General features: G+C 54.8%; 11 protein-coding genes and 1 non-coding gene across 36 annotated transcripts; 7 read left to right on the forward strand and 5 right to left on the reverse strand.

The window, feature by feature from the left end:
- The first annotated feature begins 14,525 nt into the window (after positions 1 to 14,525).
- NPM2 (nucleophosmin/nucleoplasmin 2) lies at positions 14,526 to 27,402 on the forward strand. 5 transcript variants are annotated; one of them, XM_019032473.4, is made up of 9 exons: positions 14,542 to 15,058; positions 15,651 to 15,741; positions 15,871 to 15,956; positions 16,082 to 16,207; positions 23,657 to 23,750; positions 24,619 to 24,785; positions 25,020 to 25,054; positions 26,998 to 27,031; positions 27,143 to 27,402. In XM_019032473.4, the coding sequence occupies exons 1-9, from the start codon at positions 14,858 to 14,860 to the stop codon at positions 27,185 to 27,187; spliced, it is 879 nt and encodes a 292-aa protein (XP_018888018.1). In that variant the 5' UTR covers positions 14,542 to 14,857; the 3' UTR covers positions 27,188 to 27,402. The 5 variants fall into 5 exon arrangements, with proteins under 5 accessions (XP_055205532.1, XP_055205531.1, XP_055205533.1 ...); XM_055349556.2 differs by lacking the exons at positions 26,998 to 27,031; positions 27,143 to 27,402 and adding an exon at positions 26,863 to 26,989 and having other exon boundaries at positions 14,535 to 15,058; XM_055349558.2 differs by lacking the exon at positions 16,082 to 16,207 and having other exon boundaries at positions 14,536 to 15,058.
- On the forward strand, positions 22,877 to 22,979 carry LOC115935722 (small nucleolar RNA U13). The gene has a single exon (XR_004071339.1). It is a non-coding gene; the product is annotated as a small nucleolar RNA U13 (small nucleolar RNA).
- Positions 27,403 to 27,504: 102 nt separating the features above from the next.
- Positions 27,505 to 39,339, forward strand: FGF17 (fibroblast growth factor 17). 2 transcript variants are annotated; one of them, XM_004046739.4, is made up of 5 exons: positions 27,505 to 33,503; positions 33,685 to 33,721; positions 36,655 to 36,832; positions 37,068 to 37,174; positions 38,497 to 39,339. In XM_004046739.4, the coding sequence occupies exons 1-5, from the start codon at positions 33,469 to 33,471 to the stop codon at positions 38,788 to 38,790; spliced, it is 651 nt and encodes a 216-aa protein (XP_004046787.1). In that variant the 5' UTR covers positions 27,505 to 33,468; the 3' UTR covers positions 38,791 to 39,339. The 2 variants fall into 2 exon arrangements, with proteins under 2 accessions (XP_004046787.1, XP_004046788.1); XM_004046740.4 differs by having other exon boundaries at positions 36,688 to 36,832.
- Positions 39,340 to 39,635: 296 nt separating this feature from the next.
- On the forward strand, positions 39,636 to 72,567 carry DMTN (dematin actin binding protein). Of its 8 annotated transcripts, none has more exons than XR_010134933.1 (15): positions 39,636 to 39,747; positions 57,313 to 57,501; positions 57,693 to 57,767; positions 58,135 to 58,290; positions 59,629 to 59,673; positions 60,032 to 60,131; positions 60,494 to 60,550; positions 60,795 to 60,947; positions 62,912 to 63,036; positions 64,309 to 64,414; positions 70,821 to 70,885; positions 71,053 to 71,101; positions 71,259 to 71,511; positions 71,754 to 71,834; positions 71,990 to 72,567. XR_010134933.1 is itself a non-coding variant. In XM_063709123.1 (15 exons), exons 2-15 carry the CDS (start codon positions 57,484 to 57,486, stop codon positions 72,101 to 72,103), a joined length of 1,143 nt encoding a protein of 380 aa, XP_063565193.1. In that variant the 5' UTR covers positions 45,477 to 45,596; positions 57,313 to 57,483; the 3' UTR covers positions 72,104 to 72,567. The 8 variants fall into 8 exon arrangements, 1 of the variants encoding a protein (XP_063565193.1); XR_010134937.1 differs by having other exon boundaries at positions 39,657 to 39,747; positions 57,446 to 57,501; XR_010134931.1 differs by lacking the exon at positions 39,636 to 39,747 and adding an exon at positions 45,472 to 45,596 and having other exon boundaries at positions 57,446 to 57,501.
- Positions 72,568 to 79,821: 7,254 nt separating this feature from the next.
- Positions 79,822 to 95,079, forward strand: FHIP2B (FHF complex subunit HOOK interacting protein 2B). 5 transcript variants are annotated; one of them, XR_004071194.3, is made up of 18 exons: positions 79,822 to 79,991; positions 85,145 to 85,223; positions 87,041 to 87,213; positions 88,213 to 88,317; positions 88,414 to 88,536; positions 88,765 to 89,007; positions 89,120 to 89,316; positions 89,645 to 89,753; positions 89,981 to 90,057; positions 90,399 to 90,588; positions 91,286 to 91,431; positions 91,536 to 91,664; positions 92,138 to 92,228; positions 92,406 to 92,549; positions 92,873 to 93,013; positions 93,226 to 93,326; positions 93,491 to 93,883; positions 94,642 to 95,079. XR_004071194.3 is itself a non-coding variant. In XM_031013809.3 (17 exons), the coding sequence occupies exons 1-17, from the start codon at positions 79,947 to 79,949 to the stop codon at positions 93,627 to 93,629; spliced, it is 2,232 nt and encodes a 743-aa protein (XP_030869669.2). In that variant the 5' UTR covers positions 79,822 to 79,946; the 3' UTR covers positions 93,630 to 95,079. The 5 variants fall into 5 exon arrangements, 3 of the variants coding, with proteins under 3 accessions (XP_030869669.2, XP_063565194.1, XP_030869670.2); XR_004071195.3 differs by having other exon boundaries at positions 94,767 to 95,079; XM_031013809.3 differs by having other exon boundaries at positions 93,491 to 95,079.
- A 1,370-nt stretch (positions 95,080 to 96,449) lies between these two features.
- NUDT18 (nudix hydrolase 18) lies at positions 96,450 to 100,813 on the reverse strand. The gene is given in 6 exon segments (XM_063708888.1): positions 96,450 to 98,591; positions 98,829 to 99,042; positions 99,831 to 100,237; positions 100,240 to 100,441; positions 100,443 to 100,655; positions 100,793 to 100,813. Coding segments are annotated over 6 exon segments (1,656 nt in total). The 3' UTR covers positions 96,450 to 97,992.
- Positions 100,814 to 105,091: 4,278 nt separating this feature from the next.
- On the reverse strand, positions 105,092 to 121,249 carry HR (HR lysine demethylase and nuclear receptor corepressor). 5 transcript variants are annotated; one of them, XM_004046743.5, is made up of 19 exons: positions 121,124 to 121,249; positions 119,255 to 119,906; positions 117,733 to 118,525; positions 116,277 to 116,427; positions 116,006 to 116,199; positions 114,337 to 114,501; positions 113,479 to 113,568; positions 113,182 to 113,297; positions 112,296 to 112,377; positions 111,745 to 111,908; positions 111,396 to 111,638; positions 111,022 to 111,187; positions 110,784 to 110,853; positions 110,440 to 110,570; positions 109,836 to 109,955; positions 109,622 to 109,737; positions 107,546 to 107,710; positions 106,971 to 107,099; positions 105,092 to 106,434 (listed from the first exon to the last, which is right to left on the reverse strand). In XM_004046743.5, the coding sequence occupies exons 2-19, from the start codon at positions 119,864 to 119,866 to the stop codon at positions 106,372 to 106,374; spliced, it is 3,570 nt and encodes a 1,189-aa protein (XP_004046791.4). In that variant the 5' UTR covers positions 119,867 to 119,906; positions 121,124 to 121,249; the 3' UTR covers positions 105,092 to 106,371. The 5 variants fall into 5 exon arrangements, with proteins under 5 accessions (XP_004046791.4, XP_018888451.4, XP_018888454.4 ...); XM_019032906.4 differs by having other exon boundaries at positions 114,337 to 114,504; XM_019032909.4 differs by lacking the exon at positions 107,546 to 107,710.
- Positions 121,250 to 121,299: 50 nt separating this feature from the next.
- HRURF (HR upstream open reading frame) lies at positions 121,300 to 121,404 on the reverse strand. Its single transcript, XM_055348898.1, has one exon. It carries the CDS (start codon positions 121,402 to 121,404, stop codon positions 121,300 to 121,302), a length of 105 nt encoding a protein of 34 aa, XP_055204873.1.
- A 7,322-nt stretch (positions 121,405 to 128,726) lies between these two features.
- On the reverse strand, positions 128,727 to 133,115 carry REEP4 (receptor accessory protein 4). 3 transcript variants are annotated; one of them, XM_004046744.5, is made up of 8 exons: positions 132,138 to 133,115; positions 131,312 to 131,384; positions 130,859 to 130,935; positions 130,650 to 130,770; positions 130,103 to 130,216; positions 129,613 to 129,748; positions 129,326 to 129,480; positions 128,727 to 129,239 (listed from the first exon to the last, which is right to left on the reverse strand). In XM_004046744.5, exons 1-8 carry the CDS (start codon positions 132,167 to 132,169, stop codon positions 129,174 to 129,176), a joined length of 774 nt encoding a protein of 257 aa, XP_004046792.1. In that variant the 5' UTR covers positions 132,170 to 133,115; the 3' UTR covers positions 128,727 to 129,173. The 3 variants fall into 3 exon arrangements, with proteins under 3 accessions (XP_004046792.1, XP_018888372.3, XP_018888373.4); XM_019032827.4 differs by lacking the exon at positions 129,326 to 129,480 and having other exon boundaries at positions 132,138 to 132,631; XM_019032828.4 differs by lacking the exons at positions 128,727 to 129,239; positions 129,613 to 129,748 and having other exon boundaries at positions 129,376 to 129,480; positions 132,138 to 132,624.
- A 4,426-nt stretch (positions 133,116 to 137,541) lies between these two features.
- LGI3 (leucine rich repeat LGI family member 3) lies at positions 137,542 to 147,667 on the reverse strand. Its single transcript, XM_004046745.5, has 8 exons — positions 147,057 to 147,667; positions 146,113 to 146,184; positions 145,283 to 145,354; positions 144,865 to 144,936; positions 144,691 to 144,762; positions 142,557 to 142,726; positions 142,215 to 142,379; positions 137,542 to 139,714 (listed from the first exon to the last, which is right to left on the reverse strand). The coding sequence occupies exons 1-8, from the start codon at positions 147,665 to 147,667 to the stop codon at positions 138,897 to 138,899; spliced, it is 2,052 nt and encodes a 683-aa protein (XP_004046793.3). The 3' UTR covers positions 137,542 to 138,896.
- Positions 147,668 to 147,769: 102 nt separating this feature from the next.
- Positions 147,770 to 155,231, forward strand: SFTPC (surfactant protein C). Of its 2 annotated transcripts, XM_031013780.3 has the most exons (8): positions 147,770 to 148,414; positions 150,214 to 150,592; positions 152,517 to 152,622; positions 153,326 to 153,484; positions 153,832 to 153,954; positions 154,188 to 154,298; positions 154,653 to 154,811; positions 155,018 to 155,231. In XM_031013780.3, exons 3-7 carry the CDS (start codon positions 152,581 to 152,583, stop codon positions 154,791 to 154,793), a joined length of 576 nt encoding a protein of 191 aa, XP_030869640.1. In that variant the 5' UTR covers positions 147,770 to 148,414; positions 150,214 to 150,592; positions 152,517 to 152,580; the 3' UTR covers positions 154,794 to 154,811; positions 155,018 to 155,231. The 2 variants fall into 2 exon arrangements, with proteins under 2 accessions (XP_030869640.1, XP_063565195.1); XM_063709125.1 differs by having other exon boundaries at positions 154,653 to 155,231.
- A 486-nt stretch (positions 155,232 to 155,717) lies between these two features.
- BMP1 (bone morphogenetic protein 1) lies at positions 155,718 to 203,127 on the forward strand. Of its 2 annotated transcripts, XM_031013848.3 has the most exons (20): positions 155,718 to 156,309; positions 164,357 to 164,470; positions 166,898 to 167,068; positions 167,288 to 167,405; positions 167,715 to 167,893; positions 168,606 to 168,711; positions 170,454 to 170,578; positions 171,117 to 171,232; positions 182,862 to 182,964; positions 184,871 to 184,987; positions 185,257 to 185,402; positions 185,536 to 185,731; positions 186,274 to 186,399; positions 187,478 to 187,638; positions 188,038 to 188,218; positions 192,599 to 192,724; positions 197,646 to 197,773; positions 198,095 to 198,308; positions 200,237 to 200,487; positions 202,394 to 203,127. In XM_031013848.3, the coding sequence occupies exons 1-20, from the start codon at positions 156,162 to 156,164 to the stop codon at positions 202,526 to 202,528; spliced, it is 2,961 nt and encodes a 986-aa protein (XP_030869708.1). In that variant the 5' UTR covers positions 155,718 to 156,161; the 3' UTR covers positions 202,529 to 203,127. The 2 variants fall into 2 exon arrangements, with proteins under 2 accessions (XP_030869708.1, XP_030869709.1); XM_031013849.3 differs by lacking the exons at positions 192,599 to 192,724; positions 197,646 to 197,773; positions 198,095 to 198,308; positions 200,237 to 200,487; positions 202,394 to 203,127 and adding an exon at positions 191,914 to 192,278 and having other exon boundaries at positions 155,794 to 156,309.
- The last annotated feature ends 2,839 nt before the right edge of the window (positions 203,128 to 205,966 follow it).

The raw sequence follows: 205,966 nt of genomic DNA on the forward strand, positions 1-205,966 counted from the left end.
ATTAATTCAACTGGAAAATGGTTGAGAGTGCCAGTTTAAGATGATGGAAACAAAACGACTTTTAAGTTTAGAAGAATGCAAGCCATTATTTCATTAGGAAACTAGGTATCTACCCTTTAACACTTTGCAGTCCAGGGCATGTGTCACAAGTTAAAAACTATCAGCCAAGCTACGAATGCTGCACCAGAATTCATACATTCAACTATGTGGATGCAACTGCCATCTCTGCCTCCACATCCTACCCCCGGCCTTTGCTGGTCTGCAGAACCCTCTCTTCTCAGTCTAAATTTACATGCCCTTTGCTCGCCTACGCTTTTCTAGACCCCAAATCGGACCTAATCCTTCTCAAGTCTCCCCTTACTGTGCCCGTTCCTAAGAGCCTTAGGGCCCACCTACTCTTCTGTTTGGAGTGTTCCTAACCCCAACCCCTGCCTGTCCCAGTAGCCAAAGTGTGCTTCTTACGAGCTGGGCCCAGACCATGGTGTCATGACCAGCGACAAGGATGTGCACTTTCTGGGGAGTGTACAGTAAGGGGAGCGGTGGAATTAATTTGGGTGAAGCCCCTGCAGAGAGACGCCAGACTGGTTTATGCGGGTTAACCCTCACATCGCTGCCATAGCTCGCTACGACAATGAAAAGAGCAAAAGCTATTGACACCATCCCGCCTGCACCCTGCGAAAGAAAGGGAGAGTTCGCACCCCACCCGGCCTGACCTCCCCGACCAGCGCTGCAGCCCCGGAAGTAATTTCGCGAGTTTCTTCCGCCGGGAGGTGGCGCCTGCGCACTCAGGTGTCCACGGCCTCTGTTCCGGCTCTCCTCCAGCTTTCGCCGCCGCGCGCAGGCGCAGTCCAGACTCGGTCCTGGCCGGGGATTCTAGTGTTGCCGCTGGAAGAGCGAGGTCTTAATAGCTTTGCGGGAGCGTTCCTGGGGAAGTCCAGAGCTGGGTTCCTGCGGCCCCTGGGCCCCCACGGCGCCGTGTGCCTGGCAGAGGTTCGAGTTCACACGCACCGTGGCTTGCAGCAGGCAGCTGCAGTGCTAATCAGCGGCGCTGTTCCCGGGCTGGGTGCAGCTGCTAAGGACAAGGCCCCTGCTCCGAAGAACGCGGTGGCTCGGGGATACCCTGAAAGGGACGGCCATGGCGCACACGGGATGCCCTAGGGTTCGTGGGAGGGCATGCAGGCGAAGCCCCCGCAGGGGCTGGCCCGCCAGAGAAGGCAGGGGAGAGCACTCGGGGCTGCACAAATGGTGTGGCCGGAGGGAAGGTGCAGCCTTGTGTGTGTCTGGATGAGGGCTGGGCATAGGAGCTTGGTATTTGATCCTGAAAGCTCTGCGTTTCCAAAGGCCACTTGGCAAAGCAGCCTGGTGACCAGTCTTTGTTTAGCCCACCAGCTAGTGGAGAATACGGACTTGGACCAAGACAAAGACTGCGGGGATAGTTGGGCGATGTTAGGAGAGGAGGGCTTTGTGATCAGTTGCATTTGGAGTGAAGAGGATTCTGGTATGATTCCCACGTTCCAGGATAGAGCGCCAACTGAGTCAGGAAGAGGGAGTGTGGAGCACTTTGGGGATGAGGGTGCAGGAGAGAAGGCGCCGTGCTGGGTGAGCCTAATTGGGACTCCCATCCAAAGAGAATTCCCTGCTCTTGCAGGCAGAGCGCTGGGTAGATTGCTACAGAAGAAAATGCCAGTCCCACAAAAGTTCGGAAAATAGTAGAAAGGGGGCCACGAATGGTGGCTCATGCCTGTAATCCCAGCACTTTGGGAGGCCGAGGCAGGAGGATCTCTGGAGCCCAGGAGTTCAAGACCAGACTGGGCAACGTGGGGAGACCCCGTCTCGATTTTTCAAAAATAAAAATAGTGGTAGAGGGAACACTTCCCAGCTCACTTTGAAATAAGCTGTTTCCAAACACCAAAACCACAGACATTAAAGAGAAAAACAAAACCTTTTTAGACCACTAACCTTCATGAACATAGATGCAAAACTCCTTAACAAAATAGAAACAAGTCAAATCCAACAGTACATAAAAAAAGTGACTGGGTACAGTGGCTCACACCTGTAACCCCAGCACTTTGGGAGACTTAGGTGGAAGGATGACTTGAGTTCAGGAGATGGAGACCAGCCTAGACAACATAGTAAGACCCCATCCCTACAAAAAATGAACAAGACTCGAGCATGTTGGCACTTGCCTGTGGTCCAGCTACTCGAGGCTGAGGTGGGAGGGTCACTTAAGCCCAGGAGGCCAAGGCTACAATGAGCTATGATCCCAACACTGCACTCCAGCCTGGGTGGCAGAGCAACACCCTATCTCAAAACCAAAAAACATTGGTGGGGAAGCGGAAGGCATATAAAATGACCAGTGGGATTGATCCTAGGAATGCAAGGTTGGTTTGACTTTTTTTTAATAAATGTAATTAACCACATAAAGTACAAGTAATGGATCATCTCAATAGATAAAGATGTGACAAAACTTAATATCCATCCATGATTAGAAAAGAAAAACTCAGCAAACTAGGAATAGAAAGAAAACAATCCAGTAAAAGACATCTATGAAAAACCAACCATTAACAACATACTTAAAGGTGAAAGACTGATTCCCCTAAGATCATGAATAAGGCAAGGGTGCCTATTCTCACCACTTCTATTCAGCATTGTGCCAGAGGTTCTAACCAGAGCAAAAAGGCACAAAAAAGAAACGAAAGGCACACAGATGAGAAAGGAAAAAGTAAAACTGTCTTTATTCACAGGTGTCATGATTTGAGGTGTAAAAAAGCTACTGTAACAAGGGAATTTAGCAAAATCACAGAAGGTCAACATACAAACCATTTTATTTCTTTATACCAATGATAAACAATTACAAGATGAAATTTTAAAATATGTACCTGAATCTTAGAATATTTTTTTTAAAAAATTAATTAGCAAAATATATACCATTTGCTGTGGCATCCAAAAACATGAAATACATAAGAGTAAATTTAACAAGATATGTGCCATATCTGTACACTAAAACCTATAAACCATTGCTGAGGAAAATTAAAGATTTTAATTGGTGTAACATGTTTGTGGATTGGATGAATACAGTTTGTGATGTCAAGTCCCAATAAAAATCCCAAGAGGTTTTTTTGTAGCAACAAGTTGAATCTTACATTTATATGAAAATGCAAAGAATCTGGAATAACCAAAACAGATTTGAAGTAGAAGAAGAATCCTAACTCATGCTACCTAATTTCAAGGTTTACTATAAAGATATAGTAATGAAGACAGTGTGGCACTGACACTAGGATAGGATAGACATACAGATCAGTGAAGCAGAATAACATATAAGCTTGATTTTCAACAAAGATCCCAAAGTAATTCAGTAGGAAAAGATTATCTCTTCCAAAAATAGTACTGGAGGAAGTGGATATGCAGTTGAGGGGAAAAATAAACTCTGATCCTTATCTAACACCACACACAAAAGTTAACTTAAAATGTATGATAGATGTAAAAGGTAAAATATTTCTAGAAGAGAACTTAAAACAAAAACAAACAACTTTCATTACTTTGAGTTAAGCCAAGATGTCTTAAGACACCAAAAGCATGAGCCATAAAAGAAAAAAAAGAACTTCAAAGTTCAAATTTTCTGCACTTCAAAACACACTGTTTTTAAAATGAAACAGCAAGCCACAGATCGGAGTGAAAAAAATATTCGAACATATATATTTGACACAAAACAGGTATCTAGTAAATATAAAAAAAAAGAAGGGCCAGGTGCAGTGGCTCACACCTGTAATCCTAGCACTCTGGGAGGCCAGGATAGGAGGATCCCTTGAGCTCAGGAGCTCAAGATCAGCCTGAGCAATATAGTGAGACCTCATTTCCACAACAACAACAAAAAAGTTAATTAGCCAAGCATGGTGGTGCATTCCTGTAATTCCAGCTTCTTGGGAGGCTGAAGTGGGAGGATCACTTGAGCCAGGGAGGCAGAGCCTGCAGTGAGTCATGATGATACCACAGCACTGCAGCCTGGGCAACAGAGCAAGGCCTTGTCCAAAAAAGAAAAAAGAAACACATACACACAAAAAAAACTCACTAAGAATAACCCAGCTTTAAAATGGACAAAATAGTTGAACGTGCATTTTGTAAAATAAGATTTACAAATGACCAGTAATCACATTGAAAAGAAACTCAAAATCACTTGTCATCAAGAAAATGCAAATAAAAACTACAATGAAATGCCGCTATACATCCACTAGAATGGCTAGAATTAAGAACACTGAATGCCAAGTGCAGGCAAAGATGTAGAATAATTAGAATTCTTATACATTGGCTGGGTGCGGTGGCTCACTCCTGTAATCCCAGCACTTTGGGAAGCTGAGGCGGGTGGATCACAAGGTCAAGAGATCGAGACCATCCTGGCCAACATGGTGAAACCCTGTCTCTACTAAAAATACAAAAATTAGGTCGGGCACAGTGGCTCACACCTGTAATCCCGGCACTTTGGGAGGCTGAGGCGGGTGCATCACAAGGTCAGGAGTTCAAGACCAGCCTGGACAAGATGGTGAAACCCGGTCTGTACTAAAAATGCAAAAATTAGCTGGGCATAGTGGTGGGTGCCTGTAATCCCAGCTACTCAGGAGGCTGAGGCAGAGAATTGCTTGAACCCGGGAGGCGGAAGTTGCAGTGAGGTGAGATTGCGCCACTGCATTCCAGCCTGGGCGACAGAGTGAGACTCCGTCTTGGAAAAAAAAAAAAAAAAAAAAGTACAAAAATTAGCTGCACGTGGTGGCACACGCCTGTAGTCCCAGCTACTCGGGAGGTTGAGGCAGGAGAATCACAAGAATTCTTATACATTATATGTAGAAATGTGAAATGGTACAGCATAGCCAAACATGGTGGCACATGCCTGTAGTTGCAGCTACACGGGAGGCTGAGGTGAGAGGATCACCTGAGCCCAGGGAGGTCAAGGCTACAGTGAACCATGATCATGCCACTGCACTCCAGCCTGGACAACAGAGTGAGAACCTGTCTCAAATATAAAAATAAATAAAAGGGTAAAGCATGTCAAAGTAGTTTTGCAGTTTCATATAAAGCTTACCATATATGCTTACCATATATCCAGCAATTCCACTCCTAGATGTTTACCCAAGAAAAGTTAAAACATATATCCAAAGGCTTGCTCTCAAATATTCATAGCCGTTTTATTCACAATTGTTTAAAACTGGAAAGTTCCCAAATGTTCACCAACAGGTCTATCTGACAGGGACTTACTGCAAGGAATTGGCTCATGTGATTATGAGCACCAACCAGGAGAGTATGAAATCTGTAGGGCAGGCCATCAGGAAGAGCAGCTTGGAAGGGGGAGAGGAGCAAGGAGCTGAAGCTGCAGTCCCCAGGCAGGACTTCAGGAAAACCTCACTTCTGTTCCTGAGGTCTTTCAACTGATTGGGTGAGGCATACTCACATCATCAAGGGTAATTCCCTTAACACAAAGTCAATGAATTGTAGATGTTAATCACATCTACAGATTACCTTGATAGCAACACATAGACTAATATTTGCTTGAATAACTGGGTCAATAGCCTAGTCATGTTGACACTTAACACTAACGGGCAGATGACTGGATAGACCAATTGTGGGATACTCCTCAACCAAAACCAGAAACAAACTGCTGATACAAGCACCAGTATAAATAAATAAATCTCAAACACATTTTGCTTAGCAAAAAAAGGCCAACAAAAAGACCCTGTAGGATTCTACTTATATGAAGTTCTAGAACAGGCAATACTAATCTGTAATGTCAGAAAGCAGATTAACATTTGCCTAATGCCAGTTAGGCATAGCAGGGGGAGGGGCAGGGGGCATTGACTGCAAAGGGAAACAAGGAAAGTAGGAAGGGACAATGGAAATTATATCTTGACTGGGGTGATGCTACATGGGTGTATACATTTGTCACAACTCATCAAACTATATAGTTAAAATGAATGCAGTTTTTTGGGTTTTTTTAGACAGAGTCTCACTCTGTCGCTGGAGTGCAGTGGTGTGACCACAGCTCACTGCAGCCTCAAACTCCCAAGCTCAAGTGCTCCTCCCACCTCAGCTCCCAAGTAGCTAGGACTACAGGAGCGTGTCATACCACCTGGCTAATCTTATTTTCCTATTTTTTTTTTTTTTTAACGGAGTCTCACTCTATCACCCAGGCTGGTCTTGACCTCCTGACCTCAAGCCATCATCCTGTCTTGGCCTCCCAAATTACTGGGAATACAGGCGTGCGCCACTGTGCCCGTTCAAGTGCAGTTTTTTGTATATAAATTATTTTTCAATAAAGTTAATTTAAAAAGAAAAAGCTAATTCCTGCACAGCAGAAGCCCAGCTCATGCCAAAGAGATGGAGCCAGTTCCTCTGGCACCATTTTAGAAAAGACCACCCAGGCCAGCGCGGTGGCCCATGCCTGCAGTCCCAGCACTTTGGAAGGCCGAGGCAGGCAGATTGCTTGAGGCCAAGAATTTCAGACCAGCCTGGCCAACATGGCTCTACTAAAAATACAAAAACTTAGCTGGGTGTGGTGGTGCATGCCTGTAATCCCAGCTACTCAGGAGACTGAGGCACGAGAATCACTTGAACCTGGAAGGCAAAAGTTGCAGTGAGCCAAGATCACACCACAGCACTCCAGCCTGGGGGACAGAGTGAGACTCCATCAAAAAAAAAAAAAAAAGGAAAGAAGGGAGGGAGGGAGGAGAAAGAAAAAGAAAGAAAGATGGAAAAGAGCTAGACATTTTTCCAAAAAGACAAACAGCCAACAGGTGTATGAGAGGATGCTTCATCATCACTAACCATCAGAGAAATGCAAATCAAATCACAGTGGATATCATCTACCACCTGTTAGGACAGCTATTATTTAAAAAAACAAAAAACAAAAAATGGGCCTGACACAGTGGCTCATGCCTGTAATCCCAGCACTTTGGGAGGCCAAGGCGGGTGGATCACGAGGTCGGCAGATCGAGACCATGCTGGCTAACATGGTGAAACCCCGTCTCTACTAAAAATACAAAAAAAAGTAGTCAGGCGTGGTGGCGGGTGCCTGTAGTCCCACCTACTTGGGAGGCTGAGGCAGGAGAATGGTGTGAACCCGGGAGGTGGAGGTTGCAGTGGGCTGAGATCACACCACTGCACTCCAGCCTGGGCAACAGTGAAAGACTCCGTCTAAAAAAAAAAAAAAAAATGGCCCACGCCTGTAATCCCAGCACGTTGAGAGGCCGAGGCAAGAGGATCACTTGAGCTCAGCAGTTCAAGAGCAACCTGGGCAACATAGTGAGACCCCAACTCTACCAAAAAAAAAAATTAAGAAATGTACTGGGCATAGTGGTGCACACCTATAGTCCCAGCTACTCAGAAAGTTGAGGCAGAAGGATCGCTTGAGCACAGGAGGTCAAGGTGGCAGTGAGTCGTGATCATGCCACCACACTCCAGCCTGGACTCCAAAGGGAGACCCTGCCTCAAAAAAACAAAACAATTGTTGAGGATGTGGAGAAACAGGAACATTTGTACATGCTTGGTGGGAATAAATGTAAAAGCTGCTAAGGAAAAGAGTATGGAGGTTCCTCAAAAAATTAAAAATAGAGGCCAGGCATAGTGGCTCATGCCTGTAATCCTGGTGCTTTGGGATGCCAAGATGGGAGGATTGCTTGAGGCTAGGAATTCAAGACCAGCTTGGACAACATAGCAAGACCCTGTCTCTCCAAAAAAAAAAATTAGCCAGACATGGTGGCGCACACCTGTAGTCCCAGCTGCGTGGGAGGCTGAGGTGGGAGGATCGCTTCAGCCTAGAAGTTCAAGGCAGCAGTGAGCCATGATCACACTGCACTCCAGCGTGAGTGACAGAGTGAAACCTGTCAGCAAGAATATTAAAAATCGAATTACCTGTGTTCCAGGAATCCCACTCCTGACTATATATCCAAAGGAAATGAAATCAGAATCTCAAAGGGATATCTGCACTTTTGTGTTCATGACAGCATTATTCACAATAGCCAAAATATGAAAACAGCTTAAACACCCACTGATGGACGCAGGATATAGAAAATAGTACATACATACAATCGTATATTATTTAGCCTTGAAAAAGAAGGCAATTCAGTCCTCTAGGACAACCTGGCTGGAACTGGAGGGCATTATGTTTAATGAAATAAACCAGACACAGAAAGACAAATGTGCATGATCTCACTCATGTGGGATCTAAAATAGTCAAAATAACGAAAGCAAGGAGTATAGGAATGGTTGCCAGGCACTGGGAGGAGAGGAAAACGGGGAGGTGATGGTCAAAGTGTACAAAGTTTCAGTTATGCAAAATAAATCTGGAGTCCAGTATGGAACACAGTGTCTAGAACTAACAATACTTAGTAACTACAGTAGAATACTTACTATCTGCTAAGAGAATAGATCTTACAGTAAGTGTTCTTAATGAAAAAACACAGGCCGGGCATGGTGGCTCACATCTGTAATCCCAGCACTTTGGGAGGCTGAGGCAGGTGGATCACCCAAGGTCAGGAGTTCAAGACCAGCCTGACCAACATGGTGAAACCTCGTCTCTACTAAAAATAAAAAAATTAGCTGGGCTTGGTGGTGGGTGCCTGTAGTCCCAGCTACTCGGGAGGCTGAGACAGGAGAATGGCTTGAACCTGGGAAGCAGAGGTTGCAGTGAGCTGAGATCACGCCACTGCACTCCAGCCTGGGCAACAAAGCGAGACTCCATCTCAAAAAAAAAAATAAATAAATAAATAAATAAATAATAATAAAGAGGGCAAGAGAAAACTTTGGGAGGTGATGGATATGTTCATGGCCATGATGGTGGTGAGGGTTTCATAGGCGTATATTTATCCCCAAACTCAACAAGATGTATACCTTAAATATGTACAGCCTTTTACACATCAATCATACCTCATTAAGATGGTTTTAAAAAAAAAAAATCAATGAACTTTATATATGGATGAGAAGTTTCCTAGGTGGAATTGTAGGGTAAGAATACCAGGAGAGACAAAAACCATATAATCATCTCAATAAATGCAGAAAAAGCATTTGATAAAAGTCTACATCCCTTCATGATAAAAACTCTCAACAAGTTATGCATACACGTAATATGCCTTAACATAATAAAGGCCATATATGACAAACCCACAGAAGGCTAACATACTGAATGGGAGAAAGCTGAAAGCCTTTCCTCTAAGAACTGGAGCAAGACAAGGATGCCCACCTCCACCAGTCGTATTCAACACAGTTCTGTAAGTACTAGCCAGAACAACCAGGTAAGAGAGAAATAAAAGGCTTCTAAACTGGAAAAGAAGGGGCCGGGTGCAATGGCTCATGCTTGTAATCCCAGCACTTTGGGATCCCAAGGTGGGCAGATCACTTGAGGTCAGGAGTTCAAGACTGGTCTGGCCAACATGGTGAAACCGCATCTCTATTAAAAATACAAATATTAGCTAGGCATGGTGGCTGGCACCTGTAATCCCAGCCATTCAGGAGGTTGAATAAGGAGATTCGCTTGAGCCCAGAAGGCAAAAGTTACAGTGAGCCAAGATCACGCCCCTGCACTCCAGCCTGGGCATCAGAGTAAGACTCTATCTCAAAACAAAATAAAACAATAGGCCGGGCACAGTGGCTCACACCTGTAATCCCAGCACTTTGGGAGGCCGAGGTGGGCAGATCACGAGGTCAGGAGATCGAGACCATCCTGGCTAACACGGTGAAACCCCGTCTCTGCTAAAAATCCAAAAAAAAAATGGCTGGGCGCCATGGCAGGCGGCTGCAGTCCCAGCTACCTGGGAGGATGAGGCAGGAGAATGGCGTGAACCCAGGAGGCGGAGCTTGCAGTGAGCAGCTGTCGCGTCACTGCACTCCAACCTGGGCAACAGAGTGACACTCCGCCTCAAAAATAAATAAATAAATAGGCCGGGTGCGGTGGCTTACGCCTGTAATCCCAGCACTCTGGGAGGCTGAGGCGGGCGGATCACCTCAGGTCAGGAGTTCAAGACCAGCCTGACCAGCATGGAGAAACCCCATCTCTACTAAAAATACAAAATTAGCCAGGTGTGGTGGCGCATGCCTGTAATCCCAGCTACTCCAGAGGCTGAGGCAGGAGAATTGCTTGAGCCCGGGAGGTGGAGATTGTGGTGAGCCGAGATCGTGCCATTGCACTCCAGCCTGGGCAACAGGAGCAAAACTCCATCTCAGAAAATAAAAAAATAAATAAACAAATAAAACAAAACAATAAAATAAAAAGAAATTGAAAAAGAAGAAGTCAAATTGTCTCTCTTTGCAGACATGATCTTATGTATAGAAAAGCCTAAACAATCCACTGAAAAAACTCCTAGAACTGATAAACAAATTCAGTGAAGTTGCAAGATACAAAAATCAACATATGAAAATCAGTAGCGTTTCTATACACCAATAATAAAATAGAAAAGAAATCAAGAAAGTGATCCCATTTACAAGAGCTACAAAAAATAAAGTCCCAAGGAATAAAAGTTAGCCAAGGAAGTGAAGGACCTCTACAACAAAAACTACAAAACACTGAAGAAGGAAATTGGAAAGGTCACAAAAAAGTGGAAAGACATCCCAGGCTCATGGATTGGAAAAATTAATATTGTTAAAATGGCCATACTACGGCTAGGCACGATGATTCGTGCCTATAATCCCAGCACTTTGGGAGGCCTAGGAGGGAGGATCACTTGAGCCTAGGAGTTCAAGACAAGCCTGAGCAACATAGCGAGACACAACAAAAAAATTTTAAAAATTAGCCAGGCATGGTGGTACACACCTTGTAGTCCCAGCTACTCAGGAGGCTGAGGCAGGAGGATTGCTTGAGCCCAGGAGTTCAAGGTTACAGTGAGTTATGATTGTGCCTCTGCACTCCAGCCTGGGCAACAGAGCAAGACCCTGCCTGAGAAATAAATAAATAAATTTTTAAAATAAGAAATAAAAATAAAATAAAATTTAAAAGGCCATACTACCCAAAGCAATCTACAGATTCAGCGCAATCCCTATCAAAATAGCAACGACACTCTTCACAGAAACAGAAAAAACAATCCTAAAATTTGTATAGAACCACAAAAGACTCCAAATAGCCAAAGCAATACTAAGCAAAAAGAATAGAGCTGGAGGCATCACCCTACCTGAGTTCAAAATATACTACAGGGTGGGCAAGCACATGCCTGTAATCCCAACACTTTTGGAGGCCAAAGTGGGTGGATCACTTGAGCAGAGGAGTTTGAGACCAGCCTGGACAACATGGAGAAACCCCATCTCTACCAAAAAAAAAAATAGTAGCCAGGCATTGTGGCACACACCTATAGTCCCAGCTACTTCAGAGGCTGAGGTGGGAGAATCACTTGAGTCCAGGAGGTGGAGGCTGCAGTGAGCTGAAATTGCTACTGTACTCCAACCTGGGACATAGAGCAAGACCCTGCCCCAAATATAAATATAAATATTATACACTACAAAGCTATAGTAACAAAACAGCATGGTATTAGTATAAAAACAGACACAGACCAATGGAAAAAAATGGAGAACCCAGAAATAAATCTATTTACTTATCACAAACTGATTTTTTGACAAAGGCACAAAGAACATACACTGGGAAAAGGACATCTTCTTTAATAAATGGTGCTGGGAAAACTGGATATTGATAAGAAGAAGAAAAGTAGACCCCATCTGTCATCACATACAAAAATCAATTCAAAATGGATTAAAGACTTAAACATAAGGCCTGAAACTATAAAACTACTAGAAGAAATCCTAGGGGAAATGCTTCAGGACATGGGTCTAGGCAAAGATTTTATGGCTAAGACTTCAAAAGCACAGGCAACAAAAACAAAAATAGACAAATAAGACTATATTAAACCAAAAACGTCTGCACTGCAAAGAAACAGTCAACAGAGTGAAGAGACAACCTGCAGAATGGGAGAAAATATTTGCAAATTATTCATCTAACAAGGGACTAATATCCAGAATATACAAGGAATACAAATGACTCAACAGCAAAAAACAAATATAATATTAAGTGGGCAAAGGACATGAATAGACATTTCTCAAAAGAAAACAAATGGCCAACAGGCATACGAAAAAATGCTCAGCTGGGCGCAGTGGCTCACACCTGTAGTCCCAACACTTTGGGAGGCTGAGGCGGGCGGATCACAAGGTCAAGAGATCGAGACCATCCTGGCCAACAGGGTGAAACCCAGTCTCTGCTAAAAATACAAAAATTAGCTGGGCATGGTGGCAAGCACCTGTAGTCACAGCTACTTGGGAGGCCGAGGCAGAATTGCTTGAACCCATGAAGCAGAGGTTGCAGTGAGTCAAGATCATACCACTGCTCTCCAGCCTGGCGACAGAGCGGGACTCCGTCTCAAAAAAAAAAAAAAATGCTCAACATCACTAATCATCAGAGAAATGCAAATCAAAACCACAATGAGATATCATCTCACCTCAGAATGGCTGTTATCAAAAAGACAAATGCTGGCGAGGATGTGCAGAAAAGGGAACTCATACACTGTTGTTGGGAATTAAGTTAATACAGCCATTATGGAAAGTAGTATGGAGATTTCTCAAAAAACCAAAAATTGAACTATCACATGATTCAAACAGTTCCACTACTGGGATAAATAACCCTAGAAATCCTGATTCCTAGGGAATCAGTACCTGATTTCCTTTCCTTTGGATAAATAATCCAGGAGTGGGATTGCTGGATCATATGGTAGTCCTATTTTTAGTTTTTTGAGAAATCTCCTTACTTCTCTCCATAATGGAAATCAGTATCCAAATGAAAGGAGGGATATCTGCACGCCCTTGTTTACTGCAGCACTATTCCAAGAGCCAAGATATGGAATCAACCTAAGTGTCCATCAACAGGTGAATGGAAAAAGAAAATGTGGTACCTATACACAATGGAATATATCCAGCCATAAAAAAATATGGAAGCCCTGTCATTTGCAGCAATATGGGTGGAACTGGAGGTCATTATGTTATGTGAAACAAGCCAGACACAAAAAGACAAATTTCACATGTTCTCACTCATGTGAGAGTTAAAAAAAAAAAAAAAAAAATGTAGAATTAATGGGAGTAGAGAGTAGAATGATGGTTACCAGAGGCTGGGAAGTGGAGGCGGGGGGAGGATAAACCGAGGTTGATTAATGGGTACAAACATACTGTTTGATGGAAATAAGATAAGTTGAAATAAGAAATAATAAGAAATAAGTTGATAGTACAGTAGGGTGACTATAGTTAACAATAATTTATTGTATATTTCAAAATAGCTAGAAGAGAAGATTTGAAATGTTTCCAACACAAAGAAATGATAAATGTTTAGCCGGGCCCAGTGGCTCACGCCTGTAATCCCAGCACTTTGGGAGGCCTAGGCAGGAGGATCACTGAGGTCAGGAGTTTGAGACCAACCTGGCCAACATGGTGAAACCCCATCTCTACTAAAAATATGAAAATTAGCTGGGCATGGTGGTAAGCACCTATAAACCCAGCTACTTGGGAGGCTGAGGCAGGAGAATCCCTTGAACATGGGAGGCAGAGGTTGTAGTGAGCTGAGATGGCACCACCGCACTCCAGCCTGGGTGATGAGAGTGAAACGCCATCTCCAAAAAAAAAAAAAAAAAAGAAAAGAAATAATGTTGAAGGTGATGGATACCCCAGTTACCCTGATTTGCTCATTACACATTGTGTGCAAGTATCGAAATATCATATGTACCCCATAAATATGTACAATTAATATGTATCAGTTTAAAAAGTTAATGACGATGGTACCAATATTATAGCCTCATTTAGCAGATGAGGAAACTGAGGCACTGAGCTATGAATTAACACACCTGAAATCACAGAGCACAGTCCAGACTTGAACCCAGACTGTTCAGTTCTAGTGTCCCAGCTCTAGGTCATGACCTCAGGGTCATCCCCCTCCCCTGCCTCCATTTAGCCTTCACTGTGACCCCCAGCTGCAGCCTGACATCAGTGTGATTATTCACGGGGTGGGTAGCCTGGGGCCACTGAAGGCCGGTTTGCTTTGAGCACTGCTCTCCAATGAGGCTGGAAGCCCTTTGAGGGGCTGTCGTATTCACCGCGGGATGCCCAGGTCCCGCCCAATTGGCGGAATCACCGTTTGTTGAGTGAATTCTTGAACGTCTGTGCATGGCATGCATGTGCCTGCCATTTGCTCATCTTTACCACACACTTGGCTGCAATGGCTGTCACCTTCAATAGGCGCCTTGCCAGGGACAGAGAGCTCAGGGACAGCCAAGGAGACTGGAACTGCTCCGCTGGGGACAGGGACCCTAGGGGGCCCTGGCAGGCCCCCAAGCCTCTCCTGGGTTGTCCTGGCCAATTCACAGGGAGGCTGACCCCAGCTTCCAGGAATAAAAGATTCTGACCTCTCCATGGCAATGAGCCCCTGTCCCAGGGGTGTGCGGGAGATCCCTGGTTATCTGAGGTGTCTCCAGGGTATATCCGCTGAAACCCCACCTCCTCTTCACTGCCCACTGAGCCTGGGACCAGCTGCTGGTCACGTGCTTGGCCCTGTAGCATCGCTAGTCGTGCTCCCCAGTGTGCTCCCCGCCCCCTGCCGCGGCGCCTCCCGGCTCACCTCCCCACCCCACCTGTCTGCTGCGGCTCTCCGCGGGAGATCTCACCGTTCTGGAGACAGGGCTCGCTCGCTCTCACTGTATGCTGGAAGAACGGGCTGTCTGGGCCTTAGGAAAGGCCCATGCTGTATAAGGCATGGGGAAAGGAAAGGAAGAAGGGCAACGAACAAGAAGGAGGGCTTCCAACTGCAGCTTCCTGCCGGCTGCAGGCCTCCCTTCCTAAGCTGAGCTGAGGCTTCCTCTCCATGGGCTGGGGAGGGGGCGCCAGGAGGCCTCGGCGGGTCCGCAATTGGCCCGGACAGCTTCTCACGAAAGGTCCTGGGCCGGCATCATCAGCCTCACCTGGGAACTGGTTAGAACTACAAATTCCCTCGGCCCCACCCAGACCGACGCCAAGGGCAGCTGTGGAGTGGGGCGCGGCAATACGCGCGTTAACAGCCCTCCAGGTGATTCTGCCGCGCAGAGGAGGAAAGAATGGGAGAAGGGAAGGGGAGAGGGAGGCGGCTTCTTTGCGGCTAATTGGACACCTGCCCTTCCCCTTCCCAGGCTTCTTAGCCCGGGCTTGGACAGCCGCCTTCCGGCCAGAGGGGATGAGGTTTCGCTGCGCTCCAGGAGCGCCGATGGCGTGACTGGCCCCGCGCGGAGCAGCGACAGTAAGGCTGTGTGGGGGGAGCTGGGACCTAAGCCGCGCGCACACCCCTTTCTCTGCGTCTGGTGGAGGTGCACAGAGGCTTTTGAGTCAGGCCCAAGCGCAGCCAGGTAACCTCCCCGCGGCCTTTCAAGCCTGAGCTCGGTGGACAGCTCCCTCTGCCGTGAGTCCCGCTGTCCTGTGCGCGCCCGGTCGAGCCCCGGGCTGCGCGCCCCGCTAGGAGGTGGGTACTCGTCCTCCAGGAGTTGCCGGTGAGCCCTTGACCGTGGCAGGTCCCCTCCAGCCGCGAGCGACCCCTCAGTACCTGCCGATGCCTGCTGGTCTCTGGCATCCTCCAGTCGAGGGTCAGGGTCAGGGAGCAAGGCCTCACGCGGGCGCCCTCCTTGCAGCTGCCCGGCCAGCCCGCTTCTCTGCCCGGAGCCATGAATCTCAGTAGCGCCAGTAGCACGGAGGAAAAGGCAGTGACGACCGTGCTCTGGGGTGAGTGGGAACTCAGGCTCCTTCCCAGAGACACGCTCCACCTCCGGTGCGCGGCAGCTTGGGGCGCAGGTGAGCCCCTCCTTTGGGAACGAATGGAGGGCCCCACTTCCCTCCCTTTCTCCTCCGCAGGCTGCGAGCTCAGTCAGGAGAGGCGGACTTGGACCTTCAGACCCCAGCTGGAGGGGAAGCAGAGCTGCAGGCTGTTGCTTCATACGGTAGGTGTTCCCAAAAGAGGGGAGGAGGATGGAGTCCGGGAACTTTCTGGTCCCAACAGAGGGCTATGGGTTTCTCCCGTCTGCCCTCAGGGTGATGAGGGGCCTCTATTTTCAACCCCGCTCAGATTTGCTTGGGGGAGAAAGCCAAAGAGGAGATGCATCGCGTGGAGATCCTGCCCCCAGCAAACCAGGAGGACAAGAAGATGCAGCCGGTCACCATTGCCTCACTCCAGGCCTCAGTCCTCCCCATGGTGCGCCTTTCCCTGCTGGCTGGAAAACTGCTGTCAGCCTCACCCTCACCCTTGGGTGGGGATGGACACACACGAGGGTGCATTCACCCTACAGAAATGAGCCATGCCAGGGAGGTAGCACAGCCCATGCAGAAAGCCGGGGTCCAGCCCAGCTCACCCCTTCCTAGAGCTGTGTGACCTTGGGCCAGTTAAGCTGTCTGCAAAAATTACACTTTAAACCGGGGATCCCCACCTGTCCGGCCAAGGACCAGAACTCGTCCTGTTAGGAACCAGGCAGCACAGCAGGAGGTGAGCAGCCAGCTAGCCAGCATTACCCCTGAGCCCTGCCTCCCGTCAGATCAGAGCGGCATTAGATTCTCAGAGGAGCGTGAACCCTATGGTAAGCTGTGCGTGCGAGGGGTCTAGGTTGCATGCTTCTTATGAGAATCAAATGCCTGATCTGAGGTGGAGCAGTTTCATCCCAAAACCAACCCCCACTCCCACCCTATCCATGCAAAAATTGTCTTCGAGGAAACCACTCCCTGGTTCCACAATGATTGGAGACTGCTGCTTTAAACCATTCACTGCTAGTGACAGGAACATGGTCGATCTACATATTGGTTGTGCATCCAGAAATTCTCTAGTTTCTAATAACTTAAGTTTCCTATGCATATGATAATTGTGAATAATGGCAGTTTTTGCCTTTTTTTTTTTTTTTTTTTTTTTGAGATGGAGTTTCACTCTGTCACCCAGGCTGGAGTGCAGTGGGGCAATCTCAGCTCAGTGCAACTTCCGCCTCCCAGGTTCAAGCAATTCTCGTGCCTCAGCCTTCAGAGTAGCTGGGATTACAGGTGTGCACCACTATGCCTGGCTAATTTTTGTATTTTTAGTAGAGACGGGGTTTCACAATGTTGCCCAGGCTAGTCTCGAACTCCTGACCTCAGGTGATCCGCCCGCCTTGGCCTCCCAAAGTGCTGGGATTACAGGCGTGAGTCACCGCGCCAGGTCTTTTTTCTTTCTTTCCTTCTTTCTTTCTTTCTTTCTTTCTTTCTTTCTTTCTTTCTTTCTTTCTTTCTTTCTTTCTTTTAATCCTACTGCACTGGCTAGGCCCTGCAGTGGAATATTGGGTGAACATGAGATCAGGTCTGACATCCTTATTTCCTTCTTGTGTTTTAAAAAAGAAGCATTTGGTAAGTACATTTTGTCAGGTTAAGGAAGTCCCCATCTAAAACCCTCTGCTTTTAAAAAATTGCTTTGCTTTGAAATCATGAAAGGGGGTTAAATTTTGCCAAATGCTTTTCTATTCATATGATTCTAGGTTCTTTAGTCCACGTGGTAAATTATATGAAGAGAATAATATCTGAGTTCCTTTGCCATCCTGGGATAAATACTACTGGTCATGTTACAAATTCTAGATTTGTTTTACTCATATATTGAGCCCTTTCTTTTACCTGTATACACGTGAGGTTGGCCTATAAATGATAGTATTTAGGTGTTCAGGACATGCTAGCCTCATGCACTGAGGGTGGAGGGTTCTCTCCTATTCCCAGGAACAGTGAATGGAAGACTAGGATCAGCTGTCCTTGGAGGTTTGGGAGACCCCTCTGTCAAACTGCCCTCAGACTTACTTTCCTGTTCTATTTACACATACTTCGCAGGCGATCTCATCCAGTCCTGTGGTTTTCAAGACCATCTAAACAAATGAAGACTCAGGAACTTATTTCTGTAAACCCAACCTCTCTTGAGCTCCAAGTCCTATATCCAGCTAAATGGCTTTGATAGATATCTAATAAATATCCCAAATTTAACATGTCTAAATCCACATATTCAATTTTTATCTCTAATCCACCCGCCTCCCCTTGAACCTGATTTTCTCTCAGAAAACAGCTGTTTTTCCAGTTAGCCAGAACAAAGCTCTTTTTTTTTTTTTTTTTTTTTTTTTCCTGAGATGGAGTTTCACTCTTATCACCCAGGCTGGAGTGCAATGGTGCGCTCTCGGCTCACTGCAACCTCCGCATCCCATGTTCAAGCAATTCTCCCATCTCAGCCTCCCAAGTAGCTGGGATTACAGGCATGTTCCACTACGCCAGGCTAATTTTTGTAATTTTAGTAGAGATGGGTTTTTGCCATGTTGGTCAAGCTGGTCTCGAACTCCTGACCTCAGGTGATATATCCGCCTTGGCCTCCCAAAGTGCTGGATTTACAGGCATGAGCCACCACATCCAGCCAAATCCTCTTTTTTCCCACGCCCATATCTGATCTACCAGCAGTCCTGTTGTCTCTGCCCCCATCTTATACCCCGATGGACCACATCTCATCATCTTCCCTGCTACCCCTGGTACAGGTGACAGTTGCCTGTGGCTCCATTTTAATTGCACGGCCTTCCACCTGGTCTACCTACCATCACATGGTCCCCTGTAGTCTATTCCAGGGTAGGCAAACTAGAGGGCTTGAATCTAGGCTGCTGCCTGGTTTTGTAAGTAGTTTTACTGGGAACACAGCCACACTCACTCGTTTGTACCCTGTCCATGGCTGCTTTTCCTCCCTAACAGCAGATTTGAGTAGTCTCCATGGAGACTATATGGTTTGCAAGCCTAAAATATTACCTTCTGGCTCTTAACAGAAAGTTTCCTGGTCTGTGCTCCACACAGTTGCCAAAAAGATCTTTTTTTTTTTTTGAGACAGAATCTTGCTTTGACACCAGGGCTGGAATGCAGTGGCTTAATCTCGGCTCACTGCAACCTCCACCTCCTTAGTAGCCGGGACAACAGGTGCTCCCCACCATGCCCAGCTGATTTTTTTTTTTTTTTTTTTTTTTGTAATTTTTAGTAGAGACGGGGTTTCACCATGTTGGCCAGGCTGGTCTTGAACTTCTGACTTCAAGTGATCCACCTGCCTTGGCCTCCCAAAGTGCTGAGATTATAGGCGTGAGCCACTATGCCCAGCCAAAAAGATCCTTTTAAACACAGGTTAGATCATGTGGCTTCTCTGCTAGAATACTTAGGTCATGGCTCTCTCTCACTTGGAATAAGAGCCGAGAGTGTATTATGGCCTGCTTCGAAGCCTTTGTGTTCTGGCCTCAGCAACCTCTCTGTTTCAGGTGTGTTTTATGTCTTATGTTCCAGGTATGTATCTTTTACACAGTATGTAGCTAGATTTTGTTCTATCTGGCCAGTATAGTCTGTATTCATTGTGATTGCTGATGTAATTGGATTTGTGGCTTGTACTTTGTACCCCTACTTTCCTTGCTTTTTTATTTTCTTCTCCTTTTCCTATATTTTATTAGATTAATTAAAGTTCCTTTTCCCCTTCTCTACTGGTTTGGAAGTTATAGAATCTCATTCAAATTTTTTACTGTTTATCTTTAATTTTTTTAACAATCATACATGACTCAAAGTTTAGAATTAATGTTTTATGTCCTCCCAGACAATCCAAGGAGCTTTTCTGATTCTCCTCTTTTTATTTTTTTATTTTCGAAATGGAGTCTCACTTTGTTGCCAAGGATAGAGTGCAGTGGTGCAATCTTGACTCACTGCAACCTCTGCTTCCCAGGTGATTCAAGTGATTCTCCTGCCTCAGCCTCCCAAGTAGCTGGGGTTACAGGTATGCACCATCATGCCCAGCTAATTTTTATATTTTTAGTAGAGACAGGGATTCACCACGTTGGCCAGGCTGGTCTTGAACTCCTGAGCTCAGGTGATCCTCCTGCCTTGGCCTCCCAAAGTGCTGGAATTATAGGTGTGAGCTACCGCACCTGGCCTGATTCTCGTCTTTTTAACTTCAATATTATTATCAAGTGTTCTAGCTCCAACTTGTCAGCCTACTCAACACTACTCATTACTAGTACTATTGTATTTTCCAGTTAATTCTTATGTAGGTTTACTTTGTTTACCAATTAGTTTGGTTACCACTGCTTCTAGCACCCACTTCTTCCTTCTTGATCTAATTTCTTATTCTTTTTAGCAACATACTTTAGTAAGCCTGAGAATAGTAAACTTATTCAGGCTTTGTCTGGAAATATCATGATTTTGCCCTCATTCCTTCATGATGGTTTGGCTGTGTATATAATTCTAGATAGAGAGTTTCCTTCAGCTTTGAAGCTGTTCTATTCTGGTTCCCAATGTTGCTGTTGAAGTCCTCAATCTGTCTGATTATTCCCTTTTTGGAGATGTCTTTCCTCTCTGGGTTATTTTAAGATAATGACTTTTGTTTTTATTTTCTATAGTTTTACCATGATGTGTTCAGGTGTAGATTTATTTTTTTTGTCTGTTCAGGACTTAGGTTTTCAGATATGAGGATCTATGTCTTTGATCAATTCTGGAAAATTATTGGTTGTTTTTCCTTTGAATATTGACTGTCTTCCAGTCTCCCTAGTCCCTTTTCCAATTAGATATATGTTGGGCCTTCTCACTCTGTCCCCAGTGTTAGCTCCCCCCATGTTTCTTTAAATCTCTCCCTCTCTGCCTTATACTGGGTAATTCCTTCACAGCATTATTGATCATACTAATTCTGCTTCTGCTGGTTTATTCTGCTTTTTAATCATTTGATCAGGTTTTCTTTTATTTTTGTTTTAAAGACAAGGTCTTGCTCTGTTGCCCAGGTTGGAGTGCAGTGGCCTGATCATGGCTCACTGCAGCCTCAAACTCCTGGGCTCAAGTGATCCTCCCACTCAGCCTCCTAAGTAGCTGGGACTACAGGCATGAGCCACCATGCCCAGCTAATGTTTATTATTGTTTTGTAGAGCTGGAGTCTCACTATGTTATCCAGGCTGGTTTCTAATTTCTGACCTCAAGCATTCCTCCCACCTCAGCCTCTCAAAGTGCTGGGATTATAGGCGTGAGCCACCATGCCCATCCTCAGCTTCGGGTTTTTTATATCTAGAAAGCTGCATTTGGTTCTTTTTCTTTTCATAATGTCTTGTTCTTATGATTATGATTCCTACTTTTATATTTACTTGATTTTAAACATATACATACATATATGTATGTACATATTTCTGTATATACATATTTCAGAGACAAGATCTTGCTCTGTCGCCCAGTCTGGAGTGCATTGTTGCAATCATAGCTCACTGCAGCCTTGAACTCCTGAGTTCAAGCGATCTTCCTGCCTCAGCCCCCCCCGAGTAGCCTGGGCTACAGGCGTGCACCACCACACCCAGCTTTATCTGATATTTTTTTAGATCGGTGTTCTAAGTTCTTGGTCGGGCTAGTCTGCAGTCACTTGATTTCTTTCTGTTGACTCTAGCTGGATTGTTTCTTGTATGTTTTGTAATTTTATACGGTGAGCTCATCTTTAGTTTATTTTGTTTTTTTTTTCCAAAAGAATTCGATGTGGCCTGAGTTTGGGGAGTGTTCCAACAGAGTGGTTTCGTGTTTGCTTCTGCCATTTACCTCAGGAATATCATAAGCTTGGGATTTTCTGTACATTTCTTGGCTTGGCAGTACTCACTGAGTAAATTCAGACCCCATAAGTGAGAGGTACAGCTATGGGGTGTGGGCTCTCACTGGAGACTTCTTTTATTTCCATTCATGCTTCGTTGTTAGCTTCCTTTCATGGTGGCTAGGGTTTTGATTTTTGTTTTTCATTTTTGAGGAGAAGAGGGCTGGTTTGGGCTTTTGAGTCTCTAATCCTCAACACTTACCTTGGGCCTCTCACTAAGGGTACAGCCCTTGAGGGTCCTACCCTCCCCATGGTGGTCTCAGCTACAACTCTCCTCCTTGCCTGAGCCCAAGGCCTTGTCTCCTGACTGTGAAGTTTTTTGTTGTTGTTCTGTTGTGGTTTTTTTTTTGTTTGTTTGTTTGTTTTTTGAGACGGAGTCTCGCTCTGTCGCCCAGGCTGGAGTGCAGTGGTGCAATCTCGGCTCACTGCAGCCTCCGCTTCCTGGGTTCAAGCAGTTCTCCTGCCTCAGCCCCTTGAGTAGCTGGGATTACAGGTGCGCACCATCACACCTGGCTAATTTTTGTATTTTTAGTAGAAACAGGGTTTCACCATGTTGCCCAGGCTGGTCTCAAACTCCTGACCTCAAGTTATCCGCCTGCCTTGGCCTCCCAAAGTGCTTGGATTACAGGCATGAGCCACCGTGCTCGGCCTGTGTGTGAGTTTTGAAGCAAAAAGTCCTGGCTGTTTTCAGGTCCATTTCCCCTCGGTTGCCGCACACCAGCTCCTGCACCTGCCTGTCTTCATTTCTTTTTTCTTTTTTTCATTCATCACTAATCAGAAGGCATCCTCTCTTCATTTTTTATGTACGAGGATTCTTCTTACTGTTCAGCCATGCAGTAGAAACACTGAATTACATCCTCTCTGGCATTTCTAAGTGTCTCTGGCTGCAGAGTTTGTTTTCACTTATTACCTCCTGTCTGAACTTAGAGTTTAGAAGCTGTAAGTTATTCACTCTAAGTCTCAGTTTCCTCCTCTGTAAAGTATCAGTACTTCCATCATGGGTTTCTTGTGAGGATTTAAATGAGATAAAGCAGATAAAACGCTTAGCAGGGTGCCTGACACATGGCAGAAGCTCAAAAAAAATAAGCTATCATTGTCATTCGAGAAAATTTGGGAAGTTTGGAAAAGCATAAATACAATAAATACCTTACTATCGACTGACAATAATGGTTAGCACTTTAATATATTTTAAACCTTTATTCTTATGTATATCCATACATTATACATAAGACAACAGTAGTACTGTAGAGGCTCTTGTCATTTATAAGTGTGATGATTGGGGTTTCACGCTCGTGTGTAACATGTGCCTCCCACATACCTGGTTACGAGTTGGCACATCACCTGTCTGACGTGAAGAAAGCAAGCAGCACTGTACATAAAATCGTGCATCTGCTTTCTCGTTTGATCAGTGTCTCGGTCTGCCCAAGTTGCTATAACAAAATACCACAGACTGGAGGGCCTTAGCAACAGACATTTTCTCACACTTCTGGAGGCTCTGAGATCTGAGATCAGGGGGCCGGCATGGTTGGGTTCTGGTAAGGGTCCTCTCCCTGAGTTGCAGATGGCAGCCTTCTTGCTATGTGTTCACGTGTGGGGCAGGAGAGTGGAGAGAAAGAGAGTGAGTTCTCTAGTGTCACTTTTTGTAAAGGTACTAGTTCTATCATGAGGGTCCCGCCCTCATGACCCCAAACCTAATGACCTCCCAAGGCCTCCGTTTCTAAACAGTATCACACTGGAGGATAGGGCTTCAACATAGGAATTTGGAGGATGGGGGGAATAGCCATAATTTAGCTCATACTAATCAGATTCCTCTATCTGCCGGCTGCCCTTCAGCTTGGAAGCCCATCTGTGAGCTTAGCAAGAATGGGATTACCAGGTTCAAATTCTTGGACAGAGCCCACCTCAGCAGGGGCTGAGTAGTGTGTAGGGTTTGGGGAGGGAAATCAACTCAGTATTTCTGCCTGAGGCCAGTCCCCGAGAGGTGCCAGGCCTAAGTGGCCCTGTCTTCTCTGCTTCCTCCCCCTGCAGGTCTCCATGGTAGGAGTGCAGCTTTCTCCCCCAGTTACTTTCCAGCTCCGGGCTGGCTCAGGACCCGTATTCCTCAGTGGCCAGGAACGTTATGGTAAGTCAGAGCCTGCGATCAGGAAGGTCCGTGAGTACCGTGCTAGGCAGGGGCTCGGGACATACTAGCTACTCAAACACTGGAGGGATTCTTGAATTTTGGAAGAAAATCCCCAAAGGCAACATGACAACCAGCAGCCTGGACTGGAAGGCAAGGGCGCTGGTCCCTGTTCTTCTTTACCTGCCATGACCTCTGTAGGCTGCAGCCCCTCACTTGTAAACTTCAAAGAGCAGTTGTGAAGAATAAATGGGATATTCAGGAAAAGCACTCAGCGTAATACCCAGCACTAGGGAACCACTGTTCAGGATGTGGCTGCTGCAGTGATGCAGACCATAGCAATGCAGACCATAGCAATGCGGCATGATGCTGACTCCTTCAAGGTCCCTTCAACTGGCCCTCTTTTCTGTATGATTATGCCTCATTCATCAGGGTACTCTCCTGCTAAAAAGCCTTGGCAGGTCCCACTTCTCTTAGGATAAGGGTTTCAATTCTTTAGCTATTTGTTTTAGATTCTTTCCCCCTCTCCTCCTCTTCCTCCCCCACTCTGCCTACCTTTAGCCTTGGCCCCAGCCCTTGCCAATATGAATCCCCCTCCTACCCAGCCAGAGCCACTTCCCCTGCCCTCTTTCTACCACCCCAGCCCTCTGCAGGGCTTTCCTAGACCCCCTAACCTACCCTGGCCTCCACTGTTGGGAGGGCCAGAAAGGGTGCCACCCTGTACAGGTGGCAGGCAGGTAACCACTGTCAACTCCAGGCTGGGATTCCTCCAGGGCAGTGCCTGGAGCAACATGGATCACAGAATGGGAGGTGGGCATTGATTCTGTAGCTCTGAAGCTGTGCCCCTGCATCCTTTCCCATGCTATTACAGAAGCATCAGACCTAACCTGGGAGGAGCAGGAGGAAGAAGAAGGGGAGGAGGAGGAAGAGGAAGAGGAAGATGATGAGGATGAGGATGCAGATGTATCTCTGGAGGAGGAAAGCCCTGTCAAACAAGTCAAAAGGCTGGTGCCCCAGAAGCAGGCGAGCGTGGCTAAGGTGGGGGAAGGAGCGTGGCTGTTTGGAAGGAAGTGGTACCCCTACAGAAGCACTTAAGAGGGGTGGGCCACCGGGAGCCTGGGCCAGCCTCCCAGAATGAGTGTACAGGATGGGCCAAGGCCACCTCAGCTAGTTCTGGCCAGGAGCTCAGCGGGGACCTTGTGGACTTCGGGAATCTGTTCTGGCTCTGGACTTTGTCCTAACTCTCATAATACACTGTTTTTTGGTTCCCAGAAAAAAAAGCTGGAAAAAGAAGAAGAGGAAATAAGGTAACTCTTTCTACCTATTAAATTAGCCAAAGTCTCCAGCTGAGATATACAGTGTTACAAAGAATACTGTGCTGTTGGGATGTACGTGTACAAATGTACACACGGTGTGTCTACCTGCACACACAGGCACACGGGTATGGAAGTGCTGAAGGGTGGCATCACCTTTCTGGAAGAGCATTACAACGTTCTTATCTTGGGACCTAATTCCACTGAAGGCAATTCCTTCCACAGAATTCCACCCAAATTTCAGGGGAAATTATCTGCACTAAGATGCTTCTCACGGCCAGGCTCGGTGGCCCACGCCTGTAATCCCAGCACTTTGGGAGGCCAAGGCAGGCAGATCACTTGAGGTCAGGAGCTCGAGACTAGCCTGGTCAACATGATGAAACCCTGTCTCTACTAAAAACACAAAAATTAACCGAGCCTGGTGGCATTCTTGTAATCCCAGCTACTCAGGAGGCTGAGGCATGAGAATTGCTTGAGCCCGGGGAAAAGTTGCAGTGAGCTGAGATCCTGCCACTGCACTCCAGCCTGGATGACAGAGCGAGACTGTCTGAAAAAACAAAATTTTAAAAAGACGCTTATGGCATTATTTGAATAGTGAAAAAGTGGAAGCATTCTAAATGTCTACCAATATAACAATTGACTAAGCTACATCCCTCTTCTCAATGGAATATTACATAATGCTTATGAAGAATATAGCAACCTGGAAAGTATGTGTATAGTTTTGGTTTGTTTGTTTAATGAGACAGGGTTTTGCTGTGCCACCCAGGCTGGAGTGTGATGGCACAATCATGGCTCACTGCAGCCTTAGCTTCCTGGGCTCAAGCGATCCTCCCACCTCAGCTTTCCAAGTAGCTAGGACTATAGGCACGTGCCACTATGCATGGCTAACTTTTAAGTTTTGTGTAGAGACAGGGTCTTTCTATGTTGCCCAGGCTGATCTCAAACTCCTGACCTCAAGCAATCCTCCTGCCTCAGCCTCCCAAAGCACTGGAATTACAAGTGTGAGCCTCTGCACCTGATAAGAATATTGATAGTTCATACAGCAGGACATAAAATCATTTTTATTTTATTTCACATATTTTTTAAAAGAGTTTGACCAGGCCAGGTACGGTGGCTCACGCCTGTAATCCCAGCACTTTGGGAAGCCAAGGTGGGAGGATCACTTGAGGTCAGGAGTTCAAGACCAGCCTTGCCAACATAGCAAAACCCTGTCTCTACTAAAATATAAAATTCAGCTGGGCGTGGTGGCATGTGCCTGTAATCCCAGCTACGCGGGAGGCTGAGGCAGGAGAATCACTTAGACCCGGAATGTGAAGGATGCAGTGAACCGAGATCACACCACTGCACTCCAGCCTTGGCAACAGAGCAAGACTCCACCTCAAAAAAAAAAAAAAGTTTGACCAAAAAAAAATAATAACCCTGAAAGAAAATACACCAAAATGTTTAGTGTGGGCAGTAAAGAAAACTATAAGTAATGTATTTTCTTGTCTATTTGCTATATTTTGTACAAAATGGTTAATATTTTATAATGAAAAAGACATTTGTGGGCCAGGTGTGGTGGTGCACACCTGCAGTCCCAGCTTCTCAGGAGGCTGAGGCAGGAGGATCACTCGAGCTCAGGAGGTCGAGGCTGCAGTGAGCTGTGACGGTGTCACTGCACTCCAGCCTGGGCAACAGAACCAGACTCCATCTCAAAAACAAAACAAAACAAAAGACATTTGTGATAACTAAATGAAGATGGAAGCCTAAGGAAAACACATATGCGTATGCATGCACACACACACACATCCCTTTGTTTAAAGAGTCCGAGTGGTCCCCAGGAGGAGCAGCCAGGCTTGCTTTCCAGGGTGGGCACTGGGAGAGCCACGCCGCTGGTCTGGAGCTGAGCTCTCTCCCTGACCCCAATCCCACTCCTGCTCCGCTCCACCCTGTTACAGAGCCAGCGTTAGAGACAAGAGCCCTGTGAAAAAGGTGAGTAGGACCAGAGGGCTGTGGCCCTTGGGACAGGCGAGTATTCTCTGGAGGGGGCTGCCTGGTATGGAGAAGGGAATGGGACCCTGGAGCCCTGCCTTCCCTCCACAGGCCAAAGCCACAGCCAGAGCCAAGAAGCCAGGATTCAAGAAATGAGGAGCCACGCCTTGGGGGGCACGATGCAAAGTGGGCCTTCCCTGGGCTGTGCTGCAGGCACAGGGTGCCCCTGTCCAGCCCCTCCATCTGTGTCTGAATGCAACAGGGGTGTTGCGGGGGCAACATGAGAGCCCCTCACCCCCAACTCTCCACTTTCAGGAGGCCCCCAGTGAAGAGCCCCACCTCGGGGTCACAATAAAGTTGCCTGGTCAGGACTTTCCTTCTCTTCTCTGGAGCCAGCCTCCTTGTCCGCTGCACCAGCCCAAGTGCCCGGCAGAGGGCAGCCTTGAACTGGCGCACCCGGGCCCTGAGATCATACCTGCCTCCCTGCACCCAGTCCCCGCGGCCTGAGCCTGCTGTGTCCCTCGTCCTCGGCACCCCCAATTCTCCCCCAGTGGCGAGGGAAGAGCCTAGAGTCTGCCTTCTGCTGAGCTGTGTGTCAGGTGGATTTCCAGCCTGCACCCTCCCTCTGGGCAGAGCTAGGTTTATAGGCACCCAAGGGCTACGGCTGCTCAAGCTACCAGAAGGGGCCTCGCCCTAGGGGGCCAGCCCCCGGTGTCTTCTCCTGACCTTATTCCTGTCAGGCAGCTACTGTGTGCAGAGCATCTATAGGGAACTCACGGACATCCGCTCCCCTGCTTGCTTCCGTTAGGGGCCAGCTCTTCTTATAGGGACCTCCCACATGTGAAGATCTGTGTCAGGCAGGAGCCAGAGGCCCGCACCCTCAAGAAAACCTGTGAGGGGGAGTAGACAGGGTGAGCTTTACAGAGGCGCCAAGCCCCACATGCTATCGAGCAGGCCTCAGTCAAGCATAGGGGCGAGGCCAAGAGAGGACTGGAAAATGGGGTGGGGGACCCCCACCCTCTCCCTGGTGTGCAGAGGGGACTCTGGAGGGCTGTTCACCTGTGGGTGACCCTGGCACGGTTCCTAGAACAGGCGGACACACAGACGGGCCCTCCACTCTGGGTTATCCATGCAGCGCCTCTGCTGGCTTCTCCCTGCCCCTCCCCAGCACCCTCTGGGGTCAGGCCCGAAGTGAACCAGTGGGGAGCTGGTCCTGCTGTCCTGCTTAGTACCCCCAGGTGTGGGGCCCAGGAGGTCGGAGCTCTTTGAACACCTGCCTAGGAAAGTCAACAACCAGGCTGGGGCCTCCTGTCCAGCTATAGCTTCTTTTGAGACCAGAGACAGAGGTAGCAGAGGGCAGGGTTGTATTCATTTTTTTTTTAATTTTTATTTTTTTTAGAGACAGGGTCTCACTCTGTCACCGAGGCTGGAGGGCAGTGGCACAGTCTTAGCTCACGGCAGCCTCGACCTCCTGGACTCAAGCAATCCTCCCACCTCAACCTCCCAAAGTGCTGGAACTACAGGCATGAGCCACCACACCAAAACAAATTTTAAAATTTTTTGTAGAGACGGGGGGTCTTGTTATGTTGCCCAGGCCGGTCTCCAACTCCTGGGCTCAAGAGATCCTCCTGCCTCAGCCTCCCAAAATGCTGGGATTACAGACGTCAGCCACTGGCATTCTCCCTGCATGTTTCCTACACCCATGAGACAGATGTGGGTGCTGTCCCGCCCTCCAACAGACAAGCCACTAACTTCAGGTCACCCAGAGTCCCACCCTCCAACAAATGGACGAGCTACTACAGGTCGCCAGAGTCCCACCCTCCAACAAGAGGACAAACCACTAACTTCAGGTCACCCAGAGAGTGACAAGGGGGACTGCTCCATGTGGGCAGCTGGTGCTTTTTGAACTTGGTTTCATCTACAGTGACCTGGGGTAACCCAATTCCTCACCTTCAAGTCACTTACAGTCTAGTGGAAACAAAACCCAACACAATTTCAGTTACTGTCTGGTGTTTTGAAGGGAGTGGAACAGATGAACTTGAGGGGCAGGGGGAAGCAGTTTGGTGAGAAGGTCTCCTGGAGGAGGCGATGGACAAGAAGGGGTTAATGGGCTTCATGAGATGCTGGCAGAGGACGTTCCTGGGAACAGGAGCAGAGCATGCAAAGGGTTCGAGGCAGAGCCCCACTTGAAGGGGGATCGGCTGCAGTGACAGCTTCTAATACCCACGACCCACTCCTTCAACCCTCATAACCGTGCCTTAAGGGGATTGTGACTGGCTCCATTTCTTCCTCTTTTTAATTTTTTTTTTAGAGACTGGGTCACACTCTGTCAGCCAGGTTGGAGTGTAGTGGCGCGATCATGGCTTACTGCAGCCTCGAACTCTGGGCTCCACCTATCCTCCTGCTTCAGCCCCCTCAAGTAGCTGGGACTACAGGCATGCACCACCATACCCAGCTCATTTTTTTTAACATTTTTGTAGAGATGGGGATCTCACTATGTGGCCCAGGCTGGTCTCGAACTCCTGACCTTACACTATCCTTCTATCGGCCTCCCAAAGTGCTGGGATTACAGGTGTGAGCCACCACACCTGGCCCAGCCCCATTTCCCAGATGATGAAAGTGTGGCACAGAGAGGTTAGACAAGTTGCCCCAAGGTGACATGGCTGGCAGAGGAGCCAGGGAGTCCCACCCCAGAGCCCTGGATTTTGACCACTCTGCTGATGGGAAGGAGGCATGAGCCAGTGCACAGTTTATGAAGTCGCGTAAACTGAGAGCAGGAGTTAGAAGTCAGTCAACCATGTAATGGGAGTCCTCAAGGGACAGCTAGGCGTTTCTACAGCCAAGCACATATTTGGCCCCAAGCACATGAAGGCACGCAACAGATAAACCAGTGATCACTTGATTTTGATTTGCAAGCAGGCAGTAGGAAATAAATTGCAAAGGTGGAGGCCGGATGCGGTGGCTCACGCCTATAATCCCAGCACTTTGGGAGGCCAAGGTGGGCAGATCACTTGAGGTCGGGAGTTTGAGACCGGCCTGACCAACATGGAGAAACCCCATCTCTACTAAAAATACAAGATTAGCCAGGTGTGGTGGCGGGCACCTATAATCCCAGCTACTTGGGAGGCTAAGGCATGAGAATCATTTGAACCCGGGAAGCGGAGGTTGCGGTGAGCTGAGATCGCGCCATTGCACTCCAGCCTGGACAACAAGAATGAAACTCCATCTCAAAAAAAAAGAGAAAAATTTGCAAAGGTGAGGGTCCATCCTCATTGCTAGGGTGCCCTTTGCCCTCTGCCCTTTGCCCTTCCCCTGCCCCAACTCTTCTGTTTTTCAGCAGGAAGAGGGTGGGCTGGGCTCAAGCAGGTGGTGGCAAGTGGCTGACCTGCAGGTGGGCTCTGTGTTTGCACCAGCTGGGCTGTTAGGAGAGGCAGGCGTGAGACGACCCCAGCTGGGGGGTGTTGAACTTGGCACTATGGGGTGAGGATTAACCACAGCAGCCCAGGCTACTTCTCAGTTCCCTTATCACCTCCTGAACCCCCCCCCTCCCCGGCAATGAATGTTAATAAACCCCACCCTTCTTCCCTCTCCCTTTCCCCCAGCTCACTCCAGTCAAGGGAGAGAGTCTGACAGTTTAGGTCAACTGAGGCTAAGCCACAAAAAGGGCCCCTGCCCCCATTCTTGTGACACTTGCTCCGTTTCTGTGAGTCCTTTATCTCAGCTGACGTGGATGGCAGTGGTTTTGACAGTATCCCTGCTGGTAGCCATTCCCTTTTTATAAACTGGGACCCTGAAACCAGAGAAGTGAAGGGACTTGCCACAGGTCACACAGCGTATAAGGACCAGGGCAAAGGGGCGGGGATAAAATCAAGGGCTCCATGCTGCCTCCCCACTTGGGGCCCACCACTGGCTTCCCCATGGGCATAAAGGAGCAAACCAAGTTAGAAGGCCAGGCCTGCAGGTACCCAACAGGAAGGGACAAGGAGCCACAGCTGTCTTGCCTGTGACACAGGCCATCCAGCCATGCCCAGAGCTAACCCCCTGGCTAAGCCCTGAGGCCCAGCTTGACTGCTGGCATCTGTTACCATGGAGACCCAGGCTGGCCTGAGGGCTGGGCCAGTGATGGCAGGCCCTGTCCCCATGGATAGAAACATGTGCTTGGGCTCAGAGGCCTTGAGTGGCTCCCACTGTCCCCATGGCCAGTAAGTCCCGACAGCATAAATTGGAATCGTTACCTACCTTTCGCCCCCCAGCTGACACCTCCACCAACCCAAGGCCTGAGCTGTCCCCTCCACGTGTCTGTGCTCTCTTTAATGCCCTGCCTGGGGGCTGGGAGCGGTGAGGATGTGGATGTCAGGTTGAAGGTTTCTCAGGGAATGAGCCAGAGCTGCCAGAAGAGGCAGAGTGTAACCCAGACTGCAGATGATGGGAAGAACGCGGAACGGAAGTGACCCGAAGGATCCGCAGGGGGAAAGCAGAGAGGTGGGCACGCGGGCACCTGGTGCCTTGTCCCAGCCATGCCACCAGCTAGCTGTGAGGCTTTGGGCGAGTCCCTTGCCCTCTCTGGCTCTCATCCAAGGAATGAGGAAGTTGGAACAAATGATGAATCCCTAAGACCCCTTCTAGCTTTGACATTCTTTGAGTTGCATTCCAAAACCCTGGACTCCCCCAGGTAAGCAAGGCCAGGGCTCGCCCCATCCTCCCCACACAAGCTCAGGCTGCACCCACTCCTGGGCTGGGTTCCCGAGGAAGAGCCTGCGGAGAGGAGACCCCGGAGCTGCCTGCACTGGTCAGTGCATGGGGGCAGGGGTGGCAGACCGCTTTGTGGATTGATGGAGCTCAGGAAGGTGAGAAGGGACCCACAGGTGAGAGTTTCGCCCCCCGGTCATCTCTTTAGGTAAATAAATCCACATCCGCCACTTCCCCTTCCCTTCCCACCCTGGGGGCGCTGAGAACTCCAGGGAGCCCAGAGCTGAGGCCTGAGCTCTGCTTGCTCACACTGGGTCTTCCCTCAGAGACCCCCAAGCCCTCCTATCTTCTGCAGTCACCGTCAGCCACTTTTCTGTAGAGAGGGAACAGCATGGAGCTCTCTGTTCACCAGTCTCCAGGACCTCGGATTCCACCTTTAATCCTGAAAACCCAGGAAGGCTTCTGTATCCCTACAATGAAGCAGGTTTGGGGATGGATCTGGAGGGTGGCAACTCAATCCATGCAGAACAGAAGAAGCATGGACTTTTCCATTCTGGCTATTCCATTCACTAGCTGGGCCATTCTGAGCAAACTACCTCCCAATGTGCCTCAGTTTCCTCATCTGCAAAATGGGCTAGTCGCTGGCATTGTACCGAGCAGTATGAGACCGGAGGTCATGGGAAGAGGCTGGTAGGCACTTCATCCCAGGCAGCTGCTCAGGACATGGGACACAGGGAGGGGACTCCGAGCTGCTCCTAGCTCAGAGAGGCTCTAGGGACAGGCACTGGAAGGAAGGGGATGCAGAATGGTGAGTGGAGCTGGGTCTCAGAACACAGACATCTTGAAGTCTGCTATGTGCTGATTTCACACTTGACCCCCCAACACCCTGAGGCATTACTGTCCTCATTTCTCAGATGGAACTACAGAGGCCCAAGGAAAAGGGGCTTAGGCCAGGACACCCAGCTCTTCTCCAAGTGTCTGTCTCAGGCCAGCTTTTGCAACTCTCCATTGGGATTCTTCCTAGACCTCCTTCTGTACCTGCCAACCCACCTCTGACCCCCAACCTGTTGCGCCCAGTATTTGCTGCCGGTCAGGACAGCCTTAACCCCTCCTTCCCGGGCAATCAGCTGCTCCAAGCCAAGCCCACCCCTGCCCCCTGGAGGGAGGCGGCTCCTTTTAAGGCTGCTTCTGGGAATTTCCACTCCAGAGCCAGAACCAGAGACCCCAGCCCCACTTGACACCTGCAGCTCACCCTTGGGGAGGTGGGGCGCCAGACCTGAGTGCAGGAGACGCAGACCTGGAGGGGCTCCCCCTCCCTGGCCTGCCACACATCGAGTTTGTCTGCGTCGAGTTTGGCCAGTCTGTGAGGGTCAGGAATAGAGCAGGAGACGGCAGGGCCACCTCCTTCAGAAGGCCCCCACCGCTCCATCCCTGCACTGGGTGGCCCAGGAGAGACTGGCAGCCCAGAGGGCACAGCGCGCACGCCCCCACCCGCATCTGCTTTGCAGCCTCACTGGCCAGGAAGGTGGACACCTCATACCTCAGTCTCCCAATTACGCCCTCCTCCTCCCCCTCCTCCTCCCTCTTTTCTCTCCTCCTCCTCCTCCCCTTTCTCTCCTCCTCGCCCCCCTGAAAACCTGTGGCTCGGAGAGACCTTGGCTTCTCTGGGACTCTACCCCTGGGGACTTCCCACATCTGCTCCTGAGCTTGGGGGCAGGGGGGCAACCGCCTGAGGAACCTCTCCAGCGATGGGAGCCGCCCGCCTGCTGCCCAACCTCACTCTGTAAGTGTGCTACCTCTCCCACTGGAGTTTCGTTGCCATTTCCAGCCTCAGGGCAGCCCTCCTCTTCCCGGGACTCCCACGCGTGCGTGCACGGGGCTGGCAGGGCGGGGGCGGGGGCCTGGGTGCACCCTAGGCTTGCGGCTGGCACCCACACCTGGGCTTACCTCCTCTCCCCACACAGGTGCTTACAGCTGCTGATTCTCTGCTGTCAAACTCAGGTAGGCGGGCATTCCCACCGGCTTTCCCCCAATTTTCCCACCCCACCTGACCAGGGCGGGTGCAGGGGACCGGCTCCTTTCAGGTGGACAGAGGCAGAGTCTGGCCTCTCCCTGGGTCCAGGAGGCACTGAGGTTTGGAGGGGAGTGAGCCTTTGACCGGGAGGGCAGGGAAGGGGGCTGACTGAGGTTTTGTCTCTGTCCTCCCTCTGAGGACCCTCCCCACTTCCCCTGGGTCTCTGCTCCTCTTCCTCCCTCTCCAACGGGTTCCCCCAGACTTGAGGGATGGAGCCTGGAGCGGTTGGAAGCAGGTGGAGGTGATGGCTCAGGTGAGGCTTGGGTTTGCCAGTACCTGAAAGGACAGGTTTTGATGCAAAACCACTTGTATGTCCTTCTCGCCACCCCACTCCCATCAATATGGATGCCTGGGGTGGGGGTCTCGTGAGCATGTCCAGAATGCCTGGCCAGGGTGAGGTGACTCCTCACCTAGAGGGCACAGAGGTCAAGCCCAAAGAGGTTTGTTTGGGACGGGATGCAGGGTTCGCTTCTCCACACTCCCCCCACCCCAAGTCGGCCCCCCACCTCCCTCCATGCACACCTCCCACCCCCAAGTCTCAGCCCCCAGTGCGAGGCTTGCTCCCTTTTTTGTGATCCTCCATAAAAGTGCGGCTATTAAAATGCACTGGTCCAGAACCGCTCTGGGGAGAGATCGCTTGGCTTTCCCAGGCCAGAGGCCCGCTTCTCTTCATATCCAGTGGGGACTTTTTTTGAAGGTAAATGCCTTTTCTCTGGGAGAGGGAAAGGGGCAGCCTTTGAAGCAGTGGGGGGGTGGGAGAGGGAGAGACAATTCCCCCCCCCTTCCTTCCCCCTTTTGCTCCAGCCCCGTTCCAGGCCTTTTGCTTCACACATCCAGGGGGAGCCAGAAGAAAGCCCCCAGCCTGGCTGGGAGGGGGCTGGGGGTGGGCCCAACCTGTTCTGGAGGGGAACTAGCACAATGGTGCGGCTGGCCGGGCGTTTATGGCCTGGCTGAGGCCCCATTCAGGACTCAGGGAAGGTGGCAAAGCGGTCCTTTCCCCCTTGAAGTGCCCCCTCACCCCCCTGGGAGGGGGGGCCAGCAGGCCGGACCACAGCCATGCTTGAGGGGCTGTCTGACAAGCAGCTGTCTGCAGTGGTGGAAGGGGAGGTCCTCCCGCAGCGGGAACATGAAAGGGACAGGCTAGGTCCCGCGGGGAGAGGGACTTGTGGGTTGTGGGCTGTGGGGGGGCGTGGGGCTGCTTTTGTGAAAAGCTTGAAGGGGGACGAGGAAAGGAGGGGGCTTCGGGGGGGCGCTTTCTGCTCCTGACCTGGAACAGACTGCCAGAGGAGGCCGTCGGCCAAGAGGGGCGGAGGGCCTGAACCTGGGCCAGGAGGCGGGGCTGGGATAGGCAGGACCCCACCCCCTGGAAGGGAGGCCAGCGTGGGGCAGGCTGGGCAGGTCCCCCACCCCAAATGCTCCAGGGTGGGGCGAGGGGCAGGTCTTGCAGAGGCTAGGCAGAGGCTGCTCTATGGGGAGCTGCAATTGGAAATGAGCAACGGTGCAGAGTAAGTGTTAACCCTGCGCAGGTTAAATGTCCAGCTCTGAGAGCTGCTCCCTCACTCCCCCTGCCTCAAAGGTGATATTTCCCACCCCCTCCCTAGGAGAGAGTAGCCCCTAACAGATGCTGATCTGGGTCTAGCTCTGTCCAGATGGCTGAGGTTGGGCCTGGGATAAAGGTAGAATTAGGGATTTGGGGCAGGGGCTGAGAAAAGCTGTCCCAGCAAAGGCAGCGGCATCCAGGTGGAGACAAAAACAGCAAAAAAGGTGCATTCTCATGCTAGAGCTGAGGCTGTTGCCAGCAGCCAGGAAACCTAGCCCGGGTCGCACCTTGCAGGATGGAGGGGAAGAAGTACTCTGAGTCTCTCCCACTCAGCCTTACAGATGGGTAACGAGAGACCTAGCTGGGAGGCGGTACTCCTCCTGGCTTTGCACAGTGCGTGGGGGGAAATGGTTCCTCTCCCCCAACCCAAAGGGGAAGCAGGTGGGCAGGCGCATCCCACCAACTGGCCAGGAGCCTCTGTTACATTGTGGCTAAGGAGCTGCCTGCCAGGGGCAGCCATTGGGCCACCGCTGATAGTGCCTGTCCTCTTGGTACTGCCTCTGCCTCCCTCCGCTAAGGAGGCACCTTGCCTGCCTGCTGTCCCATAGTGCCCAGCCCCAGCCCCAGCCCCAGCTCCAGCCCATAGAGGAGGGAGGAACATGGAAGGGCCCTGAGCACCAGGGGGTGAGGCCGGGGAGAAGATGGGTATGAGCTCAGGATTCCACAGTTAGTGCTTCGAAGAAATGCTCATGGGACCCTGCAGGAGCTTTCAGAGTCCCCCACATGCTCTCTGGTGACCCTAACTCACAGCACCATCTGCTCTGTGCCCGTGTGCTGGGCAAGGGGTCTTTCAAGGCCAGTGGGGAGGATGAAGAAGGAATCTGGTTGTCCTGGCTAATGGAGCATGTCCGTGGAGTTCTGGGGGAGATGACAGGCTCTGGTCTAAGAGGTAGGGACAGGGGTTCTGTCCCTAATGAGCTGTGTGCCCCGTGCACCTCCTTCATAGAATACGAGGATGGGATAGAACCCTGAGGGCTCCTTCCAGCTCCCAGAGTCCTGATTCCAGGGCTGTGCTCTGTCAATAAGTGTCCCCCAGCCTGGGCAGACCCCAGTCCCTTCTGTAAGGTAGACGCAAAGCAAAGAGGTTATGACCAGCTCACCCAGGGGCCTGGGAAGGTTATGGCCATATGCCCACTTCACTCTGCAGGACAAGTGGCCTGTCCCCACTATATTCACCTCCTCACCCCTCTCCCTTGGATGGACCAGTGGTGGTGTCACCCAAAGCAAATTGACACTATTTTTCCCTTGGTAACCGCAAAGGGGGAGAATCACCCGTCTCCTAATTTTAACCAGTACGTGAGGGACCAGGGCGCCATGACCGACCAGCTGAGCAGGCGGCAGATCCGCGAGTACCAACTCTACAGCAGGACCAGTGGCAAGCACGTGCAGGTCACCGGGCGTCGCATCTCCGCCACCGCCGAGGACGGCAACAAGTTTGGTGAGAGTTGGACCTCCCCCCAGGGCACCCACACCTCCACTCTGCCTCACTTCCACCCTGCCTCACCTCCTGGTCCATCCCCAGATCCTGTGTCAGGGCTGAGGGCCCCAAGGGCCTGAGCGTCCCCAACCCCTTCGCCTGAGTCTGGAGGTCAGTGTGGCTGGGTGGTCCCCTGCTGTAGCCATAGGCCGGCAGCCCCGATGGACGGAGGTCTTTCTCCCCTCCCCCACCGCAGCCAAGCTCATAGTGGAGACGGACACGTTTGGCAGCCGGGTTCGCATCAAAGGGGCTGAGAGTGAGAAGTACATCTGTATGAACAAGAGGGGCAAGCTCATCGGGAAGGTGAGGCTGGGAGACTGGGAAGTAACAGAGAATCAGCCCTACTGGGGTGGGGACATATAGGGCATCACGCTCCCCTCTCTCCTCTGAGCCACACACCCTCCTGCGTAAAGACTTCCCATCCTACTCTCAGCCCACCCACTGGGCCACTCTCTGGTTTTTATTTTAGAGTCCGGGTCTTGCTCTGCTACCTAGGCTGGAGTGCAGTGGCACAATCATAGCCCACTGCAGCTTTGAACTCCTGGGCTCAAGCAATCCTCTCGCCTCAGCCTCTGAAGTAGTAGCTGGCACTATAGGTGCATGCCACCATGCCCAGCTAATTTTTTTTTTTTTTTTTGTAGAGATAGGGCCTCACTATGTTGCCCTGGCTGGTCTCAAACTCATGGGCTGAAGCGATCCTCCCACCTCAGCCTCCCAAAGTGCTGGGATTACAGGCGTGAGCCACGGAGCCCGGCCTGGTTTCTCTATTTAAATGAGTCCCCGGGACTCTATTAGCCCTCTGAGGGGACTGGCAAGCCACTGGGATCTGTGGGGCTGATGTCAGGAGTATTTCTCCTGCAGGCATCAGTAAGAGCTTAGCATCTACCTGACACTGCAGCCTCTGGGTGGAGGACTAAGAGCTGTTGAGGGTGGAAAGTGGGGCACAGATGTAAGACAGGAACTCCCCCAAGTTCAGTGGGGCCAGTGGGCTCCAGCTAGCAAGATAGACACTAAGCAGCTGCCCCTGTGACCAAAGCACATGGTAGGCCGGGCCCTGCTGGGTGGGAGAATTCCACTTCGTTTGAAACCAGGCAATCCCAGCTTCCCATTCGGCTGTCGCTGACCAAATAACCTTTGGTTTGCTTATCTTTGTCAAGCCTCAGGCTTCTTGTCTGTAGAAATGGGCACAGACCCCTGATTGCAGACAGAGTGGGATGGGTGGCCGCACTGGCACCCTTCTTTCTTCTCATTGGAGGCTGCTGCCTCCTCTCCCATGCCCAGCAGCACCCCTCACCTAGGCTGCATGAGCATTTCAGTGCTAAGGGCCCGTGCATGCTGGGAACTGCCGCAGGTCCTTGATCTTCACCTACATCTCAGGAAGCTGAGGCCCAGCCTGGTTCAGGACCGCTAAACGACAAGCCTGCAACTCAGATCCACAAAGCGTGTTCTTGTTGGCCACTGTTGCCTGTCTAAATAGGATGCCATCTCACCAGGCAGAGTTCCCTGGGCTCATGGCCCCGTTGTTCCCGTTGTCCCTCCTCAGTCGTCCAAAATAGGCCGTAAGGTCGACACCCCAGACCAGGGTAGGTGGACAAATGCCCTTCCTGTCCTTGCTTCTCCCGCAGCCCAGCGGGAAGAGCAAAGACTGCGTGTTCACGGAGATCGTGCTGGAGAACAACTATACGGCCTTCCAGAACGCCCGGCACGAGGGCTGGTTCATGGCCTTCACGCGGCAGGGGCGGCCCCGCCAGGCTTCCCGCAGCCGCCAGAACCAGCGCGAGGCCCACTTCATCAAGCGCCTCTACCAAGGCCAGCTGCCCTTCCCCAACCACGCCGAGAAGCAGAAGCAGTTCGAGTTTGTGGGCTCCGCCCCCACCCGCCGGACCAAGCGCACACGGCGGCCCCAGCCCCTCACGTAGTCTGGGAGGCAGGGGGCAGCAGCCCCTGGGCCGCCTCCCCACCCCCTTCCCTTCTTAATCCAAGGACTGGGCTGGGGTGGCGGGAGGGGAGCCAGATCCCCGAGGGAGGACCCTGAGGGCCGCGAAGCATCCGAGCCCCCAGCTGGGAAGGGGCAGGCCGGTGCCCCAGGGGCGGCTGGCACAGTGCCCCCTTCCCGGACGGGTGGCAGGCCCTGGAGAGGAACTGAGTGTCACCCTGATCTCAGGCCGCCAGCCTCTGCCGGCCTCCCAGCCGGGCTCCTGAAGCCCGCTGAAAGGTCAGCGACTGAAGGCCTTGCAGACAACCGTCTGGAGGTGGCTGTCCTCAAAATCTGCTTCTCGGATCTCCCTCAGTCTGCCCCCAGCCCCCAAAACTCCTCCTGGCTAGACTGTAGGAAGGGACTTTTGTTTGTTTGTTTGTTTCAGGAAAAAAGAGGAAAATAGAGGGTTGTCCACTCCTCACATTCCACGACCCAGGCCTGCACCCCACCCCCAACTCCCAGCCCCGGAATAAAACCATTTTCCTGCAAATGGGTTATCTGAAGCGGGGCGGGGGATCCGACCACCGAGCACCCCTGGAAACGAGCCTGCCCGTCCCCGGCCGGGCGTGGCCCCGGCAGGTGCAGGCGCGGCCCGCAGCGCTGGGGCCCCCAGGAGGCCGCGGGCTCGGCCCCGCGGGAGGCGGGCGCGTCCAGGCCGGGCGGCCCCTCCCTGGCGCGGGCTCGGGTTTCCTGGGCTCGCGCGGCGCGGGCCGTGCTACCTGTTGGGGAAGAAAACCCGAGCCCCCGGAGGGGCCGGGGCCGGGGCCGGGACGTGCATCCAGCCGGGCCCCAGGCCCCAGGCCCGAGGCGCAGGCGAGGGCCCTGCGGAGCCCGGCGGAGCCCGGGCGGCCCGCGGACGCCAGGAGCCTCCTCGGGCAGCGAGATTGCTTTTTTTCCGGTGAGGAGGGCGGGGGCGGGAAGCGGGGTTGGGCGGCCGGAAGGGGGAGGGGGCGAGAAAGCGTCCCCTGTCCTCCCGGGTCCCCGCGGGGCCGGGGCGGGGGCCACACCTGAGGGCAAATCTCAATTAGAGGCAGCGGCCCGGCCCGGATGGCCCGGGGGGAGGGGGCGAGAGGGGCGGGGAGGAAGGGGCGGCCCTGCCCCCACCCCAGCTTCTCCGGTGGGCTTTCCCAGGGGCCTCCAGGTGTGCGTGTGGGGAGTGGAACTCGGGGGCCATAAAACCCGCCTCTTCAGTGCGCTGGCTTTTAATCTTGTCGAGGGGGAGGTCTTCCTCGCAGGGACAACCCCCCCCCCCCCCACCCTACCAGGTCAGCTCTTCAGGGGGAACACCCTCAGAGAGCGCTCTCTTCTGGGGGTGGGGCCCCAGCCTTAGTTTCCCCTACCCTCACTGAGCCCTCTCTTCTGAGGATGGCCCCCAGCCTCAGTTTCCCCTTCCCTCACTGAGTCCTCTCTTCTGAGGATGTACCCCTTCCAGCCTATTTCTCCTCCCCTCCCTCTTCTTTCTGAGACGACCTTGAGGAGGGGGATTATGGAGAGAGAAGGATGAAACACATCCCTTCTCCTCTCTGCTCCCTAGAATGGCCTAAAAATAAGGAGAGAGGAAGTGGGGAAGGGCCCTCGTCCAGTGAAAATGGGAGGTGGGTGCAGCTACAGTCTCAGTTGATGGCGAGCGCAGGCGCAGAGTCTGACACCCCCCACCACGGGGCAATTTAGAAGGTGGGGACAGCGGCAGCCAAGAGGGAGGTCCCCGGCCCTGGGACAGACATTCTCCCTACTGCTCGTCATAATTGCTTTTCACCAGGTTACTTTTTTCTCTCCCCCATCACAAAGAGCCTTAATCCCAGTGAAGACCGCGCCGTGTTGGGGGTAGTTTTCTGGGATGTGTGTCGGGAGGGTGGTCTGGAGCCACAGCTGATAACTGGCGAGTTCAATGGGACTTAACGGGGGCAACACCCAGCAATTACTTGAGGACAAAGGGTTGGGGGCCCCCCAGGTGTAGAAGACTGGACTTTGGGGGGTGGCTGGGGAGGAGGCTGGGAAGGAGGTGTGTTGGGGAGGGGGCTCTTACAATCCCTCTGATTTCCGCAGGAATTTGAGACATTCTTTAAAACTCTAGACTGCCTCCCCGCTAGCCGGGCTCTCCGGCCCACCCCTGCCCCTCCCTCGCTCGGGTTAGAGACGGCTTCAAAGGTGGACGGGGCCCTTTGTCTTGCCTCCGCTTTCTTCTCGGCCTTTCTCCGGCCCCTCCCTCCCTCTCTTTGACCTCCCCAGTACCGACAGGCCTCTGGGGGCTGGCTCCAGAAAGCCCTCACTGTTTTCTTTCTTGCTTTTTGAGGTGAGACCTGGCAGGGAGGGACAGAGAAGGGAGAGGGAGGGCCGCTCCAGAGGCCTGGGCTGTCCCAGGGAGTGCCCTCATCCCACCCCATCCCCGAGGTGTCCAGCGCCTGCTCCCGCCCTGGGTCTCTGGGTCTCTGGGTCCCTGGCTGGTCTCTGACTAAGCCTTCTCCTCACCACACCTCTTGGCGCCTCTGCCCAGTGTCCAGGCACTGCCATTCCCCAGGTGGGTCTTCAGGCTCTGGAAGTCTGTTCAGCTCATTCCCCCTGAACTGGTGGTGACTTCGAAGATGCTAAAAGGAAGAAGCCACAAGAATAGATCCCTAATGATGGCACTTCAGAGGAGATTTAACATGCACATCTAGGCGGTTGGAAGGAAGGAGACTTCCCCCAGGTCCTCAGACCACACCTGGCTTCAGCAACCCTGCTTGCCTCTGAGCGCCTGGGTCTATGCAGGTGTGAGCATGGAGTAGCCACAGGGGGCTAATTGCTAATAGCCCCTTGCTGTTGGGGAAACACGAACCCATTTAGGGGAGGATGTGACCAGGTGGAGGGAAGTGGCGGCAGCGGCCACCAGTGCCTCAAATCTCACACCAGTTTGGGATTACCAAGAACTCTCACTAAGAATGGCTCGCAAATTTACCTCCCCTTTCTCTGTCCTGTCCTCCAAACAGCCAGACAAGGCAGAGGGGAGCCAAGCAGGTCGTCAGAGGGGGACATTCACTCACTCTTTAGGCCACACAAACTGGTTCCACTTACATCATTCTATTCAATCCTGTCCCTCTGACGCTGAGACAGTGACTTTCCAGAGACCAAGCCGAAAGCCTTGCCTCAGTCCTCAGTGTCTTCAGCCCCAAGCGCTTGCTATGGCAAAGAACCGTTTCTCCTCAAGCCACACCCCACCCCCCTCAGCCTGCCCTCAGCTGTCCTGCCTGGCTTTTCTTTCCCAGCTCCTCACAGAGGACCCTCACCCAAGATTCCCTCCCGCTCTGCTCTCTGTCTGCCAGCTGCCCCTCTGAGCAACCTCAGCATCTCAGCCACCGCCTCCTTGCACGTGACTGCTCTCTGCCAAACCCTGGGGCTCTGCACTGTGGCCAGACCTCACTGGGATCTATCTAAATATCCACTCGCTCCCTACGTCATCTCTGTGCCTCCCAACACTGCCCTCCAGTCCAGTACATCCGAGTTTGCTCCACTTACCTTCCCTACCATCAACCACAGCTCTACCCACGCCACACTATCCCGGCCAAACTCCTTAGTGTCATCTTTAAGACTCCTGTCCAGCCCTGTCCAGTCTCCCTGTTCGGCCCTAGCCCCACAACTCCCCTTTAAGAATACTGGAAAACTGGAACTCTATCAAGCAAGCGCGTCCCCATTCTCATCTGAAGGGTCCCCGCCACCTGGCGTGTCCTGCTCTAGCACACACACACACACCCAGACCGCAGGCTCCTCCTCTGCTCCAAAGGCTCTTGGCACTACCCCGGGATGAGTGACTGTCTCCACTGCCACTGGTCTTGCCAGCCATTCACTTGCCCTTGCCTTGTGGTACATGTCACAGCTTGTCCAGAACTGTCATGATGTATGTGCTTGTCATGATTCCGCTAAATAGCAAGTGCCCCAGTTGTAGAAATAGTCCATCTTTTCTTCCCCGACAGTGCCCAGCACAGTATGTTGCACAGGGTAAATGTTTATTGAGGAAATAAACCACTTGAAGCCCCAGAAAGAAGTCATTGGCCCAACACCCCACCATCCCTCTAGGCAGAGGCAGGAGAGAGGGCAGAATCCCGCCTTCTCCCTCCTTCTTTAGGCAGACGTGGGTGGGGCGGGGGCTTAAGCAGTTAGTCCCAGTGTTTATTTTCCCCCCACAACATTCAAGCCCTGTGCTAATCCTTCTGTTAATAAAAAACATGGACAAGATAGAGCTCTCAAGGCACTTGAAATTTAATTGGAGGGATAAACCCATAAAAAGGCAATTATGTGTTCTTTGGTGGGACTTTTGGAAAACCCTCTCTTACACGTGACATAACAAAGCAACCTTTTTTTTTTCGTACGTCCCCAAAGAGGGAAAGGGGAGATAAGAATTATTGGCAATAAGGAAACTAATATGTACCGAGCTCAGGAGATGTGCTAGGCCACACTCAGGGCATACTTGCTTGCAATCCTTCTTTAGGGCAGTGAGATGTTCCCATGTAGCACATGTGGATGAGTTCACACTCAGAAATGCCAGGCCATTCACGGTCTCACAGCTAGTGAGCACTGCACTCTAGATTCTGCCCGGCTTCCACACTTTGCCTGCAAAGTGTGCCCAGGCATCGTGAGTTCTGGGGCAGGAGAGAGCACAGGCCAGGGTGCTTGCGGGGGCTTTGTGGAAGGCCTGGGGTTTGCATGATTTCAGATGATTTCAGTGGAGAAAATATGCACAGAGCGGAAAATGACGAGAGGAAAAACGGGCATGAGAATCAAGGCGGGAAAATGGGAGGTGTGCTCCAGGGAAGGGGAACAGTCCGTCTACTTGGCCGGAGCTGAAATTTTTGTAGCGAAGTGGCAGGAGGTGATTGGATCAAATGATGAAGAGTTTGGTCCTTACGCTGTGACAGGGAGGAGATGGTGAGGGGCTTTGCGGGGGCCAGATGCAGTGGTCTGGTTGCAGCATGCTGAAGCAGTGGAGGCTCTAGGGTCTGGGCAGCAGAGTCCAATGCCCGGAGGCAGGGGCACATGGCTCCCAATCTCTGGTGAGAATGGTGGCTTTGGGGCCCTCATCCTTCCTTTTCTTCAGGTCTCTGTCACCCTTTCCCTCCTCCCTGAGTGTCCAGGTGCCCTGGCTCCACCTCTCCAGAAGTTAATGTTTAGATAGCTCCCCCGCCCAGCAGGTTGGTGTGTAGGGTGGGGCCGGGGGGCACTGGAGTGAGACAGACCAGACGTGGACAGAGAAGCCTATCGACAGGGCCTGTGGGAGGGAGGAGGCAGCAGGGCCGGAGTCCACCCAGGACATCTGGCACCAGTGACCTTGTGGGGAAAGAAGCCAAGAACGGGGCGTCGGGGGGCCTGGGACCCCCCTGCCTGAGAGACACAGGAACCCTGGCCCCGTGTTGTGGACACAAGCGCCCATCCTCAAGGTCCTGAGAACTCCTGAACTTCCAAAGGTATGAGAGCCCTGGCAGCCGCCTCCTGCCTGCTCGGTATGGAGCAGAGCTGAGGAAGCCCACCCACCTGGGGCCTGAGCCAACAGGCACCTGTTGTTCAGTGTTGCCAGCTTTCAAGGGGGAGAACCTCCCCTCTCAGACAAGCCATGGGGGAGTTCAGTTCAGCTGGCCTTGAGGGGTCAGAGGCCTTCCCAGGGGGAGGAGGCCGGAGGCAGAGTGAGTCTTCCCATGGGACAAGGACAGTGACGAGGTAGGGGCAGAGGATGGCATGGGTGAGAAGGGTCCCCTTGCCTCCCCTCTGAACACCCACCACCAACACACACACACACACACACACACACACACACACACACACACACACACACACACACACACACACACACACACACACACACATACACACACACACACACACACACACACACACACACACACCCCCCCCCCCAGATCCCTGGCAGCAAAATGACCTTGGCAGTTACCACTCCTCAGGTCGACAGAGGGAGCCCTCACTCTGCAGTCCCCTTGGGTCCAGGCCTGGCTGGGCTGAGCACTCTTCCTGCCCAAGGTGGCCCGCCCGCCCCACCCATGGAGGGACATTCCGATAGAATGTGAGACTCAGGCGTGGTGGGGGACAGTGGGAATGGGGCCTTGAGGGATTGGAAGAGAGCTGTCCCGTGCTCTGAGTTTTCTCAGGTGGAATGAGAGAGGGTTTGGGACAAGGTGAAGGTGCTCACATAGAGACGGCAGAGGTGTGGGGCCCGCAGCCGCGTGCCCAGTGCAGCTAGCGCCCAGGGGCCTCTGCACCCTGCCGGAGCAACCCCTCTGACCCTTCAGCACAAGGACTGTCCCTGCCTTGCTGTCTGTCATTGTCCCGAGCTCCACACTGGGCTTCCTGGAATGGGGACTCTCCCCAGTGCTGCATACTCTTCAAGACTGGCCTGCTCTCCAGCCCTGAATTAGGGTTCTCCTGGGGTCACCCCTAAAGCCAAATCTAGAGCCTTATGAAAGGAAGTGGGGGGATGGGGCACTTGGTGGGGTTCGCTGGGCACCTTAGCTCCTGAAGCTGTCCCCTAACCCCCAGCCCCAGCACTGAGGACCCACCCTCAGGCCTCCTCCCTCCATCTCTGAGGAAGAGGCAGCGGGAGCCACAGCTTCCTCCTCCCCCCCTCCCTGCTGCCGAGGCTGAGCCGGGCCTGAGCTGCCGGCAGGTTGTCTTGGCAACAGGAGGTGGAGAGGAGATGCGCCGAGGGATGGAGGTGTATGTCACCGAGGAGGCTGCTGCGCTCCTGCCCCACGCCCTGGGCCCTTGAAGGTACCGAGCACCCTCCCCTCCTTCTCCCCTCCGACCTTTCCCCTTGACTCCCCCGACTCTGCCCTACATGCACTGGTTTCAATAGGAGGAGGCACCCCTCCTCCCAGGCCCAGCGATCCTACCCATTCCTCATCACCCACCTCGTTCCAGGCCCCTGGCCACAGCTGTCTTTCCTGGCATCAGCTCATTCCAACTCTACCTCTGGGGACCCTTGCACCAGAAGACAGCTCTCCTGGGGTGGGGCCTGGTGGGGGAGGGGCAATACAGGGGAGGAACTCAGGTCGGGGTGTGGCGGGGATCAGGAATTCTAAAGGGCTGAGGTGTCAAAACCCCCAGTACCTGGTCTGCTGGAGGGACCGAGAGAGATCATCTAGGGCTGGAGTGGGGCTGGGGCTTCCCCTCTGTCTCTCAGACTCTGATTAGAGGGAAGTAAGGGTGGGGTTGAAGGTACAGAAAGCCGAGAGGCTGGGCTGAGGCCCGGCTGGTTGTGGAGCGATGGCCGGGGTGGCTCCTCCTCCAAGGCTGTGCCCCTTTCTGCCACATTAAAGGTATGCCCCCTCCCACATCACTCTCCTGGCCTTTTTCTCTGCAGTTCCATGGATCTGATGCTTCATCCCCCACCCCCAGGTTTTCTCTACCTTCACAGCCACCCCCGCCCAGCTGCAGCAGCTCAGCCTGTGTTCTGTCTCCCTTCTCAGCCACCTGCCTCATTCCTTCCTCCCTTCTCTCTGGAGCCCATCCCTCAGGTTACTGTCCTCTCTGTCCCCACCAGCCAGATACTTTCTGTCCCCTCCTGGCCTCTTCCCTCAAGCCCCTCCCCCTGTGCTTCTCCATTCAGACACCCCAGAGCCCCCTCCCCAGATTCTAGATTTCCCCAACAGCTGATACCATCAGCTGACCGGCTGGGGGCAGGGTTGCCAGGGCAACGGTGAGGGCTGCCTAGGTAGGCAAGTCTGCGGTGTGGAGGTGGAGAGGACGCTGGGGCCAGGGCGAGGGTCGAGGGCAAGGCTTGTTGTCCTTCCCCATCCTGCCCAGGGGGCCCGAAAGGCCAATGACAGGCTCCTGGGGTGGTTGAGGCTTTGCTAGAGACAGGGAAGGCACGTGCCTGTAAATTCTGTGCTGGGACCCAGGGGTTACCAGGCAGGAAGCTCCTTTTTCATGAAGCCACGCTAGGGAGAAATGGGGTCCTTCTCTCTCTCTGCTGCATCCCATTGGAGTTCCCAGGGGATTCAGGTTACCGAGGGGCCAGCTCAAGTCTCAGTACTGAGGACCTGGTTGCATCCCTCCATTCTGCCCTCCCAGGAGAGAGCTCATCCTTGGGTAACCAATTCTGGCCTGTGCCTGCACCCCCACCTCAAGAGGCTGGGCCCCAGAGGCCTCAGTTGCTGCTGTCAGATGGTGGGGTGGTCATGAATAGGGTAGGAGGTGCAGGTGCCTGGAGAAAGCAGGCATTGTCCGCCTGGGTCATCAGTAGCCCCCTCCCTCGACCTACCGCCCACAGCAACTTGAACTCTGGCTGTTTAGGAGGAGGCTGAGGGGCTCTGGGTGCGTGTGGGTGTGTGTGTGTGTGTGAGTGTGAGTGCTGCAGACTGCAGTGTGGGAAAGGGAGAGGACAGTGCTGGCTGATTCTGCTTTGTCATGACGCTGGGTTAATGCTCCTCTTGTTTGAAATGGATTGAGCTGCAGCGCTGGTGGAAGAGCGCGCACATCCACACACACACCCTCGCCAGCCACACGCTATCAGCTGGAGGTGGGGAGGGCGCGGGGAGGGCGTGGGGGAGCCAGCAGCCCGCCCGCCCACCCCCAGACAAGGACTCCCCAGCACCGGAGGATCCAGGCAGCCGTGGCTTGCAGAGAAGCAGGGTGGGGGCAAGGAGGGTGGGGGCCCAGAGGGGAGATCAGACCGCTCAGCCGAGACCAGCTCCCCTCCTTCACCAGCTCCCACCCCGCCCACCCACCCTAAGCCGGCATTTTTCCTGTTATTTGTGCTCCGGGGAAGCGCCGCTGGGTTCCTGGAAGAGACACCTATTACCTAGGCTCCTGGGGGAAGTGGCAGCCCGTGGATCTGGCCTACGCCTCTTGGGCCTCTGTGGCCTCAGAGCGTCTGGGCTACACTGTCTGGGAAGAGGTAGGTGGCAGGGTCTCCGCCTCTCCTCCCCTCTGTGGGCACTCTGGGCCACAGCGCTTGCTGGCGAGCCAGGCTTTGGGTGGCAGCAGGGTATCTGGGGGGAGCCCACTGTGGGCCCTGTTCAGTGGGAGGATGGGCCGGCCCCTGGGACCAGCTGGGCCTGATCTAATGAAACCTTCTGATCTGGGGAAGAGGGCCTGGGGTGTTCTCATCCCAAGGATGAGAACTGCTCCCAGCCCAATCCCCTCTTTGCTAGCATCTCTGCCTGGCCTACCTAGCTGAGCAGGCCAGCAATGGAAGGGATGGACTGTGGGGGCACGGGGTGGGCAGGGGAGCATTCCCTCTCTGCTGAATACTGGCCCGCTGGCCTCCCCGCAACTACTCCACATGCTCTGGGGGTTGGAGCAGTACATTTAGGGGCCTGAGGCTGTTTGTTTGGAGCCTGCTTTTTAGGGGGAGTGGGAGGAGAGCCTGCCCCCAGCCAGTGGCTAGCCAGGCTGGGGTGGGGCTGAGTGAAGAGTGAGGCTGTGGCAGGGCGCAGCTGCAAGCCCAAGCCCAGTACTCCCCCTGTGCCCGCCGCTGGGGTGCTTGAAGGGGCCAGGGCTGAGCAGACCTGCAGCCCCCACAGGGTTCTGGGGCTCCCCCTCCCTAGCTCTGTCCCTCAGGGCCTAGCAGGTCCAGCCCCCTTTCTTGGGCAGACACACCCAGTGTGTCCCTTCCAGGGACCAGTTGCCTGGTTGCAAGAGTCAGGGGAGCAGGGACAGGTCCAAGACAAGGAAGGCAGTTGGGCTGTGGGAATGGGGAGCCCAGGGAAGGCCTCCAGAGCTGGGTAAGTGGAGGGCTCTGTGTATGTTGCTGTACACGTGCACTACTCTGGGATGGATGCCAGGGAGAGGACCGGTGGGTGGGTGTGAGCGGGTGTTGGCAGCACCATGTGTCACAGTGAGGGGGCCTCGATGGGAGAGTGGGGGCGTGAGCTGGCACGCAGGGCTTCGGAGTCTCCCCGCGTGCATGCGTCCTGCAACGGTTTCAGCGCGGGCGCTTCTGCCTGTGCCCACCTGTCCATCTTGTGTCCATGCTGCCGGCCTCTCTGTGGTCAGGCGTCAGACTCCTGGGTGAGGTTGTCCACCCGTGGGTGGATGTCTGCAGAATCCCTCTCCTAGAGCTCCTGGGTGTTGTGGGGACTGGAACAGGGAGGCCCCGGGATCCAGAAAGCTGAACTGAGGCTGCATCTCCCCCAGCTCTGCCAGTCCCACTTGTACAACAGGACCAGCTATAAATGGAGGGGAAGCAGTCCGCCTGAGGGGGCTGCAGGACACAGAAAGCAGAAAGCGGGGTCTCTTCAGAGGGAGGGTGGAGAGGGCACATAGAAACCAAGCCAGAGAGAGACCTAGGAGAAGATGGCTGCACAGATGCGTCTCTGGGTGGGCTAGAGAGGCAGGAGGGGCACCTGGGCCCGGTTTTGTTGTTATCAAGAGAACAAGGGAGGGCAGGCCTTGAGCAGGGGGACTCTGGGCTCCCCACCCTCCCAGGCCTCGTCTTTTATCCGAGTGTGAGAGGGTGCCCTGTAGTGCTGGGTTAGGGGAACCCTCATCCCAGCAGACACAACGGTAAAAAACACTGGAGTAGGGGAGAGGGAGAAAGTGGGAGAAGAGGAGGGAGTCCCCAGGCTCTGCCAGCCTTAGGACAGACTTGGAGTTCAGGCTTGGCCTAAGTAAGGGACACCTCTGATGAGCCACTGGCCCAGAGCAGGCCTCAGCCTCCTGGTGTCCTTTTCCAGTGGCGGGGGGGAGGGGGGTGCGGGGAGCAAGGTGCCCTACCCCACCCACATCACACGCATGCACAGCACCCATGGGAGTGCCTGGCCCCTGCCCTGCCGTGCCGCACTGCTCCACCCTCCCTGCCCCTCCCCACCCAGGATGCTGTTTTGGGAACTGGTGACCTAGCTGGATTCTGCCTTTATTTCTGGCATTGAATTGTTGCCACAGTAACTGTGGGGGTGGGGCTGGGTAGGGGAGAGGGTGAAAGGGAAAGAGGGAGGGAGGGAGAAAAGATGAAGAAAGCCAAGAAAAGGGACCAGAAGAGAAAGCAGAAAGACAGGAGGAAGAAAGGGAGAGAGGGCCAGGCAGTCGCACTGTGAACAAAACAGGAGAAGGAGAAGCGGGGCAAAGTTCCCTGCCCACCGACGCCAGCCTGCTTGGATGACTTGCCTCGTTTCATAATTCACTTACTGTCTGCACCAGCCAGCCTCCAGCCTGGCTGGACCCTGCTGCCTGTGTGGCCCGGAGCCAGAGGCCCCCACACTCCCAGCTGCTCTTCTACAGATGCCATCAACGAGCAGGACTCTGGGTGGCTCCACTGTCTAAGGTTAGCATGTGGGACCCCCAAGTCCCACATTTTGATTGAACTGGGATCTTTGGTACTCATTGAAAAGAGCACTTGGCTTTGGCCTCAGGCAGGCCGGGGTAGGGATTCTGGCTTGGCTTCTATTTGGGGGGCCTTCGGCAAGTTCACCTCTCAGCTTCATTTTTGCTCATCTCTAAATGAGGAGAATGTCGTTTTGTGTGGTTTAGAGAGGATGTATGAAAGTCCCAAGTATACAGGGGCTGGCACCAAGCAGATAGTGGTTGGCTGGAGACAGGAGCACAGCTAGACCAGGGGCCCTCCACCCCGAAGCTGCCATTCTGCCTGCGGAGGCTTCATTTCTAAAAGTCCAGGGGAGCCACAGTCTGGATCAGTTTCTGCCTGGAAGAAGAGCGCGCCAGGATGAGTGGGCACAAACTCGGAGGGCCCAGTGGGCGGGTCTTATCACCCACATCCCGGGGAGCTGTGGAGAGGAGAGGGTGGTGGGTGAGGTGGGGCTGGGCTGGTGGCTCAGATAAGGCAGGGACACACAGCTGGGGGAGGGTGGGGCTGAGATGGAGGGCCAGCGGCCGGCTGGCGTCCGACCAGGGCCAGGGGCAGCTGAGCTGTCCCTTCCGTCACCTGGACCTGCCTTCCTCTGCGGTGCTCTCTCTTCCTCCCTCCCTCCCCTCTTCCTGCTGCAGCTCGCCCTTTCTATCTCTTTGTGCACGGAGGTCGCTGGGACCTTGGGGATGCAGGCACAGACAGGCGGGGTGCATGGATGGGAGAGGGGTCTGGATGGGAGGAGGTGGAGTGAGCTGGCACTGACCTGCGAGAAATGAGCTTTGACGGAAAGGGCTACTTGTGGGTGGAGTAGGCAGGGTGTGATTTGAGAGAAGCCAAGGAAACTCTCTCTCTCTTTCTCTTTCTGTCTCTCTCTCTCTCTCTCCCCCTCACACATGCGCGTGCACACACACATATACACACGCTCTTCTCCACCCCCATTTTCCCGGCTGGCCTTCTGACAGCTTAAAATTTAACCAGTACAAACTTTATGCCTTAAGGCTAGGCCCACGTTTACATGCAAATGCCCCCCAAGGGGTAAGACCAAATTTCTGCCTCTGTGGAAATAATTTATCAACCAACATGCTCTCTAACAAATGGCAGGGGGTGGCACCAGGGTGCAGGTCCCTGGCTGACCCCAGGAAGCAGACCCAGATGCTAAAGGGCAAGACCCAGCAGTGGGGTTGTGGGCAGGAAGGGACTGGAGACAGAGCAGAGGTGAGAGGCCAGAGGCTTAGTGACTCACACCAGCTTTGCCTGGGTGGTATCCTGGTGAATGGTTTTAGAAATCAGACAGACCTGAGCTTAGATTCCACACAGTACTGTGTCCTTGACCAACTACTTAACTTGTTCAAGTCTCAACTTCTTCATGTGCAAACGAGGTACTCGCCAATCCAAGCCAACCCACAAGATTGGAATGTAAGGGTTAAATTGAAACAAAGATGGGCTGGGCAGGGGCTCACGCCTATGATCCCAACATTTTGGGAGGCAGAGGTGGGAGGATCACTTGAGCCCAGGAATTCGACACCAGGTTGGGCAACATAGGGAGACCCCATCTCTACCAAAAAAAAAAAAATTTGTTTTGAATTAGCTGGGTGTTGTGGAGTACTCCTTTAGTCCCAGCTACTCGGGAGACTGAGGCAGGAGAATCTGTTGAGCCTGGGAGGTCGAGGCTGCAGTGAGCTATGATCATGCCACTGTGCTCCAGCATTGGTAACAGAGTGAGACCCTGTCTCAAAAAAAAAAAAAAAAAGAAAGAAAGAAAAAATGTGAACTGCCCAGCACAGTGCCAGCCGTAACACAGACGTTCTATAAATGGCATCTGTTCATATGACTGTGACCATCAGGATTTTGAATCACGTTTCTGAGTGCCTGTGCCTCTGGCACGGTATTTGTGCACGTGTGAGTATGGGGATATATGACCACATACTCCTGAGACATGGCTTACCCTGGGCCACTCACCTTTCACGACTCTGAGTAGCCACCACTCTGACAGATAGCCACTGTCACACTCTGTACCCCTCCCCCTGGTGGTGTTTCAGGAAGATTCCAGGGCCTCCCCGAGGCTCCAGAACACACTGAAATTATCCAGTCTCCCTCCTGCCCCTCTCTGTGTGCAGCTGCACACGCTCCTCAGAGTGACCCCTCCAAACCTCTGACTCACCTGTAAGATCTGCAGAGAACCTTAATTCTCATTTTTTTTTTTTTTTTTTGAGACAGAATCTCACTCTGTTGCCCAGGCTGGAGTGCAGTGGTGTAATCATAGCCCACTACAGCCTCAAATCCCTGGGCTCAAGTGATCCTCCTGCCTCAGCCTCCCAAGTAGCTGGGACCACAGATGTGCACCACCATGCCCAGATAATTCTTCATTTTTTAAAAAGTAAAGACAGGGCTCACTATATTTCCCAGGCTGACCTCAAACTCCTGGCCTCAAGTGATCCTCCTGCCTTGGCCCCCGAAGTGTTGGGATTACAGGCATAAGCCTCTGTACCTGGCCACCATCTCTCACTTTCGCTGGGAAAATGGAAGGCCTGTATGGTTGTTACCCAATTTCTTTCCCTGTCCTCTCCTTTCCAGGGAGTGCAGCAGTGACATGATCATAGCTCACTGCAGCCTTGACCTCCTAGGATCAACCCATCCTCCTGCCTCAGCCTCCAAGTAGCTGGGACTATAGGCGTACTTCACGACACCCAGCTAATTAAAAAAAAAAAAATTCCTTTGTAGAGATAGGGTCTCTCTATGTTGCCCAGGCTGGTGTAGAATTCCTGGGCTCAAGTGATTCTCCCACCTCTGCGTCCCAAAGTGTTGGGGTTATAGGCATAAGCCACTGCCCAGCTCATCTTTGTTTCCGGGGAGCCTTTCTTCCCAAAGCCAGTCTTGTACTTGGCTGTGAACTTGATCCCTTCCCTCCTGCTGCCGTGTTGCTCCACCCACCTAGTGCCCACTGCCCCCTGCAGCCTCAGTCTTTCCTGTCTACCTTCCCTCTCTGCTGTCTGCAAACACATTAAAGGCCTTAGGCCAATCTTATCTCCTCCAAAACGACCCTGCCCTTCTATCACACTTCTTGGAAGGGCCACTCCCCCTGGCTGTACCACCTGGCCAGCACCCCCATCACCCCCCCCCATCCCTAACCACGAGGCCACTATGGCCCTGACATTCGAGCTGGAGGAAAAGCACTTCTCCTCACCTTCTCCACAGTGACACTTGGCTTCCATGATGTTCTACTCTCTCAGCCCCTCCCTCTATCCCTCCCTCCCTCCCATTCTTTCTCTCAATATGTTTTGCACATTTACTGTGTATCAGACCCTTTGCTGAAAACACAAAGACTCACTAGAGGCTCCCTGGCCCCTGCGAGCTGCCATCGAGTTTTCCTCTCTCTTTCTGACTGTGCCATCTCTGGCTATTTCTTTTCAGTTCCCCAGGTTCCCAGGATGCTGTTTTTGACCTTCTTTCTCCCTTGGCAATCTCATGTTTGGACTACCATCTCTAGGCAAATGACACCCACATCTCTGGTTCCAGCCTGGCCTCTTCCGTAGGTTCCTTTCCTCCTGGACGTTCCTACCTGTTCCCCTGATGCACCCACTACAACCTCCACCTGTCAAAGTGACTTCCTCCTTTCCCCTTCTCCCAGTCTCTCAGACTTGCAGCCTCCTTCATGGGCACCCCAGATCCAGTCCTGCTTTGCACATTCTGCCTCTAGGGTTTCTCCCATTTGCCCTCTCTCCTTCCTGCCCAAGTCTAGATCTTTACAGTGCCCTGCTGAACTACTGCTGCAGCTTCCAGGCTGGTCTCCCGGCGGACCTGGATCACCTCTGCCTGTCCAGTCTGGCTCTCAGGCTGCCACCAGATTCATTTTCCCAAAACACTGCTTGAATCATGTCACTTCTTTGCTTATAAAAAGTTTTTGAGCCTTCTATGACCCCAGTTGCCAACAGATTACGACCTAACCCTAGGCTGGGTTCAGGGCCTCCATGATCTGGCCTCCATGATCTGGCCTCGACCTCCTGTCCCAAATGCATCTCAACCTCATGACCTCTCCAATCCAGCCATATTTGCTGTTCCCCAGGCAGGCCCAGTGCATCCCCATGTCCCCACCTTATGCTGCTTTCTCTATCAGGAGCCCCTTTTTCCATTTTTGCATGATCTCAAACTGGGCATCTTTCAAGGCCGACCTCTGATACCTCTTCCTCCAATAAACCCTTTCCCCTCTCTTGACATCCCAGCAGGAGGAATCTCTCCTGTGACTTTTCATAGTGCTTTATACTTTCTTATATGGCACATGTAATTTTCTGCTTTGCATGGGAGTTATCTAGATGCATGCCTTATTTCTGGAGGAGCAGCTTAGCTCCTCTGACTCATCTTTCTGTTCTCCATGAGACTTACCACAGAGTCCTGCTCTGTGTTCATTGCAGAATAGGCGCTCAGAAAGTATTTGTTGAATGGATGAATAAAACAATACATGACTAAGTAGATGGATGTATGGATTCAGGGATGGATGGATGGATGGAGAGATGGATGGATGCAGGAATGCAGGGATGGATGGATGGATGCAGGGATGCAGGGACGGATGGATGGATGGAGAGATGGATGGATGGATGGATAGATGCAGGAATGGATGGATGGATAGAAGGATGGATGGATGGATGGATAGATGAATGCAGGGATGGATAGATGGATGAACAGATACATGCATGCATGGATAAGCATTTGCCCCTAGGCCTAAGCCAAGTGTATAGCTAGTTTGGTATTAGCTATAAACAAAGTAAAGATAAGAGAGGAGAGGGAGCTAACAGCTCTTCAAGTATGTACCAGAATTTATTCTTCTTTTCGCTTAATTAAAAGCATTACAAAGCAAGTACTGAGAAGGCAAGAGGAGTATAAAGTTCCATAACGGAGTCTTTCCATGGGCACCAACACCTTGTGTGACTCTGATGGCCAGAGGTTTTTTTTTTTGAGTCTGAGTCTCGCTCTGTCGCCTAGGCTGGAGTGCAGTGGGACAATCTCGGCTCACTGCATGCTACGCCTCCTGGGTTCACGCCATTCTCCTACCTCAGCCTCCTGAGTAGCTGGGACTACAGGCGCCCGCCACCACGCCTAGCTAATTTTTTGTATTTTTAGTAGAGACAGGGTTTCACTGTGTTAGCCAGGATGGTCTCAGTCTCCTGACCTTGTGATCTGCCCGCCTTGGCCTCCCAAAGTGCTGGGATTACAGGTGTGAGCCACCGCGCCCGGCCTGCCAGAGTCTTCTTTTGGAGATGCCATGGTTCTAGAATTCCAAACAGACTTGAGAATCTGGCAGGTTCTAGCTTTCCTCACTCTCACCTGATACTGAGTACTAGGTAGGCACTGTGAATCGTGCTGAAGACACAGTCATTTTCAGCTCCTCGACTCTGGACAAATTTTTAACCTCTCTGAGCCCGTTTCCTTATCTGTGAATGGGTCTACCTTATAGGGTTGTTGGGGCAATGAAACAAAATAATCCTTTTAAAGGGCTTCTCAAAGTACCTAGCACATAATGAGCATTCAAAAAATGATAGCTCTTTGCCACCCAAGCTGGAATACGGTGGTGTGATCACAGCTCACTGCAGCCTTGACATCATGGGCTCAAGTAATGCTCCCACCTCAGTCTCCAGAGTAGCTGAGATGACTACAGCTGCATATCACTACATCTGGCTAATTTTTACATTTTTGCTAGAGACGAGGTCTCCCTGTGTTGCCCGGGCTGGCCTCGAACTCCTGACCTCAAGCCATCCTCTCTCCTTGGCCTCCCACATAGCTCTTATTGTTGTTTTCACCCTCCTGCGATTAGCAGTCTGTCTAGTTAGGGAGAAAACATGTTCCCTGTAATCAAGTGCTTAGCTACATTGGTCTGTTTTTAAGTCCCACTGGAATTCAGAGAAGGGTTGATCCATGAGGACTAGACTAGTACAGGAGGCCTCCCAGAGGAGCGGCTTTGGGATGGCCCTGGAAGGCTGGAGGCACTTGAGAGGCAGAGAGGTGGACAGAGCAGTGGAAGGTGTCAAAAGCAGGAAGGTAGGGCTGGGCGCGGTGGCTCACGTCTGTAATCCCAGCACTTTGGGAGGCCGAGGCAGGCGGATCACTTGAGGTCAGGAGTTCAGGACCAGCCTGGCCGATATGGTGAAACCCCATCGCTACTGAAAATACAAAAATTAGCCAGGCGTGGTGGCACACGCCTGTAATCCCAGCTACTCGGGAGGCTGAGACAGGAGAATCGCTTGAACCTGGGAGGCGGAGGTTGCAGTGAACCGAGATGGCACCACTGCACTCCGGCCTGGGCGACAGAGCAAGACCTTTTTTTTTTTTTTTTTTTTTAACGAGGCAGGGTCTTACTCTGTCACCCAGGCTGGAGTGCAGTGGTGCGATCTCGGCTCACTGAAGCCTCGATCTCCTGGGCTCAAGTGATCCTCCCACCTCAGCCTCCCGAGTAGCTGGGACTACAGGCATCCAGCACCACGCCTGGCTAATTTTTAAAATTTTTTTTGTAAAGACAAGGTTTCGCTATGTTGTCCAGCCTTGTCTCGAACGCCTGGGTTCAAGCAGTCCTCCTGCCTCAGCCTTGCAAAGTGCTGGGATTGCTGGCGTAAGCCATTTATGCCCGACCTATGCAGTGTTTTAAAAATAATTTTTTCCATGAAACAAAGTTTGTGTGAAGTTCTGACGTGTGGAATTTCCACCTGTGCGTCATGGTAGGCACTCACAAAGTTTCGGAGTGCTGATGTCAGGTTTTGGATGAGGGATGCAGAAGCCGGGCTGCTCAGGGAACCCTCTGTGTTAACCCTTCCTGGGCGAGCGCGGGAAGGTGGCGGCGGGGACAGTACCCCGAGCGGGAGTGGGACCAGCGGCCGGGAGGGGAGGGCCTGAGCCGGGGCCGCAGGCCGGGCCGGGGCGGGGAGGGCAGGTGCGGCGGGGCCAGGCCGTGGAGGCCTCCGCCCGGGCAGCCGGCTGACCCCTGCCGTCATTTCCTTTGAAGCCAGAGAACAATGGCTCAAAAACAAGCGCAGCCCGTCCTTCGGTCGCCTCCCGTCCACGCGCGCGTTCTCCGGGGCTGAGCGGATGGGAAGCCTCAGCCGCAAGGGGCCCGGCTGCCTGGAGAGCGGCCGCCCGCGGAGGCCCCGCAGCCTAACGCCGCCCCGGCGCGGCCTCCCTCCCTTCTCCCCGCAGCCTGGAGAGTCACCGCCGAGGGATGAGGACGCGCCAGCCCGGGGGGACGCGCCAGCTGCTTTCGCGGCCCCAAGCGCGCAGCGCCCAGCAGCCGCGCCGAGCCTGACACGCTGTCCTCTCCCCTCGCGCACAGGGCTCTGCGAGTGACCCGGCGGGCGAGCTCCGTGCTGCATGGAACGGCTGCAGAAGGTGCGCGGCGCCGCCCGGGGCCGGGGACGCCGAGGGCGGGTGGGGGCCGCTTGGGAGTCCAGGGCGCCACCTGGTGGCCACCCGCCGCGCAGCGCCGCGCAGCGCCCCGGGTCCCCCAGGCCTAGGGCCGCCCCCGCCCCGCTCCCGCACACACGCACGTGCCCACCCGCCCGCCTTCTCGCTCTCCCCAGCAACCACTTACCTCCCCCGGGAGCGTGAGCCCCTCCCGAGATTCCAGTGTGCCTGGCTCTCCCTCCAGCATCGTGGTGAGTACCCCTCTCGGCCACCAGCAACCCCTGGCTGGGAGTGGGGAGGGTGGGGGACCCCTGGCTGCTAGGGGGCCTTCCCGCAGAGCCTCCCCAGTGGTGGTCCCGCCGGTGCTGGCGGGCAGAGAGAACCCAGAAACCCAGAGAAGCTCCCATATCCCCCTTCCACTGGTCTGGCCTCGTTAATCCGAAGTGCTAGGCAAAGGACTATCATGTTTTAAGGTGACTAATTTCTTAAAATAATAGAATTGTTAACGTCTGCAATGGCGGTCCGTTTTCTTGGTAATTAACGTAAGTCTAGCTAGCAGGGCCAGTGTCCTAGGCGGGGCTTTCGGCACAGCCGTTTCACGCGCACCTTTCCCTTCAGGCCAAGATGGACAATCAGGTGCTGGGCTACAAGGACCTGGCTGCCATCCCCAAGGACAAGGCCATCCTGGACATCGAGCGGCCCGACCTCATGATCTACGAGCCTCACTTCACTTATTCCCTCCTGGAACACGTGGAGCTGCCTCGCAGCCGCGAGGTGAGGGGGCTCCTCTTGGGCAGGACTCCGGGGGAGGCCTCCCCCAGCCACACTGCGTGGGGACCGATCCCTCCTGTGCTTCCTTTCCTGGAGGTCTGCCTCGGCAAAACAAGAGAGGGAACTGTGCGCAGGAACCAACCAGTCAGTCCGTCCGGTGTTCAAGAGAGCAGGCAGAACGGTCTCTGGGCTGGCATGTGGCTCAGATGTAGAGGGGTGGACACCTTTGGATGGCAGCAGCACACAAGAGGCACAAAGAGCAAGATTTGTGGAAACAGTTCAGAAGCATTGAGAGTGGGGGCTGAAAGTCTAGCGGAGGGACCCATGTGATGTTGTGGCCTCAGTTTACCCTCGTGTAAAATAGAGGTGACCTTTCTGCCCATCCACGCGCAAGGTAGTGAAGGTGCGGGAGACAGTGCAAGGCAGGTACTCATCAACTGCCTCCAAGACAGGGTAGCGTCGTGGCTGACCAGTGACAGGGGGCTAGATCATGGGGTGACTTCAGTACCTGCGTGATGAACCCCGACCTCATCCTTGGATGCTCCTTGGTCTTGTCTCTTCTATTTGTTTTGAGGCTCTGAGGACAGGACCAACTATTCCCCAACTGGTTCCCAGGCTAGGCACGGTGGCTCACACCTATAATCCCAGCACTTTTGGAGGCCAAGGTGGGAGGGTCACTTGAGGCCAGGAGTTTGAGACCAGTCCAGGCAACACAGGGAGACCCCCATCTCTACAAAAATTAGCAAGGTGTGGTGCTGTGCACCTGTAGTTTCAGCTGCTCAGGAGGCTGAGGTGGGAGGATCCCTTGAGGCTGGGAAGGGGAGGCTGCAGTGAGCTGTGATAGAGCTACTGCATTCTAGGCTGGGCAACAGAGTGAGACTACAAGAAAGAAAGATGAGAGAGGGATAGAGGAGAAAGAATAAGAGACAAGAGAGAAGAAAGTGGAGAGAGAGAGGAAGGAAAGAGGGAAGGAAGGGAGGAAGGCAGGGAAAGAAAGAAAAAGGACAAAGGAAGTAGGAAAAAATTAAAAGAAAGATGAGAGCGGGAGAGAGGAGAAAAGGGGAGGAGAGAGGAAGGAAGGAAGGAAGGAAGGAAGAAAAGAGTGCCCTCGGAGCCCCAGGCGTACTGAGCAAGGCTCGCGTGCTTCTCTGTGCCTCCTGTGGGAAGGCTGAGGACTTTGTGCAGGGAACTGTGGGAAAGATCCAAGAAAGCAGAGGTGGCCCAGAAGCTGGCCAGGAAAGTGTGCGGCTTTGGGTGGGGGATGAGGTGGCCTCTCTGGAATTCTAGGGAAGAGGCTGAATCTGCCCCTGTAGCTCTGACCAGCCCCCTCTCCATTCACAGCGCTCGCTGTCACCCAAATCCACATCCCCCCCACCATCCCCAGAGGTGAGTCTGCCCCACACCTGCAACTTGCCCTGCCCTGCCCTGAAGGGGATCCTAACTCCCTCCCCTCACACATCAGACCAAGCTCTGCAGAGCCCAGGGAGTGCCCGAATCAGCGGCCCCCTGGCTGTCACTGGCCAGCTCTGTGTCCATCATTCTCTCGGACCCAGGACTTCAACCCTTTCTCCCTGGGCCAGGCACCATCAGTAGGTCCTTGGAACTGTGCCACAACATTGCCCTGGGTTTGGAGGGATGCAGCCGGCCAGGATGGGAGGACAGAGAGGGTGGTGTGAGCTGACGGGGTGCATGTGTGGGTTGGAGGGGGTTGGGGGCCCTGGAGCCACACGCTTCTGCTCTGCAGGTGTGGGCGGACAGCCGGTCGCCTGGAATCATCTCTCAGGCCTCGGCCCCCAGGACCACTGGAACCCCCCGGACCAGCCTGCCCCATTTCCACCACCCTGGTAGGTCTTCTCGGCACAACCTCATCGTTTCCTGAGACTTTCTCCATCAGGAACCCCAATCCCCTTACGCTCAGTCCCCCACTCTCTGGGGTATATGCTCGCCTCAGAGCTAAGTAGGCCCCAGGAGGCCAGGACCCCTCCCAGAGATGGGAGACCTGTCACTTTTTATCTCTCCCCCAGCCGGGAAAGTGTAAAAAGTCCCAAACCCCTGAGGGACAGTGCCAGGAATGCCAGCCCTGTCTTGGCTCTTGACAGGGGCCAGTGAGTTCCCCACCTTGTCCCGTTCCATCATCTCCATTCTCCTGGCCCCAGCCTCCCTGCCATCAGCATGTCCTCCTCCTCATCTGTTCTTCCTCCCACAGAGACCTCCCGCCCAGATTCCAACATCTACAAGAAGCCTCCCATCTATAAGCAGAGAGGTGAGGGCGCCCCTGGCTCACCAGAGCCTGCTTCCAGCTGCATGCTGGGAGGCCGTGCCCTGGGGCTGCGGGCTGGCTGGAGGGGGTCGGGAGGATAGCATGTCACAGCAGCACGTGTGCCCCGTGCTCAGCGTGTACACTGCTTTTACCTGCAGGACCTCACAGGTGTGAGGGGGGAGGGGTGAAGGTAGCCAAGTTGGCCTCGGGCAGGGCACACATGGCTGACCCTGGCCTTTGTCTGCAGAGTCCGTGGGAGGCAGCCCTCAGACCAAGCACCTCATCGAGGATCTCATCATCGAGTCATCCAAATTTCCTGCAGCCCAGCCCCCAGACCCCAACCAGCCAGCCAAAATCGAAACCGACTACTGGCCATGCCCCCCGTCTCTGGCTGTTGTGGGTAGGAGAGATGGGGAGAGTGGAATGGGTGGTCTGGGAAACCCCTGCACTCCCTCCCCTTGGCTCTTGCTGCAGCCCGTGAACCCACTCCCACCCCTGCCCTATGGTGTCCTCGTGGGCTTTTTCCTACCTTCAGGAGCCCCCAGGCTCCTCGCTCACTCACTCTCTGTGTTCCCATAGCGCTTGGTATAAGTGGCCCTTTTATTGGTCATTCATTTGCTTTCCATTCATTTATTTCCTGACTCAACAGACATGTATCAAACTTCTGCATCCCAGGCTCTGTGAGGGGAGCACTGGGAAAGAGAAAGATAAATGATAGATGGTTTGGTCCCCAGCGAATTTTATTTTAATTTTTATTTGTATCCATTTATGGGGTACAGGTGTAATTGGTTACCTGCATAGATTGCACAGTGGTGAAGTCAGGGTTTTTATGATATTGTTATCTGAATACTGCACGTTGTATCCATTAAGCAATTTCCCGTCACCACCCCCCACACCCTTCTGAGTTGCCATGGTCCATCATCCCACTCTCTACATCCATGCGTACACACTATTAAGCTCCCACTCATGAGTGAGAACATGCAGTCTTTGTCTTTCTGTGTCTTGTTTGACTTAAGACAATGGCCTCCAGTTCCATTCATGTTGCTGCACCCAATGAATTTCAGTCATGAGTGTGTGTATGTGTGTGTTGCCTACCCAGCTTCATGGCAAGGTGAGAAAATGTTACTCTTATTTTATTGTATTTTTATTTTATTTATTTATTTGAGATGGAGTCTCACTCTGTTGCCCCAGGCTGTAGTGAAGTGGCACAATCTTGGCTCACCGCAACCGCCACATCCCGAGTTCAAGCAATTCTCCTGCCTCAGCCTCCTGAGTAGCTGGGATTACAGGCATGCACCACCACACCTGGCTAATTTTTTGTCTTTTTAGTAGATATGGGTTTTCATTATGTTGCCCAGGCTGATCTCAAACTCCTGACCTCCAGTGATCCACCCGCCTGTCTCCCAAACTGCTGGGATTACAGGCGTGAGCCACCACGCCTGACTCTCTTTTTAAATTTTGAGACAGGAAGTCTTGCTCTATTGCCCAGGCTGGAGTGCAGTGGCGAGATCTCGGCTCACTGCAACTTCTACCACCTGAGTTCAAGCGATTTTCCTGTTTCAGCCTCGCAAGTAGCTAGGATTACAGGTGCCCACCACCACACCTGGCTAATTTTTATATTTATATTTATATTTATTTATTTATTTGGAGACAGAGTCTCGCTCTGTCACCCAGGCTGGAGTGCAGAGGCCCAATCTCGGTTCACTGTAAGCTCTGCCTCCCGGGTTCACGCTATTCTCCTGCCTCAGCCTCCTGAGTAGCTGGGACTACAGGCGCCCGCCACCACGCCCAGCTAATTTTTTTGTATTTTTAATAGAGATGGGGTTTCACCATGTTCGCCAGGATTGTCTCGATCTCCTGACCTCGTGATCCGCCTGCCTTGGCCTCCCAAAGTGCTGGGATTACAGGCGTGAGTCCCCGTGCCCGGCCTATTTTTATTTTTAAATATTTATTTATTTATTAAGACAGGATCTCACTCTGTTGCCCAGGATGAAGTGCAGTGACTCCATCACAGTTCACTGTAGCCTCGAATTACTGGGCTCAAGCAATCCATCTACTTCAGTGTCCCCAGCAGCTGGGACTACAGGCATGCCCTACCACACCGGGCTAATTTTTTAAAATAATTTTCTATAGAGACTATATTATACCCCAGGCTGTTCTCAAATTCCTGGGCTCAAGCAAGCCTCCCAATATGTTGAGATTACAGGCATGAGTCACCTACCCACCCTATTTTATTTTTTAAAAAAATTTTGTAGTGGCCTTATCAAGGTCCAGCCCAGAGCAGTGCATAGAGGCTGTGCCATGTAAACACACACTGACCCCATGGTGAATGACTCCCTGCCCGCCTTTGCTTGTGTCTCCTAGAGACAGAATGGAGGAAGCGGAAGGCGTCTCGGAGGGGAGCAGAGGAAGAGGAGGAGGAGGAAGATGACGACTCTGGAGAGGAGATGAAGGCTCTCAGGGAGCGTCAGAGAGAGGAACTCAGTAAGGTAGCATCTCGCCACCCCCACCCTCCACCCCTGTGCAGGAGTCTCGCTCTGTTGCCCAGGCTGGCATGCAGTGGCATGATCTCAGATCACTGCAACCTCCGCTCCCAGGTTCAAGTGATTCTCCTGCCTCAACCTCTTGCGTAGCTGGGATTACAGGCACGCCACCACCTCGCCCAGCTAATTTTTTTTTTTTTTTGTATTTTTAGTAGAGATAAGGTTTTGCCATGTTGGCCAGGCTGGTCTCGAACTCCTGACCTCAAGTGATCCGCCCACCTCGGCCTCCCAAAGTGCTTGGATTACAGGCGTAAGCCACTATGCCCAGCCCACCCTGTGTCTTTCTGGGGACAGAAGTTCTGGCTCCGTAGCTAGTCGAAGGGGTTCCTACCTGAAAAGCATGCTTTTTGGAACATGTTGGGGAGCCTCTTCTTGCCAAGACCCCAGGATTTTGCTTTTGAAGGGACACCTGGACTTTATGCTGCTTTCTGGGGGACACTACTTGATATTAGGGTCAAAAGCATAGAAAAGGGTGGTCCCATCAGAGCTGGGAGCTAGCAGCCTGAGTGATCCATGGGAAGAGAAAAAAGGAGAGCATGGGCTACGGGCCTCCAGGGGAGGAGGGAGAACCATGGAAAGACCATTGACAGCGACATGGGCCTAGGCTGTGAGCAGGGTGACCTGGGACAAGGACAGGGAGGTCGCCGTGGTAGAGTTCTACCAAGCAGCTCTGACTTCTGGCTTTCAAGGGTGGCCAAACCCATTGTGGCCATGTGTCAGCCACGAACAAGAGGCTCTGTGAGCTCCAGGGTACGAACCAGCCACTTGGGAAATGTCCGCAGTCCTGCCTGCAGCATGGCCCAACTCTAGACCTTTTAGAGATAAGAAATGAGTATTGGCCCAGCACAGTGGCTCACAGCTGTAATACCAACACTTAGGGAGGCCGAGGCAGGAGGATCACTTGAGCCCAGGATTTTGAGACAAGTCTAGGCAACATGGTGAAACCCCATCTGTATAAAAAAAAAAAAACAATTAGCTAGCTGGGTGTGGTGGTGCATGCCTGTGGTCCCAGCTCTTCAGGAGGCTGAGGAGGTTGGATTGCTTGAGCCCAGGAGGTCAAGGTTGCAGTGAGCCATGTTTGTGCCACTGAACTCCAGCCTGGGTGACAGAGTGAGACCCTGTCTCAAAAAAAAAAAAAAGAAAGAAAGAAAGAAAAAGAAAAAAAAGAAACATTCAAGTATCTAAGTCTTGGCTCCATCTTCCTTTCTCCCTCCTCAGGTTACTTCCAACTTGGGAAAGATGATCTTGAAAGAAGAGATGGAAAAGTCATTGCCGATCCGAAGGAAAACCCGCTCTCTGCCTGACCGGACACCCTTCCATACCTGTGAGTGCTGTGGAGGGGGCTCAGAGTCACCTGGCCAGAGATGGAGGCCTGACTCTGTGCATCTGTTGACTTGTGACACATACAGGATGCAATCCCTGACCCAAAGCACGGCTGCTCTGTTGGGAGCAAGAATCCCAGTCATGGAACAATGTCAGATGATAAATGAGAGAATCGGCTAAAATAGAATTCAGCAAGTTTGGTTTAATTTAACAACCATTTATTGAGCGTTTACCATGTGCTAGGCACTGGGCATATAAGCAGGGAAAAAATCTAGTCTTGTTCTCTGGTAGCTTGCTGTTGGCGGGGAAACTGTCATGGAACATGGGGTTTCGATGCAGTGTGGCTGGTATTGTGATCAAGGTGTGCGGGGTGCTTTGGGAGCACAGCAACAGGGCCTGGGAGGCCAGACTGAGGGGTTTTGTTGTTGTTGTTTGTTGTTTGTTTGTTTTATTGAGACAGGGCCTTGCTCTGTTGCCCAGGCTGGAATACAGTGGTGCACTCTCAGCTCGCTGCAAACTCCACCTCTCAGGCTCAAGCAATCCTCCTACCTCAGCCTTCTGAGTAGCTGGGATTACAGGTGTGCGTCACCATGCCTGGCCAATTTTTAAAAGTTTCTGTAGTGACAAGGTCTCACAATGTTGCCCAGACTGGGCTCGAACTCCTGGACTCAAGCAATCATCCCGCCTTGGCCTCCCAAACTGTTGGGATTACAGGTGTGAATCACTGCGTCCAGCTTAAACTGAGACTTGAAGGCTGAGACCAAGCAAGCCAGAAAAAGTGAGGGGGAGAGCACATTGCAGACATTGGGAATGGTGTGGGAGCGAAATTGGGAACATGAAACATCTGGCTGGCTGAGCCTCCAGGAGTCTGGAATTACAGAGTACAGGGTACACTGTGGGGCAGTGGGCAGTGAGGCCAAGAGATGGGGAGTGGGGCAGGCTTTGAATGGCGTGGCCCACTATCCAGCGCGCTGCCCTGGACTTCCTCAGAGCTTGGTGGCTGGAGAGGAGAGGAAGACCTGAAAACCCAGGAATGGAAGCTGCAAAGCCTCTTAAAGCCTAAGAGGGGTCCCGGCACGGTGGCTCCCACCTGTTGTCCTAGCACTTTGGGAGGCCGAGGTGGGCGGATCACAAGGTCAGGAGTTCAAGACCAGCCTGACCAATATGGTAAAACCCCGTCTCTACTAAAAATACAAAAATTAGCCAGGCATAGTGGCGCATGTCTGTAATCCCAGCTACTCAGGAGGCTGAGGCAGGAGAATTGCTTGAACCCAGGAGGTGGAGGTTGCAGTGAGTCGAGATGGAGCCACTGCACTCCAGCCTAGGGAACAGAGCGAGACTCCGTCTCAAAAAAAAAAAAAAAAAAAAAAAAAAAGCCTAAGAGGAAACCACATAGTGTCACTTCTTCATTGTAGCTGCCAGAGCCAGTCACTGGCTGCCTAGACTCAAGGGGAGGGGAGCTAGACCCTCCCCCTCCCCCTCCCCCTTCTTCTTCTTCGTCTTTCTTCTTCTTCTGGCAGGGTCTTGCTCTGTTGCCCAGGCTGGAGTGCAGTGGCACCATTTTGGCTGACTGCAACCTCTATCTTCTGGGCTTGAATGATCCTCCTGCCTCAGCCTCCTGAGTAGCTGGGATTACAGGTGCATGCCACCATGCCCAGCTAAATTTTTTTTTTTTTTTTTTTTTTTAGACAGAGTCTCACTGTCACCCAGGCTGGAGTGCAATGGTGCGATCTTGGCTCACTGCAACCACTGCCTCCCAGGTTCAAGCAATTCTCCTGCCTCAGCCTCTCGAGTACCTGGGACTACAGGCACACACGACCATGCCCAGCTAATTTTTGTATTTTTATTAGAGATGGGGTTTCGCCATGTTGGCCAGGCTGCTCTCAAATTCCTGACCTCAGGTGATTCACCTGCCTTGGCCTCCCAAAGTGCTGGGACTACAGGCTTGAGCCACCACGTCTAGCCTAATTTTGGTATTTTTAGTAGAGATGAGTTTTCATCATGTTGCTCAGGCTGGTCTTGAACTCCTGGGCTCAAGCAATCCTCCTACCTCGGCCTTCCAAAGTGCTGGGATTGCAGGCGTGAGCCGCTGCGCCCAGCCAAGACTCCACTTCTTGATGACAGGTACCACAAGGTCTCATTGCAGAAAGCATGAAAGATGGGAGGCAACAGTGCAGGCCATCTTTGGAAATAATCGACCACACTCTCCAATAGACTGGATAAGGGCTAAAAAAAGATGTGGGTCCAGAGAAGAGGGAATGGATTTGAGAATATATAGACAATTGAATCTGCTGGATCGAATCCAGTGGCTGATTGGACGTGGGAGGTGCAAGAGAGAGAAGCTGAGGTTTTTGTCTTGGGTGCTGGGTGATGACCAACTTGGAACTGAGATAATAAGAGAGGCGGATTTTCAGGGAAAGATGAGAGACTGGTTTTGGACATGTGGGGTTTGAAGTGCCCCATGTACAGCACTGTGGGTGGAAGGTGCATCTGGCAGAGTTGGGAGCTTGAGGGTCTTCAGCTTGCTCATATGCGGCAGGAAAATGGTGAGGAGAAAGTAAGATTGTACAGAGAGAGAAGGGAAGGGTGCCTAGGGCTTCCATTAAAGGTCCAGTCGGGGCTCACGCCTGTAATCCCAGCACTTTGGAAGGCTGAGGTGAGAGGACTGCTTCAAGTCAGGAGTTCAAGATCAGTCTGGGCAACGTAGTGAGACACTGTCTCTATAAAAAATAGAAAAATTACTTGGGAGTGGTGGCATGTGCCTGTAGTCTCAGCTAGTTGGGTGGCTAAGATGGGAGCTATGATTGCGCCACTGCAGTCTAACCTGGGTGACAGAGTGGGATCCTGTCTCTAATTGTATATATATATGTATATATGTGTGTGTGTGTATATATATGTATATATGTGTGTGTGTGTATATATATATATATATAGTGACATATATATACACACTATTTTGGGTGACACCTGGGTGTCCTATTTTTTCTTTTTTGGGTGACATATATATACACACACAGACATATATACATATATGTATATTAGAGGGCTGGTTTGAGGACTGGTTGAGATCAAGCCCCAGAATGTGTGGGAGGCTGGCCTTCAAAGGCCTCCCCTGTGGGATGGGAACTTGGATCCAGGGGCAGGCCAGATGAGAAGCCGAGGTTGCCTGCTGAGCGTTAAAGGGTGAGACTTGGTGAGAATGGCGAGGGTTTGGAACTGCCGTGGAGGGGAAGAGAAACGTGCGAGGCTTGGCCTTTGTAGTGATGCTCATCTACATTGTGTGGGCTGTATGTCCACAGCTGGGGGCAGGATGGGAGCTGTTGGGTTGACCCTGGGTTAGCGTTTTTAAGGATAGGTGCTGAGGGGCCAGGCTGCACCGTGGAGGAGCTGATAAAAGTAGTTGCTGTGCCCAGCCACAGAGCCGAAACTGAGAAGGTAGTGACAGAAGGTGGGAGGTGGGGGAGGTAGGAGGGGAATGAAGAAACTGGAGTTCTCCATGAGGTTGGTGGGCTGGGTGGTGGGGATGGAGCTGAGCCAAAGCCACAAAGTGAATGGTCCAAGCTCACAGTTTCTAGGCAGCGTGGTGCAGCTGATGACAAGATCCTGGGCATGGCTCTTTGAAAGGGTTATCTCATGTGGAGCAGAGGTGAAAACCACTGGAACTGGGGAATTCAAGGTTAACATGTGGTTAGGACATCTGAGTGTTCCCCAGAGCTCTCAGGATGCTATCTCTGTGGGTGGGAAGAGCTACAGAGGTTTATTAGAGAATGTGGAATAAAGAGTTAGGGCCTAAAGAATGATGTGGAGAGAGGATGCGCGAAGGTTGGATTCAGCGTCAGTGTTCTGCCAGAATCTTCTGTTCAGCCCAGATTAGCTCTTTAACTTCCATTTTGGCCTCGTGAAGTTGAAATAGCCAGATGCCTACCTCTGGATCATCTTTGGTGTCCCTGAACTTGTGGGTGATTAATGATCACATGACTGCATAAGTTACTGTCATATTTAAACAACCTGAATTCTAGAATCATGAACAGGCATGTCATTCTGATTAAATGGTAACACTGGAATAGTCGCTCTGGAACACACGTAAGCATTTTATAATAGAAGTAATTTGGAGGGGAAAATCTTCGTGCAGGGTTTGAAAGTTGAAATTCTATCAGTTGGTTGAATAAATGTGTACTTATTATTGTAAGAGTGAAATGCTTCAATAGTGAATGGTGATTGTGAAAGCTATTTTCTAAATAAAAATAAGTGTTAGGGGTAAAAATGAGGTTTTGTTCTCAATAATCGAATGCTTCCAAGCAACGGATTTCATAAGAGTATTTTAAGAAGAGGCTGGGTGCAGTGGCTCACACCCGTAATCCCAGCACTTTGGGAGGCTGAGGCAGGTGGATCACCTGAGGTCAGGAGCTCAAGACCTGCGTGGCCAACATGGTGAAACCCTGTCTCTAACAAAAATACAAAAATTAGCTGGGCATGGTGGCGCGTGCTTGTAATCCCAGCTACTCAGGAGGCTGAGGCAGGAGAATCACCTGAGCCTGGGAGGCAGAGGTTGTGGTGAGCCAAGACTGTACCACTGCACTCCAGCCTGGGCAACAGAGTGAGACTCTGTATCAAAAAACAAAATATATATATATACACACATATACATACATATGTATATATGTGAATATATACATACATATGCATATATTAAGATAGTTCCTCATAGTTTTGAATCTATGGAGGTTAACTATTTATACAAAAATGCTTGTGGAAACAGTTGGTATAAATGCCAGCCATTTCCAGCAATTGGAGGTGAAGGCATTTTGAGATCACCTCAAGCTAAGGATCTTAGGTACAAAGTTATTTCCAGGAAAACATATTACTGGAAACAAATTTTCCTGAATTATAATCTGTAGTACTTCAAAATTTAGAGATCCTATTAAATGTGCAAGTTGAGACTGAGGTCCAGTAATGCTGATGTGAAGTTGTTGACTGCTGGTACAATCCCCAGTGACAGTGCTGAGAACATGACTCTTTCTGTAGTATAATGTCAGACTGGTTTTTTTTGTTTTTTTTTTTTTGAGATGGAGTCTCGCTCTGTCACCCAGGCTGGAGTGCAATGGCGTGATCTCCGCTCACTGCAAGGTCCGCCTCCCAGGTTCACGCCATTCTCCTGCCTCAGCCTCCCAAGTAGCTGGGACTACAGGTGCCTGCTACCACGCCCGGCTAATTTGTTTTGTATTTGTAGTCGAGACGGGGTTTCACCATGTTAGCCAGGATGGTCTTGATTTCTTGACCTCATGATCCACCCACCTTGGCCTCCCAGAATGCTGGGATTACAGGTGTGAGCCACTGTGCCCAGCCTAATGTCAGACTTTTAAAATTTGATTACTAGGCCAAGCACAGTGGCTCACACCTATAATCTCAGCACTTTGGGAAGCCAAGGTGGGAGGATTGCTTGAGCCTAGGAGTTCAAGACCAGCCTGGGTACCATAGTGAGGCCTGGTTTCTACAAAAAATAAATAAATAAATATATATATATTAGCTGGGTTTGATGGCGCATGACCCTAGTCCCAGCTACTGAGGAGGCTGAGATGGGGAGAATCACTTGAGCCTGGGAGGTTGAGGCTACAGAAAGCTATAATCACACCACTGCACTTCAGCCTGGGTGACAGACAGAGACCCTATCTCAAAAATAAATAAATAAATAAACAAACAAACAAATATGAATACTAGCTGAGCAGGTGGCCCATGCCTGTAGCTCCAGTACTTGGGAGGCAAAGGCAGGAGGATCACTTAAGTCCAGGAGTTCAGGTTCAGCCTGGGCAACATAGTGAGACCCTATCTCTATTAAAAATTTTTGGCCGGGCACGGTGTATTTTTTAATAGAGACAGGGTTTCTCCATGTTGGTTAGGCTGGTCTTGAACTCCCAACCTCAGGTGATCTGTCCACCTTGGCCTCCCAAAGTGCTGGGATTACAGGCATGAGCCACCACACCTGGCCAAAAAAAAAATTTTTCTTTTTTTAGATTTGATTACTAACATTGTTAATAAAATTATAATAATGTAATTATTGTGATTCGATTTTAGCTTTCTTTGTGTATCCCAGAGGTTCATTTTATGATGTGAGCCTTGGCTCTGGCTGACTCAATTTTCACATCAGGCATTGGGCCCAATTGTATATTTGGGCCACTTCTAGTTGGAGAGAAGAGGGATGGTGGTAGAGACAGCTGAGAACCACCAGCACTGTATTGCTTGCTGAAGGTGACCAGTAGGAGCTGGGAGCTAGCAGAAGCCCGCCAGGTTCCCCCCAGCGTGATCCCTTCCTGCCCTGCCCCAGTTGTGGAAGGCCAGTGAGGTTGCTCTCTCAGGAAGGGCTGTCAGGGCCAAAGGGACTGAACCCAGGACCTTTTGCTGTCTTCCAGCCTTGCACCAGGGAACGTCTAAATCTTCCTCTCTCCCCGCCTATGGCAGGACCACCCTGAGCCGGGTAAGGTCTCAGGACCAGAGATATAGACTACGTGGGAGGAACGTGCATGTGGGGTACTGAGGGACTGAGCCACTTGGGCACCCTCAGGGAGCGGGGAGACCCCCAAAGTGAAGGGGACCAAAGGCGAATATCCCCGACTGCCTCTGATTCCTTTGTGTCCTTTCTAGCTACAGTCCACAGAGTTCAGCCCATCAGGGAGTGAGACTGGAAGCCCAGGTGAGAAGTGGGGCCTGGTGCCGGGGTCTGGAGAAGGGGCTTACACAGGTCCCTGGGCAGCCGGGGTCTGGGCTGTGGGCAGGGGTCTGGTGAGGTCAGGCGTGTTGGCCTGCTGACCTCGGAGCTGCATCTGACCCATGCCCCTTCTCTCCCGCAGGCCTGCAGGTGAGTGCCTCCTGGAGGGGAACAGGTGGAGCAGCAGAAGCTGGGTCCTGGCACCTGAAAGTGTCAGGGGAAGGGGGGTGTGGGGCCACAGAGTTGCCTGGTGAAGAAGAAGAAGCCGGGGTAAGGCTGGGAAGGTCTCCCTGCCCCGCTCTGGCTCACTGCGGCTTTGGTCTCCCCAGAACGGAGAGGGCCAGAGGGGGAGGATGGACCGGGGGAACTCCCTGCCCTGTGTGCTGGAGCAGAAGGTGAGGGGCAGGGGACACAAGCGCCTGTAGCGGGGCGGGAGGCTGGGGAGATGCCAGGCAAGTGGAATGCGCTGCGGGGTCTTCCTGGTGTTGAAGATGGGAGGGATGTCAGGGAAGTTGGGGGAGACAGAGGGCAAGATGGCATGAACCCCAGTGGCCTCTGCAGGTTGATGTGGGAGGCCTAGGGAGTCGAAGGACAGGACATTCTGTGAGCCTAAGATTGCCCCTCCCCCCACCCCCAGATCTATCCCTATGAAATGCTAGTGGTGACCAACAAGGGGCGAACCAAGCTGCCACCGGGGGTGGATCGGATGCGGCTTGAGGTAGGCAAGGAAGATGCCCTGGATGGGTGCGGGGCTGTCCACGGGCACTCTCCTGCCTGGGGGAAGATCTGGGGCCTCTTTGAGTGAGTGTCCCCTAGGTCACTGGGCACAGCCCCCTCCCCCCCATGCTGAGCTGCCCCGATTCCCCCATGTAGAGGCATCTGTCTGCCGAGGACTTCTCAAGGGTATTTGCCATGTCCCCTGAAGAGTTTGGCAAGCTGGCTCTGTGGAAGCGGAATGAGCTCAAGAAGAAGGCCTCTCTCTTCTGATGGCCCCCACCTGCTCCGGGACGGCCCCCTTACCCCTGCTGCTTCAGGGTTTTTCCCCGGCGGGTTGGGAGGGGCAGGAGGTGGGGTGGAAATAGGGTGGGCTCCTTTCCTCAGGTAGAGTGGGGGGCCAAAACCTCTGCAGTCCCCGGCAGGGAGCTACGGACTTTCTTCCCCTCACGAGGCTGGGGGCCTCCTGCTCTCGTCCCTGGCCCTCCCTGCACAGGGCAAAGCCAGTCTGGGCTCTGGCACACAGAGTTCATGTTTGCGCCCTCTCCCTGCCCCTCACCCCAGAGGGTGAGGAGGAATGAGGGGCATTGGTGGTTAGGCCGGTTGGCTGTCTTGAACAGCTGGAGGGAAGATGCAGGGGTGGGAAGCGGCCAGGCAGAAAGAGCTCCAGGCTCTTGTGTCGCCCACCCAGCCCTCCCATACTCACTCCTGACAGCTTTCCTGCACTGCAGCCTCCTGCTCCTCTGACTCTAGTGGGAACAGGCCCCAGCTCAGCCTCCGGCAGGGAGGTCACCCCTCCACTTCAGCTTGCCCTGACCTCCGCTCGCAAACCCCGAGCTTCCAAGCCTTTTGCTCCAGCCCTGCGGCTTCCCCAGAAGCCTGGGCTTAGGGTGGAGATGCCGCCTACACACGACCCTGGCCCTCCACCTGCCTCCAGGCCACGAAATGGGAATTCCAGCACTAAGCCAGGCACCGGGCAGAAGCTGGGCCTTCCGCCTCCCTTGGATGGGGTCAAGAGGCCAGGCCTGGCACATTTTGGAGTGTCCTGGCTACCAGCTCTCACCTACACCCACGCACCCCCCTACACACTATGCTCTCTCAAGAATGTAATTTATTGGGGCCCCCCCAGCTGCTTTCCTCACCTGCCCCTGCCCTACCTTACACCCCCAGCTTGACTTATTTCCAGTCCACGTGTGTATATAATGATATCTATATTTTTGCCCAAGTCTGGGTATTGCTCCTGCCCAGACCCTGACATCCCTTTCCACTGTGTGTGTGACCATGCTGGGGGAGGGGGACTCTGCTTGGAATTAAAAGGTTGCATTGGGTCCCTACATCTGTCTTTTCCTTATGAGCCACCAGACCTGGGTGAACGAGACAAGCCATATCAGGCAGAGGGAAGCCCTGGGAGCAAGGGTTCCAATGCAGGGGCCGCCTAGGGCTGGAGGGCTGGAGACACAGCCCCGCAGTACTCTTTCCCCCAAGCCTGGGCCACAGAAGCAGGGGCTGTCTAGACAGGGGCCTGTCTGCCTCTCCTTCAGGGACTCTGTGATGGGGGCAGGAACCCTTGTGTTTGGGGCCAGAGGGAACTCACACCTCAGGGAGGAGCCTGGTAGAGAACTGGCTGGGAGGAAAGACTGCCCCAGCCCTCCACCAAATCCCAATGTGCTCGCCTTGGTAGCCAAGCTCAACATCGGACATGGTTGTCCCTCCCAAGGGGCAGGGTGCTCATGGTTCAATGGGGAGGCCAAACACAGAAAAGGTCAGCAGGATGTGAGTGTGTGGTGAGCTGATTGCCGAGAATCAGGCAGGGGAAACTAAGGAATGGAGAAATGGCAGTTGGAGGACGAGTCAAGTGGAGGCCAAGGGAGGAAGATGGGAATTTGGTCTTGGTTGACTTGGTAAGGCCTCCCAAGGGGAAAAGACAGGGAATTGCGTGTTGCAGGTGGGAGGTGGGAGAGGGGCTGCGGATCTGATGGAAAGACCAGAAGGAGGACTGCCTGCAGGTGTGGGTGCTTACGTGGAGAGGGGCCAGCCCCACCTGGCTGGAGCAGAACCATGTGTGGGCACATGAAGAGGCGTGCAGTCAGAGGGACCAGGTGAGTTGGAGGGTGCGCAACTTGTGAACCTGAGACTGGAGCTGGGGCCTAGCCTGAGTACCCTAGTTGAGTTCCTAGCCCCTGTGGCTGAAATAAGCAAAGTGGATAAGAACCCCTCAAATGTGAATGATTATTTTACATTGTAGGAGTTCTGTTGCATCCACAACATCATTTTATCCCTTCAGCAAACCTATGAGGTCAACAGAACAGATCACTGTCATCTTCTTAGCAAATGAGAAAATGGTGGGACAGAGACATTTCCTCTGAAGCCCAGAGCTACAGGAAACCAATGAGTGGAGAGTGGTGACAGGATTCAGGTTTCTAGGACTTTCCCAATAGGTACTGTTGTCTGTGAAGGAGAAGCAGAGGAGGGCAGACTAGGAGGGGCAGAAAGAAATGGGCTCTGCACACATACCCAATACAAGGCATTCGGAAACTGCTGGGGGGCTTAACCCTGCTCTGAGCATGGGGAACACAGCAGTGACCAGGTTGACGTGCCCGTTGTCCAAAAAGAGCTCCCAGGCTGTTCGGGAAAATGTCAAGGTCATTGAACCCTAAGGGGTGCTGGAGACAGGGTTTGGGAACTGTATGTAGTACGGGCAGGTTTGACCCTACGTCCTAAAGGATTTTCAATTCATGAGAATTTAGAGCATATATATGATGGGATATTACTCAGCCATAAAAAGGAATGAACTAATGGTATTCACAGCAACCTGGATGGCATTGGAGACTATTATTCTAAGTGAAGTAACTCAGGAGTGGAAAACCAAACATCATGTGTTCTCACTCATAAGTGGGAGCTAAGCTATGAGGGCGCAAAGGTATAAGAACGTCACAATGGACCAGGCGCAGTGGCTTACGCCTGTAATCCTAGCACTTTGGGAGGCCAAGGCGGGAGGATTGCCTAAGCTCAGAAGTTTGAGACCAGCCTGGGCAACATGGCAAAACCCCGTCTCTACTAAAAATACAAAAAATTAGCTGGGCATGGTGGCACACGCCTGTAATCCGAGCTACTCAGGAGGCTGAGGCATGAGAATCGCTTGAACCTGGGAGGCAGAGGTTGCAGTAGGCCGAGATCGTGCCACTGCACTCCAGCCTGGGCTACAGAGCAAGACTCTGTCACAAAAAAACAAACAAAAAACCCACGATGGACTCTGGGGACTCAGGGGGAAAGGGTGGGAAAGGGGCGAGGGATAAAAGACTACAAATTGGGTGCAGTGTATACCGCTCGGTTGATGGGTGTACCAAAATCTCACAAATCATCACTGAAGAACTTATTCATGTAACCAAACACCACCTGTTCTCCAATAACCTATGGAAAAAAAAAAAAAAAAGAAGGCTGGGCGCGGTGGCTCACGCCTGTAATCCCAGCACTCTGGGAGGCCAAGGCAGGTGGATCACCTGAGGTCAGGAGTTTGAGACCAGCCTGGCCAGCATGGTGAAAACCCATCTCTACTAAAATTAAAAAAAAAAAAAAATTAGAGCAGCTCAGACTGGAGCTCTCTGTCCCTAAAACAAAGCCTTAGGAAGAGCCTCTCAGTGCCTCCTCCCCACAACACACACATAAATAAATAAAAAATGAAAAAATAAAAGCATGAGCAAATTATTTCACATTGAGAGTCATTGACTATATGGCTTTTTTTTTTTTTTTTTTTTTTTGAGTCAGAGTTTCTCTCTTGTCACCCAGGCTGGAGTGCAATGGTGCAATCTCGACTCACTGCAACCTCCACCTCCTGAGTTCAAGCGATTCTCCTGCCTCAGCCTCCCAAATAGCTGGAACTACAGGTGCCCACCACCACGCCTGGCTAATTTTTTACATTTTTATAGAGATGGGGTTTCACCATGTTGGCCAGGCTGGTCTCAAACTCCTACCTCAGGTGATCTCTCTGCTTTGGCCTCCCAAAGTGCTGGGATTACAGGCATGAGACACCGCGCCCAGCCATATGGCCTTCTCCTTGAATCTGGCCTTCATGCCTTGCATGTTTAAAGCAGCTTACCCGTGTTACTCGGGAGGCTGAGGCAGGAAGATCACTTGAGGTCAAGAGTTTGAGACCAGCCTGGGAAACATAGCAAGACCCCATCTAAAAAAAAAAAAAAATGAATACATAGGGGCTGGGCGTGGTGGCTCACGTCTGTAATCCCAGCATTTTGGGAGGTCAAGGTGGGCAGATCACGAGGTCAGGAGATCCAGACCATCTTGGCTAACACGGTGAAACCCTGTCTCTACTAAAAATACAAAAAATTAGCTGGGCGTGGTGGCGGGCACCTGTAGTCCCAGCTATTTGGGAGGCTGAGGCAGGAGAATGGCGTGAACCCAGGAGGCAGAGCTTGCAGTGAACCAAGATTGTACCACTGCACTCCAGCCTGGGCGACAGAGCGAGACTCCTCAAAAAAAAAAAAAAAAAAGAATACATAAAACTCAGTTTACCGTGAAATCATCTTCAACTCTTCATTTAAGCTGATAGGAGAGGCTTTATTCAAAGGTCTTCCCCTAAATGGGCTAACCTGGCCTCAGAATTTAATAAAACATCATGGTCTCTGATATTTCTGGACTATAACACATGTAGTGTGTACACTGACTTTTATTAGAGTTTTTAAAATAACATGTAATAAGTCGAATAAAAGGTTATGAACTCCTGATGTACTTTCATTATCCCCTAGAGTCCTCTGAGACATGCTGAAGGGAAGCAAGCTGATTTGACCTATCCAGCCTGGGTCCTTTACCTGTGAGGAGGTGGGCCTAGAAATCTGCAGAGACTGAACTGGAACTCCCACCTGTCAGAGAACTGAGGTCCCAATCAATTCTCACTCAGCCTGGGCTTGGCTGAACCCTGGCCCTCCTGAGGGCCTGAGGCCCAGACACTGGCCACCCTGGCTCAGAGTCTGGACTGCAGGCTCCCCACCACAGCACACAGCCCACACTCTGGGCAGGTCAGCATTTCCTGTGCCTCAGCCCCACTGGGGAATGGGTCCTAAAAGGTGAGGCAGGTCCTGTGAAGCCCGAGACCCCAAAACTCTAGGTTCTGTAATTCTGACAGGGGCTATTCTTCCTTCCCGAGGGAAACTGATTCCTTTCCCTCTCGTCATATTGAGAGGTGACAGCGTGCTGGCAGTCCTCACAGCCCTCGCTCGCTCTCGGCACCTCCTCTGCCTGGGCTCCCACTTTGGCGGCACTTGAGGAGCCCTTCAGCCCACCGCTGCACTGTGAGAGCCCCTTTCTGGGCTGGCCAAGGCCGGAGCCGGCTCCCTCAGCTTGCAGGGAGGTGTGGAGGGAAAGGCACGAACGGGAACCGGGGCTGCGCGCGGCGCTTGCGGGCCAGCTGGAGTTCCGGGTGGGCTTGGGCTTGGCGGGCCCCGCACTCGGAGCAGCCGGCCGGCCCTGCCGGCCCCGGACAATGAGGGGCTTAGCACCCAGGCCAGCAGCTGCGGAGGGTGTACTGGGTCCCCCAGCAGTGCCAGCCCACCGGCGCTGCGCTCGATTTCTCACCGGGCCTTAGCTGCCTTCCCGCGGGGCAGGGCTCGGGACCTGCAGCCCGCCCATGCCTGAGCCTCCCACCGGCTCCGTGGGCTCCTGTGCGGCCGGAGCCTCCCCGACCAGCGCCGCCCCCTGCTCCAGGGCGCCCAGTCCCATCGACCACCCAAGGGCTGAGGAGTGCCGGCGCACGGCGCGGGAGCACGGCGCGGGAGCACGGCGCGGGAGCACGGCGCGGGAGCACGGCGCGGGAGCACGGCGCGGGAGCACGGCGCGGGACTGGCAGGCAGCTCCGCCTGCAGCCCCGGTGCAGGATCCACTGGGTGAAGCCAGCTGGGCTCCTGAGTCTGGTGGGGACGTGGAGAACCTTTATGTCTAGCCCAGGGATTGTAAATACACCAATGGGCACTCTGTATCTAGCTCAAGGTTTGTAAACACACCAATCAGCACCGTGTGTCTAGCTCAGGGTTTGTGAGTGCACCAATCGACACTCTGTGTCTAGCTGCTCTGGTGGGGCCTTGGAGTACCTTTGTGTCGACACTCTGTATCTAGTTAATCTGATGGGGACGTGGAGAACCTTTGTGTCTAGCTCAGGGATTGTAAACGCACCAATCAGCGCCCTGTCAAAACAGACCACTGGGCTCTACCAATCAGCAGGATGAGGGTGGGGCCAGATAAGAGAATAAAAGCAGGCTGCCCAAGCCTGCAGTGGCGACTCGTTTAAGGTCCCTTTCCGTGCTGTGGAAGTTTATTTCTTTCACTCTTTTTAATAAGTTGCTTCTGCTCGTTCTTTGGGTCCACACTGCTTTTTGGAGCTGTAACACTGACGGCAAAGGTCTGCAGCTTTACTCCTGAAGTCAGCGAGACCATGAACCCACCGGGCAGAACGGAAAGCTCCAGACGCGCCGCCTTAAGAGCTGTAACAGCCACTGCGAGGGTTTGCAGCTTCACCCCTGAGCCAGCGAGACCATCGAACCCACTAGAAGGAAGAAAGTCCGAACACATCCTAACAGCAGAAGGAGCAAACTCCAGACGTGCTACCTTAAGAGCTGTAACACTCCCTGCAAGGGTCCACAGCTTCATTCTTGAAGTCAGTGAGCCCAAGAACCCACCAATTCTGGACACAATATGATGTCAGCGATGAGCAAAGACACTGGTTTTTGTTTGTTTTTTATAGAGACACTATCTTGCTGTCACCCAGTCTGGACTGCAGGGGTACGATCATAGCTCATTGCAGCCTCGAATTCCTGGGTTCAAGTGATTCTCCTCCCACCTCAGTCTCCCGAGCAGCTTGGACTACAGGCACATACCACCGCACCTGGTTATTTTTTATTATTTTTTGTCGAGACAGGATCTTGGTATATTGCCCAGACTGGTCAACAGCCTTAGCTTCCTAAAGTGCTAGGATTTCAGGCTTGAGCCACCCCACTCAGCTGCAGACTTTTTTTTTTTTTTTTTTTGGGGAGACAGGGTCTCACTCTGTTGCCTGGGCTGGAGTGCACTGGCACGATCTTGGCTCACTGCAACCTCTGCCTCCCGGGTTCAAGTGATTCTCCCACCTTAGCCTCCACATACCACCACGCTTGGCTAATTTTTTTGTATTTTTAGTAGAGACGGGTTTTCACCATGTTGGCCAGGCTGGTCTCAAACTCCTGGCCTCAAGTGATCAAACCGCCTTGGCCTCCCAAAGTGCCGGGATTACAGGTGTGAGCCACCGCCCGCAGCCCATAAACATTTTCTGGTAGCCGTGTCAAAAAAGTAAAAAGCAACACGTGAAGTTAATGTTAACAATGTACGTTATTTAACCCAACACACCTAATAGTCATTTCAATATGTAATCAATATAAGCCATGGTTGTTGCAGTTTCACATTCTTTCCTTTCTTACTGTATCTTCCAAATCGGGGTGTGCTTGGCACGGCACATTTCAGGAGCTCATCAGCCCATGTGCCTGGGGCTGACTGAGATTTCAATTCAGGAGGAATTGTAATTCCTCTTCAAAAACACCTCCCTTAGCTCCCGCCTTAATCCCAGCTACTCAGGAGGCCCTGGCGGGAGGGTCGCTTGAGGCCAGGAGCTGGAGATCAGCCTAGGCAGCACAGTGAGACCTCCCCTCCCAGTAAAAAAAAAAAAACAAAACAATTGGGCAGGCGTGGTGGCGCGCGCCTGTGGACCCAGCTACTCTGGAGGCCGGGGTTGGAGGATCGCATGAGTCCAGGAGTTGCAGGCTGCAATGAGCAGAGATCGCGCCACTGCACTCCAGCCTGGGCGACCGAGCGAGACCCTGTCTCGAAAGAAAGGAAAGAAAAAAAAAAGCCAAAAACACCTCCCAGCCAACTCTCAGGGCCCACCGCTGGCGGTTCCCAGCCCGACGGGGCGCCCCCAGCCGGGGTTAGCCAGCGCCACGCCGCCGGGCTGGGAAGGGGCGGAGCGGCCGGGCCCCGCCTCCCTCGTCGCGCCGGGGCCGCCGTGGCCACGGGGCTCCCTCCTCCGCCTAGAGCGCTGCCGCCGCCGCTTTCGCCCGGGAGCTGGGGGCCGGGCGCCATCATGCTGAGCCGGCTCGGGGCGCTGCTGCAGGAAGCCGTGGGGGCGGTGAGGCCGGCAGGGCCGGGCCGGGCCGCCGGGAGTCGCGGGCCTAGGCCGGGCTGGGCGGGCGCGGCCGGCAGGAGGGCGGGCGGGCGCGGGCCCCTTCGGGCAGGGACCCCCGGGCCGCGGCGCCCCTTCCCCGGCCTCCCCGGCCGCGCCCCGCTTCCCCTCGCTCTTCCCAGTCCCGCTCCCAGACTCCTCCCGACCGCCCCACCTCCCCGGCCTGCTCCCGCGTCGCTTCCTGTCTGTGCGTCCTGGCCCCGGAGTCTCTCCCAATTCCCGAACTCGCCTCCGCTGGGACGCTCCCTGTCACCGCTTGGGGTGTTTCCTGCCCCCCGGGGCCCTAGGCCGCCTCCCCCCAGTCCCGGTGGGCCTGCCTCCTTCCTCCGCTCCACCCCACCGCCTCGCCTGGGCTTGAAAAAATCGCCGTCCCTTCCCCTCGGTCTGATATCCCAGACAACTCCAGGACCTTTTGGGGTGCAGGACGCCCTTCCCGTCACCCCGGGACGTGGGAAGTGCAGGCCCTGCCGGTCCAAGTCCCCACGAAGGGTAAAGACCCGGGGCAGGCTGGTGGGCCCCCAGCCAGGGAAATCGCCTTCTGTTGGGTGCAGATGTTTCCAGCGTGGCTGTGACCCCTCACGAGCCAAATTGACTTTGAGTTAGGGACAGGCCGCCCGTGGCGGGGCCTGGGTGGCCCTGTGCGGGGAGGAGAGTCCATTGATGTTTCACGTGCCGTCAGAGTTTGTGTTTTTGCCATTTTTTGTTGGGGCTGCGGGCTGGCAGGCAGCCTACTACTAGGGTTCGTTCAGCAAGATGTAGCGCTGTGTAGGAAGGGTGGGGGTATTCCCGGTAGGGTGGGGGGGTGCCCGCTGTTGAAAGTAACTCTGCCAAGAAGCTGTCTGTAAAGTCAGCAATACTTCTGCCTCCTAGTATAAATCTTCCCCCAATTGATGAGTTGAGTATCAGATTTTCTCAGGAGAGAAAGTCTTGGGTTTCACCCTCCTTCCTCCCCACCACCTCCTCCCCAACCCTCATGGGAGCTCCTGTTGAAAGAAGTTTGCCTTAGGCAAACTTGGGAAGAAAGTCAGAAACTATGACTTCCTCCACCTTCCCAGCCCTGCTGTTGACCCAGGGCCAGGGCCTTGGGGCATCCAGGTAGAGAGGGTTCCAAAATGATTTTTCCTCCCCTTCCCCCATCCCCAGTCAAAACAGCTGTGATTTTCAAAAGTGATCTGATAAACCAATTCATACCTCTGGGGAACACTCCATTTACAGGAGGTGAGACAGGCCAGACGGTTCCTCAGTCCTGAGGAGTGAATTTATTTCTTTTTCTTTTCTTTTTATTATTTATTTATTTATTTCTGAGCCCAGGCTAGACTACAGTGGTGTGATCTCCGCTCATTGCAGCCTCCACCTCCTGGGCTCAAGCAATCCTCCCACCTCAGCCTCCTGAGTAGCTGGGACTACAGGCATGCGGCACCATGCCAGGCTAATTTTTGTATTTTTTGTAGAGACAGGGTTTCATCATGTTGCCCAGGCTGGTCTTGAACTCCTGGCCTCAAGCGATCCTTAGCCTCCCAAAGTGGTGGGATTACAGGCATGAGCCACCGCACCCGGCTAGGAGTCAAATTCTAAGGCTTCCAATGACGGAAGTGCAGACATCAGTGGCAGGAGATTTGGCAGTGGAGGGACATCTTTTTAGGCAGGTGATCTTCCGGACCCTTTAGTATTGACCATATAGGCTATGTCCAGGCGGTGTGGTTGGCCCTACAGGGAGACGGGAATCCCTCTTTTGTGCTCTACCCTCAGGTCGCCAGTCTAGGTCTTTCCCAAGCCTTGGTCACCAAGTGTGATCCTAGTAAGTCAACTGATTACTCATTGAGTAGGAAGACTGCTCCTCCCCGCCCTCTTCTGATCTAACAGATTAGGAATCATTCCAGCATTTTTTTTTTTTTTTAATTTTTAAGATGGAGTCTTCCACTGTCACCCAGGCTGGAGTGCAGTGGGGCGATCTCAGCTGACTGCAACCTCCACCTCAAGTGGTTCTCCTGCCTCATCCTCCTGAGTAGCTGGGACTACAGGGCTGCGCCACCACACCCAGCTAATATTTGTAATTTTGGTAGAGATGAGGTTTTGCCATGTGGGCCAAGCTGGTCTCGAACTCCTGACCTTAAGTGATCCACCTGCCTTGGCCTCCCAAAGTGCTAGGATTACAGGTGTGAGCCACCACCATGTCTGGCCACTAATAATATCTTTAAAGAGAAATGGTTGGGTCTAGTGCCTTTGGTTTGGAGTTATCATAGCTGGTGGTGGAGTCAGGTAAAGATCACACACCTGTGTCACCAGCTCTCTAATGGCCTGTGCTGGTTAACCTGCCTCTCCCGTGTCTCCTGCCGTACTGGAGTGTTCTTTTTGGTTAAAGCCCAGCTCAAGGTTTTCAAAGACTATAAGCCAATTTTGAGGCTAAAGGAGACCCCATCACAGAAATTATGAGATAATTGTAGGGCTGGTGAAGGGCCAGAGGACTTTCTAAAACAAGGAACTTGGGAAAGAATGTCTCCAGGAGTTTCCTGAGATATCTGGTAAATATTCATGGGTATTCACTATGTGCTGAGCCCATTGAGGGCAGGCTAGCTGTAAAACACAGAACCCTGGCTCTCAGGGAGCTCATTATCTAGCAGAAGAGATGACTGCTCAGCACAGCAGGCACTGTCACATAGAATGTAGTGAGATGCGGTCACTGCACAGGGATGGAATATTTGGAATAACTGTGGGTGGTGCTACTTTTGAGAAGGGTTGCAGCCCCTACCAACTAGCTTTGAAAGAAGACAAGATGCCCTGTGGACCGAGGGGAGTTCCAGTTCTGTGAATGTCATCCCTCCCTCCCCATGTTGCAGTGGCCTTCTAAGCATATTCTTCCTGCCTTTACCTCCTCTCCCAAGGTCAACTGCCAGATGAGTCTTCCGAAAACACTGCTCAGAAGGTGCCAATGGCCGGGTGTGGTGGCTCATGCCTGTAATCCCAGCACTTTGGGAGGCCCAGGTGGGCGAACCACTTGAGGTCAGGAGTTTGAGACCAGCCTGGCCAACATGGTGAAACCCCGTCTCTACTAAAAATACAAAAATCAGCCAGGTGTGGTGGCACACGTCTGTAATCCCAGCAACTTGGGAGGCAGAAGCATCACTTGAACCCAGGAAGCGGAGGTTACAGTGAGCTGAGATGGTGCCACTGCACTCTAGCCTGGGTGACGGTGAGACTCTTTTTTTTTTCTTTTGAGACTCTGTCTCAAAAGAAAAAAAAAAAAAGTTATCATTGACCTGCTCCCTGCTGCCTGCAAAAAATGACTGAGGCTTCTTGGCTTGGCATTAGAGACTCCGAAGTCTCGCCAGCCCACCCCTTCCCCAGACACACTTTGCAGAGTTCCTTCTGCAGGGACTGTCTTCCTTCTCTTGTTGATATTGACCTGGTTCTTCAAGTTTTAGTTGAGATGTGATCTTGGTAAAGCCTTCCCTGTTCCAGCCTGTTAGAAGTTACCCCTCTTTTTCTGAGAGGTCACTACTTTCCACCTCTCCTGCGGCCTCACACTACTTCCTTGTAGCTTCGTTATTCAGTGCGGTTTTATATCGTCTTCTCCATGACACATTTCTTGAGGACGAGGTGTTAGTCATCCTTATGTTGCTTGTGGCATCTAGCATAGTGTCTTGTACATAGTGGGCACTTAGAATGAACAAATGATTTCATGAGTGGCTACTCAGCTCTGTGGTGCAGTGAAGTGTGAGGTCAGAGAGGTGTGGGCAGGCAGGGACACTGGAGAGGGCTTGGTGGAGCTGCTGGGGACTGAACTTCACTGGGGACTTTCACGATCCAGACAAGTTAGCGGGATACAGAGCACCTTGGGTAGAGGAGTGGCCCCAGCAAAGACCTAGAGGCAGAAATGCACAGCTGTGGGGAGGGATGATTAGAATTCTTTTTTTCCTGAAAACATTTACTCTGCAAGAAAAGCGAAGGAATGGTTTGTTGTTGTTGTTGTTGTTGTTGTTGTTGTTGTTGTTGTTTTGAGAAGTTTTCAGGGAAAGTGATTGTTCTCAGTGCAAGGCCAGTATCAGCCATGGTGTAGGGATGGAGAGAGCACTTATGGAAAAGGGGGAGGTTAGGGGCTTGCCCAGAGCAGAACCAGAATTTTCCAAGGCTTGATAGAAGGAGCCGGTAGAGGAGGAAACGAGAGCAGCACTGGCTAAGGAGTTGGGGTTGTGCAGGCTCAGGCTTTGGACACAAGATGAAAGCATGTAAGCATGTTATAAGGAAGGCACGTTGTTAATATCATGCTAATGTTACCTACCCATCAGGCTGAACAGAGCCTGTGGTGGTCTTGAACAGATTTTCATAGACTCTCAGATTGAGAGGAATGGGAAAGCTTTGTCTTTTTTTTTTTTTTTTTTTTTTTTTTTTTTTGAGATAGGGTCTCACCTTGTCACCTAGGCTGGAGTGCAGCGGTGCGATCACAATTCACTGAAGGCTTGACCTCCCTGGGCTCAGGTGATCCTCGCACCCCAGCCTCCCAAGTAGCTGGGACTATAGGCACACACCACCACGTCCTGCTAGTTTTTAAATTGTTTATAGAGACAGAGCTTCATCATGTTGCCGAGGCTGGTTTAAACTCCTGGACTCGAGCCGTCTGTCCACCTTTGCCTCACAAAGTGTTGGGCTTACAGGCGTGAGCCACTGCACCTGGCCTTTGCCACATTTTCGATCTGTATCATTTTGCTTTTCTTTGGGGGACTGCGCTCCCGTGTTCCTCTGTGTGCCTCTACTGTAGCGTAACCATGCTGTGTTGAAATAATCTGTGTCTGTTTCCCCCAGCAACATTCTTAGCACCTCCAGGACAGAGACAGGACAGGATTATGACATACAGCAAGAAAACAGCATTTCCAGGAGGGAGGGGTATCTAGGGAGAAGTGCCTGTCAGGAGATCCTTGGCAAGATGACAGTGTGTCCTGGAGGAAATGTGTTATTCCTCCCTTTGAAAGCCAGGGAGCAGGGTGCCTCCTCATGAGGAGGCCTAGCATGAACCTGACACTCAGAATGTCTGTTCCCATGCGGGCAGGGGCTCCCTGGGCTTTGTGGCCCCCACCGAGGTTGTATGTCTGCCCTCTCCGCAGCGCGAGCCCAGCATTGACCTGCTGCAGGCCTTCGTGGAGCACTGGAAGGGCATCACGCACTACTACATCGAGAGCACAGGTGCGGCCTGGCCCTCCCCAGCCCAGGGACCCTGGAGGGAGCGGGGAGGAAGGAGTGTGCAGAGTGTCACCATTCAGGTGTCCTGGGAAAGGTAACGTGCCCAGTCGTTCAGAATTGGAGCCGAGTTCACGGAGACAGAGAACCAGACAGACAGAAGACCCAGAGCCCTGGGCCACTCCACTCCTGATGATTTAGCTGCCGGTCCCACTCTGACCTTTTGGAAAGAGGCTGTGTGAGGAAGGAGTAGCCTGGTTGGGGGTCTCACTGGCCTGACTCTGCAAGGAAGAGGTGGCTGCACTTCCCCCAGCTTCCAGCTCCAGACCTTCAGGCCCCAGGTGCTTGTGCCTAGGGTTTAATGATCAAAAGAAAAGAGTTTAATAAATTCCCCTTTCCCCTGAGCCAGCTTAGGGGCATTGTCCTTGTAGAGATCTGGGGTAGGAGGAGAACGAAAACCAAGGTGGGTAACATGCCTGGGTCCCTCTCTCCAAGCTGACACCCCAAAGAGCCAAAGCTTTGGCACCTGGTCCCATCAGGACCGCTCACTGAGGGGATGGCATCTGAGTGGCTGCTCTGCAGTCATGAGGCTGCCATGGGTGGATACGGACTGGTTGCCAGGTAACCATATCCTGCATCCCTCACTTTTCCCTTCCTGGAGTTCAGACTGGGGCTTGATCCCAGCCCACACCTTTCCTACAGGCTTTCTTTCCAGCCCGGGCCAGCCCAGGAAATTCAGAAATCTGCGGGACCCTCTGAGGGTTCTGCTAGACCAGGTTTCTCAATCTTGGCACAGTTGGCATTGGACCTGGAGCCTTCCCTGCGCGGGGCTGTCCTGGGCGGTGTGGGATGTGCAGCAGTAATTCTGGCCTCTACCCACTAGGTGCCAGTAGCACACCCCACCCCCGAATTGGGACAACCAGGAAGGTCTCCAGACATTGCCTCATGTTCCCTGGGGGGGGAAAGCGCACCCCTGGTTCTGAACCATCTCTTCAGGTTAAAGATCTCTTGAAGGAGAGCCTCAGTCCACCAGCTGAGTAAGATCAGATCAGAACTGGCTGAAATTCACCTGGGGCTTCCCCCATCCAGCCCTTTCATTTCCAGAATGGTCCCTAGACCAGAAGGGTTGGAAGTGCGTGGGGCAGGCCGCCCTACTCAAGCTCCTGTTCCTTAAAGGAAAGCTAGGGGGTACTCCAAGTCTAGTCCTGAAGCACCAGAACTTTCTTTAAAACACACACTGAGACTCTGACTGCAAAAGCCCCCACTAAGTAGCCTCCCCGTCAGGGCGTTGGTACAGGGAGCAGGACTGGGTCAGACCTGAAGGTGGTGGCACAGATGTTTTTTTCTGCTTTGTGAAAAACAGAGGCTTGCCTTCTCTGAGTGTCAGTGGGGGAGGCCCCAGGAGGTTCTCTCTCAGGCAGCTGCTGGAATTACAGCTTCTAAGTTATGTGACAAGAGCCCTGAGCCCACAGTGTCCACTCAGGCCCAGAGCTGACAGCAGCCTTCTGTGGGCCCAGGACCATGTGTCCCTGTCTCTGTACCCATCCTAGGGTTTGAAGGAAACCGATGCTGCTGCCCCCTGATAAAGGGCTGGGCATGCATGTGTTCTCAGAGGACTGTGTCCTGAGCCTGGAAGGACTTTTGTCTTCTTAAATATTGAAGCATTCACTGTAAACTTCCATTTCCCAGTTGCCAGCAGCTCTCTTCCCCCACCTCTCCCAGACAGGACCTCCCCTTTCTGGGCTTTGGCAGGAGAGGGTGAAGTTTTCAAGCCAGGGTGCCCCTCTTTACCCTACTCACCCTTGTTTCCCAAACATCATTAGATGAAAGCACCCCCGCCAAGAAGACAGACATTCCCTGGCGGCTGAAGCAGATGCTGGATATCCTGGTGTATGAAGAGCAGCAGCAGGCGGCCGCGGGTGAGGCAGGGCCCTGCCTGGAGTACCTGCTGCAGCACAAGATCCTGGAGACTCTCTGCACACTGGGCAAGGCTGAGGTGGGAGGCCCTCTGCGCGCTGGGCCAGGCCGAGGTGGGAGGCCTCTGCGCGCTGGGCCAGGCCGAGGTGGGAGGCCTTTGTGCGCTGGGCCAGGCCGAGGTGGGAGACCCTCTGAGTGCTGGGCCAGGCTGAGGTGGGCAGTGGGCAGCCTGGGGCTCCCTGGATTCCAGGCCTTTCTGCCTATGCTCTTCCCAGTCCTGACACTGAAAGTGGCAGTTCGGGCAAGAGGAGCAAACAGGACGGGCACTGTGGCTGTCTCACTTAGAACACTCCACCATCCCAGCGCTCCTGTTCCCAGTTCACTCCACAAAGATGGGCCTGCCATGTGCCAGGCTCTGCTCTAGATGCTGGGGACACAGCAGGGATTCATACTGACAAGAGCCAGGCATGGTGATGCGCGCCTGTAGCCCCAGCTACGTGGGAGGCCGAGGTGGGTGGATTGCTTGAGCCCAGGAGATGGAGGCTGCAGTGAACTGTTATCGTGAGACTGCACTCCTGCCTAGGAGGCAGAGCAAGACACTGTCTCTTAAAAAAAGGAAAGAAAACTCGACAAGAATCCTAGTGGGAGAGGCAGGACCATCCTGTGATGGGTCAATAATGACCCAGTCATGGAGCACAGTGATGCAGGAAAAGGGGTTGTGAGTGCCAGGAAGGCCAGTTTCGAACAACGTGGCAAGGGAAGCAGGCCTGTGAGAACGGGCTCTCTGAGCCGGAACTGAGGGAGGAGTTGAGCCTGGGGCTCTCTGGGGGTGCATTGTTCCAGGTGGGGGACACAGCTCTGACAGGCGCTCTGTCCCTGGCCTCAGTACCCCCCAGGCATGCGGCAGGCAGGGGACACGGCTCTGACAGGCGCTCTGTCCCTGGCCTCAGTACCCCCCAGGCATGCGGCAGGCAGGGGACACGGCTCTGACAGGCGCTCTGTCCCTGGCCTCAGTACCCGCCAGGCATGCGGCAGGCAGGGGACACGGCTCTGACAGGCGCTCTGTCCCTGGCCTCAGTACCCCCCAGGCATGCGGCAGCAGGTGTTCCAGTTCTTCAGCAAGGTTCTGGCGCAGGTGCAGCACCCCCTGCTGCATTACCTCAGCGTCCACAGGCCTGTGCAGGTGAGGGGCCCGGAAGCCAAGGGGTGTCTGGGCGTGAGGCCCCCTCTCTCCCCTGCCACCCCTCTCCCCTCTGTTTCTGTCCTGGTGCTCTTCCAGAAACTCCTCCGACTTGGTGGGACTGCTTCCGGATCCGTTACAGAAAAGGAGGAGGTGCAGTTCACCACCGTCCTTTGCTCCAAGATCCAGCAGGACCCAGAGCTGCTCGCCTACATCCTGGAAGTGAGCACTCCGATCGGGAACAGGAGCGGGAGGGCCCGGAACCTCAGGGCAAGCCCCCTCTGCCCTCCTGAGGAGGCAGAAGCAGAGATCAGGTACCCGGGAGGCATGCAGGCAGCTTCCCCTCCAGCTCCAGGCCGACGCCCTGCTGGCAGCCCACCCTGCGGTCCCAGTGGGGGACCCTGGGAAGTGGTCCCCACCAGGCCTGGCCTCAGCTCACCCTCTTTGCAGGGTAAAAAGATTGTAGGTAGGAAGAAGGCATGCGGAGAACCCACTGCCCTGCCTAAGGACACAACCAGCCACGGGGACAAGGACTGCTCCCACGATGGTGCTCCTGCCAGGCCCCAGCTGGACGGGGAGTCCTGTGGGGCCCAGGCCTTGAACAGCCACATGCCTGCTGAGACCGAGGAGCTGGATGGTGGGACCACAGAGAGCAACCTGATTACCTCCCTGCTTGGGCTGTGCCAGAGCAAGGTGCTGGCAGCAGAGATGGAGAGGGTGGGGGTGGGGGAAGGGTGTGTCGACGGCCGGGGGGTGATTTGGGGGCTCACATGCATGTCCCTGAAGTTGTATCCTTATCCCCTAGAAAAGTCGGGTGGCCTTGAAGGCCCAGGAGAACCTGCTGCTCCTGGTGAGCATGGCCTCCCCAGCAGCTGCCACCTACCTGGTACAGAGCAGCGCCTGCTGCCCTGCCATCGTCCGGCACCTTTGCCAGCTGTACCAGTCCATGCCTGTCTTCCTGGACCCCGCAGACATTGCCGCCTTAGAGGGCATCAGCTGGAGGTGGGTGCCCAGCCCGGGAAGGCTGGCCAGCATCTTCGGTTGCTGGCAGCCCTGCCTGTCTTTGGTGGCCAGCTCCCCTGGGGTTCCACGTTGCTAGGGACCCCTGCTGGCTACCCTCTCCCCAAGGCTGCAGCTGATCCCCAGGGGCCTTCTTGCCCTCCAGGGAAGTACTGCTTTTGCTGCCTCTGTCCATAAAACCCCCAAGATAACTGATCCCCAGCCACAGAGGTTCCACAGGAGAGGGGAAGGACCCAGTTTCAGGAGACATTGAGGAAGACCTTGAAGCTCCTCCTCCACTCTCTGAGACTTCACTCCCCTCTTCCTTCAGGTTACCCAGTGCCCCGTCTGATGAGGCTTCCTTCCCTGGCAAGGAGGCCTTGGCTGCCTTCTTGGGCTGGTTTGATTACTGCGACCACCTCATCACAGAGGCACACATGGTGAGCAGGGGCGGGCGGAGGCCGGGCTCTCACGCTGTTCCCTGTACCATCTCCATCTCGAGGACCAAGTGGAGCAGGGACATGGAAACATGGGGTCCAGGAGCTAAGCGGGGCCCCAGGCGGGCCGGGACCCTCTTCTGTGGCATCAGGCGCCGCGCAAGGACACGGTTATTTCTCAGCTGGAATTGTGATGAGGGCAAAACACGTTGGCGCTCTCTGGCACCCAGGTGGTTGCGGACGCCTTGGCGAAGGCCGTGGCTGAGAACTTCTTCGTGGAGACCCTGCAGCCCCAGCTCCTGCACGTGTAAGTGTCTAGTTCCCTCAGGCATGACTGTGGTCTACAGCAAACCACCTACCCCACCCAGCCTCATCCTGTCCCTAAGGCCAGACACCTTCTTGACCAGAATCCCATTTGTGGACCCCACTGGGTGATGTTTGCCAGGCCTGCCCCATAATGTGCACGTGGCTCTGAGCTACGTGGGCTAAACGAAGGCCTCCTACCCTTCCCTGCAGGACCTCAGCAGGGATGGGCAAGTGACCACAGACATACCAGCCAAACATGCGAGGCAAGCAGGAAGGGTTCTGCCACCCGCACTCGTGCTGTCTGCACACACCGGGCCTGGCTAAGGTGCCTTCTTCCCGTAGGTCCGAGCAGAGCCTCTTGACCTCCACCGCCCTCCTCACAGCCATGCTGCGCCAGCTTCGCTCCCCTGCGCTGCTGCGGGAGGCCGTGGCTTTCCTCCTGGGCACAGACCGGCAGCCTGAAGCCCCCGGGGACAACCCCCACACCCTGTATGCTCATCTCATCGGGCATTGTGACCACCTCTCTGATGAGGTACAGTGGGGGACCTCCATCTCTGTTCCTCTCACCACCCCTGCCAGAGGGATTTCCTGAAGACTCTTCCCATTTCATTAGTGTTCCCAGCTGACTCCACCTTTGAGGCACTGAACTGCAAAACACTGCCGAGCCACTTTTATCACACACTAATTTTCTATGATCATATACTTTTTTTTTTTTTTTAAAGAGACAGGGTATTGCTCTGTCACCCAGGCCCTGGAGCGCAGAGGTGTGATCATAACTCACTGCAGTCTCCAACTCCTGGCCTCAAGCGATCCTCTCACCTCAGCCTCCTAAAGTGCTGGGACTGCAGGCATGAGCCACTGTGCCCAGCTTATTTTTTACAGTATTTTATATTTTGCACACTTGGCTCGCTGGAAGGCTAACACCTACTACTTCGTGAGGTAGGCGAGGTTGATACTCCCATTTCTCAGACATGGAAAGTAAGGCACAGGGAAGCGAATTGGCTTGCCTGAAATCGCACATCAAATTAGTCACATACCAGGGACCACCCAGACTTCTTGATTCCTAGGCCCACACCCCCCAACTACCCCCAAAACCTGCCACCTTAGCATCCAGCCAAGGGAGATGACTCTGCCTCAGAGGCCTTTTCTTATCTGGGTTAGCCACGCCAAGGCACCCCTGGGAGCTGGGTGGGGAAGGGGCTATCCTGCCGACCCCCTTCCTGCTCCAGATCAGCATCACCACACTCCGGCTGTTTGAGGAGCTGCTGCAGAAGCCCCACGAGGGGATCATCCACAGCCTGGTCCTGCGCAACCTTGAGGGCCGCCCTTACGTGGCCTGGGGCTCACCAGAGCCTGAGAGCTATGAGGACACCCTGTAAGTGAAACCGGCGCCCTTTGGACTCAGCCCAGCCCTTAGCACTCGCACGCTCACTCTGTCCATTCATTCACTGGTGCCGCGCTGCTCTGCCCTGGCCACAGAGACCTGGAGGAAGACCCCTACTTCACCGACAGCTTCCTGGATTCCGGCTTTCAACCTCGCGCAAAGCCTCGCCTAGCTCCTGCTACCAGTTACGATGGCAAAACAGCAGTGACTGAGATCGTCAACAGGTGGGGAGCAAGTTAGGCAGTCTGAACCACTTGAGTTTTATTTTATTTTATTTATTTTTTTTTGAGATAGAGTCTCGCTCCGTCACCCAGGATGGAGTGCAGTGGTACAATCTTGGCTCACTGCAACCTCCACCTCCCGGGTTCCGGATCCAAGCAATTCCTGTGCCTCAGCCTCCCGAGTACCTGGGATTACAGACATGCACCACCACACCCAGCTAATTTTTATAGTTTTAGTAGAGACTGGGTTTCCCCATGTTGGCCAGGCTGGTCTCGAACTCCTGACCTCAGGTGATCCGCCCACCTCAGCCTCCCAAAGTGCTGGGATTACAGACATGAGCCACCGTGCCTGGCCTGAGTTTTACTCTTTCTTTGGCCACAGCCCTGGGGTCCAGTCAGGGAGGGAGATGGGGTCCCACAAGCAGGGGAGAGCAGGGTGAGCCGGGAGCACCTCCACACCGGCTTCTATCTCTCAGTTTCCTGTGCCTGGTCCCCGAGGAAGCCAAGACCTCTGCCTTCCTGGAGGAGACAGGCTATGACACGTACGTCCACGATGCTTATGGCCTGGTGAGTGGCTCCTGCTACCAGCTCCCACTTCCTGTCCTTCAGAACAGCTGGGTCATAAGCTCTGGGTTCCCCCTCTCTCATCTGCCCGAGGACCCCAGCCCATCCCTCCTGCGTGGGGCCCTGTCTGCTGGTTCCCAGTCCCCAGGCCCGCTGCCTCTACTTTCCCGCCTGTCTCAGTTCCAGGAGTGCAGCTCCCGCGTCGCCTCCTGGGGCTGGCCTCTGACCCCCACACCTTTGGACCCCCATGAGCCCGAGCGACCTTTCTTCGAGGGCCACTTCCTCCGAGTGCTGTTTGACCGCATGTCCCGGATTCTGGATCAGGTAGCTAGTGGGCCTGGGCCAGGAGAACTCCAGGCTGGTGCCTCTGGGGTCCTTCAAGAGCAGAGGTTGGCCACAGGGTTGCCTCTGCTTCGGTTCTTTGGTGCCACCCCTGTCCTTTCCCCAGGTGGGAAGCCCCGTCTCACCCCTGCTCCACACGTCCTAACACGTTCTGGCCCTCAGCCCCATGGAATCCATGACACACACACATCACGTGAGCCTCCCACCCCCACACACGTTCACAGTGGCCAGGCACCTTGCTGGGGGAGTGCAAAAATGCTCACCAGCCCTGCCAGCCCTCGGCTCTGTCCACCATGTTCCTACAGCCATACAGCCTGAACCTGCAGGTGACCTCGGTCCTGTCCCGGCTTGCCCTCTTCCCCCACCCCCATATTCATGAGTACCTGCTGGATCCGTACATCAGCCTGGCCCCCGGCTGCAGGAGCCTATTCTCCGTGTTGGTGAGGGTGAGGACGCCTCAGCCCAAGGGAGTGTGCCTAGTGAGGTGGAGGGGACAGCAGGGAAAGGGAACGGGGCAGGTGGTTGGGGGCTGGAGGGGTGGGCACCCTTGCCAGTGCCAGGGAAAGCACAGTCTCCCATGCTCTGCATGGTGTGGCAGGGCCAGGGGACTCACTGGTGTTGCTGGCCCCATCTGAGTCCCCTGTGATTCCCGCTGTAGGTGATCGGGGACTTGATGCAGAGAATCCAGAGGGTACCCCAGTTCCCAGGCAAGCTGCTCCTGGTGCGCAAGCAGTTGACGGGCCAGGCTCCTGGGGAGCAGTGAGTACCAAGGGTGCCAGGTGAAGCCTTGGGGTGGGAGGGTGGAAAGCGCCTCTGGAGGAGAGGTGGCTGACCACAGGGTCAAGCCTCGTGGATGCTGGGCTGTCATGCTGGGCACAGTCCTGCCCCCACCCAGCCATGCCCCCTGTGCCATCTCCCCTCAGGCTGGACCACCAGACCCTCCTCCAGGGCGTGGTGGTGCTGGAGGAGTTCTGCAAGGAGCTGGCTGCCATTGCCTTCGTCAAGTTTCCCCCACATGATCCTCGCCAGAACGTCTCCCCAGCCCCGGAAGGGCAGGTCTGAGCCAGGACCAGGGCGGTGGGAGACTCCTGTCCACACCTCTGCCCCAGAGCTGCCTCTTGCCTGGCACTGCCGCCACACTCCCCTCCTGGGATGGGGCTTCTGCTCCCGGGCTCACTCAAGGAGACTGCGGCATGTTGACCACACCAGACTGGGTTTCAGGGAATGGGCATGCCAGGTGCCAAGGAGCCAAACAGATGGCTTTCCAGGCAGCAAGGTCCTTGGGGCCTTCTTGGAGGAGCTTGGGTGACAGCCAGGTGAGCACCCAGACCCCAGACCCTCATGTGCTGTGTGCCTGGCCCCTTCTGTACTGGCCATTTGTGGCCAGGGTCAAGCCTGTGACTCAACTCCAGGGGCAAGATGGGGAGTGAGCTGATGGCTCCGAGACTGGTCAGGAGCCCAGGCCAGTGAGATGGGGCCTGGAGCCTTGTCTGTGTCACATTAGGTACCATGGGAGCTGCTGAGACCTGACATTTTGTCCCCTGCCTACATGGCTTGGCCCATGGAGAAGGAGCAGTGAATGGGATCGTCGGGGAAGCCCCTCTTCCTGCTCTGCTCCCCTGGAAACTGTTGCAAAACTCCCAGCTGCCTCATGGCAAATGCCCAAAGCATGTTCCGCACCCAGGCGGGGGCCGCTGCTAATGAGAACCTTGGTGCAGCTGCAGCCAGGAGGGGAGCGGGCCCAGGAGCCAGGCTCAGGTCCAGCTGGTTCCTCTCTGGCGCCTTCTGAACCCGTCTCAGCAGGTCCACGGCACCTGGGCAGAGGTCAGAGACCAGGGGAGGCCGGGCCTTGCCCTCCCTTCTGCCCAGGGCCCCGTGTTCTTGATAGAAGACCCTTCTGGGGAGCCAGGGAGCTCAGGGGACAGATAAGGGCAGGACGCCCCCTGACTCCAGGCCCCTGAGCCTGGCGGGAAGTGGCTGCGGCCCAGGCAGCCAGTCCTGGTGGTGTTCTCCCTGCATGCCCTCCGTGGCTGGGCTGCCACCCCACCCGGCCCGAATCTGTCTTGACCTGCAGGAATACACGGGCGGCGCCAGGCATTACCTCACAGCGGGACTACACAGTTGCTGGCTTTGCTCCTGGGCAAGGAGGAGCAGGCCAGAGCCTCTTTTGCTTCCTTTTCTTGCCCATGCCGCTTCTAGAAGCCAGGCACAGGTTGCCAAGAGGTGACACGAAACAGGAGGAAACTCAGTGACCTCTGCCTCTCCCACATTCCTCCCCGCGGGGGAGGACCTCGCCGCTCTGAAGAGCACCGTGCACATGTGGGTGCACAAACGTGGGTGTTGGTGTGGATGGGGTGCAGATCTCCGTGGATGAACTGCGTCTGGACTCTTAAGATTCATAAAATATTCGAGGGTTTGGGAGTCACAGACCCTCCCCTCTCCTCAGTGCACTTTGGCGTTTGCACGGTGTCTTCCCCGGACAGCACAGCAATAAATGGTGTGATTGCGTGGACACCGTGGCTCTGTTCTTGGCCAAGTTTCCCCTCCTTCTGCCCAGGACTCCACTGCTAATTCGGGCCCATCTTCCTCCCCAAGGAAGACAAATTCTTTTTCTAGCACTGCAGCAGGGAGGTGGGGTGGGCGGTAAACAGACAGGCTCTGGCAGTGCAGATCTGCTGATCCTCAGCGCCTGCCAGGAGCCAGACTCTTGGCGGAGCCGTGCCACTTCTGCTGGACTGACCTGCAGCCGAGAGCCTGCCCACCCCGGAGACACCATGAGGGAATGGACCACGTGGGAGCATCTGTGTGCAAGTCTCATTTGGGTGTGTTTATGCTGCGTGTTGTATGCCTGTTTTAGTCATAAAGTAGGCCTGATATTTAAAACCTTGTCTTTAAGTTCAAGGCTGCAGTGAGCCGATTGCACCACTGCACTCCAGCCTGGGCAATAGAGTAAGACCCTGTCTAAAAAAAAAATTAAAAAAAAAATTTCACAGGTGTTCTCAGGGAAAAAGAAAAGTTAACACATAATAAATAAACCCTTTGTCCTCAGATGTGTGTGGAGGGGTGGGGGATCCTCTGAGGGGGGTCCCCAAGAGACTGCGGGAGGGCAGGCTGAGAACGTGGAGGAAAAGGAGCCAGATGTTGGCTCTCAACTCGTGTTGATCACTGGGTGGCTTTTTAAAATCCCAATGCCCAGTGCCCCATCACCAGTTAAATTGTTGCTGGGGGTGCGCCCAGAGTTAAAGCTCTCCAGGTGGTTGTGCATGGTGGCTCACGCCTATAATCCTAGTACCTTGGGAGGCTGAGGTGGGAGGATCACTTGAGGACAGAAATTCAAGACCAGCCTTGGCAACATAGCGAGAACCCCATCTCTACTAAAAGCTTAAAAATGCGCCTGTGGTTCCAGCTACTTGGGAGGCTGAGGCAGGAGAATCACTTGTCACTTGAGCCTGGGAGGTCAAGGCTGCAGTAAGCCAGGATCACACCACTCCACTCCAGCCTGGGTGACAGAGCAAGACCCTGTCTGAGGGAAAAAAAAAAAAACCCAGGTGACCCTAATGTGTGCCCAGGGTTGAAAACTACTAGGCTAAATAATGGGGGCAAATAGCCAAACGTCATTGCCCGGCCGACTGGATATGGGCCAGTGGGTCCCTTAGACACTGAGAGAAGCGAACTGAAACAAAAGGGTTTGGTTCCATCATTTGTGAGGTATTTGTCCTCAGAGGGTACAAGGATTCCTACCACCCTCCAGGGCCCAGAAAGGAGGGCAGCCAAGAGAGGCAGGGAGGGGGCTGGGAAAGGGGCCTTGGAGGTTATCTTGGCCCTTAGAAGGGGAGTCTGTGCAAGTGTTTCCTTGCTCAGAATCAGAAATCTCTACCGTAGAACACTGGATATATTTTATTTGTTCATTTCCTTTGATTTTTGCTTAAATTTCAGTAAAGTTCTTTTTTTCCTCTTTCTTTTCTTTTTTCTTTTGAGAGAGGGTCTTGCTCTCTCACCCAGACTGAAGTGCAGTGGCCTGAGCATGGCTCACTGCAGCCTCAACCTCCCGGGCTCAAGCCATCCTCCTGCCTCAGCCTCCTGAATAGCTGGGATTTACAGGTGTGCACCACCTAGCCTGGCCTTTTCTTTTTCCTGTAGACACAGGGTCTCACTATGTTGCCCAGGCTGGCTTCAAACTCTTGCCTTCAAGCGATCCTCCTGCCTCAGCCTCCGAAAGCACTGGGGTTAAAGGTGTGAGCCACTGTGCCTGGCCAAAGTTCTTTTTTTTTTTTTTTGAGACGAAGTCTATCACCCAGGCTGGAGCTCGGCTCACTGCAACCTTTGCCTCCGGGGTTCAAGCGATTCTCCTGCCTCAGCCTCCTAAGTATCTGAGATTACAGGCATCTGCCAACATGCCCGGCTAGTTTTTTGTATTTTTAGTAGAGATGGGGTTTTGCCATGTTGGCCAGGCTGGTCTCGAACTCCCTGACCTCAAGTGATCCACCTGTGTCAGCCTACCAAAGTGTTGGGATTACAGGTGTGAGCCACTGTGCCCGGCCACTTACAAAAAAAAAAAAAAAAAAAAAAAAATCCTACCATGATTCAGTGAGGCTGAGGGGAAATGAAGAAAAGGTTTGGTCTGGCGTGGGCTGAAGTTGTGAAAAGGCAGAGGCAGGAGAGCCAGGGGGAGGGGTCTGCGCCAGGGAGGCTCAAGGAGAGAGCAGAGGCAGCACCTGCAGCTCCTGTCCCACTTGAAGTTCCTCTGGGGCCGCCCACTGCCCAACCCTTGGAGGGCTCAGAGCTGTGTTTCATTAGGGATGGGTCCCCTCAGAGTCACATCCCGGGCCAGCAGGCCAGCTGGAGGGAGCCCCAGGGGCCGTGCTGGACAGCAGACTGGCCCGCACTGTCAGTGCACTGGGAAAGGCATGGGTGCCTGTGGGTAACACGAGGGGAGCAGCAGCTCCTGGACAGTAGTCCCCATCGCTTTCTCCCCACAGAGACGTGTAGGCAGGGAGGCAAGGTGAGTAACACCTCTTTACTCAGCAACGTGCTCCTCCCTCGGGGGACCTTCCCCAGTGCCCCTCCATGCTCGAAGGGCCTGGAAGGATCAGAATGCAGGCCTTTCCCAAGGACAGCACAGAACGTGATGAGGAGATGCCACTAGGGGTGCAGAAAGCTCCCCATCCCCGTGGGGAGAGGTGTCAGCGTGCTCTCAGGGTAGTCAGGTCCTGAGCTTTGGACTCCTCGCTTGGTTAAAGGCACTGTCCCTTGTGCAATCTAGAGGAATGCTCCTCAAAGCATCTCTCCTGGGGACCAGGAGAGCCGCCCCTGCTCCCAATGCAACAAGATCCCTGATCACCAGCCTCTTGCCTCCCTCAGAGGGAGACAAGTCCGCACTGGAGGGAGCACGGCTGCCTAGCTCCCTGTCACCTCCTCCACCTCTCTATCTGTTCACTGGGACAACAGAGGATCCCTGAAGCCGCTGGAGGAGCTGGCTTTGCAGGTCTTCCTCCATCACCTTCCACCAAGAGAAGTTCTCACCCCGAACTTTTGGGGGTTCATCCTGGATCCCTGGGCTCCGAAAAGCCACGGTCACCAGCACATTCAAACAGATGCCATCACTGTGATCTCGGCCCAGGTGCTGCAGTCCAAGCAACCCCTTGATCTCCACCACCAAGTGGTGCAGGGTCAGACACTCCTGCAGCAGCCGCAGGACGGCCATCTTCATGCCACCCCTCTGCTCCATAGGGTCGAGGCCACAGGCAGTGACAGGCAAGTGAGGCATCCCCACTGTGCCCACTAACACCCACACTGTCTGGGCGCTGCTGGTAAAGGTAGCCACGAGCCGCTGGCAGACCAGATCACAGGGTAGCTCTTGGGGCAGAATGAGAGGGTGCCTGGCTTGCTGGCGATACTGGGCGGCTAGTTCAACCAGGTGCAGGATGTCATGCGCTCGCAGCGGAGTGGGCAGGGAGGTCCGTGGGTACCAGGCAGCCTGCAGGGACTCCGCATCGGCCTCCTTGGAAGTCTTGAGAATTCCACCTGGGGGAGATGTGGGGGATGGGGCAGGGAGGGTCTGTGTGGAGAGAAGTGCAGGTCTGGCAGAGTCAACAGACATCCCTGACCCAGGAGAGAGGCCCCCAGCCCAAAGGCTGGAATCTGCCCATGCCAGGCTGTCCCAGCCATAACAGGACTGGCTGTAGAGGGGCTCACCTCACCGAGGAGCTGGGGGAAAGGTGTCAACTGGCCCTGTTCACACTGCCTCCAGGTGGGCCATACCTGTGGGGCGAGCGAGGAACACGAAGCGGACCCAGGAGGGGCCCCGCTCCTCCACGGACAGCAGTGTCTCGGGCTCACAGTGCAGCCCCGCCTCCTCCTTCACCTCCCGCTGCAGCGCCTCCACGATGGTCTCCCCTGGCTCCATTCTCCCCGCAGGCAGGTACCACGACCCCCGGCACTCCCTCTTGGCCTCCTGGATCAGTAGCACCTCATCCTGAGAGGAGAGAGGGTCCTCACTTCCTGCCACAGCCTTCCCTCGCCCCGGGACCAGGGGGCATCTCAAACACAGTCGCCCAAGACTCCCCTCTGGGTGGACACCCTCAACCTGGCTAGCGCTCCAGGAGACCTGCCCTCGTGTCGCTGGGGGCTGCAGCCCTCTCCTCTCTGCAATTCGTCTCTCTCTGGATTTAGGAAGACTTCCATTTCAGGAAGGGCTGAGATTCCTGGAAGCCGCTTCAGGGGCTGGAGATGAGGCCCCAGAGTGAGGGTCACCATGTGTCTGTCTTGCATTGATTTGCGTCTGTACCTGCCACTGTGTATCTCTCGCCTCCAACGGCGTGGTTTACAAACTGTGATGGGTCCTCACACTGGGGTCTGGCTTGAAACACGACCCCCACCTCCGCTCTGTACAACCCCGCCCTATGGCCCTGGCCCCGTCTAGTTGTCATTACATCGCCCACTACAGGGATCAGCACCAAAGGCCTGAAGGTAAGCCCGGATTGAGCCACTGCTATCTGAGGGGTCCTGGGCACTCCGCTAGACTCTGGGGAAGGGAAGGAATGAGGCCTAGTGGGATGAGACAAACAGGCCCCGGGCCTCAGTTTCCTCTTCTGCATATCGGGACGAACGCAGGACACAGATGCGAGCGGGAGTGGGAGTGCTTTGCAAAACTGGGAAGCGCCACGCACGCGGCAGCGCTGGCTGTGGCCGTTGGGTCTTCTGTCCCCACCTGGGCTGGCTGCGCGCTCCCGAGGCCCGGCGGGCCCGGGGGCGGCCGCTCACCTGCTCGCTGAGGAACACGGCCAGCACCACGTAGCACACGTTCTTCCGCAGCCGCACGGGCGCCGGCGGCTCCCCGGCCGGCGCCGAGTCGCAGCTGTGCACGCTGGACCCCTGGCCAGCCAGCACGGAAGCCAGCGCCCCCGCCAGGCCCTCCGAGGCCATCGGGTCCCCCGGGGGGCGGCGGGCCGGATCCTCGCAGACCGACTGAGCAGAGCCGCGGGCTAGAGTGCGCCGAGGAGCCCTCTCCCAGTCCCTGCGGCAGCGGGCCGGGAGCTCACGAGAACGCGGAAGCGCACGCGAACGCGGAAGCGCACGCGAGCTCTGGCCGCTGATAGGCTGCGCGGCGCCGCGGCCTGCCCGGATTGGTCGGCCCGCGGCAGTCACCGAGGGGGCGGGGCCGCCCGGGAACTGGGTGGGCACCGGTCCGGAGCCCAGCGGACCCCGCCCGGCTTCTGCCGCCTGTCAGTCCCGTGCGCTCGGGACGTCTCCCAGCCGCCACCCGCTCGCCAACTCCCCGAGCGCGCACTGGTCTGCAGGAGCTCCGACGGTGACGTCATCTTTCCTGCAGGGCGCGTTGCGCCGCCGGGGTACGCGACGGCGACGCGACAATCCCGGTGACGTCACGGAGGCCCGGGGCCGCCCCTTGGACCCACTGTCCCGCTGTTGCCGTAAACACACAATGGCATTGCCGGAGTTGATCATATCCCAAATACCTTTCTTCTCATTCCACCAAAGAGTTATAAATGTCACATGGCCCGTGGGGTGGGGGACATAAACCCCTGCCTTGAAGGAGATTCTGCAATAGTTGGAGAGATGGACGGAGTCCTAGATGAGGAGTCAGCTGAGGGTTCGAGGCTAAGTGCTAAATGCTTGGTTTGGGCAGGAAGAGTGACAGGCGCTGGAAGGAGGGAGGGGGCAGGGCTAGGGATGGCGGGAGGGGTCCGGGACTGAGAGAAGGCTACCGTCAGCCGGCCCACCCTCATCAGTGTCCCTCTGCCTACCGCATTTCCCACGCAGCTCAAGGCCCTCTCTGCTGCAGATGGTGCGCCCTGGGAGGGCGGGGGTGGGGCCCTGCTCCTCCATCCTTGTCGTCACCCTCCCACCCAGCGTGCAGGACCTGGCTCGTGGAGAGCAGGGTGGGGGTGGTTGTGGAGAGCGCCTGCTCCTCTCCCAGCTCGGCCTTTCCTCCTTCACCCGCCCCTCAGCACTGGAAGGCAAAGCCAGCTGGAAGGGATCTGCGAAGCAGGCCGTCTGGCTCCTCACCTGGCAGAGGCCACCCCTTTCCTCTGCCTCTGATAGTTTTGTGCGCCTCCCTGCTGGGGAGACTGTGGCTTGGTGGCGTGGACAAAGCTCAGGACCTGCAGCCAGCTGGCCAGCCACTGCTGACTGGCTTGCTCTGTGCTCCTGGGTGAGCTGTGGGCCTCAATTTTCTTATTTGTAGAGCAGGGTCATAGCAATTCTTCTTTTACAGGGGTGTTGGGAAGCCACAACAATCGGAGAGGAGCTGTGTGGATTGTCCAGCACTGGGCACCGTCGCCAGGCAGCCCACCAACCCTCAGGGGTGGTCCCTCTCCACCATAGCTCTTGCTACCACACGCAAGGCCTGTCCTCATGAAATGTGACTTTTGTTATCCCCTAGAGTCAGGGTTTCACTGTGTTGCTCAGATTGGAGGTGCAGTGGCGTGATCACAGCTCCTACTGCAGACTTGAGCTCTTGGATTCCAGTCATCCTCCTGCCTCAGACTCCTGAGTAGCTGGGACTGCAGGTGTGCACCACCACGCCTGGCTAAATTTTTAATTTTTAATTCTTTGTAGAAACAAGGGTCTTGCTGTATTGCCCAGGCTGGTCTTGAACTCCTGGCCTCAGTGATCCTCCCGCCTTGGCCTTCCAAAGTGCTGTGGTTGCAGGCGTGAGCCACCACGCCTGGCGAAATGTGCCTGTAGAGCTGCCTTAGAACTGGACTCAGGAACTTCAGCAACGCAGGATGCATCTCTTTAGGCTCCTCTCACCTGCTGATACTGACCACAGGCTCCCTGGAGGCAGGGCCCTGTGTTAGGCTGGGGGATATCACTAGAAGGCCCATGAATTTTGAGGCACTTGCTGAACGCCGCTGGGCCAGGCCCTATCCTGGACCTCTCACCTTCCAAATAACTGCAGGCACAGGACCCCAGGACTGCAGAGCAACTTGTCAACATATTTGCTCTGTGTGTGTGTGTGTGTGTGTGTGTGTGTGTGTCTTGCGGCACACACGTGTGAATCCCTCAGTTTTCCCACCTGTGAAGTGGGGGAAGTTGGACCCAGACTCCTGTCTGCCTCGCAGGGATGATTTGAGAGAGTGAGATCATGTCTAGGCAGGGATCTGGGAGCTTCAGAGGCAGCCTAAGGTAAACAACAGCAGAAGGCCTCACTGCCCAGAGAGCAAAGACCGCAGCAAACCATGGCTCCACGCCTCCCATTATCCCGGGGGGTAAAGCCCTCCCCAAAAGCCCCTTGTAAACTGTGAAGGGAGTGCTGAGACAACAAAGAGGCAGGAGTTCCCAAGGCCTTGGGAGAGAACAGCAGTGAGACAGAGGCTGGAGAGGCCCTGAGACAAGGGAGGCAGCTGAGGGAGGACGGGAGGCTAGATAGGAACCACCAGTGTCCCCAACAAGTCAACTGTATGTCCTCCAGTCACAGAGAGGGAAGAACCCTGGCCAGTGTGGTGGGCCGCACAGTATGGTGAATGGGAGTAGCTTAATGCTCCCAGCACCCATGGGAGCCAAGCCGGAGCCAGCCGTTTCAGGGCATATGTGCACATGTGCGGTGGGGGTGGGATGGCGGGAGCACAGGAGCAGGAAGGCCTGGGTAGGCGACCATGGGGATGGGGATGGGGATAGGGACAGGCAGGGCAAGGTTGTATCAGGGCATCTGTGATGCTAGAGCCATGGACAGAGCAACAAGGCCTGTGTCTTGACAAGGTAGGAAGGTGAGGAGGGCAGGAACCCAGGCTACAGCGGGAGAGGGAGGGCTGGCCACAGGCTAGCTCTCTGAGCCAGCCCTCTGAGGGACCCTGGGGACGCCACATCTACCCTCCAGGCCATCTGTCAAATGCAGGCATGGTTGGATCCTGGAACAGAAAAAGGGCATTCATGAAAAAACTGGTGAAATCCTGGTGAGGCCTGTTGCTTCATTCGTAGTGTGGTATCAATATTAATGTCGTAGTTTTGATCAAGGCACCATGGTTATGTAAGATGTTCACAATAGGGGAGGCTGGGTGAAGGATAATTGGGAACTTCCTGTGCTATCTTTGTGACTCAGCTGTAAATCTAAAATTATTTCAAAATAAAAAGCCTGAGCATGTATATTCAGGGCAACTCGAATCTATGCTCCTGGGTAAAAAGGGAAAAAAAAAAGTCTGAGAATTTTATCAGAGAAAAAGGAAAGAAGGCATTGGGTATGCAACCCTGCGCTCACTTCCAGCTTGGCTGGTTGTATGTCTGGGATTTCTGAGCGACAGAGGGGCTGCAGGCAGAGCACAGCTGGTAGACCCTGTGAGCAGCAGAGGCCCAAGGGTCTCTGAGGAACAGTGCCACCGAGTGCCCCAAGACGAGTCTCCGAGTCAGTCCCTACCTGGTCCGGCTGCATTCTCAGGAACAGTGCTGGCACAAATGAACATTGATTCACTTCTGTTTACAAAGAGACCAAATATGTCCTCAAGGGCATTGTGACCCACCTGGAAGGCCAGAGGGGGTTAAGAGGAGATAAGGTCTTGAGGGGAAGACAGAGGTTCAGTGATGCACTGTTCCCACCCCAATGGGTAAAATTCAGAGAACCATCTTCCCACAGGAAATACCCCAGATTTGGGGTTCTGAGGTGACATCAGGACATGGCTACAGAAGATGAAGTGGGGCATGGTGGATCACGCTTGTAATCCCAGAACTTTGGAAGGCCAAGGTGGGCACATTGCTTGAGCCCAGGAGTTCGAGACCAGCCTGGGCAGTGTGGCAAGACCCTGTCTCTACAAAAACTACCAAAATTAGGCATGGTGGCACGCACCTGTAGTCCCAGCTACTCAGGAGGCTGAGGTGGGAGGATGGCGTGAGTCCGGGAGGCAGATGTTGCAGAGAGCTGAGATTGCATCACTGCATTCCAGCCTGGGTGACAGAGTGAGACCCTGTCTCAAACAAAAGATGAAACGTAGGTAGGAATGGGTCATTCGGGGCCACTTGGAACATGATCAGCTATAAAGCACATACATTGGAAGAAGAAGGACAGAGAGGAGGGCAAGCCTGTCTTTAAATTCCACTAAGAGTTAAGACTATAATGTCCACAAGGTGTCTTGACTCAGAAAACTTGGTTCAAATCCCAGTTCTTCCACTAAAATTGCTATGCGACCTTGGGTAATTTACTTAATTGTAGCTTGCCTGTTTCTTCTTCTGTAAAATGGAAATAAATCCTATCTGTCTCAAAATCCTGATAACGGATTAACTGAGATCGTTTTAATGAAAGGGATTAAATGAGATAAATTATTATTATTATTATTATTATTATTATTATTATTATTTTGGAGGCAGAGTTTTGCTCTGTCTCCCAGGCTGGAGTGCAGTGGCAGGATTTCGGCTCACTGCAATCTCCACCTCCCAGGTTCAAGCGATTCTTCTGCCTCAGCCTCCCGTGTAGCTGGGATTACAGGCGCCTGCCACCATGCCCAGCTAATTTTTTTTTTTTTTTTTTTGGTATTTTAGTAGAGACAGGGTTTCACCATGTTGGCCAGGCTGGTCTTGAACTCCTGACCTCAAGTGATCCACCCGCCTCTGCCTCCCAAAGTGCTGGGATTACAGGCGTGAACCACGTCGCCTGGCCAGATGAGATAAATTAAATGAAAACAATAGCAAAGTAAACTGTAGAGTTCTCAGTTTTTTCTTTTCTTTTCTCCTCTTTATCCCATAAAAAAATGAAAATAACTGAGTTCTCCAAACAATGAAGGAAGCCCTACATTTTTTTTTTAAATAAAGCATAGTTTTGTAAATCATGGCAAAGCCACTTAATGGAATATAAGCAGTCATTTAAAATGAAGATTAGGTAGCAACACAGAAAATGATTATGATATGGTGTCAAAAGAAAGAAACCAAGGACAAAACACAGAAATCCAGCTATGTGCACAGCAAATCCTTGGGGAAAGCACTGGGAGGGAATACGCCAAAATACTCATAGTAGTTGGAGGTGTGTAATGATGGGCTAGAAGGTGACTTTCTTATTTTCTAAATGTTCTGAAAGTATATTACACTTATAATAAAAAACTTTATTTAATAAAAAAATTCCCCAAACCACAGCAGGAACAATTAGGTATGACAAGAGTGGGAGTGTTTTTCTTTGTAGGGCTGACATACACAAAGGAAGCGGGAGAGGGCGGAGCGCCACCAGGAGGCTGCGGGCGTGGAGCGGGGACAAGGAGGGGTCGGCTGTCTGAAGCAGTCAGGCTCAGTCCCAGGGTGGCTGGGCCTGGCGTCGGCCACGGCCACTGCCACCAAGGGCAGACAGGCGGGGCAAGGGCTCTTCTGGGCCATACTTCTGGATCTCCAGGTCAAGGTAGACGGGAGAGATGGGGCCGACTGGAGCTTGCTGGGTGGAGTAGGGCTCGGGAGTCTCTGCACAGGGAGGTCACCTCGTGGCTGTGCCCCAGGACTCTGCCTTGCCTGCTCTTGCACTCAGGAGCATCTTCGGGGGACAGCTCCCCACCCCACCCAAAGTCTCCTCAGTGGGAGGCAAGGCCCCAGGCCCCAGACGAAGAGCAGGCAGTGGTGTCCTGTCCCTTGGGCCCCAGCTCCGGGCTGCCCTACTCCATTTGTCTCTAAGGCAGATTTCCATGTCCCCCTCCCTCCCTGGACCATGTGGCCTGCAGGGGCAGGGCCAACCACACTGGCAGCAGTCACAAAACAACAGACTTTAATGGAAATCATGAAGGAGGGAAGCGGGCGGACCGGGAAGGGGCTGAGTGACATCGCCCATGCCGCTCCCTCCGCCAAGCCTGAGCAGCTTCTGATGCCACCCTCTCCTCACACTCCCCAGATCTTTTGGCAGGAGGGCAGAAGGTTGGAGGCCCCTTGTTCAGCATGCCTGCAGTGAGCCCAGTGAGGATGCGGTGGTAGAAACGGAGCTGGGGCAGTAGAGTGGGCTCAGCGGGAGTGAGCAGCAGGAGGAGGTGTTGTTTAAGCCAGAATGATTCCCAAGTTTCCCCAAGGAAGGGCTGTTTGTCTCCTGGGTCTCGGAGGAGTGGGGATTGGAGGAAGTCAATTGCCCCCAGTGCGGGCCTGGTACCATGAAGAGGGGCACAGGGTGGGGGAGATGCCAGCCTGAGAAGGAGAGGTGTGAGCTTGGTGGCACTGTGGTTGTTGGCTTAAGGGGGAGGGGAACAGAGTGCCCTGCTTGTGCCCAGAGTGGTGCTTGTGGGGTTGACCAGAAATCCCCAAGTCCCCTAGCGTCATCCCCTGCTAAAGTTGTGCCTGGGCTGAGCACCTGGTCTACCTGTCCCCACCCCGATCCCAGACACCTAGCATCCCTCTATTTGGCCTCCTGTAATGTCCCCACGGCCACCTTCACTGCTTGGAACACAGCCCAGTCCATCTAGGAAAAAGAGAGAGGACAAAGCATTTTCAACTACATTCCTGGGCTCACCCGCTGTCCCCCACCCTACTTAAAAGGAATATCTGGCCAGATGTGGTGGCTCACACCTATAATCCCAGCACTTTGGGAGGCCAAGGTGGGTGGATCATTTGAGGTCAGGAGTTCGAGACCAGTCTGGCCAACATGGTGAAACCCCACCTCTACTAAAAATCCCAAAAAAATTTAGCCAGGCGTGGTGGTGGGCGCCTGTAGTCCCAGCTACTTGGGAGGCTGAGGCAGGAGAATCACTTGAACCCAGGAGGCGGAGGTTGCAGGGAGCTGAGATAGTGCCACTGCACTCCAGCCTAGGCGACAGAGCAAGACTCCATCTCAAAAAACAAAATGAAACAAAATAAACAAAAGGAATACTCTGCCCCTGCACAGGGTGGCTGCCTGCTTGGCACAGGGTGGGATCTGCTATGTCCACTGCAGCTGTGGCACAGGGAGGTGGGAGGCTTGGGCAGCACACCCAGCCTGCTGGCCCACATCCCACTCACCTGGGCATAAAGCAGGTGGCAGTCAGGGGGAAGGCTGGGTCCCTGGTGGCAGAGCTGAGCAGAGAGGGCAGAGGTCTCAGGGGAGAGGAAGTGCTGAGTGACGCTGACTGTGCTCACCAGGCCCTGCACCTGTGTCGGGGGGACATGGACAGTGAGGCTTAAGATCACACATCCTCTCCCTGTCCCCCTGGTCCCTGAGGTTCGCTTCCTCTAATGACACCCACCCCCGACCCCTGGCTCTCAGAGAGCAGATTCCTGGATGCACCACTGGACACCTCAAAGCCTGTGGCCAAAACCGGGCCTCAGAACTGCTGGAGAGACCCTAAAGTCTCCCTGCGAGCCCCCTGACATCAGCATGCCCAGGAGACCAGGAGTGGACTCTGGCGCCAGTCCCAGTTGGGCTCAGTGACTTCAAGGCCTCTTGGCTCCCCCGTTTTCTCTTCCCCACAGCAGCGTGCGGCTCCCTGCCCTGCCCGGCTCTTGGGTATTGAGGGGATGTTGGATGCCTGCGGCCTTGATTGGGTCGCTTCTGCCATCCTGATCTCCCCGCAGAGCCCCTGCCCGCTGGGAAGCACCTGGTGGGGAGCCCCTGCAGGCACCAGCACGGCCTCTCCGGGGGCCTGGAGCAGGGTCCAGCAGCTCACGCCCCACTCCTCCCGCAGGCGCCGCCGCAGCCCTGCGTCCAGGTAGCAGCTGCCTGGGGCGCCAGGCTCCAGGGCGCCTGCCCCGGCCGGGCACACCTCAAAGAAGAGAAGGGGGAATGAGCGAGATGGGGAGGGAAGGGCAGGGCTGCAGGAGGATGGGGCATGGACTTTCCAGAGGCCAGGGGTGGAGAAAAGAGCCGAAGGGTCAAGTCTTGAAGGGCAGGCAGGGAGGGCATGGCTGAGTTTGTTTGGGGCTGGGGCAGCTCAGGTTGGCAGAACACACATTTGGCTAGAAGGAGCTTAGAAGGAAGGGATTCAAGGCCCTACAGCTGGGCAGACTGAATCCCTGCTTTTCTGGGGCTGGAGGCCTTTAACAGCCTCTGTGACCTCGGCCCCTCTGCTCCCTCTCTCAATGGTACCCCTTTCTGCAAATCCGAGGGAGACGTCCTGCATAATCCCAGTTCATAAACTGTCTACCAGGACTTCTTCATCTGAAGTCTTTGGAATGGCCAGAATTGTGTGCTAAGTGGTGGATGAGGAGAGAGCTGTATGTCCCTGGGGAGACAACTCAAAGTGTTCATCAGGGTCTCCCTAAGATTCTGGATGCAGAAAAGGGAAGGACCACTGCGAGGCTCTGAGTGCCAGCAGGTGAACAGGCTTTCCGGCCAGGCCGAGGCCTCTGCAGCAGCCACAGCTACGGGGACCTCACAAGCCTAACCAGAGCAGGGAGCTCTCTGGGCAGGCAGGGACTCGCGGAGGCCAGAGGTGCCCAGGGAACATGTGCAAAGGGGACGCCAGCATCGTGCTCCAACCCACCACCAGCCCAATCCACCCCCTTTGGCAAGGACCTCAGCCATTGCCCCTGGGCTTAGGGCTGCAAGATGGGGCCGTGGGGGAAGGGAAGGCTGGTGAAGCAAATTGGACCCTCGGGGAGTCCCAGCTGGGTGCCAAGATTCCTTTGCCCTTGGAGATTCAGGTCCATCCTGGAGCTGAGCAGTGTTTCCCAGGCCACCCAGGGAGACTGTGCCCCTCAGCCCTGCCCAGTGAGTCACTGGGTTGGGCCGTGGTGACTGCCCACGGCCAGCCACACCCAGCCCAGAAGAGGCCATCTGTGTGTGGAGGTGTGCTTGTCTGCTCCCCTCTGCGTGTCCCAGCGTCTGTGTGTGTATCTACATATGTGTGTGCCTGTGGGCAGGAGGGGTGCACACCATGCTGGCCTCTGCACGTCTCCGTGTGTGTGTGTGCCTTGGCGAGGGGTGACACTAGGTGGAAGTCTTTTCCCCAGGATAATGAGGGCTCAGCTGGACTTGGGAACCACGGGGCTGCCCTCGCCTTACCCCTGGACTCTCTCCTCCCCTGCGCCTCAAGCTTCTTGCCTCCAGCCCACCCCATCACCTTCCCCTTCCCTGGCTCCTCACCTGACCCATCTCTCCCTCCACTTCCCTCAGCCCCCTTCCTTGCTAGCCCCTCCGGGAGCATCTCCTCCAGGCAGTCTCCCCTAACAAGATGCAAATACCAAAAGGGGGGCAGCCAGACGGAGTCTCAGAAGGGAGAGGAGGCTGCCTGCCTCCAGGAAGAGCATAGAGTAGTGACCTGGGGCCATGACAGACAGAAGCTCAGATCCCAGCCCTGCCACTGAGCTTCAGTGGTCTCATCTGCCAATGGGAAAGGAGCAGTGCCTGCCTCATGGGGCGGGGGGCTGAGACGGGTAACAGATAATTGTGCCTAAGGCCCTAGCACCACGTCCAGCCTCGGGCAGCTGGTGCTCTCATTTCATCATCGGGTCCAGGCTCTCCTGCCGCAGCCCCTGCCCCTTCTCTGAGCCCCACGGCAGAACTCTGGGTCCCCTCTGCCTTCTCTGCACCTGTCTGTGCGAGTTGGGTCTGTGCAGCTCACCTGAGGGCGTGGGGCGGGGAGCGAGCACACGGGACCGCACACTGGGGTGGGACTGGACGAGCTTCTAGGGCTGGGCGGGGGGAAGGGGAGGGCTCCCGGCTGCCTCCTCACCATCTGGAGAAAGCGGCGGATGCGCTGGGCGTCCTGTGCCCGGAACACGTGCCACACAGTGCTGACCTGGCTGCCCGGAGACCAGAGCCCCTCCCCGTCCAGGCCTGAAAGGAAGTCTGAGGAGGAAAGAGCACTCAGGCAGGCCCAGGGCTGGTGGCGACAGACACTCACCTCTGTAGCTTGTCCCCGCTCCTGCCTCTGGCCGAGGACCTACCTTTCTGTGCCCGGTGCCAGGCAGGCAGTGGTGCGTCGGCGTGCACCAGGATGCTGACCAGGTCGGCCACCTCCACACAGAGGTTCTTGGTCCCCAGGTGTCCCCGGTGCGGGCTCACACCTGCATGGCAATAGAGAAAGAACAGTTAGAAATGGAATCAGAGAGCCAGGCGTGGTTGCTCATGCCTGTAATCCTAGCACTTTGGGAGGCCCAGGCGGGCACATCACCTGAGGTCAGGAGTTTGAGACCAGCCTCAACATGGAGAAACCCCCTCTCTACTAAAAATAGAAAAAATTAGCCGGGCGTGGTGGTGCATGCCTGTAATCCCAGCTACTCGGGAGGCTGAGGCAGGAGAATTGCTTTAACCTGGGAGGCGGAGGTTCCGTGAGCCGAGATAGTGCCATTGCACTCCAGCCTGGGCAACAATAGCGAAACTCCGTCTCAACAACAACAACAAAAAAAAAACAAAAAAGAAAGAAAGAAAGAAATGGAATCAGAGAAGCGCTTCAGGCCCCAGGGCCTTGGCACAGACGCTCGTATGCCCCGAGATGACAGGCAGACAGGCATGGGAGTAGAGACTGGGCAGGAGTGGAGGGACACTCACCATAGGCTGCCCAGAGCTGGGGCTCCAGTGGACGCAGGGCAAGTCCCGGTGGGAGGTAGGAAGCCAGGTTGAGTTTTCCATGGAGGGCGCAGTACTCCGGAAGTGGCAGACTGGCAGCTAGGTTCTCCACCCTGTCAGGGTAGGGGGTCATGCCCAGCAGGCCCAACCTGGGCACCAGAGACCCCATCAAAGCCCCCCCACCACCAGGGTAACTCCCAGAGGGCAAACATGAGAGTACCAGGGACCACGGGGTGGGGGTTGGGGGCAGAGGAGGAGGGGAGGGCTGAACCAGGCGGGGCCTGTGGTGGCGGGGAGGTAGGGCTGGCCCTTGGTGACATACACACCTGCTGGTGTCCTCATCCCCCAAAGCTCGGTGCAGCAGGAGGACAGAGCCCTCGTCTGACTTTGGGCGAACTACAGGAGGAGACAGAACGGCCATTGGCCTCCTCAGCCCTGAAGCCCCTGCCCCGGCGGCAGCAACACCTGCTTCCAGCCCCTCGGGGTCACCCTGGGACTCCTCTGCCACCCGATCCCTAGGGCTTGGGCTCCCAGCTCCCTCTCCCCTGTGTTGGGGACACTTACGCTCAGGCCAGGAGAAGCCCTCCCAGAATGTTGTGCTGCCCAGGCTGGTGGGCTGGGGAGGCCCGAGGGGGCTCAGCGCCTGCACCTGGCCTCCAAGTGCCCCAAGAGCTTCTGTCCCCCACAGGTTGCCCTGCAATGTCCTTTGGATCCCTGACACCAACACAGGCTGTGGTGGGAAAGGAAGGAGGCCATGAGGAGAATGGCCAGGGTGCCCGCCGTGGCCAGGCAAGGGCGTGTTGTAAGGGCAGTAGAACAGCTCGGGGACAGCCCTCCTGCTCCCTCTGAGCCACTGGGTCTGTCTGGGCCTAGGGACCAAGGCCCCAAGGGGCAGGTGGGGTGGCCAGGGCTGGGAGAGGAGGGGAGGGGCGCCTCACCTGGCCCTGCCTCCAGTGCTCCTGGAAGAGGTGGAAGCCACGCCGAGGCCAAGGCCGGGGCTCCTGCAGCCACAGCAAAGCCCCTGGGGGAGGCAGCCGGGGCCGCACTGGAGAGAGGGGCAGGCCCAGGCCCTTGCGCAGACCCGGGCCAGCTCGAAGCCCTGGCCCCAGGGCTTTCTCCTGGATCTTCCGTTCCACCACCTGTGCGATAATGCTGTCCAGGATGTTGGTGATGCGGTCGTCCTGCAGAGAGGGGCACAGGGGCTTAGGACCCACTGGGCCCCACAGGGAGGGCAGGCCCAGCCTCTGGTCCCCTGGCTCCTAGCCCTCCCTCCGTGCCCTCACTCACACTGGGCAGGGCCGGAGTGACGGGGGCGAAGGCCATGTGTATTCGCTCATGGCCCAAGCAGAGTTTGACCGCGGTAGAAGCCAGCAGTTCGCAGAGAGAAGGACACGGCAGGGGCCCTCGGCCAGCACGGTCCTCTGCTGGGGTCTCAGCAGAATCGGGGGTCTCTGTCAGGGAGGAAGATGGTGGGGGGCTTCGCGTTTGGTCCCTCCTCTTCCCCTCGAGGCCCTCTTGCCCATGCTGCTCTTCCCTCTCTTCCCGGCTGAGCCCACTCTCTCCCCAGCCAGCATCCCCCACCTCAGCTCTGCTCTGGGTCTCCCCGCTCTACTGCTTTTCCTGCAGGCAGCTCCAGAGCCTCTAAAAAGAGGGGTTCAGAGGGGGGTCTGGCCAAAGAAGGTGTTTGGAGGCGTGTCCTGAGGGGAGTAGTGGAGATTATTGGGGGCGGGGGGGGGGTTGCTAAAGTCCCTGGAGACTTCCGCGACTGTCCCCTCCTGCCTCAAACTCTGGCCCAGCCTCCCTCTTGCACAGGCCGAGGGGCAAGAGGAGCCGCTCACCCTCTTTGATGCTCTTGGTCCTGTGGGTGTCGCCATTGCAGGAAGGTTGTGGAGTTGGGGGCGTTGTCTGTGTCGATTCCTTCTGTTAAACCCATCCACCACCACCCCCCCCAATCCAACCAGAGATTTTAAAATGGCAGACACAATTCAACAGAACCCACAAGAATGAACAATGGACTCTTGTCAGTCCTAAAATCATGCTTATAGGAGCAAAATGCTATAGGATATAACATTAGGTGGAAAAAAGTTGCTCATGGACTTCTACCTATGATAGGGTCTATAGTCTACTAAAATTGACAAATGGCTGGAAATAAATATGTCAAAACTAATGGTAGCATTAAGGTCATCGTCATTTTCTTCCTTATACTTGTCTGTATTTTCCAAATTTTCCACAATGGGTATATAACACAGTGTCTGGCACCCAAAATGCATTCAATGAACTATTTATCTTGAATGGATGACTTTTATAATAAGAACATGGACTTCATAAAAACTTTGCAGAATGCATATTGAGCACCTGCTAGGTGTTAGGTGCTGGGATACTGAGAAGGCGGGCCAACGCTCCACCTGAAGGAACCATGGCCTGGGGACCTGGCCATACCAACAAGCACCTCTAGCACGATGTGGCAAGCGCTGAACAAGAATATGCACAGAGTAGGGCGGATATGCTCCAGGAAGGCAGGGGGTGAGGACCTCCAGGGCATGGAGGTGGGAGGGGCCAGCGCTGGAGATCATGCATGGCTCCTGATCCCCAAGGTGGGAAGTAGCCTGATCCCACAGGCTTCTCTCTCTTCATCCCCACCAAAACAAAGGGGGGACCAAACCCCTGCAAAGGTCAGCCATTTGCAGGCACGATACCCAACCAGTGACATGCCCTGGGTCTTACCTGCTGGCCTGCATCCCCGGGGGCCCACACCTGGGCATCCGCTTGGCAGGGGCAGTGCCCCCGGATATCAAACTTGACCCAGACCTGGTGCATTGCAGTGCTCAGCTCTGCCAAAGCTGGGGGTGGGGGTGGGCAGGAGAGGGAGGTTGGTGGTGAGTGTAGACCAACAGGCAGTCCCGGGCAGCTTTGCCTTGCCAAGCAGAAGGGCATGGCACTGGGGGAAGGGACAATCAGACAGGAAGCTGGTCTCCCTCAGGACCCAACCTCTGCACGCCCCACCCCTCCAAGATGGCTCACCCTGGCTGGAGACAAACTGGGTCAGTGTCAGGGAACAGGCAGCGTGCCCAGCCTCCTGCGTGCACTCCTCCGTGGACTGCTCCTGAAAGCCTGTGGGGCAGGAAGGGAAAAGCTGCAGGTCCAGAAATCAAGGTAATCACAGGTTAAGGTCAGAGAAGGTCAGGACATGATATCTAAATCAGGGGACTCAATAGTCCACAAAACTCATGCTTTCTGGGAAACCTGGGTCACATAGAGACACAGCATTCTTTGCTTGTAGAATGCACAGCCTTTAAGGTGCTGAGAGGCTTTGCAGGCCCTTAGGCTAACCATGTGGAAGACAATGTTCTAAAACGTATCTGACCCTGGAGCTCTTTTTGGTCATGCCTGCTGGAACACAGGGAAATTTCAAGCTCTCCCGTGGCCAACTTGAGCCAAGGGAAAGAAAGCTGAGAACTATGAAAAGAACAGGATGAAATCAGAAGACCTGAGTCTAAGTCCTGGCTGCAACACGTTACTAACTGTGTGACCTTGGACAAGTCACTTATCCTGTGAGTTTTTCTTATCTGGAAAACAAAAGCAGTAATACCCACTTCACAGTGTTACAGCAGGTTTTAAAAGGTGCCAGCTGAACAGAGTGGGAGACACCGAGTGGGCACACTCGCCTTTGTTTAAGGGTGGTCAAGAACGCAGGCACGGTCCTCTGATCTGCAGAGAGGGGAAGTCTGCTCTAAGGGCATTGAGCCATGGTGGCTGAGGCTGGGGCTGCGCAGTGGGTAGGGGGCTTTTTGGGGAGAGGCAGCCAACGAATGACCACAGGCTTGCAGCAGTCCCCCTGAGGGCTCCATCCTGCCCTCCCACCCCCAGCCCCTCTCCTACCTGCTTTCTCCCTGGCCCCCCCAGTGCCTGCCACATGACCACAGGCCACACACAGCCGGTGGCTGCAGCGGGGACATCGCCAGTGGGTGTTGAAGAGTCCATGGTGGCAACGGCTGCAGCAGCGTGGAATGCCTGGGCTGTCCTCTGTCACGGCTGGCCCTTGGCCTGCTGACCACGGAGAGAACAGGGTCAGAGGGTGAAGGCAACAGGCTCCAATGGAAGGCTTCACGTGGGAAGGATCCAAGGAGGGGCAGGAGAAGCAAGGAGCAGCTTCCATGGAGAGGGGCCCCCCAGGGAAGGGAGACAAGCCCCTTGACAGCTACCCCCTGCTTACTCCACAGCCCTGTCAAGAGCCTCCTTGTAGAAACTATCCTCTCCAGCAAAGCCTTCCAGGGACAGTGGAGGCCTCAGCTCCACCATTCCTGCCCCACACCCAGCTCTGCCCCCAGGGACTTCCCCACTGGCCCTGAATTACTAATCCACACCACTTCTAGCACATTCTTTCCTCCACCTCCTTCCCTCCAAGCCCTAGGTGCTACCAGAAATGGTAACCATGCTCAGGTGCCATTTCCTCCAGGAGGCTTTGTTGTCGTTGTTTTGAGATAGGGTCTCACTCTGTCGTCTAGGCTGGAGTACAGTGGTGTGATTATAGCTCACTGCAGCCTCCATCTCCTGGACTCAAGTGATCCTCCCACCTCGGCCTCCCAAAGTGCTGGGATTACAGGCATGAGCCGCCGCGCCCAGCCAGGAGTGGGGTTTTCTAAGAACCAAGTATCAGACTAAGCCATTGTTGGTAGGTGGAAAAGGTGTCGCTGAGTACAATTCAACGAACGCCTTGCCTTTGAGTGCAGGGGCCTCAGAGGTGGTTAGGAGTTGCCCTTGCCTCGCAGTGCACACATTCCAGGTAGGGAGATGGACCCATAAATACAGCGATGACTGTGGCACCACGAGGCAGGTGCTGGAGACGGAAAATGCCAGGGAAGGGTGAGGATGGGAATGCGGGAGAGCTTCCCAAGTGGGCCCCAGAGGATGAGTAAGTTTTCATTCACCAGGTAGAAAGGGAGGAGCAGGGCATTCCAGACACAGGGACAGCCAGTGCCAAGGCCCGAGGGGATGACAAGCTCCAGGGAGCCGGGAAGGGAAGGATGGGTGGCGTGTGTGCTGGGAACCCAGGCTGGGAGTGGCAGGAGCCGACAGAGAGCCTGCTGAAGATGGACCAAGGGGTCTGGCCTGTCTGGGGCAAGAGGGAGCCCCGGGGGTCTCCACCCAAAGACTGACCAGCAGCCCAGGGCTGTATGCTTATGAGGAACTCTCTCTGCTGCGGAAGGGCAACCGAAGGGAGCGCCTGCAGCCAGAGGGGACCTTAGCCCAGGTCCTGTCAGCCCTCCAGGCCCGGGAGCTTCGCCTGACCCCCAAGCTCTCAGGAGCTCCCCCACCTCCCAGTGCCTTGCAGATACTTGGCACTCATTCTTGTTTTCCCAACAAGCCCAAAAACTCCCAGAGAACTGGGCTGTACCCAGTTTGACACTTCCTGATGTCCCCACCCAGGCCAGGGGCTCTTCTGAGGTTGCCTTAGGTCTAGGAGCTGGCAGTGTGGGTGGGGTCAGGGGAGGGACACCTGGGACTCCCCACACAGAGACCCCATGCAGACCCAGGAGGTCCTATTCACCTTCTCGCTGGGCCCAAGCCAGGGCCTCCCGCTCCCTCCGCAGCAGGCGGCACAGTCGGTCCCCCAAACCACTGAGCAGGTGCTTGGCGAGGCCTGTGCTGAGCCGGCTGTCAGGGCCAGACCCTGGGCCTTCCTCAGAGCTGGAGTTGGCGGCTGTGTCTTCCTCCTGCTGCGGCTCCCCTCCCAGAGGCGATCTGGAGAGAGGGCAGGGGGAGGTGAGCAGGGAGCCCTGGCGGGGGGGCACTGGAGGTGTCCAGGGGCAATGGCTCACCTCCGCACTTGCTGAGAGTGGCAGGCGTGCCCTCCTCCCTCTCCAGCTGCCTGGGCACAACTTTGGCATTGAGCCAGTTTTGCAGGGAGAGCCAGGCATGGTATGTCCTGAAGTCCTGGGTCCTGGAGACTGGCCTGGCCATCTTGGGGTCCTGAGGGGACAATGCAGAGGTCAGGAATCTGGGTTTCCTGGGCTGCTGAGAACCCCATTCCTCACCTTAGCGCCCACCCCATCCACACTCAGAGCCAGCCCAGTTCCTCGCCCCAGGTCTCTGAAGCCTAATTCAGAACCAGCAAGAGTGGACCAGGCAGCTGGAAGGCTCGCACTCTGGGCTGAGCAGGGAGTCTGAGGATGCCGTGACATGGACCAGCAGCCGAGCGAAGAGGTTTTCTGGTGTGTTGAGCCCAAGGCTTTGGGCAGCTGGGGCGATCATCCTGACACAAGTGCAGGATCCAGCCAGTGTAGACTTTGGATAGCTCCACTGAGGGCTTAGTGATACCACTGGCTGCGTGACATGAGGAGACAATCCCAACGTGGACGGAGGGCGCCGGAAGGTGAGAAGGGCCAGAGAGTTTCGACACAGGCCACAGGTGCAGTAACCCAAGAAGGGGAAGGGGCCAACAAATTCCCAGCCAGGGCAGAGGCCTGGGCAGAGGGCACAGACAGGCCCATGCCAGGTGCAGGGGCATTTGTGCAAGGCCACAGAGAGAGCTGATCCACACCCAGCCGTCCAGGAAGCTGAAAAAACTGAAGTGATCCCAAAGAACTAAGGCTGGAGCTGGCAGTGCCAGGGTCCTCCGTGGAGGGCACAGTGTAGCAAGTGACTCCAGGGTGCGCCCAGAGCCCTAACACTGGCAGAGTCCAAACTGAGTCTCCAGCTCCACCTGGCCAAGAGAGCAGCCGTTCCTGGGGCAGGACAAGGGATCCTTCAGGACAAGCAATCCCCAAACAGGGATTTGTGGCACATGCAGTCATCACGGTGAACATTTACTGAGTGTTCACTGGGTGCCAGGAATTCTTCCAAGCCCTTGCTATGAATCATTCTAGCATTTAACTTTTGCAGCAGTCTTCCTGAGGTGGGTGCCGTCTTCTTCCCCATTTTATAGATGAAGTAACTGAGGCCCAGAGAGGCGAAGCAACTCATCCGAGGTCACACAGCTACCAATCAGCAAAGTCAGGGACGAGGCACTCTGGCTCCAGAGCCATGCTCTGAACTATGTCATTATACTGCCACCAACACACCAGGGCTTGGGAGGAGACAGAGGTAGAAGATACTTGCTGGAAGGCTCTGGCCTGGAGATGCTGAGGAACTCCCAGAGAGCCCTCGCGATCCAGGTGGGAGCCTGACCACTGGTTGTGGTCCACTCATAAAGCCTACAGACCCCGCCCCATGTGAAGCCCCAGCCCCGGCTGCCCCCTCCCACGCAGGGCCTGCAGCCCCTCCTGGCCCCCTTACCTTTCTGCTCATCATGCTGTCCCGAGTCCACCTCCTTGTTCCCTATTGATGTGTCCCGCACCTCCTGCCAACTCCCAGCCCCCTGTTCTGCAGTGCCTGGGAAAGGGTCCGGTGGCCGCTTGGGGGCTGGATTGCCCATTGCTCCCTGGACCTCGGGGCTGCCTGCCCTTTTGAGGGCCCGGAGCCGAGCAACCGGCCTCTCCTCGACCTCAGGGCAGCCGCGTGGACATTCAAACTGCTCCGAGTGCCGTGTGAGCCATGTCTTCTTCAGCTTGGTGTGGTGGCTGGGGGGGCAGGCCCTGGGGCCAGAGGCCTTGTTCACTTCCTCGCTGGGTTCACTGGGTCCACTGGCACCCCCCTCCAGGCCCTCCTGGCACTTCCCACAAGGGCCAAGACCCCCACCTTTAGTGGGTGGGTAGGATGAACAGCAGCCCCGCTGGGTGACAGGCGGCTCGGGAGAGGGGCACCTTGGTGTTGCTGGTGGCCCCAGCTGGTACCCAAGGTTCCCATAGCCTGGCCCAGCCCAGACGTTGCCAAGAGTATGAACAAGGCCTGGGGGACAAGCGGGCCAGGAGGTCCGGGGCACAGTGTCTGGCTGCCCCAGGAAGAGTGGGCAAGGATTCTGCTGCCGGCCAGCTCCCATCTCTCCATCCCTCTGGTGCAGTGAAGGGCGTTCGGCCTCCCTGGCTCTCTGCAGGTGCCCACCAGGGTTTAAGCCAAACAACCCAGGTTCCGCAGCTGCCAAGGGCTCCTTTGCCAACCTGGGAATGCTTGGATCCTTGTAGTAAAAGCCCTAAAGAGGGGAGAAAGTGTTACGTTTCAGCTGACTTGGGCTCCCCGTGCCTAAATGGATGGGCAGAACTGACAAGCAAGAAGGAAGGGGAGAATACTGAAGCCCTCACATTCTGATTAATAAACAGCACTGCCCTAGGTCTCTGGAGTGCCTCCGACACTGTCCTGGCAACCCCCACCCCCTCCCCCAGGATTTCTCAGACTTCCCCACAAGGAAGTCTAAGAACTAAAGGGTGAATGTCTGGCACAGCCAAAGGGCATCTGGGGTCTGTTTGGGCCATTTGGTGTCCTGTGCCATACTGAGTTTTAAGTGCTTTAACATCTCATCCCTGGGAGTGGGAGTCATCTATGGAGGAGGTACCCTAGACATGGGCCATGGGTTCCCCTGCACATCCCACTCTCAGATAGAGGGCCCTTGTCTGCCCACCCATCTCCTCCCAGGACAAGCCACACATTCCAAGGCCACAGTTCCCAGGACCTTATCCTAGGCAGACAATGGGTGAGTCAGTGGCTGCAATGACCTGAGGGCAGGGGAGGCCTAGAGAGATGGAGCTGCTCACGGTAGGGCTTGCTTGGGGTTGACTGTGGGGCCTGGGACAGCTCCAAGCTGATAGACCCCTCTACCTCGGTGCTGCCTTCTCTTTTCATCACAGTGGAAGGGCAGCTTGGGGACCACCGAGCTACTTTGCAAGGCCAGAGCCACAGGTACCCTCTCTGCCCCTGCACTCACCTTGCTGCCTAAGCTGAAGGCAGAGGGCACTTTGGGCTGGCCCCCGGAGTATACCCAGGGGTGCGGGGTCAGGGGCCAGTCACATGGACGCTCTGGGGGCAGGCCAGACACTAGGTAGGGTGGCAAGCAGGTGGGCACCCAGAAGGGAGCTCGCTCCAGGATCTTGGTCTCCAGAAGGAAAGGGCAGTGCCAGGGCCGGAAGGCCACAGGGTCACTCTTGAGATGGCCACCACTATGCTCAGGCATCAGGGGGCCACAGCGAGGTGGGCATGCTGGCCCGCAGAATGCCAGCGGATGGGTAAGCATGGCCTCCTTCCAGCGCAGTCCCTCTTTGCTGCCCAGCCAGTTGACCTTCCTCTCCCCATTCTGGGGGCCCTCGCCCTCCACAAGTGGGAGCATGTCCTTGGGGCCCTGGGGGAAGCCAGGGAGAAGCCAGGAGTCTGGGGTGCTCAGGACGCCCCTCCAAAAGGGAGCAGGCTCTCCCAGGCACAGAGGCCCATGGTGCAGTCCATCTCGAGGCGGGCTGCCGGGCTCCTGTCTCACGATGCCGTTCTCTGGGGCCGTCTTCTCCCAGGTTGGGGTGCCCTTCAGGAAGCTGGGCGTACTCTCCATCACTCTCCTGCCCTCATGGGGCTCTCCCAGAGGGGGGTCCCTGGAGCATAACCATCAAAGCATGAGCTTCTGGGGCACATGTCCCAAGCACCTTACAGCCTGGCACAGAGTGGGCACCGCCCTGGCAGCACTGAGGCAGCTCAAACCAGTAAGGCAAGTGCCAGCCCACAACTGGGCACCATGCTGCCTCTCCACATGCAGCCAGACGCATCTTGCTCCTCCAGTGTGGGGATGTTACCCCTTCCCCAAATTCCACCTGGGCCAGTGCCCCTCAGCAGAGGCTGCCATTGCTAGTAGGGCATGTCCTGGCCTCACCGAGCTAGGAATCTGCTCACGACCCATGAGGGAGGACAGAAAGTGGAAGGCACTGAACGAAGAAAAAGGCTGGATCCTGAGCCTGACTCTGTCCTATGCTGTATGGCCTTGGGCAAATCATGTCACTCCTCTGGGCCTCAGTGTGCCCTTGAGGCTTGGGTCGGCTCAGAGGATTCTTCCCATCCTGCAATCCGTGGTTTTGGGGGTGCTGCTAGCCCAACCCTAGCCTACAGCCCCAGCCAGGCTTGTAGCCGTGGGAAGTGCAGGCCTGGCAGGCTGGAGTCGCTGGGGAAGGCTGCCAGCCAGGGCCGCTGGCTGTGTCTCTCTCTACACCTGGGCGGCCCTGAGTCAGCCTCTTCCCAGAGCCCTGCAGTTTCTCGGCTTCTCAAGCAGAGTCCCAGGACAACTGCAGAGGGCTAGGAACCCCGCCCTGGCCCCCAGCGGGAAGAGCGCGCCGGCACAGGGGAGGGAGATTAAGAAGCCTCAGCTGGATGGGTCAAGCTGCCCTAGCCCAGCCAGCAGTGCCAGGGCAGCCGCCACCGCCGCTGGAAACTTCAGCCTGGCGGGGAGGGGAGAGGGAAGGAGGCGGGGAAAGCGGGCTGGGCCCCAGAGAGAGGCAAGGGAGGGAAAATTGAACGTGCGTGCAAGGGACCAGGATGACAGGTGGCACTAGAGCGGCAGCGCTGCCTTGGCGCGGTCCCTTCGGCCAGAGCGACGAAGCACCAGGCGGGAGGTGACGGCGCAGTGGCAGAGGGCGCCCAGGTTTTCTGGAGCCACCGCTCCGCCGTGGTCTGGCCGCGTCGGGCTTCCTAACTTTCAGGTGTCAGAATGTGTGGCCCAGCCCAGAGGGACATGGGGAACACGCTCCGTACGGGCACCGCAGGCTCGGCTCAGAAATCTCCCGCCACGAGTGTCCCCAGACGGCGCGCTCCTGGCGCTTACCTGGGCTTCACCGGCCGGTCGCGGCGCGGGCGGTGGCGGTCGTCGTGGCCGGCACCGGGCGCCTGCTCCCCATGGGCCAGCTCCGGGGCCTCCCGACCGGCGGGCGAGGACGCGTTCTCCCGCTCTGTCTGCTCAGCGCGCTCGCGCTCTCCTTCCCCCGGGGCGGCGGGGGCGCTCTAGGGCCGCAGGTTGGAGGGGTCGGACTCCGGGATCTGCAGGATGCGGCACACGGCGCGGATCGGCCGCACCAGCTTCTGGGCCGAGGCCGTAGGTTGCGCCATGGGACGCCGAGACTCCGTGCTGCGCCGCGGGGAGGGCAGGGCCGGGGCTAGGGAGCGGGTGCCCCCGGAGGGAGAGAAGGCGCCGGGCCGGGGGGAACACGCGCCCCGGGTCGGAGATGGCCGAGTTGGGGGAAAGGCCGAGGGGCCGGGGAAGGGGGTCGTGCCTGGATGGTGGGGGCCGATCCTGGGACCCAGGAGAGAGGCACCGGCGAGGGCGCAGCACCGCGCAGCGCGGCTAATGGAGGTAGAGCGCGGCGGAGAGCGCAGCAGGACCTCTGATCGCCATCGCCAGACGCGCAACTGAGAGTGGGGAAGCTGCTCCGCCGGTTTCCTCCTCCAGCACCCTGCGGGAAACAGGAGCCCGTGATTCGGCGGCCGCGCCTGGGCCTGCCCCCTCCCGGGCCCCGGGGGCTTCCGCCAACGCCCCGGCGATGCCACCGGCTGCGCACGGGGAGAATGAGCCCTTTGTTCCCCCTCCCCCCCGCGGCACCCGGGCGCCTGCCGAGAGAGGCTCCCCCGGGGCAGCGTGCCAGCTTCCCAGCCGCCCCACCCTCCCGTGGGCCCGGCCCCGGAGCCTGGCAGGCGGGCGGCACCCCCACTATAGGTGCCAAGCCCGGGAACTGGAGCAAAGGGCGGGAGGGGCCGGACCAGGCCACGGTTGGGCGGGGTGCCCCCCAGGGTGCTAGGGCGGGGCGGCTGGGAGGGGGCAGTGCCAGAGCTGGCAGGGGCAGTCGAGTTCTCACGGGTCAGTGATGGGCGCTCTGGCCCACGCCAACCGGGCTGTGCCTGCCGGGCCACTGACTCCTGGTCCTCTCTATCTGTGGCACATGGCACACCCCACTGGCCTGTGTCTGCCCTGCCTCATCCTCACCTGGCCAAGCTGCTCTTTGCCATCTTCCACCCCAAACCCTTCCCAAACCTCTTCCAGAGCCCAAGGGCACAAAGGGTTGCGGCCTAGGACCTCTGGGAGGGCCTGGGCTTGGGTCTGTCCCTGGTCTAACGGCCTTGATTTTGCCAAATGTCTGGAGAGGCCATGGGCCCAGATGAGCTCCGACACCGGCTCCAGACCCCGGGCTGTGAGGGTCTGCCCCATCCCCAGGGTTCCTGGTGCTTCCAGGCCAGGGGCTGGAGAGGCGCCCATGGGAGTGGCTCCCGGGAGAGTGCAGAGAGGAGGAGAGGAAATGGAAAAGCAGGGCACCCTCCACCCGAGGAAGCATCCCGGCTCCGCTGCGGGGGTGGTTCCAGTGCAGACACAAACAGACAGATTCAAACACACACAGACAGATTCAGACTCACACAGAAACCCACACGCCCAACGGGCGCTTCCCTTCCCCTCAGGCACCCACCTCCCACCCTCGGCTCCCCTGCCTCCCTGCGGAAGCCAACCTTGGCCTGCCTGGGACAGAAGCTGCACTCCCTCTTTCCCATCCCTTGGAAGCGATGGGTTCTGGATGCCTCTAGCTTGGTCCCAAGTCACACCACCATCCCTGCAGAGGGGAGCCCTGAATAGCCAGGAGCCTTCCTCCTAAGGGATGAGCAAGGCCTAGAGCCTTCTACCGGTTGAGAAGAGTGGGGGTCCTGGGGAGCGGGGGTCTAAAGGAGTGGGCACTGGGCCAGACTTGGGTCGTGTCGGCATCCATTCACCCTGCCCCTGGCCTGCCCCCAGAGGCCAGTTCTGTGGCAAGGCAGGCTGGTAGGGGTTGTTTACATGACTGAGTTAGTAACACTCCCTTCCTCCCCAGCTCCCCTGAGGGTGGCTGGGACCTGAGTGTGCCAGGGGAGATGCTTGTAGAGGGTCTAACATGGACTGGAGGCCCCAGGCCCTGAGGCCCGGCCTCCCACTCCCAGGCTGGCTCCAGGGGTGAAGGTAAGGGCTGGGGTGTGTCTGTGGTCCCCCATCTGTGTTCTCTGTGCTCCCTCCTCAGCAGCCGAAGCTTGTGGGAGTGCCGGGGGAGATTCCTGCGGCTTGGGGCCTGGGAGAGGCCAAGATGGGAGCCTGCGCTGTCCAGAACCCTGAGGACCTATCGCTGACATCCCCAAAGGGGATGGGGACTATCCCAGGGGAGTGGGGCAGATATCCCCCCCAACCCCAGTTGCCATGTCTGTTTGGCAGGCCACAGTCCCTGGACTAGAGTAGCAGGGCTCTTGGGGACAGGCTCCTGAAAAGCCCAGGGGCTCGTGGGGACTCGCAGGATGGGAGGAAGGACCTCTTCCCCACCCTCGCCCAGCTCCCCATCCCGCTTTGGAGCCCATGCCACAGGCCCACAGAGTCCTTGTAGCCGGCTGTTCTGTGCCTGAAGACGGAGCAGAGCTGAGGAGACACACAAAAGACACAAACACAGAAGAAAAGCCACACGGCACGTGGACACAATGCCAGACTTGTGGACAAAGGCAAGCTGACCAGCACCCCCAGCCATTCGGGGGCCAAGCCCCAGCCCCGCACCGACCCCTGGCTCACTGACACACACTCACTCGCTGACACACGCTCGTGCTGACGGGCACAGCAGCACTCACGAGCCGGCGGCCCTCATGCCATCCCCAGAGCCCCTTACCTGGGCAAGCACAGTGCCCCCCGGGCGGAGCAGCCCCCGGCCCAGGGGAGGGCAGCAGGCGGGGGCGGGGGAAGGAGCCCCGGAGAGTCAGGCCAAGCTGCCACTAATCCGGGCGGGGAGAGGGGGGGCACCCACGTCAGAGCGGGGACTGCCGGGTGGAGGGCATCTGAGGACATCCCCTCCCACACACGCGGCCGTCTGGGCACCTAGCCCTGCTTCCCCAGCCCCTCCATCCTTCAGACAGCTGAGGCTGGCCTCCCCCCACCCCACCCCCCACCCTGTGGCAACGCCTGGGGGGGGATGGGGAAGGGGGAATACCAGGCAAATTCTCCCGGGACCCGCGGGGGTGGGGGCAGGGTGTGGGGAGGAGGGGAAGGGAAGTGTGGGGATGCGTTTGGAACCCGGAGGAAGCTCCAAAGCAGATGCCGCCATCCCCTCTCGCCCACCCACCTACATCCCTAACCTAATTCCTCTTCTCAGTCTGCACCTCCCAGTGCGCTTCCTCCTTCCCCCACCTCCCCTCCCCTCCAGGTTACCCCCACAAGCTACCCACCGGGGAGAGGAAGCCAGCTCCACTCTACCCTGGGCTTGGGACCTTTGTGCCTACCCGGAAACACCAACTGTGGCCCCCAGGACTTCTCCAGCAGCAGAGAATCCTCCTCCTGCCAGGCGTCTGCCCCCTACCCAGCTCTTGAGACCTCTGGTCCCTGATGCTGGGTAGAGGACGGAGCCAGAGGCTGAGTGCCACCTCCTCAACCCCCTCAAGGTGGAGGGCAGTGCCAACCAGGATGCCCCAATCCAGCTTGGGCCAGGGCTGTGTCAGAACTAGAGGCTAATCAGTGGCAGCTAAAAATACAGCCAGTGCGTGTGGTGCACATGGAGGCTGGAGACGGGGAAGGGGACCAGGACACGGAGGGCCCCAGGCCAAGAGGGACAGTGATAGGGGCTGAAGAGTCAGGGAGGGAGAGGAGCCACCTGGAAGGGCCAAGGGATGGCTGTGGGTGGAGAGGAGAGAGAATAGAGGGGCAAGAACAAAGGGCGATCCGCACCCAGAAACCAGGGTGGATATGCAGGAACCCCTCAAAAGCAGACAAGCTGCAGGGGAGGTGAGGAGTGAGACCAGGGCACAAACTGAGTGGGGCAGGGGCCAGGACTCAGCAGAGGTGTGCAGCTCTAAGGGGACTGGCTGTGGCAGCTTTGTGTCCCCACCAGCCCTGATCCTGCTGGTGGCCCACTGTCTGGTGGCGAGAAGAGAGTTGGGGGTGCTTAGGCAGGCTGGCATGCAGCCTACTCTTCCAAGAGAGGCCAGGCCAGAGGGGGTGGAGGGTGAGACAGTAACCCCCTCCAGTGTGCAACTGGAGGCAAAGTGTGCAACTGCTGGGCAAAGGTGAGGTCTCAAGGGTTCTCAGAGAGGCAGGGCTGGCTCTCAGGGAAGCCCAGTTGACAACCAGTGCCCTGAGCCTCCGGGTCACATGTGTGCTCACCCAGAAATGCCCCAGAATTTGGACTTCTCCTGGCTCCTTCCCCTCTGTCCCCAGCATGTGGTGGAATTCATACAACTGCAGTCAGCCATTCACCAAACCCGTGTTCTAGGGGCCTTGGCATGTTCAAGGCTTGGCGGTGGGCCCCAGGCGATGCAGGGCACAAAGGCAGAAATCATGAGGCCATCCCACCCGCCCGGCCTCCCCCATCCAGAACATATGGTCACTTCGCGCATTTGCTCTTTCACCAGCAAAACTCCTCCAGGCTTCTTAGGTATTGGCCCTGTGCTGGGCGCTGGGGGTGTTGGGCTTGTTCATGAATGATTACAAGATGCTTCTAGTCCCACCCTGGGGAAGTCAGGGGAACTTCATGGAGGAGATCAGAGAATGAGATCAGGACTTCACCACCCAATCGCGAAGTTACAAAAGTATTTCACTTCGGTTAGACCATTTGTTCCAGGCTGAGCTACAACAGTGTGTAAAATACGTCTGTTCTTTATGAAGTCACAACACAGTGGGGGAGAAAAGGTCACATGCTCAAGGCAAAAACAGAAGTCTGTGCAAGAACAGAGGTGGTGTGGTCCAGACAGCAAATCACTCTGAGGTGAGGGAGTGCTTGCAGAGGGCTTCCAGTGGAGGTGATGTCTCAGTGGGGTTCAAAGGGCAAGTAGAAATGGGACAGAGTTGGATGGTGGAGGAAGAGCATGTCAGAGGCCAGCACGCATAGGGCCACAGGGAGCCATGAGACAGTCTGATGAGATGGTGAGGACAAGACATCGCGAGCTCTGCCAAGGGGCCTGGGTGGCCCTGTGGCCCCCTCCAAGCTCCCATCCTAGGAGGGACGGCAAGTGAAGCCCCCACCCCAGTGAAATCCCCCTCACCACCCCACGACTTCAGGCCTCTCCCCAACTCTTGTTTTCTTTTACTCCGTTTTGTTTTGCCATTCATCTTATGCCCTTCTGGGTTTGTTATTTTTTTTTTTTTCTGGAGACAAGAGTCTTGCTATATCACCCAGGCTAGAGTGCAGTGGTGCAATCTCGGCTCACTGCAACCTCTGCCTCCCGGGCTCAAGCGATTCTTGTGCCTCAGCCTCCCAAGTAGCTTGGATTACAGGCACGCGCCACCATGCCTGGCTAATTTTTGTTATTTTTAGTAGAGACGGGTTTTCACCATGTTGGCCAGCTGGTCTCGAACTCCTGACCTCAGGTGATACATCCGCCTCAGCCTCCCAAAGTGCTGGGATTACAAGGGTGAGCCACTGTGCCCGGCGCCCCTCTGGTTTTGTTCTCTTGGTTTGGGTACATGGATCCTGCCAGCCCGCCTCTATCAACGCAAGTCCCAGGCAGAGGTGCATCAGGAGTCAGGGTCCCCGACTCACAAGCAGCACAATGGTACACAAGTTGTTGTGGCTCTCCAAGCCTCGGTTTTTCATCTGTAAAATGGGTATAGCCCTATGGGTGCGGTGGCTCATGCCTGTAATCCCAGCACTTTCAGAGTTCAAGGCAGGTGGATCACTTGAGCCCCAGAATTCAAGAACAGCTTGGGCAACATAGTGAGACCCCGTCTTTACCAAAAAAATATGGTAATTAGCCAGGTGTGATGGAGAGTGCCCGCAGTCCAAGCTACTCAGGAGGCTGAGGTGGGAGGATCCCTTAAGTCCGGGAGTTCGAGGCTGCAGTGTACTATGATCGTTCCACTGTATTCTAGCATGGGTGATTCAGTGAGAACCTGTTTTAAAAAATGGATATAGTCCCTACTTGACAGGCTTGTTGGGAGGATTCAAGGAAATCATCTCTGTAAAATGCCCAGTACAAGGTCAGGCACACAACAAATATTCCATACATGTTAGTCTCCATGTCCTTGCCTCCCAGGCAGGAATCATCTCCTTCACTCTGGTACTGCTTAGTGATTAAGTGCACAGACTCTGGAGCCAGACTGCCTGATTCCAAGCCCTTCTGCTACGTACTAGCTATGTGACCTTGGGCGAATCACTTGCCCTCTCTGTGCCTGTTTTCCTGTTTGGAAAATGGAGACTATAAGACTAGTGTGTACCCGCCCTCCAAAGATCGTTATGAGAATTAAATTAATATATGCCAGGGGCTTAGAGCAGCGTCTGCGTGGGCAGCCACACTCTGGGCGCCAGCCGTTACTACTGCCTGCATCCCTGCAGTGTCTGGCAACATGTCTGGTACCTGCTCGAGGCTCAATAAAGATTCATTTTTGAATGAATTAATGAAGCGATAAGACAACCCCATGATGCAAAGGCAGGCCATGTTGGACACCAGTGAGCCCCTATACGTGAGAAGCTAAATCACCGCAGTAGATTAAGAGCCTCCCCCAAATAAAACCCGGATAATCCCCACACCAAGAGTTAATCCACACTCTCTGGGGCCACTCCAGGTTACCACCCCATTTCCCCTCTTCTCATCCCACACTCTCACCCACCTCTTTGCTTAATCAATCAAAAGCAGGGAGGAGGAGCAGGTGCGGCAGTGGCAGAGGGGCGCACCCCGGGCATCATGGTGAGACCAGCATTGGGGCAGGAGAGGGCAGAGCTGGGTACCCCGGTTGCCCCAGGGATCGGAGGAGTTGGAGTGGAGCCAGCCAGGCAAACAGCCTCGGTCTCAGGAGAGCAGAGGAGACTCCTTGGATGGGGCAGGCCAAGGACCAGTGACCACAAGCTGCAGGGAGGGCCATTGGAGGCCGTCTTGAGTTCCGCCAGGCCCAGCAGGGCGAGGCTCTGGCCAGTCTCCCAACCCCACCCTCCTTGACCTGGAAGCCGGGGGCAGCCCAGATCCCGGACCCTGCTGCCCTCTCGTGGCCACTCCTCAGAGGTGCAATGGTGCCCCTGCGGTTACCTGACTGTTTACAGAACTTAATGTCCCTAGAGGTGCCCCAGGGGGCTCCTTCTTCCAGGCTCCTGGAGGAGATACTCCTCCCCAGGTCTCCTCTGCCTAGCTTCGACCTCCCTATGGGACTAACGTGCTGCCCCAAGCCCCTCCGGCCTGTGCTCCCACTGGTTTCTCTATAGCTGCACCTTCCTGCCAAGGCCTAACTGAAGTTTCGGGTTCTGACCCGTCCTCTGGACTCGTCCCCACTTTCCCATCAGTGCTCTCAAAACTCCCCAAAACTCCTTCGTGAAACCATGTGCTGCATCACAACTCTCTGTCAATGGTTCTGTCTCCCCCAGAGGACTGGGCTCCTTCAGCCTTAGACCTAGGCTAGGACTGGGCTGCCCAATTTCAAGGGTGTGACGCGAGCAACGGGAATAAGAATAAGGAGAAACAGAACCCCTTTATGTATTTATTTATCAAAACATTCGCAAACCTGACCTCACTCACCAACACACACAAACACAACCAGGACACACGTGCCAGGCCTTATGAAAGGCTATCAAGTACTTTGAAGGACAGGAAGGAATGAACACACCCAGGTGGACATTTGGTTTCATTTGCAGGGGTTCAGGGAGGGCTCTTGTCCCACAACCGGGGAAGGGAGAGGGCAGAGCAAGGCAATAAATAGAACCCTGGGCCCAGCCTGCTTTGGTACATTGTGGGTGCATCCCTGCATGTGGCCTTGGCAGCATCTGCTCCCGGCCCTTAACCATCAGCAGGAGTCAGGAGGGCGGGGCCCAGGCAGCTGGTGCAGACAGGCCAGATGTGCAGCCCAAGGTCCCTCCAAATAGCCCTGGAGCCCTGCAGGGCATGAGGTAAGAAGGGGGCAGATGCAGCAGACCCTAGCTGTCCACGTCTGAGGGCACAGTCTTTTTCCTCGTCCGAACCTTCAGGGAGCGCGAGGTGCCCTGGGGAAAGGGGAGGCACAGCATGAGGGTGTGGGGAGCACCAGCCAGCAGAGCCCTCCTCCCTCCTGTCGTCCTCCCACACTGACCTCCCGCACCGGTGGCTTCCTCTTGACCACACGCAGGCTCTGGCTGCGGATTAGGGGCTTCTCTCGGGGCCGGGCTCGCGCCCGGGGGACTGCCTCAGTATCTGACCAACACTCATCCTCGGTGTCGCTGTCCTGCAGGCCCCCGGCCCGGTACCCTGTGTGGAGGAGGAGGTGAAGCTGAAAGCCTGCGACCAGGCCAGCCCTTCCTCGAGCCTTGGGGGAAGCCATGGTGTGAGTGAAGGAAGCCATCCCTCCTGGCATGGCTCTGGGCCCCTCTGCCCACTCACCAATGGGTGGCCTCCGGTGGGACACCTGGTCCTCCAGGTAGAGGGGGTCATGGTAGGCAGGGGCAGGCGCGTCAGAGATGGAGCGGAGGTCCTGCATGGAAAAGCTCCGCAGTCTGCCGGCCAGCGCCCCCTGACTCTGTGAGGGGGAAGAGGCTTCAGCGGGGAGGCTGCCCAGGGAAATTGGCCAACCAGCTAATCACCGGGGCTGAGACGCAGAAGTGAAAACTGCTCAGCAAGCTTCTGGCCCCACGCCAATGTGGCACCAACAGGAAACCAAAGTCAGAGAGCAGGAGCCGCTGCTTACGCTCAGTGCCAGAGCCAGGAAGGAAGGTCTGACTCCAGCTCCACGCTTCTGCCAATACCCCCCCATCACCTTCTCACCCCTGCTCCCCGGCTGCCATCTCTGGGCTCCCTGGCAGAGGAGCTGAATGAGCCCAAAGGGCCTTAGGGGTGGGATGGGGGCTGCTGGAGGGCTGGGGGCCCAGAGCACCTTGGTGGCAGCCTGCACAGCAGCGGAGGCGGCAATGTTGAGGCCCCGCTTCCCGAAGCTGAGCACGGTCTCGTAGCTGCGCTCCTTGGCCTGCACAATGTACGCGTCGATCTCCTGTGGACCCGATGGGGAGGAGAGCTCAGGTGGACAGCCAGAGTCCCTCTTCCTCTGCAGATTCTGAGAAGCCACTGGTTGTGGCACCACCCAGCCCAGCCCAGCCCCACCTGGTGCCCAGAGCCACAAATCTGGGCCACAAACACAGACCAAGAGCAGGGCTGCCACCCACTCACACCTCCATGAGTGGCCATGCTCCAGCTGCCGCCACCACTACCCCCAAACCAACTTCCATCCTCAAAGGTCATTCATGTGCACCCCCACCTGATTATCCCAGAAGATGAGGTAGGCTGGGCCCTGTCAAGGTCCTGCCCCTCAACAGCAGCAGGACTGGGATAGAACCCCGGTGTCCCCAGCATCCTAAATCCCAGGTCCAGGGCTCTTTCCCTCACACCCACCCCTAAGCCTCCCTTCCCGCTTCCCCCTGGGGTACCTTCTCATGGCGGGACAGGGACGGGTGGACAAACTTGCGGTAAAGCAGGCTGGCGCCCTTGGTGTAGGGTGAAAGCAGCCACAGCACGAAGGCCATCTTGATCTCATAGTAGAAAGGGAACCTGCCACAGCACAAGGGGCAGGGTGAGCCAAGGAGCAGGGCTGGGGGGGCTACCCCTGACCCATGGCTTGTGGACCCTGCGTCCATACCAGGAGATAAAAATGTCTGTAACGATCTCTGCTGCCATGAAGAGTGCAAAAACAATCCAGTACATCATCCACCGCACCTGTGGGGTGAGCGCGCAGAGGTCAGCATGGGGCCTGCAGCACCAACTCCCAACCCAGGCCAGCCCAGCCCAGAGATTCCAGGGAGCCTGTCCGGCTGCATAGCTGCTTTCCCCCACACATGGCTAGACAGGAGCTCTGAGAAACTGCTGCTCATTCCTATGCCCGCCTCCAACAAGCTTCACCCACGAGATCTTCCACAGGCACCCCGATGGCCTGCCCTCTATCTACACCCTCTTGAACAGGGCCCATTTTCTCTCCCTCCCCACTCCACTCAGGATGTGCCACACAGCCTTGCCCCTGGAGGAGGGAGAGGCCAACTGAGACCCTCCCCACCTCACCAAGTCCTATTAAACACACCCAAACCCCCACGCTCACATATTCACGAATGTTCTTGGTCTTCACAGCCTTATAGGAAGCATAAGCTGGACACAGCATCCCAAACACCAGCCTGGAAGAGCAGCCATGGGGAGTGTGAGGGGCACCATGCCCCACTCCCACCTTGCCAAGTGGCCATTTCCCCCCACTGGGGTGCAAGGTGGCAGTACCCGCCCTGTTTTTCTCGCTTGGCTTGTACAACCCGTGCCTGAGTCAGAGCCCTGGAGGCCACCTCCCCACCCTGCTGTTTACAAACATCCCAAGCCTGCCCAGGCCTGCACCGGTGGCCCATGGGTGCGTGATGGAGTGAGAGGACAGCCACTCCACGAAGTGGGTGAGAACACCAGACTGTCCCCTCCCATGGGCATGCAATCAGGCCCAGGGTCACCAGACCTGACACTGCCGGGTTGCAGATAGGGCTATGTGAGCCAGATGTTGGCATACTCAAAGGTGAGGAATAGGATGGTGAGTCATGTGACTGCTCAGATGGCAAGCAGGCACCTGGATTCTCCGCCCACAACGTGCCATATCACCTTGTGTTTGCCAAGGGGCAGCAAGGTAGGCCTGTGGCCCTCGGCTCCACGCATCTGTTTGCAGTGTGTGTGGCGTGCGGCAGGGGTCGTTCTCAGCCAACGAGGCTTGGTGGGGCGGGGAGCCTGCGGTGCCCCAGACACCGCGTGCAAGCCCACAGGTCCGTTAACCCTTGCATGGAGTGCTGGAGGGTGAAGCTCAGAAAGTTCCGCCTCCCACTAGACGTCCACAGCTTCCACCACAGGGGCGGGACGGCACCCCCGGGTAGAGGAGGTCTGAGGGCGGCCATACTCACACCACCAGGCGACAGATCATCCAGGACACCATCTTGCCGGCCTTTGGGACGTGGGGAGGACCCCAGAAAGCCGCTCAGAAGGACGTTCACTCAAGGGCTGGGACGGGGGGTGATCAGGGCAGTTGCGGGAAGCAGAGGGGCGATCCGGCTGTCCCTCGGCGGAGGCAGAGCCCGCCGCCCACGGCCTCCGACTGTGCAGTTCAGGGGACCTGGAGAATGGGGAGACCCGAGGCAAAGCGGCCCCGGCAGGGAGGAAGCCGACTTGGGAGCGGGCGCGCCCCGCGGCCGGGGCAGTTACAGCTCCCACCCGCCCTTTCTGCCGCGGAGAACCTGGCGCTCGGCCCTTGCTGCTGGTCCCGCGCTGGAGCGGGTCGCCGCGGTTCCAGCGCGCCGGGCCACCAGCACCGGCCTACAGGGCGGAGTTCGCAACTCACTTGAAAGTTGCACGGAACCGAGCTTTGCCCAACCCCAGGGCTCCGGCTCGCCACGCAGGCGCAGTGTGGCCCCGGAGGGGGCGGGGCGAGGTCAGGGAGGCGAGAGGCCGGCCCCTTAAAGGGGCGATGTGCCGCGGGACTCGCGGGTGGGGCCCACAGTGGAGTCACCTTCCCAATCGGAAAGATTAGAGTGTGGGAAACTGTAACAAAAAAGCAGGGGGAGTGCAGGGGTTGGCACACAAAGAAAATCTGGACTCCAGAGTTTTCGCGACCCTTCACTGGCTTTTCCCGGTGTCTTTCCCTCTCGCCTCATTTTCCCCTCTGTGAACTGGGTAAAGGCATGAGATGCGGTTGGTGGGGTAGAGGGAAGGATCTCCTCTGCAGGCTCAGTCAGGAGCTGGAAGGAAGCTTGGCTGAGCGCCAGCAAGTCCGGGTCTCACACCAGTGGGTCCAGGAGGGAAAGGGGGGAGGTGTGGGGGGAGAGGGAACCTGAGGGACTTTTTGCCCCACCAGGTTTCAGGGGTTCCCTTCTCTCTGGGATGCCTTTCCAGACCCCTGACTCCGGGGCAGGCTGACCGCGATGATTTGAGGCATTCTGGGTAGAGCTCTCAGCTCCCACACTCCTTCTTCAGCAGAAGTTTGAAATTCCACCTACTCCTCTGAGCCAAGTACACAAATAACCCTGGGCCCTTAATAGTAGTATCAACCATTGCCATTTTGTAATGCACGTTTGCACGCAAGGTCTTAGTCTTTGCAAACTTCTTTTAACCATGTAGGAAATAGGATGCTCAGTGGTGAAAAGTAACTTTCCTGGTATCACCCAGTGGTATTTATTGCTGGCTGGTGGCTACATGCTTGGCTTGATCAGTCTTCTGAGAGATCAGTAGCTGCAGGCTGAGAGTGGCCCTGCAGAGGGCCATGGAACCGGATAAGTTCCTCTGGGAGGGAGGCAGACGCCAGGAAGAAGGGGGAAGGCTCTAAAAAGAAGGCAAACGTTGCTGTTTCTACTACTTGTCCTGTGAGGCTTCATTCTTTTTGACATCTTCAGCTTACTGCCTCTGTTGTTCCCTCTGAAAATAGTGTCCCCCCACCTTGCAGAGGGTGGGAGCAAAGCTGTCCGGACATGTGGGGTGGAAACACAGGCAGTTACTGCTTTTTATTGGAGCCACAGTTAACGCCCACCAGCTATCATAAGGATGGAATAGGTAATCATGGGGCCAGGGAAAGGAGGCTTCTGGGGGATAAATAAACACACGGTGATTATATGGTCTTAATTATTGTCATCAGTTTTATTGGTATTGCTGGGTGTGAGAGCCAGCAGTGAAACCAGCCCACAGGAGAAACTCCCCCGAGGCCCCATGTCTCCCTCTCCTCTCTTAACCAAACCTCACATTTACCCGTCCCTCCTTACACACACACATTGGAGTAACCAAAAAGGCCAAGGGCTAGAGGAACCCCTAAGGAAGGCCCCAGCCACTGTCCATCTTTAGGCACAGACATGGTTCTCTAGGTGAAAAGTGTCCTGGGTCTCCCTGAAGGAGGAAAGCTGTGACTGAATAGGGGAGCAGCTGAAAGGGACATCCATGACTCAGGAGGTCACTGCACACGTGAGCCTCGGGTCCTTTGGTGCGTGCTGCAGAACTGTCCCTTCCCCGCTGGCTGCCTTCTGGGGCCACGCGCCTGACCTCAGCATCACAGGCCTCTGTCTACCCCCATTTGCTGGGAAACATTACCTGGGCCCGCCCAAAGCTCATTCAGCTGGGATGGTCTCCCGTATGGAGACTCCTGGTCCCAATGCCTGTGCTTGGGAAATCTCAGAGAAGAGATGTCAGAGGTCTCTGCACTGACAGCAAGGCTCAGCACGGAGGGCAAGAGGCTGGCAGCTGAGGAGTGTCACCATCTCTGGTCTTGGCAGAGTGAGTGGACCTTGCCTCTTGCAGCCTTTGGTCCTGAGCTGTTGACACAGTCACCCAGTTCCACTGGGTTGCTAAGCAGCACTCTGGACGTGGACAAGCCCCAGGGCAAGTGACCCAGCAGGCACACACAGAAAGCCGGGCACTCGGGCCAAGGGAGGAAAGTGCCTCCCACCCCTCAGAAGAGCTCCCCCCTGGGGGCAGCAGCTGTCAAAGTGATATTTATCTTTCTACTGGGCAGCACAGTGCCAGCGTGTCTGGGAGACTCAACCCACTTTCCCTGGCAACCTCTCCCAAGCACAGGATAAGGGCCCGTTTCCCATTTGGAAAAGAAGGACAGGCCTCCCCAGGATGATGGAGGTGCCTGCTAAGCTAAGAGCATATTTGAGGAGGTGAAAAGCAGGTAAGTCACCTATTGCTGGGGGTGAGGAGGCCAGGTCAGAGGCTGCAGGTAAGATATGGGGCACAGGGGCTCCAAGACTGAGGATGGGTGAGGAACCGTCACCCACAGACAGTTCTCTCCAAAGATCCACCTCCTCCTCTTGCACAAAACACCCCTCTCTGAGCCACTTCTGTTTTCATATATTCCCATAGACCAAGGCAAATCATAATCACGTGCTGGACACACTATACAAATGGACTTACATATACTAATGCATTTCACTCTCATGAGAAATAATCCTGTCAGGGTAGGATGCGGTGGCTCTTGCCTGTAGGAATCCCAACACTTTGGGAGGCCGAGGACGGCAGATCATTGAGGTCAGGAGTTCGAGACCAGTCTGGCGAACATGGTGAAACCCCGTCTCTACTAAAAATATGAAAATTAGTCAGGGGTGGGGGCGTGCTCCTGTAGTCCCAGCTACTTGGAAGGCTGAGGCAGGAGAATTAATTGAACCTAGGAGGCTGAGGTTGCAGTGAGTCAAGATCGCACTACTGCACTCCAGCCTAAGCTGGAAAAAACAAACAAACAAACCCTGTCAGGTAGGTATCACGATTATACTCATTTTATAAATAAGAAAAACCGAGGCACAAATAGGCTAAGTAACGTGGCTGAGTGTTACTAGCTGGTTTCACCCGGCTGGCAGAATCAGGAACCCATGAAGTAGGGTTTTTAAATCTGCTTCACAGAAGGAGAAATTGAAGCTCAGGGAAATCAGCTGACTTGCTTCAAATCTCACACCATGGAAAGGGACTGAGCCAGAATTCACACCCATGTTATCCAGGCTCCAGACCCCACTCCTCTGCACACAGCTGCTCACAGGTGCTCGCTGAAGAGAGAGAAACGAAGGGGGTTTTGTGATATGCGAGAGCTGAGAGGGGCTCTGGAGGACAAATGAAAGCCTGGAGACTCAGAGAAGGGATTTGACCTGCCCAGGGTCACATAGCAAGCACCACTGCCCAAGGATCTATCATTTCCCCCGTTTCCATCCCCTGTCCCTTACACTGTCACCAACCCACACAAGGCCACAAAAGGATTTCATTTACTCAAGCCCACGGGGGAAGAGGAGAAAAGGGGTCCCCACAGCTTGACAACACCTGTTTTGCCATTCAGCATGCTGTCCCCGAGACCCCATTACTTGCACTGACACCCTGAGCACTGTCCCCCACCCGGCCCCCATCTGACTGTCTTAGGCTCTCTCGACTCCACTCACAGAGATGTTGAGGGACCCTGACTGCCCACAGGGCTTGGGTGTGTACGGTGGGACCAGGTCACAGGAGACCTTCATGATGGGCAGAGGCTCATGGGTTTGTTGAGCAGGAAGCCAAGGCAGGTTCCTGAGCAGGGGAGGACAGGAGGAAAGTGTGTGTTAGAAAGATCAGACCGATGGCTGAGCATGGTGGCTCACGTCTGTAATCCCAGCACTTTGGGAGGCCGAGACAGGCGGATCACCTGAGGTTGGGAGTTTGAGACTAGCCTGGCCAACATGGTGAAACCCTGTCTCTCCTAAAAATACAAAAATTAACCGGGCGTGGTCGTGGGCACCTGTAGTCCCAGCTACTCAAGAGGCTGAGGCAGGATAATCACTTGAACCTGGGAGGCAGAGATTGCAGTGAGGCAAGACAGGGCCACCTCACTCCAGCCTGGGCTACAAGAGAGAAACTCCGTCTTTAAAAAAAAAAAAAAAAAAAAAAAAAAAAAAAAAAAAAGCCAGGCTCAGTGGCTCACGCCTATAATCCCAGCACTTTGGGAGGCTGAGGCCAGCAGATCACCTGAGGTCGGGAGTTCAAGATCAGCCTGACCAACATGGAGAAACCCCGTCTCTATTAAAAATACAAAATTAGCCAGGTGTGGTGGTGCATGCCTGTAATCCCAGCTACTCAGGAGGCTGAGGCAGGAGAATTGCTTGAACCTGGGAGGCAGAGGTTGTGGTAAGCCGAGATCGCGCCATTGCACTCCAGCCTGGACAACAAGAGCGAAACTCCATCTCCAAAAAAAAAAAAAAAAAAATAGACTGAGAAGCGGGTTGGTGGGGGCTGGCAAGGGACCCAAGACAATGGGCGATGAGGAGTGTTTGGACAAAGCTCTGAGCTGGGAAAGAGCAAAACAAAAAAGTGCCCATCTAGCAAACCTTTGGGACAAAGAACGGAGAGAACTTGGTGGCTTATGAAATATGGGAGAAGAGAGATCCAGATGTCACCTAGGACTCCAAGGCCTCATCTGGGTGGATGTGGCGGCAATGACAGATGTTTCCCCAGTGGAGGAACGGGGATCAGGGATAAAAGAAGAGGGACTGCTGAGATCATCCTCAGCCGTGCTGGTTGGAGTTGACCTGACGGCAGGAAAGACTCAAGTCTTCGCGCGTCCCCGGACTATAACCTCCAGGAAGGAACACTAGCTGTGAGTCAGCCCCAGGTGCTGGGGACTCATCACACCAGCACCTGAGTGTCATCCCTGTGAACTCCTGCCCCCAGCCCCAGCTGACCTTGGGGATGCCCACATCTCAGAAAGAAGGGAGCTGGGAGGAAGAAGGTCTGGAAACCATTGCCAGGCCTCCCGTGGGCGGCAGAGCAGGGCCAGGCTCCGTTTTCAATGAAACATTTTGATGACACGTGAGAGCCGGTTATGGGGCGGGAACTTTTTATTTGAAGCAAGTTAATCATAGCATTGCCCCCCAGTACCCTGGTATCCTGCTACAAGGAGCATCACACCATTTGGGCACAGGGCAGGGCCACCCCTGCCCACTCCCTCTCCACTAGCCTGGCATCTCAGCAGACAGCAGAGGGCAGCAGAAGCTCGGCTAGTGGGGCCCCTCCCACCAGCCCCCACCCGGTCCACTGAAAGGCAGTGCTTCTGGGGGCCTCTGTGGACTGGTGGGGCCAGGGCTGCAACACGCCCTCAGGCCAAGCTCCACTCTGGGCACCCTCACAGGTAACTCAGGTGCTTGCAGCTCGGCCAGCTCTCTAATCCACCCAAGGAGCCCGCCCAGCTCAAGGGCCACATCCCAAAGACAGGGTGAACCAGGGGACAGTCCAAGCCTGAGAAAGCGACAGCTACAGGAAGGAAGGCAGAAAGGCTTTCAGTTGAGGGGAGGTCTTCTGTCCATGGGTGAGCTGGGATTCAGGGCCATGAAGGAAACGCCAAGGAGAACAGAGACAGACACCCCTGGCAGCTCCCCGGGGTTGCTTCTGCTGCTGTTGTTATTGCTTCGGGCAGAGGGGCTTTTCCCCCAGGAGGCCAAGCAGGCCCTCAGAAGCTGGCACCACCATTCTCATCCTTATCAGTTCCGGGGGGGGCACGCTGGGGGTGAGCAGAGGGGGCCCCCTCCAAGCAGAGAGGCAAGGTAACAGGAGAGCCTGGTAGGCAGTGCTGAATCTGCTTGTATGCACACGTGCCCTGACATGTTTATAGATGGACACCGGGTGCAGTTGGGGCGTGTGAGTGTGTAACTGAGTGTGTCCGTCCGCGTCCATGTGAGCATGCAGACGGGGTGGGGCAGGGGTGAGTGGCCCCGGGGAAGCATGACAGATATGGCTGTGGGCTACAGCAGGGAGCAAGAGCAGGTAAACAATGCCTGGAGCACCAACAGGAAAGACCAGAGGGGCAGAAGGAGAAGCACAAGGACAGGAGGATGCGGCCCCCCTCACTCCCAGCACCCCGCACCACTCATGTGCATGAGACAGGGGGCAGAGCATGGGGAAGGCTGCAGAGTAGGGGGGGCCTGCAGTTGGGGTCATGGGAACTGGGCGTTAGGTGTCCCAGGGGTGCCTGGTGTTCATGCTGATTGCAGTGATGATGCATGTCCTCCTGGGCCAGTCCACGGGGTGCGCCTGCGCACACTGGGCGTGTGCGGATGCAAGGGCATGAATGCAGGTTGGCCGCTCGTCTTCACACAGGCATATGTGGTGCTCACAGAGGCCCCCACCCATCCTCCAGTGGCCACCCTGAGGAGACCAGAGGCCTCGGCACCCCCCTAGGCACTGAGATCCACCACAACGTGTCTATACACCAGCGTCTGTCCCTTGAAGCTGGGGGCCAGGAGTAGCTGGGTGTCCCCAGCAGGCATGTAGCAGAAGGCCCGAGGAGCCTGCACAGCCAGCTCCTGGAACCGTACAAACTTCTGTCGTCCCTCATCCCACTGGTAAATCTGGGTGAAGGAGAAATCGCTGCCCAGTGCCAGGTAGCGGCGGCCACCCACAAGGAAGGGCTGCAGGGCCAGCGAGCCCCGGGAGGGCAGGGCCTGCACCTCCGAGAAGCGGGTACCCTCCCAGCGCAGGATCTTGGAGTCGCCAATGTAGCGGCTGAGGCACAGGTAGCTGTCGCGGCCGGCACGAAAGTGTTTCACAGCTTGGGCATCAGGCACCTGGGTCACCTCACCCTGGGCCACAAACTGCTTCTGGGTGCGACTCCACTGATAGATGACGGGTGCCTGGGAGCTGCTGGACACAATCAGCCGTGGCTTGCCCTCGCCATCCACAAACTCCAGGTCGGTGTCACGGTGCCAGGGGTGCAGTGCCTGGTGGGAGTAGAAGCCATTCTGGTGCCAGCGGTAGAGGCTGGTGGCGCCTGCCTTGGAGCTGTCAGCCACGGCAAAGTACCAGTCACCGTCGATGCGGAAGGCTTCTAGGTCGTTAGGCTTGCGCACGCGCTGCGGGTCAATGTCTTGCAGCCTGGTGAAGCGCGTGGTGTTGGGATCCCAGTGGTAAATGTAAGAGCCGCCAAACAGCTGGGCCACGACCACGTACAGCTGGCTGTCCACCACCATCGGCTTGCAGTGCACTGCAGAGGGGGCTGTGCCAGGACAGGGGCAGACAGCATCAGGCAAGCCGGCGGCTCCCACTCCATCCAGCCCCCTTGGAGAAGGCCAGTCCCTTTCCAACCTTGGGCCAGGACTAAGACTCTGCGCTATATACCATTCCACCCACACTGAAGTTCATCCACTAAGCGCTCAATGCTTTCCAGTTGTTTCACAGCTAATAACCAGTTTTAATATCACCCTTGTTCCACCCATACCCCTAGGGTTCAAATATAAGCTGACATAGCACAAAATAAGTGTCCCTCGATAGTGACTCGTTGCTTAACCATAATGTGAGTAATTGAATTTTTATTGCGTGCAGTCACTGTGCTGAATGTAAGCACATGTTACATCGATGAGGAATTCATCACGCTGGAAAGGACCCTGTGATTTTGTCCATTTCACACAGAAAGAAACTGAGGCTCAGAGAGAGCAAGTGACTTGCCCAAAGCTACCCCACTGGCAGTGGCAAGGCAGGGAAGGGAGGGAGAATTTGAGTGGATCCACAGCAGGGAGAGAAATCTTAGGTATACCCAAGACACCTTGCTGTTTGCATCACAGTGCATGAAAACACATCCTCCCAAGAGTTCTCACTTTTGAAAGGGATTTTATGTACAAGAATGCATGCCCATGTGCACCTATACTCACAATCAGCTTCATTGGAGCCCTTCTTGGGCACCAAGCACATGAAACCACACACTGCTCACCTGTCCCAGGGTCTCCAGCTGCTGCCCGGCATCTCCACTTTGACATCCCCAGTTTACCCCTCTTTCCTTCTCACTACGACCCCACCTTTCCCCCAAGAGAAATTTGTACAGAGCCTCAGGCTCTGGCAGTCACTGCCTAAATCCCTTCTTTGGGGTTTGGTCTGCCCTGCCCAGATGCTAATGACCCCCATGCCACACCCCAGCTCCTGATCTTACCTCAGACTCTCCTGGCCCACACACCCACACAAGCACCTCAAACTCAGTCACCACTCACAACTCACAATTCAGCTCCATACCCATCGCTGAGCCTGCCCTGCTCCTCCTCTGTTCTTGATTTCAGCTGTCGCTCCACTAGTCTCCCAATCCAGAAACCTGGCAGTCATCCCTAACACCTTTCTCTCCTCCACTCACCCTTCCCTGATCAGTCCCCAAGTCCCGACAACCTTCCCTTCTACTTTCTAATAGTGTGTATGTAGATTGTTGTTAGTTCCTCCTTAAATGTTTGATAGCATTCACCAGGGAAACTCTCTGGGCCAGGAAGTTTTTTTAGGAGAAGGTGTTTTGTTTTTGTTTTTGTTTTTTTCTTTAATAGTGACTTCAAGTTCCTTAATGGAGACAGGGCAATGCAAGTTTTCTATTTTATCTTGTGTCAGTTTAAGCCTTCTGTTTTTTTTTTGGAGATGGAGTCTCGCTCTGTCACCCAGGCTGGACCGCAGTGGTGTGATCTTGGCTCACTGCAAGCTCTGCCTCCCAGGTTCATGACATTCTCCTGCCTCAACCTCCCGAGTAGCTGGGACTACAGGCACCTGCCACCACGCCCAGCTAATTTTTTGTATTTTTAGTAGAGACAGGGTTTCACCATGTTAGCCAGGATGGTCTCAATCTCCTGACCTCGTGATCCACCTGCCTCGGCCTCCCAAAGTGCTGGGATTACAGGCGTGAGCCACCGCACCTGGCGGTTTAACCGTCCTTTCTAAATATCTCCCTCCATCCCCACTGCTACTGTCTCATGTCCAGGCTCCAGCACACCTCTAGCAGACAGGCACATATCCCCCTACTGTTCTGCCCTCGTGTATGGCCCCACACCTAGCCTTTTTCCATGCAAGAAGCTTTCTAAAATGCAGACTGGATCACACATTCTGCTTAAACCCTGTCAATGACCTGGTACTCATCAATATCTCATTGCCACTCCCCACCTTGAACCTTATCCCTTTTCATACAAGCTGCTTATGATTTGCACACATATACACACTCACATACTAAGTTATTGCACACCTCCTGGACTTCGTTCATGCTTTGTTCCCTCTGCCAAAACACTCTTTCCACTTTTTTGCTCCTAGCTAAGTCTCCTTCAGCTTTCAAGACTCAGATCAAACTCAGTAGATCCAAAACTGCTCAACAGTCACTCCTGTCTCCTCCTCATTTCCCAGTCCATCTAATTATGTAAGCCAGAAACCTGGGGATCACCTCTGAGTCCTCCCTTTCCTCTATTCTTCAAGACTCAGCTTAGGTATCCCCCCTCCACCAGGAAGCCTTCCCTGATTGCCCAGGGTAGGCTTGTCCTTTGTGCTGCTACAGCATCATGTTCATATCTCCCTCTTAACACCTGCCTATCATGGATGTTATCGGTGTATACATTGGCCTCTTCCCAAAGACTGGAAAGTTCTTGTGGGCAGAGGGTATGTGTCATCTATCCCTCTACCTACAGGAACTCAATGGGGTTGAACGATGGAGCCCACTCCCCCCTCCCCCTAGCAAGGGCCAGCAGAACCAGATTGGGCGCAGGTACCTGGGATTCTATCATAGTCTCGAAGCTGCCGCTCAACATAGTCCCACTTCAGGATGGTGCAGGCACTGACGCCTGGCTGGGCCAGAGCCAAATAGAGGTCACTGGAGTAGAGGAAGGGCTCAGCCGACACTGCTGGGAAGGACAGGGTCTGGTACAACACGAAATCTGCAAGATGAGAGGTGCGTTACTGAAGACCAGAGGGAGAAGGGAAGGGCTGCTTGGGTGATGGTGGTTGCTTTACTGCTGCCGCTGGGTGTTGTGGGGCAGGGTGGGGGGTTTCATGTCTGTAAAGCTGCCTTGGGGTAGGCGTGGACTGACACCCAAGGCAGGGGCACCTCCTACCTGTGGTGATGCAATCGAACTCCCGCAGCGGCAGGTCCTGCACCTTGTGCTCCTGGAAGCGGGGCGGGCTGGCGCAGTAGATGGGTGCCACCGTGGTGTTGGTGTGTGCCAGCCACTCCACCAACCACTTCACCTTGCAGTCACAGTTGAGTGAGTTGCCCCGCAGGTCCCTGCATCATGAGGGCAGAGGAGGGGGGCACAGAGAAAGACATGCTCTCAGGGCTCTGCCTACGCAGGCCCTCCAGGTTTTCAGAAATAGAGCTGGTCAAGGCTGCTGTGAGTTGCTCACATGCATCTTTGTAAGATTAGAGAAAAGTTTCCCTCTGGCTGGATGTAGCCCCACAGACACAGGCTTGGCCAGCAGAGTATGGAATCAGTTTCAGTCCTTGCTGACCTCTTTGGCCAGGTTGGCTTTTGCAGTGTGCATCCTGCACAGCTGTATGTTGCATCCCTGCTCCTCTAAGCCTCCCACAATCCAAGGCTTTTATTTTCTTATAAATAACGATAAATGAGTGTGGCTATGCTATATACTACTATATGCTATATACTACTTACTCGAAACTTTCAAACTCCCCTCCCGCTGATTGGACTTTAATGTAGAGTCCAATCAAACATACATTTAAAAAGCACAGGCTGGGCGTGGTGGCTCACACCTGTAATCCCAACACTTTGGGAGGCTGAGGTGGGCAGATCACAAGGTCAAGAGTTTGAGACCAGCCTGGGGAACGTGGTGAAATCCCATCTCTACTAAAAATACAAAAATTACCCAGGCATGGTGGCGCACACCTGTGGTCCCAGCACTTGGGAGGCTGAGGCAGGAGAATCGCTTGAACCCGGGAGGCAGAGTTTGCAGTGAGCGGAGATCACGCCATTGCACTCCAGCCTGGGCAACAGAGTGAGACTCCGTCTCAAACAAACAACAAAAAAAAGCACATGTTGGCCACGCACAGTGGCTCAGGCCTGTAATCTCAGCACTTTGGGAGGCAGAGGCGAGCAGATCACCTGAGGTCGGGAGTTCAAGACCAGCCTGACCAACATGGAGAAACCCCATCTCTATTAAAAATATAAAATTAGCCAGGTGTGGTGGTGCATGCCTGTAATCCCAGCTACTCAGGAGGCTGAGGCAGGAGAATTGCTTGAACCTGGGAGGCAGAGGTTGCCATGACCTGAGATGGCACCACTGCACTTCAGCCTGGGTGACAGAGTGAGACTCTGTCTAAAAAAAAAAAAAAATTTTTTAAGTACATTTTTTTTTTTTTTTAATATTTTGAGACTGAGTTTTGCTCTTGTCGCCCAGGCTGGAGTGCAATGGCATGATCTTGGCTTACTGCAACCTCTGCCTCCCAGGTTGAAGTGATTCTCCTGCCTCAACCTTCCAAGTAGCCAGGATTACAGGCGCCCGCCACCACACCCAGATAATTATTGTATTTTTAGTACAGACGGGGTTTCACCATGTTGGCCAGGCTGGTCTGGAACTCCTGACCTCAGGTGATTCGCCCTCCTTGGCCTCCCAAAGTGCTGGGATTACAGGCGTGAGCCACCACACCCAGCCTTTTTTTGGCTGAGCACGGTGGCTCAGCACATTTTTGGCTGAGTGCGGTGGCTCACACCTGTACTCCCAGCACTTTGGGAGGCTGAAGTTGGCAGATCACAAGGTTAGGAGTTCGAGACCAGTCTGGCCAACATGGTGAAACCCCGTCTCTACTAAAAATACAAAAAATTAGCCGGGCGTGGTGGCACACACCTATAGTCCCTTAGTCCCAGCTACTCCGGAGGCTGAGGAAGAATTGCTTGAACCTGAGAGGTGGAGGTTGCAGTGAGCCGAGACTGTGCCACTGTACTCCAGCCTGGGTGACAGAGTGAGACTCCGTCTAAAATTAAAAAACACACACACACACACACACACACACACACATTTTGAAAACATACACTCAGGTGCACTTTGAGAGAAACTCCAATTTGGAAGGCTACCATCTATATCTAACTCCACCTCCCCACCTCCTCAGGGTGCCCCCACCCAAGCCTTCCCAGCCTCTCAAGACCTTATGACCATCCCAATTCTGACTCCCACACCACTCCCTCCAGGGATGCACCCTCTGAGGCACTGTTGGAAGAGGCAGGACTCAGGCCTTACAAGTCATTCAGGATGTCCAGGGGCCGGAAGATGTCTCTGGGCAGTGTCTGCAGGTTATTGTTGGCCAGCGAGCTGCAAAAGAGACCGCCAGGTCATCTGAAGATCATGAGCAAGGCCAAAGGCCACAGGAGAGGTGGGGCTTTGGTGCAGTGTGTGTATGTGTGACGTACTCACAGGTGAGTCAAGGACTTGAGTCCTCGGAAGGTGAACTTGGATAGTGCCCAGATGTCATTGTTCTCAATGAAGCTGGGGAAAGCGGGAACTTGCCTCAGTGGTCACATAGGATGCCAGACCCCCAGCAGCACTCGCCCTACGCCCCAGCCTAGATTTCAGCCCATGTCCCCGAGACAGGTTTCCAAATGGAGTCTGGCATCACCAAGCCATAGAGATAGGGCATCAGGTAGGGTAGAGGCAAAACGAATGAAACGACCTTCTGCTCAGGTCCTGCCATCACGGGATGCAAGGGCTCTCGCCTCCCATCACCTTCCCTTCCTGCGGCATTCTCATCCACTCCCTACCCAGTCCCTCGGCCTCCCAGGCCTGGGGTCCCCCTCCCTTCTACTTTCCCATTGCCCCTTTCCCTCCCACACACAGATACTGCAGGTGCGACAGTCCTGTGAAGGCGTTGTCTCCAATCAGTGTAAACTTGTTGGAGTTGAGTAACCTGCAGAGACAAAGGTGGAATTAGAGCTTCCAAGGGTGTGCCTGCTGCCCCAGCCCCCAGCCCGCTGCCTCAGCCCTGGGCTTCCCCAAGACATGACTGCCCTGCTGCCACCCCTGGGGACCCCATGGGGAATCCCTGGGCCACCTGGGCAACAAGGCCAGGCAGGAGCCTGTTCTGGCCCCAGAAGCTCCCAGGGTCCCTGTTGGCTCCTAAACATGGGCCGAGGCAGAGCTCTCTTGTCAAGCCAGCTCCTGGTCCTCCCGGGTGGCATCTCCTCTCCCTCTCCCCCACCGTCATTCTGTCCCACTCCAGCCCCTCATGGACAACTGTCCCTCATTGACGGCATCTTGTAGGGTTGGAGACACTCCTGCCATCCCTTTCAGCCCCCTCCTTTTTCTGGGAACTCTGATTCCTGGGGTCACCTGTCTCTAAGATGGCCCCACAGTGCCCACCTTGGGCACTAGCCCAGGCTATCGCACCCAATTCTCTTGGGTTTCCAGAGGAGCCAAGCCCATCCCCGGATCCCGCCTGCTTGGCTTCTCTGTGCCATCCCTAGCTGTCCTCCTGCTGCCCCTGACTCCCGTGACTCCAGGCTGCCCCGTCTTTTGGGTACATCCTATCAGAACAAAAGCAAGGGACACCTGCATCTTCGTCTGCAGAGGCTGCCTCTGTCCACTCTCCCTCTCCCCAGCCCAGGATTTGTCCCCTGCTACCATCCCCATAGTTCCCCCAACCCTTCCACAAGGCCCTATCCATACAAGAACTGCAGCAGCGGGAGGTGGGAGAACGCTCCATCCTGGATCTCTGAGAAGGCGGCATTCACCAGGGTCCTGCGGGGACACCCGAGTCAGTACTGTGGGGTCTGCAAGGGCTGTGCTGAGGCAGGGAGAGGTGAACACGGAGGGCAGTAGCTTTTGTACTCACTTGCCCTGGAAATGCCCCATTTCACCTAATTTAGCCCCCACCTGTGTGTCTTTCCCTTCTCTTCCCAAATTCACTGCCTGCCTTCACCAGGGTCCTCCCCTATTGCCTCTTGGGGCACCCATGGCCCCAGGCACAGCTTCCCTCTCAGGCAAGAAAAGGTTCCATCACCCACACCGTTGTCATCATCATCCAAACACCCACAATGGGCTGGGTGCTGTTGAGAGATGGGGCATGGGGGTGGGGGCTGGCATCCTGGTCCCCAAGGACCTCACAATCTCTCTGGTCCTACAGACAAGGGGAGCCCCTGAGGCTGGCTGTTGTGAGTGACAGGCTGGCCGAGCTGAGTGCCAAGTGGCTGGTCAGTGGCGGGCATGTGCCCCATGCCAGGGTGCTGGGAGGGCATAGCTCATTCTCATCCTGCTCTGGCCGCCACTCTCCTGCCCTTGGTGTGACATCACAGGCAGGGGCCCACATGCTCGTGTAAGCAACCCCCCCAAGTCTAGAGCCCAGCACACAGTAGGTCTCACTGACGCTCGTGGTGATGATGATTCATTCTTGGTGGTGAACTCCTGCTTTCCCCACCCATGGCCGCTGAGCCTGCAAAACTGCAGAACTCCCTGCCCGACTGGTGCCTGGAATCTCCAGCCCTGAGGACCCCTGCAGTCCCCCTGGTCCCCGCACTCTGAAGAGGGGGAGCGAGGGTTCTCCTGTCCTCTCCCAGAGCTGTCCTCGGCCTCCTCTCCCTCCCCACCCCCCAAGGCCAGGGCTGGACACTCACAGGGAGATGACCTCCGAGGGCAGGTTCCTGGGCACTGCCTTTGAGTCCACGCAGAAGGCGGTGTCCCTGGTGCAAGAGCAGCTGGGCGGGCAGGGGGGCGTCTTGGGGGGCCTCTTAGCGCTGACTTGCAGCATGAGGCAGAAGCCGAGCGCGGAGAGCGCCAGCAGCCCCGGCCCCGGGCCCCCCCTGGCCCGCAGCCCCGCCATGCTGCCCGCGAGCTCTCCCTGGGGCCGGCGGCCGCGGCCCCCGCCCCACCGCTCCCGCGGCTGGGCCACCCCGCGCGGGCTGGCACCTCCCTGCCACCGGCAGCTGCTACCGCAGCCAGGGGCCCGCCTGCGGACTCCTCCTGCCCTCGGGCGCCGGCTGCAGTCCCCTCCCCTGCTCGCTCCCGCGATCCGGCTCGGGAGAGAAGAGCGGAGCGCGGAGCTGGAGCCGCAGCCGGGGCTGACCGCGCCGGGTGGATGCGGACTGCGGCGCGGAAGGCGGGGGCGCGCGCGGGGCGGCGCGGGGAGGCCCGAGCCTGGGAGGCACCGAAGGGGAGGCGTGGCCGCTGTGTGCTCTACCGGGCGGTCTCTGGGGCCATCCGCGTGTGGGGCTGCGCGTGAGTGCATGCGTGTGAGCTTTTGCTTGTGCCTCTGTGGGCTGGGCACGACCGTGCGCGCCGATGCTCACCTGTCTCTGCACCGGCACATGCACACACTGCCTTGTGGAGGCGCTTCGGCGTTAGGGATCCCTGTGCTTCTGTGTACCTGGGTTTCTTTGCGTGGGGGGACACATCCCCTAGGCAGCATCATGGGCATGTCGTGAGTGACAAACGCATATCTAAGTTAGCGTGCAAGGTTAGAAGCACAAGGGCGTCCTGGAGGAGTCTGAAGTGCGCTTCTAACCGGATTCACATGTTTTTCCACGCGCCGCTGAACAGAATGTACCTTTGTGTCAGCATGAGCTGAAAAGGGAAACGCAGCCTCTGGAGCTGGAGTGGGACTGTGTGGAATTCTGGAACATTTCTCACGCTCAACCACAGCCTGTTGAAGCTGGGAAGCGCTTTGGATATTTTTCAGTCCAGCCCTTTGTCTAACAAATGAGGAAACTGAGGCCCCCCAAAAAAGAGGCTAAGCTTGCTATCGCAAGTGCTCTTCCCTACTTAATCCTCTCAATCGTTTGAGGCAGGTGATAGTAATTCCCTTTTACAGACAAGAAAAGTGAGGCCTGTCGCACCAGAAGAAAAAGGTATCAGCAGGGATTTCCGCCCACTCTGCCCAGCTTCAACGTTCACGGTCGTCCTTCCATGCACGGCTCTTCCAAGTGTAGCCCTGGGAGTCCGGGGGTCCTTGAGAAACTTTCAGGAAGTCTCTGAGGTAAAAACAATTTTCCTAATATTGTTAAGACATGATTTGCCCTTTTCGCTTCTATGAAGCTCCAAATTTAAAAGATTTCCAAAACTGTAAAGGAATGACACTTTCTCTCTAATTTTATTTTGCTTTGTAAAATAATTTTGCTTTGTAAAATCGTTTTTCCATTAAAAATGTGATTTATGTCATAACCTATATTGGGTTTATTACTGATATTTTAAATTCACATGTAAATAAAAATGTAGTTTCTCAGTAAATATCAACAGACATATCCCACATAAACAAAAGCTCTTGGGGGTCCTCAATACTTTTTGAGAGTGTTAAGGGGTCCTGAAAACAAAAAGCTTGAAGACTGCTGCTCTATACCACGTTAGCTCCCCTGTGGCGGAGGATGACTGTCCTAAGAGCTCATAGGCACGGGGCAAGGGGAGCCTGGCTGTCAGCTGCCTGGGCTTCTAGTCTTGTGCTTTTTGCACACCAGTCCAGGGAACCAAGACCACTGGCTTTAAGATGCTTCCCCAGCTGTCCCCAGACTCTGCCAGCAGGGGATTCTCTGGTCTGAGCTTAAGTTGTGTTCTCCCAGCCAGGGATGCCCCTGCCCTTTGATGTCTCCTTGCTGCCACACATTTAGCCGCCCTCCCCATGCCAGCTTGGGGGGAGGGAAGCAGTGGGGGTAGGGAGGTGGCTGGGGCAGCTGGGCAACTGTCCCCACCCGTCCCTGGCACGGCTCTGCCCAGTACACAAAGAGCAAAGTGAATCTTGTCCCCACCCCTGCAGCTGAGGGGCTGGAGGAGGAAATGGGGAGGCCCACACAGAAGGGGTGGCCACCGTGGGGCTGTCCATCACTCAGGGCTCTCAGAGGGAGTCAACCCAGAAACAGACAAAGAGGGTGAGTCTGGGCTGTGTTCTTAGCTAGTGAGCGGTCCCCTAGAGGATGAAGTAGATGATGCTAATGAGGACGACTGGATGTCACACCCATGATGCTATTAGGTCCTCATAATAGCATAGTGAGGTGGACAGCTAGTACCTGACCCATCTCACAGATGAACATACTAATGCCTAACAAAGCAGAACGACTCACGCTGGGTCCCAGAGCTGGCCAGTGGAAGCACTGAGACCTCCACATACTGAAGGCATGGACTATTGACCACTGTTGGTATTGGTCTCATCATTGACTATCATTAAGTGTTGGCTGTTTGCATGCTTCCTGCCCAGTGGCAGGTTCAAAGAAGCCCGCAGGAAGCGTGCTCCTTTCTTTCCCAGGGCCCGCAATTGGGCTGGAAGATAGAGCAACAAAAAGCGCCCATGTAACTCATGGGAACATTCATGTGTGCTGAATGGCAGGTGAAGGTGCCACAGAGAGGCTGAGGATTTCAGAGGGCACCATGAACTGGAGTGAGGTCACAGAGCAGGTGCCATTGGCTCTTGGCCTGTTTGGGTGGGTGGCATTCAGAGAGGTGGAAGGTCAGATGCAGTGTTCACGCCTGTAATCTCAGCACTTTGGAAGGCCAAGGTAGGAGGATCACACGAGGCCAGGAGATCAAGGCTGCAGTGAGCTATGAAGCTGTGATTGCACCACTGCACTCCAGCTTGGGTAACAGAGGGAGACCCTGTCTCTAAATAATTAAATAAATAAAATAAAAATAAAACCAGAGAAGTGGAGAGGGATTGGAGGTGGGCTTTCACAGAGGGAGAAATGGCTTAAGTACAGGCCAAAAAGTGAGAAGGCTGCAGACAGGGCTGGTAGAGGGAGGGGGAAGGTTGGCACACCCAGCTAAAGGTCCTTCTGTGTTTCCTTCTCCAAGGAACCCAAGACCTTCACTTGGTTGGTGTGAGCACGCCAGGAGGCAGGCACCCTCCCTCAGCCCTCAAGCAAGCAAAAATGGGTTTAAAAAAGAAGGAGAAGAAGCAGCAGCAGCAGCCGCCACAGAGCTTGTGACAGCTACAGCCTAAGGGCAACAGGCAGGGGAGACCAAGGAACAGAAAGAGCAGAGGCTTTTTCAAAGAAAGAGACCCCTCTCCCAGCACCCAGCGATGGCGGCAAGCCCCACCCACAGTGCCTGCTAAGAACAAGTCCCACGTGAGAACAACATGGCCCCCGAGATGCCCACAGGGACCCCGAGATGCCTGCAGGGCTTGGCTCTCCTGCTGGCCAGCTGCCCACCTGGCTCAGGCCCAGTACTCGTGAGTCAGCCGATCAATCCCAATGTTGCCAGGATGATGGGGGCGGGAGTAAGGGCCCTGGGGGAGGGCAGGGGTGGGCACTGCAGGCGAGCTGTCTCCTACATCTGGCACCTGCACACAGCTGAGGCCGAGCTGAGAGGATGCTTCTGTGGGCTCCCCCTCCTCCCGGCACCCCTCCCCTCCTTTCACTGTCCTAGGACACTCTCTGGCTGCTGGAGTCTTAGGCAAATATTTAAAGGGGCAGCTAGGGGGTGAGGAGGGTGGTGGGAGCAAACACTTCCCTCCCTTTCTTCCTCCCTGTGCTTCTCAGGGGCTCTCAGTTCAGATGTCATGCTGTTACGCAACCTTGGGGCTGAAGGCCCTCCAGGTGGAGAGGGGGACAGGGGAACCTGCCAGCTCATGACCGAAGGGCAGGGCCCATGTGGCAGGGGGCTGGGGCAGGGGACAGGAACTGGGGTGGCATGTTAAAGGACAGGAGGCTGGTTGGGCATGGTGGCTCACACCTGTAATCCTAGCACTTTAGGAGGCCGAGATCACTTGAGCCCAGGAGTTCAAGACCAGCCTGGGCAACATGGTGAAAACTCATCTCTATAAAACAAGCAAAAATTAGCTGGGCACAATGGCATGCACTGGTAGTCCCAGCTACTTGGGATGCTGAGGTGTGAGGATCACTGGAGTCCAGGAGGTCAAGGCTGCAGTGAGCAGTGATCTCGCTACTGCGTGCCAGCCTGGGTGATAAAGTGAGACCCTGTCTCACAACAAAACAAAACAAAACAAAACAAAACAAAACAAAACAAAAGGATAGGAGGTTAAGGGAGCGAGCCCAGGCCTGGACTCTGCCACAGTCACCTGAGTTTAGAGGTGAAGAGACTTTAGAGACCACCTGGCCCAAGGAGTGAAAGGGAACCTGAGAGAAAGGGTGAGCCAGCCCAAAGTCATTGGCAGATTTGACCTCGTAAATACATAGAGATGGCTTTGGGAAGGCACTAGGAAAGACAGAGAAAAGAGAATGAGACAGTCCTCAAAGTTGATCGTATTTGGGTGAGTATTATTCTCAGGGCAAATTTAGGATCAGAGGATGTAGAAAGGGGAGTCTAGAGGGGTAGAGTGTAGACCACAGGGTGAGTGAGCTGATTCAAGGATGGGGAGACTGGAAGCCCACCAGTGACCAGAGCCAGCCCTGTGCAGGGCTGTCCGGGCAGAAGAAAGCAGTGTCAGACCTGGAATCTGCCATCAGCACAGCCTACAATTGACAGACAAGCCCAGAGCAAAGAAGGAAGCACTGCACATGAGTAAGAGCTTGCCACCAGTGGGGACAGAGTTTCCAGAATTAGGAAAATAATCACTGGGGGCAAGTTTGAGGTTGGTACCAGATATGTGGGAGGAGGCAAGGTAAGGGAAAGAGTACTTGAAGTTGGAACTGGTCCTTGCAGGGAAATGCACATTTATGAAACCCCCAAAACTGATGTCAAAGCACCTCCTGTCTTGGACAGAGTCCTCTCAGAGTCTACAGGTGCTGCCTCCAGAACCCTCTTCCTGGAGCGCATCCCTATGCATCTAGAAATTCTGTTGGGAAATATGATGGTCAGACCCTTGGCCACCTGAAAGGTTCAGGCTGGTAGAAGAATAAGGAAAGCCACAGGGCAGCAGGGGCAGGTGCCAGCAAGGAAGGCAGGCACGCCAGGAAGACACCCACGGTGAGAAGTGCAGATGGCCCAAGGGCAAGTTTGCTCAACTCACCCAGGTTTGCTCTTGCTGGGGCCAAGAGGACTCATGTGCCAGGGCCAAGGGCCCTTGGGGGCTCTCATAGGGGGCTTATCTGGGCTTCGGTTCTGGAGGGCCAGGAACAAACAGGCTTCAAAGCCAAGGGCTTGGCTGGCACACAGGGGGCTTGGTCCTTCACCTCTGTCCCCTCTCCCTACAGACACATATAAGACCCTGGTCACACCTGGGAGAGGAGGAGAGGAGAGCATAGCACCTGCAGCAAGATGGATGTGGGCAGCAAAGAGGTCCTGATGGAGAGCCCGCCCGTGAGTGTGGTTGCGTGTGTGTATGTATGTGTGTGCGCGCACATGTGTGTGATGGGCCCTGCCTCCTCTATCCTCCCTGGCCTGTTTCCTTATCCAGATCCATTCACTCATCTAACCTAGGACTGTGATAAGTCAGGATGGGGACACCAAGACCACTAAGCCAGGGACCCTTGGGGAGCTGTTTGTGGGCCAAGAGCCACTATAGGGGTCCGTAGAAAGGGCTGTCCGTAGACAGCCCCGAGTCAGAAGCCATGAGAAACTTCAGAAGTCAGGGGACACTTCACAGAGAAAAAACACATACAATCTGGAGCCAGAATAAGGAAGAGCTCGCCTGGTGGAGAAGGAGGAAGGCATTCCAGGAAAGAGGGAGACTCTGTATCACCGCATGGAGGTGATCCCTTGGGGACAGAGAGGGGCTGACCATGGCTAGGGGAAGCAGCAGGGAGAGACAGGTGAAGCAGGCTCTCTTGGGTCCCTCAAAACTAGACCCTGCTTCTAAGCTTCTATGTGTCTATGGGTTTGTTAGAATCCAGGCCACCTCCTCCAAGAAGCCTTCTCTGATCTCCTCAGCCCTTCCCTGTCCATCCATCGCATCGGCTGTCCAGCCCTAGGCAGCCATGGGAGGGTGTTCAGCTTGTATAGGGAGAAGAGGGGACAGCCTCATGACCTCATGCCTGTCTCCCTGCCTGCCCCACCGTGTCAGGACTACTCCGCAGCTCCCCGGGGACGATTTGGCATTCCCTGCTGCCCAGTGCACCTGAAACGCCTTCTTATCGTGGTGGTGGTGGTGGTCCTCGTTGTCGTGGTGATTGTGGGAGCCCTGCTCATGGGTCTCCACATGAGCCAGAAACACACGGAGATGGTGAGAGGTGTGGGATGCGCGGCAGTGGGCACAGGACATGCCAGACAGAGGGGCTAGGTGGGATGGGCGATAGGAAACTGTCCAAGGGGAGTGGAGGGGAGGAGGCAAGGGGCACAGCTAGAAGGAAAGAGGCACGAACCAGGCAGCAACCCAGCTCAGGCTTTTCCACAAGGCCCCTGCCCCGCAGCAGGACAGCCAGCTCCCTCCAGCACCTGGTTCCACTCAGCCTCCCTGAACTCTTGGGAAAGAGGGAAGCGCATTTGAGTACAGAGGCCTGAGTATGGGGATGGGTACCACAGGCTGAGTAGGAAAGGGGAAGACCAGGCAGCTCCATGCCCTTTCCCCAGGTTCTGGAGATGAGCATTGGGGCGCCGGAAGCCCAGCAACACCTGGCCCTGAGTGAGCACCTGGTTACCACTGCCACCTTCTCCATCGGCTCCACTGGCCTCGTGGTGTATGACTACCAGCAGGTGGGTATGCCCAGACCTCCTGACCCTGGGACCAGTGACAAGGCTCTGCTAGAGCCACCCAGCTGGGCCACTTCATCCACATCCATCTCTCCCTCTCCTCCAGCCCTTTTTTGCCTGAGCCCCAGATTCTAGTATGATTCCCGTGCCCAACCTAGAGGGAGGTGGCTAAGGACCTGGGTCAGGGAGAGAGCAGGGCAGGGGCCCCCGAATGATCTCCAGCATTCTGTGCCTAGCTGCTGATCGCCTACAAGCCAGCCCCTGGCACCTGCTGCTACATCATGAAGATAGCTCCAGAGAGCATCCCCAGTCTTGAGGCTCTCACTAGAAAAGTCCAGAACTTCCAGGTGTGTGTCTGTGGGTGAAAAGAGTGGGCTGTCTCCCTCCCAGGGCTGCTGGGAGGAGTGTCCGAATGATGGCTATTTGTCACCTGTAAAGCACTGTTCCTCATTGGCTGCCAGCTGACTGCCCCTCTCCTATTCCCCTGCACGACTCCTTTCCTTCCCACCGCACTGCCAAGCTGCTGGGCTCAGCTGAGTCCACTCACTACCTGGTGGCTTCTGACTCTAGCACAGCCCCTCTTTACTGATGAGGAAACTGAGGCTCAGAGAGATTGCCTGATATACCTGAAGTCCCACAATAAGGGCTGCACATGGGATAGAAACTCACTTCCTAGATTCCAGATGGAATGCTCTCTGCAGGCCAAGCCCGCAGTGCCTACGTCTAAGCTGGGCCAGGCAGAGGGGCGAGATGCAGGCTCAGCACCCTCCGGAGGGGACCCGGCCTTCCTGGGCATGGCCGTGAGCACCCTGTGTGGCGAGGTGCCGCTCTACTACATCTAGGACGCCTCCGGTGAGCAGGTGTGATCCCAGGGCCCCTGATCAGCAGCGGAGGAGCGCTCGGGCCACCTGCCCGGGCTGTGGAGGAGCGCTTGCGCTGACCAGGCGCTGGGGCGTCCACTGAAGCGGGGTCATCCAGGCAACTCGGGGAAGGGGAAGCTCACAGACCGGTACTTCCCACTCCCCTGACTCTCTCTGTCCATCCTCAACATTCCTTTGCTTCACAGGGTCAGTGGAAGCCCCAAGGGGAAAGGAAACGCCCCGGGCAAAGGGTCTTTTGCAGCTTTTGCAGACGGGCAAGAAGCTGCTTCTGCCCACACCGCAGGGACAAGCCCTGGAGAAATGGGAGCCTGGGGAGAGGATGGGAGTGGGCAGAGGTGGCGCCCAGGGGCCCGGGAACTCCTGTCACAACAGAATAAAGCAGCCTGATTGAAAAGCAAAGGGTCTGCTTCTGTCTTCCTGCAGGGCGCAGTCCTGCCCTGGCGGGGGCCGGCCAGGAAGGGAAGGGCCTTGGGAGAGCAAAGTGGGGTTTGCCATTCGCCCTCTGTCCCAGGGCGCTGGGGCACTGGGTCCACCTCGGCGGGGGAGAGGGGCTCGCAGGGAGCCATCCACGGGCTTTCGGCGCCCTCCAGCGGCGTCTCCGGAGGAGGGAGAGACACCAAGACAGCGAGAGAGACAGAGCGCAGAGAGCGAGACGCGAGAGAGCGACGGTCCGAGAAGGGGAGATAGGGAGACGCGGGCAGAGAGACCGACCCGAGGCCGGGGCGCGCGGCAGGGGCGGCGCGAGGACCTGACAGCGTGTCCCGCGGCGGGGCGGGGGCTCGGCCGCGCGCCCGCGGGGGAGGCCGCCGCTAGAGGGCACCTCAGGAGCGACAGCCCTCCCGGCACCCCGGGGCCCGAGCTCCAGCCCCGGCCTCGCGGCCCGCGGCCCGCGGCCCGCGGCCCGGGCGGCCCGAGCCCCCTCCCCGGGCGCGCGGCTCTCCGCCTTCCCCGCCCCGGCTGGCGCGCGGCCCGGCCCGGCCGAGCACTGTCCCGGCCCCGAGGGGGGCAGAGCTCGGGCGAAAACCCGCCCTCCAGCGAGCTCATTTCCCTAAAAAGAGGGGGGGGGAGCCGGAGGGAGGGAGGGAGAGAAAGAAAGAGAGAAAAAGAAGGAAAGGGAGAGGGAGACGGCTGGAGCCCGAGGACGAGCGCGGAGCCGCGGGCCGAGCGGGGGGCGGGAGACAGGAAGGAGGGAGGCGAGCAGAGGGAAGGGGAAGAGGTCGGGGAGCGAGGGCGGGAGCGGTCGCGGTCGCGACCGAGCAAGCAAGCGGGCGAGAGGACGCCCTCCCCTGGCCTCCAGTGCCCCGCTTCCCTCGCCGCCGCCCCGCCAGCATGCCCGGCGTGGCCCGCCTGCCGCTGCTGCTCGGGCTGCTGCTGCTCCCGCGTCCCGGCCGGCCGCTGGACTTGGCCGACTACACCTATGACCTGGCGGAGGAGGACGACTCGGAGCCCCTCAACTACAAAGACCCCTGCAAGGCGGGTGAGCGCCCCCCGGCCCCCAGGCGACGGGCCAGGCGGGGAGGCGCGGGCGGGTTCGGGCTTGGGGTTGGGGGAGGACAGTCCAGTGTGGGAAGCCGGGAGCTGCCTGGTTGGCAATGCAGTGGGGAACAAAAGAACGAGGGGGAGAGGGAGGGGGATTTGGGGGACTTTTCGGACTGAAGTTTTGCTGCTGTTGGTGGAAGCTGCTGCCGCTGCCTCTCATCTTCCCAGAGGATTCCAGAGGAAGTCTCCTTGCGTCCCGGGAAAACCGGCGGGCAAGGCGGCTTTTCCTTCTGTAGGAAACTTTTCTGGCCAAACTCCTGTGCGTGCGCGCGCGTGTGTGTGTGTGTGTGTGTGTGTTTGTGTGTATGTGTGTGTTCTTTTCCCTTCTCCCCCATCTCTCCTGCTCCAGGAGCTGGGTGTTTTCCAGCCTGTCTGGGCTGCCCTGGGGCTGCACATCTGTCTGGCTTGGATCTGGGAGGCCTGAGTCTCCAAGGAGCAGGTCTCCCGGCCACCACCCAGCCCAAGTGGAAGAAGAAAGTTTTTCCAGGGATTCCCTGAGATCGTGCTCTCTGGGTATCCCGTAGTTTAACCAGTAGCTGAAGCTTTCTGGGACTTAGGAGACAGCTGTCAAAGTCAGAGAAGCCAACCCAGAAGGGGGACTTAACTTTGTCCCTATGTTCCCGGAGACCCCCGCCAAGGCCAAGTTGGGGTGGAAAGAGGGAAAATACAAAGAGAACCCAGATATTGTATATCAGCTCTGTCACCCCCGAGACACCAGAGGCTAATTAGCTGAGGTCAGGACCCCGGAGTGTGTGTTTGCCTGTATGTGTGTGTGTGTTCTTTGTCTCTGAAGACTCTATGTAACCCCTTCACTCCTGCTGGGCCCAGAAGGGTCCTGCCCCTGGAGTGACCAGATGGCCAGGCACTTGGGCCATTTGCCTGATTGGATGACCCTGGGCAGGCTGTTTGGGGACACACAGGGACAAGATATCAGAACTTTTCCTTGACTTCCTGCCTCTCTGACTTCAGCTCATCTCCAAATAGCCAGAGCCAGGGGAAGTGGCATAGTTGCTAGAACTGGACTGCCTGTGTGGGGCACTAGGGGCGGAGGGGCAGGTTGCTCTAGTCCTGGCTCTGGAGACCCTGTTCAGGGACTCTCCTGGGAGGGTGGCACACAGGCAGGAATAAGAGACCATCCAATGGAGGAAATCAGGGCAAATCCCTCAGCCCTTACCCCTCTACGCCTGCTGGGCTGCGGGTAAACCAGGACATTTGCTGTCATTTTTCTCGCTGGGTGCTGGGAGTGGGTACAGGGCAGAGTGGACTGCACATGGACTTTGAAGGCAGGCACATCTAGCTTTCAATCCTGACCCTGCTACTCATTATAGCTGTACCACCTCAGAATGGTAATGATCATGTCTGAACTGCCACTTTCACACCTGTAAAATGGAACTGATCGTACATCTTCCCATAGAGTTGGTGGTAAGGGTTAAATATGAGAACATACATAAAACACTTAATAGTGCTTAACACACAGTCAGCGCTAAATAAATGTGGGCTCCCTACTCCCTGTTTTCTGTGCCTCAGACTGTCACTTCATTTTTTTGAGAGGTGTGGGATTGCTGGTGTCTCCTTGTGCCTCTTATCCATCAATCCATCAATACCTAATATGTGCTAGGGCCTGGAATGGATGTTGTGGGAGGTACTGAGATGTACAAGCTAGGACCCTGCCTTCAAGGAGCTTACAGTCCAGTAAGGACCCAAGACACCTACAGACATAACCAATAGCACAAACCAAGCCACACTGAGTGCCACATTGGAGGGTAGGACGCCAAAACCTCAGGGAGTTTCCTGCCCCTCTGCAGCCTGGTGGTGGCAGAGAAAAGTGATCACAGCAGGCTGAGAAGGTCTGGGGGGTCTTCATGGAGGAGGTGGGGCTGGGGCCAGGCCTTAAAGAATGGGTGGGAAGCCATTCTGATGTCTTTCCCTTCTTGTTGGAAATGGGAGTGATTTTCAGAGCAGCAAGAGGCTGAGGGCTCTCCCCCCAGTCTCAGGTTTCATGCTAGGGTGGGGCTGGCTGAGTTGGAGCTTCAAGTAAGGGCTCTGGAGAAAGCACTCCAACTGGGTGAAGTGAGGCTGGTGGGGTGCTGGGCCAGGCCTGGGGGCGGCTGAGAGGGCCCCCGGGACTGACAAGGCCAGGCCTTGGGTCAGATCAGGCCTCCCTCTCGGGTATGACTGATGCTTGAGATCTGCTGCCCACCTCTAGAGGAAACTCACATGGGCATTCCTAAGTACTCACACCCACACCCCTGTGCCACTGCCTTCCAGCCACAGGTCCCTCAGCTCTGTTCTCCACGTTTCCTTCTCCTGCCTGGCTTTGCTTCCTGTACCCTCTGCAGCCCTGACCTCCAGATGCTGGAGGTGATGATGGCAGGCATGCTGTCTCTGCTTCTTTTCAAGGGCTGGAACTGAAAGCTCCTTTGACTCCCACAGCTTACCTGTGACCTTTCTGGTTGCTCTGAGGGTAGCCACGCCCCTTCGTTGGACCATTACTGGCCGAGTTATGGTTGCCGTTGTAGTAAGGGCAAAATTAAGATCCTTGATACCCTGGAGAGGTTCCTGGACCTTCTGGGTGAGACCAGGACACGGGGCAGGAAGGCAAGCTGGTCTGTTTGTGTGCTCAGAGCTGGTGCCACCAAGCCCTCACTAGCCCTTGCCCAGGAAGATTTTGAGGCAGCCCTGATTTTCTGTATTTCAGGAAATCAGCCAAACCATGAAGGGGGTCCTTCTGCAAGATTCCCAGCACTGTTTGGCTGCCCCAGGTGACTAGCCAACACCCCCCCGGAGAGACCTTGGAGGCAGGAATTGGGACACAGTTGATCCCACAATCAGAGAAGCCCAGGGGCCTGACCCCACAGGGGTGGGGCTAGAAGCATGTCACACCCAGGGCTGGGTAGTGACTCTGTGCCAGTGAGGCCCCTGCTACCACCTCAACCTCATCTGACAGCCCAGAGTCTGCAGGAGCGGGAGGGGCAGCACTTACCAGCCCACATCCCCATCCCCACCCAGGGGGACGCCTGGCCAAGGTTTGGACATCAGAGAGCCATAGAGGATTAGGGTACACCCTCTGAGGTCGAGAAGTAATCTCTCCTCTCACCAGACCACATTCCCCCTCTAGACAGCTGAGTCACCCCACCCACCCAGGCCCCTGCCCCTGAGTCACCTTCTTATTTCAGTGCCGCAAGGGGGGAGGAAAAAGTTTATACTCTCCCTGGGCGCTACATGGGGTGGGGCGGGGCGGTGGGGTTACCCAGGAAGAAGGGATTCTTAAGAAGTCTAGGCAGGGGGCAGTGGCTCATGCCTGTAATCCACTTTGGGAGGCTAAAGTGGGAGGATCACTTGAAGCCAGGAGTTTAAGACTAGCCTGGGCAACACAGCAAGATGCCCATCTCTACAAAAAAATTTAAAAATTAGCTGGGCATGGTGTCATGCACCCGTAGTCCCAGCTACTTGGGAGGCTTAGCTGGGAGGAGTTGGAGCTCGAGAGTTCAAGGCTGAGTCCAGGAGCTGGAGGCTGCAGTGAGCTATGATTGCGCCGCTGCACTCTAGTCTGGGTGACAAAGCAAGACTCTGTGAAAAAAAAAAAAAAAAAAATCTAGTTTCTCCAGAGATTTGGGGAGAAGATATTGCGGTCGGGGGAGTAGAAGCGCCACTCCTCAGTCCACTAAGAACCTCCTAAGGAGATCCAAGGGAGTCAGCTAATCTCTCTCTCTCCCTCCCTCGCTCTCTTTGTCTCACACAAGTGCATCCCTGTCCATTTCTAAGTGCGCCCTTGTCCTTTGGGGAGCGTGGCCTGTGAAACACAGTGCATGCCTGCAGTTATGTGTGTGTTTGAAAACACAAGATCCTGCACGGGGAAGTGGTTGAGTGTGTGTTTGTGCATATGCGTGGGTGTGTCGCTGCCTTGTAGGCAAGCGTGTTCACCTGTGATCGGTCTTCCTGAGTACATGCAGGCATGGAGGCAAACATGCACCTCTGCAGAAGTGTTCACATGTGATGAAGTCCATCCACATGTTTGCAGGGGTTTGGGTGTGTCATCCCCCAGCTAGAAGCTTGCGTTTGTGCAATGGGACATGCATCAGTCCTGCACATATAGCCTTGGGGCTCATTACACCAGCCAGCCTCCTCTCCCCACTTCCCCAGAAGGGGAGGCCTTGCCATGCCCTGGGGGAGGAGACGGTGGAGTCCAGAGGTTGACCTGGAAGAGTGAGATTCTTCCCAGGCACAAGCACACAGATGGGCTCAGCCACAGTGCTCCTGGCAGGTTTACAGCTGGAAAACAACACAAAAAATTTTTATCTTGTGTTGAAAATAACTACTACCCTGACCGTGACCCCAGGGCTTCCTCTGAGTAAGGAGAGACCTCCTAGACTCCTTAGCATCCAGATTCCCTCGCTTCCCCAGAGGGCAGCCCAAAAGCACAGAGCCCCAAGGCCCAGCTCCTGCCCCTAAGGCTCTCCTGCCCATCTCCTCTCTCCCCACCCCCACTCGGTTCCCACGCATTCTTCAGCCATGACATCCTCACTCCAGGAGCTCAGCAACCAGGGCCATGCCCTGCCCTGCCTTGCATTTGCTCTGCCCTGGTTCTACACTGGCCCTGGACCTGCAGGCCAGCACAGTTCTGTGGCCTCTGCACCAGGGTTTCACTCAAGGAGGAGTGGGGGCAGAGAGTGTGGGTGAGCCAGCGTTCCCTGAGGAGGTCTAGAGCTGACTTTGAGCTTACGGGTTGTGTTGGGATAATATTAAAGTGGCTGGTGGGTGCGTACCGTGTTGCATGCTCTGTGCTGGGGGTTCGTGTATATGTCTTATTTCATGCAGTAATCCTAGGAGACAGATTCTGTTATGTAGGAGAACGCTGAGGCTTAGAAGAGTTTACATGACTTGTCAGCTAATAGTAGCCAACCTGGATTCCAAGACAGGTCTGTCTGACTCCAAAGACCTTGCCCTTTGCTCTATGTCCAAAGGTGAGTCTAAATGTCCGGCCACACCTGTATGCGGTGATGCCTGTGGGTTTGGGTGTGGGAGCCTGCAGGTACAATGCCTGTGAAAGGTATAATACGTGTGTACGGGCACAGTAGCTCATGCCTGTAATCCCAGCACTTTGGGAGGCCAAGGCAGGAGGATCACCTGTGGTCAGGAGTTCAAGACCAGCCTGATCAACAAGGTGAAACCCCGTCTCTATTTAAAAAAAATACAAAAATTAGCTGGGCGAGGCTGAGACAGGAGAATTGCTTGAACCCGGGAGGCAGAGGTTGCAGTGAGCTGAGATTGCACCACTGCACTCTAGCCTGGGTGACAGAGTGAGACTCCATTTCAAAAAAAAAAAGAAAGAAAGGTATAACACAAGCCTAAGTGTGGAGGCATTCGTGTGGCAGATGCACATCTACGTGAACTTTGGTGAGTATGAACCCACTGCTTCTTCCTTGGAGTGTACCTCCCATCCCATGTCCTTGTTAAGGCCACTCTTGCATGTCACCTGGGAAGCATCTTCTGTTGCCGTCCCATCAGTTGCCGAGCCAAGGCCACCTGCCGAGGATGGCGATTTAAGTAAGAGTAGCTTTCTCATGGGTTGGAAGAGATTTGGGGCCACTTACTAGCTGGTGACCTTGAGTGAGTTATCGCCCTTCATAGGCTCAAGTGTTCTGATGTCTAAAGTCAGGGAGGTGGGCTGGAACCTAAACGTAGCCACTTAGGTTATCTCTCTCTGAGAGTTTCTAATGCTCTGCAAGAGCATGGTGTGGAGTGTGGCTTACTGGGCATGTTGTGGGCAGGCCAGGATTAAATTAATTAATGGGAAAGCACTTTGCCAATTGGAAAGCACCACAAAAATTTCAACATTTACATAAGGTGTCATTATCACGACTATTATTGGCTTAATGGGTCCAGAGCTTGCAGCTGGTTTGTGTATGTTGGAGCTTGTGCATGTGTGTTTTTTAAAAACTGTCTGTGACTGTGTATGTATTTTGTTGTGGATGTGTCCGTCTGAGTATCTATTTTTGTGTATATGTATTTACGGTAGGGGTTCTAGAGAGTGCAGTGGTTGCTGCACTGGGAATGGGGAGGCCTGAGTTACGTCCAGTTTTCCAGTGACTAGCAGTGTAGGTTCATTTAAGTTGTTGCTTTTGGGACCTCAGTTTCCTCATCTATAAAATGGAAGTTTGGCCTCGATGACTGCCACAGTCACTCCCACATTCTGTTGATCCTGTCTAGGTGAGGGTGTGTCTCTGGGCATGTATTTGCAAGCCAGAAGAATATCAGCGTGGCAATTCATTCATTCGAACATCCCGGAGTGCCTCCCACCTGAAAGTGCAGTGCTGGCCGCTGCTTTCATGCGCAAGGATGTGTGTCCCTGGCTTTGATGGCTCTGCACTGGATGGCAAGGGTGTGGACGCCACCATATGTCTGTAGGAACACTAACCTTGGGTGTCTGATTCTGTATGTGATGAAGTCAGTGTGTGTGTGTGTTCACCAGTGAGGCCAACTGGGGAGGAGAAACCTGTGTAGAAGTCTTCAAGGTTAAAACAATTTGTGTAACGCGACCGCCAGGCCTGTATAGCACTCTGCCTGGATGAGAAGCAGATGTTGCTGTGGGTGGAGCTGCAGGGAAGCTGCTGTGGGTCCCACCTCTAGCCCAGCCTCCCACTTCCCCCAGCCCAGCCCAGCTCAGCATGCAGCTCCCATCTGAGCGCCTTACAAAGCAGCCAGTTCTATGGCCTCTGCTTCCTTTTCTCCAGACTTCTCAAAAGGAAGACAGACAGTTCAGCCGGGTCTCTGGAAACATCTCTCCTCAGCTCCAGATACTGGAATCGGAATGGCCCTTTAGGGAGGCTCTCTTCCCCTCTGGCCTTTCTGCTTGGGCAGCCTAAGACTTGGAATAGGAATTACTTGAGAACTGTTAAACTTTTTCCTCCTAGCTGGGAAGCTCCCAGAAGGTATCTTTGTTTCCCAAAGATGCTTATCTGTTCTAATGAAAAATGGTACAATTTTATTTCCTCTTTTTTTTTTTTTTTTTTTTGAGACAGGGTCTCACTCTGTCGCCCAGGCTGGATTGCAGTGGCATCATCTCAGCTCACTGCAGCCTTGACCTCCTGGGTTCAATTGATCCACCTGCCTCAGCCTCCTGAGTGAGTAGCTGGAACTACAGGCGTGCATCACCATGTCTGGCTAATTTTTGTATTTTTTATAGAGACGGGGTTTTACCATGTTGCCCAGACTGATCTTGAACTCCTGAGCTTAGGTGATCCACCCACCTCGACCTCCCAAAGTGTTGGGATTACAGGTGTGAGCCACTGCACCTGGCTTATTTTATCTCATAGACCCCCCCTTAGTTAAATTGAAACAGCATTTGCTGAGTGAACACCACATGCCTAGCACACCCTGTTTTATTTTCTTCATAGCTCCCATTGCTATCTGGAAGACCTAGGTCAGTATTTATTTACTTGCATATTATGGAAGGTTAGCTCCACCAAAGCAGGGGCCTCTTCTGTCTTGCTAATAACTAGGGTATTGTCTGGACCACAGTAGTATGTTAACTAAGTATTTGCTGAAGAATGATGGCTCTGTGGCTCACACCTGTATTCCCAGCCACTGGAGAGGCTGAGGAGGCTGGAGGATCACTTGAAGCCAGGATTTTGAGACCAACCTGGGCAACATAGCAAGACCCTGCTAATTTTAAAAAATTAGCTGGGCACAGTGGTGAGACCCTATCTGCCCCACACTCCCCAAACAATGATGAGCTAACAGACTGGTAGGGGCTGAGCATCAGCTTTACTGGGATTTTAACTGAAAAGTAAGCATGAGCTTCCCAAGAAATTCTATAAGCTGATCCCTAACTGCCCTTCTCCTTCTCGTTCAGATGGCATTTGAGGATCACAGTCGCTGTGGAGGTTGGGGGCTGGTGCCTACAGGGGTGGGGCTAGAAGCACGGTGCACCTAGGGCTGGGTAGGAGGATTAACTCAGCCCTGGCTTCTTGTTTTCTCTTTAGCTGCCTTTCTTGGGGACATTGCCCTGGACGAAGAGGACCTGAGGGTCTTCCAGGTACAGCAGGCTGCGGATCTCAGACAGCACACAGCTCGTAAGTCCTCCATCAAAGCTGCAGGTAAGCCGGGTGCCAATGGGCCCTCTGTGTCCTAGAAATGGGTTCCAGGCTTAGGGAAACAAGGAATCTCCCTGTTCCCAGCCAGGCCCTCCCAGGACAGAGGCCATGAGTTTGACCCCAGCACATGGGTCTATCTTCCCTCGGGATATCTTCATCCCTTCCCCAGAGGAGTAGTAAATATAGATATCCCCAGCAACTAAGAACTGACATTCTTTTTGTTTACAGTTTAAAAACCACTTTCAAAAGTATTGTCTAGTCTGACTGTCCCCAACCACCTTTAAAGGTGGTGTCAGGACAACTCCTGTTTTACAGGTACAGAAACTAAGATTCACAGAGGTAAAGTGACCTGCCCAGGATCACACAACTAGTGAGTGGCAGAGCTGGGACTGGAACTCAAGCTTTCTCACTCCAGATCTGAGACTCTGCCCAACACTGCAATCCCTCATGGGCTCTCCTGTTCCTGCTTTGCAAATTTCTGTGCATCCTCTGAGGCCCATTTCAGGAGCTTCTCCTATTCTTCTTTCCCAGTTGCCCCCCAAACATGACTGTCCCTCCATTTTCCCTGTTTTCTCCCTCTTCTGTGCTCACACTGTTACCCTGTCATTTATCACACCATATTGAAAGGATTTGCTCCTATGTCTCCCTAGCTCTTTAAGGTCAGAGATGCTTTATTCTTATCCTTGATTGTGGTCCAAACTCCTAAAAACCCATGTGGTACTTGTGCATGGATACAGGAATGGGAGGGATGAGGGCCTGGGCTGTGTCTGTTCTTTCCAGTCCCTTACTGCTCTGTAGAAGGGTGAAAGCTCCTCACTGCCAGTGCTGATGTTTGAGACATGGTCCTGAGAGCACACAAATAGCCCTCCCCTTCCCAAAGGGCAGGGGCAGGGATTCTTTCTTCTTTTTTTCTGTCTTTTTTTTTTTTTTTTTTTTTTGAGACAGGGTCTCAGTCTGTTACCTAGGCTAGAACGCAGTGGCGCCATTTCGGCTCATTGCAACCTCTACCTCCTGAGTTCAAGCAATTCTCTTGCCTCAGCCTCCCAAGTAGCTGGGACCACAGGCATGCAACACCACGCCTGGCCAATTTTTTATATTTTTAGTAGACACGGGATGTCACGGTGTTGTCCAGGCTGGTCTCGAACTCCTGGCCTCAAGTGATCTGTCCTCCCTGGCCTCCCAAAGTGCTGGGATTACAGGCGTGAGCCACTGTACCAAAGGGCAGGGATTCTTATTGAGGGTCTGCTCTGGGAACACTGTGGTGTGCCTGAAGTTGTCCTGTCCAGCTTGAGGGAAGATCCTGATGTGGGCACCTTATGGAATAAAGTACCCCAGAGGGCAGGTGGCATTGGAGGGTGACCTGGTGGCCTGCTAACAAGTAAGGCTCATGTGACCTTAGTGGGGACTAGTAGGTATGGCACAACGGAAAGCTGCATGGAGGGGTCCCCTGCTAACCCACCAGGTGACTTTGGCCAAAGCTTTGGCCTTAGTTTCCTCATCTGTCAAATACAATACGACACTTGTCCACATGCCTTAGAGCTCCTATGTCAAATGCAAACGTGAATTTGGGAAATCAAAAGAAGGCATAGAGTTCTGAATGCTCCACAAATGTCAAGGTTTATTCAATGAGAAGGGGTATTTTCCTAATCTCAGATCCCCACAATTCCTAGAAAATGAGTACACCTTTGTTCTCTTTTACGATTATTGTCAATTCTTGCTATTTATGGAAGTTATAGAATAACTTTATAGTTACTCTGTGCAGTCACTGAAAACATTAGCAAATACTGACCCATTGCTCCTAGGGAAAATACAGGGTCAGGTTCCTTCAAGCCTCTGGTCACAACATTTTTGTCAACTGATCAGTACATCACCTTGTTTTATGAGTGTTTCTTTTTAAAGACACCTTACTTAATATGGAGCTGATTCATTAACATTGAACTCATGACCAACAGCACTCTAACTCATGCCTCAAAGAAGCTTACCTAGCACACGTATGTTCTCTGTGAGGCACATCACAGCCTTCTTGCCCTTGGGAACACCAGAGAGCACTTCAGCATTATGCTCAGGGGCTGTTTTAAACAGCAAAACCCTCAACAAAGCGCACAAAAACACAAAAAACAGGGCACTTTAACTAGACCTCCAAAAGGATACTTGGTTACACAATGGGAGCCGCAAGCAGAAGGCGGAGCGTTGCCTTATTCCACCTCAGCTGGGAACATGCATGTTGGATGACTGAAATTTTTCACTGCTCTGCAAATGTCGACAAATGACCGTGAAAGCCCTGAGAGTATTGATTTTGGGGACTACGAATAAATTTTAGCCAGTAGACAAATTTGCAAGCACAGAATCCATGAAAAATGAGGTTTGACTATGCTTTTGCTTTCCTCCTCTTTCTCTCCACTCACTAGACACCATGCCTTCCTCTCTCAGTTCCAGGAAACATTTCTACCCCCAGCTGCCAGAGCACCAACGGGCAGCCTCAGAGGGGAGCCTGTGGGAGACGGAGAGGTAGATCCCGTAGCCGGCGGGCGGCGACGTCCCGACCAGAGCGTGTGTGGCCCGATGGGGTCATCCCCTTTGTCATTGGGGGAAACTTCACTGGTGAGCGTGCTATTGTAGGTCCCAGAGTGTAACCAGCTTCCGGGCCTGGCCTTGTGGCAGCCCTGCCAGGCACGGAGGCGTGGGTGCCACCTGCAGCCCGAGTGCCCACACATTCCTTTCCAGGCAGTCTGCTCTCAGAATGGCTGTGACTCTTCAGTGGTGGGTAGGGGGTGGGACTGCCTGGACACCGTGGCAACCTGGCTTCCTTCCTCCTGGCAGGTAGCCAGAGGGCAGTCTTCCGGCAGGCCATGAGGCACTGGGAGAAGCACACCTGTGTTACCTTCCTGGAGCGCACCGACGAGGACAGCTATATTGTGTTCACCTATCGACCTTGCGGGTGAGCAGGAAGCCCTAGGCGCTGCACCTTCCGCCATTGCCTCAACCCAGGTTCTGCCCTGGGCCCTGCCACTGCCCCCAGCTGGGCACAGCCTTGGGTCCCTTTGTCCCCTCCTGCTATGGGGCATCTACCCAGGAACTGCCCCTTGTGCGGCTGTGACCTCCAGCACACAGCCTGGGCACTCGGTGCTCAGGGCCCACCCCTCCCCTTCGCTCCCCTCCGCCCCGCCCCCGGCAGCCTGGCCCCGCCCCTGAGTGGATGCACTCCCCCAGCTCGGGACCGCCCCCCTGAGCTGGCCCCGCCCTCCAGGTGCTGCTCCTACGTGGGTCGCCGCGGCGGGGGCCCCCAGGCCATCTCCATCGGCAAGAACTGTGACAAGTTCGGCATTGTGGTCCACGAGCTGGGCCACGTCGTCGGCTTCTGGCACGAACACACTCGGCCAGACCGGGACCGCCACGTTTCCATCGTTCGTGAGAACATCCAGCCAGGTAGGTACCTGTCCCTCGGTGCGGCCTTGGTGGGCGGCTCCCGCCCCAGCCCCCACCTCCAGGACCCCTGGGGGCAGTGGCAGCCGCTCCAGCCAGCCGTCATCGCCTGGGCCCGCAGCGCTGCCCACAGCCTGGGTTGAGCCAGCCCCTGCCCTTGAGGCATTTCCTCCTCCGTGGCAGATCAAGGACCCGCATCCATTGTGGAGCTCCTCTGGGAGGCTGGGCCAGGTCCTGGTCCTGGACAGCGGTAGCCCGGGCAGCCTCTAGGTTGGGGCATGGGCGTAGTGGGCCGTCCTGGGGACTGCTCAGGCCTTTCTCCCCACCTTTGCCCACCATCTGCCCTCTGCCTGGTCTGCCCTCCGAGGGCTTTTCTCTCATTTTCTCGATGTCTCTGTCCCTCCCTTCCCGCCTCCTCCCTCTCTCCCAGGCGTTCTCCACTCTTCACTGCTCCTTCTCAGCTGTGGCTCTAGAAATGGTGCTTCCTTCCCATGTTCCCTTGAGTCCTCCATTCACCAGGCCCTCTGCTGGACAGGACTCTTCCTGAGACCCTCCCCATTCCCCAGGCTCCCCTTGGCTGCTCCCCGGACCCTCAGGTAGGGGGACTCTCTCAGATACAGGAAGGACTCCATTCCCTGCCCTGGAAAGTGAGCGTTGCATCCCAGGCAGACCCACCCCCTCCTCTCCCCCCACACCCTTTTCCTGATCTTGGCAGGGCAGGAGTATAACTTCCTGAAGATGGAGCCTCAGGAGGTGGAGTCCCTGGGGGAGACCTATGACTTCGACAGCATCATGCATTACGCTCGGAACACATTCTCCAGGTGGGAGACGGGATTGGGGCTGGGCCTCTGCTTGGGCAGCCCCACCCTGCCCTCTGTAGGCTATTCTCCTCCTGCCTCCCACTTCTGGGGCAGTGACCCAGGAAAAGAGTGGCCCTCTGGGGGGCTGTGGCCTCCAAGCAGAGGGTCCATGGATGTTGCCTGCCCTCCTGTCCTCTTCCACGGGTGGGTCTGTGGCAGGGCCTTACCACCGTGTGCACCCAGGGCACCTGGCGGAGGAGGCTGAACCCAGCCACTCTGCAAGCCGACCAGTGTGGGGTAGCCCCAAACTATCAGCCCAAAGGGTGCTGAGCTTTTATTTGTGTGCCATTTGTTTGTTTTTCTTTTTGTTTGAGACAGGATCTTGCTCTGTCACCTAGGCTGGAGTGCAGTGGCACAGTCATGGCTCACTGCAGCTTCAAACTCCTAGGCTCGAGGAATCGTCCCGTCTCAGCCTCCTGAGTAGCTAGGATGACAGGCACACACCACTGTGCCTTTTTTTTAGAGATGGGGTCTCACTATATTGCCCAGGCTGGTCTCGAACTCCTGGGCTCAAGGGATCCTCCCACCTCGGCCTCCCAAAACGATGAGATTACAGGCGCGAGCCACCATGCCCAGCCATTCCTTTTTAATTAGTCTGCTTTTTTTGTAATTGGCCAGTTTGCACGAAGCCTGACCCCTGCCCTGGACTAGCCCCCATGCCCAGCTCCGAAACACATCCTCCTTATCTGAGGCCCAGGTCCCCAGAAGCCACAACCAGAGCCCTCAAAGGTGGTGGCCCAGCCTCCCCTCCCCCAAGATTCTCCTTAGCAGAGTGTGGGAAATGGCACCTCCCTCCTCCTCAAACTCCTTCCTGGCCATTCCCAGGCCTGGTGCTTTGCTCATCCTCTGTCTGTGTCCCAGACAGTGGCCCTGCCCCCTCTTCTCAGTGCTTCTACCCGATCTGCTCTTCCTGTCTGCAGACCTGCAGGAACAGAGACCAAGGAAGGGTGGTGAGGTCATTCTGCCCCCCACACCCTGAGACCCGGCCTTACATTTCCCACCACATCCCACCCCACCCCCTGCTGTGATCCACCCAGCTGGGTGTGAGTCAGGGGCCCTGGGGAGGTGGAGGGCTGCCTGCCTCCCCTTCACTCTGCTCCTCCCAGTGCAAACACCCAGGATTCAGCAGGGAGGAATGGCCAGGACAGGAGACACTGATAGATTGGGAGCTGGTGGGGCTGTCCCCGGGGCTTGGTCTGGCTGCAGTGGAATCTGCCTTTGGCCTTGTTCCAGGTGCTTTCAGATGCAGCCTGTGCCAGCAGGGTGAGGAGCTGGCCTGAGGAGTCCTGGGAGAAGTTTAGTTAGGGCTGGAGCAGCATGAGGGGCTGCAGAAGCAGGGGCCCAGTGGGGCTGGAGAGAGATGACCCGCTAGGGGCCTGTAGCTTTCCTGGGGCTGGGAGTTGTGGCCAGCCTGAGCTGGGAGCACCAGTGGGTCCAAGGGCACCCTGGACCTGCATCCCTGACCTCCCAAAGTGTTCCTGGGGCTCCCCCGACTCCTGTGGTGTGGCTGCCACGGAGCAGGGTGGCTGCTGGTCAGTGGGTAGCATAATGACAGGGTGAGACGTCTCCACCCGGCCCTGACCCTGCTGAGGAATGTCTGAGCTCCAGCAGGGTCGTGACTTGTGGGTACAGATGGGCATGCCACCCACTCCCTGCCCACTGTCCATGAGACGCTCACCCTTACTTTTCTCCCTCTTCTTCAGGGGCATCTTCCTGGATACCATTGTCCCCAAGTATGAGGTGAACGGGGTGAAACCTCCCATTGGCCAAAGGACACGGCTCAGCAAGGGGGACATTGCCCAAGCCCGCAAGCTTTACAAGTGCCCAGGTCAGGGCAGAGAAGGGATGGGTGAGGGCGTGGAGGGCAGGGCCTGAGGGAGGCAGAGGCCAGGTGCCTGGTGCCACCAAGAAGGCTTAGGCTGCAAGTCTTAGAGAATGGTGTGGCGGGGGAGGGGACCCCATAGGAGGGGCAGTGTCCAAGTGAAGGAGGCCGCTGGGGGTAGGCTCAGGTGGGTGGTCAGAAGCTGAGCCGCCACCTTCTGAGGGTCTGTAGGGGCGGAAGTGGGGAGAACAGCAATCCTAGGAGAGGGAGGTGGCACGGAGCCCCACCAAGGGAGCTTGACCTTAGCTCTGGAACCCATATTGCCTTCACAAACAGGGCAGCACTGGGCTGGGAGGTAGGATGGCGTGTGCTGTATGTGAGGCAGGGGGGTGGATCTTACAGGGGCAGGACCATTGCAGACACCCTCTCACTCCTCAGGCATTCTCCCCTCCCCCAGAGGATGCCAAGGTTCAGGGGTGGGTGAGCCAGAAGATGGGGGGATTTGGCGCCTGCAGCCCTGCCCTGTCATTTCCTTTCCTCACAGCCTGTGGAGAGACCCTGCAAGACAGCACAGGCAACTTCTCCTCCCCTGAATACCCCAATGGCTACTCTGCTCACATGCACTGTGTGTGGCGCATCTCTGTCACACCCGGGGAGAAGGTATGTGTGGGCTCAGCCTCTGAGCCTCCCCCTCCCCTGCGGGTCCCCATACCTCAGGGACTTCTCCCACAGTGGGGGTCAATATGGGTGCCAGCGACCTACCTGGCTACCGTAAATGTTTCGAGTCCAGAGCGCTGATGGAGCACGGCTGTGGGAAGGGGCTTCTGGCATTCACCGCCTTCCCTGGCATCTCCCAATAATTGTAAATTAGTGTTAATTTGCACATAGCCCTTGCCGTGTAGGTCTATTTTGATTATCTAGTTCTTCTTGGGTGATTTTCCTACATCACCTCTTTTAGTTTTTATGGCTACCTCCACCTTTATTTTACAGATGAGGAAACTGAGGCACAGGGTGGTTAAGTAACTTGCCCAAGGTCACACAGCTAACAAGGACTGAGGTGGGACTGGAGCTCTTCTCAGGTCTGGGTTCCCTTGGATGAACTGCTCAGCCTGACGCTCAGCTCTCATCCATCTCATCAGGGCTTGGGCCAGGGGCTCCTGAAGGGCTCTTCCCGATTCTGACAAGCTCTAGTCCTGGGAACAATTAAGGAATGATGCAGGTGCCTCCAGCAGGATGCTGCCTGGTGGGTCTCTCCTTCTCACCCATCCTTCCCCTTGCTCAGGCCAGGACCCCTCCAGTCTTTGCTCTGTGGGCCTGATTTTCTGTGCCTGGCTCTCCACTGGCACTCTATTTCTCCTCCCTCTACCTGTCACCTGCTATATCAGTTCTGATCCATAGAGAAAGCTCAGCTCCACCTTCTGTCTTACCTTGTGGGGAAGTACCCAGTTCTCATACTTGCTGCCACGTGGGGCTGGCTTCGGGCATACTACGGGATCAGGTCAGAGCTGTCTCCATCTTCACTGTCTAGCTCGGATGTGACCTCCTTCAGGAAGCCTTCCCTGCTTGTTACTAATTGGTGGCAAGTAGGGTGGACACCGAGTGTGGGGAGGGCCCCCAAGCCTGTCCGGTCAGGTTTCCCACTGCATGGTCGATTAGCCCTGTTTGAATACCTAAGGTGATGAGAGGCTCACTACTTTTCAGAATAATTCATTCTGTTCTCTAGCCAGCTCTTTTTTTTTTTTCTTGAGACAGAATCTCACTTTTTCACCCAAGCTGGAGTGCAGTGGCGCGATCTCAGCTCACTGCAACCTCTGCCTCCCAGGCTCAAGCGATACTCCCACCTGGGCCTCTGGAGTAGCTGGGACTGCAGATGTGTGCTACCATGCCCGGCAATTTTTTTTCTATTTTTGGTCAAGACAGGGTTTCGCCATGTTGCACAGGCTGGTCTCGAACTCCTGAGCTCAAGTGATCCTCCTGGCTCAGGCTTCCAAAGTGCTGGGATTACAGGCGTGAGCCACCGCATCTGGCCTGTAGCCAGCTCTTAATGTTACAACGTCTCTTCTTCTCCCTTAAGCCCCGCAATTGCTCCAGTACTTTCCTCAAGAGCAATGCAGGATAACTCACTCCCTCTTTCCCATGTCAGCCCTCTTAATGTGGGGAGACTACTCCCATCCCTTCTTAGATCCATTTACGGCCTTTTCACACAGACTCTGGACCTCTGCACCAACCCCAGACCTTCTGTGTCCATATTTTTATTGCTCCCAAGCTACAAGACTTTATTTTCCTTGATTGGGGCATGGTTCTTAATGTCATAGTGCAGCGTTGAGCTGGATTCAATTCTATTATTGATTGCATTGTTCATTTCGACATCTCAAGATCATTTTGAATCAGAATTTCACCATCCATCATGTAGCCCTCCTCTTACCTCTGCCATGAGCTCCTTTGATAAGCATGACTTCTAGGTCTTCATCCTGGCCTTTGATCAAAACATAGAACAGCACACAAACCAAAGAAGTACCAAGATTTCCCTCCAAATTGACATTAATCTTTTAATCTAGGCTTTGAGCAGAGTTATTACACCAGTTATGATGCCACTTAAGGTCATTACTATCCAGCCACAGGTGACCACCAGTTGACCGAGATGTATGCTCCCTCTGAGACCATACCTTGGTCATCTTTCTGTCGTTGGCCCAGGAAGTGTTTCATAAATGCTGAATACGTAAGATGCAATGCCTTACCAAATTAAATCTACTGTTCCACCCGTTGACAAAACCCCTTTTAAAAGGAAGAAAAATGTGTTCGACCTGCCTTGTTTCCAGTGAACCCAAACTGGCTCCTAGTAATCAAGTGTTTCTTTTCTAAATGGTCACAGACCATCTGTTTCACTGGGGATTGACGTTTGGCCCAGTGGTTTGCAATTCCCAGAATCCACTCCTTACTCTCCTCCCAGCACACACACCCCTTTGAAGATTGGGAAAGCTTTTACTCTGAGTCCTGCAGATTACACATGCTAATCACATCTGCAAATTATTTGACTGTCTCCTCTGATGTCATTGATGAGCTTGGAGACAAAAACCAATGTAGAGAGGTGCTCATGGGCTCTCCTCCTTCTATGTTATTGAGCTTCTATTTCCTTTTCAAACAATGCTTATTTTCATTTGTTGTAATTTGAAGATCATTCTTACGTGGACAGATTTTTATTGAGAGTTGAGTAATTCTGGCTTCTCTCTTGGTTGATACTCTACCATCTTCCCTTAAAAGTGAACCCATTCTTCCTTGTTCTGAATCTCACTTAAAAAATGGCAGTTCTGGCCAGTATATGGCCCATGCCTGTAATCCCAATACTTTGGGAAGCTGAGGCAGGAGGATCACTTGAGGCCAGGAGTTTGAGACCAGCCTGGCTAACATAGCGGAACTCCATCTCTACCAAAAATTTTAAAAATTAGTTGGGTGTCTGGTGGGTGCTGGTAGTTCCAGCTACTCGGGAGGCTGAGGTGGGAGGATTGCTTGAGCCTGGGAGTTCAAGGTTGCAGTAAGCTATGATTACGCCACTACACTCATGCCAGGGGGGCAGAGCAAGATCTTGTCTCAAAACAACAACAAAAAATTGCATTCCTTTTTTGCTGTTTTCTACCAGCTATGCCTTGGCTTCCTTTGTTTCCCTCTAGAGGGTTCCCATTACTCCAGCCTTGGGAAATCTCACCCACCGATAATAATAGCAATAACTAACAATGATTGAACATTTGATTGAGCAGGTATGTGTTAAATTATTATTATTATTATTATTATTATTGAGACGTGTTTCATTCTTGTTGCCCAGGCTGGAGTGCAATGGCACGATCTCAGCTCACCGCAACCTCCTCAGCCTCCTGAGTAGCTGGGATTACAGGCATGTGCCACCACACCCGGCTAATTTTGTATTTTTAGTAGAGACGGGTTTCTCCATGTTGGTCAGGCTGGTCTCGAACTCCCGATCTCAGGTGATTCGCCTGCCTCGGCCTCCCAAAGTGCTGGGATTACAGACGTGAGCCGCCGCGCCTGGCAATGTTAAATTCTTTATGTGTGTTATGTCCAACATTATCGTACAGCAACATTACGGGCCAGATGCTAACATTATCCCTGTTTTGGATATGAGAAACCAGGCTTGGAAAAATTTAGTAACTTCTCCAAAATTACACAAAATTGGATTATGACACAAGAGTCGGTGATTGCAATACTATGTGTGTTCTAAAGCCCTGCAGCATTTCAACAATTACTTTAGTGCTCTTCAGCAAACCTGTGTGCCTGCTATGTGCCCAGCACTGGGCCAGCCACCAGGGATGTACAGATGCACAAGACGGTCCCTGGCCCTGAGCAGTAGAGTCAGGTGGCACGCTACTTACCTTCCTGTCTGGGAGTTTTTGCAATCGGCAGGGGTATGGCATTGGGCTAGGATCAGCTTCCTTCCCTGTTCTTCCTGGCTGGCCTGGGCTAGCACTAGTCTCTCTAGTGGACGCACATGGCCTTGCCCCAAAAGCATTTCTCTCTGCCTTGGGGCTGCTTCCGCTGCAATTCCCAGAGGACTCCTGTCCTTTTTTTCAGAAGCTTGCCTGGAGCTGCAGAAAGAGAAAAGGGCTAACTATAAAAATTCCAGATTAATCAACGCATGGTTGTAGAAGTACACGAAGTAAAAACTAGCCACAGTCCTGAATGAAATTGGAGAGTTGTAAGGGAAGCCAAGTGGCACCCTGGGGACGTGAACATTGAAAGGGCCTGCAGAGCCTGGTGTAGTAGAATACTAACAGCCTCTCTATTGTTTAACAATCATGTACCACGGAAAGCATTAGGCACCTTACATGCCGGACCTCACTATTCCCCATAACACTTTAACGACCTAGGTACCATTATCCCTACTGTACAGCCAAGAGAATGGAGGCTTCAAGCGCCTGAGTAAATCTACCCAAGTTTACACAGGTAGTAGTGGTGAAATTGGCATTTGGTTCTAGGACTTTCTGACTCCAAAGTCTATGGCCTTTCAAAGGTAAACCTGAAATAATGCCACCTGCTTTAGTGGATGGACTTTGCCATCTATTTTGGCTGTGGGGAAGTTGTTTTTCATTTGCCTCCCAATTCTCAGCTTATTGCCAGAAATGTGAATGATAGGTAAATCTTGCCATATACAATTGATTCTGCCTGTCATGGGTATGTCAAAGTAAAAGAGCCACCTGGAAAGCCTTCTTTTCGGATCCCCCAAGTCTACACTCATGTAATTAGCAGCTGGCACGGAGAGGTCTGACAGTGTTTCCCCAGCAACGGAGGAGAACCTTTATGAGGAGGAGACGGTTTTAAGAAGAGAATCGGCCGGGTGCAGTGACTCACGCCTGTAATCCCAGCACTTTGGGAGGTCGAGGCGGGTGGATCACTTGAGGTCAGGGGTTTGAGACCAGCCTTGCCAACATGGTGAAACCCTGTTTCTACTAAAAATACAAAAATTACCTGGGCATGGTGGTGCATGCCTGTAGTCCCAGCTACTCAGGAGGCTGAGGCAGGAGAATCGCTCACTCAAACCCGGGAGGTGGAGGTTGCAGTGAGCCAAGATCGTGCCACTGCATTCCAGCCTGGGCAACAGAGTAAGACTCAGTATCAAAAAAGGAAAAAATAAAAATAAAAATTAAAAAAAGAAGGGAATCATGGTCAGAGGATCAAACATTTGCAGAGGAGCCAAGAAGATAAGAACTTTTGGAGCTGGCAATATCCACCCTCATTCCCATCCCTGCCTCCTGATATGCTACCTGTTCTTCAAGGTCCAACCCAAATTCTTTTTTTATTGTCGCCCTGCTGGAGTGCAGTGGCACGATCTCAGCTCACCTCGACCTCTGCCCCCCGGGTTCAAGCAATTCTTCTGCCTCAGCCTCCCGAGTAGCTGGGATCACAGGCACCTGCTATCACCCCTGGCTAATTTTTGTATTTTTAGCAGAGACAGGGTTTCACCGTCTTTCTTTTTTTTTTTTTTTTTTTTTTGAGACGAAGTCTTGCTCTTGTCCCCCAGGCTGAAGTGCAATGACACGATCTTGGCTCAATATAACCTCCGCCTCCCAGGTTCAAGCGATTCTCCTGCCTCAGCCTCCCGAGTAGCAGGGATTACAGGCGCCTGCCACCACACCCGGCTAATTTTTGTATTTTTAGTAGAGACAGGGTGTCACCATGTTGGCCAGGCTGGTCTCGGACTCCTGACCTCAGGCGCGATCCGCCCGCCTGGGCCTCCCAAAGTGCTGGAATTACAGGCGTGAGCCACCACGCCCGGCCCAACCCAAATTCTTAATACCTTCCCCGACTTCCACATCCCCAGCCAGGCCAAAGGGATCCCTCCCTTCTCTGCAAAGCCTGTGCTGGATCCTACCCTAAGTTCCTGCTTCTTGAAGGGTGTGGGGCTCTGAGGACGAAGGGAAAATGGACACTTGTCCTTAGCACAGCTGCTGAGCAGAATTGCTTGGCAGGCCCAGGGAGGCCATGTGGAGGATTGGAGGAGGGTATAACTTTAAGAGCCAGAGTGCCTGAGTTTGACTCGCAGCTGTGCCATGTACTGGCTGTGTGGTCTTGGGGAAGTTGCTTAACCTCTTTGTGCCTTTGTTTCCCCGACTATCTATATATATATATTTTTGAGATGGAGTCTCACTCTGTTGCCCAGGCTGGACTGCAGTGGCATGATCTTGGCTTACTGCAACCTCTGCCTCTGGGTTCAAGCAATTTTTCTGCCTCAGCCTCCCAAGTAGCTGGGACTATAGGCACGTGCCACCATGCCTGGCTAATTTTTGTATTTTTAGTAGAGACAGGGTTTCGCCATGTTGGCCAGTCTTGTCTTGAACTCCTGACCTCAGGTGATCCTGCCTCAGCCTCCCTAAGTGCTGGGATTACAGGCGTGAGCCCCCGTGCCCGGCCTGTTTCCCCAACTATAAAATGAGCCTGGCAATAGTACCTACCACAAGGGGGGTACTATCAAGTTTGATCTGCTAACCGTGATTCCCTTCTTAAAACCGTCTCCTCCTCATAAAGGTATGAGGATTAAACAAATTAATATACATAAAGTCCCTGGAGTAGTGCCTATCATGTAGTGAGAACCCAACCAATGTTAACTGCTGCTATCTTTCCTATATTCCTAATCTTTTAATTTTATTTAATTATTTTATTTTATTTTATTTTTTAGAGACAGAGTCTTACTCTGTTGCCCAGGCTGGAGTGCAGCTCACTGCAACCTCTGCATCTCGGGTTCAAGTGATTCTCATGCCTCAGCCTCCCAAGTAACCGGGACTACTGGCACGTGCCACCACACCCGGCTAATTTTTATATTTTTAATAAAGATGGGGTTTTGCCATGTTGGCCAGGCTAGTCTCAAACTCCTGACCTCAGGTGATCTGCCCGCCTGGGCCTCCCAAAGTGTTGGGATTACAGGCGTGAGCCACCGCGCCCAGGCCAGCCCCTAATCTTTTATTTATTTTAATTAATTAATTTATTTATTTATTTATTTATTTATTTATTTATTTATTTTGAGATGGAGTCTCGCTCTGTTGCCCAGGCTGGAGTGCAGTGGCATGATCTCGGCTCACTGCAAGCTCCGCCTCCCGGGTTCAGCCATTCTCCTGCCTCAGCCTCCTCAGTAGCTGGGACTACAGGCGCCCGCCACCACCCCGGGCTAATTTTTTTTTTTTTTTTTTTTTTGTATTTTTAGTAGAGACAGGGTTTCACCGTGTTAGCCAGCATGGTCTTGATCTCCTGACCTCATGATACGCCCACCTTGGCCTCCCAAAGTGCTGGGATTACAGGCGTGAGCCACCGTGCCTGGCCCCCAGCCCCTAATCTTTTTAAATGAGGAAATCCTGGTCCACTTCCCCAGGGACGCTATTTCTCTCTAATTCCAGGATTCTAGTCTGAGCCATTCCAAATACCAAAAAATCTTAAGCAAACTTCATTCTACTAGCAAAGTTAACATTTATTGAGTGCTTACTGTGTGTTGGGCACTTGTAAATTTTACACATATATGAATTGAACTCCCCTAAGTCTTGGGAGGCAGATAGTATCATCATTACCCTCTTAGAAATAAGGACACGGAGGCACAGAGGAACTGGTTGATGGGCGTAAAGATCATGCAGCAAGGTCAGATTGAAGCCAGACAGTGAGTCACCAAGGGGCAATATGTTTAACTGGCACACTGTGGCCAGAAGAGAGGTGTCCTGTTACTTCTCCCCTGCCAGCATGCAGCAAGCATGAGGAGTATTTCCTATATTCGGGGTGCACCAGGAGACTCTGTACCCCATATCTCATTGAATCCTCCCAAATCCCCAGCGGAGCCATTATGATCATTTCCAGTTTTGGGTTGTTTTTTTTTTTTTCTGAGACAGAGTTGCTTTGTTGCCCAGTGGTGTGATCATGTCTTATTCCAGCCTGGACCTCCCTGGCTCAAGTGATCCTCCCACCTCCATCTCCTGAGTAGCTGGGACCACTGGCACGCGCCATCATGCCCGGCAAGTTTTTAAATTTTTTTGTAGAGATGGGGTCTCACTGTATTGCTCAGGCTGGTCTCAAACTCCTGAGCTCAAGCGATCCTTCCGCCTCAGTCACCCAAAGTGCTGGGATTACAGGCATAAGCCACCGCACCCGGCCCCATCTCAATTTCAGACAAAAACACTGAGCCTTAAGGAAGCCGAGCCTTAAGGAAGCCGAGCCTTAAGGAAGCCGAGCCACAGGCCCAAGTCACCAGCCCGGAAGCGGTGGGGCAGGCCAGGTTTTCTCTGGCAAAGGGCATTGCCCCTGCCACCAGAGCACAGCTGTTTCCACACGACAGAAGCCAGTACAACTCTTAATTTGACACCTCCGGTCTCAGTATAGCCATCACTGGGCCTCTCTGTAGGATGCCTCTCTTGGCCAATGCAGGTTTCTTCCTCCTGAGCGATGTGACCTCTGGTTCCTCCTACTTCTTTGGAGGTCTCGGGTGGGCTCTCTGGGGTTCTGCCGGCTGGGCGTGATTTCTTCCTCAGCAGCTGTGACATCATCCTCCCCAGACAGAGCCAAGGCTGCTTCTAAGGATGAAGGAAAGCGGGCGCTTGTCCTCAGCACAGCTGCTGAGCAGAACGGCTTGGCAGGCCCAGGGAGGCCACGTGGAGGAGTGGTGGAGGGTGTGAGTCAGGAGCCAGAGCGCCCTCACTCGGCCCTCTGCATCCCTTCTTCCACCCAGCAACTCTTGTTTTTGTTGTTTGTTAGATATACAAATAACATATGCACACAGTAAACTTTTCGAACAATCTAGAAATGCATAAAATAACAAGTGAATTTTCTCCCCTTGACCCTCCTCCAGATCCCACTCCTCAGAGGTGACTAAGCATTGGTAACACTTTCTGGTGTCTCCTTCCAGACCCTTCTAGGTATATATGTGCATGTAAGCATGGATGAGTATATATGTATGTATATATATACAAGTCAAAAAGAAATTGTATGCACACGTATATGGTCTTTTGCAACATACCTTGCACTCAGCAATGAATTGTGGTCGCCCTTCCATGCCAGCACTCAGTCATTTTTATGGCTGCTTAGAATACTATCGTCTTGATTTCTCTCAATTTAATTATTCAGTTGCCCCCTGAGGTCTCTATTGATAGAGATACACACACACACACACACACCCACACACACACACACACACACACATATACATATACATATACATATATATCTTATATATTATGTAATATATATTATATAAATAATAAAACCAAATTTCCATTCAGTGAGCCAGTGCAATCCTGGCTCACTGAAGCCTCAGCCTCCTAGGCTCAGGGGATCCTCCCACTTCAGCCTTCCTAGTAGCTGGAACTACAGACACATGCCACCATAGCTGGCTAATTTTTTAATTTTTCTAGAGATGGGGGTCTCACTATGTTGCCCAGTGTGGTCTCAAACTCCTGGACTCAAGCGATCCCCTTGCCTCAGCCTCTCAAAGTGCTCAGTTACAGGTGTGAGCTACCATGCCTGGTCCACATTTGGTAATGAGACGCCATCTACTCCCTCGCAAGAGCTAGAATGGACTTGCATCTTCAGAGTTTCAAAATGCCAGGACTTATAATAGTAACAATAACTTTTGATGATGATAATAATAACCAAGAGTAATATATAGTGTGCTTTTCTTTATTTTATTTTATATTTTTTTCGAGACAGAGTCTTCCTCTGTCACCCAGGCTGGAGTGCAGTGACATGATCTAGGCTCACTGCAACCTCTGCCTCCCAGGTTCAAGCGATTCTCCTGCCTCAGCCTCCTGAGTAGCTAGGATTACAGGTGCCCACCATCACACCTGGCTAAATTTTTTTTGTATTTTTAGTAGAGATGAGGTTTCACCATGTTGGCCAGGCTGGTCTTGAACGCCTGACCTCAAGTGATCCACCTGCCTTGGCCTCCCGATGTGTTGGGATTACAGGAGTGAACTACCGCGCTTGGCCTATAGTGTGCTTTTCAAAAACATGATCTTACTCAATTATATCACAGAATACCACAATTAATAAAAGGTCCCCCAAATAAATATAGTTAAACTCATATATGAATTTTTAAAAAGAATAGAAGAAAAAGAATGGGCTGTGGAGCTAAGCTGGGTAAGGAGAGAGAGTAGATGGGGGTGACCGGCAGTGGCATTGCCCTGGGTGCAGTGGGTTGAAGGTCGCAGTGATGAGAACTGACGGAAAGGCTGGAAACTGAATGGAGAGTGGGGCCCTTGAAACTGAGATTATGGAGGGGCAGACAATTCTCGATGAAGCCGGCCTGCACGGCGTGACATGTTGGTGTGTGGCCGGGAAGGTATAGAGAGGTGGAGAGAGGAGGTCGCAGAACTGAGCGGCCAAGAAGTGGGAAGGGTCCTCTAGGCGGATATTGGAATCACCGGGTATTCTGATAGGGCCCATGTCAGAGTGACCAGGAGCCAGGAGCTCCTCCCCGACTAGCGTTGATGCTGGCTACAGACAGCCACTGCCAGTGCCCACCTTGGAATCTTTTTCATCCTGGCCTCCACTCTGCCTCTAACTCTCCAAGAAGGTACAAGGGAGGCAGACTGTCCCCTTCTCTAGCGGAGAACCCAGCTCTCCCAGAGCGGGAGACCCCTGAAACCATCATGTGTCCGCTGCACTGGCCTCGCAGGTCACAGTGAACACATCCCTGGAATCCCTACTTGTTGGAACTCTGAATACACGGCAGGCTTTGGGCCCACTCTGGGACCTACCGAGGAAGTGGTTTCCCCCCGGAAGTGGAGGGAAGCCATTAAACTCTCTACCTGTTAAAATGCCCACCTCCTAAGGAGGATTGGTACTTACCAAGATGTAACATTCCTCCAGTAGCGAGCGAGCGTTTCCTGAGCTTGGAGCCTGAAATGAGGTGCTCAGGACAGACAGTGCCTGTGCCTTGGAAGTGTGATGTCAGGGTAGGGACTCTTCTCCCCATTGCACGCAGGACATAGCAGAGGCTCAGAGGTTGCGTGGTTTGCTTAATGACTCACAGCAGGAAATGCAGAGTGGAGATTCACACCCAGGCTGTTGTGACTGGGGTCCGAGCTTTCTCATGCGTATGTCTCATCCCTCCCTAAGCCTGGAGCCTCTTGAGGACAGGGATGGATTCAGATCTGGTGTCCTTTCAGCAGTTAGTGTGTCCCCCTGCCCAGAATCAGCACTCAATAAATGATGATGGGGCTGGGCACAGTGACGCACTCCTGTAATCCCAGCACTTTGGGAGGCTCAGGTCAGAGGATGGCTTGAGCCTGGGAGGTGGAGGCTGCAGTGAGCTGTGATTGTACCATTGCACTCCAGCCTGGGTGACAAAGCAAGACCCTGACTCAAAACAAACAAACAAACAAAAAAAGTGATGATTGGTGACTCAGCCCTTCTTTCCCCTTGCCTCTCCTCTTGGGACCCTTCGTCCCTACTTCAGACCCTCCAGTACCCTCACGCAGCCCTTGGCCCTTCCTACCACTGTAGAGACCAGTTCCTCTTGAAGATATTGTGGGTTGCGTTATCTAATTGACTATGAAGAGAGCTGGAGCCAGGGGTCCTACCCAAAGTGACGTCTCCTTCCCCTCCTGGGCCTTCTAGGAAGAAAGCTGACCATACACAGACAACTGTGGAGGAGGGGCGGTTCTGTGCCAGGAGCTCCTTTTGGGAGCCCCTTAACTCTCGCCCACGGGGACCTGCCTCGCGTAAGGCGGGTGGTGGTCATCATGGGGCTGGCAGAGGGCTGGTGCAATGTTCGGGACAGCTTAACCCTCTTCCTCCCCTGTTGCCCTAGATCATCCTGAACTTCACGTCCCTGGACCTGTACCGCAGCCGCCTGTGCTGGTACGACTATGTGGAGGTCCGAGATGGCTTCTGGAGGAAGGCGCCCCTCCGAGGTAACGGCACCAGCCACCCCCTGCCCCCTCCATGCTGATTCCCTCTCTGAGCCACCCTCATCACACTCTTCATCCCCCTCCAGGGCCCAACACTGGCCAGGGATGACATCCTGGTGTGGGAGCCAGGAGTCCTGGCATCATTAGTCCCAGATAGCTGCATTACTCACTTGCTGCATGACTTCAGGCAAGTCCTGTCCTCAATCTGGACTTCAGAGTACCCAGTCCAGGCTTCTGGGCCTCCCTGTGAAGTTGGCTGTCACCCCACGGGTGCAAGGAGTCATCAGAATTGACTGAGAGAGACAGACAGGCTGTTCTGCGCATCCCCGTGGCCCCAGGCTCTCTTCCTCATCTGGGCACTTTCAGAGGCTCCACTATTTTTTTCTATCTGCCCTTCTGGTTTTTGAGTGCCCACAGTGCAGCCTGGCTCAAAAGAGAGTCATCATAACCTGCCAGCCCATCTCCTAACTCACTGCCGAGGGCTGCACACTGGGCGCCGTGGCCCGACCTTGTCTGCATAGGATACTTTGTCCCGAGGAGGGTAGGGGGCAGGAGGTGAGTCAGTGGGAGTAAGTGGGTCAGAAGCACAGAACAGAAGGTGCTTTAATGAACCTAGAATTAGGGCAAAGGGAGGCAGGAGATCCTAGAGGGTATTGCAGCAAGCCCGAGGAGCCGTGTGAATCTCCTCCTAGGTGGACGTGATCGTAAGGAGCTCAGGACCACTCTTTGGCAACAGAACCTCTTCTCCTCAGCCTATACCTAAAACAGCCAGACGGATCTTGCTAACCTCTATCTTCCCCCCAGTTTCCGATATTTAAATATTTCTTTTTGGTCACTCAAAGCAGCTGTCCTTACAACACTTCCTTTCGCAGACGTGTTAGTGTTTTTCCAAGATGGGAGTTTCTTTTTCATAACTTACATTCCTGGGCCAGCACCCTCTGTCCCTTGCTGAATGTTGGGAAACACCGGCCTTATTAGGAACACACAACTCATTCCTAGTTGATTCTTGACTACAAAGAATTCCACAGATGGCCGACCTCATTCACTTATGTTGATTCTTATTCATTTTTATTTCAAAGTGGACATTTTGTGAGCTAGTCCCCAGATTCTGTGATTTATTTAGGGTCCTGGGGCATCCCTTGCATTTGACCAAATAAAAACATGTCTGTGAGGGCAGTTTGTAATGTGTAAAGAAAGCCATGTTTATTTCTGATTATATTTCTGATTTTATTTCTTATTTGATCTCTTCTTTGCATAAAGACCAAATAAGAAAAGGCAAATAATGATGGTAATATGCTCTTTAGAAAGGTAAATAGAACACATATATAGTTGGACATTATAAAGATCTACCTTGGCCAGGCACGGTGGCTCACACCTGAAATCCCAGAACTCTGGGAGGCCAAGGTGGGTGGATCACCTGAGGTCAGGAGTTCGAGACCAGCCTGGCCAACATGGCAAAACCTCATCTCTACTAAAAATGTGAAAATTAGCTGGGTGTGGTGGCAGATGCCTGTAGCCCCAGCTACTTGGGAGGCTGAAGCAGGAGAATTGCTTGAACCCAGTAGGCAGAGGTTGCAGTGAGCCGAGAGCATGCCATTGCACTCCAGCCTGGGTGACAGAGCGAGACTCCATCTCAAAAAAATAAAATAAGATAAAATGAAAAATAAAGATCTACCTTTCCTCCTAGAAATAGACTCATATCCTATCCCTCAAGTGGTCTCTGGCTCTCCAAAGCCAAGTTGGACCTTGGACCAGACAGAAGCCAACCGGAGGGTGTACAGTCTTGGGAATGTGTGAAGTAGGGTGGCCACAGATCAGGGCCCAAGCACCCAAGCCTCCTGGAGAGGTGGGGCCTCTATAGGGGGTGTCCTCAGGGTTCACCACTCTTCCATCCACACTGTCTGTGCAGGCCGCTTCTGCGGGTCCAAACTCCCTGAGCCTATCGTCTCCACTGACAGCCGCCTCTGGGTTGAATTCCGCAGCAGCAGCAATTGGGTTGGAAAGGGCTTCTTTGCAGTCTACGAAGGTACTGAGGAAGGCGGCGGGCGGGAGGAGTCAGATAGGAGGTCTCTGGGCATGGTAAAACAACTCCCTCCTGGCACCTGAGGGGCAAGATTGTGGGTTCCCAAGGGAAGAAGCAGAGATAATGATGGGATTGCCTGGGACTGGGGCTTTGGTGGGGAACTGAAAAGCTGGGGGACATGGGAGGGACTGGAGGAGTGGGGAAAAGAGCTCCCTAGCAGGGCAAACATGCTGACTCACCACCCCTTCCCACCCCATCCTGTGTCCCCACAGCCATCTGCGGGGGTGATGTGAAAAAGGACTATGGCCACATTCAATCGCCCAACTACCCAGACGATTACCGGCCCAGCAAAGTCTGCATCTGGCGGATCCAGGTGTCTGAGGGCTTCCACGTGGGCCTCACATTCCAGTCCTTTGAGGTGGGTCAGTGGCCCTGTGATCTGACCTTTGAATCCCGCAGTTACTCCCTGGGACAGCTGCCTCTCTTTGGGCTCCCAGGGGTGGGTCTCTGGCAGCCAGAGCCCCTTCCACTGATGAAGCCTCGACCCCTAGATTGAGCGCCACGACAGCTGTGCCTACGACTATCTGGAGGTGCGCGACGGGCACAGTGAGAGCAGCACCCTCATCGGGCGCTACTGTGGCTATGAGAAGCCTGATGACATCAAGAGCACGTCCAGCCGCCTCTGGCTCAAGTTCGTCTCTGACGGGTCCATTAACAAAGCGGGCTTTGCCGTCAACTTTTTCAAAGGTGCCTCCTCTGTTACTCTCCCCTGCCCCAAGGTGCCTCGTGACCTTCATCCCTTCTTCACTCACTCATTCAACACGGAGACTCCAGGAGGCATATTGATACCAGTGAGATCCCAGGGCCGTGCCCTTAAGGAGCTCTGGGCTAGCTGGGGAGAAGATGTCCCCCAATGTGGATTAGAGGCAGGACCTGCTGTATGATTTGGGGAGGAAAAAAGGCAGTTGGAGGTTTTTTTTACCTGTGTGACCTTGGGCAGGATATTCTCCCTGAACCTCAGTTTCTCATCTGTAAAATGGGCACAGTAACAGTCCCTCCACCACAGGCTTCACATGAGGATTGAAGGAGAAATGAAAGAGGGGTCCTTAGTCAGGGAACAGCATGTGAGAGATACCAGCCCAGTCCATGTGCTCCGAAGGAAGGCTCTGTGGGGTTCCAGCCATCGGGGAGCTGGGTGGGTCTTGGGGCTGAGTGGACAAGTGAGGCTCACAGCCAACTTCTTCCCTTGAATGCCTGGAGTCTGTGACACCCTTTCCTTCCCACCACAGAGGTGGACGAGTGCTCTCGGCCCAACCGCGGGGGCTGTGAGCAGCGGTGCCTCAACACCCTGGGCAGCTACAAGTGCAGCTGTGACCCCGGATACGAGCTGGCCCCAGACAAGCGCCGCTGTGAGGGTGAGTGCCCCCAGACTGCCTCCGACCCTGTTCTTTCCCTGGCACCAGCCCACCTGCCCAGAATTTTTTTTTTTTTAGACAGGCTTTTGCTCTGTCACCCAGGCTGGAAGTACAGTGGCTCAATCTTAGCTCACCATAGCCTCCCATTCCTGGGCTCAAGCAATCCTCCCACCTCAGCCTCCCAAGTAGCTGGGACTACAGGCGCACACCACCTTGCCTGGCTAATTTAAAAATTTTTTTTGTAGCGATGAGGTCTTACTTTGTTGCCGAGGCTTGTCTCAAACTCCTGGCCTCAAGTACTCCTCCTGCCTCGGCCTCCCAAAGTGCTGGGATCACAGGCTTGAGTCACTGCCAAGATTTCTTGGACAGACCCATTCTTGGAAAAGCTAGATGGATACCCCAACACTCTTTTCATAGCTCATGGATAAGAAACACATGTCACATTGCAACCCCGAGAACACACTGTCCCCCCGTAGGCCGCATTCTGGCTTTGGGTTTGTTTTTTCATTCTTGGGGTGTTTTGGGGTTTTTTCTGTAAATGACCATCTTGACTTGCTCATTGATATCACCACCCACCAGGGTGTTATGATCTACAGGTTGGGAAACCCCTGTTGTGGGACAGACACTGTTTCCGCCTCTCCACGCATGGTCCCGAGATGCTGAGGGCAGCACTCCGAGGCTAATGGCTCCAGCTCACTAGGCCGATCCTGCTGTGCCCCCGAGCTGCTCCCTTTCCTGCACCTCCCAGGACCGCCCCTCCCTGAACTGCTTTCCCTGAGCCCCTTATTCCCACTCACTCCCTCTTGGAGGACCTTGGCCTGTTCATTTGCAGAGAAGATAGAAATGGCCACACTTATGACCCCTTAGCTCCCCCACTCCTCCCTACAGGCTCACCCCTGAGGACACCCAGGCCACCCTGCCTCCTCCCGTCCGCCCCAGAGGGACCAGACACAGGTCCCTGAGCCTTGGGGAGTCCACAGGCTCCCCGTCTTCTCCTTACTGCATCCCAGCCCACATCTCAGCCCTTCCCCATGGCAGGGGCTCCCCGCAGATGATGCCACCTTCCTTGTCCCCGCAGCTGCCTGTGGCGGATTCCTCACCAAACTCAACGGCTCCATCACCAGCCCAGGCTGGCCCAAGGAGTACCCCCCGAACAAGAACTGCATCTGGCAGCTGGTGGCCCCCACCCAGTACCGCATCTCCCTGCAGTTTGACTTCTTTGAGACAGAGGGCAATGATGTAAGTGCCCACCAGGGTCTGAGGTGGGGCAGGAAGCTGTGAGGCGTGGGCATTCAGCTCAGTGCCTGCTTCCTGTCCTCTGAGAGGGGGCCCGGCAGAAACACTCTGCGAATGTCGAGGAGAGACTGCTCCCAGCTCAGGAAGCACAGGAGGCCCAGCAGGGAGGGCCCCAAAGGGGACGGGGGGACATGTAGCAAGTGGGAGGAAGGACATGGAGTTAGGGAGGCGTGTGGAGCAAGGGAAGGCTTAGGGCTGGCTTGGCGAGTACAGGAGGATCCAGTGAGGGGGTGTAGCTAAGTCAGGGCTAAAGGATGTGCAGAACAGAGAGCTTCCCGAGGGCAGGAGTAGTCAAGAGAGGCTTCCTGGAGGAGGCGGGCCTGGAGCTGGGCTTCCCTGCAGGTGTGCAAGTACGACTTCGTGGAGGTGCGCAGTGGACTCACAGCCGACTCCAAGCTGCATGGCAAGTTCTGTGGTTCTGAGAAGCCCGAGGTCATCACCTCCCAGTACAACAACATGCGCGTGGAGTTCAAGTCCGACAACACCGTGTCCAAAAAGGGCTTCAAGGCCCACTTCTTCTCAGGTATCCCTGGACTGCCCAGCTCCTAGCCCTGCCTCTCCTCGGAGAACAGGGCTCCCTTTCTCCCTGCCCCTGCACCCCCGTACTCCCCAGCCCTCCCTGGTGCCAGGCAGGCAGAGTCTGCCCCCTGCTCCCCACCACTTCACTCTCCCATCAAGCCAGCCCTTCCAGTATCCAAATCCCATTATTCCTGAGCCCTCAGGACTGTAATGACTGGGGCCTGAGGATGGGCAGAACATAAGCATTCAGAAATCAGCACCCAGAAGTGAAGAAGGGGATATTCCAGGTGTCAGGAGCTATGCAAGCCAAGGCCTGGGAGAGGGCAGGTCCTAGGAACAGGCAGTTCAAGAACGTGGGTGGATGGAGGAGAGACAGGTGTTTGCCTTGGACTGTGTGGAGCAGAGTCTCTGGCAGTGGCAGACTTCTAATCAGGCCCTGCACACGCCAAATAGGTTCACACTGGGGCCTTCAGAAAGATGAGTCGTGGCCGGGCGTGGTGGCTCACGCCTGTAATCCCAGCACTCAGGAAGGCCGAGGCAGGAGGATCACTTGAGCCCAGGAGTTCAAGACCAGCCTAGACAACATAGCGAGACCCCATCTCTATAAAAAAGTTTAAAATTAGCAGGGTGTAGTCGTGTGTGCCTGTAGTCTCAACTACTTAGGAGGCTGAGGTAGGAGGATTGCTTGAGCCCAGGAGTTTGAGGCTGCAGTGAACGATGATCTCGTCACTCACTCCAGACCCTGTTTCTAAAAATTTTTTTAAAAAGGAGAAAGATGAGTCACCTGCTTCCTTCAATACCAAAGCCTTGGGGCTCCCCTGCACCGGTGGGCGGGAACTCAGATCCAATTAGCACATGCTGATTGACAGCTGCCCCACCTAAGGCCTGGGCTCCAGTCCCTTGGCCTCATTTGAGCCTTTGATGGCCCCATCTTCAGGTGGTCTCAATGGTGATCAGTAGCCCCTGGCCCAGCCTCTCTCAGCTGATCCTCCGGGTCCTGGAGATCTCCCCTTCTTTGTGAATCACTCAGCCCTTCACCCTGGGGTGAGGCTGTAAGGTAGCTGGTGGTCTCCAGAGGTAACAGGACCCAGGCCCATGCAGTGAAGGGCAGGAGTGGAGTTGAGCAGGGGAGACAGGGAGGTCAGGGTCTGGCTGGAGCAGGCCCATGGATCCTCACTCCCGGTCTGCCTGCTGGGCCGGACAGGGGATAGGCAGGAAGGCAGGATGCCCACGGCCGAGTCCATGCTGCCTTCCTTCTCCCCTCCTTCACCCAGGGTCCTGCATCCTCAAGCCCCCTCTGTGGCTGCCCTGCACCCCTGCCTGACCCCCGGATGCCATGCACCTGCCCCTGCACTGGCTCCCTGCTTGGCACTGCCAGCCACCCTGCTCTGCTTACAGTGGCCCGTTGACCTCCTGCCCCCAACCCCTGCTTGCTGAGACCCTCCCCATGCCAGACCAATTTCTTCCTTCCCTGTGCCCACCTGGGACTCCTAAGAGGTGCTCACCAGAGGGTTGAGAGGATGTAACACCCACTTGGGGCAGGCTCTGCCCCGGGAAACCATTACCTGCTTACTCTCGTCTCTTCCTGCCCTTCTGTTGCTCCAGTCTTGGAGGGGGCAGGGGACCGACACTCACATGTATCAGGCCTGGAGTTACTGCTCTGCCCCCATGCCCCGGTCGACACTGTGCCCGCCCCACCCTCAGCCCTGCACGGAGACACACACGCCCACACACACACACATGTGCACACACATTGCCCCATCGCACAAGAAACCTGCAGAGGACCCCCACTGGGGGCATCGAGGCTCAGCCCTCAGGGCCCGGGGCATCTGACTCTGGCCCCCCAGGAGGGGAGCTATTTGGACTTTTGGGACACCCACCGAGGAGACCCTAAGCCAAGAAGGAGAAGAAAGAGCCTGAAGACCTTCAGTCTGACCCCTGCCACCTTCCGGGGCATTTGGGCACTGTAGGGTGAGTGCCATCTCCTTGCCTGGGCCCATGCCCACCTCCTCCACCCCACCCCCCTGCAACCTGCTCCCCCCAGCTCCCAGGTGAGGCTGCCCACTCCTGCCGCGGACACTGAAGCAGCCTTCCTCAGGACTCACTTTCCCCCACTCATTCATCCAGCCATTCACTTACCCGTTCACTCGCATTTGGCAGGTGTAATTTTACCCCTGCTGTGTACCAGGCACTGGACTAGGTTTCTAGGGCACAAATGTGAGGAAGGGGTGGAGCGAAGGCTTTGCTCAGTCCGTAAGCTGGGCCCCCCAAAGCTTCTAGCACAGTCACTGGAGATGTTGTCCTCAGTGAACCCCAGGATGGCTCAGAGGGTGCCCTTCACCCCCACATTTTCTGCAGGGCTGATTCAAAGGCAGCTCATGGAGGGCTCTCGATCAGGCCCCCTCTGATGTGTTAACTGAGCAAGAAACCTTGGGAAGGACTTGGGGACTCCACCTCTTGGCCTGGTTCCCATGGCCCCTAGGGGTCTAACCTACCTGATCCTGGGTTGGAGAAGCAGGGCCTTCTGGAAGCCCATGTTCCAGCGCTTGGGCCCCAGTCCTGATGGGGATCAGGAATAGGCCCCCTTGCACAGACCCCCACCTGGCCAGCTCAGTGCCAGCAGACATCTTTCTACCTCATGGTTCATCTCTGGAATTCTGGGGGTCCATTGGATCCCTCATCTTCCCTGGATATGCCTGCTTCTATGCCAGGCACACCATCCTCCAAGTGACCACAGACAGACCTGAGTGTATGTGGCTGTGGCACACACACCCCTGTGACCATGTGCACTTCTGTGCATTGGGGCACAGATTGTGTGTTCATCGTGTGAGTGCATGCGTGGGTCTGTGACACGTGGCCGTTGATCCTCTATGAGCCATCTGCTAATGAGCTACATCTCTGCCTTTAAGCGTGACTTTGTATCCATGTCCAGGTGTCCGTGCGCCTGTGTGTGCAGATGTGTCCTGTCCCTGGGTGTGTCTGTGCCTGTGTGTGCGTTGATATCTGTGCCTGCCTCTTCACACATAGGTGGGAATGCAGAGTGTGTATTCTTTGTATGCACCTGTACACAGGCTGGGCGGGCAAGTGAGGATGCGTATGTGGTTGGCTGTGTCTGTATCTGTATTTGCGTGGTGTGTTGGAGATTGGAGCTGTGTGTCTGTGCGTGTGTGGGTAGTGTGTACCGTGTGCACATGTATGTGTGTGCCTGTGGACCAGCACCTGTGTTGCCACATTTGGGTGACGGTACATCCATGCACTGGGTCTGCAGGTGTATTTGTGAGTGTGTGTGTCTGTAACACACTCTGTAGATGTCGCCGCCTGAATGAGAGCCAGAGCAGAGCTCTCCCCAGCCCTTCCCAAGTACTGTTCCCCTCTACCGATGACTCCCCAGTTCTCTCCTTCCCTGATGCAATGCACGCCTAGTGGGCTACGTGTGCCAACCCTCCAGGCCTTCTCCTGCCACAGGCTCTGTCTCTGTCCCGTCGCTGTGCCTCCTGCCCCTGCTAACCCAGCCCTCCGTGCCCTGGATGCGCCCGGACATGGCCACCCCGCATGTGTGTCCGCCTGCCCTCCCGCCCCACCCTGCCCCTCAGATCCACCTCAGAGGCCCTGGGTCTGGTTTTCACTGCTGTCCCTCCCTGGTCCCTGCCCTCCACCCCCACCCCTTGGTCCCTTTTCTCCTTCTCTCTCTCGTTTCAGAAAAGAGGCCAGCTCTGCAGCCCCCTCGGGGACGCCCCCACCAGCTCAAATTCCGAGTGCAGAAAAGAAACCGGACCCCCCAGTGAGGCCTGCCAGGCCTCCCGGACCCCTTGTTACTCAGGAACCTCACCTTGGACGGAATGGGATGGGGGCTTCGGTGCCCACCAACCCCCCACCTCCACTCTGCCATTCCGGCCCACCTCCCTCTGGCCGGACAGAACTGGTGCTCTCTTCTCCCCACTGTGCCCGTCCGCGGACCAGGGACCCTTCCCCGTGCCCTACCCCTTCCCATTTTGATGGTGTCTGTGACATTTCCTGTTGTGAAGTAAAAGAGGGACCCCTGCGTCCTGCTCCTTTCTCTTGCAGTCTGCTTGTCCATGTGTCTATTTTTCCACTTGTCCATCTGTCCAGTAAGCAGGTAATGGTGACCCATGCTGGTCCGCTCGGACCCCCGTCCTCCTCTCCCCACAGCTGGGCCCTGCTCAGCTGGTCCTGCTGGATGCAGTGCCCCTTTGGACCCCCTTGTCGCCTGGCCTCCCACTCCCAGCCACCTGGCCTGGCCAGCTCTGCCAGCTGTTGCTCTGTCCCAGTGGGAGAAAGTCCAGCCAGGCCTCCACTTCCCCTGGGGCATCCCAACCTCAACCCTGCACAGACCCAGTGTCTGCCCTTATTTGCTCCCCTGCAGACAAGGACGAGTGCTCCAAGGATAACGGCGGCTGCCAGCAGGACTGCATCAACACATTCGGCAGTTATGAGTGCCAGTGCCGCAGTGGCTTCGTCCTCCATGACAACAAGCACGACTGCAAAGAAGGTACGGGCTGCATGCCAGGGGCATCTGGGCTTGAAGGACCCACTGCTGGGAGTGGAAGGCCAGAGGGTCATCTCCATCAGCCTCCGTTTAGATTCTGGGGCCTGAGTGATCTCTAAGGCCCCGTCATTCCCCCACCCACCTGGTACAAAGATCCTCCTCCCACAATGTCGGAGCCACACGCTCACTTCTGTTGCCCACATTAGGAGAGGAGGAGCTCACGGCTGCTCTGAGGCTTCATTTTCAGACTTTTCTAGTTTGTGCTTCTTAAAACCATGTCTAAGTCTCTTTGTGACTTCCTACCGGCACAGAGGCAAGAAAGGATAGTGGGTAAGAGCACAGCCTCCAGAGCCAGGTGGCCTGGCCCAGCCCTGCCGCTTCACTAGCTGTGTGCCTTTGAGTGACTCCTTGACCCTCTCTGTGCCTTGGTTTGCTCCTGCGTAAAATGTAGATAATAATAATAGTACCCACCTCAGAGAGGCATTGGGAGCTTGAAGGGCCCCAAGCAGGGCCTGGCTCACCGCAAGTACAATGGCATCTGTTACCACTATCAGTCACACTTATAACCCCTGGGGATGGTCAGAACAGGGTCACTGCCTTCCTGGCAGTGAAGCCCTGCACACGTTTAAAAATAGCTCTAGGCCGGGCACGGTGGCTCATGCCTGTAATCCCAGCACTTTGGGAGGCCGAGGCAGGAGGATCGCTTGAGCTCAGGCATTCAAGACCAGCCTGAGCAACATAGTGAGACTCTGTCTCTATTTTACTTTTAAACAGGTTTTTAAACTAGAAATAAAGTAAAATAGGCCGGTGCGGTGGTTCACACCTGTAATCCCAGCACTTTGGGAGGCTAAGGTGGGCAGATTGCGTCAGCCCAGGAGTTCAAGACCAACCTGGGCAACATGGCAAAACCCCATCTCTACAATAAATACAAAAAATTAGCTGGATGTGGTGGTGCACGCCTATAGTCCCAGCTACCCTGGAGGCTGAGGTGGGAGAATCACCTGAGTCTGGGGAGGCTGAGGCTGAATGAGCCGAGATCACACCACTGTACTCCAGCCTGGGTGACAGAGTGGGAAAAACAAATAAAAATATAAATAAATAAATAAATAAATAAAGCAAAATAAAAACAGCTCTCATGGCATCACCAGTATCCCCTAATACCTCCTGGGACTTGATACCTCACAGGCCCGCTCTAAGTCAGGGATTCCACTGTGGCACTTGCCTGCTGGGTGTGTCCAATCCCAGCAGCACAACACAGACTTGCCTCTACCATTGAACGTCTGTGGGACTTTGGGTGAGTCACTCAACCTCTCTGTGTTTCAGTTTCCTCATCCATGAAACGATAAAAAATGATAGGCCAGGTGCAGTGGCTCACGCCTGTAATCCCAGTACTTTGGGAGGCCAAGGCGATCGGATCACTTGAGGTCAGGAATTCAAGACCAGCCTGGCCAGCATGATGAAAACCCGTCTCTACTAGAAATACAAAAAATTAGCCGGGCATGGTGGCACGCACCTGTAATCCCAGCTACTCAGGAGGTTGAGGCAGGAGAATTGCTTGAACCTGGAAGACGGAGGTTGCAGTGAGCCAAGATCATGCCATTGCACTCCAGCCTGGGCAACAGAGCAAGACTCCGTTTCAAAAAATAAAAAATAATAAAAATGATACCTACCTTGCAGGGTACTAAGCTTTATAGACATGGCTCTGAGCCCTTAGCACCATGCTTGGCAAGTGACTCTTCCCACCCTGGTTAGGTTGACAACCCAGGTATAAACAGACGAGCTGCTCACAAGCAGAAACAGAACCGAAGCCCTCAACAGTGAACCAGTGGACAGTCGAGGGCTTCCAACCCTGTGACCTCAGGCTTCCCAAATACACAGTTCCTGAGTCATGGAAGTAGCTAGAGGGGACCTTATACTGATATTGTCTAAACTGAATTCTGTCTCTGTACTCCCCTGTGTAAAAAGATGGTTTGATAAAGAACAGAATCCACAAGATAGCCAGGACCGGGGTGAAGCTCCTGGAGAAGATGGCCTGTTTACCTTTCCATCTGCTGATTCACCTTAGAAGCACGTGTTGTTTCTTACTCAGGTGATAGGTTAATTACAGATCTGTAAGCATTTCCTGATTCCTACGGAGGACCCAGCACTATGCAAAGATCTGTAGGGGATTCAAGACAGGAACCCCTCTGTTCCCACAGAGATTGCAGCCCAGCTGGGGAGAGACATGGGCGTGCAAGGAACACAGGGGGCATGGAAGGCCAGAGCGCAAAGAGGGAGGGCAGGGGGCTGTGCGAACCCACCGATGGGTAATGGTGACAGCTCACGGTTCAAGTGTGGGTAGACGGGAGCTTCACCTGCCTCTACCAGGGACTTGAGAGGGCCCTGTTTTCCGGGCCCTCGTGCTGTATCTTGCCCATCCTTTTCCCCACCAGTCATAGTGCCTGGCCGCCTGTTTCCCCGAGTGAAACCTGTCCAATAACGTCATCATGAATAATGATCATCAGCTTGTAAATTTGAGTTGGGGCCGGGCGTGGTGGCTCATGCCTGTAATCCCAGCACTTTGGGAAGCTGATGGGGGCAGATTGCCTGAGCTCAGGAGCTCAAGACCAGCCTGGGGAACATGGCAAAACCCGTCTCCACTAAAAATACAAAAAATTAGCCAGGTGTGGTGGCGCAAGCCTATAGTCCCAGCTGCTTGGGAGGCTGAGGCACAAGAATCGCTTGAACCTGGGAGGCGGAGGTTGCAGTGAGCCAGGATTGCGCCACTTCACTCCAGCCTGGGCAACAGAGCAAGACCCTGTCCCCCCCACCCCGCCCCCCCCCCCCCCAAAAAATTGAGTTGGGGAAGCCATGCTTTTCAGAGGCAGAAGTCAGATTGCCGTGGATTGAGGAGACCTGCAGTCAGAGTGTGGCCATAGTGAGTGTTCTCGAAGGCGAGCTGGAAAGAAAAGGAGAGAGATGGGCTGTACCTGGAGGGGCCTGGGAGAGCTCTTTCAGGATGTGTGAAGGTTCCGAGGCTGCAGAGCTGAGTGAGAGCGTGAGGCTGGATCATTTGTGGTGTGAGGGTTCCCAGGCGTGGGCAGCAATGAGCTGCACCTCCCAGAAGGGCAGTCCATCCTGACGGGGAGGAGGGACACTTGCTCTGAGGCTTCAGGGCAGCAGGGTAGCAGGGTAGGTGGGTTTGCAGGTCGGAGTTCAGAGGTTGAAGCCATTCATGGTGGAAGGCCCTGGCTTTGTCAGGAGGTAGGAGAGAGGTGGTCTGCCACTGGGAGCTGACACAGTGGCTTGAGGAGGGGGCTGGATGTTTGCAGCAGTTACTAAGGAGGTGAGAGATGGAGCTGGTAAAGGCCAATCCAAAGAGTATCAAGTGGTCTGGGGGCCCAGGTGAGGCTGGAGCCACAGGTGGGGTTTTCTAAGATAGTGCTGTGCAGAGCCGGGGATGCAGGGCCACGCAGGGTGCAGAGGAGCAGGCTGGGTGGTCAGCCCTGCAGTCAGTTAAGTCAATCGAGGAGGAAATACTGGGAGAGAATAGAAAGATCAAGACCCTGGAGGTCTCTCTAAAATTAAGAGGCCAGCCAGGCACAGTGACTCATGCCTGTGACCCTAGCACTTTGGGAAGCTGAGGCAGGAGGATCGCTTGAAACCAGGAGTTTGACATCAGCCTGGGCAACATAGTGAGACCCCATCTCTACAACAAGTAAAAATGAACAAAATTACCCAGGTGGCATGCCTGTAGTCCCAGCTACTTGGGAGGCTGAGGCGGGAGGATCAATTGAGCCTAGGAGCTCAAGGCTATGGTGAGCTATGATCGCACTACTGTACTCCAGCCTGGGTAGCAAAGTGAGGACCCATTTTTGTTTTTTGTTTTTGTTTTTTAATAAAGCCAAACGACCATGGTCAGGAAGGTGAGGTCCTGAGCACCCCAAAGGAACAGGAGGTGGCCACAGAGGGGTGATGTGTTTGTGATGTGGAGAAACAGTGGATGATGACAAAGCCCTCAAGGAACTGAGAGGCCGTCTTGGGTGGACCGTTATATGTCTGTTGACTTCACCTGGGAGGGTAGCAGGAGTGGGGGTGGGGAGAACTGAGTCAGGTGTCAAAGTCCCCTGTGACTGTCCAGGCTGCTGGAGATCAGTAGATGACAGCTTCAAGAAGGGGCACAGGTCAGCCGGGTGCAGTGGCTCACGCCTGTAATCCCAGCACTTTGGAAGGCCTAGGCAGGTGGATCACTTGGGGCCAGGAGTTCGAGACCAGCCTGGCCAACATGGTGAAACTCTGTCTCTACTAAAAATACAAAAATTAGCCGGGCATAGTGGCTCACGCCTGTAATCCCAGCACTTTGGGAGGCCAAGGTGGGTAGATCTCCTGAGGTCGGGAGTTTGAGACTAGCCTGGCCAACATGGCGAAACCCCGTCTCTACTAAAAATACAAAAATTAGCCAGACATGGTGGCACACGCCTGTAATCCGAGATACTGAGGAGGCTGAGGCAGGAGAATCACTTAAACCTGGGAGGTGGAGGTTGCAGTGAGCCGAGATCACACCACTGCACTCCAGCCTGGGCAACAGAGCGAGACTCCATCTCAAAAAAAAAAAAAAAGAAAGAAAAATGGAGAGGCACAGGTGATATGACCCCTGTGGCCCAACACCTACAAAGGTCTGGGGGTTGTCCAGGGAGCCTGCGATGGCTGCTTCATGAGTGCTGCCATGTGAGGCCTCACTCAAGGCTTTTGTAGGAATCGGGCAGCTAGATTTTCCCCAGACACAGTAACCTCATGAAAAAGAAACGATGCCTGCCTGCCATCCAGTTCATAAGTGGGACAAGAGATGGAAGAAAGGCGGGGCAGGAGGGAAGGGCCTTCCCCACAGGAGGCATCAGAGCTTGGGGTCCCTCTCTATCCCCTTCCGTCACTCGCTTCCCTGCAGCCGGCTGTGACCACAAGGTGACATCCACCAGTGGTACCATCACCAGCCCCAACTGGCCTGACAAGTATCCCAGCAAGAAGGAGTGCACGTGGGCCATCTCCAGCACCCCCGGGCACCGGGTCAAGCTGGTAAGGGGTCCCCTCCCCACTCCTTATGCATTGTGGCCGCCCTCGGTCAGAGGCACTGCCCAGAGCCACACAGGCTGCAGGTTGAGCCCAGAGGTCTGCCATCCCCAGGAGACCCCAAGTCTGGCCTGGACAGAGGCCCCTTTCCCAGTATAAATTAGGGGCGTCCCTGCCTTCGCCCTATTCCTGGGCCCTCCTTCACTGTCATCCCCAGCTGTGGCCACTCCCATGGGTATCTGTGAGGCCTAGGTTTGGGGCCCTCATCCTTGCCCCACCTGCCTTCCAGCCAAATTTTTAATCTGTGCTCCTTCCTCATCCCCCTAGACCTTCATGGAGATGGACATCGAGTCCCAGCCTGAGTGTGCCTACGACCACCTAGAGGTGTTCGACGGGCGAGACGCCAAGGCCCCCGTCCTCGGCCGCTTCTGTGGGAGCAAGAAGCCCGAGCCCGTCCTGGCCACAGGCAGCCGCATGTTCCTGCGCTTCTACTCAGATAACTCGGTCCAGCGAAAGGGCTTCCAGGCCTCCCACGCCACAGGTACTGTCACTGGTTGTGGGAGTGTTCACTGAGCCTGGTCTCCAAGACTGGGGTAGAGTCGGGGGTTTCAATGTGGGTATGAAGGTACAGAGGGACAGCCCTGCGACCCAGGGCCAGGGTTGTGGGTGATGCAAACATTGTGTCCTGAGAACCAGGCCTGGGGGGCAGGGATAGGAGGGTGTGGTTAGGGGTTAGGATGGCAGTGATGATGATGGGCAGGAGAGGTTAGGGAACTCAGAGACAGAGAGGAAAGCCCCCAGAGGTCCCCCTGAGCGTACGCAGGCCACTGCAGCAGCCCAGCCACACACCAACCCTGAAATATACTCTATTCATTCTCTGATGTTTATTTTTCATTTTTATTTTTATTTATTTTTTATTTTTTGAGATGGAGTCTTGCTCTGTCGCCCAGGCTGGAGTGCAGTGGTTCGATCTCGGTTCACTGCAACCTCCACTTCCTGGGTTCAAGCGATTCCCCTGCCTCAGCCTCCCTCCCATGTAGCTGGAATTACAGGAGCCTGCCACCATGCCCAGCTAATTTTTGTATTTTTAGTAGAGACAGGGTTTCGCCATGTTGGCCAAGCCGTCTCAAACTCCTGACCTCACGTGATCCGCCTGCCTTGGCCTCCCAAAGTGCTGAGATTACGGGCGTGAGCCACCGTGCCCAGCCCATTCTCCTGATACTTATTGACATGTAGCATGGATGAGGCGGCATCCTAAATGCAGGTCCCAGAAACAGACCAAGCAAAGATCCCAGCCCTTGAGGGGCTTGCTCGGCTTTCACTTGCTTGTTTATGTAGCAGCCATGAACTGAGCTCCACTCTGCGAGAGGACTAAGGGGCACGTGGCCTGAATCAGGCATGAGCCCTTCACCCCTGCCCCCCACCCCATACTAGGAACTCGCAGTCCAGGAGAGAGACAAGGCAGGCACCGCCCGTGACAGCATGAGCCCAAGCGGGAGCCAGGCAGGAAGAAAGGCACCCCGGCCTAACTGGGCATGTGTTGGTAGAGGCATTCGAGGCAGGGGGAGGTGCCCAGGCAGAGACACAACCCCAGCCCAGCCCAGAGTGTGCCCAGGTGACAGCAGGTCATTTAATTTGGCCGAAGCAACGGGTGTGTGAGGACAGCAGGTTGTGGGAATGATGTGGCTGCAGAGAAAGGCTGGAGTCCAGGGGGATGCCTTGAGTGCCAGACCAAGGATGCCACGAGGGAGCTTTGCAGTCTCCTCCTGGGTCCTAAGCCACCTGTCAGGGCATCCCCAGAGCTGATGGTCCACAGCCTCCCCCCTTCCCCTTCAACTCAGTCCCTGACCCAGCCCCGTCCGGCCCTCTCCCCACCTCCTCTAGGGAGACCTGAGTGCCAGGTGCACAAAGGCCTGAGGGCCTGGGGAGGAGGGTGGCCCCATGCACTGTCCTCTGCCCCTCCCAGCACAGGGTCACAAACCGGAGGCCCGGAACTCCATCTGGCCCTCAGACCTGCTATGTTTGGGCCACACTGTGTTTTTTTTTAAAAATGTGAGCCAACACTTAAAAGTTAGGAGTTTTCACATAAAACCCAGATGTAAGGCTTCTCTCTTGAAAATGGAAGCTGTGGCGACATTGGGCCCACATTCTTCCATGACAGCTATCAGCTGGAGAAAATGAGCAATGCCCTCTTTAGACAAAGTGTGTGGTACCTCGTGCCACCGCTCCATGCTGTCTTCCTCTCGGTGAGCCTCACTTCCTGTCCCCCTCAGCCTAGGGCCAAGGTCCCTTTATTTAGAGATGGGGCAGCACAGCAATGTTCTGGGCCAGGCCCCCACCCACCCATCACTGGCCTCGTGGCCTTCATCCAGGCCTCCATCCTGCCGTGAGGGCATGCCATGGCATAGTGTGCCAGGGGGCCTGGCACCTGCGGTGCTCAGGGCTGGTGGCCACTCTTGTCCCCTACAGAGTGTGGGGGCCAGGTACGGGCAGATGTGAAGACCAAGGACCTTTACTCCCACGCCCAGTTTGGCGACAACAACTACCCTGGGGGTGTGGACTGTGAGTGGGTCATTGTGGCCGAGGAAGGCTACGGCGTGGAGCTCGTGTTCCAGACCTTTGAGGTGGAGGAGGAGACCGACTGCGGCTATGACTACATGGAGCTCTTCGACGGCTACGACAGCACAGCCCCCAGGCTGGGGCGCTACTGTGGCTCAGGGGTGAGGCCCCCACCCCTCGCCCTCCTGGCCCCATGCCCCATGCCCCACACTGTCCTCCACCCTTCTCATCCCAGTCTCCAAGACCTAGCGCCCACACAGGCCCCGGAAGTTGAGTGCAGCATGCGTGTGGCCCTCTGAGGGAGCCCAGAAGCCCAGCCTTGTTGGGGCTACTCAGAGACACTGCCCCATCCCCGACCTAGGAAACCAAGTCCTTTCTGGGCAACCTAGAAGTTCCTATGGCCTCTGACCCAGGCCTGCCTCAGAACCAGTTGGCCACGGCCTGCAGTGGATGGAGCTTCCTCTGTCCCTCCTTTCCTTACCCCTCCTCCAAGGCAGCCCACCAGGGCCTGGAATGGGGGGCAGAGGTTGGCACCAGAGCCGGGGACAGGGGGCCTGAGCGGAGTGGCCCTCACCAGTCCTTTTGCCGGAGCCATAAACACTTGTCATTTCCTCTACCAGTTTCTCCTCCTGATGAAAGGCCAGCTTGTCCCAAAGCTCTTGCTGCTGCTGTCCCAGTGGCCCCTGGGCACTGCTTCTTGGTCCATAAAATGGCACATTCAGAGACAATGAGCAAAAGTAGGCTTGATGGGATTTTCCCTAAGGACATGGGCTAGCCTTGTGGGGAGGATTTATTTTCCTCCCTGTAAGAGCTTGCAGCTGCCTCTTCTTTTTTTTTTTTTTTTTTTTTTTTGTGCTTTCCTGAGGGCTTCAAAGAGACAGTCTTCCTACCCATCTCTCTCTCTCTCTCCCTCTCTCTCTCTCTCTCTCTCACACACACACATACACACACACACACACACTGGCACACCCACTTGCATGCACTTTCAAACACACTGTCCCTCCTGTCACCTCCCTGTCCCCTTGCCTATCTCATGGCTGTGTTCCAGGCAGCCTGGGTGCCCCAGGAAGGGTTAAAGCTCCTGGAAGCTGCAGCAGCTGCTGGACCCAGCATTGGCTGAACCTCCCCCAGGAGCAGAGCTTCAACCCTCGTGTGGCTGGCAGGGGCTGGGACAAGGTGGAGCCTGAAGCAGCTTGGCTGCCCTGGTGTCCCCTGGCTGCCAGGCTAGTGTCCCCTCCCCTCTTTGCTCTTTCTTCTGAATCACACACCAAATCGGATGTCCCCAGGTGTCTTCTTCCAGAGACCTCCCCCAGGCTGAGTTGACCGGAAGGAACTTGGGGAAGGATCAGGGCCTCCTGGCACAACTACTCGGAATGTCCTCAAGGTTCTCAGAAATGATTTCTTCTGTGCCTGGAAGGCCAGGGTGTTGACGTCCGATGCTCTGACGGCTGACCTCACTCAGTAGGCTTGCAGGAGGCACCTAAGAAGGGCTCGGGAGCAGACCTTGGCCAGGTGCCAGAGGAGAGGCAGGGCAAGGGGTAGGGATGGCAGAGTCCAGGTCTGGGGGGCACTGTGCTTCTCTCCAAAACTTCCTCCACACTCCAGCAGAGAAGTGGCTGTGCCATCTTCCCTAAGAGTCCACTGGGACAGCAGGAAGTGATGCCATTCAAAGAACTCCCTCCCTTTGCAAAATACTTTGACATCAGTGCAGTCCTTTGTTTTTCCCCAGCACCCCTCCTAGGCATGGAGAGCAGAGACCTTTTGCTCCTGTTTGTGGCTGAGGGAAGTGAGGCCCAGAGATGGGAGGTGGCTTGCCTGAGACTACACAACTCATTTAGTAGTTACAGCAGAGCTGGGTTTACAGGAACTTAGTTCTCTTCGGCCCACGCCTCCTCCCCTCCCCAGGTTCCTCATTAAACCAGCAAGAAGCCCCATGCTTCAAGGGGTGGGGAGAATCTGGTGGCTGCCTGGGAGCCTCCTGCCCTTCAAAGCTGGGGATCTTGGGGAGGCAGGACAGCAGCCCCAGCCCTTCTTCCTCCACCTTACCCCATCTCTTTTCTCTGCCAGCCTCCTGAGGAGGTGTACTCGGCGGGAGATTCTGTCCTGGTGAAGTTCCACTCGGATGACACCATCACCAAAAAAGGTTTCCACCTGCGATACACCAGCACCAAGTTCCAGGACACACTCCACAGCAGGAAGTGACCACTGCCTGAGCAGGGGCGGGGACCGGAGCCTGCTGCCCTTGGTCGCCTAGACTGGACAGTGGGTGTGGGCAGAAGGCGACGCACCATCCCTCTCCCCCCGGCCCCAGGACCTGCAGGGCCAATGGCCTGGTGAGACTGTCCATAGGAGGTGGGGGAACTGGACTCCGGCATAAGCCACTTCCCCACAACCCCCCCACCAGCAAGGGGCTGGGGCCAGGGAGCAGAGCTTCCACAAGACATTTCGAAGTCACCATTCCTCTCTTAGGGGGCCCTGCCTGGTGGCAAGAGGGAATGTCAGCAGGACCCCATCGCCATCCCTGTGTCTCTACACGCTGTATTGTGTATCGCCGGGGGCATTATTTTCATTGTAATGTTCATTTCCCACCCCTGCTCCAGCCTCGATTTGGTTTTATTTTGAGCCCCCATTCCACCACCCCAGTTTCCTGGGGCACAAGTGTCTGTGCATGTCCCCCAGGAGCCACTGTGGGGAGCCGATGGGGAGGGGATGGAGAAACAAGACAGGGCTTCTCTCAGGCCCAGTGGCCGGTCAGCCACACCAGGGCACCGCAGCCAATAAACCGAAAGTGTTACAGCCAATATCCTGTGCCAGATGCTGTCTGGGCCATGGGGGCGGGGCCATCATGTTCCAGATGTATGGGCTTGCTGTGGAGGCTGGCACGCAGCCAGGGCACCTGGCATCACGGGCTGCCCTTCCCTCCTCTGATCCCAGGCTGCCAAGGGTGTAATTTCACACTCAGGCACGCATACTCGCAGGCACCCATCACAGCGCGCACACACACCACACGCACTGCTTGCGGTCCTCCCACATGAGGGGAGGGGTGGAACATTCCATAAAGTGGCTGTTTGGTGGGGAGGGAAGAAGGATGTGAAAGGGGTCAGGGGTGTCTGTCCATCTAGGTTTTCTGTCTCTGCATCTAGGGAAGGAGCAGGTGGGCTGCAAGGGTGTCCACCTAGGTGAGCACACGGGGGCCAGAAAACCCACATCGGCTGGGACAGGTCCAGTTGGCCCCTGGTGCCTGCCTTCCTGCCGGTCAGATGCTGAGTGCTGGTCCCCATGGATCCCCCTGTCTTCGTGGAGACAAAGCCAGAACTCAGCGGCCACTGAGCAAACATCCCATCTCTGGCCCCACTTCCCAGGTGACCCAAATCTATGTCTTGTCTGGCTTCCTCCTTCCTGCCGTCGCACACCCCGCTTCCCCATCCCAGACCTGTACCTCCCAGAGGCCAGGAGGAGAAACCACATCTCAGTTCCCTCTCTCCCCTCTCTCTACATGGATCTCAAAAGGAAAGAAAGCCCAGGGCAGCCCTGGCTCTTATGCCTGGGCTGGCTGCTCCCAGGGTCCGGAGAGAGCTGGGCGGCCTGCTGTCTGGACCTGCAGGGGCCCCCACCCCCAGGAAGCAGCCTGGCATGGGGGACTCCATCTTGGCCCTCTAAGCAGAAGGTATCAGTGGAAAGCAGGCACACTGTGAGTGTTGGATGTGTACGCAGGGCCCTCTTCTTCCAGGAAGCCCACCTGCTCTACTGCTCAGGCTGTAGCTGTCTCCTCGAGGCCTGACCACCAGTGTGGCCCCAGGGCCCTGAGAGAGAGCTAGAGGTGCCCAGAGGGGTTACTGCTTGTTGCGCCAGTAGAGTCACAGGCTGTGATGTCACAGCCACTCCTCCCTGCTGCTGCTTCCTCTGAAAGGGAGGCTCAGGACAGCCTGGAGGGCCATGACAGAATGGAAAAACCTCTACACTGGTGGAGCTGCCTGGGCATCTCACCCAGACACTGCCCACCCACTTGGCATGAGCTCTGCCACGGAGTTGGTAGTCAGTGGCCATAGATCTCCTTACCAGCCCCCTGGGTCCTTCGGAAGCTCAAAGGACCGCAGTCCCAGCTCACAGGCCAGGGTCATAACCCCGTCCAGGCAGGGGCTCCAGCCCACAGAGATAGATTGGGTCCCCCACCCCAAACAGGGTCCTTATGGACAGCAACCCCCAGCTAGAGGCAGGCTCAGGATAACTCATGCAGCCACCTTGGCACACGTCTCAACACTCCATCACCCACAAACATGGGTTCTTCCAGCAACTCAAGAACCCACGCCAGCAAGCCCTCCAGATGTTCCGTAGGCCCCTCTTCAGAGGTAGGCAAGGGGCTGTAGTGCCCTAGGTCCAGGGTAGACCCAGCCAGGGGAGCTTCGGCACAGAGTATCTCGGAGAGCACCCACACCCAAACGGAAGCAGGGCAGGAGCCCCAGCCACCGTGGGCGCTCCCAACCCACCCCATGGAGTGAACAAAGATCCTGAAGACCGCTGAGGAGGTCCACATGGCAGTTCTGGATCTTCTGCCCTGGTCAGCCAAGAAGCAGGGGTACAGGCCTGTCTGGATGCCCAGATGTCCTCCCGCAAGTGCTTGCAGTTGGGCAGGAGGCAGCCCGAAGCATGGATAAGGGTGTCCATTTGATAGAGAGGGAGGAGGGGGAGGACAAAGAGGAAGAGGACAGGGAGGAAGAGGAGGAACACTCAGAGGACGGAGGCTAGAGAGTGCTGAGGAAGACAAGATGGTGGCTGGAGAGGAGGAGGAGGGGAGGAAGGAGAGAGAGGATGGAGAGGAAGGGGAGGAGGAGCAAGGATCTGCCTCCTCAGGTGGTGGAAGCCCCTCAGGAGCTGGCTGCAGGCCACTGATGTGTATTTCAGAATTTGGTAAATTGATACGTTCTTTGGGCCCAGTCTACCCTCACCTTCTAGCTGCCCAGGGTTCTAGACAAGCCCCCCACCCCCACCCAGTGCAGCTGCCCGTCTGCGCAGGTGATTCCATGGTACAAGAAGGTACACTTGCTCCTCCTCCTGTGTCCCAGCACCTGAGGTCCCCTGGGGGCTTAGCTGAGGTCCCCTGGGGTCCTGAGCTCATGATAAGCATTCGCATGGGAAAAGCCGGGATGCAGCTGCCCCGACCCTACACTCCCAGCCCCAGTAGCCAGGTCAAGGTGAGCACATCCCTGGGAGCTTCGAACTTTCTGGAGCCCTCAGCCAAGAGGGCAGCATGAGCCTGGCAGTCAGGAGACCCGGCTCTGCTACACTTAGCTCTGTGACACTGGCCCACTGCCCCCTCCCTGGTCCTCTGCTCCCCAAACCTATCACCTGTCCCCAGCACCCTTCCTGCCATGTCCTGAGAGACAGATTTGAAAATCCAACGTCTTGTCTCCGAAGCAGAGGGCAGGGCACCAGGCAATTGAAGTGACTGGGACCCTCAGCAGAGATGTGGCAGCTTCCAGGGACAAGTGTTGGCTCAGTTGTAAAATAAGGAAAGTTGAGTGCCTGGCTCTGTCCCTCACTCCCTTTTTCTCTTTTTCCCTGCCCTTCCCTCTAACCCCACAGGATCCCCAGTAGTAAAAAGGTGACAAACTTGAGAGCAAACAAAACCCATTTTGAACA

Source organism: Gorilla gorilla, chromosome 7 (assembly GCF_029281585.2).
Source record: "Gorilla gorilla gorilla isolate KB3781 chromosome 7, NHGRI_mGorGor1-v2.1_pri, whole genome shotgun sequence".
Taxonomy (NCBI): Eukaryota; Metazoa; Chordata; class Mammalia; order Primates; family Hominidae; genus Gorilla; species Gorilla gorilla.

Excerpts from the sequence above, each read along its gene's own strand:
- NPM2 (XM_055349556.2), top strand. The coding sequence starts at position 14,858 with ATGGGCTGGGGAGGGGGCGCCAGGAGGCCTCGGCGGGTCCGCAATTGG. Across the intron at positions 15,059-15,650 it reads GCGCGTTAACAGCCCTCCAG|CTGCCCGGCCAGCCCGCTTC; the intron begins GTGATTCTGCCG and ends CCCTCCTTGCAG. Across the intron at positions 16,208-23,656 it reads AGGCCTCAGTCCTCCCCATG|GTCTCCATGGTAGGAGTGCA; the intron begins GTGCGCCTTTCC and ends CTCCCCCTGCAG.
- FGF17 (XM_004046739.4), top strand. The coding sequence starts at position 33,469 with ATGGGAGCCGCCCGCCTGCTGCCCAACCTCACTCT. Across the intron at positions 33,504-33,684 it reads CTGCTGCCCAACCTCACTCT|GTGCTTACAGCTGCTGATTC; the intron begins GTAAGTGTGCTA and ends CTCCCCACACAG. Across the intron at positions 36,833-37,067 it reads CGAGGACGGCAACAAGTTTG|CCAAGCTCATAGTGGAGACG; the intron begins GTGAGAGTTGGA and ends CCCCCACCGCAG.
- DMTN (XM_063709123.1), top strand. Across the intron at positions 64,415-70,820 it reads CCGGACACCCTTCCATACCT|CCTTGCACCAGGGAACGTCT; the intron begins GTGAGTGCTGTG and ends GCTGTCTTCCAG. Across the intron at positions 71,835-71,989 it reads TGGATCGGATGCGGCTTGAG|AGGCATCTGTCTGCCGAGGA; the intron begins GTAGGCAAGGAA and ends TCCCCCATGTAG.
- FHIP2B (XM_031013809.3), top strand. The coding sequence starts at position 79,947 with ATGCTGAGCCGGCTCGGGGCGCTGCTGCAGGAAGCCGTGGGGGCG. Across the intron at positions 88,537-88,764 it reads TGCTCGCCTACATCCTGGAA|GGTAAAAAGATTGTAGGTAG; the intron begins GTGAGCACTCCG and ends CCCTCTTTGCAG. Across the intron at positions 92,550-92,872 it reads TGTCCCGGATTCTGGATCAG|CCATACAGCCTGAACCTGCA; the intron begins GTAGCTAGTGGG and ends ATGTTCCTACAG.
- HR (XM_019032906.4), bottom strand. The coding sequence starts at position 119,866 with ATGGAGAGTACGCCCAGCTTCCTGAAGGGCACCCCAACCTGGGAGAAG. Across the intron at positions 116,200-116,276 it reads CACTCTCAGCAAGTGCGGAG|ATCGCCTCTGGGAGGGGAGC; the intron begins GTGAGCCATTGC and ends CCCTCTCTCCAG. Across the intron at positions 110,854-111,021 it reads GGGCTTCTCCTGGCCTGAGC|TTCGCCCAAAGTCAGACGAG; the intron begins GTAAGTGTCCCC and ends CTCCTCCTGTAG.
- HRURF (XM_055348898.1), bottom strand. The coding sequence starts at position 121,404 with ATGGCGCAACCTACGGCCTCGGCCCAGAAGCTGGTGCGGCCGATCCGC.
- REEP4 (XM_004046744.5), bottom strand. The coding sequence starts at position 132,169 with ATGGTGTCCTGGATGATCTGTCGCCTGGTGGT. Across the intron at positions 129,481-129,612 it reads CCACCGGAGGCCACCCATTG|GGTACCGGGCCGGGGGCCTG; the intron begins GTGAGTGGGCAG and ends TCCTCCACACAG. Across the intron at positions 129,240-129,325 it reads GGAAGCCACCGGTGCGGGAG|GGCACCTCGCGCTCCCTGAA; the intron begins GTCAGTGTGGGA and ends CCCTTTCCCCAG.
- LGI3 (XM_004046745.5), bottom strand. The coding sequence starts at position 147,667 with ATGCACTCACGCGCAGCCCCACACGCGGATGGCCCCAGAGACCGCCCG. Across the intron at positions 145,355-146,112 it reads CTCCCGCTGCTGCAGTTCTT|GTTACTCAACTCCAACAAGT; the intron begins GTATGGATAGGG and ends TTGTCTCTGCAG. Across the intron at positions 139,715-142,214 it reads AGACTATGATAGAATCCCAG|CCCCCTCTGCAGTGCACTGC; the intron begins GTACCTGCGCCC and ends GTCCTGGCACAG.
- SFTPC (XM_063709125.1), top strand. The coding sequence starts at position 152,581 with ATGGATGTGGGCAGCAAAGAGGTCCTGATGGAGAGCCCGCCC. Across the intron at positions 152,623-153,325 it reads TCCTGATGGAGAGCCCGCCC|GACTACTCCGCAGCTCCCCG; the intron begins GTGAGTGTGGTT and ends CCACCGTGTCAG. Across the intron at positions 154,299-154,652 it reads GAAAAGTCCAGAACTTCCAG|GCCAAGCCCGCAGTGCCTAC; the intron begins GTGTGTGTCTGT and ends TGCTCTCTGCAG.
- BMP1 (XM_031013848.3), top strand. The coding sequence starts at position 156,162 with ATGCCCGGCGTGGCCCGCCTGCCGCTGCTGCTCGGGCTGCTGCTGCTC. Across the intron at positions 185,732-186,273 it reads TGCCGTCAACTTTTTCAAAG|AGGTGGACGAGTGCTCTCGG; the intron begins GTGCCTCCTCTG and ends TTCCCACCACAG. Across the intron at positions 186,400-187,477 it reads AGACAAGCGCCGCTGTGAGG|CTGCCTGTGGCGGATTCCTC; the intron begins GTGAGTGCCCCC and ends TTGTCCCCGCAG.